The following is a 288,358-nucleotide window of genomic DNA, read 5'->3' on the forward strand; positions in this document are numbered from 1 at the left end:
GAACAATTAACAACAGGAAATTGTAACATAGCAGCAATAGAGAGTCAACCTGCTGTGTGCAAAAAGCACTAACATCAGAGGAGCCAGGGGCTGAGGAATACACTTACTCATACAGGATTTCCTTACAATTAGTTATCCAGCTGACAGAACTCCAGGCCTGGAATCTAGACATATCCGAAGCAGAAAGCAGGTAAAGCACAGTTACTTACCGTAACAGGTGTTATCCAGGGACAGCAGGCAGATATTCTCACATGTGGGTGACATCATCTACGGAGCCCCAGCGCGGACAGCTTTTCAAGCAAACTTGATTGAAGTTTCAAGCTTGCTATGCTGCACCACGCATGTGCATGCCTTCTCCCTCCACTAGAGGGCGCATCCCCACCTCGTGGTCCTCAGTTCCATAGCCAGCAAAGAAGCCATCCCCGGGGAGGAGGGCGGGTTGTGAGAATATCTGCCTGCTGTCCCTGGATAACACCTGTTACGGTAAGTAACTGTGCTTTATCCCAGGACAAGCAGGCAGCATATTCTCACATGTGGGTGACCTCCAAGCCAACAAAAAAAGGACAGGTGGGAGGATGGCAATTTAGGAAAACAGGTTACGCAAAACCGACTGGCCAAACCGGCCGTCGCTTCTGGACAACGTATCCAGACAGTAGTGAGAGGTAAAAGTATGAACCGAAGACCATGTGGCAGCCTTGCAGATGTCCTCCACCGGAGTAGACCGGAAAAGCGACAGAAGCTGCCATAGCTCGGACCTTATGCCCCGTGACTCGACCATGGAGCGTGAGACCAGCCTGAGCGTAGCAAAAAGAAATACAAGCAGCCAACCAGTTGGACAAGGTGCGCTTGGAAACAGGACGTCCCAACCGATTAGGGTCGAAGGACAAAAACAATTGAGGAACCCTCCGATGAGACTTAGTGCGTTGAAGATAAAAAGCCAACGCTCTCTTACAGTCAAGCCTGTGAAGCGCCACCTCGCCAGGATGAGAGTGGGGCTTCGGAAAAAACACCGGAAGAACAATGGACTGATTGAGGTGGAAATCAGACACAACTTTAGGTAAAAATTTAGGATGAGTGCGAAGAACCATCTTGTCATGATGGAACACAGTAAAAGGCGGGTCCGCAACCAAAGCTTGCAGCTCACTAATCCGACGAGCGGACGTGAGCGCAAGCAAAAAGATCACCTTCCAAGTGAGAAACTTAAGATGAGATTTGTCAATAGGCTCAAAAGGAGGCTTAATCAGCTGAGCCAAAACCACATTAAGATCCCAAACTACAGGAGGAGGTTTCAGAGGAGGATGAATATTCAAAAGACCCCTCATGAAATGAGTAACCAGAGGATGAAGAGAGAGAGACCGACCCTCGAGATGCCGATGGAAAGCAGCAATAGCACTGAGATGCACCCGAATGGAAGTCGTCTTCAGCCCAGACAGGGACAAATGCAACAAATATTCCAGAACCGAAGACACCGGAACCGAATTCGGATCCAGATGGTGCGAGGAACACCAGTAGGAAAATCTGGTCCACTTCTGGGAATAACAAAGCCTAGTCGAGACCTTGCGTGAGGCTTCCAAAACATCCCTCACAGACTGAGAGAGAGGAACCGAAGTCAAGGGGAAAGGAACCAAGCCGTCAGATGTAAAGACTAAAGATTGGGATGCAACAGCGAACCCCGACTCTGAGACAGCAGAGAGGGAAAAACAGGCAGAAGTAGAGGCTCCCTGACACTGAGTTGAAGAAGCAGGGAGAACCAGTGCTGCCGAGGCCAACGAGGCGCAATGAGAATCATAGTGGCTCCGGTCGATTTGAGATGTACCAACGTTCTCAAGATCAGAGGGAAGGGAGGAAACGCATACAGGAACCTTCCCCCCCAGTCTAGAAGAAAGGCATCTGCCTCGAGACGGTCCGGGGAGTACATCCGAGAACAATAGAGGGGCAGTTTGCGAGTCTCCGGGGAGGCAAACAGATCCACCTGAGGAGTCCCCCAGCGGTCGAAGACCTCGTGCAGGACTCGGGAGTTTAGCGACCACTCGTGCGGCTGGAGAAGACGACTGAGTTTGTCGGCCAGACAGTTCCTCTCTCCCTGAATGTAAACCGCCCGGAGGAAGATGTTCTGGGAGACCGCCCATTCCCAAAGGCGCAGGGCTTCCCGGCACAGGGACCAAGAGCCCGTTCCCCCTTGCTTGTTCACATAGTACATTGCCACTTGGTTGTCTGTCCGCATGAGGACTACCTGATCGTGCAGCAGGTGGCAGAACGCCCGAGCAGCCAGAAAAATGGCACGAAGCTCCAACACATTGATGTGACAAAGACGGTCCTCCGCCGACCATAGACCTTGAGTCCGGAGACCGTCGAGATGAGCCCCCCACGCGTACTCCGAAGAGTCCGTGGTCAGGACCTTGAGATGTGGCGGGACGAGAAAGAGCAAACCCCCGGAAGGATTTGAAGAGTTGGTCCACCAACGGAGCGAGCGTCTCAAAGAAGGAGTCACCGTCACCGGGCGGGAGACCGGATCCCGATCCTGACGCCACTGGGAGGCCAAGGTCCACTGAGGAAGCCTCAGGTGCAAGCGGGCGAACGGTGTGACATGAACCGTCGACGCCATATGGCCGAGAAGAATCATCAGACTCTGCGCTGACACTGAGGGCAGCCGCGAAATCTGGCGACTCAGTCGAAGCAAGACCTCCAACCGTGGAGGAGGGAGGAATGAACGGAGGCGAACCGTGTCCAGCACAGCCCCGATAAACTGAAGGGATTGCGCAGGGCACAGTTGGGACTTGGGAAAGTTCACTTCGAACCCCAGACGTTGAAGGAAAGTGATAGTCTGTTGGGTCGCTGAGATAACCCCCTCTCTGGAAGGGGCCTTGATCAGCCAATCGTCCAGGTAGGGAAAGACCTGCAGACCCTGAGAACGCAGGGCCGCCGCGACTACCACCATGCACTTCGTGAAGACTCGAGGGGACGAAGCCAAGCCAAAGGGGAGGACCCGGTATTGAAGGTGCAACTCCCCCACCTGGAACCGAAGAAACTTGCGGAAGGTGGGATGCACCGGAACATGTGTATAAGCCTCCTTCAAATCCAGGGAGCACATCCAGTCCCCTTCCTCCAACAGTGGGTACAGGACCGGAAGCAACAACATGCGGAACTTCTCCCGACTAGGAACTTGTTGAGCTTCCGGAGGTCCAAAATGGGGCGCAAGTCCCCGGTCTTTTTCGGGACCAAAAAATAACGGGAGTAAAACCCCTGTCCCCGCTGGTCGGGGGGCACCGGCTCCACAGCCCGAAGACTCAACAAGGCCCTGGCTTCCGAGAGAAGAGGAAGCTGAGCTCGGATGGAAAGAGACGCGCCTGGCGGACTATCCGGCGGCGTAGTCCTGAAGTTTAGTGAGTAGCCCTCCGAGATGACACGGAGCACCCAAGCGTCCGAAGTGATCGGGGTCCAAGCCGAATGAAAGGTCCGTAACCTGCCCCTGATGGGAAGCGGGGACGGCGACAGCGCGGAGGGGGCCCGCCCCCATCCGCTCAGCACGTCAAAAATACGGCGCCGCTTGCGCCTGGGGCTTCTGGTGTGATGCCCTGGCCTGCTGAGGGGGACGCCGGGGAGGAGGCCTAGAGAACGCCGGTGTAGACTTCTGCGGGTAGTACCGCGGCGGCGGTCTGTACGGCTTCGGAGTCGCCAACTTGGCTTTTGGACGAACCAAGGAGGCGAAAGAGTGCTCATGCTCGGACAGGCGCTTAGTAGCCGCCTCCAGGGACTCATCAAAAAGCTCCGAGCTCACACATGGTAAATTGGCCAGGCGCTCCTGCAAATTCGGGTCCATGTCCACAATGCGCAGCCACGCTAGACGGCGCATTACCACCGCAAAGGCGGAGACCTGGGATGACAACTCAAAGGCGTCATAAATGGCATGGAAAAGAAACAGACGCAGCTGTGACAAGGTGTCCATGAGCTTACTAAAGTCTCCCTTATGCGAATCAGGCATGACCCCGTGATAACGGGGCATAGCCTTCACCAGCTGACGCAAGTAGGAAGAGAAGGTGAAAGCGTAGTTAAGCACCCAGTTAGCCATCATCGAATTGTGGTAGAGGCGGCGCCCAAACTTATCGAGGGTCCGCCCCTCCCGCCCGGGCGGGACCGATGCAGAGACTCGAGAAGGCTGGGATTTTTTCAAAGTCGACTCCACCAGCAAAGACTGGTGGGACAACTGCGCCTTCTCGAAGCCCTTACATGGGACCGTGCGGTACTTCGATTCCATTTTCGAGGGAACCGCCGTGACAGCATAAGGGGAGTCCAAGTTCCGCAAAAATGTCTGATGAAGGATCTTATTCAAAGGCAGACGCGGAGACTCCCGTGGAGGAGATGGCAAATTCTGTTCCTCCAGAAACTCCTTCGAATATTGGGACCCCGATAAAAGGTTGAGGTCCAAAGCCTTCCCCATATCCATAACAAACCTCGAGAACGAGGAGGGCCTCGAGGGAGGGGAAGGGGATCGAGAGGCACGGGCCTCCAAGAAGGATGGGGAAGCCTCATGGGAGTACCTAGGTTCCCGACCGGTGCCAGACTCCGAACCCCAGGAAGCCACCCCGAAGGACTTCGTCGGGGTCGGAGACCTCCGAAGCCCCGAGGAACCCCTCGGGGAAGTCCCCGGGGTACGAGGCACCGAGGCGAACTCCCTCCTCCTCGGGGAGGAGTCCCTCGATCCCTTCCCCGCAGGGGAACGCAAAAGCCTCGGGTTATCCAGGCGGAGCTCAGAGACCCTCAGAGTCTCCGCTCCCCGGATCGGCGAGGAGCGACCGCGCCGCAGCGGCGACCCCCAAGGGCGCTTGGGCTTCCGGGTCCGACGCTTCGCCCGAGGCCGACCCGAGGGCGAGGACCCGCGGGAGGACCTCGACGAGGAGGTGGAAGAGGATATCCTGCGAACCCGGCGCACCTTGTCCCGAGGCCGCACACTCCGCTCAGGCTGGTCGACTGCCGAGGTCGAGGGCAAGGTTGGGATCGAGGCCGGGACCACCACCGGAACCGAGGCCGGGACCGATGTCAGGGCCGCCGAGGCCGAAGCCGGCTGCAGGTGGGCCAGGGCGCAGGACAGCTCCGAGGCGATAAGCACTCGGAGCATGTCCTGGAACACAGGGATCGCCATCATAGATGGCATGTCCGAAGTCGGCGGGTGCTCCCTCGAGGGCGACCTCGGCAAGGAGTATTCCCGCGGAGCACCCGACTTCGACGCCCGGGGCGGGGCCGAGGACGACCCACCCGCCCCCGTCGAGGAGCCCGAGGATGGCTTCTTCGAAGACCCTGGGGTAGAGGAAGGAAGCGGGGACTTACCCAGGGTTGGCTTCGGGGTCGAGGACGCAGGCTTCAACGATGAAGGTAGCCGCGGAGAGAGCGAGGGAGTCGAGGCCGAGGTCAAGGCCGGGGCCGAAGCCGAGGCCGACGTCGAGGCCTTCCCCGCCGGAGTCCACACTGAAGAGCTCCGCCATGTGGGCACGCCAGCGGCAGAGAGCTCGAGGTTGGAACGTGGAGCACCGAGTGGAAGAGTCAGTCGGGTGATCTGCACCCAGGCAAACCAGGCACCACCGGTGGGGATCGGTAATAGAAAGCAACCGATCGTACCGGGTGCACTTTTTAAAGCCCGTCAAAGGATGGGACATGAACACAAAAAACGGCCGGGAACAAACGAGGTCCCGCGGCTGTGGCTCCCGGGAGCCCCCGGAGCCGAACGAAAAACTTTTTTTTTTTCCGACGGATTCAAGCACGCGAACAAAAGAAAATAAGAACCAAAGCACAGCGACCGAGAAAAAAACCCCAGCCGCGGTGACAGAAGGCAAAAAGGCATGGAGCACAAAATCAACAGGGCTTCTGGCTCCGCGGAAGAAACAGAACTGAGGACCACGAGGTGGGGATGCACCCTCTAGTGGAGGGAGAAGGCATGCACATGCATGGTGCAGCATAGCAAGCTTGAAACTTCAATCAAGTTTGCTTGAAAAGCTGTCCGCGCTGGGGCTCCATAGATGACGTCACCCACATGTAAGAATATGCTGCCTGCTTGTCCTGGGATAATACAGGATATACTGAGGGCGGGCTGTACGGACGCCTGATAAAATTAACAGAATGAAGATTATCCAAGTAAGAACCTAATCTTTCATTCTGCTAAATCTGTTCAAGAGTCCGTACATTAGGTGACATACCAAAGCAATGGCTGACATCTAGGGTGGGACAGAAGAGCCTGCCCGCAACACCGAGGACCCAAAAGCGGTATCCTTTTGAGCTGCTACATACACTCCGTATAATTTTGTAAACGTATGCAGAGTAGACCAAGTAGCTGAAATTGATGGCTGCTTAACACAGGCTATGTATGCTGACGAAATGGCCATGCAAATCCATCTGGCTATAGAGGCCTTGGATGCTGGCCTGTTAGCACAAATAGATGGTTGGAAAGACAAAAAACATTGACATTTTCCAAGTAGTGAAGTAAAACACTTTGCACATCTAGTTTCCTCAAAATACTATCCCTGTTTGTCTGAACCTCCTAGGTGATGTGAACATCAGACACAACCTTTGGAAGGAAGGAGGGAACAGCCCAGAGAGCTACACCCGCCTCCGTGATTCTAAGAAAGGGCTCTACAAAAGAGAGACTACAATTCCAAGGTACGTCTCACCGAAACTATCGTCACCAGGAACACTGTCTTAACTGTGAGATCCAAAAGGATGGCATCTTTGAGTGGTTCATATGGGGCTTTAGTGAGCCCCTTCAGAACAGTGTTAAGATTCCACTATGGGAAAGGATGGCTTAGCAGAGGCCTCAACCGGAGTGCCCCTCTTAGGAACCTGGTCACATCTGGGATAATGTGAGTCTGGCTGGGATAATGTGAGTAATGTAGCAGCATTTTGAATGGATTGAAGGGGAGAGAGATGGTTGAGCGGAAGACATGAGAGAAGTATGTTACAGTAGTCTAAGTGAGAGGTGATGAGAGTATTGATAAGGGATTTGGTAGTGTGCTTGGAGAGGTCAGATTTTGGTAATCTTTACTATTTTGGAATTCTACAAGATCTGAGATTACCAGATCTACTTAAATTATCTTTTCTTACGCTGAAAGGCGTCATCTATACTGGTAAATTAAGGAAGTCTCTTCTTTTCAAAATTACTGAGCTCTGGATTAATTTTCCTATCCAGTTGCATGATCTGGGCTCTCTCCAATTATTCCGAAAACATCTGAAAACTTGGCTTTTTTCGCTTCCCTCCATATTATCCCTATTCCTACTGTATTTATTCTTTTTAATTTTCTGTAAACCGTGCCGAGCTCTATCTTTATAGAGAAGATGCAGTATATAAGCCTAAGGTTTAGTTTAGTTTAACATTATAGAGGAGAAAGCAACATGTTTTAGTGGTTTGTTGGATCTGAGTGAAGGAGAGAGGAGTCAACGTTTACCCCGAGGTTGCAAGCTGACAAGATAGGGAGGAAGCGTGTTATCCACAGAAATAGAGGGGGGGGGGGGGATGAGGGCTTAGGAAGAAAGACAAGGAGTTCGATTTTAGCCATATTCAGTTTTAGATGATGGTGAAACATCCAAACAGTAATGTCGGACAGGCAGCTGATATTCAGGCCTGAATTCCTGTAGAGATATCTGGTGTGGAGAAGTAATCTGGCAGTCATCAGAATAGAGACAGACTGAGAAGGATGAGGATAGAGGCCATTGGATCTGTTCAGGAACAGGTTGTTAGAGACTTTAGCGAGGGCAGTTTCAGTAGAATGGAGAGGGTGAAAGCCTGATTGAAGCAGGTCAAAAATATCTTGAGAAGGAAATCCAGGCAATGGCAGTGAACAGCATGTTTGAGCAGCTTGGCTAGGGAGGATATGGAGCGATATCTGGAGGTGGATGTGGAGTCTAGTTAGGGTTTTTTGAGCGATATAATTACAGCATGTTTGAAGACATCAGGGACTGTTGCAGTGAAGAGTGATAGGTTGAGGATGTCACAGATAGAAGGGATGATAGCTCCAAGTAGGCATGTAAGAATCAGATCAGAGGAACAGGTAGTGGGTTTGGAGGAGGAGGAAAGGTGAGCAGCTTCCTCTTCAGTGATTTTAGAAAAGGAGGAAAAGGCGATAGGGGTTGAAGGGAGGCTGGCAGAATGGACAGTTGGAAGGGGTGTTGGGGGAGGTGACTTGGTTGAGAATTCAAGGTATATCTTGTGAATCTTGTCATAGAACTCTATCGTCTGGGAAGAAAGTGAAGGGGATAGGAGGTGAGGGTACTTTAGTATTTAGTTGAGTTTGGCAAAGAGACAGTGAGGGTTGGAGCTAAGAGTTAGTTAAATGGTTGTAGTATTCTTGGTTGGCAAGCGAGAGGATAGATTGGAAGGACGTCAGCATGAATTTGAAGTGTATGAAACTTGCATGTGTGGGACGTTCAGCAGCTTGGGCACAGAAGCACAGGTAATGAATGTGTCGGATTAACACCTGTGTTAGTGAACGCAGAATGCTCAGAGGGCTCTAGCATGGGAGACATGCACATGAGCACACCAAAGATCAGTAACATAACAAGGCCATCTTACCACTGAAAAAATAACACTAGTTCGGAGCAGGAATTAGGGTGTTTGAAGAGAGAATTTTTCACAACTCTTTCTTTAAAATCTGCTGTTTGTTTTATTTGGAAGCAGAAGCAAGCCTGTGCAATCCCCTAAGCGCTGGTAGTGAGAGACGAATGTGTGCAAGTCAGAGCAAACTTGAAAGTGAATGCGCACATTGGTGCCTGTTTTCTGCGCTTAAATATAAGCCTTTCAAGTGAAAACAAATGTTTGAAAAACAGAGGAAGAATGGTGTCATTGGGTTACTGTAAAACTCTTCTGTACATGCACCAGGCACTTTTTCCCCATTAATACTCAATGCTAATAGTGTGTATATAACAATGGTCTCAAACTCGCGGCCCGGGGGCCACATGCAGCCCACCAGGTACTATTTTGAGGCCCTCGGTATGTTTATCATAATCACAAGAGTAAAATAAAAGTTTCTTGATCATATGTCTCTTTAGCTATAAATGACAATATTATTAAGACTTAGGCAAAAGGAAAGATTTATAAACTATAAAGAGATTTACCTCATGCAAAATTGTCATTTCTTTCATAAGACATTAACTATTTTTTCTGCAGCCCTCCAAGTACCTACAAATCCAAAATGTGGCCCTGAAAAGGGTTTGAGTTTGAGACCACTGGTATATAATTTGGATGTTTACTAATTTTGAGCACTGGGATTTTCTGTGTTGTTTTCCTGTTACCAGCTCATGTTAAGAAACACTGCAGGAAACCTATTAAAATGATGGCCTAGGGATGCCATTTCCCTTTGGTCCAGTTATAGTGCAGCACTTTCCCCATGGCAGCCAGTGTTTTCCGGTTAGCTTCTCATAGTCGCTCGCCATTTAAACCCCTTACAAAGTACTGACGGTTTTGCTATTGTATGCGATTGTCCATAGTTTTTTATTGCTGAATGAGTCCCTCGATTATATGGGTAATAAAGATTTGGCGCTCAAATAGTTAACCGGTATAATCACAGCGCTTTCTTGTTCATACACAGTCCTATTTTCAATTCTCCCTTGCGTGGAAACAACTCTAGCCCGGCATCCAATACAGGAAAAGGCTTGCTAGTCACTGACGTCATCCACAGCTACGATACCCCCACCCCCGATCGTTTAGCGGGAAAGAGCAAACGCGCTTCTTCCGGGACGCCAAACGTAAACCGAGAACATACGACTCGAAAAGGGCGGGACGGTAAATAAATGACGCAAAAGCAGGGAGACGGAAGCTGGGACTTTTGCTCTTAACCCCTTCAAGGGCTAGGGGGCGCCCGATTGTGTCCTTCAACTCTTTGCCTTTCTTCCTGCAGGTTACGGGAATCCCTTGGAAGTGCAGCACTGCGCTAGTCCTAGGGTGCCGCTCCTACTTGCCACGTTTCCATTTTATACTTCTTAAAATGATATATTGTCCGCATATGCACATTTCTCCGTTCTAAGAACATACAAAGAAAGTCGTGGCAAGCTTCAGTGGCGGAGTGGCTAAAGGTTGGAGCTTTCAGGTCCCTCCGACGCTCCTGCAATTAAGACAGCTCCCTTTACCTTCCACCGCTTTAGGTACTCGACAGATAAATATTTGTCAAAAATAGCCATTAATGTAGAATATATTGGAGCAACAGCTTTGTTGCATACGATTTTTGTATATTTTTATGTGATTGCATTTTTATGCCGTTGTGCATTGTATTATTTTTATAAGTTAATACAATTTAAATGATGTAAAAAAAAAAAAAAAAGACTTGACACCCCCGGGGAAGGGGGGGGGGGAAGAAAAATGCCTATTGCCCATGCGGGAATCACCTTCAGCTACTGCAAAGGCGTAAGCTAAACCCAAATCCCTTTGCTTGAAGAGCGAACGTACATAGAACCGGCTCGTACAATAACGAGCCGCTGCTTAGCAGCGGACGCGGCGACTAAAAACCTGCTTAGTTTTGGTGACGACAGCAATTTCCGACGGTTTCGGTTCCGTTTTTCTTTCTGCCGCCTACGATATCAAACCGCGCCGCCGACACCCCCCCCCTCCTCCTCCTCCTCCTCCTCCTCCTCACCCCCCGCTTCTGCGTTCAAAGGAGAAACCTTGAAACGGAGCCGCTTTGGCGCATCCGCAGCATGCGGCCGCCGTTCCGTTACGTGGGGGAAGCCCCCCAGCCCGTCCTCGTCCGGTCCTGCGCGCACGGTTGCCCCTCGCGATAGACGGCGCTAGAGGAAAACAGCAGGTGGCCGAGGCGCGGCGGCGGTGGCGGCTCCTCCTCCTCCTGCCAGGGCTGAGGGTGGCTCCAGGGGATCCGGTACGGGAGGTGCCTAGGCGGGGTTATCGTTATCACTTGGCCCGCGACACGCACGGGCGCAGACCGGGAGTATGGCCGGCTCTGAAGCAACTGCCCCCTTCGCCGCCGGCGTCGCAGGGGGAGCGGGAGCAAGAGTCGGGGCTGGCCGCCGATGATGTCGAGCTGGCCCTGGCCGGCATCAACATGCTGCTGAACAACGGCTTCAAGGAATCCGACCAGCTTTTCAAGAAATATAGGTAGGGGGGCGCCTGTCGGGAGGAGAGGATCTGTTGAGGAGATTATATACAAGAGGCATGGCAAACTTTTAAACCTAAATGTTACTTCTTGCTTTTGGGGGTGTTATAGTTTTAGGAGGTCATAATGAAAAAAAATTATCCCCCCACCCCTGTTTCTGCTACTACTAATCATTTCTATAGCGCTAGACCTACGCAGCGCTGTACATCAAAACATAGAAGAGACTGTCCCTACCTCATACAAGAGGAAGCTACTGCATTGGCCCTTGGCCCATTCGCCTCAGCGATGGCAAGTGGCTTTGAAAAGTGGACTTCTTGTTTCCTGTGTCTGGTGCCATTGTTGGTTGCTGATCTTTGTTTTTTTTTTTAATCCATAACATTTTACTAATCCGTGAAAATAATACAGTAATAAAAACACAAAGACATAAAAATACAGTCAGATAAAATAAAAATATATTTTTAAAAAATCTTATGCAACAGAGGATTACTGCAATATTTTCTACATTAATGATGATAATTTTCTGACAGATCAATCAATGTTGCTGATCTTTTTCATTGATTCTCTTTTTTTCCTGTGAAGGCCCAGGACCTGCTATGTTTTGCTGTGTTCTGTCTGTTGTCTGCCAATTGCAGTTTGAGTTAATTATGTTGCTGGCTGTCTTTGTTCTAAGAGGGTGAGGTGCTGGTGTAATAATCTGTGTGCTAGAGCTTGTCCATTGAAGCAGTTTTCTAAGGTGCATATAAGAAAATACATTTTTACTGTGATGTATTGAATTGTGCACACAAATTGTGAACAAAAAGTGTGTAAACATGAAAGAGTTTAAGTTTAAATGGAAGCATGCATATAGTTATTGTGTTTGGTGTTCATTAGCTGCAGAATCAATATTTTGTGCAGAAATTGCACCAGGACCAGGTTGAGTGCTACATTTATTGGGTTAAGTGTATTAGCTTATGTGCATATTTGGAATGCCAAATGCATACATAGTCCATGCTCAAATATTGATATTGTATACATTTCTATAGTTGAGCACATTGCTTACCCATTTTACAGCTGTGTCATCTTTCTATTAACTCCATATTCATCTATAATTGAACTTATATTTGTGACCCCACTAGGGACAGAGAAAGTACCTGTACTGTACTGTACTCTTAAGGGAGTGGAAAGGATAGTAGATGACATGGATGTACAGACTAGATAGGCCATATGGCTTTTATCAGCCTTTATTTTTTAATGTTTCTATTAAGGCTGCATATTAATTGCATTTAATGCTGTGACTAACATGATTAGTTGAATTAATCACGTCATTCCTCTGCTCAAATATCCAGCATATAGTTCCTTTCCTTCCCCAACAGCATGTACATGCTGCGACTCTGGATCAGGCCTTGGCATTCCGCACCTCGTCATCTATATGTCAACAAAGAACCTCCGAAATTGGCTGTTTGCTTGGAAGTCATCAGGAATCTTGTGGGCTGCTAAATAGGAACGCATATATGTGTGCCACTTACACCGCTGTTAGCTGTATTCTTGTCTATCGCTGAGTAGTATGTGCTGCTGCTGATGCCGCTGACTGCCAGTGAGTGATTCAGGAGCGTAGCCACTTTTGCTTGACCTACCCCAAAATGGTGCAACCTGGCCACATCTGACATCTCTTGCTCCTGTTCCCTTCCTGCAGGTCCAGCGCTGCCCTCCCTTTTCTCTGCTCCCACCCTGTCCCATTATTCCTTGTCATCAGCAGCAGGTGAATCCAGAAGAGTGGGTTAAGTCTATTTACCAGCAGACAGAAATAGAAAGCACAAAGTTGAGCTCAGCCATATATATGATGGTCTGTTCACTGGTACTTTAGTATTCTTTATCTCTGCAGGCAGTTGGATGGTCTCCATCCTGCTCCTGCTTTGCTCCTACTTCTGTTAGAGATTCCTCTAGTGCTTCTTTTAGTGAAGTCTTGAGCTGGACTTCTGTTTCGGCTATGCTGATTCCATTGAGCTGGGGAATTAGGCATACTGGATGCCTATTTTGGGTATAACTGGTGGGGCCAGTTCCCTGCCCATCCCCTGTATCCCCCTTTCACTATGCCCTGCACGCCTACTTCTTCCTCACTTGTTTAAAAAAACAACAACCCCGTTTTGTAAACCCAGAGGTTGTGCAGTGGGCAGGGGTGTTTTCACTGAATGACTACAGCCAGCAAGTGGTGAGCATGTTCCTTGGTATTCTTTTACCTGTTTCTGATGGATCTGTTCTGTGTTGTCATTCTGTCCCCTGGCCTTTCACTGGTAGTACTTCTTGTTCTTTCTTCTGCGAGCTCCTTTAAAAAAACAAAAAACGATGCTGTTTGGTCACAGTGGTTATTTGAATTTTGGTGGAATGGATCCTTTGCGGTTGTGTTGTGAGATGCCTAATCGTGAGCTGATCGAGACTGTTTTTATGCCTATAGCCTGTCTCCTTGTTCTCTCTCCGGTCTCTGCTCGGCCACCTGCATGAGTCTTGGAGGAACGGTCACGGCAAGTAGGTTCCCTTTCCATGATCTCACAGGGGTAATCTTCTTTCATTCCCTGAGGCACCCGCTTCAGCTGCCAAGCTGGGAGGAAGTAATGTTCTTGGCTAGTCTGGGTCGGCGGTCACATATGGGGGCCTTCTCTGGAAGTTGGGTGACACGTTTCTCCCTCTAGTTGCGCCAGTTAGTTTTTGCTACCCTACGGTGGGGCACTCCTGGCGGTTCTTCCGGCATCAGTTGTTCGAATGAGATCTGCTTTTTGTTTCGTATTACAGTTTGTCTTGGGGTTGCCATGGGAACAGTTGCTATTCATTATTTTCTCATTTTAAAAAAACAAACCAACCAAAAACCACGCTCTTCTGTTTACTCGCAGGGCCCGCAGTTCTTCCTGCCTTTTTATTTTTCTTTCTGCTAGGCTCTATCCTGAGCACCTCGGATTGAATGATCCACTCTTGATCCTCATTGCTCCATGGTGGCCCAGGCAACATTGGTTCTCCCTTATCCTTCAGCTCAGTTCCAAGGAACCAATACTTCTTCTAGTATTTCCTACTCTGCTTACTCAGAATCAGGAGTCTTTTCTACATCCCAACCTGCACTCACTACACCTGACAGCTTGGTTTCTCTCGGGCTGACTTCATCTGCTGTACATCTTTCTCAGCCTGTGCGACAAATCCTTGATGCCTCCAGAAAACCAGCCACTTGACAGTGTTCATGTTGTCTTCTTCATCATTATCACGATCCAACTTCCTTGGCAGTGGAGTTGGTGTTGGATTATCTATTTTCTCTTTCTGACTCTGGTCTCAAATCTACATCTATCAGAGTCCATCTCAGTGCTATTACTGTTTTACACATTACAGTTGAGGGAAAACCTCTTACTGTTCATCCTTTGATCTCCAGATTCATGAAAGGTCTTTTCAATGTTAAACCACCTCTCAAGCCTCCACCTATTGTCTGGGACCTTAATGTGGTTCTTTCCAGTTTGATGAAGCCGCCATTTGAACTTATGGATACAGCTCATCTTAAGTTTCTCACATGAAAAGTTGTCTTTCTTATTGCTCTTACCTCTGCCAGGAGGGTCAGTGAGTTACAAGCATTGGTGGCAGATCCACCCTTCACTGTTTTCCATCATGACAAAGTGATTCTGTGCACATATCCAAAGTTTCTTCTGAAAGTTGTCTCAAGAGTTTTATCTCAGTCAATCGATTGTTCTACCAGTGTTTTTACCAAAGCTGCATTCTCATTCAGGAGAAACTGCTTTGCATACTCTGGACTGTAAATGTGCTTTGGCTTTTTACCTTGACCGCACAAAATCACATCGAACATCTGCCCAACTGTTCATATCATTTTATCCAAACAAGCTGGGACATCCTGTTTCCAAAAAAACAATTTCCAACTGGCTGGCGGCCTGCATCTCGTTCTGTTAGAAACATAGAAACATAGAAATAGACGGCAGATAAGGGCCCACGGCCCATCTAGTCTGCCCACCTTAATGTCCCTCCCCTACCTTTGCCCTGTGAAGAGATCCCATGTGCCGATCCCATTTGGCCTTAAAATCAGGCACGCTGCTGGCCTCAATCACCTGTAGTGGAAGACTATTCCAGCGATCAACCACTCTTTCAGTGAAAAAGAATTTCCTGGTGTCACCTCGTAGTTTACCCGCCCCTGATTTTCAACGGATGCCCTCTTGTTGTCGTGGGACCCTTGAAAAAGAAGATATCTTCCTCCGCCTCGATGCGGCCCTTAAGATACTTGAACGTCTCAATCATGTCCCCCCTCTCTCTGCGCTCCTCGAGTGAGTATAGCTGTAATTTGTCAAGCCGTTTTTCGTATGGTAGATCCTTGAGTCCCGAGACCATCCGGGTGGCCATTCTTTGCACCGACTCCAGTCTCAGCACATCCTTGCGATAATGCGGCCTCCAGAATTGCACACAGTATTCCAGGTGGGGCCTCACCATGGATCTATACAATGGCATAATGACTTCCGCCGTACGACTGACGAAACCCCTTCGTATGCAGCCCATGATTTGTCTTGCCTTGGACGAAGCCTGCTCCACTTGATTGGCAGACTTCATGTCCTCACTGACGATTACCCCCAAGTCTCGTTCTGCTACCGTTTTTGCTAGGATCTCGCCATTAAGGGTATAAGACTTGCATGGATTCTGGCTGCCCAGGTGCATAACTTTGCATTTTTTGGCATTGAAGTTGAGTTGCCATGTCCTAGACCATCGCTCCAGTAGGAGTAGGTCGTGCATCATGTTGTCGGGCACTGAATCTTCGTCTGTTGTGCATTTGCCCTAAAACTTCGCAAGAAAACCCACCGGCCCCCAAACAAATGGTTTGATGCGGACCTCTCAGCTTTAAAACGCGAAGTAAGGAAACTAGAAAGAATATGGCGTAAATCAGGGACTGACAATGATAAACTTATCTGGCGACAAAAAGTCAACGAATATAAAAAACTAATTGCCGAAAAACGCAGCAAATACTACTCCCAACTCATCAACACCCCTTCACTAAACAGTAAAGCTCTTTTCAAATTAGTTAACTCCCTTCTAGACACCGAATCATACAAACGAACCAACTCAGAACTCCCGCCCCCCGCCACAATCCTAGCTAACCACTTTGCCAACAAAATTCAAACCTTAAAATTATCCCTTACTACTCCCAACGTTGAGACAATATTCGACACCCCAGCAATAGACACCACAAGTTCTAGAGCTGACATGACCTGGAGCTCCTTCGAAAGCCCAGACTGGAGCCTATTTCTCAAACTCTTCTCAAAATACGCCAACTCTAACTGCCTGTTAGACAATTGCCCACCCGCCATCATGAAATCCGCCCCCCCACAATTCAAAGCCGATCTCTTTGACTGGATCACACTATGCCTGTCCACAGGTCTCTTCCCAACCGAACTTGGACACATCCTCGTATCCCCCCGCCTCAAAAACAACAAAGAACCCATTTCCTCCGCCACCAACTACAGACCCATAGCCAATATACCACTCTTCCAAAAACTCATGGAAGGCCTTATTAACCATGACCTCACGAACTACCTAGAAAAATTCAACATCCTTCACGACTCACAATCCGGCTTCCGATCAAACCACAGCACAGAAACGGTCATAGCTGCTCTAACCAATTACCTCTTCCACCTATTCTCTTTGGGAAAAAGCGCCCTAATACTCCAATTCGACCTAAGCAGCGCTTTCGATCTGGTCGACCACGATATCATGCTCCGCTGCCTCGACTCCATCGGCATCTCCGGCCATGTACTTGACTGGTTCTCTACCTTTTTAACCAACCGCACCTACCAGGTCCACAGTAACGGAACCTTCTCCCATCAATGGCATAACCCCTGCGGAGTCCCACAAGGCTCCCCATTATCCCCCTCCCTTTTCAACATTTACCTGGCCCCTCTAGCACGGATACTAGCCGACCTTAACCTTAAATCTTTCATATATGCTGATGACATCACCATTATCATTCCCCTAACTACATTCACTCAACAGACGGAACAACTCACCTCCTCTATCCTCACCAAACTAGAACAATGGACCTCACAATTCAAATTGAAATTAAACACAGAAAAAACCAAAATCTTCCTGGCAAGCCCCAACCACAAATTAACCAACACTTCCCTGAAACTGAACGGCCTAGAATACCCCATCAACCCCACCATAAAAATACTAGGAGTCATCCTAGATAGAAACTTGACCTTCGAAGCCCACACCAGTGCCCAGGTCAAAAAATGCTTCAGTTCACTCTGGAAACTTCGCACCATCAAACACTACTTCGACCACCTCTCCTTCCGCTTACTGGTCCAATCACTAATCCTAAGCATATTGGACTACTGCAATATCGTATACCTGGGAGCCTATAAAAACACCATCAAACGTCTCAGAATAGTACAAAATGCTGCTGTCCGCCTCATCTTCAGCCTCAAAAAATATGACCACGTCAGCCCCTACTACACCAAACTCCACTGGCTGCCGGTGGAGGCAAGAATCATCTTTAAATTCGCCTGCCTCTGCTTCAAAACCTTAGCAGGCTCCTCACCAATTTACCTATCTGACTACCTCGAAATTGCAGGCCCCTCTCGCACTCGAAATACCTACCTGTTTTCTTTTCCCTCCCCGAAGGGCTGCCTCTACAAAAAATTCCTCAACCGATCCCTAGCATACCAAGCGGGCAAATGGAACAAATGCCTCTCCACTCTCATCTCCAATTCCCCCCCCTATCAAACTTTCAGGAAGCTAACCAAAACCTACCTTTTTGACAAATTCCTCTGAATGCTCCGACCCCCTCCCCCCTCCACCTCAGACCTCGACCCTTCCCCAGACCCTTTACTGCCGCAGGCTACACTTCTATTGGTAAACTGCTATATGTAACTCATAGCAATCATAATCACTCCGACTATACTACCCCTGAGTATATTACCTACTTGAAAAAACTAACTTTGTCAATGTACCATCTAAAATGTAAATGTAACGTGATTGTAAAATTGCATTGTCTAAAGTACTAATATAACATTAACTAAACTGTATCTTCGCTGTAATTGTACAGTCTCTTCTTCTGTTAACCGCATAGAACTTCCACGGTAATGCGGTATACAAGAATAAAGTTATTATTATTATTATTATTATTACATTACTCTTATGCTCAGACTGGACTGGCACTAGAGAGTCGTGTCACAGCCCACAAAATTAGAGCTATGGCAGCTTCTGTAGCTTTCCTCAGATCTACTCCCATTGAGGAAATCTGTAAAGCTGCCACCTGGTCCTCAGTTCATATGTTCACTTCTCACAACTGTCTGGAATCTTTTTCCAGACGGGATGGGCACTTTGGCCAATCTGTATTACAAAATTTATTCTCCTAAGGCCAACACTCCCACCATCCCATTCTGTTAGCTTGGAGGTCACCCATATGTGAGAATATGCTGCCTGCTTGTCCTGGGATAAACCACAGTTACTTACTGTAACAGGTGTTATCCAGGGACAGCAGGCAGATATTCTCACAACCCACTCTCCTCCCCGGGTTGGCTTCTTAGCTGGCTTATCTTAACTGAGGGACTGCGCAACCACGTCGGGCGGGAAGGCACTTGCGCATGCGCGGTTTGGGCTATCTGAAAACTTTCTAAAGACTTAAAGTGGCGATGCACTTTTAAAGTGGTCCATACCGGGGCTCCGTTGGTGATATCACCCATACATGAGAATATCTGCTTGTTGTCCCTGGATAACACCTGTTATGGTAAGTAACTGTGCTTTATCGTCAAAGAACTTTGCAAGTTCATCTGCCGATGGTTCATTATTCTTGTAATTTAAGTTAGTGGTACTGGTGAAATATTTCCAAAGTTTAAATAGGGCTTTGCTCTGATCTCTGGAGCTCCCTATTTTATTTTTATATTATGTTTTCCGGGATCTATTGACAGCCTCTTTTACAAAGCCGTGCTAGCGGCTGCGCTGCGCTAATGGCCCTGAAGCCCATAGAGATTTAAAGGGCTTCGGGGCTGTTGCTGTGCGGCTTTGTAAATGAGGCCGTTAGTTACTGATTGTACTCAGTAATTTTTCTTCTCCAATTTAATTTATCAGCCTCTGTTTTACTTTTCTTCCATTTACATTCTAATCTTCTACAATCTCGCTTGAGGTCACAGTGGTGTAAAGAATACCAAGGAGCTTTACGGGTATAAGAAATTGTTTTGAATATTATAGGTGCCAAGGAATCAAATGCTTTTCTGATTTTTTCCTCCATGTTTTCAGTATATCATCGATTTTACAATCAGTGGGGGTTTTTGGTGGGGGTATCAATAGCTGAGACCAAAACTCCTCTATATTTATCATTCTTCCCTGTATAGTTTCTTGAATTTTTTACATAAAAGTAGGTATACAGAAACTACCTAAAAAATGATCAGATCATGGCACCCTCTGCCATTTCCTGTTGGAAGTTAAGGATTGTTGATTATTTAAATCTAAATAGCTAATAAGGTCCAATGTGTGTCCTTTTTCATGTGTGTTATCAGGTAGAGTAAATGTTGGCCCTAATGACCTCATAAATGATTTAAAATTAACCACATCTACATTATTATCATCGAAGTGCAAATTAATAGCTCCTATTACCAATAGTACTTCAAAGTGAGGGTTGCTATAAGATCTGTAATTAATGCTACAGATTTATGCCAAGGAACTGATGGGCGATAGAGCAATAAAATGTCCAAAGGGTTATGTTCTAACTCATCTCTCACTGCTACAACCATGTATTCAAGATTAGGGTAACATAATTTATCTCTAGTGGTACAGCTCTTTTCTCACACCATCTTCCCTCCATGGTGTCTGGGAGCTCCTCATGGATGGACACTATACTTCTTCCAGTGTGGACTGTTCCTCCTGATTTATCTGATTCGTCTGTTCTGTCTAGGCTGTGCTGCAGGTCTCCTTCCCTAGTGTTTGGGTGCATCTCCCTGAGACGCCTTCTTCTCTAGAGGGCATGCTCCTTCTTTGGCATGCCTTCTCCAGTATGGATGCATTGGCTGCTTGCTATATCTGGACACTTTGTGCCCTCGGATTGTTGAGTCCACACTGGCCTGGGGTTGGTGTACTCCCTTGTATTGTATGTTCCTGCTGTCGCTCATTTCCTGGGTCTGGAACACAGCGCATATCTGTTGGCCTGTCCTTTCACTCTTTCAGAGATTGTAGGCCATGGATCTTGGTCTGACTTCTTTCTGTGTACTGCTTTCTGACCCACCCTAATATGGATTGCTTTGTTACATCCAACTTGTCTGGATTCATCTGCTGCTGCTGACAGAGAAAGAAACATTATGTATCATACCTGATAATGTTAGTTCCTTTAGTCACAGGAGATGAATCCAGAGCCCTGCCCTTTACATTTCTTCAGGTTGCATTCTCTTTTCCCTTTGTTCTTAGGAATTGGACCTGGAGTAGCCTCATGGTGCACTCATCAGCTCTGAGGAGGGAATTCTGGGCCAATGGGTCTTTTTGATTGATCCTACTGCTTTGTCAAGAGGAATACTAAAGTAACAGTGAGCAGACCATTGTATGTGTGGCTGAGCTCAACTTCGTGCTCTCTATCTCCGCTTGCTGGTAGGTGGATGCTTGTCTGGATTCATTTGCTGTGGGTAAAGGAACAAACATTATCAGGTATGATACATGATGTTTCTATTCTACTCCCGCTATGGTATATGCTTTCACCTTACATTATTGGACCGCCCAGTAGAGGTTCACACAGGCCTGTTCTGGCACCTTCCCTCCTGATCTGATGCAATTTCCTTTTTATGCAAAGACAGAGCACAGCAGAGAGAGGCCCTGGAGCAGGCCTGTGTGACTCTCTGCTGGGTGAAAGTGCTGGACCCATGGGAGGAGGGTGGGCTGGAGGCTGTGGACCTACTGAGGGGGGGGGGGCTAGAGGGAAGTGGGAAAGGCACCAAACCAAAAGGATGAAAGAAGAGGGAGTAAAATTTTGAAACATATCACAATGGAGAAAAGGGAAGGAATGTGAGCCAGATGTGGTGGGGGGATGGAACACAGAGAGAGAGAGAGAGAGAAGCTGGAATAAGTGGGTCAGAAAGGAAAGATATACCATATTTTTCGCGCCTTAAGACGCACCTGACCATAAGACGCACCCTAAATTTAGAGGAGGAAAACAAGAAAAAAACATTCTGAACCAAATTCTCCCTGCCAGGCTCTGCACCCAACCACACACTCCTTGCCAGGCTCTGCACCCTGTCCCCCCTCCCTGCCAAGCTTTGTACCCTGTCCCTCCCCCTCTGGTGGTCTAGTGGTTGACAGGGACAGGGAACAGATGTCAAGGCAGATGACTTTTTAAAATATTTTGATCACTAAATTGAAAATAAAATTATTTCTCCTACTTTTGGTTGTCTGGTGATTTCTTTATTTCCTTCTTCAGGCCCAGCAATTGTCCCTTCCTTCCTCCTATGTTCCCCTCACTGTCTTCCAGCCTTTGTCCTCTTCCCCCCCACCCCCCACTCAGGCCCAACAATTGTCCCTTCCTTCCTTCCTCCTATGTTTCCCTCACTGTCTTCCAGCCTTTGTCCTCTTCCCCCCCCACTCAGGCCCAACAATTGTCCCTTCCTTTCTTCCTCCTATGTTCCCCTCACTGTCTTCCAGCCTTTGTTTTCTCCACCCCCCCACTCAGGCCCAACAGTTCTCCCTTCCTTCCTTCCTCCTATTTTCCCCTCACTGCCTTCCAGCCTTTGTCCTCTTCCCCCGCCCCACTCAGGCTCAACAATTACCGGTATCCCTTCCTCCCTCCTATGTTTCCCTCACTGCCTTCAAGCCTTTGTCCTCTTCTGCCCCCCCCCCGCCAAGCCCGCCCGCCTACTGAATACAATTACCTCCTGCTGCCGCCGCTGTGAGGATACATCAACGAAGCAGCAGCGGGGGGTTTGGACTCCTGGCTCAGCAGCGGCTCGAGGGAGCCAGCATGGAGCAAATTGCTGGGAAAGACCAGACAGGTGCAGCGATTGCACGCCACTGGTCCAGAAGTCTTACACCCAATGTCAATGGTCTGGACCTTCAGTTCGACGTCAGAATTGACATCGGGGATAAGGCTTCTGGGCCGGTGGCATGCAATTGCTGCACTCGCCTGGCCTTTCCTCTACTTACGCGGGCAGGAGCAGCAGTGGAAGCAGAGCCCAGGAGCAGCGGTAGTGGGCGGCGGTCGAAATAAGATAACAGCCGTGAGGGGGAGGTTGTATTCGCTCCATAGGATTCACCCTTTTTTCCACCCACTTTTTTTGGGGAAAAAAGTGCATCCTATGGAGCGAAAAATACATTACATTGGTATTGGACTCGGAGAAAGGGATTAATAAACAAATGGACAAAGGGAACTCTATAGACATCGTAAACAAATTTCCAAAAAGCCTTTGACAAGGTACCTCATGAACGCCTACTATGGAAACTGAAGAGCCATGAGGTGGAAGGAGACATACATAGATGGATCAAAAATTGGCTAGCGGGTAGAAAGCAAAGGGTAGGAGTGAGGGCCACTACTCGGACTAGAGGAGGGTCACGAGTGGTGTTCCGCAGGGGCCGCTGTTGTTCAATGTACAGTGGTACCTTGGATTACGAGCATAATCCGTTCCAGGAGCTCGTTTATCAAAGCGAGTTTCCCCATAGAAAATAATGGAAACTCACTTTGATATGTTCCTCTCCCCCCCCCCCCCTCCGATAACCGGCATCGCTCCCCTCCGCTCGCAAAGGCCCCCTCGCTCCAACTGGCACCCCCGCCTGAACAACTTAAACTTACCCCCCGAACAACTTAAACATACCCCCCCCCCCCGTCTAGCGCAGGCACAGATCGTGTGCCTAGAAGATCTTCCTGCTTCCGCCTGCCTGCCTTGAGCATGCATCTGCGCATGCTCAAGGACTTCTAATTCTCCCTCTCGCCGAGAATCTCTGATGTATCCATTGAATATGGGCATATGGTACAAGTTCTGCAGCTACTATGTTGTCCCTGTATGTTAACTGTACTTACATTCGCACCTACAAACTGAGATCTCATCAATAAGTCCCTGAGATTTCTACCTCTAGAGAAGGCAAACCTAGAAAGGTCTTGGAAAGTGGGATGCACCTAAAGCTCAGGCCAATATTGCTTGATTATTTGTTTAATTTGAAAATCTATCTAGGTGTATCGTAATACACACACCAGTTGCAACCCTTCCAAAGAAGTAGATGGTTGTAAAAGTAATGCACATTAATGCTCGCTTATATGCCTTATTAATGGTGGATCTGGGATAACCCTGCTGTTCAAATCGGGACCACATGTTCATTGCACGTTCCTTATATTCTCCATTGGTAGTGCAGAGCCTTCGCAGTCTGAGGGTATTACTTTTCCTGAATAGGACTGGTGCGTGCTTTGTGTGTTTTCATAGGAGAGAGGAAGGGACAGAATAAAAATCCAAACCTGTTCAGATAGAACGTGACATGTTGTCAGGCACAGATTACTTGGCAGGCAGCCAGTGGGAATGCAGGATTTGTTGGGGTGGACCTGGGAGTCACCATGAACTAGCTAGGAGGAATATGCAGATGGGCTTGAAAATCTCCCCTGCACCCTGAGGTGGCTGGTGAGAGTGCTGGATGGCAGGATTGGGGAGGACCAGGGAGTCACTCTGGGGGACTCTAGGAGGGAATATACAGATGGTCTTCAAAACCTCCCAAACAGTTTTAAAGAAATGACTCCAGATTTGGTATGGGGAAAAATTGGTGAAAAAGATACATTGAGTTTGAAACTGGGCCAGATTAGATTTGGGGGGGGGGGGATGTCTTGAAAAATAATCTTTTTTAAAAAATAGCCCAGTGCATATCTGTAGTAGAAGTAGTTCTAGCAGTTGCAAAATACAGAAATTAGCATAACTGTTAAATGGGTGTCAGACCAACTCTGAGTTGGAAAATTGTACTTTGGCACACTCCCATTGCCTCTCCTCTCCCACTTACAGACACACATTCTCTTATTATTCTTTCTAAACCAGTGGGCCAGATCCACTAATCAAGATCAGTAAGACCGAGTGGGACAGCTCCAATCCGATTTTTGGCTAATTCTAAAAGAGCTATTGATACACAAAAAATTTTGCATGCAAATGATTTGCGTAGAGGTTTGTCAAAATCCCCGTCTCTCTCGTCAGATTGATCGCTGTGAGAGCAACTCACACATGCACAGAGTTGGCTAGGGAAGCCCCAAAGCAGCCTCCTGCCACTTAGCTATTCAGGGTAGGAAAACTTTTTATTTTTAATTTAATGGGCACAGATGCACCGAGTAAGGAAGGCCCGCCATTTTGGATTGGCAAGCCTTGGAGCTGGAGGGATCGTGTTTCCCTCCTGCTTCTAACTTCTGAAAAATATATTGGGGGTGGGGGGAGGTCGGGGGAGCATCCAGTGGCAGGAGGTAGAAGGCATCCCTCCAGTCTTTTTTGGGGGGGGAAGGGGTAGGGTAGGGGATGGTGTGGAGGTGGGATCAACATGGCAGAAAGGAAATGAGCATCCTTTCTGCTTATTTTCATTGGCATGGGTGGGGGGTGTTAGTCCTGGTTTGTCGGGGAGACGTCAGGGAGGGTTGTCATTGGTGTGTGTGTGATTTTTTTTTTTTCAGTGAGACAGATAAGTGACTGGTTTTGACTAGTCATTTTTTTTTTATTACTTTTTTTTGTGCATCGCTAAGTGATGTTAGTACATCAGTCACTCGGGTAGTTTATATGGGGTTTTAATATTAAACAGCTAATTTGCATGGCCAGATTGGAAAATGGGCGGTCAAGGGGAAAAACATGCGGGTTGGCAAATTTGATCATCGCTAAAGCAGTCAAAACCAGTTTAGCGATGATTGCTGACTTTAGTGCATCTAGGACCAGGCCAGAGATGCACCATGTGCACACAGGCAAAGCAGATACAAGTACACACATATACAAAACACTTGTGGGGAAAGAATTTAATCATGCGTCTCGTATTTCTCACTTGTCTTAGCTGTGAATTGTACTGTGAAATTTGTGACTGACCCATATAGCTTTCGTAATGGTAGCTATGAATAGTGACATCTATTACCTGAGTCATAGTTTGCAACTGATTGCTATGTGTATTTCCAAGTGGTTGTAGAGAAACCTGGTAATACCTGTTGCTGTGAGTCAGTGGCAACTTGTGGTGTTACACTGTAGAATTCTTCCTTTGAAATCTAGTTGGACTATCGTTGCCCTGCTCCCTTGGTGACATCACCAGGGAGAGAGATTTTAAAAAAGACAGCCCAGCGCCCAAGGTGCAGGTGCTGATTTTGTCACGCCAACGAAGAAGCATGATTAGGGAGCAGATCTGCTCCTTAGGGTGCTTCTTTGGGTATTATACACTGTCGAGTCACATTATTATGACTACCGCCTACATCTGATGTCAGGGACACACAGGAAATGAATGAATGCATATATCATGCGCAGGCTTTGTGGGTATACTGTATAAGGTGGGGTGTCAGCAAGTTGCCAATATAGCAACCGTGGCTGTCATGGGGAAAACAGTGTGATTTATCAGACATTGAAAAAGGCATGATCATAGGCTGCTGGGCCAAAGGCATCAGCATTTCGGAAATAATGGAGTTTGTGTACTGTTCATGGTCTGCTGTGGTTAAAGTGTACTGTGAGTGGATAAAAATGGAACCTTTTCGACGACCTGATGTGGTGACTGCGGGGCAGCACGAGTCATCGATGCAAGAAGTAAACATCAGCTGCGCAGGATGGTGCGGGCTGATTGGCACGCTACTGTGGAGCAACTCCTCATCCAAATGAATTGGGGGGCTTCCAGATGTGTGACCAAAACAGTGCAGCAAACCCTGCGAATGGGGCTCCTGAGCAGATGGCTGGTAACTGCACCCATGCTTATGAGGGTTCATCGCAAAAATTGGCTTCAATTTGCACAGGAGTACCAAAATTGGACTTGCACTGATTGGCAGAGGGTTGCCTTCTCTGATGAGTCACATTTTGAGCTCCATTGAATGGATGGACGTTGATGTGTCTGGCAGGAAACCGCTGAAAAACACCCAGCAACCATTATTGGACATACACATACTGGTGGCGACAGTGTTATGGCCTGGGGAATGTTTTCTAGGTATAGTCCAGTGGTTTCAAACTCACGGCCCGCCAGGTATTATTTTCAGGCCCTCGGTATGTTACCATTGTTCATGTTGCCTGCCTCACTGCTGTAACACCACGCAAGCACTTTCCTGCATCTTACTGCATGTTGCACTGCTTTCAGCTGTGCATAGCTGAAATTATCAGAAGCAATTAAGGAAAGATTTATAAACAATAACGAGTTTTACCTCATGCAAAGTTGTCATTTCTTTAATGAGACATAAACCATTTTTTTCTTCGGTCCTCCAAGTACCTACAAATCCAAAATATGGCCCTGCAAAGGGTTTGAGTTTGAGACAGCTGGTATAGTCTGAGTTCCTTGGTTGAGAGTGCCTTGCCGATCAAGTACACCTGTATAGACTGATGGTCTTCCCTATGGCTGATGGGATCTTTTAACATGATAATGCAACATGTCATAATGTTTTGCCTCCAGCAGCCTTATCCTGGTTGCGACAAGGTACCAAGATATGCCCTATGTAATTCAGTAATTTCACTGAACTTTATTGCTGTAGCTACTTCTTGCCAGGATATGTGAGCTAGGCATTTTGGGCAATGTAGTCTTCACGTGCTGCAATCACTCTTGCTTACCTGTACAAGCTTCTCTGGCAGTGGTCCTTCTGAGATCACCTCCCCCCTGTCTCTCATCTTATGTCTGGCTCACCTTTACTTCCTGGGCTACCTGGGGTTTAACTCTATTCCTATTGGCCACTGACCCTGCTCTTACCTTAGCCTTGAGGGACTCTTTGTCTAGAGAGAGACTCGCTGCCCTTCTTCCATCAGCCACACACATGGCTCTTCATGTCCTCTAACAAAGGAACTATCTTTTCACCTCTTTGGAGCTATCTGAACACAGGTAGGCTTCAGCAACTCCACTCTGAAACCTTCTTATTCTGCTGGACTATTCTCAATTGCTCATCCTTATCTAATAAAGCCTTATCCTGGAACCAAGAAATGTGAGCCCAAGAGAACAAACCTCTGAGAAAGAGCTGCTAAATGTGAGTACACATATTATATTTGTTCAATAAAGTATATTTCAGAAAACATATAAGGATTTCCTGCATGTGTGTCAGTATGTTTAGCTTTCTGGTAGCCTAGCATACATCTGGGACAGCAACCATTGTGCTTCTGATCTACCTAAAACATTTTTTATGAGTTTTTGCCTCTGTGGAAAGTTTCTCTTAATATTCTTTCTTAGCTTTTTTTATCAATGCTTTGCATCTAACTTGCCAGTGCTTGTGTCTCTTCTTTCCTTTATTCGGATCCTTTTTCCATTCTTTAAAGGATGGTTTTTTTGGCTCTAATAGCCTCTTTCACCATGCCAGCTCTCATTTCCTCTTCTTTCCACCTTTGCTGATACATGGAATACATCTGGTCTGGGCTTCCATGATGGTATTTCGAAATATCATCCACGCCTGGTTTACTGTCCTAACCTTTGCAATTGATCCTTTTAGCTTCTTTTTAACCATTTTTCTCATTTTCTCATAGTCACCGTTTCAAAAATTAAATGCCTCTACAGTAGATTTATTTTGCGATGTCACTCTTGGTATGAGCTCAAATTTGATCACGTTATGATCATTGTTTCCCAGCGGACCCAACACAGTTAACTCCTGTACTATGCCTTGCATTCCACTAAGGACAAATCTAAAATAGCTCCCCATCTTATTGGTTTCTACATATTGGAACAACAAGTGAGGTGATTTGCAGATGACATGGAAATATTCAAAGTTGTTAAAACACATGTGAACTGTGAAGAATTGCAGGAAGAACTTAGGAAATTGGAAGGCTGGGCATCTATATGTCAGATGAAATTTAATGTGGAGAAATGCAAAGTGATGCACATTGGAAAGAATAATCCAAATCATTGTTACCAAATGCTAGGGTCTACCTTAGAAATCGGCACCCAAGAAAAAGATCTAGGTGTCATTGTAGACAGTACACTGAAATCATCTGCTCAGTATGGCAGTAGTGGCCAAAAAAGCAACTAGGATGTTAGGAATTATTAGGAAAGGCATGGTAAATAAGACCAAGAATATTAAAATGCCTCTTATAGCTCCATGTATGACCTTACTGTGAGTACTGCATTCATTTCTGGTTACAGTATCTCAAAAAAGATATAGTGGAATTAGAAAAGGCTCAAAGAAGTGTGACCAAAGTGATAAAGGGGATGGTACTCCTCTTGTATGAGGAAAGACTACAGAGGTTAGGGCTTTTCAGCTTGGAAAGGAGATGGTTGATGGGGGGGGGGGGGAGGGAGATATAATTGAGGTCTACAAAATCCAGAGTGATGTAGAATGGGTAAAAGTGAATCTGTTTTTTTTCTCTTTCAAAAATTAATCCCCTCATTGTCCAAGGTATACTCAAAGAAGTAGCATGTAAATACATTTAAAATAAATAGGAGAAAATATTTTTCACTCAATGAATAGTTATGCTATGGAACTCGTTGCTAGAGGATGTGGTAACAGTGGTTGGTATAGCTGGATTTAAAAAAATGTTTAGACAAGTTCCTGGAGGAAAAGGCCATAGTTTGCTATTGAGAAAGACATGGGGGAAGCCACTGCTTACCCTGGCATTGATAGCATGGAATGTTGCTACTATTTGGGTTTCTGTCAGGTACTTGTGACCTGGATTAGCTACTGTTCGAAACAGGATACTAGGCTAGGTGGACCATTGGTCTGACCCAGTATGGCCAACAAAATTAAAGGTCACCATCAGGACCTACAGTCTGTCCCATCAAACCTCCCTCCAACTAATGAGGAGAACACTCCCTCTGCTCCACCATGCACAAGCCATCTGGGTCTGGGAGAATGCTAAAAAAAAAAAAGTCCAGAAAGGTCTATGGCCGACATCCTGTATTTTTGACCTCTGCGTAGCAATTATAGTATAATGAGCGAATGAGCATTTGGGCTGTGCAAAGATAGTACAATGTGCAAGCATATGGGCCACTAAAATTGTTAGCTCCTCCCTTGTGGAAGGGCAGCTCCCAACAACACTAAAAAGAACTGTGGTCTACCCCCTACTAAAATAGAGCTCTCTTGACCAGGACAAGCTCAAAAACTACCAAACAGTCTTTTTCTGGCAAAATGTATAGAATAGGCAAATAAATGCAAGGGAGATTGCCAAAAATGCAATGTAGTGAAAATAGAGATTAAAACAGAATAGAACCATAACAGAACAGAAACCATAAAGATCTCTAAAGCAAAATCTAAAGTAACCTTTAACCTTAGAAGTCACATCATGTGAAAGTTAACATACACTCAGAATTGTGTAATCAAGCCAAGGACCTAAGTCCCTACAGCGAGACCCACCAACGGATCATTGTGCATCGCCTTCACTTTTGAGACTGCTAATATGACAAGATTACAAATTCATTGGAATCAGTCTTCCATCTCTAATTTAAATGGTTTTCAGCAATATTTCTCTGTGGGTTCCTTGAAAACGGTGGTCCGCGTTGGGACCCTCAACCCTATGGGCTAAGTTTAAAATTTATGCACATATTTTTCAGTAAATTTATATGAGTTAAGACTTATTTAATTAAAAATTTTTCATGCACAATGAGTGGATGGTGGGCCTCGCTATAGGGACTTAGGTCCTTGCCTTGATTACACAATTCTGCGTGTATGTTAACTTTCACATAATGTGACTTATAAGGTTAAAGGTTACTTTAGATTTTGCTTTAGAGATCCTTATGGTTTTTGTTCAAAATGTATAGAATAGACTGTTCTATACCGTGTATGGACTCAGCTGAATGACTGGATAAATGAAAGTAATTAGCTAGAGTAGACTCATGTCAGTCTGGCTTCAGACCTAGGTATGGAACGAAGATGGTTCTTTTGTCCCTTTTTAATAATCTGTACAGAAACCTTGACAGGGGATCTGCCTTGATATTAGTGTTGCTGGATTTTTTACAAGGCTGGCAGAAACAAGTGTCAGTAGCACAGTATTTACATTGTTCAAATCCTATTTGTCAGGCAGACAACAGTCCAGTTCTCTTCAGCAACAGCACATCATTACTTTGGGCACTGAACTATGGGGTGCCACAAGATCCATACTGTCTCTCATTGTATTTAATATCTACCTCAAGCCTTTGGCTGAGCTACTTCAGTCGGTGCACAGAATTCTATGTTTCTGCTGATGATGTGCAACTACTTACATTACATTTATTGATTTACAGTCTGCCAAAGCCTTTCAGTTCTAGGCAGATCACAAAGCAAAAGAACTGGTCATTTCCAGGAATTACATTAATATAAACAGTGTCACTTTATAGAAACAATGATCCATGAACATATAAACTTTCACAATTTAAGTATGTGTTGATACTGCTCTGGAAAGTTTTATAATCCGTTGAACTTGTCAATAATTCCAAAACCTTCATATCCAGTCCAGCTGCTTGATATATCATTAGGCCTTCTATGATTTTCAATATCTTTTTTCTTTTTAGCGATGGATAAAAAAAGGATCCCTTGGCCCTAGTAGATGTAACAATCCCTCCCATTCAATTTGGGCAGCTAGATAGGATGGGGCCAGACCAAACAAGATTTAAATAATGGCCAATAACAATACCCTTATTTAAAGTACTTAGTGAACTGGATGTACTCACAGTTTACTTCAACTTAGGAATGGACAAAAAACAACAAACTCTGCCTGAACCCAAGCAAACTGAGATTCTTTTGGTATCTAACACAAGTGGATAAACACCTGACTTCAAAATATTCTTTAGGAAGTATGAACTTCCTCTAAAATCACAGGTCAGGAATCTTGGGATACTGCTAAACCAGTGGTCTCCAATGTGTGGCCCCCTGAACTCTTTCATTGTGGTTCTCAGTTGACTGAAATGCTCTTCAAATCCTGTAAATGTGTTAATTTCTGTCTTGACCACCAAATATAGGGCTCTTTTTACTAAACTATGGTAGAGCTCTTTACTGTGGGCCGGCGAGGCAAATGGTCTGACGCACATTCAATTCCTATGAGCATTGAAGCATTTACCTCACCGGCCCACTGTAAAAAAAAAAAAAAAAAAAAGATCTACTACCGTTTAGTAAAACCCAGCAATAGTAACTACAATCAATTTCTTAAATGTGTTACTCAGGAATTTCATTTATGGAATTTACTACTGTTGACAATTCAAAATAAATTAGTTTTTTAAAATATATTCTTGAAATAACATAGTAAATGGTGGCAAATAAAGACCTGAACAGTCCATCCAGTCTGTCCAACAGTCACATACATTATTAATTCATGATTAAATTGTCTGGCTTTGACATTTCTGGTTTGCAGATGGCCTTAGATTCCAGCTACTGGAGTTGCTGTTGAAGTCCACTCCAGCATATCCAAACCATCTGATCATTTGCAGGACACGGACTGTAACGTTTGCCCAGCACCTATCTTCACTTTCTAAATTACTGGAGTTTCCATCGAAGTCCATCCTAAACCGAATTTCCATAAATGTGTTGTAGAATCAATATGTGTATTAATTTTTCATGTTTAATATCTAATCTTGACCAAGGAGGTCAAGATGATTTACAGAATTAGTAGTAAGTGTAAGCTTGAAATCTTTTGGTGTCCTTTAGTGCTTTCTCGTATTCACACTGTGGCCTTTACATGAGAAAGGATGGAGACTGCTATGCTAGACTCATCAGTCAGCTTGATCCTGCAGATTCAAGCAACCTTTAAAAATTCTCTTGTCATCTGTGGCAGCTATGACATCTCTCTCCATATATTGAAAAGATGAGTCACCACAGTGGTCCATGCAATGATGATATCATGACTGGACTACTGTAATGCCCTGTACATTGGTCAAACCCAAAAGTCTACATTTAGAATGCTGCAGCATGACTGATAGAAGACTGCAAGTGGCATGAACACATCGCACCCTTCCTGCAAAAACTACACTGGCTACTAGTACCTTCCAGAGCTAAATTTAAAATTGTGTTTGATTTTTCATGGTCCTCAGATAAAATGGATCAGAATACTTGAAGATTAAGTTATCCCTCTACACACCTTTGAGATTTTTAAGGTTGTTTCAAGTAGCATCATTATCCCCATACTCTCTTCAAAATCTCTTCCTAAAGGTGGTTGAAAAATCCAAATAAATAAATGAGAATGCTTGGTGTGATATCCAGAGAACATGAAGGACCTTCAGAGTGACATGGGCTGTGTTTCAGCATAAAACGTCTGCATCAGGAGTCTGCAGAAACATGTAATACATTACAAATACAATAAATAAAGTAACAAATTATATAACAAGTATGAAAATAATAGAAAAATAAGATATAATTATTAGGAATGTGAAAGGGTATGAATGAAATGAACAGATGAGGTATGACAAAATAAGCTAACAGTTTTACTAAAACTTGATTAAAGTGAGCAAGTGAAATAGGACCAAATATGCCTGAAGAAATTGAATGAGAAATGAAGAAAAACAATTATACTGAAAATACCTAACCAGTGTAATGTGACTATATTAGGGTGTGACTTAAAAAACAAAACAAGAGATTAAAAAATTATGCAATGATGTGTAATATTATACCTTCTAAAATAAATGTGTGAAATGTTTTTTTTAATTTTTTAAATAATTTTTTAGTTTTTAAATCATTTTTTAATAAAGAGAAAAGACTTCAAGTGCTCGCAGCTTGTTTGTGATTAGAACTTGTCTTGACAGACTAGCCAATAGCGAGCTATCACTAGTCAAAAACCCTTGTTTTATTATAATTTATTTCATATAAAACTTTCTATTTTTGATTTTTCTTATTTTTTGTGTGCATAGGATTCTTTATATCCACTGCTGTTTAAAATTCCATATTTTTAATATATTTTTTATAACCTTGTTCAATAAATGTTCATATTAAAGGGAACCTCAGCAACAGAAAATTAGTACTTAGCTTGGAAGCTGTATTGTGTTGTCCAAAGTAGGACAGTGCTCAACGGAGCATCCCCGTTTCACTCTTTAAGTTTTGAAAAGCTTCATCAGGAGAAAAAGGTGCCCTTAGATTCTCCAGCTTTAATAGTTCACCATAGTTTCCATTGGAAGCAGTTATGGTCTAAACTGACCACGGGATCAAGAGGGAGCGATTTTTAGCTTCTGGAAGGATGCAGCCTCGCAGATGATAGATGCCTTGGTCCAGCCATGGTCAGCAGATGAGCCCCTGTATATCTGTCATCCATGACTTCTAATAGGCTGGTTTTGCAGAGAATAGCATGCTATCCTCAACTTGTCCTTCTGGTGGCCCTGGATTGGCCCTGTCGGCTGTGTAGATCTAGTGTGTCTGTAGCTGAGCTGTTGCCTCTGCCTCAGGGTGCCAAGGCTGTAGCTCTAACCACTGGCCCTGAACCTTCCCTCTGACATCAGAATTGATAGGGGGGGGAAGGCTTGTGGGCTGACTGCTTGCAGTCATTGCATGTGTCTGGCCCGTCCCTGTTGCGGCGGCAGGGTGTGAATGGAATGTGTAGGGTAGCAGGGTCGGCTTCGGGAGTGGGGCAGGGAGGAATCGGTGGCGGCTTCAGCGGAGGAGAGATCCCAGGCAGCGGCCAGCCCGCGTACCCCCAACAGGCCCGTGTATCGCAGGTTGAGAAACAATGGTAAAGATGGTACTATGCTTTTTATTTTCAGGTAGGTTGCTCTTACTTTACAGTAATCTATCATGTATTTTACCTTACTAAGGCAATGTAGGTGTGATTTTTAAGACAAATAATAGCTTTTGTCAGTGTGTGTGGCTGATGTGCTTTTTTTCTTCTTTGATTTTTGCATGAAAGCCTCATTCAAATGAGTGAGCAGTGACTGGAGTGTGTGGGTGATCATTTTTATTCCCCCCCCCCCCATTTTTTTTTTTTTTTTTTTTTTTTACATTGATGTCAATGGCATTCTATGTGGCCTTTCTCCAATCTTATTCCAGTCGAGCAGTCTTGCATGCCTGTGAAAGAATAACTCAGCATGTTTAAGGAATCCATTAAATTATTATACTCTGGAGTGTGGGGATCACAGGTCTAACACCATGCATGAAGGTGGAGTTATTATTTTCAATTTCTGTGGGGTTACTTGCCACCTTTTCTGATTCAGGATTTGGTGTTCGCTGGATAGTTTCCTAAGTCCTAAGCTGGAATGGCTTGATCTTTTTAATTTTTGTTTTTGTAGTGTTGCTTTGAAGAGCCAGAGGTGCTATGGGAGAAGGCAGGGATCCTGTGTCCTTTATTTCCCTAGGGCTATGCTGTGATAATTGCTCTTGTCTTCCTTTAAGTGCTGTATCTCTGGAATGAGGCACCTAACCACTGTCACAGCTAGGCTTGCTCCTTCAGTGGCTTTGTCTCTCTGGGTGCCTTGCTTCCTGACTGTTCAAAGGGTTGCATGCTATAATTTTGATGTCTGTTTTCTGCCATTGTTCTTCAGCAGCTGCATGTGCAGAATAAAAGCAAACTTGCAGGTGTCTTGTGCAAATTTAGATTATAAATGCCCTCATTTTCATTATCGAGGATAAAAACTCAAAACAGAAATGGGGCTGTGATCAGAAAAAATTTAATTTATCAGGGTTTTAATATAAGGTAAGCCAGGAAAGTATACTTCATCAAAAATCTATTAGACTGGCTGAATGACTCACTAGTAAAAGAAATATTCCTCAAACACCTAGGAAAAATCATTCTAACACCCACCCCAGAAGATCAAAATTATACCCCCTTGAAACAATCTACACATACGCTGATGACATCCTTGTCCTTCTTGAGACAGACCAGAACCTCACCAACCTCCACGAGAACATTACAGCTTGCATAATGAGACTCCACTCCTGGTGCCTCTCGGTACAGATGAAATTGAATGAATCTAAAACAAAATTACTCTGGCTCGGTCCAAAATTAGAGCACCTGCCCACCCTCTTCGCACTACCCTCAGGTGCTGCTCTGCAGCTTGAGTTCTCAAGCAAGGTCCTTGGCATCATTATCGATTCTTCTCAATGACTACCTCAACTCCTTGGCAAAATAATGCTTTTTCAGCCTCCACATGCTGAGGAAAGTAAGATCCTACTTTCGCCAACAACATTTTGCCGTCCTTGTTCAATCCATCATCCTCTCCAAACTAGACTACTGTAATGCCATTTACTTAAGCCTAACAAAAAAAAGTCTTTAAAGACCAGCTAATCCAGAAAACTGCGGCCAAGTTGATCTTCGCAAAACGCAAATCTGACCATGTCTCACCACTCCTGGGCAAACTTCACTGGCTCCCAGTGATTTCCAGAATTCATTTCAAATGCTCCTGCCTGGCTTTTAAGATCATTCATGGCATCCTTCCTCCCCTAATCCCACTATTTTATAACTCCTTGAGTCCTGACTCCACCAGACCCGCCCAAAGATATAAACTATCCTTCCCCTCTATACATGGTATTCTCTATGCAGGTAAACTGGGGAAAATCCCTTCTCTTCATATTCACAGGTCTTTGGAACGACCTTACTATCCCGCTGCGGAACCTGGGCTCCCTCCAATTATTCCATAAGCAACTGAAAACTTGGCTTTTCACTAAAATGCAATTCTCTCTTCCCCCCCCTGTACGCAACCTTTACCCTTATTCTTCTCTTACTATATATAAGTTCATGTAAACCTTTTCTTTCTCTTCCTATATTTAAGTTCTTGTAAACTGTGCCGAGCTCCACATCTGTGGAGATGATGCGGTATATAAACTTAAGGTTTAGTTTAGTTTAGAAGAAAGATGACAAGAATTACAGACCAGTAGCTTCAATCCCACTTCATGTTAAGCTATTAGAATGCGTGATATCAAATCACAAAGTTCCTGGAACACCATAAACTATTAGATACTACACAATCATTCCAAATTACATTATTACCTCATCTTTTAAATTTATACCAGACTCAACTAACTAAGGTTGTATTACAGGTACTATGGCGGAATCTTTAACTATTGTTTTACCAAAGCCAAATAAAGATCCCATGTTGGTTTCAAATTACAGGCTTATTTCTTTGATTAATGTAGATGGAAAACTTCTGGCTAAGTTATTGGCTTTACGCTTGGCCAAGGCTCTCCCTTATATTATCGGTATGCCCCAAATAGGGTTTGTTGCTCAAAGGCATTCTTCAAACAACATCAGACTGGCTTTTCATATGTTAAATTTAACAAAAAGCCATGGAAGATCTGGCCTTCTTTGGATGCAGAGAAGGCTTTTGATCGTGTGAAATGGACCTTTATGTATCAAGCAATGGATTGGTTTGGTGTTAGTTCTGGATTTATACAAATGATTCAAACCTTGTATAGTTCCCCTTCTACCAGATTATATATTAATAATACTTTTTCAGAACGTTTTCATCTGGAGAGGGGAGTTAGACAATGGTGTCCATTATCCCCTTTGCTTTTTGATGTTATACTGGAACCCTTGCTATTGGCTATTCAACAGACAAAGGAGATACAGGGTATTCTTTATGCAGGTCGGGAATATAAGGTCTCTGCTTATGCAGATAATATTTTGCTTCATTTGAGGAATCTTGAATCTACCATCCCACATTTACTAGATTTGATTGACAGATTTGGAAAATTTTCTGGATATAAAATAAATTGGAGTAAATCGAAGGTTCTTCTGCTAAATGTACACTGTCCAAAAGGATTATTTGACTCATTCCCTTTTCTTTGGAAAGAAGAGGGTATAAAATATTTAGCTATTTGGATTCAAAAAATGCTGGAAGATACGATGAGAGTAAATGAAAAATCCTTATTGCTAAAGGTCTCAGAAATGTGTGAGCATTGGAACCCGCTACATCTGTCTTGGTGGGGGAGAGTCCAAATGGTTAAGATGATGATTTTACCTGAAGTTTGCTACCAAATGGGTATGTTGCCAGTTTATTTTCAGAAGTCCTTTTATAAGAAATTGAATAGTATTCTAACCAAATTTATTTGGCTGGGTAAAACCATTCGAATTGCTTTAGTATCTTTACAAAATCCAATTGCAGCAGGTGGGGTAAATTTCCTAAACTTTTATAGGTACAGCAGCAGGGTATGTATTGGATCCTTCCTGAGCTCATGGAACATCTCCCTGATTGGCTTTACTTAGAATGGCAACTCTTTTCTCCATTGAAATTGTAGTCGGCACCAGAGCCTTCTAACAGGACTCCTCAGTGCCCCTAGTGGCTACATCCAAAATTGCACCGGTGTGTGACCCAGTGTGGAGTCACCCTGCAGGCACTGCATCAATATAAGTAAAACAAAACCTGAACCAATACACACAGTTCCAGGTTTGGTTTTCAAAGAAAATTTAATGTCAGAATGAAACAAAATGGCAAAATCCCAAAATCAATGTAGCTTGCAAAACAAAGGAAAAAAAAACCCAAAAGGAAAACTCTGGGTGAGTTCAGGATTTCTCCTCACAAATATCAATAATCTTCTCTGTGGCTTTATTCTCAACAGAGCTCCTTGCAATATGGCTTTCAAAGCCTGCTCCTAGCAGATTTCAGGAAAGTTCAGTTCCCTGCTATGATACACTAATATTCACTCAGTCTTAACTAGCAAAGCCTCCAGCTTATTTTATAGCACTGCTGGGTCTAGGGGAGTGCCTCAAGTTTGCCTAACAAAAGCTCAAATAAACAGCTTTCAAAATCCCTCCCAGTTGTTGGCAAACTTCTTCCCACAAAAGCACTCCCAGCTTATCAAACTATGCAGAGAACAAATTAGAAAAACAATCCCACAGTTCTAGCAGTTAATGAAACTGGCTGGAAACCAAAACCACCTCAGCCAACAATAGCAGCAACAACAAAAAAAAACCTCACAGGTTTTTTTTTTTAGCTCAGTCCTTGCAAATGGCTGCCAATCCTACTTCCATCAGCTCTGGTGTTGGATACGAATCTTCAAGAGCCAGCTCTCCTTGCAACTCCATGGGCATCTCCTGGTCTGTTTCCAGCAACTCTAAAGTGGGTCCAGCTTCCTCCACTTTCATGGGGTCACAGGTATTACTCGTGCTTGAGCTAGGAAGCTCTTCTTTAGGGAGAGACCTGAGCTTCCTCCCTAACCTGCCTAGTAGCTTGCTAACATCCACTGGCTTTTCAAGAGAGGAACCACACCCTGCTCTAGCTGAGCCTGCTCTCACCTGGGCTTCTCTCTGGCTCCCCCTGTGGATACTAGGGTAATAGCCTTCCTCACTATTCCTGGAAGAAAGTTTAAAACCTAAGTCCCTAGCCCTGCTGTGTGAATGGTAGTGATTGTGCAGGGCTTCCTCTCCCCCCCCCCCCCATTCTGGGTCGTGGCATCCTCAAGCGGGTCAGATTGGTACTGAGAGCTGGCCTTGGCAATCCCCTTTCTGGGTTTCTTGCCACCCTTTCTTCCAGCTTTCACCGGGATTTTGGCAGGCTCAGAGCCTGACTGGTCACAAGATTATATCATATTTTAAGTATCAAGTTACCTAGGATTTATAAGGACAATAGAATTTTATTCACTACATGGCAGACATTGAAATTTATTAATAACTTAACACCTATTCTGATTCATTTATCCACGTGTCAGTCTTTGTGGTTGAACTCCAAGATTCAAATTGGCAAGTCTAAGATCCTCTGGAAGCACTGGCTGCAGGCGGGTATATGCACACTGGATGATGTGTTATCAGATGGAAAGCTGCTTGACTTTTCACGACTGCAACAAACATTTGGTATTGCAAAGTCTCAAGTAGATGCAAAGAGGCAGGCGGACCTCCAGGCTGTGAATGCATGGTTGAGGAGATGGTGCCAGGAGGAGGGCTTCCACTTTGTGAGGAACTGGACGTCCTTCTGGGGAAAGAGCAAGCTCTACCGGCGAGACGGCCTGCACCTGAGCACAGCGGGAACTAGACTACTGGCAGCCAATGTGAGGAAGGAGATCGAGAGGGCTTTAAACTGAGGAGAGGGGGAAAGCCGACAGCTGACCTGATGTTAACGCTTCGGACAACAGTATCCAGAACAGATGCTGAACGGGCTGACTGCAAGGAGGAAGTAGAGAGACCGGTGAATCTTATGATCAGACAGCGAGGGAAACACCAGGTAAAGGGAGCTTGCTGGGAGGAGACTAAGGGGCATGGAGACACAGGGGGACTGGGTGGCACGAGGGCGAAAACTGAGGGCAATATAGGGGTGCCACAAGGCGAGGGGGATCAAACAGAGGCTCAAGGGATGATAGCCCAGGAGGGGGCCGGTAGGGCTAGAAAACCCAGAGGAAAAGCGGGGGAGTGGGGTGGCGGAAATGTGGGGAAACCGAAAGCTACAAGGATAAAGGCTGAGGGCAAAGCAGAAGCACAGGGAACAGGAGAACTGCCCGAAATTCAAGGGGAGGCGGCCCAGGTAAATACGGAGGTGGAGGAAAAACGACGGGACCTGCGGTGCTTATACGCAAATGCAAGAAGCCTCATGGCCAAGATGGGTGAACTAGAGGTCGTAGCCAAGGGGGAGGACCTGGATATAATTGGAATTACAGAAACATGGTGGACAGAGGAGAATCAATGGGATGTGGCGCTGCCGGGGTACAAGCTATACAGGAGGGACAGGACCCACAAGAAGGGGGGAGGCATAGCACTATATATAAAGGACTCTATCTACTCGGTCGGGATGGATATGGCAAAGAAGGCAGAAGGGCTGGAATCGCTATGGGTCAAATTGCCGGGAAACAAGTGTGCAGGCATAAAACTGGGGCTGTACTATCGCCCACCTGGTACGCCGGAGGAAATCGGACACGACTTGGAAGCTGAACTGAGACAAGAATGCAGGACTGGAAGTGTAACAGTGATGGGGGACTTCAACTACCCGGGGATTGACTGGAGTACGGGTCACTCCAACTGCACTAGGGAAACAGGATTTGTAGAAGCTGTGAGGGACTGCTTCATGGAGCAACTAGTCAGGGAACCGACGCGAGGGAGTGCTACTCTTGACCTCATCCTAAACGGATTAGGGGGGCCTGCAAGAGGGGTAGAAGTGGGAGGACCACTAGGCAACAGTGACCACAACGCGATCCGATTCACATTAGAAAGGGGGACACCCACAGTAAGGAGGACCGCAACAACTGCGCTCAACTTCAGGAAAGGGAACTATGTTGCTATGAGGGAAATGGTGGGGAGGAAGCTCAAAAACATCCTTAGGATGGAGACTGTAGGAAGCGCCTGGACCCTATTCAGGGACACCCTGCAGGAAGCACAAAGAATGTACGTCCCAAGTTTCAGGAAAGGCGGCATGAACAAGCGGTCAAAGGACCCGGTTTGGATCTCAACAGAAGTAAAGAGGGCAATAAATGACAAGAAAGTGTCCTTCCGGAGATGGAAAAAGGACCCAACGGAGGAAAATCACCAGGCGCACAGGAAATGCCAAAAGGAATGCCACCGAGAGGTTAGAAAAGCAAAAGGGAAATACGAAGAGGGGCTGGCCAGAGAGGCGAAAAACTTCAAGGCATTCTTCAGTTACGTAAAGGGGAAGCGACCAGCGAGAGAGGAGGTGGGGCCGTTGGACGATGGGGATAGGAAGGGAGTGATTAAGGAGGATAAAGAGGTAGCTGAGAGGTTGAACACGTTCTTCTCGTCGGTTTTCACGAGAGAAGACACATCTAATATACCGGACTCAGAGGAGCTCATGAGTGGGGAACAGGCTGAAAAATTAGAACACATAGAGGTAAGTAAGGAGGATGTCCTCAAGCAGATAGACAGGTTAAAATGCGGCAAATCGCCGGGCCCGGACGGGATCCACCCAAGGGTTCTGAAAGAACTAAGACAAGAAATAGCGGGCACAATCCAGCATGTTTGCAACCTATCCTTGAAAACTGGAGAGGTACCAGAGGACTGGAAATTGGCGAATGTCACACCTATCTTCAAGAAGGGATCGAGGGGTGACCCCGGGAACTACAGGCCGGTAAGCCTGACTTCAATTATAGGGAAGATGGTGGAAGCTATGATCAAGGACGGTATTTGCGAGCACATCGGGAGACATGGCCTACTGAGAACAAGCCAGCATGGATTCTGTAAGGGAAGGTCATGCTTAACGAACCTTCTGTACTTCTTTGAGGGAATAAGCAGTCGGGTGGACAATGGGGAACCTATAGACATCATTTACCTTGATTTTCAAAAGGCTTTCGACAAGGTGCCACATGAAAGGCTGCTTAGGAAGCTGTGGAACCACGGGGTGGGAGGGGATGTGCACAGATGGATCGAGCACTGGTTGTCGGGTAGACTGCAGAGGGTCGGAGTAAAGGGACAATACTCTGACTGGCGGGGAGTCACGAGCGGTGTGCCACAGGGATCGGTGCTGGGGCCGTTACTCTTCAACATATTTATCAATGACCTGGAAAAGGAGGCAAAGTGCGAGGTTATAAAATTTGCAGACGATACCAAACTGTGCGGCAGAGTTAGGTCCAGGGAGGAGTGTGAGGACCTGCAAAGGGACCTGGACAAGCTGGAAGACTGGGCAAACAAATGGCAAATGAGCTTTAACGTGGAAAAATGCAAGGTCATGCATATAGGGAAAAAGAACCCGTTGTTCAACTACAAATTGGGGGGGGCAATGTTGGGAGACAGCAGTCTTGAGAGAGACTTGGGTGTGCTGGTGGATGCATCACTGAAGCCATCTGCACAGTGCGCAGCAGCCTCGAAAAAAGCCAACAGAATGCTGGGCATCATAAAGAGGGGCATAACAACCAGGACGCGGGAAGTCATCATGCCATTGTATCGAGCGATGGTGCGTCCACATCTGGAATACTGTGTTCAATATTGGTCGCCGTACCTCAAGAAGGACATGGCGGTACTTGAGAGAGTCCAAAGGAGAGCAACGAAGCTGGTAAGAGGGCTGGAACACTGCCCGTACGCCGAGAGGTTGGATAGACTGGGGCTCTTCTCTCTGGAAAAAAGGAGGCTCAGGGGAGATATGATAGAGACCTTCAAGATCATGAGGGGCATAGAGAGGGTGGATAGGGACAGATTCTTCAGGCTGAAGGGGTCAACAGGCACGAGGGGGCATTCGGAGAAACTGAAGGGAGATAGGTTCAGAACAAATGCAAGGAAGTTTTTTTTCACCCAAAGGGTCGTGGACACTTGGAATGCGCTACCGGAGGAAGTGATCAGGCAGAGTACGGTACAAGGATTCAAACAGGGATTGGACGGATTCCTGAGGGATAGGGGGATCGTGGGATACTGAGAGAGGTGCTGAGATGTAACACAGGTATAGAAAGCTAACCAGGGGTCGCGGCCTGCTCTGGTCGTGCATGTGCAAGACCGGAGGGTTAGGACTTCGATGGGAAGATAGAACTCAATGGGAAACCAAGGTGGCAAGGGGGCCCCTTCTGGTGACTCAGACAGGCCGTGACCTGTTCGGGCCGCCGCGGGAGCGGACTGCCGGGCAGGATGGACCTATGGTCTGACCCGGTGGAGGCACTGCTTATGTTCTTATGTTCTTATATAAGTGATTGCAGTTGAAGCAGGCCATTCAGAAGGGGTTCCCTGATTGGCGTAAATTAAAAACTCAGTATAGCTTGCTGGGTCTGTGCTTCCAGCCAGATTTGCTTGATTATTAGTTTTAGCCCTTTGTTTATACACATCCAGGATGGATGGGTGAAGGGGGGGATATGCCTTTAATTTATTATTTGATTGCAATTTTGTTTGTCTTGATCATTTGTATTACTCTTGATTGTCTTTATTGTATGAAAGGGTGGATGGGGGGGGGGAAGGGATATGTATGTATTATATCATTTGATGGAATTAAGTGCTGTTTATTTTGTACATTGTTTGATAATATGTTGCACTTGATGTTGGTTTTTAAAATGAATAAAGACATGAAAAAAAAAGATACTACACAATCGGGTTTCAGAAAACACTATAGTACTGAAACACTACTCGGTGCCCTGACATCTGAAATTAGAACACGCATGAGCACTGGACAAGTCCTTGTACTACAATTTTTTTTTAATTTTCTTGTACTACAATTTGATTTAGCTAGTGCATTTGATGTAGACCAGGGGTGTCAACTCAATTTCATAAGGGACCGAAATCTGAAAAAAAGGCTGTCACGGGCCAAATTTTTTATTAAGATACTTAGGGGTCCTTTTATTAAGGTATGTTTTACCGATTTTGCGCACGCTAATTGCGTACCTTATTAAAAGAACCCCTAAGTGACTAAGGAGCTCTGCAATTCTGACCAAATATGGAATTCCTTCACCCCATTATCGATCTCCAAGACAAAAAACTGCTAAACAAGCTATCCACCTGCTACAGCTCCCTAGATAACTGTCCTGACTGTGCATTTAACATATTCTGCTGATGTTAACCACATTTGTCTTTGATGTACAAATGTTCTGTTTAGTAGCTGATACAGCATTTCTTTTCATTCTGCTATCTATTATTAATGAAAGTGTTTTAACATAACTTTGTATATCTGCTTTCATTAAATCTGATAGCAGTTGTCTTTCATGTGTTCATTAGCTTGTTTTGATTTTATGATTTTTTAAAAAAAAGTTTTTACCAACTAGATAATATTACCTATTTTCCATTATATTCTCAATAAAAGATTTGTGCTAGTTCAGTGTCATAGTTGAAGATACATACAAGTTATGGTGCAGTGACAATATATTTTATTAGAACACAAGATTACTCTGTTGTAAATTATTATTTACCAATGCTGGGTTTTACTAAATGGCGCTAGATGTTTTTAGTGTGGGATTATGAGGTAAATGCTCCGATGCTCATAGGAATTCTATGAACTTTGGTGCATTTACCTTGCCAGCCCATGCCAAATAACTCTATGGGCTCCTTTTAAAAAGGTGTGCTAGTATTTTTAACACATGCACTGGATTAGCGCGAGCTACCCAAAAACTACTGCCTGCTCAAGAGGAGGCTGTAGCGGCTAGCACACGCGGCATGGCCCTAACGCACCTTTTGTAAAAGGAGCCCTAAATATTTTCATTGCATATTTAAAAATTGTTTGGTCTTGAATTCTCCCAATAATTGTCATCTTATCTCCCCCCGCCCTCCCCACCCAATATATTTTATTTTTTTTTTTACATTTTCTCCATGCTTTTGAAATTTTTTGAAAAACATTTTGGGCATGAAGCATCCACTTGAGAACATAGGGGTAGCCTTCTTATTTATGCGATTGTTGCAGTTGTCCGGGCCTTGCCATATCTGGGTAGGTAGAACTGACGTTTCAACCATCATGTTGTGGCTTTCTTCAGGGTAGGCATTGAGGTCTGCAGTTTGTCTTTATATATATGGTGGGTCCTCCAACCTGATTGACTGGGCTTGAGGTGATTGAGGCAGGAAAGTCTGCTGTTCCTGAATTTGAAATTTGGCAGGAAAGTTTGTTAGTCACAAATTTGAATTGTGGAGGGAAATAACATTGGTTACAACTTTAGATTCTGTCAGGAAAGTCCATTGGCATAATTTTTTTAATTCTGGCAGGAGAGGGCTGGAAACTTTGAGAGGGAGGAATAAGGTGTTTGACCTCGGCCTCGGGTCTTTTGTGCTAAATTTCTTTTGGATTAACAGTTGCCATGCTTTGTTTATGGAGAGCCCTTTATCTCCATTGACGTTATTGGGGTGTCTTGCTATCCTACAAACTTTCCTGCCAAAATTCAAATTCAGGACCAACAGATTTTCCTGCCTCAATCACTTCAAGTCCCAGCCAATCAGATTGGAGGACCCACTATATATAAAGACAAACTGCAGACCTCACAGCACATCATGATGAAATCCATAGCATGATGACTGAAATTTCGGTTCTACCTTCCCAGATACAGTGAGACCTGGACAACTGCAACAATCATGATGCCAGCCATGGAAACCTAGGACAACATATAACCCGGCTTCTTATATACATATTTGCAAAGATTTATATATTTCTCATTTTTCATTGACCCAGTCCATTTATTATTTATTGGGATTTATTTACTGCCTTTTTGAAGGAATTCACTCAAGGTGGTATACAGCAAGAATTAAGTCAAACAAAAACAAAAGACAATTACAGCAGTAAAAATGTTCGTTACAATACAAATATGGCATAGTATACCATATTTGTATACCATATACAAAAAAAAAAAAAATAGTATACTACATTACAATGTCAACACAATAGGTGATAAAACATAAGAGTGTAAGCAAAGATGGCATATATAGATAGAGTAAAAGGTGTAAAAAAATAAGGGGCCTAAAAAGAAAGTTGCACATGAGATCAGAATGGTGCCTGAAAATGATCTCAGCTAGGGTAAGAAAGGATAAACATGCTCTGATATAGTATGTGTCACTCCTCGTGTATGTCTGAGATTAGCAAGTTAGCTGCTGCTTCCATTAAAGACCTGGTTGAAGAGCCAAGCTTTCACTTGCTTCCTAAAGTAGAAATTTTCTTGTTTTAAATGAAGCCTTTCAAGGAGTGCATTCCAGAGTGTGAGGACTATTCTGGAAAAGGCTCGAAGGTGAGTATCACATCATACAATGTCCTTAAGAGAGGATGTGGTTTGACTAGTTTATGGAGGAGGACCTTAGTGACCTTGAAGGTGTGTAGAGAGAGATCCTGTTCTTCAAGTACTCTGGGCCATTTCTGTTGAAGGCCTTGAAAATCAGACATAGAGTTTTAAATTTAGCCCTGTATTGTTCTGGTAGCCAGCGAGGTTTTTGCAAAACTGATGTGATGTAGTCACTTTGCTTGACAACCTTCTGTTAGTCATGCTGATGCAGACCCTTTTGTAGTCAGACTTGCTTTCTCAATGTAAGGAGACAGGCAGCACAGTTGTTGCAAATGATAAACAGCTTTTGAAGGATTGGATTTGGAGAGTCTGTGTTGAATCTAGCTGTATTCCAAGATTGCTGATTTGTTATTTGAAAGGGGGGGGGGGGCGTTCATATTTCTCAAAAGAGATTTTGATGTCTGGTATATGCCCACTTGCATTAGGGACCCATAGAAGCTTGGTTTTACTTGGGTTCAGGCAAAGCTTGTTGTTTTTAGCCCATTCTTGAATTGGTGTTAGATAGGTAGTCAGTTTATTCAGGGCTGTGGGTAAATCAGGTCTAATGGATATGAATAGCTGCACATCCACATAGATATAGAACTGAGCGTCCTTTGACCAAATCAGCTTGGCTAGTGGTTTGGGGTAGATACTGAACAAAATAGGTGATGGTATCAATTCTTGTGGTACCCCACAGGTCAGTCAGTGCCCATGGAGGTGATGAGGTGCTGCCAAACAGTATGGCCTGTTTTCTTCTGATAGATAAGATCTGAATCGAGCAAGTAGTGTTCCACTGATACCTGTTTCTGCTAGTCATACCAGAATAATATCATGATCCAGTGTCAAAAGCTGCAGAGAAATCTAGTGGTACTAACACCAAGGCAAATTTCCTGTCTTGGTTTTTGTGAAGATCTAGTAGGGATACTGTTTCTGTTCCATAACCAGGTCTGAATCTAAATTGATATGGGTCTAGCCAGTTTTTCTCTTCTAGCTAATCACTGAGTTGAACATAGACTATTCTATAAGTTTTCCTAGAAATGGGATGTTAGATACTGGCTGGTAACTTTCAAGTTTGTCTTGATAATGTCTCATTTGTTATATTAGATTTAACTTGCAGTCTGGTAGATTCATTCTTTTCTGTTATTGAAAATGGTGTTGCACACATTTTTCCCCCCTATGACACACATGTGACGCTCTTCTCCAGTGATCTATGCACACCCAATGCATTCCTCTCCATGGAGTTCCTCACAAATCAATTCTGAGTCTACTAGCAGTGAAACAGGAAAGGTACTATTGTGTCACACTTGTTCTCTAATTGTATTTATATCCTTCTTTATTACAAAAGTATGAATATATTTCCCTTTATGGTCATACCATTTGATCTTAAAAAAAAAAAAAGACACCACCCTTCCAGGATAGGAGTTAGACGCATCAGCATTCTTGTTTACCTGAATTTGTAATAGTTGGTGTGACTAAGTAGGATGAGCACAATACAATTTCTGTTATGCCCCTTCCAGATTCCACACTCTAGGTCAAGGGTGCCCAAAAGGTCGATCGCGATCGACCAGTAGATTGTAAAGGCAACACGAGTCGATCACAGAGCCCATCCTGGGCTCTGCGATAAGACTCGCGTTACCTTTGTGTTCTCCCCGTTCCCTGACGCTGTAACAGGCCAGACTGCAAAGGTGCCGGGCACATCAGCCTTCCCCCCCTCTCCAATCGCCTGGCTGGCCCGGAACTTCCTCCCCTACATCAGAATTGACGTCGGGGAGAGAGGGGGGCTGGAGGAGGCTGCTGGCCTGTTACAGCATTGGGGAACAGAGAGAACTTGGCGGAAATGGCGGCTTGGGGGCCTGTTCCCAGACAATGGTGGCAGTGGCGGCTTGGAGAGAAAGAAAGGACAGACAAAAACAAAGACAGACAGGGAGACAGAAAGAAAGAGAAAGAAAGAAATAAAGGGGCAGGGATAGAGAAAGAAAAGGGAGGGGGCAAGGAGAGAAGAAGAAAAAGTTGGGGGAGGGAATGGAGTGTGGCAAGGGGCAGGAAGGGAGAGAGGAAGAAAAAGTTGGACAGTCAGAAGAAGAAAGTGCAACCAGAGACTCATGAAATCACCAGGCAACAAAGGTAGAAAAAATGATTTTATTTTCAATTTAGTGATCAAAATGTGTCCGTTTTGAGAATTTATATCTGCTGTCTATATTTTGCAGTATGGCCCCCTTTTACTAAACTGCAGTAGCGGATTTTAGTGCAGGGAGCCTATGAGCATCGAGAGCAGTGTGGGGCATACAGTGCAGCTCCCTGTGTTATTAAACCACTATCACGGTTTAATTAAAAGGCAGGAGGTATATTTGTCAATTTTTGTATAGTTGTTACTGAGGTGATGTTGCATATTTATGTTGCCTTGATCTCTTTGAAAAAAACATGAATATAAATGATAATTAACATTTTCTCTGTGTACAGTGTGCTTTGTGTGTTTTATAATTTTATTGTTGGTAGATCATTTTGACTTGATCATTTTAAAAGTATCTCGCAAGCCCAAAAAGTGTGGGCACCCCTGCTCTAGGTGTTCAATCCCTTCCTGCAAACCGGGAGTTGCAGAAATCCAAATATTTTTTGAGCACATGCTCCTCCTACCTTAGAGAGAGAATTAAGAGCCCCCTACCGTTTTCAGTTTCTGCAAGCAATCTCTTCAGAAGTCTTTTAATTTGCTCTGCATCTTTTTATTTTTTTTCACTTAAAGTTCATTTTATTCATTGGCTTCAGTGCTGTGAGACCCTGTATGGTGTCCTCTGGAGGAAAGGACGCAGCCCTGCGGAGTTGGACTGCTGCATCACAGAGAAACTTCAGTGGTGCTGTGGAGCCAACCTGCTTGTTTTGCCTTTCTCAGACTTGGGGTCCATTTCTCTGGGAGTTCACTTGCCCTCTGACCCTTTCAGGGGTTTAAGCACAGGCTGTATGCATCATGAGTAAAATATCTGTTTCCCACCCTCAGTTGCATGTCGAGTTTCCGTGGGGGTGGAGATTATAGTTGGTGTCGTCAAACTGACAGTTTGAAGATCTTCAAGTTTAGTCATTTGAAGTAGTTTTTGAGGCAGAAAATCCTTTTCATCCATTCAACTGCAGAGTAACAGAGCTGGCAAGCAGACCTCCTCCTATCTTCAATTTAGGAAGGTGCTAAAAATGCATGTTTTCATTATAGTCGTGCTATGATTCATATCTTATGTAAGTTGACATTTGCGGGATATAAGAAACAATGTTATGGTATGGTTCAAATCCATTATTTCCTATGGGAACTTTGGGGGTGGTCTGAGGAACTGTAAAACTCATTTTTCAGAGTTTCTGAGGGTAGGGTTCAGTTCTTCCACCGCCCCTAACCCCCAAGTGCTATTTTTTTATTTTCTTTACTTTTGCAGTTTGTAGTGCAAATTTGCTGGTGGCATCCATATAGGATTTTAATCATTCTTTTATTCAAAACTTGATTTCTGCCTCAAAACTCCTTTCTTACAAATCGATTGGGATGGACTCCTCGGCCCTAATATGTTGACTGCATGTATGGATTGTGCTAAAATGACACCGGAACAGCGTTTGTGTACCGCGTGCCGTAGCAAGCTGGGAGAAGGGGTGGAAGCTTCGGGCTTCGCCTTCTCTGGGTACTCTAGGGCTGAGGAGCTAGCCTGGCTCTGTGTTTTGGGCTAAAAGTCTCACCCACTGGCCATTCTGGAAATTGGTGCCAAATGTCTGCATTCTGAGTCTGGGGATTCTTTTGGCGTGGTGTGGGCGCCTTAGCTGGACTCAGCAGTGACTGCAGATTTCCTTTGGATCTTTTGGAGAATGTTCTTTTCGGACCTGGCTCATTTGATGCAGCCGATGAGCGCATCACTTTCTTCCAGGCTGGTCACTCCATTGCCGGAGGCCCCTGTGCTGGAGCCCTCTCCTCAGAGTACGACTGATCTTGATTGTGTTAGTTGTCGCACAAATATTGTGCCTATCCTGTCTCCTGCCACTGTGTCTCTTTTAGATGCTGCTACCCTTGCAGGGACTTGGTATGAATGGAAACCCTACTTATTTCTATGTATGCGGAGTTTTTTTATAAACCCGTGATGATGTGTTGAGGGCTGGGTACTTGTGTAGTCCCAACCTCTCACAATTGAGGTTTATTTTTCTCCGATTCAACACTATTATTATCATTTTGCACACAGTTTATGTTACGTCAACTACTTTTGTGTATGTGGCCTGAATGAGTCCTTGCTAGTAACTATATTCTACAATACGTATTTAATATATATTTATTAGTCATTACGATTGTATCCCAGAAACTTGTCAGTTGCACAACTCCAATAATTCTGAAACATTTAAAGTTTGTTGGGCCAATTCTTTTTGTTGATTTACAGAAACTTTCATTGGCAAATAATAGACACGTGAGAATGGTGGTAACATTTCTTCTGATACTTCCAAAATTTCCATCAAGTATCTCTTAAGCATTTCTCTTGGATTTACCATTTCTAATTTAGGAAAGTTAATTAACCTTAAATTATTACTACGAGAATTATTCTCAAGCATTTCAACTTTCTTTCTCAAGTTAGTATTGTCTTTAATTAAAGTCTCTTGAAGCTGTTTTGATGTAATTATTTCCTTTTCAATTTTCTGAATGGTTTTATCTGAGTCAGACAGTTCTTTTCTTAGATCTTTAAATTCTTTTGTATGTTCTGTAATTTTCCCTTCCAGATATTGAAATTTAGGCATAGTAAACTTAACAAAACCAGCCATTAAATCCCATAATGAGTCTAAGGTTACAACTTCAGGTTTTACCAAAGAAATTGAGGCTTGTAAATTAGTAGAGTGCTCACCATTCTGTAAAGAATCTTCAGGGCCTGTCTCTTGGATTTCACCCCCTTGTAAAGCTGGATTCTCTTCAGGTAGATTGGTTAGGGCTCCTTGAACTTGAGCCCCAACCTCCAAACCTTCTCCCGGATTTACACTTGCCTCTAAGGGAGAGAACACCTCTAACTCCGGGGTTTCCCCACCCCTGGGAGAACTGGCAACCTGAGAGTGTGGGGGCGGCTCCCTTGCATCGGGGCTTCCGTGCCCTAGAGGAACAACTAAGGGTTTGCCTCCCTGTGTCCTCAGCGGGCCACCTTCCGACGCTCGCAAAACTTCCTGGACTCGCCTCAAGAGCCGCTCAATGTTGCCCAGAGAGGGAACCTCGGGACGCCGCGAGACAGCAGCAGCGCTCCGTCCTCTTCTCCTGGGCATATTGTAAGTAATCAAGAACCCTTTCCGGAATTCAATTGTGAAGAAATTCAATTTATGAGCAAGCCCGAGGCGAGCAGCTCAGCGCGTCTGACTCGACGCGGCCATCTTGGATCCCTGTCTATTTTCTATGCCAGATTCGTTTCAGCCATGAACCTTAAACCAGAAGCAAAAACATGGACATACAAAAATGTTCAGTACTGAGGTCTAGTTTAAGGGGAAGAATAGAAGACATTCTGGAAAAATCATTCAGTATACCTCATTTCCTATAGTTTCAAAAATAATATAACACACTGGGATGCCTCGTGTAAAAATTTGAATAGACTGGACTGAGTCTAAATTGTTTAAACTACAAAATATTGCAGCACAAAATTAGAAACATAGAAAATGGCGCATAAGAAACAGTTAGTGCACCCAGTATGCCCTTTTGTACTTGCTTGCTGGTGCTTTCACAGGGCTTGCTTGATCTGCGGTTTTGCCCTGGCACCACTAAACTGCATTGGTTCCATTGGGATGACCTTAAACTAAAACTTGGTAAGGTGGGGCTTCTCACTCCTGTCCTTGTAAACCTATAGCCAATCAGATTTCAAGAAAATGAATATGTGTGACAAAATTGCATATACAGTAGGGCCCTGGTATCCGTGAGTAATAGGTTCCAAGACCTACCGCGGTTAGGTGAAACCGCAGATAATAGCGAATGCTATTATAACATGGTTTACCATGGCCTGAGCACTCTGTCCCACTGTGCCCACAGCCCCCCCCACCTCCAGCATACCTCCTCAAATTTTCACTGGCAGCAAGTAGCGTTGACTGCTTGCTGCTCGAGCCGGCCTGAGCTCCCTCCCTCTGATGCCACTTCTTGTCCCCTGACCTGATGTGACCTCAGAAGGAGGGCGCTCAGGATGAAACGAGCAGCAGACAGGAGATGCTGCTTGCTACCGGTGAAGATTTAAGGAGGTACACTGGGTGGGGGGCTGTGGACACAGTGGGGTAGAGTGCGGGGGGAGCTCGGTGCCACAGTAAGCCATGGATAATTGAAAACTTGGATATGTGGGCCCTCTTGTATTGGAGAGACTGTGTAAGGGGAGAAGAATCCCACTTGGCATCTTCATTTTGTCTGTGAAAACATAGTTTGAAGAGGGTTAGCTAATCATACAGGTATTGTTTTTTTTCTGAAGAAAAATAGTAAACAAAAGCTTTTTTTCTACATGGTTACTACAATTTTACCATAATCTAGGGTATAAAGGAGCAAAAGTGCTGTGTTTGCAGTGCATTCAACAATATTCCATTTCAGGCATGATTAAGAATGACTAAATGTGCGATAATTTCAGGAATGTCTGGCACAGTTTTATCTGCTGTTAGAAATCAAAATGTCCCTTTTACAAAGCTGTAGTAAGTACTAATGCATGCTTACTTCAGCAAAAAAGGAGGCACCATGAGGTGTGCTGATTTGTAATTTTGGGATATGCGCATTCTACCTACATTTTTAAAATATATATATATATATATTTTTTTTTTTTGTGGTGAGGGTGTGTCTGGAGGCGCATTGACGATATATTGTTGCTTCTTACTGCCACCCGGAAATGAAATTCTACCAGAGGAGCTAGGGCTCTACAGAGAGGCTTTGGGCAGTGAGAAGCAACATGCGTTCAGAGCCTCCACGGGGGAGGTAGCTTTGTTGAACATTTCAGTAGCTTTGTTCAGGATAAATTATGGAGTCCTGGCCAGTGGCAGCGATTATCACACACCATGAGCCAGAAGCCTTATCTATGGAGTTCCGCAAATAGGAAGTAGCATCAGAGGAGGGCTAAAGGCAGCAGAGGCTAGGCTTCCTGGTCAGCTGAATATGGGGTGTGATAATCGCTGTTGCTGCCTTAGACTCCACGTTGAGGTAAACATGTGAGTCAACATTTTAAAATGTTGTTATTTTGACACATTAATCATGTTAATAACGCTCACCTTGCTCATCCCTAAAAATGGTACATCTAGATATGACCAAATTTAATCCCCATTGAATGTAAACAAATATTTTGGGGAGTTTATTTTGCTCTCCATTATTGCCATCATTGAAGGGAAGGAAAAAGGAAAGAAGCTGAAAGAGGGGAAAAAGAAAAATTAAAATTAATAACTAAGGAAAAAATTCTTAAAGGAAAACATTTATATTAATATTGAAAAATGGTCTTAGTGACTCCTAAAAATGTAGGCTACCACCTACATACATTTTTACTGAATATTCTTTTGCATCAGTTTCTAAATATTTTTTGTACTCCTCATATGATGTTACAGAAAGTTTTAGCAACCTCTTATCTATTTTTTTTTTTTTTTAAATAATTTATTTTCCATATATCCTACAATTCTATGTGGATTACAAATTATTCAGGTACTCAAGCATTTTTCCCTAACTGTCCCGGGGGCTCCCACTCTTATCTAATGTACCTGGGGCAATGGGGATTAAGTGACTTGCCCAGGGTCACAAGGAGCAGTACAGGATTCGAACCCACCACCTTAGGGTGCCGAGGCTGTAGCTCTAATCACTGCAATAGTAAAAACATTAGCAAGAAATATTATAGCTGAAGATGTGCTATCATATGTAGTAATTATCTTTACTTATTTTTTATGTTTTGACAGAAACCACAGTCCGCTAATGAGTTTTGGAGCCAGCTTTGTCAGTTTTTTGGTAAGTAATTAATTTTAATACTATTGCTTTCTAGTGTTCTGGTGCAAACTTCCCTAGTTTAGATAGAGCAGGTCCTACATGGCAGGATCTAATATGGAAAGGAGAGGTGCAAAGATCTAATTCATTAGCTGCCCAGTATGGCTGTACGTGCACAGAATGGAAATGCTGAAAGATTTGTTTCTTACTAGATTTCTGAGAGCCAGAAATCTATTAAGTTGCCTTTCATACTGCAGCTCTCTGCAATATCTAGACAGATGACCTGTACATCTCTTTCTTCTCAATACGGTTCTCTTGACCTATTAACCACTTTCTTTTACCTCTTTTAAGTTCAATCAACTTGTAAAGTCTTTTAATCTTTTGTAAACCGCATAGAACTTCATGATACTGCGGTATATAAACTATTAATTATTATTACTCTCTGAGCAATTTTTAATAAGCTTGAACAAAAGGTAATGTTTTCATAGCAATTTAAAAACCATCCTAGCAAACTTAATTCTAACCATGTACTCACAAAGAACCTAATTCTGGCCCTCTTTTACTAAGCCACGGTAGAGGTTTTTACTGCAGCCCGCGGCACTAAATGCTCCGATGCTCGTAGGAATTATGAGCGTTGTAGCAACATCGGAGCATTTAACACTCCAGGTCATGGTAGAAACCTCTACCATGGTTTAGTAAAAGGGTTTATGAGTGTGTGTATATATGTATACTTGTGTATTTTTATTGGTATTGATTAGAACCGCATTTAGTATAATTCTATAAAAGGTACACACACGTTATAGAATCGCGCTTAGCACCAGTGTATTTCGTAACTTTTAGGCCCACCCATTTAAGCCAAGGAAAAACAGGGCTAAATACCTGCACCTAAACTGTGTGCAGATTAGGCGTATTCTGTATCGGTGCACGTAACTTTTAGGAATGCCCATGATCCACCCAAGTTCCTCTCATAGTCGTGCTCCCTTTACAGATTTGCGCAGCAGAACGACGTGTATAGCACTTTATAGAATGCGCCTACCAAAGTTGTTTGTGTAATTTCTAATTAGTGCCAATTAGCATCAGTTATCAGCTCCAATTGGTCTTGTTAATTAAGTTCTACATGCAGATCAGCTGTGTGCATAGCCGATATGCGCATACAGCGTATGGCTCTATGCATAGAATTTGTGTGAAGTGGATTCCCTTCATGAAACAGTGCTTTACCTGCAGAAATAGGCTTTTACAAAATTGCCTACATAGACAATCTTTTAAAATATTTAAATGTCTGTATCATATCTTCCCTATCACTCCTTTCTTCTAGGGTATGCATATGCATTATGTGACAGGACAGGATTCTTATCAACAAGCATGCTCTGAAAATTCAAAACATATGACCATAAATTGACTCTGAAAAACTGAGACCATCCAAAGAACAGGGATAAATATAAATGTATAGTCTTCCCTCTGGCAAAATCACAAAGGATTTGTGCATGTTTAGCCATGTGTCTAGTTATAGAATTACTTTTTGAGAGATTAAGCAAGTTGAAAATGCATACTTAGGGCTCCTTTTACGAAGGCGCGCTAGGGCCTTAACGCGCGCTAGCCGCTACTGCCTCCTCTTGAGCAGGCGGTAGTTTTTCGGCTAGCGCGCACTGATCTGGCGCGTGCGCTAAAATGGCTAGCGCACCCTCGTAAAAGGAGCCCTTAGTGTGGTGCAATGACATGTTTCCCCTTCCTCTGTTCAGACTTGGGGATGTCATGGGATTCATCACCTTTGTAAAGATATACTTTACTGTGGGGTTTATGGGTGGGTAGGTTTAAGGAAAGGTCTGCATAAGGGGTGTCTTAGGAGAGTATAGGAAGTGTATCTGTGGCAATGTTGGGTTGTCTGGTGTACCTCTGGGTTGGTAGGGTGTGGTGTGTTTCAAAGAAGAAAATAACAATATTGAAGTGTTGGGGTCAAATGATTTTTTTTTGTTACATTATATGGAGAGAGAAGATCCTCAAGTACCAAGCAATGCAGAGACCAAAAAAAGTGGCAGAAAAATCAAGAGGTGTTTCTTATAGTCTTGGGTATCACAGATAAGTTGGGAGGAGGGGGGTCAATTAATCAGGTATAGTAGTTTTATTTCTGGCTTTAGGCATTATCTTCTTTTGCCCTTTCCCCTGCACTCACTTTAACTTTCAGCTTCTTTCCATTCTCCCCACCCAACATCTTTCAATTTGAGTGCAAGAAAGGAGAGTGTGCAGTGCATCCTCTTGTTCCTCTTCTCTTGCACTCGCATCACTTCCCATCCCTTTGCTCTGTCTTTTGAAATGTTTACCCTATTCCTGCTACCTTATTTTGCCACTGAAGGCTAAGACCCTGGCAGTACCCTGCAAACATTTTAGCCCCCATCCAGTGGTGTAGTAATGGGGGGGTGGGGGGGTGGACCGCCCCGGGCACTGTCTTTGCAGGGGTGCTGGTGCCTCTCCTGTTCTCCGTGTACCTCTTGAAATGTTTGCTGGTGCAATCAGTATCTTCCACTTGGCTTGGTTCCCTTTTGACATCACTTCCTGGTCGTGGGACTGGGAAGTGATGTCAGTAGGGAGCCAAGGCCAGTGCAAACAGTAGATGAAAGATGCTGCTTATGCCGGCGAACGTTTCAAGAGGTACAAAGGGGTCAAATAGATCAATTGGTGTCTCCTTACAGTTTAAATATATCTAAATTTTTGGAATCCTCTAAGGATTATATTGCGAAACGTGCTACATTGTTGGTTACATTTAAAACAGGGCTAGAAAAACAGACTATGTTTTGTGGCCCTGATGTAGCCAAACAGACACAATCTCGGAGGAAACAGTTCCTTCAGCTTAAGCCTAAGGTCTTGGCTGTGGGAGCTACTTTCTTCCTTAGATTTCCCTGTAAGTGTTTAATTTCCTATGGGAATAATAGGTACATATTTGTGGACCCTTCTCAGTTGGAGTCATTTCTGAATGATAAACCTATATTAGAGAAAGATTTGTCAACTAATGGGTTAGTTGAAGAAAAAGTGATTTTAAAGTTTTTGCCTGTTCCAATCGAAATATTAAGATTTTTCATTTGAAATGTTTTCTTAGTCCTCTTAGAAACTAGACAGCCTCAGTAATGTGGACTATAAGATGATTTAAGAATAGATTTTTTTCTTTGTGTTTTTTTATTCTTGATTTATAATTTTCTTGCTTGAATTTATGTCTGTAATTTGTTATTAATGTAACAAATGGATATTAATAAAAATATAAATTTAAAAAATAAAAGCTGCTTTCTATCTCCTTTTTAAATGTTGACCTCAGCAGCCTGGTTCCACCCTTGTTAAGGTGGAGCCTATCTTTGCAGAATAGACTCTCCATTCCCCAGTATTTCGCCCAGTTCCTAATAAATCTAAACCCCTCTTCTCTGCACCATTGCCTCATCCATGCATTGAGACTCTGGAGCTCTGCCTATCTCTTGAGTCCTGCGCATGGAACAGGAAGTACTTCTGAAAATGCTACCCTAGAGCAGTGTTTTTCAACCTTTTTTGGGCAAAGGCAAACTTGTTTCATGAAAAAAATCATGAGGCACACCACCATTAGAAAATGTTAAAAAATTTAACTCTGTGCCTATATTGACTATATATAAAGTAATTCTCTTGAATAGGAATCAAATAAACACAAAGAAAGTATTTTATAATTACTTTATTATGAAATATTAAGTAAACAGAATAGTGAAAAATTATAAAATACTTTATTCAGTGCGAAACCTGGGCCTGTTTGGCTGAACACAAAGCTGATATTCTGGCTGGAATCGAAGAAAGACACACACGTAGCTCTTCGTCAACAGCTCTCAGTCTCTCTCTGTATTTGGTTTTTATAGCAATCATGCTTGAAAAGCTAAACTCACACAGATATGTAGTGGAAAATGGGAGCAATGTCAAAATAGCTTTGTTTGCTAGAAGGGGGAACTCCTTGGCGGTATCCAACCAAAAACTGTCCAAAGGTAGATTAGCAAATCTTAGCTTGAAACCACAATTTTGTCTCAGTTCAGTTAGTTCCTCCTGCTCCTGTAAAGTCATGTCCTTTCCACCAACTGATGCTGAGCTATAAGGGTCTCTAACCCAGTCAAGGCATTCAGTGGAGACTGAAGAGAAATAAAATGACAACTTCTCCTCAAGAGTTTTTAAATGTTTAACTATTATCTCACACAGTGCAGCAGTGTGAACACCTTGCCATTGCTTGGTGAGTGTGAACATTTCAAGATTGCCACTTTCCACGTGTTGATGCCAGAGTTGCACCTTTGAACGGAATCCATTTATTTTATCTGTACTTGTAAGCAGGTTTTTACTTCGGCCTTGCATTCGTGTGTTCAGTTCATTCAGATGATAAAATATATCTGCCAGGTATGCCAGCCTTGCACACCACTCATCACTTGCAAGCTGCTTTGCGTAATCTGACCTCTCATTTGTCAGAAACACTTTAAGTTCCTCCCGCAGCTCATACACACGAACCAAGACCTTGCCACGCGACAACCACCGGACCTCCGTATGAAACAGCAAAGTTTTATGCTTCGCTCCCATCTCCTCACACAAAGCTGCAAATATGCGACTTTTCACGGGTCGTGATTTTACAAAGTTTACCATGCACACAACATCATCCAACACATGAACTAGGACTGCTGGTAAAGTCTTGGCTACGAGGGCCTCGCGGTGTAAAAAACAATGCGTAACAATCACATCTGGATTTCTTTCCTTCACTCTGCTTACAAAGCCTTTGGTGCGCCCGACCATGACTGCAGCTCCATCGGTGCAGACACTTGTGCAGTTTTCCCACTTAAGTCCTCCTTTTTTAAGGTATTCTGATGTGACCCGAAAAATTTCTTCTCCTGTTGTTTTTTCTGGCAATGCCTTGCAAAAAAAGAAGTTTTCTCTAATTGCCTCACCATCAACAAAACGCACATTGGCCAAGAGTTGAGCATGTCCACTGATATCAGTAGACTCGTCAAGTTGCAATGCAAATTTCTCACTGATACGGATCTTTTCCAAAACCACACTTTCGATGTCTGCAGACATGTCATTAATACGTCTGGAAATTGTGTTGTCTGAGAGAGGGACTTTGGCTATTTCCTTAGCTGCTTCAGGTCCGAGCATCTCCTCTACAATAGCTTTGCAGGCAGGAAGTATTAATGTCTCTGCCACAGTGTGAGACTTTTTTGACTTGGCTATAAGTTCAGCAACTTGATAGCTAGCTTTAAGAACTCTTTCATTTACCTTTGTGGTTTTTCTCATGAAAGTTGCCTGTTTCTCCGTGTTGTCACGCAGGCGAACAAAATAGTCCGCATTCTTGTTTTGAAGCGAAGGGTGTTTCGTTTGGAGATGGCGTTTAAGTTTGCTTGGAACCATAGCACTGTTAGCTAGCTTTTCACCACACACCACGGACAGTGGAGTTGGTTTGTTTGCATCTCCAGTGAAAGTAAATCCAACTGAAATATAGCTTTCGCTATATTGCCTTGCACCAGAGAATTTGCTTGCGCTAACAATCTTTGCTTTCTTTTGACCCCCACTCATACTTGGGCTCTCATCTGGCTCCAAATTTTGTTCAGAGTCTAGTTCTTTCCTTTTCAAAAACTTGTCCATCACTGCAGTATCTCACTGTCACTCAGGACTTACTGCGCTTGTCTCCTCCAGATAGCCGCTGTCCGTCACACTCAGCACTCTTCTGATCGATCCCCGATGAGCCGGCGGATGACAGCTCCAGATGACAGCTCTGTAAAACTAAACAAGCCAGACCAGCACAGATCAATCCTACACCGTCAATCCTAACAGAAAACCATGTCTTTCAAACACACAGAACACAGAAAACACCTTCGCCTAGAATGGAATATGTCATCACAAACTAACCCCTCACCCTTTTACAAAACTGTAGTGTGGATTTTAGCCACAGTGGTAACAGCCCTGACACTCATAGAATTCTGAGCATCAGAGCTGCTACCACCACGGCTGGCGCTAAAAAACGTTCCACAGTTTTGTAAAAGGGGGGATAAAATAGAAATACACAGTTTCAACGCTGTAGCTCAGAGGTGCCCAAACTTTTTGAGCTTGTGAGCTACTTTAAAATGACCAAGTCAAAATGATCTACCAATAATAAAATTAAAAAACACAAAGCACACTATACGCTGAGAAAATGTTAATTATCATTCCTATTCTGGGTTTTTTTCAAAGAGGTCAAGGCAGATGACTCTATGCATTGTCACCTCAGTAACAACCATACAAAAATAGACAAATATACCCTCCATCCTTTTTATTAAACCACAATAGCAGTTTTTAGCGCAGGGAGCTGCGCTGAATGCCCAGCGCTGCTCTTGACGCTCATAGGCTCCCTGCGCTAAAAACCACTATTGCGGTTTAGTAAAAGGTGACCATATTGTAAAATATAGACAGCAGATATAAATTCAGAACTGTGCATAGTAAGTGAAGGGAAGTTTTCATCTCTGGGAATTTATCCAGTTAACTATTAAGTTATTTGGGCAAATTCCTTTGAAAACTGTGGTAATACTGCCTCCACTTTGCTAAATTTAAAATAAAATCATTTTTCCTACCTTGTCTGGTGATTTCTGGTTGCACTTTCTTCTTCTGACTGTGCATCCAATCTTTCTTCCCTTCTATCAGCCTGTATGCTTTCTCTCCTCCACACCTCATTCCCTCCCCCAACTTTTTCTTCCTCTCTCCCTGACCTTTCTTTCTTTTTTTCTGTTTCTCTTCTTTCCTTCTGTTTCCCTGCCTGCCCCCTTTCTTTCTTTCTCCCTGCCGTTCCCCAAGCCACTGCCGCTGCCATCGGGGAACAGGACCCACCAATGGATAACAGGCCCCAAAGCCGACGCCGACGCATGCTCTCCCTGACGTCAATTCTGCAATCGGAGAGGAAGTTCCGCCCAGCCAGGCAGCGATTGGCTGGCCCGAACTTCCTTTCCGACTGCAGAATTGACGTCGGGGAGAAGAAGACTTATCGGCTCGATAGATTAGATCGCCAAGACAAAGTGAGTCCTGGGTGATTGACTCACTTTGCCTTGGCGAGCTACTGGCGCCCCTGCCTTAGAACACTGCCTAGGACCCTGGGGGAGCCCGGGCCCCCTGTCAGCTCCGGGCCCCTGAATGCAGGACTGGTAGTACTGCCCTAATGGCGGCCCTGCGGCACACCAGGCAACATCTCGCGGCACACTAGTGTGCCGCGGAACAGCGGTTGAAAAACACTGCCCTAGAGATTCTGGATTTTAATTTTCACTTAAAAGCCAAAATTTGGCTTCCAGAACCCTCCCTATCACTTTTCCCATTGTCATTCGTACCCACATGTACCAATACAGCAGACTCCTCCCCATCACTGTCTAAATCTTATCTGGGTGACACGTGAGGTCTGCCACCAGGCAGGCAAGTGTGCAAGTGATCCTCATATCCACTACCAGTTAATAAATCCCAATAAATAATTAAAAGAAGCTACTATCAAATAAAAGCATAATTAAAATACAGTAACAATCAGTATCAGTATTAAACAATTAAGGAGAGCCAACTAAAATGCTAATTATTAGCAGAAAGCAATGTTAAATAAGTGAGTTTTTAGAAGAATTGTGAACATCTGATAAGATTGTTTTGAGACAAGAGTAAGGCTAAATCATTCCATAGTCTGAGCACCAAAAAATAGAATGCGCTGTTCCTTGCAGGCTTACCTGAGAGGGGTCAGGAAACATCATTGTTCAGCAAATGGTGCAGTAGTTAAAGCTACAGTCTCAGCACCCTAAGGTTGTGGGTTCAAACCCACGCTTCTCCTTGTAACCCTGGGCAAGTCATTTAATCCCTCCATTGTCCCAGGTACATTAGAAAGATTGTGAGCCCGCCGGGACAGACAGGGAAAAATGATCGAGTACCTGAATAAATTCATGTAAACCGTTCTGAGCTCCCTAGGGAGAACAGTTCAGAAAATTGAATGAATAAATAAATAAATGCAAAATCTGAGAAGGGGTATTGGGAGGACAAGAGAAAATAGATAATATGGAATACCTGAATGCAGTGTCTTGAAATTCAAAGTTAGTATGTATATTTATAGAGGTTAATGATATAAATAAGTATAATGATTGGATATAGGGTTATTGTATTCTTAATTGTTGAGTCATTCAAAGGATAGACTAAGGTAAATGATTTGTATGAATATATGTATAATGGACATCTCACAAACAATATAATTCTGTATGTAACACCATTGCTAAGCTCTTTTGTCATAACTCCAGCAGTGCAGTGTTATTCTTTGTCTATAGTTCATATATTGTAACTCATGTACTGTACCATCATTACTGAAGTTAATGTTCATATGTCCATCAAAGCTGCTCATGTAAACCGCTCTGAATGGACTTTATCGTCATTAGATAGTGGTATAAAAGCTTTAAATAAACAGTAAGCATTTTTTAAGAGTGGTAAGATATAATCTCATCTTTTTGCACAGTAAATAAAACCGGTGGCAGTATTTTGAAGAGACTGTAATTCTGAATGGGTGATACCATCATAAATTACAACTTAAGAATCTTTTGAAAACATCCCTAATTGTGGAAACTTTTTTTAAAAAATAGATAAGAAGCACTGTTTAATAAGGAACAGAAGATGTAAAAAGTGGAATTATATTTTACTGACTTTTATTTTACCGGGCCATGGTGCACCCTCACCTGGAGTACTGCGTCCAGCACTGGTCGCCATACATGAAGAAGGATATGGTACTACTTGAAAGGGTCCAGAGAAGAGCGACTAAAATGGTTAAGGGGCTGGAGGAGTTGCCGTACGGTGAGAGATTGTAGAAACTGGGCCTCTTCTCCCTTGAAAAGAGGAGACGGAGAGGGGACATGATCGAAACGTTCAAAATACTGAAGGGAATAGACTTAGTAGATAAAGACAGATTGTTCACCCTCTCCAAGATAGGGAGAATAAGAGGGCACTTTCTAAAGTTGAAAGGGGATAGATTGCGTACAAACGTAAGGAAGTTTTTCTTCACCCATTTAGAGCATTGGTCTTTGACCTGGGGGCCGCCGCGTGAGCTGACTGCTGGGCACGATGGACCACTGGTCTGACCCAGCAGTGGCAATTTTTATGTTCTTATGTTTTTTGTTCTTAATTTTATTTGTTTTTATGCGTGTGTGTGTGTTTGTATACATATATATATATATATATATATACAAATATATATATATATAGATTTTTTAAAATTCAATTTTCTATACCGTTCTCCCAGGAGAACTCAGAACGGTTTACATGAATTTATTCAGGTACTCAAGAATTTTTTCCTGTCTGTCCCAGCAGGCTCACAATCTATCTAATGTACCTGAGGCAATGGGGGGATTAAGAGACTTGCCCAGGGTCACAAGGAGGAGCGTGGGTTTGAACCCACAACCCCAGGATACTGAGGCTGTAGCTTTAACCACTGCGCCACACTCTCCCCTCTTAGGTTTTAGGCAGGATATAAGATTACTTTTTTCCACCCAAAAGTGGGTGGAAATGCTGGTGCGTCTTATGCAACGAAGATACAAAATTTTAACCCCCCCCCCCTCATACCTTATTAAAACACCCCCTCCTCCTCCTCCTCCCGTCAAACCGGTACCTGAGCTCGCTCACCACCAAATCCAACAGCCTTCCTTCTTCGGTCCTCTGACCACATCTGAGACAACTTCTGTCTCTCGCAAGCGTCCTATATTTGCCGGAAACAAGAAGCTGCGTCAAAAGAGGGTGGGACTTGTTATGGGCGATCTCAAGTGGGAAACCAGAGCTGGGAGATGAGAGCTGTTCCTACAGCGCTTATGTAGGAGCTTAAGAGCCTCTCTGTGAGCGCCTACGTAACCAGTGGCCGGTGGCGGAAGAGCAGTGGGCCAGAGCCTTCGAGGGACGGTGGCGCTTGATGGTCGGGGAGTACTGGCAGGAAGTCTGGGAGCTGCTTGCTCTGGAGGCTCCTGCAGTAAGAGATAAATCTGGACATTGAGACCTCGGCTTGTCCCCAAATTCGCTCTGCTTCCTGATGGCTCTGCCGCTTGTCTTGCTTCTGATGCCGAATGAGTTGTGATCACTGGAAGGGACATTTTCCCTGGTGTTGGTTTTAGAGCCTGGGGCACTTCAAGGGGTTCCTTCTGAGTCTGTCGGACATTAACTGAAATGTGACCAGACAGCGCTTATTCCTGGGGCATAGAATGAGCTCAGTGTTTGCATCAGCTGCCAGTCTTCTGGTGCTTGGAACTTCTTTTCAGCAATTCCAGCTCCGAGAAAACCTCCCTTAGTTCAGATGACTTTTGCATGTGCTGAAGTTCAGTGTTTCCAAAACTCTGCACAAAAAAATCCCCTGTGAAATAAGACAGCAGTTAAAATTCTAATTCCTAGAAGAGGGACCAGAAATGGGGGATGTTGAAAAAAACATTCTGCACCCTGTCCCCCTCCCTGCCAGGCTCTGCACCGTGTCCTGGCCTACCACTAGACCACCAGAGGGGAAAGGGTACAGAGCCTGGCAGGGAGCAGAATGTTTTTTTTTTTCTTGTTTTCCTCTTTTCCTCCTCTAAATCTAGAGTGCATCTTATGGTCAGGTGCGTCTTATGGAGCGAAAAATATGGTAATTTAAAGTAAATAAGCTTTAATACTCAGAGGCCAATGTACTAAACTGCAGTAAACATAACATGTAGATATATGCCAACTGAAGATAACTTGCTGACGATACCAAAATCTGCAATAGAGTAGACATCCCTGATGGTGTGGATAACATGAAAAAGGACCTAACGAATCTTGAGAAATTGTCTGAAATTTGGCAGCTAAGATTTAACGCTAAGAAATGCAAGGTCATGCATTTGGGCTGCAAAAAACTAAGAAGACCTGTACAATTTAAGGGGTAAAGAAATTTTATGCACGAAAGAGGAGCAGGACTTGGGTGTGATAGTATGTGATGATCTTAAAATGGCCAAACAGGTTGAAAAGGTGACAGCAAAAGCTTGAAGGATGCTTGGGTGCATAGGGAGAGGAATGGCCAGTAGGAAAAAGGAGGTATTTATGCCCTGGTGTAAGACTCCGATGAGACCTCATTTAGAATAGTGTACAATTCTGGAGACTGCACTTTCAAAAAGATATAAACAAGATGCAGTCGGTCTAGAGCAGTGGTTCCCAACCCTGTCCTGGAGGAACACCAGGCCAATTGGGTTTTCAGGCTAGCCCTAATGAATATGCATGAAGCAAATTTGCATGCCTATCACTTCCATCATATGCAAATCCCTCTCATGCATATTCATTAGGGCTAGCCTGAAAACCCGATTGGCCTGGTGTTCCTTTTTTTTTTTTGTAACTTTTATATATTGTAATTTTAAACATGTGTTAATCGCTTTGAAATTGATAAAGCGATCAATCAAATACATATTAAACTTGGAAACTTGGTTGGGAATCACTGGTCTAGAGGAATGCTACTAAAATGATTGGTGGTCTTTGTCATAAGACATACGGGAACAGACTTAAAGATCTCAATATTTATACTTTGGCGGAAAGGCAGGCGAGAGGAAATATGATAGACACATTTAAATGCCTATGTGGCATAAATGCGCATGAAGCAAATCTATTTCAATTGAAAGGAAACTCTGGACTGAGGGGGCATAGGATGAAGATGAAAGGGGATAGATTCAGAAGTACTCTCAAAATACTTTTTCACTGAAATGGTGTTGAATGCTTGGAATTGCTTCTTGAAGGAGGTAGTGGAGATGAAAAGTATATCTGAATTAAAGAAAGCATGGGAGAAGTACTTTGGTCTCTAAGGGAGAGGAGGGTATAGTACTGTAGATGGTATGGTTAGGCAGACTAGATAGGCCACATGGTCTCTATCTGCCTTCATTGTTCTATGTTTCTATGTTTCTTTGTCAGACTGCATACAGATTAGCCTTTTGTGGACTTTTGGGACCTGAACATTTTTTTATTTGTAATTTCTTTTCTTTGTTCTATTTCCTTTTATATTTTCAATTTTTTGATGGAAAAAAACTCATTGCCATGATCAGTAGAGTAGAAAAAATTAGCATACTGCACCGGTGTGGAAAAATCAGTTGCTAAATCTTCCATGGGAACATCATCAGGCTAAGATGTCTGCTGTGGTCCCAGGGCTGGCCTATTTGAAGGCCCTATAATATAACCAATATAGTCTCAATAATATATAATCCACTCGATTGGGGGGGGGGGTCTAAGTTAGATGCTAATTAGTCACATTTATTTGCACATTCATTAATCAATATTAGTGATTCAGGAACAAGGCCTCAGAATTTTGGAGCTCTACGCTAAGTCTTATCATCGACTCATATTGTCAGCGTAATTGAAATCCAAACGGATATTCCATAGTTCAATCATTGGCCAAAAAATCTGATTCTGTAAATATTTTATGTCTCTTTTTTTTGAAGGATTTTCTGTGTTTTTTAACTTATTACTTAGAAAAAAAACATTCATGTCTTCTGCAGTTTGTATTACAATTCTACATACAGTTAATCTTTAAACCAGTACTAGACCTCCCCAATAGTTTGAAAAGCACCAACAGAAAGTTACTTATCTTTAGTGCTCTTTTCTCATTTACTTATTTTCTTGTCTGTGCCGTATCAAACTTCCGGAACCAGAACCGGAGCCAGTATAACTGCCGTTACCAGGACCTGAGCCTATAATATAACCCCCATGCCTCTTGTCCTATTAATTCTTGGCTCATAAGGACTAAGAAATAGTCCCTAGTAGTCCCCCCCACCCCCACCCACCGGTAAAAATAAGTGCAACAAATATTTCCCCTCACTCTTCTCCCGCTATTAGATACCCCTGCAATTTGCCCCAAAAAGGGGTAGGGTGAATTGATACTTCCTTGACTCCTGGTACTAATTTGCGAAATGATGCAGGTCAGCTACTGCTTACATTTTGGCTACAGTTTGCTTTATGAACTGGAATTGTACATTGTGCTGAGTTTTGGTGTATTGTCCAGGGACTTCAAGGTTGTTCTTTTCTGGACCCTACTATCGCCTTTTTTAGAAAAAAATATAGTTCACATTTCATTGAAACCCCTTACATGAGGAAAACAGTGACACCTAGAGTGTAGTTTTTGCTGAAACATGGACAGTGTCCGTTTCTGGAGAGCTCTTACAGTAAGACACTTTCTCAGAGGACAAGCAAGCATTATATTCTCACATGTGGGTGACATAATCCATGAAGCTCAGTGGTATTTCTGCTCAGTCTTTACCTGTGAGGCACCGGGATCCGGACCGCAGCTACAGACAAGGGGGTGCTCGGAGGACCCGTTCCGGTATTTTGAATTTACCGCGAGCAACGTCTACCACGAGCTATCGAAGCTAAAAGTGAACAAAGCCATGGGACCGGATAATCTACACCCCAGAGTACTTCAGGAATTGAGAGATGTCCTAGCAGAGCCGTTAGCCGTGCTTTTCAATCTTTCCCTAAGCAAGGGAAAAGTCCCCTTGGACTGGAAAACTGCTAACATCATTCCGCTCCACAAAAAGGGATGCAGGTCAGAGGCTGAAAATTACAGACTGGTGAGTCTCACATCAATAGTGTGTAAACTTATGGAAAGGTTGATTAAAAACAGATTGGATACGATTCTGGATGACGAAAGACTGAGGGATCCCCATCAGCATGGATTTACGAAGGGAAGGTCTTGTCAACCAATCTGATAAGCTTCTTTGACTGGGTAACGAAACAACTGGATGGGGGAGAGTCCCTGGATATCGTGTATTTAGACTTCAGTAAGGCGTTTGATAGTATCCTACACCGTAGGTTATTAAAAAAGATGAATACGATGGTACTAGGAGAAACATTGACTGCATGGGTTAAAGACTGGCTTAGTGGTAGACTTCAAAGGGTGGTGGTAAATGGTACTACCTCAGAAACGTCGGATGTGACCAGTGGAGTGCCACAGGGCTCGGTCTTGGGTCCGATACTATTTAATATCGTTGTAAGGGATCTGCTTCAGGGACTTCGAGGTAAAATTACACTATTTGCCGATGACGCTAAGCTATGCAACGTTGTGGGCAGCGCAATCGAGCCCGACAGCGCAACCATACCCGATACTATGAGGCAGGACCTACGTTTACTGGAACAATGGTCTAATACTTGGCAACTGAGTTTTAATGCCAAAAAGTGTAAGGTTATGCATCTTGGTAGAGGTAACCCCTGCAGAACATACACCCTGAATGGTGAAAACTTAACAAGAACTGTCGCAGAACGGGACCTGGGTGTAATCATTAGTGAAGATATGAAAACTGCCAATCAGGTGGAGAAAGCTTCAGCCAAGGCTAGACAAATGCTGAGTTGCATCTGAAGAAGTTTTATCAGCCGAAAGCCTGAAGTTATAATGCCGTTATACAGGTCCATGGTGAGATCTCATCTGGAGTACTGTGTTCAGTTTTGGAGGATGTGAAGAAAATGGAGTCGGTTCAGCGTATGGCCACCAAGATGGTCTCAGGACTTAAGGATCTCCCATATGAAGAACATCTAAGCAGGCTGCTGTTATATTCTCTCGAAGAATGCAGAGAGAGGAGAGACATGATAGAGACATTCAAATATCTCACGGGCCGTATTGAGGTGGAGGAAGATATTTTTTTCCTTATGGGTCCCACGGCAACAAGAGGGCATCTGTTCAAACTCAAGGGTGAGAGATTTCATGGTGACATTAGAAAATACTTCTTCACCAAAAGGGTGGTTGATCGATGGAATGGTCTTCCACGTCAGGTAGTTGAGGCCAGTAACGCGCTTGACTTCAAGGAACGATAGGATAAACATGTGGGTTTGCTCCGGGGAAATGCTTAGAAGGAAGGTTCTTGTTGAGGGAGAATTCTTTGAGTGGGCAGACTTGTTGGGCCGACGGCCCTTTTCTGCTGTCATACTCTAATATTTCTAAGTGTACTATTATTTTAAATCTTTGAGGTAGTGCTTCCACTGAATGCGTATGGGTGCCATCCCGCCCGATGTCGACGTGCAGGACTATCAGTCTTTAGTTTTCCACAGAGCTGAGAAACAATGTTCTTCAGTCTCTCTCTTCAGTGTGTCAAACTTTTGATATTTTTGTGTCTTCCTGGTATTTTTCCTTATTTTCTTCACTAATCTTTGTTTTTGTTCCCTTTTCCTAATATTTTTCTTGAGTTTAGTCAAATTTTACGAGTACCAACTTTATCTTTTTTGATCTTCAGGCTACTTCGAGCCTTTTTCTTGCCCAGAGTGCATTGACAGTTTTCAGTCTGTTTTTCACTCAAGATCCCTGGGCCATCAAGCCCTTTGATTTAGCATCAGCTGTTATTCCCTCCATGTTGAAGAGGGTGTCGAGTGGCTTTAAGATATCTGCTTGATGCAATAGGACCATTTCAGGTTCTTACCCCTATAACTGGTATGTTCAGTTTCTGGGCTATTGGGGCATTCACTGTGACCTCTGCTTGCATATGCAAAAGAGATAACTTACAATCCTGCAGAATCGAGTGTGATAAATTTATTGAATCTGCATTGAGCATGGTGGGAGACTGGGGACCCGACACTCAGTCTGCATCAGCATCGACATTAAGTGCACTGACGCCTCATTGGAAGAGCCAGGTATCAGGCTCACTTCAAAGACAGGACTCCATGTCCTCTTTGTCCATGCCTCATGCTTTGTGGGACGCTTCTAGGCATGGCATGGTGTCTTCCTAGGCATTAGCATCGGCATCCTCAACACACAGCAAGCATCAACACACCGAGGAGTGTTCCACATCGCTGCAGATCATGTCTCCTATCAGGCGTGCCTCAACATTAAGGTCTCTCACACTCAGACAACTGGTAATGCAGACTGCTTCCAAGCTGATGTCTCATCAGTTACTGACACCATCTCTCCAGGAAGAGATCGGGGCTATGCTCAGACAGCATTCGGGGCTACTGCAGTTGCAGTCTTCACAGTCTTTAAAGGCTATTATGCCTGTCTCAACCCAGCCTGAGGATACATCGGAGCTTTGATCAAAGAGATAGTCACACATCCTCGCTTGACATCAAACATTGGGATCAGCACAGACCCATCTGAGGCATGTGTTGTCATCAGCAGAAGAGTTATCTCCTGGGTCAGAAGATTGACCCCTGCCTTGATGCTCTTCCACGCAGAGTCAATTCTCCTCTCAATGCATTCTACCTGACTCTCCTAGTTGAGGCTACTTTAATGAATCTGATTCAGATTTTTCAGCTCATTCAGACCAGGATCTGCCAGACTTCAGCTGAAGAATCTTATGGCTTACCTGCTGATCTTTCTCCTTCACCACAGAAAGTATATGCAGTGTTCTCCCTAGCGTGTTCCAGCCGGGCGCATCGCCCAGCTACTTTAAGTGAGCGCCTGGCTGCCATTTTGCAGCTGCAGAGACCGCGCCGGACCGGTTCCGGGATCTGACATCGGACTCGGTGGTGGTTCACGCATGAATTGTCAAGCGCCTGCTTCTTCCGGTTTGCCTGCACCCCGTACTTGAAGATAAAACATACCTTTCCTGCCTGAACCACAACTTCAGCAGCATTTAATTCAGCACGCAAACTTCGGATAATGCCTGTTCTTCCGCTTAGATCAGGTCTAACTGAGCATGAGCAGAAGAACCAGCATTAGCGACCAAAAGATTTTCCACGAATCACGCCACAGCTCACGGTGGAGTATGGGCGGGAAGGGGTAATTTGCATAGCGCGCCAAGGGGTTGTATTTCGATTGGTCCAATGCCTTAGCACGCTATGCAAATTACCCCTTCCCCGCCTCTACTCCTTCACCATGAGCAGGGAAGGGTAATTTGCATAGTGTTTTAACATCGCCCACGCTCCAAAGGTCCGCCCCTTCAACGACCGAACTTTTGTTTCCCGCTGTGCTGAGTGACCAGGCAGAAAGTTTTGGGCGGGTTAGGTTGATGGTTCTAACTTTCCTCTGTGCTTTCAGCAGGGTATTTTTGGAGAGAAAAAAAGTTGTAAGCTCTTTCAAGCAGAGACTGTTTTCTTACTTTTAACTCTGTGCAGCCTGCGTTGTCTGGTAGACCTATAGAAATATTTAATAGCAGTAGGTCCTCCAGAAAGGGGAAAAAAAAGAGTCTTTGTGACTTTGCAGCACTGCGTACATCTGAGAGCGCTATAGAAATATTTAATAGCAGTAGGTCCTCCAGAAAGGGGAAAAAAAAGAGTCCAGGGCCAGACTTGGCTGTGCTTTTCCCTCTTTGTGACTCTGCAGCGCTGCGTACATCTGAGAGCGCTATAGAAATATTTAATAGCAGTAGGTCCTCCAGAAAGGGGAAAAAAAGAGTCCAGGGCTAGACTTGGCTGTGCTTTTCCCTCTTTGTGACACTGTGCAGAGCTGCGTACATCTGAGAACGCTATAGAAATATTTAATAGCAGTAGGTCCTCCAGAAAGGGGAAAAAAAAGAGTCTTTGTGACTTTGCAGCACTGCGTACATCTGAGAGCGCTATAGAAATATTTAATAGCAGTAGGTCCTCCAGAAAGGGGAAAAAAAGAGTCCAGGGCTAGACTTGGCTGTGCTTTTCCCTCTTTGTGACACTGTGCAGAGCTGCGTACATCTGAGAGCGCTATAGAAATATTTAATAGCAGTAGGTCCTCCAGAAAGGGGAAAAAAAAGAGTCCAGGGCCAGACTTGGCTGTGCTTTTCCCTCTTTGTGACTCTGCAGTGCTGCATACATCTGAGAGCGCTATAGAAATATTTAATAGCAATAGGTCCTCCAGAAAGGGGGAAAAAAAAAGAGTCCAGGGCCAGACTTGGCTGTGCCTTTCCCTTTTCTTTCATCACAGAGTGTTTGGGGCAGGTTAAGCCCAGACGAGCAAAAAATAAAAATCCTTGTAGTACTCACTGGTTCCTGTTACAAGTGACACATCTGCCATTCCTTTTTTTGTTCATATCTTGTCCTGCTGTAGTGTAAGTGTGCACTGAATAGCCAATAGGCTCCCACGTTACCACTCAAAAGTCTTATTCATAGGTACTTTTCATTTTACCAACATGAGTAAAAAAAGTGTTCAGAAAACAACACTGCTCAGTTATTTCAGAAAAGAGACGCCACAAACCAATGAAGGTGCAGCGTCAACTGCTGATGTGGCAATTTCAGACAAAGACATTGCAGAGGCTGGTCCATCAGGGGAAATCTTTTCAGCACACACTCTGCCAATTGATAAATCTAAGCACCGCTTATCCGGCATAAGCAAACAATGGTTTAAAGAGTTTGATTGGCTAATGGTCAAAGAAAATGGTATGTGGTGCTCATTGTGCATGAAATATTCAAATAAACACCTCCCAAGGAGGGAGTTACCTTGGGTAAATGTGCCATGCACAAGAATTCGAAAAGAAAGCTTGCTGGACCATGAAAAAAGTAAAACACACATTGAATCTTCTTCTGATCTTTTAGGAAAGCGTGTACTAGAGCAAACTGGAATCGGTCAAATTGAAAGATCTGTATCTATGTTAAATAATTTACAGAGAGATGCCTTTGTGGGAGCTTTAAGATCCATGTATTGGTTGGCAAAAAATGAGTTACCACATACAACGTTGTTTGAAAAGCTGTTGGAACACTGTAAAGAAATGAGTTGTTCCTTTTTACAACATCTCAATGTTGGTAAAAATGCACATTACACCTCAGAAAGAATAATGCAAGAGCTGCTGGATGTCTTAGCATCAGAAATAAAGTCTAACATACTGAAAAATAGGCACGCTGAAAATTTTTTCAGTATTCTGTGTGATGAAACCACAGACATCTCAGTTGTAAAACAATTAATTATTTACATTAAATATGTTTGCCAGGTCATTAAACAGGTCAAAATTAGTTTTATATCAACCCCGCAATATGAGTGATGGCAAAGCGGAGACTATAACCAACACACTAAGTGAGACTATGGACATACTAGGCTTGAAAACTGCTAATCTGGTTGGACTAGGGTCAGATGGAGCAGCTGTTATGATTGGGAAACAGAAAGGTGTGGCAAAACTGCTTAAAGATAAAACATCTGGACTCTTGGTCAACTGCCACTGTGTAAACCATCGATTGGCCCTTGCAAGTGCCCAAGCAGCAGCTGCCATACCTTATTTAACAAAACTGAATGACATCTTAAGGTAGCTGTTCTATTTCTTCCAAAATTCTTCAGTTAGGATGGCTGGTTTAACAGAAATGCAAAATATTCTGAACATTCCCCAGATTAAGCTGAAAATGGCCAGTGACACTAGATGGCTGTCTCATGCCTCTGCAGTACAGTAACTACGACAGTGCATGATGAGTATCATAGCTGCGCTGGAAAGAGAGGCCACTGAACGAAATGACATCACAGCTGAAGGATTAAGCAGATTTATTAAAATGTACAATTTTGTTTCCTCTCTGATGATGCTTTCAGATGTATTACCTTTGTTGTCCAACTTATCTAAGGCTTGGCAAAGGCAAGATTACAATCTTACTGAAATTGAGCCAATTTTGCTCGCAACAAAATTGTCCATCATGCAGTTGAAAGACACTCCTGGGAGATATTTTCAAAGCCTTCATCTTTGTCTGGCAGAAGAATGGTCAGATCTCCACATTGTCTATACACAGAGTGATGTAATAGCATTCAAAATTGCAATATATGATAAATACCTAGAGACAGTTGTCAAGCACCTAGATGCAAGATTCCCTGACATGCCAATTATTTCCAGCTTTTCCAAAAGTTTTCAATGCAGAAACTCACGATTCAAGCGAGTCTGCTGAAATTCTTTTTGCTCATTACTCCAAAAATGGTAGCCCTCCAATTTTAAAATATGAAAGTAGCAGGCAAGAATGGACAGTTGCATCAAAAATGATCAGAAGTCAATCATACAAAGACTTCAATCCAAAACAAATTTTACTAAAAATGGCAACAACATCAGAGCTCAAAGAGTTGTTTCCAAATTTAGCCAAACTAGCTCATATTGGGCTAGTGATCCCAGTGAGCACAGCTGAATGTGAAAGGAGGTTTTCTGCCCTTAAAAGGATCAAGTCATGTTTGAGAAATCGCATGAATCAAAGCACACTAAATAATCTCATGCTGATCTACTTGGAGGGCCCAGATCCTGAGGACTTTGATTATGGGAAAGCTACAGAAACTGGGCCTCTAGGAAAAAAAGAAGAATAAATATTTAACTGAAGACACCTTCTGCATATGCACGTTTGCTTTGAAGGTAAAATTATGTTCTTACCTGATAATTTTCTTTCCTTTAGTCACAGCAGATGAATCCAGAGACTAGTGAGATGTATCAAAGCAGTCCAAACATAGGGAGAGAAATAAAGAAGCGAACGGGAAATCCCTCGCCCCCAAATCCTGCCCTGTAGCACGTGTCCAAGGAGATTCTACATTCCAGAGAGTATGTTACCCACGATCATACAGAGGCTACCCTCCCTAGCTTATGTGAAAAGGAGCTATCCTTGCCTGAGAGCACCATGCTGTGGAAAACACAGCTACATCCCACGAATAGAATGAGTGCAAAGCAGCCTCCCATCATATCTGACAGGCCCCAAATATCCTCCTGTGGAATGGAACCATCATGCCTGGCAATGGTCCTTAGCTGATGTCAAAACCCATGAGCACCACTGCAGACCAGACCTTTTCCTCACAAGGGTCTAGGGCATCAAGCCTGGAAACGGGACAAGGGAAGACTCCTCCTCTAACTGAAGGCCTCTGAAGCACAAATCTATACAGCTCCCTCAGGAGGCAAACTGTTGACCAAAGTCAAGAAGAATGCCAGAGGAGAAGCAATACAACAAAACTGTACCTGGGCCCCGAAGTGACAAGTGCCTTTCCCAGAGCCCCCAAATAGATACAGCAACAACATCAGATACTGAGATATCTGATCCAGCTTTTAGCCCACTCCTCCACATGAATGACCCAGAAGGAGTGGAAAGAAAAAAACTCTGATCCAGAGAGAAAGAGCTGCAGCTAGCCCACAACTAGCCTAGCCCCAGCTGTCAGCCGGCCGGGATTAAACAAGGTACACTAGGCTGCCAGTGAAATGGTGCCCCAGCCAAGGCCAACCTCAACTAGGGCCTGCTGAATAGTGAGGGCAAAGGAATTACTGCCGGAGGCGGTATCCCTCCTCCAAGAGGAGAAAGACTGACAGCGGTGGCACCGGCAACTGCAGTGACACCCTCCTCTTTCATGGCGAGAGGGAAGGGCCTTGGCCGACCGCCCTCAGGGCCTGTTGCTGCCCGTGCGCGACTACGGCTGAAGCAGCCTCGGCTGTCCTACGCGACAAAGTAGTAACAAACTCCTCCCACCGACACCTCTCCAAAGAGAATGGTGACTTCTTTAGCCCCGCGCCCACAGAACAAGTGAGCTTAGGTAGCCAGGTTCTTCAAGGGGGGAGGGGGGAAGGGACCCGAGAGCCAGGTGTTGCCCCCCAAAATGAAATGGCACTGTACAGCCCCCATCCCGCAGCTCAACTAAGGCCTGAGCCGCAGGAACCTTTCTCACCTGAGGCCTAAAGCCGCAGGAACCTTTCTCCTCCACTGAGTCCTAAAGCCACAGAAACATTTTTCCTCCACTGAGGCTTAAAACCACAGGAACATTTCTCCTCCACTGAGGCCTAAAGACACAGAAACATTTCTCTTCCACTGAGGCCTAAAGCCACAGGAACATTTCTCCTCCACTAAGGCCTAAGCCACAGAAACATTTCTTTTCCACTGAGGCCTAAAGCCACAGGAACATTTCTCCTCCACTAAGGCCTAAGCCACAGAAACATTTCTTTTCCACTGAGGCCTAAAGCCACAGGAACATTTCTCCTCCACTAAGGCCTAAGCCACAGAAACATTTCTCTTCCACTGAGGCCTAAAGCCACAGGAACATTTCTCCTCCACTAAGGCCTAAGCCATAGGAACATTTCTCCTCCACTAAGGCCTAAGCCACAGGAACATTTCTCCTCTGAGGCCTAAGCCACAGAAATATATTTCAAAATCCACCGTAGAATCCAGGAGCTGTGAGGAACCCCTGTAGTCCAGAAGGTACCACATCTAGTAGAGTAAGGGACCTGGGAGGTTTCCAGGTATTAACTTGAAGAGGGTGAGGTAGGGACGCTGGGAGGGCCCAGGTGTACCTTCAAAGCTGAAACTTGATGGATGTAACCCTACTAGTTTCTGGATTCATCTGCTGTTGATGACAAGGAATATTTTTTTCTTTTTCTTCATTAGGTTTCCCATATTTTTTTTTTCCTTGTTTTCACTTTTCTTCCTGAAAGCGACAATACTTGTGGTGCTTGGTTTATGTCATAACAATTGTTATTTAAAATTTTTGTTAGGATTGCAGGATCCTGAATTGGATACTTTTTAAATTTAATGCTTTTTAAATTTAATAAAAATATTCTGGCACAAGTGTTGAACCTTAAAAAAGGTTGGAAAATAATTAATGATAATAAATTAATAAAAATAGTACACATTTAATTTTCCCCACCACCAAATTTCCCCGTCCCACCCCACCCGGCTACTTTTTCATGCCACCCGGCTGGAAAAAATTTCTGGGGAGAACACTGTATGTGTTTCACTGGCTTTGTACATCTGATGGCACAGGTCATACTATTAAGAAGGAAACAGAAGAAGAACCTTGCTCTGAGCTTTTTGAGCTCCTCGACTATGACTCTTTTCCAAGAGAATGTATAACAGTGTCTTTGCATTGGGATATGAAGATTACTCTCTTAAAGAACTGGGAGAACTCCCCCTCCCCTATCATTTCAGGCAGCTCCTAAAAAAATTGACACCATGTATTCAATACAAAATTGCCCAGGTTTTGATAGACTTCAGCTGCAACATCATTCCTTAGTTGTTGAATTAGCTGTATTGTAAAGTGCTTTCACAGTTCAAGGTCTCCATGCTTCTGCTCCTCTAGGAAGGGAGGCTAGAACTTTCGACTCCTTTAGTAAGCACATTTTTCAAGCATTTATGCTTACACCATCATTTATTTGATGAAATCTTTAATTAAACAACTTTCATTATTTGAAGAGTTTCTTCCTCAAGACAAACTTAAGAGTTCCAGCAGCTTTATCAGAACTTAACCACTAGAAAGTTTCTCACCTTCGATGCTTTTGATGTCTCTTCTTGAACATCTGCAGTAGCGGTGGCAGTGTGTCACTTGTCTTGGCTTAGAGCAGGGATGTCCAACCTTTTGGCTTCCCTGTGCTGCATTGGAAGAAAAAAAAATGGTCTGGAGCCGCACAAACACTAACGCTAGTTGATGAGCAAAAAGGTCGAGCAGGTCGCAAATTTGCAATCACTAATATAGATGATGTACGCATCTAATAATAAACCTTCATTAAAGAGACACTGTGGAGAGGAACCCAAAAATGCAGTAATATTTACCCTGACTGAGCAATCCTCCATGTGCGTCACTGACATCGGAAGTCTGGTTCTCCCATTCACTTCTATTACATCTACGGTGAGCCTCTTCAGAGTGGGGGTGTTCTGCCGATTTGATGTTTTCTTTTTTCTCCATGCTCACCATTCATCTTTCATCTCTGTACCTTCCCTTCCACTGCCATATCCAACATTTCTTTTTCTTTCACACTGTCTACCATCTCTCTCTCTCTCTCTCTGCCTTGTGCCCTGTGTCAAATCTCTCTATCCCCCATCCATACACCATCTCTCCCATCCTCCGCTCCATTATTTGCAGTTTCATCCTCTCCCCTCACCATGCATGTCTCCCTCTCATCTCCCTGTGCCACCAACTTTCCTTCCTCTTACCTCTCCCCTCCCGCTGTGCCATCCACTTTCCTTCCTCTTACCGCTTCCCTCTCCCTGTGCCACTAACTTTTCTTCCTCTCCTCCCCTGTACTCCAAGGTTTGCTTCTTCGGGTCGCGATATCAGCAGTGACTCTAACATGCTGCCTGCCGCTAATGCGGAAGTCTCCCCTTTACTGCGGCGAGACTTCTGGGTCAGCGGTAGGCAGCGTGTGGGAATTGCTGCTGATACCATGAACTGAAGAAGCAAATCTTGGAGTACAGGAGAGTTGAGAAATAAAAGTTGATGGCACAGAGAAAGGGAAGAGGTGAAAGGACGATGAGACCTCGACGAGGTTCGATTCTGACATGGGCGGTGCGGCGAGATTTGGTAGGTGAAAAGGGAATTCCATTCCTTCCTCCCTCCTATGCCCCTGTGCAGAAGTTTTTCATCTCTCCCTCCCACCCCCTGTGCAGCACTTCGCGATTGAAACCCCCCCTCCTCCTTGAAACCGCAACTTTTGGGCCTCCTAAAACAGCAGCGGTAAACAAGCTGTTCTCGGCCTGCCCACCAGGGCTTCCTCTGCCATGTCATCAATGATGTCATCAGTTACGCGGCAGAGGGAAGAGACAGGCCAGGAGCAGCCTGTTCACCACCACTGCTGCTTTAGGAGAGGAGACTCAGGACTCATGAATTGGTGAGTCCAAATTTTTATAAGGAAATGAATCGATTTGAATTGGGCAGCACTAATTTCAGACTGGGCCGCACGAAACACCTTGCCAGGCCACAGGTTAGACACCTCTGGCTTAAGAGTGTCTGATCTGGAGTACTCAGTTCAGGAATGCCTTTGATGTTCCTTGTAAAGGTGATAACTTATTTGGAGACAAGGTTGAAGAGGTGGCTGGCCTAATTAAACATGCAAACACTACTACTGACATGACCTCTTTCACCTGACTTCAGAATTCCCGAGTGGACTCTGTGCTTATAGCGGCCTGAAGCCAAGTGACCCTGGATCTTCATCACTCCCACCGCCCAATAAATGTTTTCCCACCCCCAGTGTTGCTAGAAGTAGGCTTGCAATATTTAAACTAAAAACTATTATCGCTTACTCCGTTTCTATAACTGTTCAAAAAGCAAGCCATGACTTTAATCACGGTGTAATGATGATGAATTCCATAGCTGTAGGTCATGGGAAACAAAGGCTGTTTACCTTATCATGGATTATATAGTTTGATGTGCTCAAGCTGAATCAAGAGGCTTTGTTTGGAAGATCAAAGCACCCTCCCGGGAACATAAGGGATCATCAGTACTTCATAAGGGTTAAGGGATCAAATCTTATTCTGTAATGAGCTGGTTAGGATAGTAGGTTGAGAAACTGGGGACCGCTGTTACTCTCTGTAACCCCGGGCAAGTCATTTAATCCTTCATTGCTCCAGGTACAAAAAATATTAGATTTGTGAGCCTGCTAGGGACAGAGAAAAGTAACTGCATATAATACATGCAAACCGTTTTGGTTGTATCACAGAAGGCAAGTTATCAAATCCATGACTAATTTGGAGCCAGTGTTGTCTTAAGCCTTAAGAATTGACAGAACATGATTCTGTTTTCTTATTTGTGAACAGCTTGGTTCTGAGCAAGTTTTGAAGTCTTTGTGATTTTTTTTTTTCTTAGGCAAACCCTGATATAGATTGATACAGTGATCTATACAAGATGTAAATATATTAATAGCTGTTACCAATGCCTTTTGATATATAAAATTTCCTTCGTGAATGCAGCTAAACAAATACTGCTTAAATCAGTGTATCACAAACTGTGTGCCGTGAGAGAGAATGTCATGTATGCAAGTCTGTCACTGTCGGCACTGGTGCCTCTCCTCCCCTTGCCCCCGGTGTACCTCTGTAAATGGAATTTTAGGGTTACCAGATGGAGGGATTTCCAAAACTTGTCGGTTTGTTTGGATTTTGGAAGGACCCCCGAGCTCAGAGCCATGTCAGTAGGGCCTCTGATCATGCGCGGATGTCGACGTGATGACATCATGCACATGCATGTGATGTCATCAGTTGACATCTATGCATGCTTGGAGGCCCTAAGTTTGTTTGACACTGGCTTAAACCATAGTTGAAATAGCATACAACCGGTCTAGGTTAGACTACTACTATACCTTTGTTAATTGGGGGAGATAGAAGCTGTCTGAGAAAGTGAGGAGTGTACAATCCTCTGAAAACTAGGATGTATTAAATTTTCTTATTTATTGGACTATTAATCTTCCCATAGTTGAATCCTTGACTCTTCATGTTCCCTGCCAGTATTGTGTTTTTTAATTGTAAGGTTAAAAAATGCTATCCAGAAAAGGGACTTATGATTATAGCCTGAGGAGTGTGTGATCCCATTTAAATTAACAACAGAGGGAGAAGTAGAGAGCATACATATACCCTACATCCTGAAGAGTATTTGAAGTTTTATTTTTTTAGAATTTATTTAACCACTGTGTGTCCAGTGAAAAGGAAGTCAACCCTTAATCATCCAGATAATTTTCAAAGCTGTTTATCTGCAGTATGAAGAGTCTTTTTCTCTAGCTGCCAGGGCACAGAGCTCTCATCCTGGAAACAGGCCTTCCCTTTAGAGTATTTCACAGTTAGTATTCTTGAGAAAGGTTGGCAGTTGTATGGTTTGATGCATACATCAATCTTTACACGCATTGATTACTCTGACATCTAGGCCTTTTGTCACTTCAATTTTGCATTGCATGTTTATTTTTCTGTACTGATAATGCTATTTGTAACCCACCTAAAACTCGACTTTGTGAGGATTTGGTGGGATATAAGATTATAACATAACTTCTTAGGGACCAGATAGGGTGTGTTAAAAAAACAAAACCAAAAAAACCTGCAGTGACTAATAGCAGCACAGGGAGTCCTAAAGCACCTGCATATAATATATGTAAACTGCTTTGACTGTAAGACAGTATATCAAATCCATGACCCTATACCCTTTAAAGTGCTACATTTGACTCTCCAACCTTGTGCTATGTCATATATCCTGCTTGCAGTTGGGTTTCTAAGAATAAAATGGTTTTCTTTCTCTCTTTATATTTGTTTCCAAAAGAATGCCATGATGACCTTTGAGGAAGAAAAAATGCAAATTGCCTGTGATGACTTGAAAACCACAGAGAGACTGTGTGAGAGTGAAGAAATGGGTGTTATTGAAACCATCAAGAACAAGATCAAGAAGAATGTGAGTATCTTGAGGCAGATGCGTGAAGGGCTTTGAACCTTCTTCCTATTCCTATACAAATGGAGCCCCCTTTGTAGGAGGGAGCCTGTAGCTGGTGCAATAGAAGTTGTACTAAGGGCTAGATACTAAGCAAACCGATCATGTACCAATCGATTTGCAACCCAATTTTCCTCCGACCCGATTCACTAACCTCTGTGCCATTCCGATCGTGCATGCAAAGTAGGAAGGACACGATTCACTAACAAAATTCAGGCACACCGATTGGGTTGTCTGATCCAAAAAGAAGCAACTGCTGAGGACCAGTCTCTACTGTCCTTGTCGACTCTCCTGCTGTCTGCCGCCCTGAAATCTCCCACATTTGTTGGGGGCCTCGGCCGTTTTTTCACAGGTCTGCCTGTTTTTTCATTTTTTTTTGTCCATGGCACAGATATTTTGCATGTATTACACATGCAAAATATCTGCCCCATAAAAAAAGGGAGGCGTCTGAGCCAATCAGGGCCTCAGGCACCTCCCCGTGCATCACAAGATGCACCGGGGTGGGGCCTAAGGCCCACATTCGCATTGCGTTGGGAGAAGGAGCAGGAGGACTTTGTGGTTTCTCCTGCTCCTGAAGACTGTGCTGGAGGCCTAAGGAGCAGAAGAGACTGAGCACCTCTGCTGCTCCCATCTTTTAGGTACGGGGGGGTGGGTGTGTCGGGACGGTTGGGGGGTGGATGTGCCAGGCCTGTTCGGGGTATGTGTAAGGGTCGGGGGGGGTGTGCCGGGCCTGTCGGTTGCTGGCAGGAGGGAGTCAGCACGTGGGGGGGGGGCGTTTGACACTGGGGCGCTTTGTTGGGTAGGGGGAGGCTTTTTTTTTTTTTTGCTTTTTTCTTTATAGGCCTGATATTTTGCGGCCCATTAAAAAATATGAAAAAAAAAAGCCAGCAGAAGTCCTGACAGCAGTGACTGTCACTACTGTCAGGGCTCTCCCCGACAACCACTCAATCAGCGATCTGTGCAGTCGGTTGGGGGCGTGATTCTGATCACTCTCATTTGCATGAGGACGGGTCATGAATTGGGCATCCGGCAACCTCTCGGATCGGATCCATGAGGTTAGTGAATCTAGCCTTTAATATGGGATGTTGGTGATAAAAGCAGAAAAGGCAGTAGAGCTGCAAAAATAATAAATGATCACCTGTGATAATAGTATTCCCTAAGAAGTGCTTGAGTGAGTAGACCCAGGATGTAATACTAAGTGAATTTTATCATCACAATTACTGACAAAAACAGTGTTGGTGGGAGGAAATGTTATGTTTTCTCTTTATGGTCAGTAGCTTCTCTTAACGTCTGTATAGAGAGTCTTTTTTTTTCTCTCCCCCCTTCCTCCATAGTTTAATTGTCTCTTGTATGAGGGAATATTACCGTCTACCTGAATGAAATAAAATGAAGTTATTCATGCCTGACAAATCATGGGATTTTTAACAAACAGAATGCAGAGAAACACCCATATTAGATCTGTGATTCTGTCTGCAGAAAATGACTAAATTTAGCACAAGACTGAAATTTATATAGAAGCCTTCTTCACCAGGGTTACTGCCCTTGAGTGTCAACCTTATATTAATTCAGAACAGAAGGTGAGGCGTGGCCTAATGGTATAGCTGCTACCTCAGCATCCTGAGGTTGAGGGATTAAATCCCAGTGCTGTTCTTTGTGACCCTGGGCAAGTCACTTAATCCCCATTGCTCCAGGTACAAAATAAGTACCCGTATATATGTAAGCTGCTTTGAATGTGTAACCACAAAAAGGCAGTATACAAGTCTCATTCCCTTTACCCCCTTTTCCATCTCATTTTTCAGTGTCCATAAATCCACCAAATCATACAGTTCTGTGTCAAGCATCAGTTCTGCCCCTTGTCTCTCTTTCCAGTTGGTCCTTTGGTCCCAATCTATCTCTGTAGTTCATTACACAATTATAATCTCTCCCTATTATTCATAATCTTTGGCTTTTTCTTCAAAGATCTAGAGTAGAGAATGACATGGGGAAAAAATTTTTCCCCATCCTCATAAGCTCGGTCCCCACCCCGTCCCTGTAAGCTCGGTCCCCGCCCTATCCCCACGAGCTCAGTCCCCGCCCCGCCCCCGTGAGCTTGATTCCCATCCCATCCCCGCAAACCATCTGATCCCATATGCACAAACCATCTCCCTTCTGTGTTCCTATTTTCCCCATTTCTAATATCTCCCCTCTGTATCTGTATACTCCCTCCTGTGTCTGGCATTGCCCCCCTGTGTTCATATACCATCCCCATGTATCTCACCTTTATGTCTCTGTCCCTATTCCTACATGCACATAATTTCCCCCCATGTATCCCCCTTTTATGTCTCTGTCCCTATGCCTCCATGCACATAATTTCCCCTCTGTTTCTGTTACCTTCCTGTGTCCAGATTTCCCCTCTCTTCCTCTAATGTGTCTCTCTCCTCTCCAACCCCATCTAGCTTCTTTCCCTCTTTTCCCCCCCGCTTCCAACATCTGGCTCCCTGCATGTCCTCCCCTTTCTCTTTCCTGCTGTGGGTTCAATATTTGTCTCCCTCTTACTTCATCCCCTTGGCCCAGCATCTCTTTCTCTTACACTTCCTCCTTCCTACTGTGAGGGAACACAAGCAGTCCAGCAGCCCCCCTCCTGCCCGATTGCTGCATCCTGCCATCTATCCATCCTTTCCTTTCGTTTTTACATGTTTGTAATATTAGTCTATAACACGTTATGATGTTTAGTTTTTGTTTGTTGTGCTGCCCCCTTAATTGTATGTAATTTTAATGATATGTTTATCGCGTAGAAATTTGAGTAAGTGATTAATCAAATATACAATAAACTCGAAACTTGATCTCCCTCCCTTCCTTCCCCTCACCTTATGTTACAAATTAAATTTTTCTTCTCCCAGCGGCACGCTTTCAACAAGATGTGCGCATGCGGCTGCTTGAGTTGAATCTTCTCCTCTGATGCAACTTCCTGTTTCTGGTTGTGACAGAGAAAATTCAAGTTAAGCAGCTGTGCACATGACTTGTTGAAAGTGTGCTGCTGGGAGAAGAAAAATTAAATTCGGCACATAAGGTGAGGGGAAGGGAGGGGGAGGGAGATGGCAGGAGGGGGCTGCTGGACTGCGCGATCCGTGACTGCGCGCGTTCCCTTACTTCACTGCGGAGACAAGACCATTCATTGTTCCACGGGGTGGTGAATGGCCTTGTCCCCATCCCCGCAGTGACCACCATGTTTCCTCTCCCTGTTTCGGTGGGTTAGCCGTGGGTAATAGCCACCATGTCATTCTCTAGTCTGGAGACTTTCCTTAAAAAATATTCCCTTTTTTCAGTTTGGGGGGCGTACATATTCAAAAGTTAAATTTCCATATGATCCATCTTCACTAATACCCACATATTTCTCCCCTGCATATCACGTCCATTGTATGCCACAAATAGTACATCTTGTTTATCAGAATACCATCATCTCTTCTTGGAGTTATATACTGAGAAAGATACTTTATTCCTAACTAGTGTTTAAGCCCATTACATTAACGGGTGCTAGAGTAGATATCTGTCTGGGTTTTTTTCCTTTGTCTCTCTCTCTTCGTGAATGCTGACTGTCTGTCATTCTTTCTGTCTGTGTCTCTGTCTGGCCCCCTGTCTGTCTTTCTTTCTGTCTCTGTCTCCCTGGCCCCCTGCCTGCCTGTATTTCTCTGTTGCGCCATGCCTGCCTGTCTCTCCGTGGCCCCCTTCCTATGTCCAGTGTCCCTTCCTATGTCCTTAGTGGCCCCAGTGCCTCCTTCCCATGTCCTTAGTGCCCCCAGTGCCTCTTTCCTGTGTCCATAGTGCCCCCAGTGCCTCCTTCCCATGTCCTTATTTCCCCCAGTGCCTCCGTCCTGTGTCCTTAGTGCCCCATTGTCTCCGTCCTGTGTCCTTAGTGCCCCTAGTGCTTCCTTCCCATGCCCCCAGTGCCTCTGTCCTGTGCCCTCAGTGCCTCCTATGTCCTTAGTACCCTCAGTGCCCCTTCCTATGTCCTTAGTGCCCCCTAGTGCCTCCTTCCTATGTCCCCCTCACTGCCTTCCAGATTTTGTCTCACCCCCACCCTCTGAAGCCAGCCAGCCTGCCTGTTTGCCTCACTCCCATTCCCCTTTGCAGTATAACCCTTGAGAAGCATGTTTCCATCTCCCCCCCCTTCCGATGCCACTACTGCCGCCATGCAGCCGACCCCACTGACCCTCCTATTGCGAGTCGAACGACGGGCCTCCTGGCTCCGGCCGCGTCTGTAGCGCTCTGGGCGTGCTGCTTCGCGGCCTTCTGCTGCCCTGATTTCCTCTGCTGCATCTCTGATGATGTCATCAGGGACGTGGCAGAGGAAATCGGGGCGGTGGAGGGCCGCGAGGTAGCGTGTTTGGAGTACTGCGGACACTGCTGGAGGTGGGAGGTTTGTGGTCATCTCTCGGTGGGACGGTCGGGTTGGAGGGTCAACGGGGGTTTGGGTGCGGCGGGGGTGGGCGACGACGAACTTCATTACGGGAAAACAGAACCCTGCACATTCCTACCTGCCACGGACATATGGATCACGGAACAAGCAGATAGGAGTGCACATGTGCGCCTAGCATTTTATTATAGTAGATACCCTCCTGTTAATTTATTTATTTAAGTTGCTTGAACTAAATCTGTTTAGTTTGCTCTCCTTTTAAGTGTTTTAATTTTCCTTTCCTTTTTGAAATAGCTACAGTGGTATGCAAAATTCTGGAACTACTTGTGAATTTTGCATTCTTTCAACATTCTGACCTTTTTATTTAATTTTTTATGTTGACCCATTAGATTTGTCTGTGTACCACATTATAAGGGATACATTTGGCTATTAGAATCAACTTTTTATTCTAGCTTGGCCTTAAATTTCTGAGTTTGTTAAAGTTGTCATGTGATCATTTTTTTGCGTAAATCAATAATTGTTTTTCATTGGCCAAAAAAGTACATACGAGTGTCACCTATCCTTCAAATTCATGTAGGTGATCTTGAAAATGGCTGTTTTGTGTGTCAGTGATGGCTCAGTATTTGGTGACATCACTATTATACTATGGGGGTTTTTGGTCTGAGCACTTCACAAATATTTTAAACAAAGCATTATGTATAATTATTAATGGAAAAATTTTCTAATTAGATCATAGCTGTGATCACATGAGTATACAACAATTAGTGTCACAGATTACAAAGATAGTTATCTCTCTATTTTGTAGTCAATTCAGTATTTGGTGGGCCACCCTCTGTTCTTGATCATTTGTCTGCACCATGTTGGCGTTGAGTGAACCAGTTTGATGAGGTGATCTTGGCTGACAACGTGATTCCAGGCTGCAATGAATGACTCAGTCCATGCACGTTTTGATGTTGGATGTCTTTTGGATATCTCCCAAACTACCTTGTGCCACAAATTCTTGATTGGATTCAGATTCGGAGATTGGGCAGGCCAGTCAATTGACAGCTGATCACCTGTTTGGAGCGATGACAATGTGCATTGTCATCTTGGAACAGGAACTGGCCTGGAAACAACTGATGAGCTAATGGCTCCATACACTGTTGTAGTATTATGATGTACAGTGGAACCTTGGTTTACAAGCATAATTCGTTCCAGAAGCATGCTCATAAACCAATTTACTCGTATATGAAAGCTCGTATTTGATCTTCTTCTTCCCAGTCTCTGCCGGCTTTGAGCATGCGCAGATGCATGCTCAAAGCCGGCAGAGACTGGGAAGAAGATCTTCAAGCGGCACTGGCACTTGTGGGCTGCGTGCCGGTGTCAAAGGGGTGGTGAGTTAAAGTTGGGCGGGCGGAGGGTTCCTGTTCTTGCGGGGGGGGGGGTGCCGATTTGAGCGGGGGAGCGATGCCGGTTATCGGGGGGTGCTCGCAAATCGAGTCAACAGTCGGTTTGCGAGACACGTTTTGCGAGAATGTTTTGCTCGTCTTGCAAAACACTCGCAAACCGGGTTACTCGCAAACCGAGGTTTGACTGTACTCACCTTTATAGGACCCCCAGGGACCCCTGAAGAAGACTTTTTGTCGAAACGCGGACCGTGTTGGGTCCTTTATCCCTAGCGGACTAGGTCCTTTAAGGCTCTTATTTGGATGATTTATTTTTATGTGGATGGAATTATTTTATGTGGATGATTTCAGTGTACCTTTGGAACTTTGACACTTTCAAATAAAGTCCATTTAGGAACATCGTCACTCCACAGAGTTTTTTTTTGTTTTCTTACGAAGTATTTAGGCAGCTAATTTGTAAAATTTTTATTGTGAACTATGTAGATCATTATATTGTCTCTAATTGGCTTCTTACTTTTTATTTCTACTCAACTTCTTTTATTGTATTTTTTTTAACTATTGTGAACCGCATAGAACTTTACGGCCTTGTGGTATATAAATTGATTATTATTATTTTTATTTTTATTAAATAGGAAAAGAAAATGCTTAATATGATTGGTTAAACCATGATGCATAAATTAAAACGTAATTGGAACATGAATTATAACGTAATAGATACTTGAAATAAAACGCGTTATTCTTCCACACCATTTCCTTAGACAAGTCCAAATAAATCCTAATTTTTATTTGTTTATGAAGCTCAAATTTCTCTCTCTCAAGATTTTGCAGCATGTACATCCTTGTAGCTCAAGAGTTTTACAATGAGTGCTTGTAGTGGCTCCTGTAGAGCCAGTTTAGAGTGCAGTTGTCTGTGAGCCTTTTCTCAGTTTCAATAACAATTGCTTAATAGCCCCTCCAGCAGACCATCAATTCTCAGATTAGATCCTCAAATTTATATTTTCTTGATCTTCAAATTTCTTTCAGCCCCCTTAATAATAATAATAACAATTTTATTCTTATATACCGCCAAAGCCATGAAAGTTCAAGGCGGTTTACAACAAGAAGCGCTGGACAATCAGCGAAGAGGTCAACAGTTCAAAGACTCTATACAGTCTTACATAATGGAAGAAGCAGAAAGCTATATAGTTCTTAAGGTTAATGGTTGAATTTGCAGTGCTATAAAATTCTTAGTTTACAAATCGATTGAACAAACTCGTTTTTACCAATTTTCTAAAATTGAAGTAGGTTGAGGAGTGCGTGATAATGTTACTCAGCCAATCGTTCCATTTGCCTGCCTGAAAGGTGAGGGTTCTGGCCAGGAATCTTTTGTAGTGGCAGGCCTTTATTGTTGGGTAGGTGAACATATGTATTCTTCGTATGGGCCTTATAGAACTTGCCAGATTAAATTGGGAAACTAGGTAAGTGGGGGCCAGACCAAATATTGATTTATAACACAGACAAGAGAACTTAAACAGAATTCACACCTCCAGGGGCAGCCAATAGAGTTTTTGATAATAAGGGCTTATGTGATCCCATTTCTTCAGCCCAAAAATCAGTTGAACTGCTGAATTTTGAATGACTCTGAGTCTTAGAATGGTTTTTTGAAGGATCCCAAGTAAATGATGTTTCAGTAATCGAGTATGCTTAAGATGGAAGATTGAACCAGTAAGCGGAAAGATGCTGCATCAAGGTATTTTCTGATGGTTCTGAAGGATCCCAAGTAAATGATGTTTCAGTAATCGAGCATGCTTAAGATAGAAGATTGAACCAGTAAGCGGAAAGATGCTGCATCAAAGTATTTTCTGATGGTTCTGAGTTTCCAAAGTAACGAGAAGCATTTTTTAACCAATAAATCTGTGTGAGTATTTAGAGTAAGGTGGCGGTCCAGAGTCACTTCCAGAATTTTAATGGAATGGTCAATAGGGAAGACCTGACCGTTCAAAGGCGATCGATGAGTCTTTGATTTTGTCGTTAGGGCTTGCCAGGAAGAATTTAGTTTTATCTGTGTTGAGCTTCAATTTGAAGTCGGTCATCCATAGTTCAATTTGCTCTAGAATGAATGATATATGAATCTTTGTCTCGAAGGACAGAGTAGTAATTGCTTTTATATCAGTATGATCTCTGTTTCCGCTCTCCGTTGTCTGTCCTTGAGCTCATCTATTCATCCCTCAGCTTCCGTTGTCAGCTTTACTATAGAATCAGATTTTTCCCTTGGGTTTTCCAGTGAACGTTTGCAGGATCTCATCTCTGGCCTTTTGAATTTCTTTTATCACTATATTTAGGGCTCCTTTCACTAAGGTACGTTAGGGTCTTAACGCGCAGAATAGCACACGCTAAATTGCCGTGCGCGCTAGACTGTAACGCCAGCATTGAGCTGGCGTTATTCTAGAAGCGTACCGTGCAGTGTAGCGTGTGGTAATTTTGTGTGTGCGCTAAAAACGCTAGTATACCTTAGTAAAAGGAGCTCTTAGTGATTTTTCCAGCTCATTTAACATTCAGCACTTTCACTGCATATAACAAATCCTGGTGATGTAGTACCTTCCTTTTCTACCTGGTGCCATTTTGCTTATTAATTTTGATAACTTCTCTTGGATGATTTTATTTGATATTCCTTTTACTGTCTTTGGTATTCTTTATAACATAGCCTGATCTGCTTTGAGCTGAAATTCACAGAGGGAGGTGAACCCCCACTTCTACTTTCTGAAGTCCCTACTAATCCTCTTTAATGTGGTATTCTGGCCATCCCCCACCCCCGGTCTGTCACTGTGCTTTGAAAATAACCTTGCTCCAAACATGTGTTCTGAACTTGGTTTTTTCCTCATTGGAACTAAACAAATTTTTTCTAATCTATCTTACATTTGCCTCCAGTCTGTAAATAGAAAACTGAAATAATGTTCAAACTTAGAATTTAAAAAAAAGCAAACTATAATTGTCTTGAATTTAGAGGTTTAGAGGTAATTTATTGATACCCCTCTAGCTGGGAGCTAAACAATAACTTTATCAGATCATCTTAAAATTGGGTGCAGATGATTTTTAAGTATCTTTCTCTTATTTCTCTCCAGTGATGATGAATGATGAAGTATTTAGTTCTCACATTCTCTCAAGCTTTTAAAAAAAAATCAATTTTCAATCTTATCCAGGCTTTTGTGGCACAAAGCTGCTGCTTCAGGCCTCTGCATTGCTATTAGAGAATGACATGGGGAAAAAAATCTGTCCCCGTCACCGCCTCGTCCCCGGCCCACCATCCTCTGCACCGCCCCGTCACCGCCATCCCTTTCACCACCCCGTCACCGCCACTGCCATCCCATTCACCGCCCCGTCCCCGTCCCCGCTGCATCCATATAAGCCTTAGTACTGTAATATTTAGCTTATTCCTTTCTTATAAATCAAAGTTCCTGCTGCTGAACTAGAGAAAGAGATATTCAGCAGGCAGGGCTTTGTTTATAAATTTTTATCAACACAACTAATATACTACTTTATCCTAAAGCAAAAAATAAATAAATAGAATTTTTTTTCTACCTTTGTTGTCTGGTTTCTGCTTTCCACATCTTCTCATTCAATTCCTTCCATCCACTGTGTGTCTTCTCTCTGCATCTTCCATTTGCTGTTACTGTGCCTCTCCCTTCACCCCCCCCCCAATTGGTCTAGCACCCATCTTCTTCCCTCCGCTCCCCCATAGTCTGTCATCTGTCTTCTTCCCATTCTGTCTTCCACATTTCCCTTCAGGGTCTGTTCCTCTCCACCCTCCTTCAATGTCTGTCCTATTCCTTTCCACCACCACCCTTCCCTCCCTCCTTTTACCATCTGTTCCTTTCTACCACCCTTCAGCTCCTCTCGCGTGGCCTATCTATCTACCTTCCTCCCTCTTATTTTCATGGCACGTTACAATGTAATTTGTGCAAGCCACTGGAGCCTGCGAGCTCGGTCCCTGTCCCATCCCCACAAACCATCTCACTTCTGTGCTCCTATTTTCCCCATTTCTAATATCTCCCCTATGTATCTGCCATTGCCCCCCCCCCCCGTGTCTATATACCATTCCCATGGCATGTCCCCTTTATGTCTCTGTCCCTATGCCCCATGCACATAATTTCCCCTCTTTCTGTTACCTTCCTGTGTCCAGATTTCCCCTATCTTCCTCTTCCATACCAGTGTGTCTCTTCTTTCCAACCCCATCTTGCTTTTTTCCCTCTTTCTTCCTCCCCCCATGCTTCTAGCATCTGGCTCACCTGCTTGTCCTTCCCTTTCTTTCCTACTGTGGGTTTTTCTTTCCATCTTCATCCCCTTGGCCCAGAATCCTTTTCCCTTTCACTCCCTCCTTCCAGTTTGAGCCGGGAACACGGGCGATCGCACGGTCCTCGCAGCCCCCACCCGCCTGCCCAATCGATCCTAGTGTTTAGCCAGCTCTCTCCCTTCTCCTCACCTTAGTTTGCAGGCTTTCTTTTTCGGCGACCTACACGCTTTCCCAAAGAGCCGCGCATGCGCGGCTGCTCAGTGTTCAATCTTCTGCTCTGCTGCAACTTCCTGTTTCCGGTTGCGTCAGAGCAGAAGATCGAAACTGAGCAGCAGCGGGTGCGCGGCTCTTTGATAGTGTGTGGGTCGCCGAAAAAGAAAACCTACAAACTAAGGTGAGGAGAAGGGAGAGAGCTGGCTAATCACTAGGATCGATTGGGCAGGTGGGTGTGGGCTGCGGGGACCGCGCAATCCTTCATGCCTCACTACGGGGACAAGACCATTCACTGCTCCACGGGGCGGTGAATGGCCTTGTCCCCGTCGCCGCAGCGACTACAAGTTTTTGTTCCCTGTTTTGGCGGGTTACCCGTGGGTAAACCGCCATCGTGTCATTCTCTAATTGCTATATTCCATATGAGATAAAATTACCAGATCAAAAAATCAAAATAGTACACTGTTCAACATCTGGCGAAACCTAACCTCAAAAAATGACTCCACCTTTCCCCCTTCCTCCCCATCCGCAAATGACTTAGCCAAATTTTTCAATGAAAAGATTTCCACCATAAGGAGTTCTTCCCCCCAGTTGTCTCTTACAACTCTCTACCTCCCAACGACTCCAACCCTATCCCCGCTGATAGATCCTGGACTACCTTTGAACTCGTATCTGAACCCCAGATCTCTAAACTCTGTCTCAAACTGAAATCCTGCAAATGCATCCTTGATCTTTCCCCTCCCACCTTTACGAAAACATTCCTGCGCAAGCCATCTCCTCCCTTACTAGACTTATTAATTCTGCTTTACTATCAGGCCTGTTCTCCACAGAAATGGGACACATTGCCTTGTCACCTATTCTGAAAAAAGCCGATCTTGACCCTTCCTTACCATCTAACTACCGCCCCATAGCAAATATCCCTCTACTTACTAAACTTCTAGAAGCCATAGTCGCTACCCAGCTCTCTTCCTACCTCGAGAGATTCTCCATTCTCCATCCCTTCCAATATGACTTCAGACCCAGCTTCAGCACCGAATCCCTCATAGTTTCCCTAATTTCAAAGGTGCAACAACTACATTCGCGTAACAAATTCGCTGTCCTATTACAATTTGATCTTTCTGCTGCTTTCGATGTCGTCCACCACGACATACTACTTTACCAACTTTCCAAGATAGGAATTGACTCCACCGTCCTAAAGTGGTTCTCAGACTTCTTACGCTCTCGCTCCTACACCGTCAACACAAATGGCACCATGTCCACTCCTTGGACACCATCTTGCGGTGTCCCTCAGGGATCACCCCTATCCCCTATTCTCTTTAACATCTATATGTCCTCCCTGAAACTCCTTCAACTATCCCCCCTTGAAACAATCTACACATACGCGGATGACATCCTTGTCCTCCTCAAGACAGACCAGAACCTCACCAACCTCCACGAGAACATTACAGCTTGCATAATGAGACTTCGCTCCTGGTCCCTCTCGGTACAGATGAAACTAAATGAATCATAAACAAAATTACTCTGGCTCGGCCCAAAATTAGAACACCTGCCCACCCTCTTCGCATTACCCTCAGGCGATGCACTGCAGCTTGAATTCTCATGCAAGGTCCTTGGCATCATTATCGATTCTTCTCTCTCCCTCAATGACCACCTCAACTCCTTGGCAAAATCATGCTCTTTCAGCCTCCACATGCTGAGAAAAGTAAGATCCTACTTCCGCCAACAACACTTTGCCGTCCTTGTCCAATCCATCATCCTCTCCAAACTAGATTACTGCAATGCCATCTACTTAAGCCTATCAAAAAAAAGTCTTCAAAGACTCCAGCTAATCCAGAATACTGCAGCCAAATTGATCTTTACAAATCTGACCATGTCTCCCCACTCCTTGCCAAACTTCATTGGCTCCCAATGATCTCCAGAAACCATTTCAAATGTTCCTGCCTGGCTTTTAAGATCATTCACGGCATCCTTCCTCCCCTTATCCCACTATCTTAGAACTCCTCAAGTCCCGACTCCTCCAGAACCGCCCAAAGGTATAAACTAACCTTCCCCTCTCTACTCGGCATTCACTATGCAGGTAAACTGGGAAAATCCCTTCTCTTCAAAATCACAGGACTTTGGAACGTCCTCACTATCCCGCTGCGGAACCTGGGCTCCCTCCAATTATTCCGCAAACAACTGAAAACTTGGCTTTTCACCAAATTGTAATTCTATCCTCCACCCTTTTTCTTCCCTTCTACATATAAGTTCATGTAAACCTTTTCCTTCTCTACCTATATTTTAAGTTCTTGTAAACCAGTGGTCTCAAACACGCGGCCCACGGGCCGCATGTGGCTCTCCAGGTTTTATTTGCAGCCCGCGGTCTGGAGGCGATCATTCTCTTCCTTTTGGAGCAGCAGCCGGCTCGTTCGTTCAAAGCCGCGGGTTGGCAGCTCCTTGCGCTATCCACTCCTGCATCGGAAGCCTCTCTGATGTCACAACATCAGAGAGGCTTCAGACGCAGGCACGGATCTTGCAAGGAGCCGCCACCCGTGGCTTTGAACGAACAAGCCAGCCAGACACGCTGCTGCTCCAGTGGCGTACCAAGGGGGGGGGGCAGTCCACTGTTCTCCCTAGAGTGCGGCTCGTGGCTCGTCTAGAGCAGTGTTGCCCAACCTGCTTCCCTTCCCTTCTCACTGCTGCCATCGGGGATCAGGCCGGCACCGTGTTTTTTAATCTCCCTGCTTCTCTTCCCTGCGGGGCCAACCAACTCTCGCGGCCCGACATCAATTCTGACGTCGAGAGGACGTTCTGGCTAGCTAATCGCTGCCTGGCTGCCCGGAACGTCCTTTCCGACGTTAGAATTGACGTCGGGCGGCGAGAGTTGGTCGGCCCCGTGCAGAAGAGAAGCAGGGAGATCTCGGCCTGTTCCCGATAGCGGCAGCGGCAGCAGCCTATTCCGTGGTGGCGGCGGCATGGGGGACGGCAGGAAGGAAGGAAGGAAGAAAGAAAGAAGGTGGGGGGACAGGGAACCACAAACAAAGCAAAAAAATGGGGCATGGAATAAGAGAAAGACAGACATAGAGAAAGAAAGAAAAAGTTGGAGGAGGGAATGAGGTCTGGAGGAAAGGAAGCATACAGGAGGCTGAAAGAAGGGAAGAAGTATTGGATGCACAGTCAGAAGAATAAAGTGCAACCAGAGATTGATGAAATTACCAAACAAAGGTAAGAAAATGATTTTATTTTCAATTTAGTGATTGAAATGTGCCAGTTTTGAGAAAGAAAAGATATTGAACTTTAAATGTGAGTGCTGCAGAAAAAAATGGAGGGCGGCAGAAAAAAATAATTAATGTCTTATTAAAGAAATGACAATTTTGCATGAGGTAAAACTCTTTATAGTTTATAAAATTTTCCTTTAAAGGAAAAATATATAAACTATAAAGAGTTTTACCTCAAGCAAAATTGTCATTTCTTTAATAAGACATTAACTATTTTTTCTGCGGCCCTCCAAGTACCTACAAATCCAAAATGTGGCCCCGCAAAGGGTTTGAGTTTGAGACCACTGTTGTAAACCGTGTCGAGCTTCATATTCGTGGAGATGATGCGGTATATAAACTTAAGGTTTAGATTACCGTATTTTCTCGCATATAACGCGCGCGTTATACGTGTTTTTTACGTACCGCGCATACCCTTGCGCGTTATACGCGTGAACACGTTGTACAAATTTTTTTTTACATAGTTCCCCCCCGACGTCCGATTCACCCCCCCCCCCGCAGGACCGCTCGCACACCCACCCCGAAGGACCGCTCGCACGCACCCGCACCCCCACCCCGAAGGACCGCTCGCACGCACTCCCACCCGCACCCCCACCCTGAAGGACCGCTCGCACCCCCACAGCCTCCCGACCCCCCCATCATGTAGAAGCTCCTACCGGTGTCCTGCTGCTTCCTCTTGCCGGTCCCGACACCCGACACGATCGGGGCAAGAGGGAGCTCAAGCCCTCTTGCCCCAGCCAACCGCGGCACCCCCGACACGATTGGGGCAAAAGGGAGCCCAAGCCCTCTTGCCACGCCGACTCCCCAACTCCCCGACAATATCGGGCCAGGAGGGAGCCCAAGTCCTCCTGGCCCTGGCGACCCCCCCCCCGCTAGTTTTTCGGGCCAGGAGGGAGCCCAAACCCTCCTGGCAACGGCGACCCCATACCCCCACCCGCACTACATTACAGGCAGGAGGGATCCCAGGCCCTCCTGCCCTCGACGCAAACCCCCCTCCCCCCAACGACCGCCCCCCCCAAGAACCTCCGACCGCCCCCCCAGCCGACCCGCGACCCCCACGACACCCCCACCCCCCTTCCCCGTACCTTTGTGTAGTTGGCCGGACAGACGGGAGTCAAACTTGCCTGTCCGGCAGGCAGCCAACGACGGAATGAGGCCGGATTGGCCCATCCATCCCAAAGGTCCGCCTACTGGTGGGGCCTAAGGTGCCTGGGCCAATCAGAATAGGCCCGGGAGCCTTAGGTCCCACCTGGGGGCGGGGCCTGAGGCACATGGGCCCAACCCGACCATGTGCCCAAGGCCTCGCCCCCAGGAGGGACCTAAGGCTCCCGGGCCTATTCTGATTGGCCCAGGCGCCTTAGGCCCCACCAGTAGGCGGAGCTTTGGGACGGATGGGCCAATTCGGCCTCATTCCGTCGTTGGCTGCCTGCCGGACAGGCGGGTTTGGCTCCCGTCTGTCCGGCCAACTACACAAAGGTACGGGGAAGGGGGGTGGGGGTCGGCCAGGGGGGTCGTGGGTCGGCTGGGGGGCGATCGGAGGTTCTTGGGGGGGCGGTCGTTGGGGGGAAGGGTGTTTGCGTCGAGGGCAGGAGGGCCTGGGATCCCTTCTGCCCGTAATGTAGTGCGGAGTGGGGGTAGGGGGTCGCCGTGGCTAGGAGGGTTTGGGCTCCCTCCTGGCCTGAACAACTAGCGGGAGGTGGGGGTCGCCAGGGCCAGGAGGACTTGGGCTCCCTCCTGGCCCGATATTGTCAGGGAGTTGGGTAGTCGGCGGGGCAAGAGGGCTTGGGCTCCCTTTTGCCCCGATCGTGTCGGGGAGTCGGGGGGGCAAGAAGGCTTGAGCTCCCTCTTGCCCCGATCGTGTTGGGGGTGCCGCGGTTGGCTGGGGCAAGAAGGCTTGAGCTCCCTCTTGCCCCGATCGTGTCGGGGGTGCCGCGGTTGGCTGGGGCAAGAGGGCTTGAGCTCCCTCTTGCCCCGATCGTGTCGGGGAGTCGGGGGGGCAAGAGGGCTTGAGCTCCCTCTTGCCCAGATCATGTCGGGGGTGCCGCGGTTGGCTGGTGCAAGAGGGCTTGAGCTCCCTCTTGCCCTGATCGTGTCGGGGGTGCCGCGGTTGGCTGGGGCAAGAGGGATTGAGCTCCCTCTTGCCCCGATCGTGTCGGGGAGTCGGGACCGCCAAGAGGAAGCAGCAGGACACCGGTAGGAGCTTCTACATGATGGGAGGGTCGGGAGGCTGTGGGGGTGCGAGCGGTCCTTCAGGGTGGGAGTGCGGGTGGGAGTGCGTGCGAGCGGTCCTTCAGGGTGGGGGTGCGGGTGCGTGCGAGCGGTCCTTCGGGGTGGGGGTGCGAGTGGCCCTGCGGGGGGGGGGGGTGAATCGGACGTCGGGGGGCTTCAGGCTTTCAGGGTGGGGACAGGACTTCAAGGGGGAGAGGAGTGTCGGGGCGGGCGAAAGGAGAGTCGGGGTGGCCAGAGGAGAGTTGGGGCGGGCGAAAGGAGAGTCGGGCAGCATGCGCGGTATACGGGTGTGCGCGATATATAAAAATTTCTGTACATAAATTTGTGTTTTTCGCGTGCTATACCCGTGTGCGCGTTTTACACGGGTGCGCGTTATCTACGTGAAAATACAGTAGATTAGTAGACAGAAAAAGTGGAGAAAACATGCAGAGCATGATTGATGAAATTCTTTCCTACCTACTTGTATGTGTGTGTTGGGTAGTTATGAGGAGGTTTTTGAGGGTTTATTTGGGGGGGGGGGGGTGTGGAGATGATTTTTTTTTATTTTTTGAAGGTTGGGCAGTTTGCAGGGTGGGATGAAACTCTTGGGGGGATGAGGGCTGTTTGGAGGATAGTGTTGCAGTTGCAGAAGTATAAATTTGGGGGGATGGAACAGTTTGCAGGGTGGTGTGGCAGTTGCCAAGGGGCAGTGTGTAGTGGTTAGGACATTTGGAAGGGGCTAGTTTTGGGGCTATGAGGCAACTTTGAGGGTTGGGAAAGTAAAAAACTAGGAGAGGTTCTTTGAAAGGAGAAGCTCCCTAACTGCTGTTTCAGGGGCAATTTCTCCAAGTGGGCTAGTTTTGCACACCATGACAGAAATGGACCACATATTTAAGCCAGAGCATGTGGAGTATGATCTCATCCTGTGTGTAAGTTTCTGTGCTTTTACTCCATTTTTTGAGAGTTCTTATTTTCTGGATCCCTAGTCTGATTTGGTCCATTTTTGAGTTTGATGTGACTTTATTATGTTTCCCAACATGTCAAATTTTTTTCTCTACCTTTAAATTTTTGGAGAATTATTTTGCTGATGAACAGATATTTCTTAATACCCTGTGTATAATTCTTTCCAACTTCCATTGAGTTGGAATGATTTAAACTGTGTGTTGTGTTTCATTACTGTATTTCCATTACTTTTTTTCAACAGGTTTCTGCTGGAAGATGTACACAGTCCATGGTGGATCGGCTCCAGAGACAGATCATAGTTGCAGACTGCCAAGTGTACTTGGCTGTGCTTTCCTTTGTCAAGCAAGAACTGTCAGGTGTGTTGCAAATCTGGTATTTGTAAAATGGCTAGGCTGGTCCTCGTTGTTTGAGGAAATTTCAATGTGATAAGACTTAAGAAGAGCATCTTCTCTAGAAATTAGCGTTCACCTTGTGTTTGCCATACCAGTGGCATACACACAGAATTTCAAAAAATTGAATCGAAGGTCTTTACTTAAAAATCAGAAAAATATAAATTGAGACTATTTTGTTTTACATTGCATCATGCACCCAGGATGGCATTGTTAGAAGAGCTGCTATTGGGGGGGGGGGTCCTTTGTAGAGGTTTTAATGCTCTGCACAGCATAGAAAATCCAGTTGTAATCTAGGGGTGATACTTCACCACTTGCCTCCATTCACTGATATGTTTGCCTTGTACATGGTCATATCAGGCTTGTATGTTAAAATTCAATTTAAAGTTTCTGTAAGTAGTTTATCCTTTTCCAGTATAATGTGCTGTCTCGCTGAAGTGAATCCATGCAGAACTAGTTTTTTTAAAATCTTGCCTATATTTCTAGATCAGGGGTGTCCAACCTTTTGGCTTCCCTGGGCCGCATTGGCTGAAAAAAATGTTTCTGGGGCCACGCAAACACTGCAGCAAGACAGAGGAGGGAGACGGCAAGACGGTAAACACCCAGGGGCAGCAGAGGAAAACACTGCATCGCCCTCGACCAGGGCAGCACAAAATACTTCACGGGGCTGCATGCGGCCCTTGGGCCACAGGTTGGACACCCCTGATCTAGACAGTCAAAAGTTTGTGGAAGAATCTCATGCAGGCTTCAGAAGACAATCTTCTAGTGCAAAGGGTACAGTAGTCTTGACAAGTGAGTTTCTTCCCTTCACCCATGAGGAATGCAGAAGGCATCGTCTACATTTTCCAACTTTGCCTCCTTGTGTCACTGGGCAATGCCTCAGCTCCTCAGTTTTTTCTTGTGCGAGTTGAGGAGGTGTCTTTTCATCTGCTCTGCACCTGATTTATTATTTTCGGGGGGGGGGGGGGAAGGGGAGGGGTGGATTCTGACTTTTGAGGCTTCGTGTTACAGAGGTTCCTAGGATTTCTGGTACAGCTCTGCCTGGGAGAAGATACAGTCTCTGGATCAGACGGCTGTAGTTGGGAGGGGGAAAGCAGCCTTTTCGTAAGGCACCTACCTAGCCATCCACAGTAATTCTTAGAATAGCTCGGGGCAAACACCAGTACTCGGTAGTTTCCTAAAATCTTTGCGACCCCCTACAGGCGCATGCTGATCCCTGCCATTCAGACCAGCCGCGGCCGGAGGATGGCTGTGACACAATGCAGCATTAAATGTATCCAGATTCTGAATGTAAGCCATGTGTTTGGTGATAGCCTTGGGGGTACCGGAGGAATCCCTAGCTTCACCAGATTTGACAAAGGTCTACTTACATATTCTTGTTTTCCTGAAACACAGAAAGTTTCTCAGGTTCCATGTACTGGAGAGGCATTTCCAGCTTTTGGCACTCCCTTTTCGGTTGGCAACGGCACCTCACACCTTGACAAAAGGGATGGTGGTAGCTGCAGCACACCTGCGCAGAGCAGGGATGCAGGTTCATCCATACTTGGGACAATTGGCTGATCAGAGCCCCATCCAAAGACGAAGGTCACCAGGCAGTGGCTCAAGTTGTCCAGCTCCGGTAGGACCTGGGATAGATTATCAGTTTTCTGGAAGAGTCACCTGGACTCGGTCCAGTCCCTGGAGTACCTGGGGATTCTTTTAAACATAGCAGAGGGCTGTGTTTTCCTTCCAGCAGCATGCAAACTGAAGCTAATGCCAGTTCCTATGGATTGGCACTACCTGCAGTTAATGACCATAGATGTGGTGCCTTGGGCAAAAGCTCACTTATGCCCTCTTCAGAGTGTACTACTGTTTTGCTGGTCTCTGCAAATGGATCCACTACAGAGGCAGTTGCCCTAGACAGCAGAAGTATGTCAAAGTCTATACTGGTGGCTCTGGGTAGAGACGCTGTCCAAGAGCTTATCTCTTCGCATTTTCCTCCTGGATGATACTAACGATGGATGCCACTCTTTATGGCTGGGGAGGTCATTGTGAGGGTCGCCCAGTTCAAGAGCACTGGTTACCCTCTCAGAAACTGGTCCATCAACAGATCAGAACTGAGAGCCATTTGGCTAGCACTGCATGTCTTTGAAAATTCTCTGGAAGGCAAAGTGGTCATTTATGGCGACAACTCCACAGGACTAAGCTCAGAAATCACAACTGCGTGCTCTTTTTCACAGCAATGTTTCAAACTAACGCTCCCCCCACCCCCAATCATGCACAGGTCATTTGTAAGAAGCTACATGAATCCACATTCAAGTACCAAGGACTCAAGACTTGGAACAACCTCCTGCTTCATCTACGACAAATACGATCATACTTATCTTCAGGAAGAGACTAAAGACTCCTCCCCCAAACACTTTAACTACAGCCCTAACCTGACTATATTATCTTGACCGGTGTTCACATCCTTAGTAAGACTCTTGTCAGGAATCCACCACATCCTATTGTAAACTGTATCAACCTTATTGTAAATTTCTTTACTCTTATTGTAAACTTCACTGAATCTCAGTTGAAATTTGCAGTATAAAAGAAACCATATGGTACGGTCAGGGTTATCTCGGACAATGCGAAAGCGGTGGCATGCATCAACGGACAAGGAAAAGCCAAAATAACTCCAAAAAAATACTGCAAAAGATACTAAATAGAAACCACAAACAGCAGTAAAAATGTCTAATAGACTTTCAGAGTAGCCCACTCTGTCTCAAGCACTAAAATTACAATAATAACATGTAACCTGTGAAGGGGGGATCCTCAGTGTGAAGGCTAAGCGAAAGGAGAAAATTCTCCAGCGCTCACATATTCTGGTGAAGCTGAGGTGCTACATTCTAAGTTGTCTACTGATCCAGTTATGGCTCCTATGTTTTTTCAAGGCAGAGCTGATATGCAGTTAACATTGGATCAATTTTGTGACAAAATTAGACAGGGCAAAGTTAAGAAATTTCATCGCAATGCTAATGACTATGCATCGGGTAATGTTTTTAAATGGATGGTTAAACCTGATCCCACGAACACCTCTAATTTTACAGTAGATACTACTGATGAAAATTTATCATCAAGTGTTTCCAGTGGCAGAAGTATGCGCTCTGGATCCACTCGTTTTTTAAGACGTGGCAACAGAGGAGGACCCAGGAGACGGGGACGTGGTCGGCGTGGTCAGTTAGATCACAGTCAAGTGCAGAATTACATTCCCCCGCACCCCTAAGTAACCATCAGTCTGCTGTTATTAACATCTCAGGCTGCACACTGTCTAGTGCCCAAATTCAAGGTTTTTCTTTTGTCCCCACCACTCAGCTTGATCGCTTCACTATGCATCGGGACATTGCTCATTTCATTAGAAGCCTTCAGATTAAATTGTTTTTTTGCTACTAAGGAGACCCAAGGGGATGATTCTTTGTTCCATGCTAAATCCCATTGGGTTCCCCGGGCCCCCTTGATCCTAACAGCAAGGTATTTCGTGACCCGGTGTTAAGAGATATTGATGGCTTAGCTAAGTCAACTCATCATAGGTTTTCCAACATGACACATGCTCAGCACTGAGTAGTGGCTCGTGGCCAGCGCTGGTTATGGGACGGAAATGGGAATGGATGTTAGGACATGATAAGTGCAGTATTTTTTGTGAAGTTTTTCTACAAAAGGCCAGTTTTTCGTATGATTCTGGGTAATTCTAGTTAGACAAACATCTGTGTTAGTTAAGGACCACGCCCAAATAGAAGCGTACGGAAAAACAGGTGAATAAAAATTTAAATATAATGTAGCTAAGGCCAGAGAAAAATACACTAAGGATTAATATAAGGGAAAGCATAATAATATCTGTGTATGTACTTTGCTGTTGAGCCAAATCATGGTGGAAAACATGATTACATGGAATCCATTTTGGGCCAGTGACTGGTTTTCTGTTTTCTTTGTCCTCTCTGAGTTTTTCCCGCTCCCAGCAGCGTGGTGTTAATTAATGCCACATGTGCTTGCTTTAGACTGGTAAAGAAGGATAACGTGCCCCAAAATGAATTGGATGTAGTTGAATGAAAATTATGATTTATTGAATGAATGAAAGCTTGGCCAAGCAAAGAGTGAATGAAACAAATATGATTGGATTGAAGTGTATGACTGTGTTGCTTTGAAAAAACATATTTTATATATTTTAAACATGAAGAAACACTAAGGAAAATCCTAAGGCAGCATCTGGAAGTAATTAGAGTCAGTCTCAAGAATAGGAAGAAGGGGGGCATTGGAAGCCCACGCTTCAGGGAGAGGAGAGGGGGATTTGCCCCCCCTTCCTCCAGAGTAAGGTTTCTGTGTAAGGCTGTGCAATTTGAACCTGTCAGCTTAGGAAGAGTTTTTTCCTTTAGGGCTGAGAATTTCTCAGCACCATGTTAATAATTATAGATTCTCTTGAATGTTATAATGTTAATTCAGAAATCAAAAGTAATTTTCTGAAAACTTTGTATAACTTTTAAACATGGAGGAATGTTTCTTTGTCTAAACTTTAAGACCACCCATAGAAATGTTATTGGTCGTCAAACTTGATGATGTCACTAAACCAAAAGTTATATAATGGAATGAAATGAGATATGAAAACGAGACCGTTGTTAGAAGGCCAGCCTTTGGGCCACAATGACGATCTCCCATTAGCGCAACGTTAAGCAATGATGCTGTTCTTTTGATCTAATAATGGAAAATTAGAATCAATAATTCAATAAATCTTGGTTATAATTTTAAAAACCTTGCGCTGGTGTCATTTTGCATGTATTATTGTTTTCAAACCTGAAGCTTTCACAAAGGCGTTGATGTCCCTTGCTCAGCACCTAGCTTTACAATCTTTGCGTAATAACACTAATCTCATGATTAAACCTGCTGACTAAGGGGGTGCGGTGGTGGTTCAAACTAAAGCTCAATACGCTGCTCAGATTCAATCTCATTTCTAATACCTCATGGTATACTAAATTGGATACTGACCCTGCTCCTGCACTGCAACTGGTTATTTCACAGATTGTTCAATCTGCCCTTACTAATAATGTCATCACCAAAGGGGAAGCTAAGTATTTGACTCAAAATCCCAGTCAGACTCCCAGGTTTTATACTTTGCCTAAAATACATAAGACCTTAAATAATCCCCCGGGGTGTCCTATTGTGGCTGTCCGTGGGACCATTTTGGAACCCCTTTCCAAAATGGTGGATCATTTTTTGAAACCTGAAGTAGTAAAGGCCAAGTCATTTGTTCTTGATATGACTCATTTTTTGAACAAAATCAGATTGGTGGAGGTTCAACCTACTGATCTGTTAATTAGACTGGATTTGGAGGCCTTAGGATTGTGGATGCCACCTTATCTATGCTGCCCAATGATCACAGGATCTCCAAATCATTCTTGATGGAACTTGCTGCTTTAGTGCTGCAGAAAAACTTTTTTGAAGTTCGTGATTTTTTTCTCCAAACTCACGGGGTAGAGCCATGGCCCCCAGTGTTGCACACCTTTACGTAACAGCTTTTGAAGAAAAATTTTATATGTGTCTACATGGATGACCTCTGTCTCGTTGTGGTTGCATTATATCGATGACATTTTTTAAAAATCTGGTCTGATTCCTTGCAAAAATTACAAGATTTCATAAATTGGCTTAATTCTTTAGATGTGCATCTGAAATTTTCGGCAGTGGTAGATATACAAAAAGTGACTTATTTGGATATGGTCACTTATCTCCACTATTCCAGCTGCCATCCTTCTAGACTGATTATAAAAAGTGTATACTGGATAAGAATCTTAACCTTGCAGACTCATGAGTGGATAAATGAAAAAGCCTCAGCCCCACCACTCCACTGCTGTAATATCTTGTTACTGCGGGAAGAAATTACGTGGTGCAATCATCATAATTTATTTAAACATACTATTTAAACAAAAAGCACTTATAAATGAATGAAATAGCCAGTGATGAATGCACCTCGTAATTTCTTCCCGCAGTAACAAGATATTACAGCGGTGGAGTGGTGGGGCTGAGGCTTTTTCATTTATCCACTCATGAGTCTGCAAGGTTAAGATTCTTATCCAGTATACACTTTTTATAATAGTTCTGGACTTATACTGGAATAAGGACTACTGAAACTAGTGCCATAGTTCTAGTGATCCTTCTAGACTGAAGCAGTCCTTACCCATCAGTCAATTTCTTAGAATTCGGCGGATTTGTTCCACCACCACTGAATTCAAGATTCAAGTCAAGCTGTTAACGCACCGCTTCAAGAACAGGGATTACCCTGATTGGGTGATTAAACGTGCTTACCATAGATCTCAGTATGCCAATCCTAAGCTACTGTTAGACTCTCAGAATACTTCTTCTGTTGATCGCCAAATGTGTGTTATTTCTTTCTCTGATCAGGCCCAAATAGTGGCCAGTATCATCAGGAAACATTGGCATATTTTAGGCATCCATGACAGCTTTAAAGATTTGCCTATAATTGCCTTTTCCCGCCCTAAAAATCTAGGTAATTTATTGAGTCAATCGTTTGGTAACAATCCTCATATGCAGGGCAGTCATAAACCTTGTGGCCATTGCAATGTGTGTTTTAACTCTTTGTCTATTTCTACCTGGTGTCATCCTGTTTCCCAGCGTGAGTATAAGCTAAGACAACAGATGACCTGCTCGTCCCAATGAGTGGTTTATGTCATCATCTGCCCTTGTAAGCTTTTGTATGTGGGACGGACTAGACTCAGAACACAAGAGCCGGCTGAACACCTCTACCATCTCTGCACCGATGGTCCCTCATTGCTTGGACAAGGGCCATGGATTTGCAGATCTTACCTGGTTCATTATTGAACAAATTCCCATGGACTTTAAAGGTGGCAAGTCCACTCACATTCAGCTACGGGAACAATTCTGGATCTTTGAACTTGATGCAGTTCACCCCCATGGATTAAATGAATCTATCGAGTAGAACTCTATTGTGTAGCTGATTGGCTGTCTGCATGTGATTTTGATTGGCTGATTCTCCATGACGTATATACTCTGTTCAGTTCTTAAGCGCTGTTTGCCTGCAGCTCTGTTAGCTCCTCCCCTTTTGCCGGCTTATTTGCTTTTGTTGCCGCTCATGGCTGAATGACTGCTGTTCGCTTAACACTACAGGTTCCTGAGGAAGGGACCCAGAGTGTCCGAAACCGGGCTTGGTAGAACCTGATTTTGGCAGTGGGTTCTGATGCCCCGCCATTGCTTTCAACCCTGGACCATGTCTTCAAGCTAAGTCTGCTATTTTTTCATCTGGGAGTCGGCTGAGGGACTTTCAGAGTATCTTACTCTGTCTTCACTTTAGCACTGTGAGATTGTGATTTATTTTTATCACTTATTAGTACTTTCACTGATTTATAATTGATTTGAGCACACGGGAGGGACCCAATGATGGTGTGCAGGTGAAGGTTATTATATCTTCACCAGAGTATGTGAGCGCTGAAGAATTTTCTCCTTTCGCTTAGCCTTCACACCGAGGATCCCCCCTTCACAGGTTACATGTTATTATTGTAATTTTAGTGGTTGAGACAGAGTGGGCTACTTTGAAAGTCTATTAGACTTTTTTCACTGCTGTTTGTGGTTTCAACAGACAAGGAGGCACCAAGAATGCTCAGTTTAAAAAAAACCTGGAGCCCAATTGTTTAATTGGGCGGAAACTCACCTAGAAGCCATATTGGTGGCACTTGTAATGGGAGTGAACAATGTACAAGCTGACTTTCTCAGTCACCAGACCGTGGAGCAGGGAGAGTGGTCTTTGTCCCAGAGTGCTTGCAACAAAATAGTGAAGCACTGAGGAAGGCTGACAGTCGATCGAATGGCGTCAGTGAACAACAAGAAAGTCTCTCGGTACTCCAGCCAGTGATTCGAGCTGGGAAGTGCCAGCTTAGATGCCCTAGTCCAGCTTTGGCCAACAGAAGAGCTGTTGTATGTGTTTTCCCCCGTGGCCAATGGGCCAGTGGTAAGCTGAGTCATTTGAAGAACAGCGAGCCATCACGGGTTGTTGATTCTAGTGGTGCCAGATTGGCCGTGGTATGCAGCTACAATGGGACAGTTGTCTAAGGCTGTCCTTCCAACACTTCTGTCACAGGGGTCAATTTTACTGGACTAACTTGGCCACCACATCATGTCACTCCAAAGTTCTAAAAACCGAAAAGCTCAAAAAACTGAAATTTTTTTGTAACATTATTGTGTTACTAATTTGTACAAAAAAGCTTACTTCTAGCAACAAAAAGTGAAACCTGGCCCCAAAGTCACTTTAAAGACTTCATTCTGGCCTTAGTACCCGGAAAGATGGTAGAGGCGCTGATAAAGGACTGCATCATTGAGCACCTTGACGAACACAATCTGATGAGGACCAGCCAGAACGGCTTCAGCAAAGGAAGATCTTTCTTGACGAACTTGCTGCACTTCTTTGAGGGAGTAAACAGGCAGATAGACAAAGGGGATCCAGTCGACATTGTATATCTGGATTTTCAGAAGGCGTTCGACAAGGTTCCGCATGAATGACTACTTTGAAAAATTGCGAGCCATGGAATCAAGGGTAAAATACTCACATGGATTAAAAACTGGGTGGCAGATAGGAAACAGAGTGGGAGTAAATGGACAATACTTGGACTGGAATAGCATCACCAGTGGAGTGCCGCAGGGTTCGGTGCTTAGGCCCGTGCTCTTCAACATATTTATAAGCGATCTGGAAATTGACACGACGAATGAGGTGATTAAATTTGCAGGCAATACAAAGTTATTCAGAGTAGTGAGGAATGCGAAGATCTGCAACGTGACATAAACACAGTTGAGAAATGGGCCGCAACATGGCAATTGAGGTTCAATGTGAATAAGTGTAAGGTGATGCATGTCAGTAACAAAAATCTTATACATGAATACAGGATGTCCGGGGACTGCTGGGCACGATGCGGACTGCTGGGCATGATGGACCACTGGTCTCACCCACTGGTCTGACCCAGCAGCAGCAATTCTTATGTTCTTATTCTCAAAACTGACATATTTCAATCACTAAATTGGGAATAAAATCATTTTTCCTTCCTTTGTTGTCTGCTGATTTTATTTTCCTAAACATCTTTTCCCAGTCTCTTGTTGCTCTTCCTTCTGTCTATGCTCTTAACTTTATTTCCAGGGCCTTCTTATCCATTTGCTGTTTTTCTATCCTTCACTTTCTGCTTCCTTCTCAAATCTATCTACTTTTCCTTTTCTTCCCTTCCCATCTATTTATTTATTTATTATTTATTTATTTAGATTTATATCCCGTCCTCCCAGTAGCTCAGAACGGTCTACAAGTAAACATACACAGTGGAAGTAATTAGACAAATAAGATGTACAATAGGTTTAGATGCTTGAACATACAAGACTGTGCAGTATTTATCAGAGTACAAACAATTTTTCAGAGTACAGACAATTTATCAGAGTACAGACTAAGAGAGGACCATACTGAAATTTAGGGAGAAGTTAAATAGGGGAGAGAAGAGAGAGGTGGGGTTTAAGGGGGGTATAGACTGAGGGAGACCTTTAGTTGAAGAGGAGGGTCTTTACCATTTTACGGAATGTCAACAAAGAGTTCTGTTGCCTGAGTTGGGGGGGAGTTGATTCCAGAGATGTGGGATGGAGTGGCTGTAGGATCGTTTGCGGGCAGTTTCTGAGAGGAGGGACCTTCCAGGGGGAATGCATAGGCGTATTTCCGATTTTGAGCGGAAGGTGTGAGTGGGGGTGTAGATGGGAAGCTTGGATTTTATGTAGGAGGGGGTGGTGGCATAAATTCTCTTGTGGGCTACTGCTAGGGCCTTGAAAGCACAGCGCTGGCTAATTGGGAGCCAGTGTTCAGCGCGGAATGCTGGGGAGACGGGATCATGGTAGTTGAGGTTGTGTAGGAGGCGGATAGCTGCATTTTGGACACGTTGGAGGCGTTTGAGATTATTTTTGGTTAGTCCATTAAATAGGGAGTTACAGTAATCCATTCTGGAGAGGACATATGCGTAGAGGAGTTGGGCGAGGTCAGGTGTGGAGATGTAGGGTTTGATCCTTTTCAGTTGGCGGAGGTAGTAGAAGGAGGTGGAGATTACTTGGGATATGTGGGCAGATAGGGATAGGTGTCCATCTAAAGTTACTCCTAGGCTGCGTACCTGATCTGTTGCCGTTAGTAGAGTGGAGTCCCATGCTAGGGTAGGACGTGTGAATTTGGTGCTTTTTTTCCTGATCCATAAGAGTTCTGTTTTAGAGGCGTTTAGTTGAAGTTTGTTGTTTGACATCCAAGTTTTCATATCAGAGAGGCAATGTTGGAGGTTAGTAATTTGGGACGATCGGTTCTCGCCTAGTGGGAGGCGCAGCTGGATGTCATCTGCATAAGAGTGGATTTTAATGCTATATTTCTGCGCTATATCAATGACAGGCCTGATGTAGAGGTTGAATAGGAGGGGGGATAGAAGGGCGCCTTGAGGAACACCATATTTGATAGGCTTGGGGCGAGATTTGTGTGTTCCTAGTAGGACAGTCTGGGTCCTTTGATGGAGGAAGGAGGTGATCCATTGGAGGGCTGTGTCCTTGATTCCGTGGATCCACATGCAATATCTCCTCCCTATCTCTGCCCTTTCCCTCCCCTCCCTCTTTCTTCTCCCCTATTCCCATCTTTTCTTAAACAGCATTTTCCATCTCGATTCCCTTCCCATCCCTGTGCACCATCTCCTCCCTCTGTCTCCCCTTCCTTTCCATCCTTGTGCAGCATCTCTTCCCTCTCTCTCCCTCTCTGGTGGTATGACATCTTTCTCCTTTCCTTCCCACAGTCTGGCATCTCTCTCCCCTTCCCTCCTCCCCCTTTGTGGTCTAGCATCTCTCTGTCCTACTCTTCCCCCCTCTCACCTACCTTAGTTGGAAACTCTCTCCTTCCCTCGCCCCCCAGTAGTCCGACATCTCTCTCCTTCCCTTGCCCTCTTCTTATGGTCTGGTATCTCATCTCCTTCCCTTCCTTTTTCCTCCCTACCTTAGTCTGGAATCTCTCCCACCTCCTTCCCTTCCTGGTCTGGCATCTCTTTCCCTCCCCCCTCTAGTAGTCCATATTTCTCTTCTTCCATTTTTCCCTTCTTGTGGTCTTTTTTCCTTCCCTTCTCCCCACCATAGTCTGGAATCTCTGTCCTCCTCTCCCCCTTTCCCTTCCTTCTCCCATAGGTCTGGCATATCTCTTTTTCTTTCCTCCCCATCCTTGCAGTCCAGCATCTCTTTAGTAACCCCTCCCCCCGCAACACCCCTTGCAGTCCTCTCCTCCACGGGACCCAATAGTTCCTCACCCTTCTCCTTCCTGGCAGCTGCTATTGAACTCTTCAGGCCACCGGCAGCTTGAGGTGAAGTAAACAACACTGCCTTTGGCAGCTTGGAAGCTTTCCCTCTGCTACTGCTTTCCGCCTATGCGGGGACAAGAAGCAGTAGCAAAGAGAAAGCTTCCCAGCCGCCGAAGGCAGTGTGTTTACCTCACTCATACTGTCGGCAACCCAAAAAAATAAAAGAGTGGCTGCCGAGAAGGAGAGGTTTTGGATCCTGCTTGGGGGTCGGGGGATGGAACCCCCAGACTGCAACGTGCACTACCCAGGTTTCCGCAGGCCGCCATTGGCTTGTGGGCCTTGCAATGAAGACCACTGGCTTAGACGGTGTCCATTGATAGACAGTATATAAGTAACAAATAAACTTGGAAACTAGTCTGTTTACCTGAACATTTATCAAAAAACTGTTGACTACATAACGAGATTAAAAAGCAAAACACAATTCAGTCAAGTACAGTATTCTCATGAACCTTGAATTTTATAAAACACCCCTCTCCCCACAAAAAAAAAAAATAATATAAAAAGTTTGATTTACAGCTCCTGACAGCATTCATGACTAGTATTTCTGCTGCTTCTTTATAAGCAGTCATTAGTATGTTTTCAAGGGAAAATGATGGGGATAAAGGAGTGGTATGTGCTATGTTTCTATAACCCGCACTTAGGAGGGAAGATAACCCAGTTAACACATCTTTTTTTGTTTCAAATGTTCTTGTTTCTTCTTTTCTTGCTAGCATACATAAAAGGTGGGTGGATCCTGCGCAAAGCCTGGAAAATTTACAATAAATGCTACCTGGACATTAATGTCCTACAAGAAATGTATCAGAAGAAGCTATCTCAGGAGCACCTGACCTCTGACACCGCAAATGATAATCACATTGCCACGGACGGCGTAACGGAGGACTCTCTGAACAGGCTGAAAGGTGCTGTTAGCTTTGGATATGGACTTTTTCATCTTTGCATATCCATGGTGCCCCCAAACCTGCTCAAAATCATCAACCTGCTGGGTTTTCCCGGAGACCGCTTGCAGGGGCTTTCCTCACTGATGTATGCAAGTGAAAGTAAGGACATGAAGGCCCCTTTAGCTACGTGAGTAGCTATATTGCACTGCTTTGCTAGATAATTTAGTTTTGAAAGTGGCTAAGCTTCAAGTGAAAATAAAACTGTTTATCCTTAAAGGAGGTGTTAGACTGGTGAACAGAGTGAGACTACCGTATTTTCGCGGATATAACGCGCACCTGTGTAAAACGCGCACAGGGGTATAGCGCGCAGAAATCACGATGATATGTACCAAAACTTTTCTATACCGCGCTCAGGCATATAACGCGCATGATGCCCGACGCTCCTTTCGCCCGCCCTGACTTTCCGTGCGCTGTCCCGACTCTCCGTTCACCCCCCTGACTTCCGTGCACTGCCCTGACTTTCCGTGCGCTGTCCCAACTCTCCGTTCACCCCCCCTGACTTTCCGTGCACTGTCCCCCCTTGAAGTCCTGTCCCCCTTGAAGGTCTGTCCCCATTCTGAAAGCCTGATGCCCCCCCCCCCGATACATCCCCCCCCCCCCCGGCAGGACCACTCGCACCCTCACCCCGAAGGACCGCCGACTCCCCAACAATATCGGGCCAGGAGGGAGCCCAAACCCTCCTGGCCACGGCGACCCCCTAACCCCACCCCGCACTACATTACGGGCAGGAGGGATCCCAGGCCCTCCTGCCCTCGACGCAAACCCCCTCCCCCCAACGACCGCCCCCCCCCAAGAACCTCCGCCCGTCCCCCAGCCGACCCGCGACCCCCCTGGCCGACCCCCACGACCCCCCCCACCCCCCTTCCGCGTACCTTTGGAAGTTGGCCGGACAGACGGGAGCCAAACCCGCCTGTCCGGCAGGCAGCCAACGAAGAAATGAGGCCGGATTGGCCCATCCGTCCTAAAGCTCCGCCTACTGGTGGGGCCTAAGGCGCGTGGGCCAATCAGAATAGGCCCTGGAGCCTTAGGTCCCACCTGGGGGCGCGGCCTGAGGCACATGGGCCAAACCCGACCATGTGTCTCAGGCCGCGCCCCCAGGTGGGACCTAAGGCTCCAGGGCCTATTCTGATTGGCCCACGCGCCTTAGGCCCCACCAGTAGGCGGAGCTTTAGGACGGATGGGCCAATCCGGCCTCATTTCTTCGTTGGCTGCCTGCCGGACAGGCGGGTTTGGCTCCCGTCTGTCCGGCCAACTTCCAAAGGTACGGGGAAGGGGGGTGGGGGGGTCGTGGGGGTCGGCCAGGGGGGTCGCGGGTCGGCTGGGGGGGCGGTCGGAGGTTCTTGGGGGCGGGCGGTCGTTGGAGGGAGGGGGGTTTGCGTCGAGGGCAGGAGGGCCTGGGATCCCTCCTGCCCGTATTGTAGTGCGGGGTGGGGTTAGGGGGTCGTCGTGGCCAGGAGGGTTTGGGCTCCCTTCTGGCCCAACTACACAAAGGTACGGGGGAGGCGGGTGGGGGTGGCGTGGGGGTCGGCCAGGGGGGTCGCGGGTCGGCTGGGGGACGGGCGGAGGTTCTTGGGGGGGGGCGGTCGTTGGGGGGAGGGGGTTTGCGTCGAGGGCAGGAGGGCCTGGGATCCCTCCTGCCCGTAATGTAGTGCGGGGTGGGGGTAGGGGGTCGCCGTGGCCAGGAGGGTTTGGGCTCCCTCCTGGCCCGATATTGTCGGGAAGTCGGCGGTCCTTCGGGGTGGGGGTGCGAGTGGTCCTGCCGGGGGGGGGGATGTATCGGACGTCGGGGAGTCGGCCGGGCAAGAGGGCTTGGGCTCCCTCTTGCTCCGATCGTGGATGCGGGTGCGGGTGGGAGCGCGTGCGAGCGGTCGTTCGGGGTGGGGGTGCGAGCGGTCCTGCTGGGGGGGTGAATCGGGCGTCGGGCGGGGTGGGAACTATGTTTAAAAACTTTTCTATACCGCGCTCAGGCATATAACGCGCGAGGGGTATGCGCGGTACGTAAAATCACGTATAACGCGCGCGTTATATCCGCGAAAATACGGTACTTCTGTTTGACAGTTCAGAGAAGTTAACTAGGCCCGCAATGCATTCATAGTAATAATAATAATAATTTTATTCTTATATACCGCCAAAGCCATGATAGTTCGAGGCGGTTTACAGTAAGAAGAGCTGGACAATCAACGAAAAATAGTAATGAAATCTTATTCCAAGATTATAATTTTAAAGACAACTCATCTTCATGTTCAGCTGTTAAATGTTATTGGATGTATTCTTTGATATTTATCAGGTCAATTTTTTAGTTGTATGAGAAGCACAGGTGACCATGTATGGCACAGCTGGCTGTTTAAACTCACTTCTGTGCTCAAATAAGGAAGAACATTGCAATCTGTCAGCAGCTCATTGTCCCAAATAGAAAATCCATATTACAAGAATCATTCAGAATGCCATAGAGCTATGTCTAAGTAAAAACATAGAAAATGAAGGCAGATAAAACTATATGGCCTATCCAGTCTGCACAACCATGCCGTCCACTATCCCCTTCTCTTTTTTAGAGATCCAATGTACTTGTCTCAAGTTGTCTTGAATTCAGATATACTCTTCATCTCCATCACTTCCACTGGGAGGCCATTCCAAACATTCACCACCCTATTTATGAAAAAATATTTTCTGAAGTTACTTCTGAATCTGTTCCCTTTCACATTCATCTTATGCCCCCTCATTCCAGAGCTGCTATTCAATTAAAAGAGACTCGCTTCATGTGCATTTATGCCATGTAGATATTTAAACATCTCTATTATATCTCCCCTTTCCTGCCTTTCCTCCAAAGTATATATATTGAGATCTTTAAGTCTGTCTCCATAAGCCTTATGCTGAAGACTACCAACCATCTTAGTAGCCTTCCACTGGACTGACTTCATCCTGTTTGTATCCTTTTGAAGGTGCGGTCTTTAGAATTGTACACAATATTCTAAATGAGGTCTCACCAGAGTCTTATAAAGGGGCATCAGTACATCCTTTTTCCTATTGGCCATTCCTCTCCCTATGCACCCAAGCTTCTTTCTAGCTTTCGCCATCACTTTTTTCATCCCGTTTGGCCACCTTAATATCATCATATACTATCGCACCCAAGTTCTCCTCCTCTTTTGTAAACAAAAGTTCTTTACCCCCTAAACTGTACCATTCTCTCAGGTTTTTGCAAACCAAATGCATGGCCTTACATTTCTTAGCATTAAATCTTAGCTGTCAAATTTCAGACAATTCCTCAAGCTTTGCTAGGTCCTTTCTCATGTTATCCACACAATCAAGGGTGTCTTTTTGCAGATTTTGATATCATCCTCCAAGAGGCAAATCTTAACAGATTGCGCTTCAGCAGTATCACTTACAAAAATGTTAAAAAGAGCAAGCCCAAGAACCGAACTGAGGTACACCACTGGTAGCATCCCTTTCCTCAGAGTGATCTCCATTGACTACTACCCTCTGTGGTCTTCCACTTAACCAATTCCTGAGTCAGTCTGTCACTTTTGGGCTCATACTGAGGGTACTCAGTTTATTTATTAGACGCTTGTGTGGAACACTGTCAAAGGCTTTGCTAAAATCTAAATATACCACATCTAACATGCTCTTTATCTCTATCCAATTCTCTGGTCACCAGTCAAAGAAATTGATCAAATTTTTTTATCTTTAGTGAATCTAGTGAAACCTGTTTGTGCTGGCTTAAGAGCAATACACGAAGTCACAGTGCTCTTTTCTAAGTACAAAAAATATATTGAGTTCATAGTAGCCATGATGTAGTAGTAGATTATGATGTGATAGGTTTTTCCCTCGTAGGTGCTTGATCTTCACTTTGCAAACCATAAGGGATTCTCAAACCTGACTCAGTAACCCCACAATGTCCAATCAAAATGCATAAATTTACATTGTTTGGAGATCTAGTAAATGCATAATTATTTCATGCATTCGCTGTGGCTATTCTGAAAATCTGACTGACCATGGAGATATCAAAACAGGTTTGAGAAGCCCTGATTCATATTGGTGGTTAAAAATACACAATCAACAGTTGTCAAGTAGTTAATTTTACCCCTTCCCTGTTTTAAGAAACCACTCAAATATGTTCCAGATATACGGTAATGTGAATTTCAAACAATCTAATCTAATTCACATTTTATTAATTTCACTATACCAAAAAAGTTCAAGGCGATTTACATCCAAAGAAGCCGTAAAATCTCTACAGGAGAGTACAAAAGCAATCAATAATTAAAATATCATACCATGAATGTTACAACAAATCATATAAAAAAAGTGTTCACATGTTTACAAAACCGTAATCAATTAATATCAATCCTAATGTGAACATGTAGATTATTCCAAATTGTAATAGCAGCATAGGCAAAAGAGTTGAGCTGTCATTTATTTTATTTAATTTATTTATTTATCCCATCCTCCCAAAAGGAGCCCAGTATAAGTAAGACAAACTTTGGTGGGAAAAACAAACTTGGTGTACATAGAGCAGTGGTTCCCAAACTTGTCCTGGGAGACCCCCAGCCAGTCAGGTTTTCAAGATATCCCTAATGAATATGCATGAGAGAGATTTGCATACCTGTCACTTCCATTATATGCAAATCTCTCTCATGCAGGTATTCATTAGGGATATCTTGAAAACCTGACTGGCTGGGGGTCCCCCAGGACAGGTTTGGGAACCACTGACATAGAGGTATAAATGCCATGCAAATGAGAAAAAAGCAAAATCAGATTATCTGAAGAGTCAGTCTGTAATATACAATGAACTATTCAAACTAATTTAAACTTAACAATAATTTGCCTCTCAACTGTTAACCAATGAAGATTCTTATACACTAATGCAATATTGCCATATCTTTTTAGACCAAAAATTAATCTAAATGCAGTGTTCTTGAGCAATTGCAATAAGTACACTTTGTAAGATTAAGAGTATCTTTTAATATGATATGTACCCAGCATCTACCCCTCATTTACCATACAGGGCAGAGCCATACAGCAGACTGCATTATATGAATGCCAGGTAGTTTATGCTGTGCAAGCTTAATGGAAATAAATAAATAATCATCCAAATGCTCTGGTGGTGCTTGGCACAAACACATTCCCCCCCCTCCTGCCATCCATTTTGTCACCCCCAACACTTGCCTGATATAAAGTCCATATTAAAGCCACACAATTACAAGATCTGAAGGGCAAGGAAGAGGCACTGTGGATCAATTTGGAATGAGGGAAGGGTAAATATATTTACATTGGTGTGATACAGGCCTCCTTCACAGATTGAAGAAGTGGACAGAGATTTAATAGTAGACATTCAGAATATATCTAAAAAGGGGGAAGTTTTATTAATAGGTGATTTTAACATACCGAATATTGCGGGGTCTTCTAGAAGTAGGGAGATCCTGGATTCTCTAAAGGAGAACTGTTCCAGCAGTTGGTAATGGAACCTATGCGGGATGGGGTCACACTGGACTTAGTGCTTACAAACGGGGAAGGTGTTTCTGCTGATACAGTAGGTGATCATCTGGCATCCAGTGATCACTGCATGATACGGTTTAGATGATGGGTATAGAGAAGGCTCATTCAAAAGAAAAGGTTCTGGACTTTAAAAAAACTAACTTTGTTTGGATGGGGGATTACGTCAAGGAATTATTGTCTGGATGAAAATGTCTGGAAGGAATATAAATGCAGTGGGCAAAACTGAAAGGAGTTATTGTAAGGGCGACAAACCTTTTTGTGAAGCAAGTAAGTAAAAGTAAGAGGAAAAGAAGGCTGCTTTGGTTCTCAAAAGTAGTAGCTGAGAAGGTAAGGAATAAAAGGTTAGCGTTCATAAATGACACAAGATCACAAAAAGAGGAAGACAGGCAAAAATATCTGGAAAAGTTAAGAGAGGCTGGTCGAGTAGTCAGGAAAGCAAAGATACAAATAGAAGAATAAATAGCTGACATGATAAAACGGGGAGACAAGACATTTTTTAATATATCAGTGATAGGAAGAAGTGCAAAAGTGGCATTGTGAGACTCAAAAGTGAAGGGAAGGAATATGTAGAAGCTGATAAAGCATTGTGAGACTTCAAAAGTGAAGGGAAGGAATATGTAGAAGCTGATAAAGAAAAGGCTGAATTGCTTAACAAATATTTCTGTTCTGTGTTAACGGCTGAAGCGCTGGGAGCGGGACCAAAGAAGATAAATGCAAATAGGAATGGAGGAGTGGTAGACCCTGATCGATTTTCAGAGGGTTGTGTTTGTGAGGAGCTAGCTAAATTTAAGGTAGGCAAAGCAATGGAGCTGGATGGTGTACATCTGAGGGTGCTGAATGAACTTAGGGAAGTTCTGACTGACCTATGCAATGCTTCTCTAGAGTCGGGAGTGGTACTGGAAGACTGCAGAAGAGTGGATGTGGTCCCTATACACAAAAGTGGAAGTAAGGAAGAAGTAGGAAATTGCAGGCCAGTAAGTCTGACTTCTGTAGTAAGCAAATTAATGGAAACACTTTTAAAACAGAGAATGGTGAAGTTTCTGGAATCCAGTGGATTACAGGACCAGACGCAACATGGATTCACTAGAGGTAGGTCTTGTTGGACAAATCTGATAAATACCTTTGACCGGGTGACCAGAGAATTGGGTAGAGGGAGTACGCTAGATGTGGTACATTTAGATTTTAACAAAGCCTTTGACAGTGTTCCACATAGATGTCTAATAAATAAATTGAGTGCCCTCAGATGGGCCCCAAAGTGACAGGCTGGGTCAAGAACTGGTTGAATAGAAGACAACAAAGGGTAGTAGTTAATAGAGATTGCTCTGAGGAAACGTATGTTTACCAGTAGTGTGCCTCAAGGTTCTGTTCTTGGACCTGTTCTTTTTAACATTTTTATAAGATATATTGCTGAAGGGCTGTTAGGTAAGATTTGCCTCGTTGCAGATGATGCCAAAATCTGCAGTAGAGTAGACACCTCGGATGGTATGAATAACATGAAGAAAGACCTAGCAAAACTTGAAATATGGTCTGAAATTTGGTAGCTAAAATTTAATGCTAAAAAAATGCAAGGTCTCAGATTGGACCCAAGATGGCTGCTGCTAAGACATGCTGAGAAGTATGCACCTTACTGCTCGGATCTTCTCTTTGCTTCTTCCTTTTGCGGAGGCTTTTGCGATCTGATTTCTTCACCATGCCGAAGAGGAGAGGCAAGAGCACTTCTGGTGCCTCGCAGGATTCTGTTGTACCAACTGTCGGCAATATTGAAGATCTTTTGTGGCGGATGCAGGGAGTTACTAGTCCGATGTCTGGAGCTAGCCTGCTGAGGGCACCAGGGTTGAGCCAGACCGACTCTGCACCTCCTGGGCCGGATACTACCTTGAGCCCAGACATTCGAGCACCACCCCCACAGCCTTGAATCACTAGCTCTCCAGGGGACAAGGTAACCCCGGAGCTGGGGGCGGACCTTACTCCTGAGGCAGGTTACAGCATTGTGGAGAGTGTGAAGGCAGAATTCCCTGTACAGGGGAATTCTGCAGAAGATTCGGAGGCTTTGTCAACAAGCGATGGTGGAATAAACCAGACGGAACAAAGCCAGCGAACTTTCCTTCAGGTGAGCATTTCTACACCCAACAAAAAATTCCTATAAGGGAGAAGCCCACTCAGGTGACTGGAGTCTCTATGGGACTTAGTGGCAAATTTTGCTAAAACAATTAGCCCCAATTTCCATTATATAGAGAACAAGTTGATTCAACACACTAAGGAGCTTAAGGATATAAAAGAAGATCAGACTGCTTCAAAAACTTTAGTTCAAAAGCTTGACCAAGATGTTATAGCAGCGAAACAATTGCAAGAGGCCCTAGTCAAGGATAATGTTAATCTTAGAAAGAAGTTGGAATTGCTTGAGAATTCTTCAAGAAATAATAATTTGAGACTTATTAACTTTCCAAGATTGACAATGGTAACTCCTAAGGAAATGCTTAGGAGAAACCTGGTATAAATTTTACAAGTTTCTGAAGAAACACTACCTCCATTTTCTCAAGTTTACTACCTTCCAAATAAAAATGGACCTCATTTACAGAAAAAATCTGATCAAGCAATGCTAAATGTATCGGAAATTTTGGAGACGTCTGATAAGGACATGGTAACACTGTCCACATTAATATTAACTGTAGCTCTTTCGATTGATAAAGGATGGCTATTGAGGCTTTTCTTTAAAAAAAGAGTTCCTAGGACTAAAAATTCAAATGTACCCTGATCTTTCAAGACAGACTCAAAAACGACATCGAGAATTTCTTCTTTTGAGACCAGGGGTCATTCTGTTAGGGGCGACTTTTTACCTGAGATATCCTTATAAGTGTATTTTATGCCACCGTTCAGTTAAATATGTTTTTTTGAACCTTATCAGTTAACTGCTTTCTTGGCTATGTCCCGAATAGATGGCGGAACAACAAGTGCTCTAGAAGTTTAATAAGTTTCTCCTACCTCAGCACTATGTTTAGCATATTTCTTAATTGATTATAATTTACCTCTTTTTCTCGCTTATAAGAAATCTTGGTATCTTAAGTTGAGGACTTGAGCTGTGTTAGATTAAATTATTAATGTCCTTTTAATTTTATTTCCTTTCAAGGATTATCAAGGTATAAGGGCTTATACCTTGAGAGAACTGTTCTGGTTAACCAACTTTCTGTACAAGTGTTTACTTGACATGTAAATGTGGAAACTTATAAATAAATAAAAAATGCAAGATCATGCATTCGGGCTTCTAAAGCCCGAAGAAATGGTACAGTTTAGAGGGCGAAGAACATATGTGCATGACAGAAGAGCGGGACTTGGTTGTGATTGTATGTGATGATGGTAAGGTGGCCAAACAGGTTGAAAAGGTGATGGCAAAAGCTAGAAGGATGCTAGGGTGTATAGGTAGAGGTATGGCCTGTAGGAAAAAAGAGGTATCGATGCCCCTGTATAAGACTTTGGCGAGACCTCATTTAGAATATTGTGTACAATTTTGGAGGCCGCACCTTCAAAAAGATATAAAAAGGATGGAGTCGATCCAGAGGAAGACTACTAAAATGGTGTGTGGTCTTCATCATAAGACGTTTGGGGATAGACTTAAAGATATCAATATGTATACTGTAGAGGAAAGGTGGGAGATATGATAGAGACGCTTAAATACCTATGTGGTGTAAATGTGCATGAGTCAAGTCTTTCATTTGAAAGGAAGCTCTGGTATGAGAGGACTTAGGATTGCTCCGGAGCAATCTAAAGAAATACATTTTTATAGAAAGAGTGGTAGATGCATAGAACAGTCTCCCGGAAGAAATGGTGGAGACTGTCTGAATTCTAGAAAGCATGGGATAGGCACGTGGGATCTCTTAGAGAGGAAGAGATGATGGTTACTACGGATGGGTAGACTTAGATTGGCCATTTGGCCTTTATCTGCCATTTTGTTTCCATGTTTCTATATTACTGCATGGTATCAGCTCACAAAAAGAATTAAATAGTTGGGATCTGCAGCATTGGATTATTAGATCTATGGAAGCAGCCACACAAAAGGCCCCACATAAGCAACCCTATAATATCATTTTGAGTTCTTTCATCAATTGTTGCTGCAATGTTATGTCCTTTTAGTTCTGTTTATTATGTTCTGCAACAATAGTTTCATAAAGGGGAGGAAAATCAAAAAGAATTTGATGCTTTTTATTCAGGCATGAAGAAAATATTGTCTTCATCTTGTTTTTGTAATGTCATTTATCAAAAATTGAATTGACATTTTGCAAACTGCTACTGCGGTGTAATTTATTTTCTGATAGCATTTGTTTAGTAGAATTTGCCTGTTTCTCCTGTTTGACAGATGCTGAACTTTTCTCCTCGTCTGTTTTGCACTAGGTTGGCCCTACTCTGGTACCATACTGTTGTACGGCCTTTTTTCGCCCTGGATGGCAGTGATAACCAAGCAGGGTTGCAGGAAGCAAAAGAGATCCTTCAGCAAAAAGAAGCTGCCTACCCAAATTCTTCTCTCTTCATGTTCTTCAAGGGAAGAATACAGCGATTAGAGGTACTGTTGTTATTGTTCATAGCCACAGCCACTACTACCTCTATTTTGTCTCTGGCACCAGACCCCCTGATTTTCACACCCTGGTGTTAGGCTCAGGGGCTGTTTAAAATATGGCATCATTTTGTCAGCTGCTCACTTCAAATCAGTCAGCCTTGAATTAAATATTGGCATTTTATCTGAAAACTGTATGTATTCGAATATAAGCTGAGATTTTTGGGCTAAAAAAAATGGCCCCAAAACGGGGGGCAGTGCCCACCTGCCCCACCTCCCAGACCTGTTGCAGACCTCCACTAGTCCTGCCGTAAGACCTGGTGGGCTGGGACAGGAGGGTACTCTTCCACCTCCTGTCCTGGCTGAGTCAAAAAACTTTTACCCAACCTTCCACCTCCCCCGCATACCTTTCAAATCCTCCGTGGTCGGCCAGGTACAGGAGGTGTCCTCCCGCCTCCTGTCCCGGCCGACTGTGCCTTCCTTTACCTCCCTCCCATCTCCTCTGTGCACATTTTACAATCCCCAGTGGTCCAGCAGTGAGCAGGAACAGCCTTCCACCCTTTTGTCCCACGAAGAACTGCTAGTGATTGGCTGCCTCAAGTTCTTGCAGGCCCCGGACTGGCTGAAAAGGCCTTTGTACAAGGATCTAGTGCATCTGAAAACAGAAGCCTCAACTCCCAGTTCATCCAACTAGATCTGATTGGCCTGGAAGATCTGGAATACTTTGGGCTTATGGCATGGCTCTTGAGTGCTTGTTGCTAGAGCGTAAAGGCTATTCGGATGTAGTTATTGCAACCCTACTTCGGTCCAAGAAACTGGCGATGGTTTCTGCTTATACTAAAGTTTATAAGAGCTTCCAAGGCTGGTGTAACAGCAGGAAAGTGAAATCCTCTACAGCGCTGATTGTTACAGTCCTGGCTTTTCTCCAGGATGGTCTTGAGAAGGGCCTAGCAGTTACGTGTGAATAAGGTCCCCATAGCCTCTCACCTAGTTGTCTCTAGATTTTTCAAGAGACTGTTGCAGCTCTGTCCGCTAGTGAGATGGCCTTTTCTGATGTGCAACCTTAACTTGGTTCTGAAGGCTCTCTGTCAGGCATCATATGAGCCCTTACAGGGAGCATTGCTTATGGACCTTACAGTAAAGAATTGTCATTTAAAATACAAATTACACAGAAAAGCAGGACACTGATATCATCAGCTGAATGACAGTTTGGTCTGTTAGAATTACAGCAACAAATGACTTGCCTTCATCTACCCACTCAAACGCTTTCTCTTCTATCAAAGGTCAAGTAACATCGGAAAATGTTTCTTCCTGCTGGAAGTGATGTTGGAGCCTAAACCTTTAAAAGGATGACTATATTATACCATATCAAAGGGACACACTGCATCAATTTTGGATTTATCCCATTGTATCTGTCTGAACTGGAACAGAATAAAAACAGAAGTGACTGAGCCTCTGTCTTTCATAAGCATAATGCAAATATGTGATCCCACTAATTCAGCGCTTCACCCGTGAGATAGAGACACCAACACGTTTCAACATACTGACCGTGGTACGCCACCAGTTTATTTGTCCCCTGAGGAAGGCGATTTCTGTCGCCGAAACTTGGATCCAAGTTTGGGATCTTATTTGTATGGTTTTCTAGACATTTCGAGTTTCAATAAAGGTTTTTGCAACCATACGTTGGTTTTTGACATCGCCTAGTGCCTCTTTTTGCTTTTTTGATCCCACTAATTCAGACATCTTAATTCTTGTTTGGAGCCCCTTGGTTAGGTTTTCAAGATATCTATAATTATTATGCATGAGAGAAATTTTTCATATACTGGTGTTCAAATTATTCAGATTTATCTTATGCATAGTCATATTGGATATCCTGCAAACTGACTGGCTAGGGAGTCCTAGAACAGGTTTGGAAAGCCCCTGCTACTAACAGATAAATCAATTTGTTACCTCACTCACCATACATGTCAAAAGCCATTCAGAAAGTGTATCCATCTGCGGCCTTCCTCATTAGCTGCTCACAGCAGGTGTGTTTTAAAGCTCATTAATTTAATAGCTCATCATGCAGTTATGCTTTATGTTCAGCAGTATGTCTGGCATAATCTGAATAATAAAATTTAGCATTGTTGGTTCTCTGTACCTAGAGGCTATGTGAAGAATGATCCCTTCCAGCAGTAATCTAGTAATTCCAATTAAAACAGATTATTAAAATAGTATTCCATAAGTTAAGAATGCTTTCTAGATTGAAAGGGCAATTGAGTCAGCCACATTTTTTAATGATAGTTCAGTATCTAATTATACCCTACTTTCAACTACTGCAATGTTTTATTTTTAGAGCCGCATCAATCTTCACTGCAAGCATTACAGGTGGCCCTAGTACCACTGCATGTGTGCCATCAGGGTTGCATGCTTTGAGCACATTAAACCTATGTTAAAAAGTTATATTTGGTGAGTTGAATTCAAGAAGTTTGATTCAAGGCTTTGAATACTGAACCACCTTTAAGTATCACATCTTTATTGTGCATTTATAGACCACTTTGTCACTTGCAATAGATGAACAAAGATCTCCTTGAGGGAGGGAGGGGTAAATTTTCCCAACTTCTATAGGTATCATCAAGCCTATATTTTACGTCAAGGTATGTATTGGATCCTCCCAGAGCCCACTATAAATATTCCAGATTGGTTCTGGTTAGAATGGAGACTTATGTTTCCATTACGTCTTAGTCATGTAGTTAGTATCACGATGCCAAGGCTATACAAAGAACATAAAATATTCATGGATACATGGAAAACTTTAAGATACATAAGTAATCTAACTCCTATTCCAATTAGTAAATCAACAACTCAAACAATTTGGTTAAACCCCAAGATCAAAATAGGCGGTTTCAAAATAATCTGGAAAAACTGGATGACAGCAGGTATTCGTATTTTAGACGACATAATAAAAAATGGTAAAATGCTGGAGTTTTCACAATTGCAACATAAATTTGATCTTAATAAAACACAATATTTTAGATGGTTGCAATTGAAGCAATCCATTCAGGTAGGGTTCCCTGAATGGAAAAATCTTACTAATTATCACAGCTTGGAATTCTTGTGTTTCCAGATAAACTCAATAGGACATGAAGCTGCACAGTGGTATAAATTAATATCCGGATATATAAATAAAAAACCAAAAAATGGTCTTAGAGACATTTGGAGCATTGAGATAAAGCACCAAATTAGTGCATCTCAATGGCCACGACTTTGGTCTTGGAGGTTAAAATGTACGGTATCAGCATCTATGAGACAAACTTGATTTTTTCTTTTACATAGAGCTTTATGGACCCCTACACGTTTACATAGAATTGATAGCTCTAAATCTAATAGATGCTGGCACTGTCATGTTGAAATTGGGACATTAGACCATCTTTTATTCTTCTGTCCATTCATCTTAACATTCTGGAAATCAATTTGGCCTCAAATTAATAGGATGTTAGAAAACCCAGTAGCCTTGACATATGATACTATATTATTTGGAACAACAATGAGAACAAAAAGTCAAATATCATCAAGTAATAACAAACTTTTATTTATTTTAACTGGAATAGCAATACAACAAATCACATTTAATTGGAAAAGACATGACAGGTTAAATTACACTTTCTGGTGGAATTCTGTTTGCCATATATATAAAATGGAACTTACTATAGCAACACAAAAAGGATATATTAATAAATTTCAAAAGATATGGAGACCATTAACAGATTTTTGCAATGAATGATTAACTTTTCCCAAGATAGAAATTTGATTGGAGGGGAATAGGGTGGGACTTTATTTTTGATTTTTACACACTATATCAATGTTAAATGAATATACAATAAAGTTGTTTTTAAATATTATTGATTGAATGGGAGGGAGGGAAGGGGGATTAACATATTCAAAAGAAATTATATAAATTTAGATTTACTGCATAATATTATAAATTTTGTATAAAATTAATTTTCTAAAAAATGTTAAACTTGATAATAATAAGTGTGTTTTATCAAGTGTATATGTTTAAGTTTCTAATAAGTATATTTGAAACACTTGTTGTAACAAAAGAAAATGAATAAAGATTATAAACAGAGATCTCTTCATTTCTACAGACTCTTTTTGCAGCCTCATGTGCCAGAACTTTCTCTATAGTGAGGCAAGAACTATGTCACTCATCTCCTTAGAAACTAAGGGCAGGGACATCACAGTTAATCATTTGGAAAGCTTAGAAACCTATTTACAATATTTAGGCAGGTTTTCTTGGATAAGATATTCCAGTCTCTAATATAAATTGAGTTGTCATAATAGCGATTACTTTTATTTATGAGCTAACTAGAGGCAGTCAGATCTGTAGGTCATATTTTGTCTTATTCTGGCTGTTTATCATGTTTTTATTTGAGTTATTTATAAACTGCTTAGATTATCAGATAATGCAGGTACAATTTTTTAACTACATAAAATAAATCTGGTGAATTTACTGGTTCTCAAACTTGTGTATGTTTGCTGAAAAAAAAGAAAATTGCAGAGGATTAACTTCACCAGCATCCCTCAAAAAGAGACCATTTGAACTATATATCACAGCAAAAGCAGTGGCTTGAGATTAGATCTTGTAGTAAGAGTTAAACAATTCTGTGGCAAAGTTTTTGAGATCCTCATGTGATTCTGCATTGTTTACATATATATTTATTATTTCAATGTATATGGCCATTTTTTTATTTAGTTAAACTTTCAGCTAGTCAGCATTTCTTTGAGTATGCATATTCAGTTTTAACCATGCGGAATAGTTGTTCAAGGACACAGTTCTGGACAGTTCTGACCAATGGAAGATGACTCACCTGATGGCATCCAGGATGTTTTGGGGTTTTTAAAAAAATCTTTATTCATTTTTAAAACTTACAATAAGTGTCTCAACAAATAAAAATATTTTAACTTAGATACAACACTTAATATTCTGCAATGATCCATTTTTAAAAGTTTATCACCCTCCCTCCCCTCCCTTCCATATCAAAAATATAACAGATATATCATACTAGTCTTTAAGCCTGTTATATTAAAGGGTGCTAGAATAGATGTGGTGTTTGTCTTTCTCTCTCTCTCCTTGGCCGCAGACAGACAGTCTTTCTTTCTTTCTGTCTCTTTTTCCTCCGCTGTCCACCACCACTCCTTGCCAGCTCCCCCTGTCCAGCAGTAGCCCTTCTCCCTTCCTTTTATCTCCCCCGTGTCCAGCAAGCACCCCTTCCCTGCTCCCCCTGTCCCTCTTCCCTGCTCCCCGGTCCATCAGCACCTCTTTCGTGCTCCCCTGTCCCTCTTCCCTGCTCCTCGGCCCATCAGCACCTCTTCAGTGCTCCCTCTTCCCTGCTCCCTCGGTTTAGCAGCACTCCTTACCTGCTCCCCCTGTCCAGCATGTTCATTTGCAGCCTGGTAAGGATAGCAGCCAGCTGTAGCAAACCTCGCAGGCCGCTGTGCACCTCAGTAGCAAGTTTCTCTAATGCGATCGCGTACATCAGAGGAAACGTGCTACCGAAATGCTGAGCGGCCTGTGAAGTTTGCTACAGCCAGCCGCTATCCTCACCAGGCTCCTTTGAAGAGCGGCGTCGGCAGCGGTACTGGGCAGTTTTACAGCAGTGGCGGCCACCGCGGCCGTAAATAGGGCGGCGACAATGCGGCTCTGGCGCCGCTGGGAGAGAGCTTGCCTGCGCTTCCTCCAGCAGCAGCGGTTGGTGAGTGAGGAGGGGAGTGGCCGGAGTGTTTCCTGTGGCCGGGTTCTAAAATAGAATCCGGCCATGGATCAGAAAACACGGCCGCAGGGATCACAAAACCCTAAGTGCGCATGCGCACTTAGGGTTTTATTATATAGGATAATAAAATACTTCCTAACATTCCTTACAGTTATAGAAAGAGCAAACTTTATCCTCCCTCCCCCCATCTTGGACATGTACTGTTAAGGGAAAAATGGTATCTATTCATTATAATGTTAAAAATTAAGGGGTCAGCCACATACAGCATGCAAGAGCCGCTGCACACATCCCTGCAAACAAGTACAGCTGAAGGCAAGAAGGAGCAGCCCAGCTGGAAGAAGGACTGTTGAAGTAACTGGGAACTCAGGCTGACCAGGAAGGCTTCCCTCCGACATCAGCTCTGATATCAGAGGGAAGCCTTCTGGGTCAGCTTCGGCGGAGGGGGCATGCCCAGCTGGACGGCCCTGAAGGGAACAAGTAAGGGAGATAGGGGATAACATGGGAGAAAGGAGGGGGAGAAGGAGTGAATTGGGACATGGGAGGAGCATGCATTTGGAACAAAGGCTTGGAAGGAAGGGAGGGGACATGAACTTGGGACACAAAGGAGGGAGGAAGAGGACACTAATTTGGGACATGAGGGAGGGAGGGAATAGAAAGGGAGAATTGTTGGGAATGAGTGGTGAGTGATCGGGAAAGAGATGGTGCATATGGGGAAAGGAAGAAAGTGTTGTTTGTTTTATGACTCAAAAATAGAGGCCTTTCAAGTGGCTTCATGAAATATGGGCAATGATGTCTGTGCTTGCCAATCTTGGGCCTTAATATGGTTTCTCCTAGATGTGGTACCTGCCAAAGAATGACATCTTTCCAACCGTGGTGTGCTAAAGATCAGGTGGAGCTTGAGAGGGCTCCCCTTTCGGTGGTCCTAGCTTTTCTTCAAAAGGGCCTAGAAAAAGGTTTAGCAGTGGCGTACCTTAAAGTTCAGGTTGTAGGCCTTTCATGTTTTAGAGCACACAGAGGCGCTAGTTTGCTTCCTGCTCATCCAAATGTGCCAAGTTTACGAGAGGGACACTTCGTTTGTGTCCTCCCTTGCATCTTCCTTTCCCTTCGTGGAATCTTACCATTGTTCTGCAGGTCCTTGGAGAGACTCCATTCAAACCACTAAAGGATGCTTCTCTTCTGGATCTGTCGATCAAGACTGTATTTTTGGTTGCCATAGTCTCGGCACAGTGTATGTCAGAGCTTCAGGCTCTTCGTGCAGGAAACCCTTTCTCCGAATTAAGAACGCAGGAGTTATCCTCCGTACTGTACCTTCTTTTCTGCCGAAGGTGGTATCAACCTTCCATGTCAACCAGGAGGTTTGTTTGCCTGCATTTCCTTCCACCGGTTTGGAGCGCAAGGATCAGATCTTACACAAGTTGGATGTCCAAAGAGTCTTGTTCCACTATTTGGAGAGGACTAATGCTTTTAGACTGATCACTTTTTTTAACCTGACTGCTGTGCCTCACTGTGGTCGACCAGCATCCAAGTCCTCGATTGCTCGATGGATTCAAATGGCCATTTCCACGACTTCCATCGCCTGTATCTAGCAGCCGCAGATTTCACTTAAAGCCCACTCGACTGGAAATGTGGCTGCGTTGTGGGTAGAGTCTCGTGTAATTCATCTTGATGAAATTTGCAGGGCAGCTCCTTGGTCTTTTCATACTTTTACCTGGTTTTACTGAGAAGGTGTGGCAGCTCATTCTAATGCCAATTTTGCGACCTCAGTGTTGAGGGAAGGCTCTTCTATCCCTCCCTAGCTAATGTGGCTTTGGTATGTCACCTAGCGTATGGAATCCGGAAGGGACGTAACAGAATGGAAGATTAATTTTCTACCTTCAATGATCTTTCTGGTAGTCCCTGGATGATTCCATACGACCTGCTCTCTCTGTTTGTACTCAGTTGTTGAATAGCCTGCTTCTTTCTGCCTCGATTATTCTCCTTGCAGGCTTGAAGTCTTTCCAGCCAGTTGATGGATCTTGTGAGTATGTTTTGCTGAAAACTGTCTCATGTGCGTGCTCGTTGCACATAGCAAGTTAGTTGTACATTGTTCCTCAATGTTTGGCTGGATTGTCTTTGTGCATGTTTGTTACTTGTTTCATGTTTTGCAGAGCAGACCAGTTCAGAATTTTTGTGTTGCTGGGAATCTTCCCCCGTTCCCCCTTGTCATGGATTTGTTCAGGTATGTTACTTGGCTTTGGGACTCGACTGGATATGTGTTTAGCTCTCAGTCTATGGGGGTGGAGCATATGCTCGGAGGGGTGTTGGATTTCTACAGCTCCCGGATTGCGGGTTGGGATTGAACAATTAGCATATGGAATGCTACAAGGACTAAGAGAGAGAAGATTATCGAAGGTCGAAACCTAATCTTCCATGATCTTACCCTTACCTTTTTCAATTACTACTTCTGAGAACCAAAGTTGTTTTCTTCTTTGTTACATTTATTTACTTCCTTTGAAATAGCGCCTTTCAGCCTTGCCCACTGCTTTCCCTTCCACTCCCAGATGTCTCGCCATCCAGCTAACAACTCCTTGAGGAAATGCCCCCATCTCAACATAACTTTTATGAAGTCTAGAACCTTCACTTTTGAATGATCCCTCTGCACACCTGCCTTAATATTGAAAGGTGACCCTGTGTGACAACACAAATGCAGGAAATCATGCAAATGTGGAATACTGCTACTGTCGAAAGTTCTGGCAGCTTATCAAGCTTTGCTTACTTTTTTCTCCATCTGAGACTGTGATGATGATGTGACCCATCTGTTTGGACTAATACTAATATCTAGAGTCTTTAGCTACTAAGAGTATGGCTCAGGTGCATTGGCTTCGACCTCCATAAAGACCATAGAGTAACATAAGACATTGGGAATTCTCTGATCACCCTCCATGTTAAGTACTGATGGAGCTATCAGGATTGGCTATCATCCAAGTATTATCTGAAGATCGTGATATTGAATAAAAGCAAAGAAGCATAACATTGATCCCTGTTGGCATATAATTCTCAGCCTCAGCCTTTCCACTTTTTAAGCTTTCCTGGTTTGCAGTATTCTCCTTGGTTTTCTAGCCTAATGGTTAGATCCACAGACTGAGAATCAAGGGAGCCTAGTTCAAATCCCTTTGCTGCTTTTTGTGATCTTAGGCAAATCACTTAACATTCTATTACCTCAGGTACAGACTTAGATTGTGAACCCTCCAATGACAGAAAAATGACTGCTGTACCTTAATATAAGTACACCACTTGATGGCTTTTGGGCTTGGAGGTAGTGTATAAGAACATAGATTGATAAATTTATTTTTGCTTTCAGTGTCAAATCAACAGTGCCTTGACCTCCTTCCACACTGCTTTGGAACTTGCAAGAGATCAGAGAGAAATCCAACATGTATGTCTATATGAAATTGGTAAGTAATTCCATTATAACTATTTTAATATGAAATGTTATTTTTATGGCTACACTACCAAACTATTGTAATCATAGTTATTCAGATTTATGTATAACATCTTACAACCAAATAGAACCATTTCCAGCTTTACTGCAACATACTTCAGAATCATAGGGGCTGACATTCAGAACCTAATGCTGGAATTAGTTGATTAGCACGGGACTAGCATCAATGTTTGCTGTACAGAATGCTCAGAGGACTTTAACACGAGAAGCAACATATGTGCAAAGATGGCCACAAATTATATTTAAATTTAGCCATTTTGCTATTTCTTCCCAATGCTCAGCCCACAAACAAACCCTACTCGTATCACTGGAAACATAACACTAGCTCAGAGCTGGCATTGGGCGTATTTGAAGAGAGAATCCTTAATAATAAAACCCTTACCGCACATGCGCAGTAGAAAATCTGTGATCTCTGCGTCTGTGAGATCTGACTCTGCCGAATTCGATTTCTGGCGCGTGGGGCAGCTTGCAGCGCGTGAGGGTGGAGTCTGGCGGTTTGATTTGCCGACGTCGCTTCCAGCCTAGGGCCTTCCTCGCTGCTGGGTCCTGCTCCTGCCTTCGTCCAAAAAGAAAGTAGGACTGAAGCAAGCAGGAGCAGCGACCTATTGCTGCCGACCGCTGTGTGAGACCTGGGAGGAGAGGGGATGAGAGGTCCGCCTGCTGTAACCGTTCCTGCTCCTCACGGCTGTTGCTGCTGCTGCCGCCGCCCACTGACAGGCTAGGGCTGGCCGATCTGCCCGCCTGCTCGTGGTAGTTCTGCCAGAGGGCAACAAAGACCTCTGCGAGCCTCTGGCCGCCGCCACAAGCATGTTGCGCTGCTACTTTTCCACCAGCCCGTCCGACTCCTCTTCGCTTTACGACAGGTCTAACATGTCAAGGGCTTCACTTTCTTCTTTAGGAAGTCGGGGGGGGGGAAATTCCTTCTGCTGTTGCCAGGTTGGGGGTGGAGGGGAGAGGAAGAGTGGCTTCTCTCCATTGCAAGATAAAGAAAAAAGTTGGAGCACCTGGGAGGACACGTCGAGTTTTTCTGCCAGCCCGGACTATTTCCTTGCTGAGAGGAGGGGAGGACTTCCAGAAGGGAGTTGAGGGGGTGGGGAGGAAGCCTAGACCCATTCAGCCCTATGGCAGCAGGCGACAGACCCGTCACTTCTCTCTGTGCACCTCCTGACAGCTGGAGCACAGGTGGCAGGAAAACAAAAAAACCTATAGCGCCTACAACAATGCAACACGTGAACGGGGGAGCAGGGAAGGGGTGCTGCTGGACAGGGGGAGGGAAAAGGAAGGGAGAAGGGCTACTGCAGGACATGGGGAGCAGGCAAGGGGTGCTGCTACTTCACAGGGAAGTGGGGGGAGAGGGAAAGGGGGCTAGGGAGCAAACTTGCTATGCTTTGGAGGTGTGTGCTGGCGGTGCAGGCAGCAATCTTGATTTGCTCGGGGGGGGACAGAAGGCCACGGAGAGAGACAGAAAGAAAGGCAGGCAGCAATCTTGGTTTGCTCGTGGGGGGGACAGAAGGGGGCCATGGAGAGAGACAGTAAGAAAGGCAGGCAGGCAGGGGGCCACAGAGAGAGACAGAAAGACAGGCAGGCAGCGCACGAGAACGAAAGACAGATGCACACAGAAAGACAGCGGGCAGGGAGACAGACAGAAAGCAAGAAAGACAGACAGATGGGGTCAGGGAAAAAGACAAACAGAAAGAATGACAGACAGACAGACAGCAGCCAAGGAGAGAGAGACAAAGGAAAAAAAGACAGAGAGACAGCGGCCAAGGAGAGAGAAAGAAAGAAAAAAAGACAGACAGCTCACATGGTAAGTTTTCATTAAATTTTGTGATCTATTAAGTCTACACATCTATTCTAGCACCCGTTAATCTAACGGGCTTAAACACTAGTTTCTTATAATCTTTTGTTTAAAATCTGCCAGTTTTAATTTGTTTCAGAAACAGAAGGAAACTAGTGCAAGCAAACCCAAAACCTGTTTTCTACACTTAAATATAAGCCTTTTAAGTGAAATATGTTTTGAAAAGCTTATATTTAAAGGTGCAGAAGAATGGCGCTGATGTGTGCTTCACTTTAGGGTTTGCCTGGGCATACACATAACAGCTGGGCTTACCGTGAAACTCTCTTTTTTGCATATAATTTGAATTCCATTAGCTATGAGCTTTGGAGAGCTATTTTTCTGCGTTGTTCCTGCAGTATGGGTTAAGCACTACTCGCTTTAGTGCCAGAGATTTGAGCATTGAGACCATAGAGCAGTAATCTGATCTGATTACAGATTTGTTGTGAAAGTACATGGCAGATCATGCAAATGTGGCTCATGAGGATTTTGAAAACTAGGCTGGGCATTGGTTCCTTTAGCACACAAGCACCTTATCTAAATTGGTTCACACCTTGGAATAAAAGTAAATTTTAAAAACCCATTTAGACACATTCTTTGTTTTTTGTAAAGGTGAATTTGTTCAGTTTTTAGTAAGACCAAAATATTGTGGGTGTCGTCCTGTTGGTTGGTACTGTCAGAGAAATCATAGGGCTAAATTTTTCTTAGTTACTTGATAATACACTTTAATTTGATCCAATAGGATAAGAAAATATAGTGTAATCTTTGAGGGTAATCACCTGTGTGGAATAATGTTGTAAGGCTTATTCCCAGGCTAACTGGCAATCTGGGAAAGAGTATGGGAAATCCCTTTCAGCAGAGGTGGCTGCATGCTAGCAAAAATGCAAAAATTTAAGTTTGCTATTACCATCATATTGGCTGCAGTGGTCCTGATGCACTGACATCTGTCACTTCAGGTACACTTCTAGTTCACAGTTGTTTATCCCGGTACTTTGCTCCATTCTCATAGCTGTTGTATTCCATTAAGCTCAAGCTTAATTTTTATTTATTTATTTATTCAATTTTCTATAATGGTTAATAAAATTAAATGTAGCATTGGCATATGCTTTACAGTAATTTTCAATTGAATGTCATATATGATGCTTGTCTCTTTTTTTTTTGTAACGCTGAAAATCTTGTCATTTTGTTTCTCAGGTTGGTGTAGTATGATAGAAATGAGCTTCAAGGATGCGTTCAGGTCTTTTGAAAGGCTTAAAAATGAATCGCGCTGGTCCCAATGCTATTATGCATATCTTACAGCAGGTTGGTATCTTATTAGTGTTCTCTGTTTGTTATTTTCGTTGAGTGTTCCCCTAAAAGGGTGATTCACTAAATCCCAATAAACTGTAAAGTGTAAGTCAAAGCGCCTCGTCTCCCTTTCTGATGTAGAGCTAAAATGTAAACATAACCTCCGGCAGAATACCACAATGGAACAGCCTGCAGAGCAGGAGCAAATGAGGGTCATTCTTCCCCACTTCCTTTATTGCCATCTTCTCCCAAGAAACCATTTGAGCGAGTTGGGGTACAAGGGGAGAGGGGAGGGTGGTGGGCTAGCCCTACCTGACATGAAAGAGGCAGGGTGGGGCTTCACAAGATATAGGTTTTATATTTTAGCCTCTGAGAGTTCAGCTTACTGTGGTGAAAGGGGCTCTGGGGAGACCTAATATTCATACCACTATATAAAAAACACTTCTTTTTTTTTTCCAATTCTTTTTAAAAACGTACAATAAGTGTAACAGTAAATACAACATTTTATATTCCATATCACACTTAATACTCTAATAATGCCCATGTCAGAATTAAACCTCCCTCCCCCCTAATCATTCACAATTTCTAATACTTAACATTTTTCATGAACCCCATATCTACATACTAAAATTCATTATCATCAAGCTCTCCCCTCCTTCCACCCCCCTCCCGGATGTGCATTTTTAAAGGGGAAAAACAATAATTAAACATTACAATATTTTGTTAATGGTTCCCAAATCTCCTGAAATTTCTTGAAATTCCCTTTCTGTGTGGCTAATGTTCTTTCCATTTTATATATATGACATAAGGAATTCCACCAAAAACTATAGTTAAGCCTCTTCCAATTTTTCAGATTGCTTGTAATTTGTTGTATAGCAACACCTGTCATAATAAGTAATAGCCTATTGTTCTTAGATGTAATTTGGCTTTTAGCTCTCATTGACATGCCAAATAAAACAGTATCATAGGATAATGCCACTGGATTTTCCAATAAACAATTTATTTGGCTCCATATTGATTTCCAAAAAGCCAAAATAAGTGGACAATAGAACAATAAATGATCTAAAGTCCCTACTTCAAGATGACAATGACAACATTTATTTGACTTGGAGATATCTAACTTTTGTAACCGAAGAGGGGTCCATAATGCTCTATGTAACAAAAAAAAAAAAAAAGTTTGTCTCGTAGATGCTGACATTGTACATCTCAATCTCCAAGTCAAATTTGTGGCCATTGAAATGCAGAAATTTGGTGCTTAATCTCAATACTCCAAATGTCCCTAAGATCAGATTTTGGTTTCTTATTTATAAATCCAGCTATCTGTTTATACCACTGTGCAGCCTGATGTCCCAGGAAGTCCACCTTGAAAGCATAAGAATTCCAAACTATATTGATTATTTATATTTTCCATTCAGGGAACCCCACCTGAATGGTTTACTTCAATTGCAACCATCTAAAACTTTGTGATTTATTAAGTCCAAATTTATGTTGCAACTGTGAAAATTCAAGCAGCTTACCATTAGATATAACATCATCTAAAATTCATATTCCTGCCATCATCCAATGCTTCTATCTAACTCTTGGAAAAAAAAATACTACAGGTCCAGTGAACCTTTCTGTTACATATACACAGTAGTCTGTACATTAGGTGATCAATCCATACTTGCGAACCACTTGCAGAAGGGTGTCAGTCACATCTTTTAGCTCCTCCTCCTTCATCAGTAGAGAATAGCTCCCTCTTCAGTTATTCCTTCCGCAAGCAAATCGTGATGTGTCCTGATTTGCTCTACTTTATTTTCAGATATTTTTTCTGTCATTTTTGTATGACTTTGGTGCTAGAAGTCCCCATTTCTGGGGCTGCTACTCCTGGGAGAGGACACAGTCCTGTGAGGGTGAGCTGCTGTTCACAGGGCAATCACTAGGTATACTTGTGGAGCCAGCCTGCTTTGTGGTCTTTCAAAGCTTGGGGTCCATTCCCCTAGGAGTCTGCTAGCCTGCTGATTTATCAGAGGTTTGAGCAAAGGCTCTGGGGTCCCTGTGTGAATCTTTTTGGGTTTCAGGAAGCTGGCTGTGTGTTAAGCTCTCCCCATCATGTGGCACGGTTTCGTGGGGGTGGAGTACACAGTCGTGTCCATCTGACTAGCAGCCCAAAGATCTCTGGTTGTGAACGGTTTCCAGCAGGAATTAGAGTCAGAAAGTCCTTTCCTTCAGTTATGCTACAGTAAAGCTGACACAAGCGGGCACCAGCAGAGCCACAATGAGTACAGAGTACAATGAGACCATCTTTCCCTATGGGGAAAATAATGGGGGGTCTGAAAAAGTTGGTTTTATGGATTTCTGGGGCCAGTGTTAGGTTCCCCCACCTCCAAAACACCTTTCCCCAAATTGTTTACATTTCAAGGAAGCTCTCACAGGCTGTTTTGGCATGATTTTTCTAGTGGTGGCCATCTTGCATTTTAAAGGATCTTTTTTTTATAAAGCCTCAATCTAGAGAATGACACGGTGACGGTTTACCCGCGGCCACCGCATTTAAGCCGCGGGTCACCGCCGAAAACGGGGAAGAAAACTAGCAGTCGCTGCGGTGACGGGGACAAGGCCATTCACCGACCGCGGAAACGGTGAACAGGTTTGTCCCCGCGGGCCAATGTACCCCCTTCTAGGAACCGCTATTTCACCGTGCTCCTCATTTGTCATTTCAACCCTTCCTGCCAATCGCAGCAGAAGGGTACCCAACCCCTCCTGCCGGTCCTCCCAATGGCCTCCCCTAAGATCGCCGGCAGGAGGGTACCCAACCCCTCCTGCTGGACCCCCCCCCAACGAACCCTCCCACCCCGGAACCCCCTTAGTCTTACTTTTCAAGTTGGACCGGACAGCTCCTCGCTCGTCTGGCCAGCAGGCCTGCCTCCGTCCAAATGAGGCGGGCCCGCCCCTCCCCTCCCCTCCCCTGCCTCCCAATGGCCTCCCCTAAGATCGCCGGCAGGAGGGTACCCAACCCCTCCTGCTGGACCCCCCCCCAACGAACCCTCCCACCCCGGAACCCCCTTAGTCTTACTTTTCAAGTTGGACCGGACAGCTCCTCGCTCGTCTGGCCAGCAGGCCTGCCTCCGTCCAAATGAGGCGGGCCCGCCCCTCCCCTCCCCTGCCTAACCCACAGGATCCTAGGGCCTGATTGGCCCAAGCACCTAAGGCCCCTCCTATAGCGGGAGTGGCTTTAGGTGCCTAGACCAATCAGGCCCTAGGATCCTGTGGGTTGGGCAGGGTAGGGGCGGGCCCGCCTCATTTGGACGGAGGCAGGCCTGCTGGCCAGACGAGCGAGGAGCTGTCCGGTCCAACTTGAAAAGTAAGACTAAGGGGATTCCGGGGTGGGAGGGTTCGTTGGGGGGGGTCCAGCAGGAGGGGTTGGGTACCCTCCTGCCGGCGATCTTAGGGGAGGCCATTGGGAGGACCGGCAGGAGGGGTTGGGTACCCTTCTGCTGCGATTGTCTGGAGGGCCGTTGGGGGGGTCTACATGAGGGGTTGGGTGCCCTCCTGCCGTGATCGCTGGGGGGAGGGGAGACTTGCAGCCGTAGCAGCATTTAAAGTACATGTCGTGTTTGTTTTTGCATTGCTAGCCCCAGGGGTGGTGGAAGATTAGTGATTGAAAAACTGTATGAAAAATAACTATTTTAAATTTAGTGATCAAAATGTGTCAGTTTTGAGAATTTTTATTAATTAATTTTTTCTCTGCGTGTTTTGTTTTTGTATAGTTATTAACTAATATTTAACTAAGTTTTAAAGTTTTAAAGTTTTAAAGAATGTTTCCTTTATACGTAAATAAAGAAAAGTGAATGGGATTGCAGTGGCGGTGACGGGGCGGTGAATGGGGTGGCAGTGGCGGTGACGGGGCGGTGAAGAGGATGGTGAGACGGGGACGGGGCGGTGACGGGGTTGGTGAGACGGGGACGGGGCGGTGACGGGGATGGTGAGACGGGGACGGGGCGGTGACGGGGACCAATTTTTTCACCGTGTCATTCTCTACCTCAATCTGCCTCAAAACCCCTCATTTTGGCAAAAGATCATCTGGGATGGACTCCTCTGGTCAGGCGGTACCAGTATCATGCATGTTTTGCATAGCTTTATCAGATGAGGAGTGGCCATATGGTGCAGGGCACATGAGGGAGAGGCGGGAGCCTTTGGCTCAGCCCTATCTGAGTCTTCCAGAACTAGGAAACCCCAGAAGGTCTGGTTAGCAGGGAGAGGATGCCTCCTGGAAGCCACAAACAGAAAAACCAGTCAGAGGTCCTGCAGGGGTTCTTAGGACTGCTTGGTACATTCACAATCATTGGTACATTATATAAATTTTTATCCCTTCCCCTTTCCCATCCCTCCCATCCATATCTTCAAGTACTTCATTTTGTACTAAACACAATTGGTGGAATAACCATGTAAAGGGGCTGGGCCTCCCACTTTGAGCTTAGCCCCCCTCAAATTGAACCTCTACCTTGCTGTAGCTGATGGGACATTTTGTTTTTCCATCATCTTGGTCCCAGTTTCTGTGTTTGTCTATCTTCTACCAAATCTCTTTCCAGGCCTTGGGAACCCCGGTTCCAGCCCCGTGGGAGTCCCGTGAGCCTGGAGCAGGGAGATGTGAGCAGGGTCCCTGTGGGACCCACGGGATTCCCGCAATCCCTGAGCAGACCTCTAGTCTGGACACAACTGCCTTCCCATGGCATTGCTCTGGAGCATAATCCTTGCTGATGAGTTACATAATGGGTTTGTATTGAATAAGTGACACCATGTACCAAGAGTTTGTGAATCTATTGTAGAAAGCTTATTTGTTGGGTTCAGGATGCACTGTGCTGTTTGAGGGCGCACCAGCATTGGACCAGGGAGAGATCACTTCTTTGAGTGTCTCCCCGTCATGCAGCAAGCCAGCTACAAGCGTCAGTGACTAAGCAGTACAAGATTGGAAGGACTGGAACTCTTCAGTCTTCATGCCTTTATGGTCCCAGGGCTCAGCTGCTTCCTTTCATGAGTCCAGGTCCCTGGCTGGGACCATGGGCCATGAGACAGTTGTTGCTGTTGACCATGGAGAAGATCCGTCGATGTGGTGACTGTTCAAGTCCTCTACTGTCCCACAGGTTATTTTGGATGTGTTCAGCGAGTTTAAGTTGGAGTCTTAGCAGCCTTCACCTCATTGTGTATGGTCATGAGCAGCACATATTCTCAGACTACATTTATTCCTGCAAATCTGGACATCAACTCACTGGTCAGTGACCAGTGGGATTCTGCAGAAGGCTCTCTAAAGGTTGCAAAAACTATGTCCAGACTCTAGCCTGTGGCCCCGAAATTCCACCAGCTGTTTACTCATCCAAAGGTGGATTCTGCAGTGGCTCAAGTAATCATGTGTACCTCCCTTCCTAGCGAGGATGGAATCATGATAAAGGATGCACAAGACTGCAAAATAGACATGATCCTCAATTTGAAGCAGGCATTGGGGATCACAGTGGCAGCGGCTGCCTCCTTTGTGGCACTTGCCTGTTGCACTCGGATAATGCAGAGTCCTGCAGAGGAGGAGGAGGAGGTCTGTCCCCAGCTACTGCTGGAGGGTGTGGATTATGTTGCAGATGCTCTCTATGACATCATCAGAGTCATGAGTAAGGTGTCGGCATATGCCATTTCTGCCCACAGGATGCTCTGGATGAGGCAATGGGCATTTGACTCAGCCTTCAAGGCTACTCTAAGCAGACTGCTCTTCAAGGGATAGATGCTCTTTGGTAAAGGCTAAATGACCTTATGGCCAGTGTGGCAGATCGCCCCTCAAGAATCTACCAGACAGCAAACCTTGCTGACCCACAGGGGGAGGCAGAGGAAATCTTCATACCTCACAATGTTCCTATTAATATTCTGTAGGTTCCTCTGCTCAGAGATCCTTCCATGGTTCCAGACAGAGATTTGACAACTCCACACGCCAGCAACCCTCAGGGTTATGCATCAGCACATCTGCCAAGAAGTCACAATGACGCCAGGTAAGTGGTCAATGCTCTGTACATTGGCATGAGGCTGTCAGAGTTCTGGAGGGAGTGGGAGAAGATTTCTTCAGACCACTGGGTATTAGATCTTCTTTGAGAGGGTCACAAGATCACATTCTCTTGCCCCTCCCCCGATCTGTTTGTCGACTCCCCAGCCAAATGGCCAGAAAAAGAGGCCAGGGTCCAAGCAATGGTACAAAGACTCTGAACATTCAAGCCATAGAACCAGTCTCTGAAGAAGCATCGGGCTTTGGTAGATACTCCATATACTCCATTGTGTCCAAGAAAGGCACAGAGGACTGAAAACCAGTTCTGGATCTAATCTATAAATGTTGCACTGAGAGTGCCGTACATTCAGATAGAGGCAGAGTGATCAGTCATTATAGCAGTGGCACCAGGTGAATATCTAGTCTCCCTAGTCCTGACTGAGGCCTACCGTCATATTACCATTTTCCCAGACCACAGAAATTATTTAAGACTCCAAGTCCTTCATAGGCATTTCCAGTTTGCAGCCCTCCCTTTCGGGTTGGCAATGGCTCGCACACTTTCACCAAGGTAATGATGGTGATGTCAGCTCACCTTCGCAGAATAGGGATACAAGTACACCTTTACCTGTATGATTGGCTCATCAGAGCTCTATCGAGGCTAGAGGATGAGCAGGCAGTGAAGACAAGTGATGGATCTACTTCAGGATAGTCAACTTCAAGAAGAGTTATCTAAAGTTGACTCAATGCTTGGAATATTTGGGAGTTCACTTTGACATAGCCACCCTGGATGTAGTCCCTGGGCAAGAGCACATATGTGACCCCTCTAGAATTCCCTGCTCTCCAGGTTGTGATCACAGCAGTATTTTCTCCAACTACAGCTCCCCTGGTCTGGGGAAGCGAGCAATAGCTTACGCTGGTGGCTCCAAGAGGGCTTCTTGTCGAAGGGTATCCCTCTCTGAATCGCCTCATAGGTTACTGACAACTGACACCAGCCTGTTCATCTGGGAAGCTTATTGTGGCAGTCATCCGGTACAGGGCCGATGGTCTCTTACATAGAGAAAGTGGTCTATTAATTGCCTGGAACTCAGAGCCATTCGCCTAGTGCTGAGGCCATTGGAACAGTACAGGGAAGTAAAGTCAACCAGAGTGTTCGTCAACAATGCCACCACAGTAGCTTACATGAACAGACAGAGGAGTACCAAAAGTGCTCCATTACGTACAGGCCGACTTTCTCAACTGACAGACTAAACCCAGGGGATTGGTCCCTGACTCTAAGAGTGTTCAGCCTAATTGTGCAATGCTGGGGAAGACTAGAAATGAACCTGATGGCATTAGCCAAGAACGCAAAAGCGAAATATTTTTACAGCCAAAGAGGTGAACCGAGAAGCGCAGGGTTGGATGTGTTAGTTCAACCCTGGCCAAAAGAGTGGCTTCTGTATGTGTTTTCCCCATGGCTCATGGTAGGCCGAGTCATCCACAAAGTGATCTCGGTAGCCCCAGTCTGGTCTCACCAGCCTTGGTATGTGGATCTTGTGCATCTCCAACAAGACAGATGTTTCAAGCTATCAGTTCATGTGGGTCTTCTCAGTCAGGGCCCAGTTCTCACAGAGAATCCAGATCACTTTGGTCTTACGACATGATTCTTAAGTGCTAGCTTCCAGGCTTGAGGAGGAAAACAATCATTGGCATATCACCCTGATGTGACCCAGTTCTTAAAGGTAGCACTTAGGTTGCAACTTCCCAAATGCAGGACTTTTCCATCATGGGATCTTAATATTGTTCTGAAGTGCCTATCCAAGCCTCCATACGAGCTTCACTCTGAGGCATCTCTTCTGGACCTCACGGTGAAGACAGTATTCCTGGTGGCAATAGCCTTCATGAGATGGATATTGGAATTGCAGGCTCTTTCTTGCAGAGAGTCTCTTCCTAAGGATCTGAGAGGCTGAGATTTTTCTCTGCATGGTTACTTCATTTCTGCCGAAGGTTGTGTCAGCTTTTCATGTCAGCCAAGAGGTTCATTTGCCTACTTTTTATCCTATGGGTTTGAGCAAGCAAGGTGAGATATTGTAGAGTTCTACTCCACTGCCTGGAAAGGACAAATAAGTCTCGCCTTTCCAACCATCTTTTTGTGCTAACTAGTCAGTCCAGACTAGGCAGCCAACTTCCAAGGCTTCTATCACCAGATGAATTTGCATGACAATTTTGTTGGTGTACATTGACTGTGGAAAACAGCTACCTATTTGACTAGAAATGTGGCATCTTCAAGGGCGGAGTCCCAGGCAGTTCCACCCAAAGAGATCTGTAGAGGAGCTACTTGGTCTACTCTCCATACCTTTACAAAATTCTGCAGAGTGGATATGGCAGTTTGAGAGGACACCACTTTTGAATTCTCAGTTTTGCGGGCAGGCTCATCACCTCCCTAAACATATGGCACTGTTTTGGTACATCACCTAATGTATGGACTTATGTATGCATGTGTGTAAAAGAATGAAAGATTAGATTCTTACCTGGACAATCTTGTTTCTGTTAATATACACAGGAGTCTGTATAACCTGCCCTGTGCATTCTTCAATTTGCCTGCTATAGGCCTCGGACAACCTTATGGTCTGGAACTGGAGTTCTTCGCCTGTCAGTTGGATTAACATGTATGATTAACTTATTAATAAATTACCAACTTATTGAACCTTGGAGTTCCTTATTTGTTAGTACTAGTTGCACACAGCAGATTGGTTCATTGATACTCCTATGTTGCAAGTTCGTTCTAATAATTGTTCTTTTTTATAAGTTACAGAGCAGAAAAGAAATATATGTTATCTCTGGGAAGTTCCCTGTGCCCCTCCTTCTCTTTTCTTCTGTTACAGTGGAGTTCGATTGCTTTGGTGCATACTGAAGAGGGAGCTATTCTCCACTGGTGATTTGTCTTGCCTTGGACGAAGCCTGCTCCACTTGATTGGCAGACTTCATGTCCTCACTGACGATTACCCCCAAGTCTAGCAAAAACGGTAGCAGAACGAGACTTGGGGGTAATCGTCAATGAGGACATGAAGTTTGCCAATCAAGTGGAGCAGGCTTCGTCCAAGGCAAGACAAATCATGGGCTGCATACGAAGGGGTTTCGTCAGTCGTAAGGCGGAAGTCATTATGCCATTGTATAGATCCATGGTGAGGCCCCACCTGGAATACTGTGTGCAATTCTGGAGGCCGCATTATCGCAAGGATGTGCTGAGACTGGAGTCGGTGCAAAGAATGGCCACCCGGATGGTCTCGGGACTCAAGGATCTACCATACGAAAAACGGCTTGACAAATTACAGCTATACTCGCTCGAGGAGCGCAGAGAGAGGGGGGACATGATCGAGACGTTCAAGTATCTTACGGGCCGCATCGAGGCGGAGGAAGATATCTTCTTTTACAAGGGTCCCACGACAACAAGAGGGCATCCGTTGAAAATCAGGGGCGGGAAACTACGAGGTGACACCAGGAAATTCTTTTTCACTGAAAGAGTGGTTGATCGCTGGAATAGTCTTCCACTACAGGTGATTGAGGCCAGCAGCGTGCCTGATTTTAAGGCCAAATGGGATCGGCACATGGGATCTATTCACAGGGCAAAGGTAGGGGAGGGACATTAAGGTGGGCAGACTAGATGGGCCATGGGCCCTTATCTGCCGTCTATTTCTATGTTTCTATGAGGAGGAGCTGAAAGATGTGATCGACATCCTTATGCAAGTTGTTTGCGATCATGGATTGATCACCTAATGTATGAACTACTGTGTTTATTAACAGAAACAAGATTATCTAGGTAAGAACCTAATCTTTCAGTAAAGCCTTTTTCACATAAATATTTTTGCATTTTTACACACTGAGGTGCTTTGCATGATTTTGCATTTTAGCAACTTATTAATACTAAATTTATATAAACATTTGTACAAAGGGAACATCAGATGAAAGTATCAGGAAGTATACTTTTGCAAAGTGCATTTTTATGAAAATAATACAGGGCATAGGAACTTTATTTTTGAGCATTTCCAGGTATTCTGGCCTTGATTTTATAAAAAGTGCCTAAAGTTAGGTGTCTAGATTGGCGCACCTAACTTAATTTTCTTAATCTGCTTACCGTATTTTTCGCTCTATAAGACAAACCCGACCATAAGACGCACCCACCTATGGAGGAGGAAAACCAAGAAAAAAAATTCCCACCACCCTGCCCTGTACCCCCTCTGGTGATCTAGTGGTAGGCCAGGACAGGGTCTTATAGAGCAAAAAAAACGATAGGCAGTGTAGGCACCCCCCCACCATAGGCAGCACAGGCCCCCTCCCTCCCCCCCGCTGTAAGCCTACCACTTTTTAAGGTACGCATCTACACCAAGGCGCCTACCAGCAATTAGGCATTGTTAGGGGAGGATTCAGGACAGATTTTAGTTGTGGTTTGACTTAGGCACTTACCTTAGGTGCACTTATTTAGGCTTAAATGGCAGTGTGGCCTACTGGCCCTGCTATGCATGATTTTATAAACAGCGTCTAGTGGATGATTGACAATCACATCTAATGGCACCTACTAGTTAGGCACCATTTATAGAATCAGGCCCTTTGTGCTATTCTTGTGAAGCACTCTTTTGCAAAGTCACTTTGCACTTTAGTAATTGGGACCCATTGAAAGGCCATAGTTTGTGTGTTACGAAGTAGATGACGCTACAATAAATGTCAATTGATCATCTTTACTTTTGTTGTCAGTGTGTCAAGGCGCTACTGGTGATGTGAATGGGGCCCAGACTGTGTTCAAGGATGTGCAGAAACTTTTTAAAAGGAAAAACAATCAAATTGAGCAATTTTCAGTTAAAAAGGTTTGTAAAATTTTAAAGGCCTGTACTTTCAGAAGAGTCGAGAATGTATAGAACCTTTTTGAAAAATGAAGTGTTAAGTGGGAGATGCTGTTTTCTTTCAGAGAAACAATTTATGCAGTGCTCTGTCCTTCAGATGTTCTAATGACAATATGCACAATTTGTCCTCTGCAAATAATAGGATCAGCTCATGAGCTGTTTTTTTAACTTGACCCATGTCAATTATCTTGGGGGATTCCAATGCCCTATTCAAATACTCTCTCTATAATCAGTTCATTATTTAAAGTTATTTGTATGGATTATAATGCAAATGAAAACAATGTCTTTTTCCTTTTTCTAGACAGACGCTCTCAGAGCTGCCTAGAACAATAGGAGGAAAAAACCTTGGATCCCCGTTTGCTGCCAGTAATAACTTTGCCAGCAAACTCAAAAGGAAAAAATCCTCATCGGTTAAAAAAACCATCCAACCTCCTATTAATACTTGATATTTACCAATAGTTCAATAGTCCACAACTGACGAAGGCAAGCCCGCATTTTGCTTCATCTTCGGGCAAGAGGGGTTGAGCATTCTCCTGCCGTGAACAATCAGAGGGAGGGGGGACTCGCGGGCGCTATACTTGCTGCGATAAGTATAGTGGCCGCGTCTACTTACAAGGTAGGTCAGCATTTTGCTGGCCTACATTGTAAGTGTCTCCTGCTCTACTAGGGAGTCGCAAAGGGCAGCCTAGGTTCGCCTAAGGCTAGCTTAGGTGGGCTTGCGGGCCTCCCTAAGCTCCTGGAGGCACCTTTAATATAGGCAACCTGCCTGGGGATCATTTTTTTTTTTTTAAACGTGCGTCGCAATTGATTGTTTAGACAGCTGTACGATGCCTAAAGCTGCCTACTATCGGAATGCAGTTTATAGAATCTGGGTTTAAGTGTGCTTCAATAAAATTTAGGCGCCCATCACAAAATCATGCTTTGCTGGTGCTAAGCATTCTAACATTTAGGCGCACCATATTTGTGCTGGGGTTTTCTTCGCCTAAAATTAGGCGTCAATATTGGAGCCTAATGGTACCTAATTCATAAAGAGACACCTAACTCGAAAATAAGCCCATGACTTACTCCCTAAACATGCCCACTTTTAGTGTAAGTGCTTTGGGCTAAGCACCTACTTTTTATAGCATCAAGTTTTTTTAGTTAGGTGCCTAATTTTCAGTTAAGTCCAATTATGAGTTGAGTGACAGTATCAGCACCGATTAAGCCTATTGACCAATTAAGTTAGCTGACAATATTTATTTATTCAATTTTCTATACCGTTCTCCCAAGGGAGCTCAAAATGGTTTACATTAATTTATTTAGGTACTCAAGCATTTTTCCCTGTCTGTCCCGGTGGGCTCACAATCTATCTAATGTACCTGGGCAATGGGGGGATTAAGTGACTTGCACAATGGATAACAACCTCACTGATTGGGAATTGATTGTAGAAAGGCCAAAGAGCCTATCATAATCTTCTTTAGATTAAAGTTCCGGCCTGCCATGAAATGGTAGCACTTATGCTTACTCTATTAGCTAATAAACTTACTATTCCAGTTCACTGTTATCTAATAAAAAGATAACCACGACTGTTGAATCTTTTTACTTATCCTTTAATGCAGTATCACAAACGTGCCCCGACGGGATCCGTTTCGCCAATACAGGCTTTTTCAAGGGTTCAAACAAGGAGCTCTTATTTTCAGCGTCCTCTCTATTTTGGGGCTTGGACGCTGAAAATAAGAGCTCCTTGTTTGAACCCTGTCGGTTACAGAATCCGGATTATTTTAGGCGGGTCTAGGCCCGATTCTGATAGGGAAGCCTGTCCTGGGTATCCTGTACAGAATCCGGGCCTAAGTGTTACATTAATTGTTGCCAATATCAGTGCCTAGTTTTAGATGGACTTTATTGAATCAGGGCTATAGTGCATATATGCTAGTGTTCTAAACATTTACATGTGTAACTGCTGCATAAATGTTAGTGCCAGCTTTAGAAATTACTCCTACCATACTTGGTGCTGAAAGAGATTTAAACACCAAAAGGAAGTGTCATATAGAAATTCATTTTCCTTAACAGAATAATAGGTACTTGGGCAAAGGCAAGATGTGCTATAAAATAGACAAAATTGTATTAAACATTCTATCTGATGTGAATACACACTGTGCTGTTTATTCACCCTTTACAGGCTGACCGATTTAGGAAGCAAATGCCAACCAAAGAGTTGTGTGTGCTGGCAGCCATTGAGGTGCTGTATTTGTGGAAGGCCATTCCAAACTGTTCCCTTCCTAACCTACAACAAATGAGTCAAGGTAAAAGAAAATGGGGTTTTCTTTGATCAGTTCACAGCGGTTCATTTTCTAATCCTTAGATATTCTGTTAGTCATTTAGGCATTAAACCTATGACAGAATTGTTAATTCCTCGTTGAGGTGTATTGTAATGAAATGAAATAATTTTAAGACATTTTAAGTTTCTCAAAATAAAATGCCAAAGCTGAGAGCAAACACTTTTCTCATTCCATTTATAGAAACACATGGTGTGAAGTACTTATTTACATCCATGCCATGAGAAGTAAATAGGGAAATGAGAGCTTGAAGCGCAACAGCTCTAGCAGGAAGTATGTTTTTGAGAGCATTCAATTGGCAACTTTGGCAATCAAAATAATTGAGATCCTTGTCATGATTCTTATTTGACATTCAGAATTTTAGTTAACTGATGAGGTATGTCAATGTTCATTAGCAGGAATCACCTAAGCTAAGTGAGCAAGCGTCTCCTAAGCTAAGTTGACACTTTTACAATTTTTAAATATATAAGAATAGTAAAACAATTATTTAAAAATAAATAAGCATTAAATTACATAAAAATACAAAGGAGGAAGGTTTTTCTGACTGGTGATAACATCATCTCCTAAAAGTCTTTTCCTTCCCCGCTGTACAATCAACTGTATTGTGTAATTTCTATTTACTATATTGTAATTAATAGTACTGTATAATCACTATCTTCTACAAGTTTTAAAAGGTTGTATCTTTTGCCTTGTGCTTTTATTTTGAATCGTGTTTTCTTCTATTTTAATAATTGTTTTATGACTTTGCATTTCTATTCCCTAGTGTAATATTCTTGTGTAAACTGCCATGAACTGATGGTTTGGTGGTATATAAAAATAAATTATTATTATTAACATCGCATATTAAGTAAGGTAGAGGGTGAAAATTTATTATATTATTGGATTCAAAACTATTTTGGTGGAGAACAAAATTTGGTAAGTACTAGCCAACTTTTGAAAGTTAGTAAAGTAGATTCTAAAATGTATGAATGATACTGCTTAAAAAGCAGAGATTTCAATTTGGATTATGGTGGTTTTGTCCACAGCTTGCCATGAAGTAGTTGATCCATCTGTTGTCGGTTTAAGGAACTTGCTTCTTGGTGCTATACACAAATGCTTAGGAAACTCTGAAGATGCTGCCCAGGTAAAATTCTTAAAAGTACAGTAATTGATATGTAAAAATAATATATGTTATACTGGAGGATGGAAAAGGGCAGGCTGCTAGACCCTTACCATAAAGGACTCAGACCTCACACAGAATGCTGTTTATTAGAAATGTAAATCTACTATAATAAAATGCTAAGCACGCAAGCGCACTCTTACCTGCATGATCCGTGATCAGTAGGTCTGTGGCTGGCAGGAGTGCGCATGCGCGCTTACAAAGGACGCATCGGAGCTGGAGGGAAGGGGGGAGGCAAAAAGCTCGAAAGCAGAATAGGACACATCGGAGCCGGAGGGAAGGGGGAAGGCAAAAAGCTTGGCAGCAGAGATGCCACCCCATCTTTATTTACAGCCTCGGCGCTTACATCTGCCCTACACTCGCGGACCTCCACATATTTTCTCCAGATTAAAAATAATACATCGGAGCTGGAGAGAAGGGGGAGGCAAAAAGCTCGGCAGTATAGACGCCACCTGCTCTTTATTTACAGCCTCAGCGCAGCACGTTTTTTTGCAGAACGCTTTTTGCTTCCGGGATGCAAATTTCACAGGTGAACACTCAACCCCTATTTCAACAGCACCACGCAGCAGGAGGAAGGGCAGACCTGTGGAGGCTGTGGACCAGGTGTGTTTGTAGAGGGTCCATCAGGGTGAAGAGCTGGGGAGTGGCTGCCTGCCCAAAGACTCAGTACACTTGCCAGGGAGGAGGTAGGTTGGGGAGGGGTGGGGTTTGAATTGAGGGAAGACTTGTGGGGGCGGTGGACCAGCTGTGTGTGTGGAGGGTCCATCAGGGTAAAGGGCTGGGTAGGGGCAGCCTGTCCAAAGATTTAGTGCAGTGGCCAGGGAGGAGGTAGATGGGGAAATGGGTGCAGTTGGGTGAAGAGGATTAAAGTAATGTGGAGGGGGAGAGTTGCATTAGCGTGGGGAGGGGCAGAGGAGAGATGAGAGAGAAATTGGTCCTGGGGTGTGGTACAAGAGAAAGGGTAAAAAAGGAAGAGAAGCTGAGTGGGGTGGAATATAGGGACAGGAATAATAATAATAATAATAATAATTTATTTCTTATATACCGCTATACCGTGAAGTTCGAAGCGGTTTACAATAAAGATACATTTGACAGTACATGGGATAGAAATGGTTTACAGTAAAGATACGTTTAGTCAGTACATGGGATGCAAGTGGTTTACATTAAAGATTCATTTTGTCAGTACATGGGATACAAGTGGGTTACAGTAAAGATATATGAATGACCTTAGAGGCAATGGAAAGAAGGATAGATAGGAACGGAGCTGGGACTGAAAGGGTGATAAATGCAGTGGACGATCGATGAGGGCCAAAATGGTATAGAGGACTAAGGAAATGGTGATAGATAGCGCTGGGAGCCAATAGAGGAAAGAAAGAAAGACATAAAGACAGACTGGGGCAGGGAGAGAGACAGAAAGAAAGAAAGACTGGGACAGAGAGAGACAGAAAGAAAGAAAGGGGGCAGGGAGAGAGAGAGAAAGAAAAAAAGAAAGAAAAGGGGGCAGGGAGAGAGACAAAAAGAAATTCTAAACATCTATTCTAGCACCCGTTAATGTAACGGGCTTAAACACTAGTTTATTATAAAGTAACTGGCAGCATACAAGAAAGAGCAATAAAAATAAACTGACAGCATTCAATGTCAAACAGGGCAGATATAATCTACACCTGCAGAATGCAGAAAATACCCTGTCTATTCTAATTTTCTTATCTTACAGCAGCTGATATACTTCTTAGCCTTGCATTACAGTCTATTGGAAATTTTCTGATAGGCAGCTGTTATTAGCATAATTGATCCATTGCTAGTCAATTGGCCATAGATCTAATTTACTTCTCCTAATTGGCCATGTCCATACTGATGTCTAAACAATTAGCATTGATGTACATCATTACAGCAAATTAACATTTACATATATTCATTACCAAACTTGGGTGATGGCCTAAAACCACTGAAATTATCTAAACCTCACACCATTCTTTTTGGGGCTTTCCAGAGGAAAAAATAGCCAAGGAGGCAAAAAACTTCAAGCTGTTCTTTCGATATATCAAGGGGAAATGACCCACAAAGGAAACGATGGGGCCATTGAATGACCATGGAATAAAGGGCATACTAAAGGAAGACAAAGCCATTGCAGACAAAATGAACACATTTTTTTGCATCTGTATTTACCGAAGAGGATATACACAACATACAAGAAGCCAACAGGCTATACAAAGGAAACAAAGATGGGAAACTGACAGGGTTGATGGTCAGTCTAGAACAGGGGTGCCCACACTTTTTGGGCTTGCGAGCTACTTTTAAAATGACCAAGTCAAAATGATCTACCAACAATAATTTTTTTTTTTAAACCCCACAAAGCACACTGAAAGGCAGAGTAAATGTTAATTATCATTCATATTCCGGGTTTTTTACAAAGAGGTCAAGGCAGATGACTCTATGCAATGACACCTCAATAACAACCATACAAAAATAGACAAATATAGCCCCTCCCTTTTTATTAAACCACATAGCAGTTTTTAGCGCAGGGAGTTGTGCTGAATGCCCCACACTGCTCTCGACGCTCATAGGCTCCCTGCGCTAAAAAACGCTATTGCAGTTTAGTAAAAGGGAGCCATAGTGCAAAATATAGACAGCAGATATAAATTCTCAAAATAGACACATTTTGATCACTAAATTGAAAATAAAATCATTTTTCCTACTTTTGTTTGGTGATTTCATGAGTCTCTGGTTGCACTTTCTTCTTCTGACTTCTTCTCACTTCACTTTGGCTGCACTTCTTCTGACATCTTCTGACTTCAGCCCACTCCTGCATCCAATATTTCTTTCCTTCTTTCAGCCTTCTTTATGCTTTCTCTCTTCCAGACCTCATTCTCTCCCCCAACTTTTTCTTTCTTTCTCCCTGCCTCCTGTTCTTTCTTTCTCTCTCTCTCTCTTCATGCCCACTTTCTTTCTGTCTCCCTGTTCCCTTTTTCTTTCTGTCTCCCTGCCTGCCCCCTTTGTTTCTTTCTCCCTGCCCTCCCCCAAGCCACTAGGTTTGCCATCGCCATCGGGGAACAGGCCTCCAAGCCACCGCCCCCCAAGCTCTCCATGCAGAAGCCTTACTCTGACCAGCATTCTGCTCCCCTTCAATTCTGATGTCGGAGAGGAAGTTCCGGGCCAGCCAGGCAGCAATTGGCTGGCCCAGAAATTCCTCTCCGATGTCAGAATTGACGTCGGGGAGAGGAATGCTGGTCAGCGTGAGGCTTCTGCAGGCCTAAATCTCCGGACGCCCAGGGCCGAGGAAAAGAAAAAAATCCAGTCTTCCAAGAGAGCCGTTCCAGTCTCTTTTTAGCACGACACTTAGAAGAATGCATAGACACCCCCCCCCCCAATAGGAACCAGCTCAAATTCCCATTTTCAGGCTCAAGACGTCAGAGCAGTAGCAGCAACTCCGGCATTTTGGGGCAGAGCACCTCCTGCTCCCAACTGCCTTTCTCCAGTCTGGCTTGTCGATTCCGCCAGGGGCAGCCGGCGCTCAGCTCTCCAGGGTCGTGACTTTCCTAGACCTCCCTCCCGCCTTCTCCCGAAGGAAGTGACATCATCCCCCAGTCGGAAGACAGGTTCTGGCAGTCGGGCAAGGATGGGCACAGCGAGAATGAGTGTGCGTGAAGTGATGACCAGTGGGAAACCTTGGGGAGAGGAAGGCTGATCGGCCGGTCGATTGGGACAGCAACACGAGTCTATCACGGAACCGGGATGGGCTCTGCGATCGACTCGCGTTGCCTTCCCGATCGACCGGTCGATCGCGATCGACGTATTGGGCACCCCTGGTCTAGAAGATGTATGCAGGCAGATTGATAAGCTTAAAAACGATAAATCCCCAGGACCGGATGGCATCCATCCGAGGGTAATCAAGGAACTGATAGTGGTTATAGCTGAACTGCTTCAACTAATAGCCAATCTGTCGATCAAATCAGGAAGGATTCTGGAAGACTGGAAAGTGGCGAATGTTACGAAGATCTTCAAGAAAGGTTCAAGTGGAGATCCGGGAAACTACAGACCGGTGAGTCTGATGTCGGTACCGGGAAAGATGGTAGAGGCGCTGATAAAGGACTGCATCATTGATAACCTTGACGGACACGATCTGATGAGGGCCAGCCAGCACAGCTTCAGCAAAGGAAGATCTTGCTTGACAAACTTACTTCACTTCTTCGAGGGAGTAAACAGGGTGACCCGGTTGACATTGTATATCTGGATTTTTAGAAGGCGTTTGACAAGGTTCCGCATGAACGACTATTTTGAAAAATTGTGAACCATGGAATTGAGGGTGAAATACTCAAGTGGATTAAAAACTGTTTGGTAGATAGGAAACAGAAAGTGGGGGTAAATGGACAATACTCGGACTGGAAAAACGTCACGAGTGGAGTGCCACAGGGTTCGGTGCTTGGACCCGTGCCCTTCAACATATTTATAAACAACATGGAAATTGGTACGACGAGCGAGTTGATTAAATTTGCAGATGATACAAAGTATTCAGAGTAGTGAAGACACAGAAGGATTGCGAAGACCTGCAACATGACATAAACACGCTCAAGAAATGGGCCACGACATGGCAAATGAAGTTTAAAGTGGATAAGTGCAAGGTGATGCGTGTCAGTAACAAAAATCTTATACACAAATACAGGATGTCCGGTGCAGTACTCAGAGAGACCCCCCCCTCCTCCCAGGAAAGAGACTTGGGAATACTGGTAGACAAGTTAATTAAGCCGTCCGCGCAATGCACGGCAGCGAAAAGGGCGAACAGAATGCTAGCAATGATTAAGAAGGGGGATCACAAACAGATCGGAGAAGGTTATCATGCAGCTGTACCGGGCCATGGTACGCCCCCACCTGGAATACTGCGTCTAGCACTGCTCATCGTACATGAAGAAGGACATAGTACTATTCGAAAGGGTCCAGAGAAGAGTGACCAAAATGGTTAAGGGGCTGGAGGAGTTGCTGTACAGTGAGAGATTAGAGAAATTGGACCTCTCCCTTGAAAAGAGGAGACTGAGAGGGGACATGATTGAAACATTAAAGATAATGAAGGGAATAGACTTAGTAGATAAAGACAGGTTGTTCACCCTCTCCAAGGTAGAGAGTACGAGAGGGCACTTTCTAAAGTTAAGAGGAAAGATTCAGTACAAACGTAAGGAAGTTCTTCTTCACCCAGAGAATAGGCTGTTATAGGGGAAAACACCCTCCAGGGATTCAAGACAAAGTTAGACAAGTTCCTGCTGAACCAGAACGTACGAAGGTAAGGCTAGACTCAGTTAGGACACTGGTCTTTGACCTAAGGGCCGCTGCGTGAGCAGACTGTTGGGCACGATGGACCACTGGTCTGATCCAGAAGTGGCAATTCTTATGTTCTTTATGGCCTACGCCCTTTCCCAAAATGGCCCACACCCTGTCTTGGTTCCGCATTCCTTAGAAGAGCAGTTCGTGGTTTTGCATGGCCTGCTGTCCACATACGGGTCCAAAGTTCTTTATGTTTCCATGAGCCAAGACACAAACAGCTATTTCTGTGCTGTTCTTGAAGATCATGTGATTTGCAAGGAGAAATTACCCTACCTGTGGTTGGCAGTTGTCAGTGAGGCAGGCTTTACAGGGTTTTTTTTTCAACTTCAGGTCACAGATGTCCCTGTTATGGATAGACCTCATGCCTGGTTTATTGTCCATTGCTTTGCCAGTCCATGTCAAACAGGGGATATGGGAGCCAAGTATCACAAAGGCTTGAGGGTCTTATACATCTGTACATCATGGGTGTCTCTTGTCACAGGTTTCTGTACTTTAGCTTGTAGTATTGCAATCCTTCCATGCAGGCTGTGTGTTTTACCTTGATAGAAGAGCAGTTCAAGCTGGAGGAAATTTCCCCATAACACACAAAGACAGCATCTCATTTCAAAGTGTCTGTGAGATGCTTTGTTACAGATGAAGTTACCCAGAAGCCAATTTTACTTGGGTTGACATGTTTTTATGTCAATGGTCATGTCCCCGGGATCTTTGGGGAGGGGGTCCAACCAGGATCCAACTGGGATTCTCCTTCAAGGATCAGAGGGCCAAGAACAAGTTCAGTTCAAATCCCATGGTGGCTCCTTGTTTTCTTGGGCAAGTCTTAACCTTCTATTCAAGTTTTATTAAAATTTGTTATCCTGTTTATCACATTTCTAAGCAGTTTACAATTAAAAAGTCATAAAAAGGGGGATCCAAACTATAGTCGTCACAAGACAGTACTGTAGTTACATTTGGACAGGACTATGATTACTTTGGGTTAAAGAGGTGAAATACAATATTTGATAGGAAAGTAAGATAAAGAAGGTAAGTACAAGGGGGAGAGGTAAATTACATCTGTGTAGAGCAAGATTCAGAATGTTGTAGTTTATAGATCAAACGCGTCCTTGAACAAAAATGTTTTTAGATTTGATTTAAACCTATCAAGATCTTTTTCTTCCCGAAGGTGAATGGGCATTGAATTCCAAAGTTGTGGGGCTGTGATCAAAAATATTGATGAGCGTGTGGTATCATAGATTATTTGTTGAGGTGATGGTAGAACTAAGAGATGTTGATTTTGTGATCAGAGTGTGTAAGGGATAAGTAGTCTGTTTATGAATTCAGGCTTATGATAGTTTTGGGTCTTGTTCGTATTTTTTTTATTTTGTTATGTTTGATTGCTGTGTTTTGTATTATTTGTAATCTTAGTTCTTTCTGGATGATTCCTTTATAAAGCGCATTGCAGTAATCTATTATGAAATAATGAGAGAGTGTACTAGGATGTCCAGGTAAGAAGGTTCTAATAAGTTTGCTATGGAGCAGATCATACGTAGGCAATGGAAGCAATTTTGTACAACTATACTGATCTAATTAAATATTACGCCTAATATTTTTACCGTATTTACTATTTGAAGTGGTGTTAATTTAAGATAGATTGGTGTCAATAGTGAGTAATTGTCTTTACAAGAAAAGAGCATTATTTTAGATTTGGATGTATTAACCGCTAATATGTTATCGTTCAGTCATTGGCTGATCTGTTCTAATTTTTGGTTAATACTTTGGAGAGCCCTGACAGCTCAGATGATGGAAGATTCCCCTGCCATGATCAGCTGTACCAGCAGGCAGGGAGAGCAGGGGCTATTTATTTTTATAGGGCAGGAAAGAAGGAGGAGCAAGCGCCAGGCACAGTCCCTCCTTCCTTGTACCTGCAATTCTCAACACTAATTTGCATGCTTTGTGCTGAGCATCGCTGGTAAAAGAAAAATCGCTGCCACCACGGGTTTTTTTACCGTGGTGTCGGAGCTTTGTATTTCTGGCCCTAAGTATGTACAAGGGAGGGAAGGGAAAGCACACAGCAAGGGTCAGAGAAGAGGAGAGGTATTGACGCCCCCACCAAGATGACGCCTGGGGCGGACTGCCTCCCACCCTCGGCACTTCTAACTACACCACTGACTAACAACCAATGCCAAACTTTACAGTTGGGGGGGGCACTGCAACGGATACCCAGTCCAGGGGCGTTGAACTCCAACTACCATCACCATAAATTGCCTGGAACTCAGAGCCATTCATCTAGCACAGGGGTGCCCACACTTTTTTGGCTTGCGAGCTACTTTTTAAAATGACCAAGTCAAAATGATCTAGCAACAATAAAATTTTAAAAAACACAAAGCACACTGTACGCAGAGAAAATGTTAATAATCATTTGTATTCGGGGTTTTTTTTCAGAGGTCAAGGCAGATGACTAAAATATGCAATGTCACCTCCCCTTTTACTAAACTTCAATAGCGGTTTTTAGCACAGGGAACTGTGCTGAATGCCCCTTGCGGCTCCCGACGCTCATAACCACTATCGCGGTTTAGTAAAAGGGGACCATAGTGCAAAATATAGACAGCAGATATAAAGTCTCAAAACAGACACATTTTGATCACTAAATTGAAAATAAAATCATTTTTCCTATCTTTTTGTCTGGTGATTTCATGAGTCTCTGGTTGCACTTCCTTCTTCTGACTGTAAATCCAATATTTCTTTCTGCCCCCCCCCTTTTCTTTCTGTGTCTCTATCTCTCCCCCCCGCCCCCTCTTTATTTCTGTCTTTCTTTCTCTCTCCCCCTGCCCACCTCTTTATTTCTGTCGTTCTTTCTCTCTCCCACTGCCTGCCTGTCGTTCTTTCTCTCTCCCACTGCCTGCCTGTCTTTCTTTCTCTCTCCCCCTGCCCCCCCAAGCCATCGCGCTGATTTCTTCACTTCCCCGATTTTGTCTCTCTCCCTGCCCCCCTCAAGTGACCACGCTGATTTCTCCCTGCTTCCCTGAGCCAGGCCTGGCGCGTTCAAGCGCCAGACCCACAAGCCTTCACCTCCAACGTCAATTTTAACGTCGGAGAGGAAGTTCCAGGCCAGCCAGGTAGCGCTTGTACGCGCCTGGCCTGGCTCGGGAAGGCAGGAAGAACAAGATCGACCATTTGGGCACCCCTGATCTAGCACTTCAGGCACTAGAGAAGTCTCTGGAAGTCAAGGCAATCACTCTTCTCGGACAATGCGACAGCAGTAGCATATGTCAACAGGCAAGGAGGCACTGGAAGAGCCCTGTTGCACCTAGAAGCTTAACTTTTGTTTTGATGGGCAAAGGCTCACTTGAAGGCTCTCTCAGCTGCGCATGTGGCAGGAGTGGAAAATGTGCAGACCTGCTTTCTCAGTTGGCAGACTCTCAAACCGGCGAAATGATCTCTGTCTGCACAGGCATTCAATGTAGTGCGGCAGCTGGGGCCTTCACCAGTGGATTGGATGGCCTCGGTGGTGAACACTAAGACGCCTCATTTTTACAGGTGAAGATCCAAGCTTGGAAGCAAGGAATTGAATACATTAGGCCAACCGTGGCCAGAGAACAAGCTCTTGTATGTTTTTCCCCCCATGGCTCATGCTTGGTCGAGGTATTCGCAGGATTGTGATCATCCCTGTTTGGTAGTCCTAGTGGTGTCCAATTGGCCTCACAGAACATGGTATGTGGACTTAGCCCGTCTCCAGAGGGACATAAGCCTCAGACTAAGTGGATTTTCTCACTTAATGACCAATTCCTATCAAGAATCCAGAACACTTTGGGCTTACAGCATGGCTCTTGAGTGAGTAGCCCTGACAAGCAAGGGTTATTTGAACATGGTCATTACCACATTACTCAGAGCTAAGAAACCGTCCACAGTGACCTTTTAGCGCTGGTGTGCAATGAAGGATGTAAAGCCCTGGTGAGCTCTAATTTCTGTAGTCCTGAACTTTTTGCAGGAGGGACTTCAGAATGGGGCTTTCATTTGGTTCTCTGAAAGTGCAGTTAGCAGGTCTTTCCTGGTTCCAAGCTTGAGGGGAAAGAGGCTCCTTGACCTCTCACCTGATGTCACCTGGTTCATTAAAGGGGTCTGCAGTTGCGTCCTCCGGCACATTCCCTTTTCCCTTCCTGGAACCTTAACATTGTGTTGCAAGGTCTTAATAATGCTTCATATGAGCCCTTATGGGAGGCTTTCCTTTTGGATTTTGCAGTCAAGACAGTGTTCCTGTTGGTGATTATGTTGGCAAGGCGGGTTTCAGAGTTGCAAGCTCACTCTTGCAGGGAACCATTCCTTAGGATCACAGAAACAGGGCTTTCCTTAAGCATGGTTGTGTCCTTTTTACCAAAAGCAGTCTTGTTCCTCCATGTCAGTCAGGAAGTCTGCCTGTTTTCCTCCCTACAAGGTCTGAGAAAAAATATAAAGCGTTGCATTTTCTGGATGTCAATTGAGTGCTTCTTTGGTACCTCTAAAGTTACCAATGAGTTTCGCCTTTCATATCACCTTTTTGTTCTGACCAGTCATGCCAAGAAAAGGAGGCTGGCATCTAGGGCTTCAATTTCCAGATTGTAAACTGTGGTAAACAGCCACTGATTGTATTGAAAGCACACTCCACTAGAGGGGTTGCTGTGTCGCCTGAGGAGATTTGTAGAGTTGATACATTGTCTACCCTTCATACTTTTACCAGGTTCTATAAGGTAGCTGTAGCAGCCAGGAAAGATGCTGTTTTCAGATCCTCCTTTTTGAAAGTAGGCTCAGCAGGCCTGCCCTAGAATTCTTGGGACTGCTTTAGTACATCCCTAGCATTCAGGACCACTGCAGCATTCAAGAATGCTGCATTTCTGTGAAGATGTGAATAAAGGAGAGCTGGTTGACATAGTGTATGTAGACTTTCAGAATGCTTTTAACAAAGTTAAAAGACACATTGCACTAGAAAGATTAGGTTCTTCTTATCTCAGTAATCTTCTTTCTTGTAGATGTCTAGTAGTCCTGAAGCAGCACCCTGTGCATGGGATTTGCCTGCCTTCTGACTAATGAATAGTCTGGATTTGAAGAATTTTCTGACACTCAGAGGAATTGAGAGGATAAAAAAAAAAAAGATGATGCATAGATAAATCCTCTGGCTTCAGTCTCTGCTTGATAGGCCATGCGAGTAGCAACGAGCTCTATACAGTACATAATTAATGCTGGTTGCACAAGTTTGGATGTTGTTATGTTATTTCCTGTGTCTGTTACAGAGCAGAACAAAATTGTAGTGTCGGTGATTTTTCCCCCTTCCTGTTATGTCTTTTATTACAGTGCTACTTGATTGCTTTTGTACAAACTGAAGGGGCAGGAAAAGCTCCCTGGGAAGGAGGTGGAGTTAGAAACATGATTGGCAGTTCAGATACAAGACCCTAGCATTCAGGACCACTAGACATATCTATTTACAAAGAAGATTACCAAGGTAAAAACCTAATCTTTCTTTCTGGTTGCTGGAAATGCCCGAACGTTGAATATCCAGGTTGAATGCTGACTTGGGCAGTCAAAGCATTGGCCACCATCGGCTGAATATTGGTAGCTAGTGTCTATTTTTTATTTTATGTAATTTAGCCATAGCATTCAAGAAAAGAATATGCTGAAGGTAGATGCACACTTGCACTACTTCTAGACATAATCAAGAATAGTTATGCTATTGCCACTGTCTGAATTCAATCTTTTATGCTTAAAACCTTTTTTAAAAATTGCTTCTTCCAAAAAAATACAATGTATTCCAAATTGAGTGCAGCTTTTATAATACAAAGGACATGGCTGCTTTATTTACCTGTCAAAACTGCTGGATGTTTAGCCAGGCTTCTCTGGAAAAAGCTAAATTTCAAAATGTAAAATTCTTCACTAGTGCCAAAGATTTCTCATGATGGTATTTGGCCTTTATCTGCCATCATGTTTCTATGAAAGTGTGGGACAGGCACATGGGATCTCTTAGGGAGAAGAGGAGATAGTGTATGCTGTGGATGGGCAGACTAGATGGGCCATTTGGCCTTTATCTGCCATCCTATTCTGTTTCTATACTGAAGTCTCAATGGTAGTTATTATCTGAGTACAGGGCCATTGAGACTTATTTTGCAACTATCATCAGTCACATGAAAAAGTATTTCATGCAGCCTGTTTGACATTTTTGTTTGTGTGCATAAGTGGAATAACACAAATAGCCAACTTGCCCAATTTGAAGTAAAACTCTTATTTGCTTAAGCATTTTTCCAGGCAAGTCCTGGTACTTGGTATTTTGACAGTCATATTGCTGGAAATCAAAGGGGCAATGTGTTTAATTTTCAATTAACCAGCTTTTCTCAGAGAACAAGTGCACTAACTGACTCCCCTGATCTGAAGGGACTGTGGCTGTTGGAAGATAAAAAGTTTGTTTCAAAGGCACCAAACAGGAAACTTTGACATTCCAAAATGAGGAAAACAATGTGTGTCTGGGTAATTAATTAAGTTCCAATTAATTGATGTGATTACAACTAAACTGGCATATACTGTTGTAAGTTGGTATATTATAATCTTCCAGTCTTATTTTCATGCCTTGTCATGTACTTTCACTGTTGGTATCCGCTATAATAAAACCCTTAGCGTGCATGCGCACTTCAATCTCCTTGTTCTGTGGCGGCGTGCCATGCATGCGCAGTGCCTGCCTCAGCTGATTTCCTGCCCCAATCTCCGATGTCGGCTGACTTCCTGCCTTCTGACTATGCTGCCGGGATGCCTCTTCTCACCCTCGGACCAGCAGCAGTAGCAGTCGCGGTTTCATCAAGCAGCCACGGGGCATTTGCTAGGCCGGCCCACTTCGATAATGAGAGAGTCTAGCGGATGCTGGACAGGGGGAGCAGGGAAGGGAGAAGGGGTACTACTGGACAGGGGGAGCAGAGAAGGGGTGCTGCTTTATAGGGGGGAGGTAAAAGGAAGGGAGAAGGGCTACTGCTGGACGGGGGAGGTAAAAGGAAGGGAGAAGGGCTACTGCTGGATAGGGGGAGCAGGGAAGGGGTGCTGCTGGACAGAGGGGAGCAGGGAAGGGGTACTGCTGAGGGAGCAGGAAGCAAAGAAAGAAAGAAAGGCCTCAGCGCCCCATTGTGCTAAAAGTTTATACTTCTATTCTAACACCCATTAATGTAACGGGCTTAAACACTAGTTTATTAATAATAATGTGATGACTTTATTTGTACCTTTGCTGCATATTAGTACAACACTGGATATTTTTATTAATTTTTTTTTCAGTTTTTTCAGCGAGCTGTTAAGGATGAGCTGGGCCGTCAGAATAACCTCTACATTCAGCCATATGCTTGCTATGAGCTTGGTTGTCTTCTGTTAGATAATCCAGAGGTAATAACATAAAATATCCATCTCTAATCTATATGTACTGTTTACTGTGTGCATAAATTTTTCATTCCAAGAAAGGTACCAGAAACTGTCACTCTATTATATATAAAATATAGTAAATGTATAAGTAAAGAAAGGTGAGGATGGATTTACTAGCTAGTTTGGCAGTTGGAATTAAAATAATGAAATGGATGAGGAGCATTCTGCAGAATTTGGGGTGTGGGACTGCTGCTTCCCTCTCTACATCCTCCCATGCCAGCCCCAAAGTTTAACAGAGTGAGCACTCTCAAACCCTGTACATGTAGGCCTCTGCTGAGGCACTGCCTCGTGCTGTCTCCTTCCGAGGCAGATTTCCTTCAGCATGGATGTGTACTTACAGGGTCTATGCAGTACTCACTCTTTGTTAAGCTTGGGGCTGATAGAGAAGGAGATAAGATGGGGTGGCAGCAGCAGGTAACGGAGCAGGGAGAAAAGGGGAGGGGAGATGCTGGATGTGGGGTATGACTAAGAAAGGGGAGATGGTGGTCCCTTTGTTGGTATAGAAGGGAGATGCAGAGGTGCTGACATGGGGGACCTTGAGCTGCCTCCTGGGAGTGGGAGCACAAGGTTAAAGGTTTGCCTAAGGCATCCCATACACTTGGGTTGACCCTGGTGAGAAGTCAGTTAAGAAACTAGACTCAGAGAGTGGTGGTCAATAAAGTCCACTCTGGTGTGGTTCCAAACGAATCTAGACCTCTTTAAAGTGATAAGTAAAAAAAGAATAAAACCATTATTGTAGTGTGTTTTTAAGTGACATTCTAGAAGAGCTATAGAATATATATATGGCAGTACACTTCCCTCTCCGTATTTGCGGGGGTTAGGGGCAGAGCCGGCCTGCAAATATTAAAAAATTGCAAATAATATTTGGGCCGGTTCTGCCCCTAACCCCCGCTTCCCCCAGCTATCTTAAGCCCTGAAAGCCCCCCTTAAGCCTTACCTGATGGTCTAACGGGTTTTCAGACAGGAGCGATCTTCCCACGTTCCTGCCCTGTGCAGATCGCTCACAGGAAATGGCTGCCTTGAGCTCCCGTAGTCTCTTGAGCCATTTCCTGTGAGCGATCTGCACGGGGCAGGAGTGTGGTGGAAGATTGCTCCTCCCTGAAAACCCGCTAGACCACCAGGTAAGGCTTAAGGGAGGGCTTACAGGGCTTAAAATAGCTTGAAAAATGAAAATGAATTATGTGGTTTAAAACCGCGAATAAGCGAATCCATAGATACAGAATTCGCAAATACGGAGAGGAAAGTGTAATTCATAGGAGATGTCTCTTTCAATTGAAAGGAAGCTTTGGAATGATGGGGCATAGGATGAAGGGGAATGGGGATAGACTCAGAAGTAACCTGAGGAAATACATCTTCACAGAAAGGCTGGTGAACATGTGCAACGTCCTCACTGTAGAGGTAGTGGAGACAAAAACTATCTAAATTCAAGAAAGCTTGGGAGAGGATGGGGATAGTAAAGCTTTGTAGCTGTTATTGGGTTGTTTTTTTTAAACAGTCTGCCTTCTGAATTATAACCAGAGAATACAAAACACGAACCCAAAAAAATATAAAGGGAGGAAAAAATATAACTATAGCAAAACCTCCCCAACCCCAAGAAAAACAACCGACAAGGGGGAGAGACAAGAGAACTCTGACCACGACCTAAATTAACCTACAATTAATATAATGTGAAACAGGAAAACCCTCAGTAACACAGCCACCCGCTTGGGGAAAGGCTGTCACCGGCTGACACTCAGAAAGAGTGTAAACTGTGAAACATCCCCGGGTAACAGGAAAAACCCGGGGATGTTTCACAGTTTACACTCTTTCTGAGTGTCAGCCGGTGACAGCCTTTCCCCAAGCGGGTGGCTGTGTTACTGAGGGTTTTCCTGTTTCACATTATATTAATTGTAGGTTAATTTAGGTCGTGGTCAGAGTTCTCTTGTCTCTCCCCCTTGTCGGTTGTTTTTCTTGGGGTTGGGGAGGTTTTGCTATAGTTCTGAATTATAACAACATAAATCTATCTACTAGCATACATTTGAAATTATTACATAACCTGAAAAAAATCATAACTCAATATATAAGTAGCAAACCTACCATACAACAGTATGTAGCACTAACCCTTTGATCCAAACTGCAAGAACACTATCTATGAATAGGAGCACTGCAAAAATTACACTGGACCTTAACAATACACCTACCTACTACTGATAAAACAAAACAAATGGGACTGCTACAGAGTTCTACATGGAAACTACATACAAACAATACCATACCTTGGTCGTATGCAAACCACAGATAAATCTTCACCAAATACAGAACAAGAGTTCATAAATTAGAAATATAAATGTGAGAGCAAACATTTAACAGTGAATACCAAGACTTTAAGCTATTCATGATCCACAAAATGGAACTAAAAATAGAAATGCATTTCCTTTTGTACTGAAAAAAATACAGACATGTCCACAATACATATTTCCTAAAGATAACATATTCTACTTAATAAATTCAAAATAAAACACAATGGTCTACCTTTGTTGTATGGACATTTTATTTATCCAAGCATGTTAGTCTCAATTTTTCTTTATTGCTTTCCTGTCAGTCTTCTGTTTTCTTTCTAGTGAGTGCTGTTCGTTTTCCACTTTCTTCCTATTTCTTCCATGCCTTCACTATATCTATCTTTAACATATTTCTTTTCTGTTTGCCCACTTATATTTCACATTCTCACTGTTCAGACCTCCATCTATATTTGATTTACCTGTCAACTTGTCTATTCTATCTCACTCTCATTCCTTTCCTGCACTCCTGCACCCACATGGCATAATTGCACATGAGGTGAGTCTCTTTTATTTGAAAGGAAGCTCTGGAATGAGAGGGCATAGGATGAAGTTAAAAGGTGTGATAGGCTCAGAAGTAATCTAAGAAAATACTTTTTTTTTTTTTTTAACATAAAGAGTGGTAGATGTATGGAATAGTCTCCCAAAGAGAGGCAGTGGAGGCAAAGGCTGAATCTGAATCCAAGAAATCATGGGAGATAGGCCCATAGGATCTCTTAGTGAGAGGACAAGATAGTGGATGCTTTGGAAGAGCAGACTGGATGGGCCATTTGGCCTTTATCTGTCATCATGTTTCTATGTTCCCTTCTCTTTCACCCACTCCCCATTATTATATTTTTACCCTCTGTACTCATCATTCTCCTCTTAGTCCTCTCCTTGACAACCCCCATGGCCTCTCCCACATGGTTCCACTTTACTCTGCATCTTCCTGTCCTCCTTGTCTCTCTCCCTCCCCACTTGAAGACAAGCATCTCCCTGTCCCCCTCTTTCCCCGAACCCTTATGGTCCAGCATTTCCCTGCTCCCCCTTCTTTTCCCTCCATCAGTAAGGTATAGCATCTCCTTTCCTTTCTACTTTTATAGTCCATGAACTCTATTAATTTCTCTACCTTCCTCCCCCCCCCCCCACACACACACACACAAATGCAAGGTAGCAGCACAAAGCAGAGAACTGCAGCAGAAAACACAATCTGGCCATAGTAAATGCAGCTTTTTTTGTTATGTCCCCTCCAGAATCAGTACGAAAGGTGTTCAATCCATGCCTGTGAACTGGGACTTGCAGAAATCCACACATTTTCATCTGTTCCTCCTCCTTAGCTGAGAGAGAGACAGCCCTCCACAGTTTTCATTTCTGCAAGCAAACCGTGCAGAAGTCTTTCTCATCTGCTCTTCTTTTTTTTTTTTCATTATAAGATTTTTTTGTGAGTGTGTGGTCTTGGTACCATGAGACCCCTTTGGAGTGGTTCTCTGCCTGGGAAAGGAAGCAGTGTTCACAGAAATGGACTTCAGCTTCACAGGGCAAGCTTCAAGTGGATCTGTGGAGCTAGCCTGCTGTGTGCCACCTTTTGGGCTCAGGGTCCTTTCCCCTGAGAACTAGCTTGCCTTCTGACCTTGTCAGAGGCTTAAGCACAGGGAGTTTGTGTCCTGAGCAACAGTCCTCAGAATATGTAATTTTGTAATGTAATGTAATTTATTTCTTATATACCGCTACATCCGTTAGGTTCTAAGCAGTTTACAGAAAATATACATTAAAATTATAAGTAAGAAAGGTACTTAGAAATTCCCTTACTGTCCCGAAGGCTCACAATCTAACTAAAGTACCTAGAGAGTAATAAAGAAGTGAAAAGTAGAGATAGAGGAAAAATAAGAAAATAAACATTCTAACAAGACTGTATTGAACTATGTACTTTGGAAGGTAGAAGAGAGGAGAGAAAGGAATAGATGCAGAAGGAGGAACCGTTGAACAAAAGAATTCTGGAGAAATTTAAATGATAGAAATAGAACATAACAAAACAAGTGGCAAAACAATAAATAAGATTAAAAATAATTCATAAACTGGAAAGAAAAAGGAAAAGAAAACATTGTCTTCAATCCACGGTTTCAGCTTCAGTGATGAAGTGGAGCAAGTAAGTTTTGGAGGAACGATGATGTTCCCAGAAAAAGGACTTCTTCAGGTAAGAGATTTGGTTGATAGGCGAGGTTCCAAGGGGCAGAGGTTTCAGTCGGAGTCCATCTGGCTGGCAGCCCAAAAACCTTGAAGTTTGAGTCATCTGGAGCAATTCTAAGGCAGAAATTCCTTTCCCTTTACTTCAGCTGCAGTGTAAATTGCTTACAGGCATGGCACTTCAGGGAATGTGAGTACACCTCCGTTATGTCCTATGAGAGAATCGGGGGTAGTCTAAAAGAGTTTTTGTAAATTTCTGGGGGTAGGGTTCAGGTCTTCCACCTCCAAAACCCCTAATTTGGTGTTTTTTATTTTTTCAAATTGTTTCTACCGGCCGTTTTTGGTACAAATATACTGGTGGTGGCTATCTTAAAGTGGAGAGCTTATCTTACAGACCTGGCGCATTCAGCTTAGCTGGCGAGTGTGTTGCATGCGTCCCCAGGTTCTTACAGATCCAGACTGCCTTTGTTGGCATAAGAACATAAGCAGTGCCTCTGCTCGGTCAGACCAGAGGTCCATCATGCCCAGCATTCCAGCTCACGCGGCGGCCCATCAGGTCCAGGACCTGTATAGTAATCCTCTGTCTATACCCTTCTATCCCCTTTTCCTTCAGGAAATCATCTAATCCCTTCTTGAACCCCAATACCGTACTCTGTCCTATCACACCCTCTGGAAGCGCATTCCAGGTGTCCACCACCCTTTGGGTGAAGAAGAACTTCCTAGCATTGGTTCTAAATCTGTCCCCTCTTAATTTTTCCGAATGCCCTCTCATTCTTGTAGTTTTCGAAAGTTTGAAGAATCTGTCCCTCTCCACTTTCTCTATGCCCTTCATGATCTTGTAAGTCTCTATCATGTCCCCTCTAAGTCTCCTCTTCTCCAGGGAAAAGAGCCCCAGTTTCTCCAATCTTTCACCATATGAAAGCTTTTCCATACCTTTTATTAATCATGTCGCTCTTTTCTGGACCCTCTTGAGTATCGCCATATCCTTCTTAAGGTACAGCGACCAATATTGGACACAGTACTCCAGATGCGCGCGCACCATCGCCTGATACAACGGCAGGATAACTTCTTTTGTTCTGGTTGTAATACCTTTCTTGATAATACCTAGCATTCTATTCGCCTTCTAAGAGGCCGTTGCGCACTGTGCCGACGGCTTCATTGTCTTGTTCAAAATTACCCCCAAGTCCTTTTCTAGGGTACTTTCACCCATTACCAGCCCTCCCATCGTGTAGCTGTACTTCGGGTTACTGTTTCCTACATGCAAGACTTTATATTTCTCTACATTAAACTTCATCTGCCATTTCATCGCCCACTCTTCTAATTTGTTCAGGTCCCTTTGTAAATCCTCACAGTCCTCTTTAGTCCCAACTCCACTAAATAGTTTGTCGTCTGCGAATTTTATTACTTTGCACTTCGCCCCTATTTCTAGATCATTTATAAATACATTGAACAGCAGCGGTCCAAGTACCGACCCCTGCATGACCCTCCTCCAGTCTGAGTAGTGGCCCTTCACTCCTCCCTTTGCTTTCTACCCACCAACCAATTTTTGATCCATCTGTGTACTTCTCCTTCCACCCCATGGTTCTTCAGTTTCCATAGTAGGCGTTCATGGGGTACCTTGTTGAAGGCTTTTTGGAAATCTAAATATACGATGTCTGTGGAGTCCCCTTTGTCCATCCGTTTGTTTATTCTTTCGAAGAAGTGCAGTAAGTTTGTTAGAACGATTTTCCCTTGCAGAAGCCATGTTGGCTTGTTTTCATCAGTTTATTCCTTTCTAGATGCTCATCGATACTGTCTTTTATCAGCACTTCCGCCATCTTCCCCGGAACCGAAGTCAAACTTACCGGTCTGTAGTTCCCCGGGTCACCTCTCGATCCTTTCTTAAAGATGGGCGTAACATTAGCTATCCTCCAATCCTCCGGGATCACGCCTGTTTTCAGGGATAGATTACAGATCTGCTGTAGTAGTTCCGCTATTTCCTCCTTTAGTTCTTTCAATACCCTAGGGTGGATTCTGTCCGGGCCCGGAGATTTGTCAGTTTTTAATCTATTTGCTTGTGTACGTCTTCAAGGCTTACCTCCATGGATGTTAATTTTTCTACTTGATCTCCTTTGAAGATTTTTTTCAGGTTCTGGCACGATAGATGTGTCCTCTTTTGTAAATACTGACAAAAATAACATGTTTAGTCTATCTGCCACTTCTTTTTCCTCCTTTACCGCTCCTTTCCTATCTCCGTTATCCAGCGGTCCCACCTCCTCCCTTGCCGGCTGCTTCCCTTTAACATATCTTAAGCACTCTGATGCTATACCGCCTTTGTTGCCAGATGTTGCTTCCACCCTGAATGATGCTGACACCCTCTGTGGAATGGTTCAGCAGGATGCCTCGGAGAGCCCTGATAAGGGTGATGACTCTTTATGCAGGCTTTTTAAGTCAGTTTCCATCCATCATTTCATTGCGGACGCTAAGCAGGATCTGAAGCTGGAGGATCAGCTGTTCTGTCATGAGCTGTTCTAATGCTCTGACATCCTTATTTTCTGCGCATCCAGATTTTACTGCCCTGGTCACAGAACAGTGGGATGCTCCTGAGAGCTCTTTCAGGCTGTCTAAAGCTATGTCTAAGCTTTATCCTATAACATAACATAACTTTATTCTATACTGCCACAATCAGACGATTTCTAGGAGGTTTATACTGAAGAGAGCTGGACAATCAGTAAAGTACAAAATACAAATAGCAAAGATACAACATATTTCTTAAGTGGATCCAGCAGGTATCCAAGAGCACAGCCTTCCCTAGTGATGGGGGAGTGTTGTTTAAAGATTCCCAGGATAGCAGGATTGTTTTTGTAAAAAAAAATAAATTTTTAAGTAATTTTGAAGTGGCTTCTTTTGGCATCAGTTTCGGCTGCAGCTGCCTCATTTGTGGCATGCTGTCACATGAGATTATGCTGGGTGCCCTTTATTGAAGTGGATGCCTGTCCTCAGCTGGTGCTGCAAGGCATGGATTATGTAGGAGATGCCTTGTATGACCTCAGATCTGGATAAGGTCTTGTCTTATACAGAGTCAGCTTGCAGGATGCTTTGGATCCATCACTGGGCTGGAGATTCGGCCTATAATGCAACACTGAGCAGGCTCCTCTTCAAAGATCAGTTGCTCTTTGGTAAGGGGTTGGATGACCTCATGGCTAGCATCACGGATCGATGCCCTAAGTCTCTCTAGCTTTGATGTACCCCTGGGGGGGGGGGATTAGCACTATTTTTTGTCCCTCTTGCAGATTTCACCAGAATTCCACAGGCTTCTCAGCCCAGAGATATTCCCAGGGGTACAGGCAATGCTATGACATCTCTAGATGCTCACAGGCTTCAGGATCCCGCACAAGCTCTGTGTCTAAGCAGTCTCATTGATGCCAGAAGTCTTGACATGATTCCTCATAGCAAAGATTTGTTGTCAGTATTTACCAGGAGTGGACGTGAATTTTCTCGGATTACTGGGTGCTGGGCATCATATGGGAGGGGCACAAAATAGACTTATTTTGTCTCCTCCCCTCCCCCCACAGATTTATTTCTGGATTCTCCATCTAGGCAGCTGAAGAAAGAGTCCAAGGTCCGAGCTACCCTGCAGTGTCTCTGAGCTGTGGAGCCTGATTCAGAAAGCAGGCTTCAGCAGATACTCCTTCTACTTTGTTATGCCAAAGAATGATTCAGGGAACTGGAGACCCACCCTGGATCTCAAGTCAATCAGTGCCTTTCTGCGGTTTTCACACTTTCAAATGGAAGCTGCGCTCAGTCATCGCAGCTGTAATCCCGGGGAATTTATGGCATCTCTGGATCTGACAGAGTATTCTCTTCATATTTCCATATTCCTGGGACATTGAATGCATCTGAGTTTTCATGTTCTTCAGCAGCATTTCCAGTTCACAGCCCTCCCTTTTGAGCTGGCAATGGCTCTCCATATATTCACCAAAGTGATGATGGTGGTGGTGATGGCAGATCACCTCCAAAAAATGAGGGTCCGAGTCATCCCTATCTTGACAGTGGGTTGATCAGAGCTCTGTCCCGACTGGATTGTCGCTTTCAAGAACAGCCAGTTACGCCTTCTCAGACATTGGAGTATCTGGGAATTCAGTTCGACACAGTCCAAGGTCGTGTTTTTCTTCATGAGCCATGCAGACAGAAGCTCCAGAAAAAGAACTAGATCTTTAAGTGCTCCCGATTCCCATTGCCTGGCCTGGGGTCCATGGCAGCCTCTCTGGGACAGGGTGCACATGTGGCCTCTCTCTCTGGTCCCCACTGCATAATCCCCTTCAGATGCCACTTCCCTGGGCCAAACCTACGTGCAGCAACCTGCATTGGTGGATTCAGGAGGAAACTCTATGTGGATCGCATCGCAGAGTGGATTGCTCTCATTACCAATTCCAGTCTGGCCGACTGAGGTGCTCATTGCAGGGACCGCGCCATTCAGGGACAGTGGATATCCCATCAAAAGGTTTGGTTGATCAACTTGATCAATTATCTGGAGCTTCAAGCCATACAGCTGGCATTGAGAGCTTTTCAAAACACCCTGGCAGGAACAGCGGTAAGGGTGTTTTCCGACAATGCTATGGCGGTAGTGTATGTGAATCAGAAAGAAGGCACCACAAGTGCTCATTTGAATAGGGCTGCTTAGATGCTTTTCTGATGGGTGGAGTTGCACCTTCAGGCTCTCTGCAGCACACATAGCCAGAGTAGAACATGTGCAAACAGACTTTCTCTGTCACCAAGTCCTGGACCTGGGAGAGTGGTCTCTCTCAAAGAGAGCATTTCGTCTCATTGTGCGTCATTGAGGCTGGCCACAGACAGACTTGATGGCTTCAGCCAAGTACTCAAAAGTCAGTCGCTTCTTTAGTAACAGAATAGAGCCAGGAAGCTTAGGTTTGGATGTGTTGGTCCAGCCCTGGCCAATTCAGGAACTCCTTTCCATCTTTCCACCTTGGCCCATGGTGTGTCGAGTCATTCGCAGCATAGTGACTCATCATGGGCTGGTGGCCCCAGGCTGGCCTGGCTGTCTATGGTATGCAGATCTTGTCTGTTTTCAGTGGGATAAGAGGCTCCAGCTCCCTCTTCCTCATGTCTTGCTCAATTCATGGACCAGTTCCTGCGGCGAACCCCTGGCACTTTGGTCTTATAGTATAGCTCTAGAGTTTTGGGCCTTTATTCAGAAGGGTTACTCCAATGTAGTCATAGCCACTGTTCTGAGGTCCAAGAAACAGTCTACCATTGTGACAGTGGTGTGCCAGAGATCAATTGAAGCTGTTGTGAGATTCCCCCATGTCTGTCTCAACAGCAGACTATGGACTTTTCCTCTAGGAACTTATCCAAGCCTTTTTTAAAACCAGCTACATTAACTGCTCTCACTACATCCTCTGGCAACGCATTCCAGATTTTAACTATTCTGAGTGAAAAATATTTCCTCCTATTGGTTTTAAGTCTTTATAAATCTTAGTCTTTATAAACAGTAGTAAAAAATCGATCCACTTGTATCCATTCTACACCACTCGGGATTTTGTAGACTTCATTTGTATCTCCCCTCAGCCGTCTCTTTTCCAGTCTGAAGAGCCCAAACCTCTTTAGTCTTTCCACATTTGAGAGGAGTTCCATCCCCTTTATCATCTTAGTCACTCTTCTTTGAACCTTTTCTAGTGCTGCTATATCTTTTCTGAGATAAGGAGACCAGAACTGAATGCAATACTCAAAGTGAGGTTGCAACATTCAGTGATACATAGGCATTATTATATTCTTAGTCTTGTTTACCATCCCTTTTCTAATAATTCTTAGCATCTTGCTTGCCGCCTCACATTGGGCGGAAGGTTTTGGCATATTATCCATGATTTCACGAGTGCTGACACCCCCCCCCCCAGGTGGACCCTAGCATCCAGTAACTGATTCAGGTTATTCTTCCCAATGTGCATCATTTTGCATTTATCCACATTAAATTTCATCTGCCATTTGGATGCCCAGTCTTCATATTTCCTAAGGTCCACCTGCAATTTTTCACAATCCACATGCATTTTAACAACTTTGAACAGTTTCGTGTCATCTGCAAATTTAATCACTTCACTCATAGTTTCAATTTCCAGATCATTTATAAATAAATTAAATAGCATCAGTCCCAGTACAAATCCCTGCGGCACACTACTGTTTACCCTCCTCCATTGAGAAAAATGGCCATTTAACCCTACCGTTTGTTTTCTGTCCGATAAGCAATTTTTAATCCACAATTGAACATTGCCTCCTATCCCATAACCCTTAATTTTCTCAAGAGCCTCTCATGAGGAACTTTGTCAAAAGCTTTCTGGAAATCTAGATACACTACATCAACTGGCTTGCCTTTATCCACGTTTTTTCACACCTTCAAAGAAGTCAAGCAAATTGGTGAGGCAAGATCTTCCTTGGCTGAACCCATGCTGACTTTGTCTTTTTAAATCATGTTTGTCTACATGTTCCACAATTTTATTTTTTATAATTGTTTCCACTATTTTACCCGGCAATGAGATCGGATTTACCGGTCTATAATTCCCCAGATCTCCCCTGGAACCCTTTTAAAAAATCGGCGTAACATTACCCTCCAATCTTCAGATACTATAGACAATTTTAGCGACAGGTTACAGATCACTAACAACCATTCAGCAATTTCATGTTTGAGTTCTTTCAGTAGCCTGGGATGTATACCATTGGTCTAGATCAGACATGGTCAAACTACGGCCTGTGGGCCATATCCGGCCCATTTAGTTTTTTAATCTGGCCCGCCGACCATCTGAACCCCGCTGACCGCAAGCCCTACATACCTCCCTCCAGAGCATCATTGGGCTGACAGCACTCATTTGCGGCCTTCTCTCATCAGGGAATTCCCTCTGCCGCATCACTAACATGAAAGGCCCCAACGAGAGAAGGCTGCTCTTGGTCCGGCCCCTCTGTCAAATTTAAGAACCCATTGTAGCCCACGAGTCAAAAAGTTTGCCCACCCTAATCTAGGTGATTTATCACTCTTTAACTTGTCGATTTGGCTTAGTACATCTTCCAAGTTCACCCTTGAAAACCATTTCCAGTTCAGGAAGATTTCTTACATCTTCTTCCATAAAGACCGAAGCAGAGAATTCATTCAGTCTCTCCACTATTGCCTTATCCTCCTTGAGCATACCTTTTACTCCTTGATCATCCAACGGTTCCACAGATTCCCTCACAGGTTTTCTGCTTTTGATGTATTAAAAAAAATTGTTACTATGAGTTTTTGCCTCTTTGGGAAGTTGTTCTTCATATTCTTGTTTAGCTTTCTTTATCAATGCTTTGCATCTAACTTGCCAGTTCTTATGTCTCTTCTTAATTTCTTCATTCAAATCCTTTTTCCATTCTTTAAAGGATGTTTTCTAGGCTGTAATAGACTCTTTCACTTCATCTTTTAACCACGCTGGCTCTTGTTTTCTCTTCTTTCCACCTTTTTTAATACGTTGAATACATCAGGTTTGGGCTTCCATGATGGTATTTTTAAACAACATCCACATCTGGTTTACACTTCTAACCTTTGCCACAAACCCTTTAAGCTTCTTTTTAACCATTTTCCTCATTTTATCGTAGTCTCCCTTTCTTAATATGAATGCTACTACAGTAGATTTCTTTAGTGACATCACTGAGAAGACTGGACATGTGAAGAGTCTTACTCCACTTAGAGAGAACCACTGCTTTTCATCTTTATGACCATCTGTCTGTCTTGATTAGCCAATCCAGACGAAGTAGGCTGGCATCCAAGACCTCTATTGCCTGTTGGATCCGCATGGCCATTTTGTCAACTTCCATCGCATATGGCAAGCAGCTGCTGGTTTCTCTTAAAGCTCACTCGACTAGAGGTGTTGCAGCTTCGTAAGCAGAGTCTCAAGCAGTTCGTTCAGCCAAGATTTGTAGAGTGGCTACTTGGTCTTCCTTCATATCTTCACAAGGTTTTACAGAGTGGATGTGCCGACTCGGTCTGACGCCACCTTTGGGGTCTCGGCTCTTCTGTTCCACCCTAGAAATTACCATTGCTTTGGTACGTTACCTTTCATACTGATTCCAGAGGGGACATAACAGAATAGAAGATTAAGTTCTTATCTCTGGTAATCTTTCTGTTAGTCCACCCTCTATCTACCGTATTTTCACGCATATAACGTGCGCGTTATACACGATTTTTACAAACCGTGCATAACCTTGCGCGTTATACGCATGAGCGCGTTTTATAACTTTTTTTTTTCAATCCGATCGGCATCCCCCCTGCGAACCAGCATCCTCCCCCCCGCTCGCGTCACCCCCCCCCTCCCCCGCGATCCTACATCCCCCCCCAAGCACCACAAAACATGTCTTACCCGATTGGGCACCAGCACCAATGCACAGGATGTGCCAGTGCCAGTGCCAGTGCCTGAAGATCCTCCCTGGTTGGTTTGGGCTGGGCTGGGCGGTGCGGTGCAGGAGAGATCCTCCTTCTTCCTGCGCCGGGCTGGACTAGGCTTTGAGCATTTGCGCATGCTCAAAGCCTTCTGGTCGCGCTCTCTCCGAGATAATCTCGGAGAGAGCGAGACCAGAAGGCTTTGAGCATGCGCTTTGCTACCAGACAGATTTAGTAGGACATCAGTCTGCCCAGTGGTACAAATTAATTTCTGAATTTTTGAATAAGAAGCCAAAAAATAGTCTTAGAAATATAAAAAACATATATTTCTGCATCTCGTTGGCCACGAATTTGGACTTTGAGATTAAAATGTACAGCGTCAGCATCTATGAGACAAACTTGGTTATTTTTATTACATAGGATTTTTTGGACCCCAGTTTGTTTACAAAAATTAGACAGTTCCAAGTCTAATCGATGTTGGCATTGTCATAACGATATAGGGACTTTGGATCATCTGTTATATATTATTGTCCTTTGATACTTAATTTCTGGAAGTCAATTTGGGGACAAATTAATCTCATTCTTGATTCAGCAATTCCTTTAACCTATGAAGCCATAATTAGTGGTACGCTTTTACATGTCAAGCCTTCTTTGGATAAATATAAAAGTTGTCTTTTTTTGATCATGATGGGAATAGCTATTCAAATGGTTACACATAATTGAAAGAGCTATGACAGACTGAATTACACGTTTTGGTGGACAAATGTTTGTACTACGAATAAATATGAGAGAATGAATGTGGAGTGTTTGGGGTTTAGTAGTACATTTAATAGAGTGTGGAGCCCATTGACTGTATTTGTTACACTGTAATAATTGTCATGAATTTATTTATTTTTTTGTTGGTTTTCCTAACACATCCAGGGGAGGGTTGGAGGAGGGAAATGTATTTTGATTATTAAAATTACTTAATTATAATTTTGTAAACACATAATTGTCTTCTTGTATTAATAATTGGGAGGAGGGGGGAGAAAATGATTGTTTTATGGATAAATTGTGTATTTAATAGTGCGTTTTATGAAATATTTATGTTCAAGTAATTGTATTGCACTGTCAAAGTTTAAAAATCAATAAAGATTTATAAAAAACAAACAAACCAAGAAACATCTGTGACAGTACAATAGATTGACCCAACTGGGTCAAGTGGTGGGCTTATTTCCTTATTTGCTGTTGTCTGTATTCCACATCTAGATGGTTTTAATTTGCCTCAATTTTTAATTTTTCAGACAGTTGGAAGAGGCAAGGCTTTATTATTCCAGGCAAAGGTAAATATAACAATGCTTTGTTTCAGAACAGAAATTGTATATGCTGGTGCTTGTGCAATTAATAAATCCTGAATAAAGGGCTTGACAAAACTGCACTAATACTCCAATTCTATATATGATGGTCAAAACTGTGCGTGCAAATATAGGTGCATACTCAATTTGTGTGCACAATCTAATTAATTAATAATGATTGATAATGAGGCCAATTTAACTGATAATGAGCCAAATAGCACCAATAATTGGGTACTAATAATCAAATATTGGTGCTATTTGGCATTAATTAAGATTTGTACACACATTTTTAGGCACTGGGATCAGCACACAAATTTTACACACAGGTCTGAAAAGGGGGGGGTGCAGTCATGTGAGGGGCACAATTTTATAAAATAGGGGAGGTCCGCGTCTAAGTTAGGCACAAGAATTTACATCAGGTTTTACTTGGTGTAAATACTTGTGCCCAAAAATGGGCTGTTTATAGAATAGTACTTAGTAAAATTGAGTCCTTAATTGCAGTTTAGTAGATAGTAACAGCTAGTGCATAAGTGTGGTAATAGGTTTTGCAGTATCTCTACTGTTACCATATACGAAACCACACGTTACATGCATTTTGTATCAGAGCATTCACAAGCGAGGTGTGGTGGGTGAAGGCATATGGCAGGTAGCATGTGGCTCATACCACATTATGTGGTAATTATATTATATTATATTAAGTACATGCTGTCACTTCTGCTTTTAATGCAGATCTACTTAGCATCTTCTAAATGGGAGGCAGTGAATGCATCTACTGTAGGTGCTGTGTATAGTTGCCATATTAAATTTGCAGCTATTGCTCATTAAATTGCTCTGTTAAGCCACAGTAACTGCAAAATCTAACACACCTTAGTAAAAGGGCACCTTAGTCTGTATGTTTTATATGTCCACATATTTCTCCCCTCCACTTCCATTTCCTTCGATTATGTGTGATGATCTATATATACTAGTGGTCTCAAATTCAAACCCTTTGCAGGGCCACATTTTGGATTTGTAGGGCCTCAGAAAAAATAGTCAATGTCTTATTAAAGAAATGACAATTTTGCATGAGGTAACTCTTTATAGTTTATAAATCTTTACTTTTGGCTAAGTCTTAATAATAATATTGTAATTTATAGCTAAAGAGCCATTTGATCAAGAAAATGTTTTATTTTACTTTTTGTGATTATGATAAACATACCGAGGGCCTCAAAATAGCACCTGGCGGGCTGCAAGTTTGAGACCACTGGTATACACCAAATTTTCAATACACCTCAGGAGGTCTGAGGCGATCTGGATGGATTTTGTTCTTTGAGATATTTTTAAATACATGTGAAATGTTTACAGTTTAGAAATTTCTAATATGGGGAGAAGTTACCTCTAAAATAATTTAAAATAAGTATAATAAAAAATATATATAAAAACAACTGTACCAGTGACAATTTGATACGTTAAGCTCTAGGGCCATGAGAGTATTCGAGCCTCAGTGGTATCGCTGAGGTCCTGGGAAACTTTTGTTGTATGAGCTCTTCACTTTAAGATTCAATAAGACTATTGAAGAACTCTTAAGATTGATTGCCTGATTGATAGTAAAGTGTGACACTATATTGTAAGCATGTAAGCTAAACGCTTCTTAGATTTGGTTTTGCCATTGATGGTGTATAGCTAAATATTGTTTTTGAATATTATAATATCAGCAAATTCAACAGCTCTATATGAATACATATCGGCCCAATTTTTTAAACTTTATTTTAGAATTTAGAATCATTATCATGATCATTTCAAGAATAGCTCACCATCATATACAGAACATGAAATGCCTTGCATCACTCTTTTTAATGAAATCTATTATCCTTCTCAGCAACTAAAAATATTTCAGATGAATTATGGTGCAGGAGTAGTAACAAAAGCAAAGAGAGATGTAATACTGCAGGCCATGCTGGTGTGAGAGCTATGTTGAAGTGTGGGCATAGAAGCAAGTTCCACAACTAACTAGCAATCCTGTATGAGCCAGCATACTGTCTGAGAGATTTAAAATGGCAAATCAGGAGGAGAAAAGATTAACGAGGCAAAGAAAGATATTAAGTTGTACAGAACTATATTTTGGCACTCTGATAGCTGAATGAAGCTTTTAAATATAAACTAGTAGACGCCCAGAAATCATTTGCAGAAGCATGAGGATTTTTACTGTGTGTACTCAAATATAAGCTGAGTTTTGGCCAAAACATATCCCAAAAATGGAAGTCTTGGCTTATATTCGGATCAGCGTCCACCCCCCCCCCCCTTCCAGTCCTGTTGCACGCCTGCACCAGGCTTGCCATAAGACCTGGTAGTCCAGCGGTGGGCCAGGACAGGGGGGATCCTTCCCTTCTCCTGTCCCGGCCAACTCTAAAAACTTTCACTTCCCTCCTGCCTTCTCCGTGTGCCTTTGAATTCCCTGGTGGTCCAGCGGAAGGTCGGGACAGAAATGATTCCTTCTGCTTTCTGTCCTGGCCAATTGTGATAATTTTACCTCCCTCTTGCTTCCCCCGCATACCTTTAAAATCTCTGGTGGTCCAGCGGTGAACTGAAGCGGAAGTGATCTTCCCATTATCCTGCCCTGCTCCGGTTCACTGCTGGATGTTGAAACCATGTCAAAAATGTGTTGGTCCTGAATGACAAAAACTGGTACTTTATATTTGCTAATCTTGTGTGGTAATAATGGCAAGTAGTGAATAAAAGAAAATGTTTTATGCCTCTGAGCCAAAATTGTGATTTAAATACTCCATTTATAATTTAACAGATGATAATGAATGTTAGTTTGAATTAAGTAGTATATTAAATCTTTTGTTGGGAAAACAATAGTATATTAACAATATTGTTTGGTTGGAATTTAATATGTTTAATATAGAAATACGTAATGTAAATGTGCATGAGTCGAGTCTCTTTCATTTGAAAGGAAACTCTGTAATGAGAGGGCATAGGATGAAGTTAAGATGTGATAGGCTCTGGAGTAATCCAAGGAAATACTTTTTTACAGAAAGGGTGGTAGATGCATGGAACAGTCTCCCAGAAGAGGTGGTGGAGACAGAGACTGTGTCTGAATTCAAAAGAGCCTTGCATAGGCACATGGTATCTCTTAGAGAGAGGAAGAGATAATGGTTACTGCAGATGGGCAGATTCTATGTTTCATGTTTCTATTATTTATCTGCTGGTGGGAAGGAGGCCCACCTAGCAGCAGCACCCCCTTGTGGCAGCCTGGCTTAGTTGTAAATGCCAGCTCAGTTAGTTTTTCTGTATGTGCCAAAAACTGAATCATAAGGAAGTACTTGTGTCAGTGGCTCATGGTGCTGCCACTTACTTCTGAGCTGAGCTGCAGAGATCTGTGTGAGGGGAGGGCTTCAGTTGGGAGGGCTTGGGGATCTCTACCAGCTGAAGTAATTATATTTTTTTTAATCAAATTGCAGAGGATGGGGTGGGGGCAGTGAGCAGAGAGGACATATTGTGCCTAGCCTCTGGCTACGGAACTGAAGTACAGAGAAAAATGAGCTTTTTGAGTACTACAACTGGATCCAAGTATCCTTGATTTTGTAACATGGAAGTCATATGTTCCACTCACTTTTTTTCTATTTTTATGATACAAGAACAATTTCTAGAATATGTAAAATATATAAATGAGTGAAACATTGTACAACATTTTGTGTACATACTTAAACTGATTTTCAGTGTTTAATATATAATATGTTTACATTGATAGAAACAAAGCATTGAAAAAATAAACTGTTTACAGAAGGTCATCAACTGTCCCAGAAATCACAAAAAATCTAGGTTGTTCAAAATTATGATAATATTATTGTCCACATCCTCAGACTACATTGTAAGGAATTTATTTTTGTATTCTTGTATTTGCATATCCTACTGCAGCTTGGGAAAACCCACTTATATGGCTGATTCACCCTGCTTATTGACAGAGAAAGAAAAGTTGTTCACCTATAACAGAGTAGGATAACTTCTGCAAAAGATGATGTTAAGTTACAATCTAATTTTGCAAGGGTATAATGCACAAGAAGATACACGGAAGTTACCTAGTATTTTCTACATGATTGGATGAGGTACTCCCTTTCTGATGCTACTGGATGAAACAAAGGGTCAAGGGTCATGGATTTGATATACTGCCTCTCTGCGGTACCACCAGAATGGTTTATTTTTATTATACAGTAGGATCTCAGTTAACCAGGTCTCAGTTAACCAGAAGTCTCAAACAACTGTCAAAAAATTAGCTGATGGAAAAAAAGACCCCCGAAACACCAGCTGCAGCAGTCCTGAGACACTACCCCCCTCCCTCCCTCAAGCCCCAGAGCAGCTGAGAGAGGAACTCCCTTCCTTCTGCTCCAAAGCACCAGCGCGGCAGCGATCCTGAGCCACAAAGCCCTCCTCCCTCCCTCAAGCCCCTTAGTGGCTGAAGCAGGCAGCGGTCCTGAGCTGTGAACCTCTCTTGCTCTCGCTGTCTCGCTTACCTGAGCGCAGCCAGTCAGCAGGAGGCAGCCTCAAAATGGGCTGTTCACAGCCAGCTCTGGCAGGGCCTTTCCTCTGATACATCACTTCCGATGCATCAAAGAAAAGGCCCTGCCAGGGCTGACCACGAATAGCCAGGGAAGGAGGGGAGGGAGCGAGGGGATTCACGGCTCAGGATGCCACTTGCTTTTACCACTAAGGGGTTTGAGGGAGGAAGGAGGAATTTGCGACTCAGGACCACTTCTGCGCTGGTGCTTCGAGGTGGGGGTAACACACTCTCAATTAACCATAAAAACAGTTATCTGGTATTCATCAATCCCTGTGGATGCCAGATAGCTGAGATTCTATTGTATAAAGGCACTTTCTTTGTTCCTAGTAGGCTTTCAGTCTATGGAAAGTATTTGTTACAGGTGAGCAAGTTTGCTTTATCACTGGTCCTTAGAAATATGATTAAGCGGTATAAGAAATTCTAAATCTCTTATCCGGTGCAGAAGATAATACATTTAGCTCTGGGATTGTGAGAAGATTGATTTATACTGCATAGGTGCCCCAGCTAGCTATCAAGCAAGCTAGTAGATTACTTTTTGTGTATAGTTTCTGTCTCAATCACCCTATCATTAAGAACCAAGTAACAGTGGCAAAGGACCACCAGGATGAAGATAAAGTCATAAGCAGAGAACATAGTGAGATAAAGGCTAAATAATTTTGGGCAGTATGTTTTCACTCTCCAGAATTCTGTTTACCTAAATCTGCTATTTCAATGGTTTTCTGTCTTGTCTTATGCTTTCCACAGGAGGAGTTCACTGGTTATGATTTTGAAAACAGGCTGCACGTGCGCATCCATGCAGCATTGGCCTCACTACGAGAAATGGTCTCACAATGATGAGCTGGAAATCAGCATGAGATGGCATCCCATGTCAATCGGTTTCTGCACTTTACGATATCACAGGCAGCAAAAGTGAAATGGAGGAGGAGAGTTATCACTCTCCCTCTGGAAGAGCACCTGTACCAGAGTTGCACCTAAAACCCTTTGAGCAGGCTAAAATAGCAAATCTGACATTTTATATCAGTTGGAAAGAAAGTTGAACGTGAGCATACTGTATAATAAGCATAATTGTAGAAAAGCAAGAAGTGGTGTTCAAATGACCTTGTATGAAACACTTTTTGGTTTTGATATTGTTTGAGACCACACTGACCATGATCACAGTGTGCTGCTGCATTGAAGTCTGTGAGAAGCACATGTCTCACTTTATATATCAGTGCAATCCATGTTCCTGGGATTTGTCATTGATTAGCATCTATTAAGAGACAACAAGGGGATGAAGTAGCACAAGGTTGAAACTTGAGAGCAGTAGTTGTCAAGGCTTGAAATCTGGCTATTAGTTCATGCATCTTTCATCAAAATAAATAGTAAAACGGGGGCCTTATCCAGTCTACCCTTCATCACCAGCTAGTGAACTCCACAATCCCTTCCTCTTCAGAGATTCTCTGTGCTTTGTTTCATGATTTCTTGAATTCAGATTCCATTCTTGTTTCCACCACCTCCAGTGGGAGCCTTAAATTACTCCTGAAACTGCCCCCTTTCACCCTCCTCCTATATCCCCTTCGTTCTAGAGCCTCCTTTTAATTGATAATTCCTATGAATTTGTACCTTGGAATTATTTTAGTGTCTCAGTTGTATGTCCCCCTATCCTACCTGTCCTCCAAAGTGTACCTGTTTAGATTTTGTGTCTGTCATGACATGCTTTATGATGAAAGACATTGACTATTTTAGTACCTGCTCTCTGGACTAACTCATTTGGTTTATAGCCGTTAGTACTCCATATTAGGTCTTGCTTATACAGAGGCACTTACACCTCCTTTTCCCTTTTGCTAATTCCTCTTGCTGTGCACCCAAATATCCTTCTGGCCTTTGCATATCAACTTTTTAACCACTTTAAGATCATCATATATGATCACCCCCAAATCTTGCTCTTATTTGTGCACAAAAGTATTTCACCTTCTATACTGTACTAGTACACTGGATTTTTTGCAACCCAAATATCTGACCTTGCATTTTTTTTTTATATTAAATCTTAACTGCCACACTCTAGACCAGTGTTTCCCAAACCGTGTGCTGCAATGCCCTAGGGTGCTGCATCAAATTCACAGGGGTGCTGCAGAGGAAGACACAAATGAGCTGCCAATACAGCACCCCACCTCCCCCCATGGGAAACCTCACTCCTTTACCCACATTGCAGCTTACAATCTTCAGGCCACTGGCAGCTTACGACGCACTGCCTTCGAGAACCTGGAAGCTTTCCCTCAGCTGCAGTGTCCTGCGGGGTCTGGAAGTTGAAGTAAAGGGGAAGACTTCCAGGGCTGCCGAAGGCAGTATGTTTAAGCTGCCAACAACTTGAAGATCACAAACTGCATCATAGGGAAGGAAGAGAGAGGTACTGGATCCCATGAGGGAGGGGGATAAAAAAACTCACACCTGACTGGGAGGGAGGGGTAAATGAGAAAGCTGCCAAATTGAGGGGGGGGGACAGGAAGGAGACATGCCAGATCAAAGAAGGGAAGGTAGAGGGGAGAGAGATAGCATACCATAGGGAAGGGAAGAAGGCGAGAGAGACCAAATGGAAGGAAGGGAAAGAAAGGATAGAGATACCAGATTGTGTATGGTGGTGAAGACATGCCAGACCATGGGAGGGAGAGAGGGAACTATTAGTTATTTTTTGACTTAGGGGCGCTATGAAACAAATTACAGACATACTAAGAGTGTCTTGAACCAAAAAAGGTTTGGTAACCACTGTTCTATACCATTGTTCAGCTTTGCTAAATATCCAAACTGTCCATTGTATTTATCCTGTTGCAGATCTTGGTGTCATCTGCAAAAAGGGAAACTTCCTGGTAAGTGTACCATAATATTGTTTACAAAAATGTTGAAAAGAATTGGACCAAGGACCAATCCCTTTGCTAACCACTGATAATGCCCCTTTCCTCAGAATAAACTCCATTTACCACAACTCTGTACCTTCCACTCTGTCAGTTTCTAGGCCAGCCAATCATTTTAGGGCTGATACCAATAAAGTTTTATAGGTTGTCTATGCGGAAACAAGTGCAAAGCCTTTCTGAAATCCAGGTCTATTTATATATAGTGCTCTCCCCTCTCCAACTGTCTGGTCATACAGTCTAAGAAATTTAGCAGATGAATCTAACAAGATCTACCTCTGGTATAACACCCCCCACCCCAATAACAATAACCAAACATTCTGCTTCAGAACTGCACTGTTCTATTTTAGCTGTGAATTCTGATAACTATTGAGGTCAGTCTATCCAGCCTGTATTTCTTAGCCTCCTTCTTAACTTATTGTGAAGAAGAGCCACTTCCACCTGTCTCCTGTCCTCTAAATTCATAATTCATGGAAAGTGTTTCACATTTACTGAACTCATACTTGGATCTACATCATCCTCTTCAAGAGGGTCCTAGGAAATACTAAATATCAATAAGAGGAACAGATTTGCAGATGAATATGACTTAGAAGTAAGAAGAGAGCTAGACAATAGAATCCCCACGCTCAGGAAATATTGCAGCCACTTGGTGGAGAGGGGTCTGTTTTTCTGGCCTTTTCCATCTACATCCCTACCCCAAGGCAATCACCTTGGCTGCCTTCCCCTTTTCCAAGAAAACACGAGTTTGCAGCCTCTGAGTGCTGACTCATTTCTGATGCAAACACTTCAGACAGGTTTTTTCTTAAGATCATTGAATTGTATAGGTACGCCTGTGATTGACTGGGGGTTGGGACCCCTTATGGTGTTCTGAAAGCCTATGTTTGGTGTTGTGACTTGGGTGGGTTTTCCATAGAACATCATTGACCTGTGCCAGTGGGAGGTGGGGAGTGTTGATATATATATATAGATTGTAACCAGGATTAAAGCTTGATGACTGATGCTACTGCTCAACAGTTTCAAAATTTGTGGTAATTCAACAACTTTTTTTTTGTCTGTTAAGCCATTTGTCCAAACGTATATTTTTCTGTGTAAGAAAAAGAAAAAAAAAGATTAAACTGGAAGAATTTTATTTACAGACTGCTATAATCTTGGATGGCAAACACAGGTTGTGGAAGACATCAGTAATAGTTTAGCTGTGCAATTAAAGTTGCATATTTTTTTTACAACTCATGATATTCAGCATTTAAAAGGTTTTAATTTTTAAAGACCCAACAAAAGGCTAGTACGTGTTTTTTGGGGATCCCACAGGTCCCCTACCTATTTTCCAGCTTCTGGTTTGCTAGTCTAATAAGAGAAGGGCCTACAAAGATTCCAGCTTTCTACCAGCCCCATGCGACTACTTCAGTGTACAGTCCAGTGAATATGGAGAGGCATCTTTCAGCGGGGGTATGATTAATGGCTTAGGTTTTCTACCTATATATGGGAAGCATTCTGTTTGCCACATAATGCTGTGCATCTCTGCAGTATGTTTCCTGTCCTGAAGTTCAGATGTGGGCTGATACAAAAGCAAAATGCATCTATCATAATGGGATTTTACTGAAGTGAAAAATTGAAAAAATGGACAGCGGTGCATGAAAATAAATGTAAAGGCCATAATTATATAGTATTTCATACTCAATAGGGAAAAGTCAATGTTTTCAGTTCCAAAAATCTTTTCAGGTATATTTCTAGTTCTCGTGTAATTTAATAGAAATACTCTTTTTCAAATTAATATAAGTGCATAATTGAGGTCCTGCTGGGTCGGAGCAAAGATCCATCAAGCCCAGTATTCTGTCAGTGACCTGTCCAGCTCACTAGGAAGTAGAGGCAAGATAAGGGCAAAACTGCTCAGAGATGTCCAGGGCTACCTTTCACACTTATCTCCCAGCCCTAATCGTTCTTCCTGATATGCTGACAATGGAGACTGATGCCCAGTATTTTGGAAAAATTTAGCAGTTTATATATCTTGGCTAGTAAACTAATACAAAGCAGTTTCCTGAAATAATTACAATAATTACCCAATGGATCCCAAAGAATAGGCCACTTCTTGCAATTTCTTCCAGGAGTATGCAGTAGCTTTATGAGGTTTACTTGGCTAATGATTATGGACTCAGATATGCTACATAACTTGGCCACATCTTCTGGCAATGCTTTCCATAGCTTGATTGTTCATTGAAAGAGAACATGCTTCCTCCAATTTTGTTTTAATTGTGGCACAGCAGCTTGCTTTTATTTATAAATATGGATGATTCAAGAATCCACCTTTCCCCAAGAGCTCCCGTTCTTTCCATTCTGTACTCTCTGTTGGGTATGATATTGGGAGATCCATCTCTGTCTTATGTAAAAGTGAGGTCATGCAAGTCTTGACATCAGCATTAAGCAAAATAGCTTTTTAATTTGGGTTGCATGATGAAGAAAGTTTATGATTTTTTTTTCTCCACATGTATATATTTCTGGTTAACAGAACCAGAGTGGAATTGTCCCAGTCAGAAAGGTGAGCACCAAAAAAGTGTCCTTCAACTCATCTGATAAACATAGATACCTTTATTCATCCAAAATCATGTTTATGCATCCAATGACTCAACGACCCGATATGCACATGTTTCGGCCTAACCGGCCTGCCTCAGGAGTATTATGAGTCTTCACCAGGTGTATTAGAAAACCATATAGTGTACAAAGATGCACATGCCCTCTAAGCACGACTACTAAAATACAAAGACGTAAACCAGTGATCCTCACGACGGACATACTGCAACTCTTTAGCCCAATGTACCAGTTTTAATGGATGCTATAAATTCACTCTCGCTGCACCAGATCTTAAGCCAAGGCAGCATCTTTGTACACTATATGGTTTTCTAATACACCTGGTGAAGACTCATAAGACTCCTGAGGCAGGCCAGTTAGGCCGAAACATGTGCATGTCGGGTCGTTGAGTCATTGGATGCATATACGTGATTTTGGATGAATAAAGGCATCTCTGTTGAAGGACACTTTTTTGGTGCTCACCTTTCTGATTGGGACAATTCCACTCTGGTTCTGTGCTTTTGAGTTTGTGGTTTTGTTTCCCCGGTTTCATTTTGTATATTTCTGGTTAACTCATCTTTTATATAGTTTAGTAATATAGTAAATGATCACAGGAAAAGACTGGCAATAAGGATACCTTCCAGCTTTTGGGCACAGAAGATGACCACCTGGAAGATTTTTCCCCATCCAGGAGAGTTATCTCCCCCCCTCCCCAAGGATTTGATTCCCACTGCAGCTCCTTGTGACTCTCCATTGCCCTAGGTATAAAATAAGGATCTGTATATAATATGTAAACTACTTTGTTACCACAGAAAGGTAATTTACCGAATCCAATTTTCTTTCTTTCATTCTACCATCTTGAGTAGAACATATAAGTTACTCATTTAGTTCCCTCTAGCATCTCACCTTTCTTATACCTAAACACATGAGCTCCTGTGTTTCTGCTGGAACTTCTAGTTAATTCCAGATCTTTACAGCCTGCCAGATAAACAGACTCAGCTGCTAGCTTGATTCTAGCATCCCTTTATGATCTAACTCCTATTCTCCCTCACCTTAGGTAGCATGACCCGATTTTTGAGGACAAGAGGAAAGTCTTCTTCAAGACTTACATTCTGTCTCACTCTGTGCCTTTATGGGCTTGGCAAGGGATATTGCAGTAGTGGCAACTGCCTTCTCTTCCTCTCGCGGTTCAAGTTCATGACCTCCATAACACACCCAAATCCTGTTGGCTTCATTTCAGGGTCTCATCAGACCCCTGGTTGCTCCATCTCAAAAAAGTGATATTTGTGAGAGGAAAAAAATCAGTTGCCACCTGCTTAACAGACTACCAGATTAAAATAAAACTACAAATGGGAATTCTCTTGAATTTGCACAGCTGTGTTCTGCTAGTGTCTTCCACAGCCTGGTTACAATAGTCCTTCAGAGCACTTTTCTTTTAAGTCATAACATTGTTCTCAGAATTAAAAAGGAGTGGGGGGTTGTGCTCTAGTAATGCCAAAACTATAAATGAGCAGGTTGCTACACTATACAATTCAGTATAACATATAACTTTTAAAAAAATAGACTTTGAGGTACTTCAGGGTGTACTTAAATTCAGGGATTTTTTTTTCTGTGTGTATTTTTTTTAGGGTAAATGACAATGGGAAAAAGATACTCAGATTCATTAACTGTGCTTTCCAGATATTTATTTTGTGTTGCTAAATGATTTTTGTATGCTTGTGTGTACGTACAAGGGCTGATTAAAATGTAATGAGCCTGTTGTTTTATTCAGAAATCAGATGACTTTTTCAAAGTAGCATCCTTCACATTCAATACATTTTTTTGCAACGTTTCAAAAACAATTCAGATGTACAGTAGACTGTTTTATGACATCACTTTTAGCGCTGCGGCTGTGGCATTTTGCACTTCCATCATCTAACGAGAACCAGCCATATCTTCTTCTTGGAAAGATAAACAGAGGCAGTCTTATTACTTTTCAATCAGCCCTCGTATATACTATGGGCTCCTTTTACTAAGCTGTGCTAGCGGTTTTAGCGCTCGCGGCTAGACGCTAACGCCGCCATTGAGCTGGCGTTAGTTCTTGGCGCGGGGTTAGCGCGCGCTAAAAACGCTAGCGCACCTTAGTAAAAGGAGCCCAGTATATTTAATCTGAATGTTAGTGATTAGAAAAACTGAGCTGCTGAGGACTTGGGTTACAAGAGTTGTTAAATTCTTCCTGCTCAGGTTGCTGATTCTTGTGGGAAAAGTCCACAGTCTCTTAATTTATTTTTTTAAATGACTAAGAAACAAACACCTTGTTATTAGCTACTTAATAGTTCCTTCTAACTGCGAACCTGTGATATTTAAACGATCTAAATACCTCAGGCCAAAAACCTTTCATGGCATTAACTCAGAAAACATGGCCAGATTTCTACTTTTGTCATTTTTCACTTGGAAGCTGTAACACTAGCAGCTAGAGTTCCTAACATGTGCTCCTGCATTAGCACATGTTAATGCTATTAATGTGTGGTGTTAGTAACTAGGTCTCAATGCACAAACTGGCATCTGCATTAAAATAACATGTATTAATGGCATTTAGCATGTGCTAATCCAGTAGTTGTGTTAGTAACTTAAGCTCTAGGTTTGGGTTTTTGTTTGCTTTTTTGCCATCTTGCTTTGTATTTATATTTAATGTGCAGTTGTAAAAATAATAATAATTTATTTCTTATATACCGCTATACCAGAAGTTCGAAGCGGTTCACACCAGAAATACATGCAATCAATATTTGGGGTACAAAATAAAACAGTCAGTCTAAAATGCAATAAAACATTAAAAATACATCTGATTAAAATCTAAAAGTTAAGACAGTAGCATAATTAAGATATAAACAGCTGTTAGAATTCATGATAAGTTAAAACAATAACATGTTATAAGAATTAAAACTTATCAAACACATTATACTCGGATGACAAATGCTTAGAAATTGAAAAACATGTCAAAATGTTAGTGAGTAATGTATGTTGAAGTTGAGAATAATTTGATAATGTCATGTGTTCTTGAAACCTCACCTCTACCTATAGGTGTAGTTTGGGGTGGAGATGGGGGCAGTGCCTGCCTCAGAATTCAGTGGGTGCTAGTACTGAATTGGTTTCCTTCCCCAACTGGCAATGTGACTTCCTTCCCCTCTGACATGTCTCCTTTGCCCCTTCCAAAGCTACAATAAGTAAATGAATGCACCTGTGCTTCCACCCTAGACTGGTTCTTTGGTTTGTAGCTCCCTGGTTTGGTTCTGAAATAGTCTATTGATATATTGCTGATGTTGTCCATCTCATTCTGCTTTACATCAAGAGGTCCATAATTGGACAATTCTGATTTTAAAGTTTTTGCTACATGTTGTTCATTTGGTGGGGTAGAGGGACAGATGGAGTAGGATGTAAGCCCCATGTTTTCTAAATAGTAGATAGTGCACTGGGAAAAGCTTTTCAGTTTGCTTAGCTTTTTTTCTTTCCAGATTTTTGGATTTTCAGTTAATAAAATGTTTTAAAATGCATTTTTTAAGCATAAGTCCACTTACTTTACATGCATAAATTCAGTTTTGTATACACTAAGGGCCTGTTTTACAAAGCCGCGCGGCAACAGCCCCGAAGCCCGTAGATATTTAAAGGGCTTCGGGGCTGTTGATACACGGCAGCCGCTAGCGCAGCTTTGTAAAACAGGCCCTAAGTTAGTAAAGATGTGCTAATGAATGCACAGCCCTACTAAATATGCACCTGGGGTAATTTTAGAAAGTCATTTTCATGTGTTTTTGCTGTCTTATTAAATACCAACTGATATAAAGCATGTGTTTACACATGATGGCATGTACAGGGATGGAGTTTGGGTGGCAAGTGCCTTCATATGCATTATTATATATTATATTCTACAATATATGCGTACATAAATTATTAGTGCAGTGATGTACACTTGCTCCAGGGTGTGATTTCTATCACTTGCTAGCTTTTTATAAAGACAAATAGGTGCCTACTTGTCTTTATAAAATTGACTTACACTAGAAACCTAAAATGTGCTTAAACTAGGAACACTCTCATAAAAATTCCCCCTTGAAACCAGCCACTGTCAACTTTCCCCCACACCTCCCCTTTTAGTTCAGTGTGCGGCAGAGGATTTGGTATTTTACATATCATGGTTGATCGTAATATTGATTATATTTCTCATTAGACTTCTACTCAATAACATAGAGTATCACCAACATCTTACTTTACTTTCATTGTTAAGTGTTCAGGCTTGAATTCTTGAAAGTGAACCATCCAGACAAGTACTGGATTTTAAGCATTATTTTGTGTTGAAGGATACTTAGAAATGCATACGTGGGTTGGACTTAGGGCTCCTTTTGCTAAGCTGTGCTAGCGGTTTTAGCGCACGCTAGACGCTAACGCCAGCATTGAGCTGGCGTTAGTTCTTGGTGTGTAGCGCGGGGTTAGCGCACGTGGCAATGCAGTGCGTGCTAAAAATGCTAGCGCACCTTAGTAAAAGGAGCCCTTAGTGTGCCTAAATAGTTTTTGTTTTGGTATATGCAGTTTCCTTTTTTTTTTTTTAAGGAAACATTGAGTTGTCTGTTCCAGGTAAGTTGCTGCCAGGTTATTATGCCTGTGACTGATCTTTCACTTCTGCACTGTGACCCAGGTTATCATCAGGAACTTTCCCCTATGCAGTGGTCCTCAAACTTGTCCTGAGGGAACCCCCAGCTAGTCAGATTATCAGGATATCCAAAATTGATATATGTGAGAGATTTGCAAGAGAGCTTTGCATATAATGGAAGTGACAGCAAATCTGTCTCATGCATATTCATTAGGGATATCCTCAAAACCTGAGTAATTGGGGGTCCTCCAAGACAGGTTTGAGAACCACTGCTCTATCGTGAACATTCTGTGGTCAGAACAGTGAAAGACCTAGATTATATAACCACCATCAAGTATAGCAGATCAGCCTGAGATCTCCTTGAAATGATTGTGTTCCATTCCTCCTTGGTAGTTTTTTTGAGGATGAGAAGATGATGTGCCAGTAGTTTCATTTCATTTCATTTGGAAGATGGGTTGGAATCTGGCACCAAATGCCTTTTTGACGATTACCTGGGAATGTTTTTTCTTCTAGTCTGGTCATTGCAGCAGCAGTGGAGGTGGGGAGCCTTGTGCTGGAGCTCCTTCCAGAACCACTTATCACAAGTTCTAAGGCTGGTGCTTCACTCTTACTGATGACCATGATTCCTTCTGCTGCCACCATAGGGATGGTGAATGCTGTCTCCACAATATTCCTAGAGTAGCCAATTCAGGGTGTGAAGATCCAGTCAGGGTTTGAAATAGAGATCTTCCACATGGAAGGGAATAGCCACTAGCCTAGCCTCCTTTTTCTAATCCATTGATGTTGCAATCGAAGGTGCATATTCACAAAGTGGAATACGTGTTGGCCTTTTCTATTGGCACTCAAAAAGTTGCAGCTCCCAACTGAATATTGATGAAGTCCCAGTGATACTGATACCCACCTATATGATGGTTACAGATGGTTGATTTTGTCATCTGAGATGATAAAGTTCAGTACCATTAGTCTATAACATATCTGTAGCTAAACTGCATGTTTCACCACCATCTCCCCAGCATTTTGCTTCCTGCATTATTGAAAATATGGTTTTGCAACAGCAACTTACATGGATCAAATTATATTTTTTCCCTTTACAGAAATACAGGGAAAGAGAAATCTTACTTGTCAAATGTAATTTTAGATTAGATAATGCCTGTGATGAGAATAACCACAGTTGTAATCTGTATGACATAACTTGAAATAGGTTTTATACTTTGATACTCGGAGGCATGGTCTAACAGCAATAATGGAATGTGCATATTACTAGTTCATACTGTATATTGAAAGTTTTACCTTGACTAGGTAAGTTATTTCTGTCTGTAAATTATGGTATTAGTCCAGCTGTAAATCCTAGTACATAACTAGGCTTTTTAAATATTCCCAAATAAATAAATTAAAGTAGTTCTTGTGTTTTTAATTGCATTACAGAAAATTTCCGCTAAGAAAAATAGAAATAATAGATCTTCGCTTTGTTGCATAGTAGAATGTCTGTAAATCAGTAACTAAGCAGAGAGAACAAGTTAAATGTTTGGAATTGGTTAATAAAAGGAGGGTAGCAGAGCTATGATCCACTTTCTAGTATTTTAAAGATCAAAAATGAGCTATCAAGGGTGCATCTTCCTTCAATGTTAACAATGCTAGAATCGTGATGCATTTTAACCAATGGGCTTGCAAAGTGCATTGAAACTTGAGAAATCAAGCATGGTTTCATTACAACCTGTGTAGTCAGATAACTTTTGAAACAATGGCCTCAACAAATCTTGAGAAAACAAAAAAAACCTCTGTGGAGTGATGATGTTCCTAAATGGACTTTATTTAAAAGTGTCAAAGTTCCAAAGGTACACTGAAATCATCCACATGAAATAATTTCATCTACATAAAAATAAATCATCCACATAAAATCCTTAAAGGACCTAGTCCACTAGGGATACAGGCCCAACACGGTCCGCGTTTCGACAAAAAGTCTTCTTCAGGGGTCCTATAAATAATAAGGGGTACATTAAGAATGCATGTAAGTTATGAATAGCAGTGGTATCCCTAGCGGACTAGGTCCTTTAAGGCTTTTATGTGGATGATTTATTTTTATGTGGATGAAATTATTTCATGTGGATGATTTCAGTGTACCTTTGAAACTTTGACACTTTCAAATAAAGTCCATTTAGGAACATTGTCACTCCACAGAGTTTTTTTGGTTTTCTCAAGATTTTCTTCTTTGTGGATATTTTGGGGTCAATTCCTTTTGTTTTTCGCAACAAATCTTGGCAAGTTTTGACATCACAAACCTTAGTAAAAATCTATTAATTAAATTGAGTTTAGACTGTACAAAAAGCTTTCTGCTCACAAAAGGAGATTGCTTTGCAAGAAAATTTAAATAGCCTTTTGTCCCTTTGATTCATAATCATTTTAACTGCCAAAGTAATTTGACAAAGTTTGCTATAAAAGAGGTCTGAGTTTTCTGCTACTCAGTGATGTTTGTTTTTGACAGTTGGTTAATTTATATATGGGTTATGTGCCGCTGGGTGAATATTGACTGCTTTTCAAAGATAACTTACTCTGTTCATGGCCCAGTTAGCATTTTTAGCAAGATCATTACTAAGGGGTCCTTTTATTAAGGCAAACTAACCATTTGAGTGCATGCTAAATGCTAAGGTGCCCATAGAAGTTGCCTTAGCATTTAGCGTACCTTAATTAAAGGAAACTTAAGTTATCTGTAGTCTGAGATAGTATCCTTTCCAAAGGGACAAATATTTGGATGATGATATAGATATTATGTAAAGCACACAGATGGGGAACTCTGCTGGGGGACTCGCTAATCTATAGTTTAAAACTTTTAAATATTGTACAAATGTGCATTTTATTCAGTTTTTATTTGCAAATTGGTAGAGAATGGAAAAGGCTTATTGTTAAGTCACAGACTATGTTCCCTCAAAGTGAAACACACGAACAATCACTCTTACGTTTTAAATGGTTGCTGACAAAAATACTGACAGACCTGACTTTCAAAATAAAATTTTAAAAAAATTAAAAACTTAATCAATTGTGCTGTTTTTTTGCGCATTACTAATACTGGCATCTTTCATTTATTTTCATCGTATCTTCCAAGGTATTTTTAATCCATGTACCTAAATATTTAATACTATCTTCTTTCCAAATAAAAGGAAATTCATCAAATAATCCTTTCGTACAATGTACATTCAGTGGAAGAATTTCTGATTTACTCCAGTTTATTTTGTAACCAGAGAATGTTCCAAATTTATTAATCAGTTCCAGTAAATATGGAATGATAACTTCAGGATTTCTCAAATGAAGCAAAATATCATCTGCATATTGTAGCGTGGCCGGCCTTTGGGACTAGCGGTAACCAGCACACGCTTACAATATTGACTCAGCGTGCTTCCCCAAGAGGGAGGAAGACCCTGTTGTGGATAACTTATCCTGTGTATAAAAGCAGAATGGCTTCACACAGGTGAGTTATAAAATAAAGAAATCAAATTTATTCATCCCTCAGTGAGGGTCAAAATCAAAAATGCATAAAAAGCAAAAGTCCAATAGCAATAATAATAATAGAAACAAAATAACTCTGCGCATACCAGCCTGGTCTGGTTATATTCCCAAAACATATATCTTATGTCCCAGGAAAGTCTTATTTATCCAGAGAGTAATGGCATAGCACTCAATTCAGTCTCTAAAAGTCTTCAGCGCAAACCAACAAAAAAAACACAGCACATTGCAATGGAATATAGCACTTCCCTTCCGAGTATAATGGCAGAAGGTTGGCGGATTTGCCAAATCGGCTCTTTGATAAGTCAAAGAACAAAATAACCCTCAATCCTTCCACTAAGATATTGGGCAGATTCTGCCTCAGCCTTCAGCATATTCCCACACTAAGAGGGATACTGCTGTAGTTGCTTCACTGCAGCCAAGCCATAGCTTGCTGCAGCCATCTTGGCAAAAAAAAGAACCTTCCAAACAAATCAAAATAGTTTGCTAGCATGCCTCCCTTGGCTAGCATGCTCAGAGAAAAATCCTTATTGTCCCAGAAGAAATGGAAACATTCAAAACATAAACCAAAAAGAAAAAGTTCACTTCAAAGCAGGCTATGCCAAACCCAAGTCCATAATTAAATCAACTAACACCCATTTCTTCAGACAGTCCCACCTCTGGTAAAGCACTCCAGTCCATTGCTTCATGTTCCAGGTTTACCAAGTTTGTTCCTTCTGGCTCTGTGTTCAGCATTTCCACATCCCTTGGCTCTGGAGGAATTGGAGGCTCCTTCCACCTGAGAGCTTCTCCTGTTTCTCCTGGACAGCCAGCTCTCCAAGTGTTCTAAGGCTGCTGTGCCCCAGCCAGTTCTACTCAGGGGCCGGGCTTCCTTCAGCTGAGGCTGCCTCCTGCCCTGTTTAGCCAGGCTCTTACAAAATGGAGGATTTAAAGGGACCCTGACTGTTTTCACCAGGCTATGATCCAAGTCCTGTTCAAACACAGACTGTACTTCCTGCTCCTGTTCCTGTCTAACAGGAACAAAGTGATTAGCCCGGACAAGTTTTACAGGATGTTTAAGGGTTTTTACTGGCACAAGGCCAGCATTGGAATCGGGCTTGTGACAATATGCAGAAACTTTGTATTCCCGATCTGCATAAGGAATACCACAAATCTCCTCCGCTTGTTTAATAGCCAACAATAAAGGTTCCAAAACAATATCAAACAGCAAAGGAGATAACAGACATCCCTGTCTCACTCCCCTTTCCATCGAAACCGTTCTGAAAAAGTATTATTAATATACAATCTAGCAAAAGGGGAGCTATACAAGGTTTGAATCATTTGTATAAATCCAGAACCAATACCAAACCATTCCATAGCTTGATACATAAAGGACCATTCTACTTGATCAAAAGCCTTCTCTGCATCTAAAGAAACAGAAAAGGCCGGATCGTCCATTTTCTTTGCCAAATTTAGCATATGAAAGGCCAGTCTAGTATTATTTGAATAATGTCTATGAGCAACGAAGCCCGGCCCCCGGCCCAATAATATAAGGAAGAGCCTTGGCCAAGCATAAAGCTAATAATTTTGCTAATATTTTCCCATCTACATTAATCAATGAAATCGGCCTATAATTAGCAACCAACAAGGGATCTTTATTTGGCTTCGGCAATACAATAGTTAATGATTCCGCTATACAAAGCCTTCTCTGCATCTAAAGAAATAGAAAAGACCGGACCGTCCATTTTCTTTGCCAAATTTAGCTTTTGAAAGGCGGGGGGCAAGGGGGAGGGGGACAAAGAAGAGGGGGGGTGCCACCACCCTGGATGCCTCCTACCCTCACGATGCCACTGCCTGGTAGTACCGCAAGACTGCCACTAAAGGTTATAGCAGCCATTCTGAAAGGGAGGCAGTTGTGGATGGGAGTGCATGGGCATCACTCCTGCCCATTCTCACCTAGGTCACCTGGGATTGGGGGAGATAGTTCTGGGGAGGACTAGGGAAGTGGGGATTCTTGGGGAGGCTCAGTTACTGTGCCAGGGGTTGGGAAGGGGGGGAGGGGAATATAACACATCAATCTGATATCCAGAAGTTATGTGGGTGTCAGTCAATATTCAGTGCTGGCACCTGCATGTTTATGCAGACATAGGGCTGGATTCACTAAATAGAAGATTAGATTAGGATGGGGTGATAGTTGGAAGGGCAGGTAGGGTCTAGTGAAGATTTTATGAGCAGTGCTGTAATTACAGCATGTTTGAAGGCATCAAGGACAGTTGCAGTGGACAGTAATAGGTTGGGAAGGATTACAGTGGGAGAAAAAGTGCTGAGCAAATGGGTGGGAATTGAATCAGAGGAGTAGGTAGTGAGTTTGGAGGAGGAAAGAAAATGTGCAGTTTCCTCTTCAGTGATTTCAGGAGAGGAAGAAAAGGCAGCAGGGGTTGACAGAGTGGGCTGGGGGAGGAAGAGGTGGAAGTTAATCTTGTGAACTTTTGTCATAGAAGGATTCAGCCATAGTCTGGGAGGAAAGTGATGGAGGGATCAGGGACCAGAGAGAAGAAAACTGAGACTAGGGAGGGGATGGAGGAGAATCAGAGAGCCTCTGCTTTTTTTGTGTGTGTGAGTGTGTTTCCCAGGTAATATTCAGCCAGGGCTTGCATAACTGTCTTGACACTGACCTGAATGAGGATAAAAACACGAATGTGTTGAGCTACATTGCTCTCTAGCACCATTTGGTGGTTGTATGTACTGTAGCACTGCTTGAGGAGGCTGGGAATAATTTAAAGTGCTTTTTGCTGGCACAACGTTTCCAGTGTTTTAATTTCCAGTTCAGATGCCTTGGCATTTGAGTAACCCAGTGAAAAAAAATTTAATACTTTTGCTCCAGAATTTATTTTAGATTTAGCTCCAAGTGTCTGCCAAGAGATGGCTTTGGTCTTTGGTTTTATTATGTGACTGTGTCTCTTGAATAATAATAATACAGTCAAACCTCGGTTTGCAAGTAACCCGGTTTGCGAGTGTTTTGCAAGACGAGCAAAACATTCTCGCAAATCTTGTCTCACAAACCGAGTGTTGACTCGATTTGCAAGCACCCCCCGATAACCGGCATCGCTCCCCCCCCCCCCAGCTCACAAAGGCCCCCCACGCAAACCGGCGAGAGGGAGAACTAGACGGCCTTGAGCATGCACAGATGCATGCTCAAAGCCCAGCAAGAGGCAGGAACTTCTTCAAGCGGCACCGGCACGTCCTGTGGGCTGTGTGCCGGTGCCATACAGGGGGTAAGTTTGAAGTTGTTCGGGCATGTGGGGTGCCGGTTCATGCGGGGGGGAGCGATGCCAGTTCTCAGGGGGGAGGGTGGAGCAGCGCCGCTGGCCTCGGGGGGGGGGGGGGTGGGGGTGGGAACGTATCAAGCAAGTTCCTATGGGGAAACTCGCTTTGATATATGAGTATTTTGGTTTACGAGCATGCTTCTGGAACGAATTATGCTCGTAAACCAAGGTTCCACTGTAATAACTTTATTCTTTTATACTGCCATAACCAAAAGTTCTAGGCGGTTTACACTAAAAAGAACTGGACAATCAGCGAAATACAATAATATAGTAAAAAATACAAATATTTGTACTTGAATATTTATTTCCACTTGCTAGCTTCTAACATCTCCTCACAAATTGGATTTGGATTCCCACTCATATGTATGTGTCTTACCTTTACAGCTATTCCTGGCTTTCTGTCTTCCATCCTGATGTGTGTGCCCCCCCCCCCCCTTTGGATTTACTAGGGAAAAATGAAACTAAAGTACCAAAGCATCTCTGGATGGTATTTTGAAAAACAGGACTAGACCAAAATTTCCAGCAAACTTGGGAATGAAGTTGGCAAATATGTGTGGTGCATGTCTTCATCTTGTCTCGGCACCCTTATCCCAGGAAGGCAAGGGCACATAAGCACTGATTGCTGAGGCATCAGGAGAATCTCGGAGAGGGTGAGATCCAGAAGGCCTTGACCATGCGCAGATGCTCAAAGCTCAGCAGCAGACCTGCGGCAGGCACTTTTATCACTGGCGGTGCAGGGGTAAGGACAGGGCCAGTCGGGGAGGGGGGGAAGAGGCGATAGAAGCGCCGGTGGCCTCAGGGGGAGCAATACTGTTGGTTCCCGTGGTCAGGTCGGGTCGGTGGGGGCTCGCAAATCGAGTCAATGCTCGGTTTACGAGTCAAAAGTTTGCTGAGTGTTTTGCTCGTCTTGCAAAACACTCGCAAACCGGGTTACTCGTAAACCGAGGTTTGACTGTAGTTATTAGTGCGTTCTATGCAGTATTTTATGATTTACCAATTGTATTGCACTATCAAAGTTTGAAAATCAATAAAGATTTAAACACATAGAATCTAATTGCTAATGTAATAACTGATCCAAATCTTATTGTAAGCGACAATGATTCCTTGTTGAAAATTGCAGGATATAAGAAACTATATGCTATGGTATCTTGAAAACCTGACTGGCTGGGGTTCCTCCAGGACAGGTTTAAGAACCCCTGTTCTAAGATACTGTTTTAGAGGAAGTTAAGTCTACCATTTTAACCAGGCTTACCATATATACTCAAATATAAACCAAGATTTTTGGGCCCAAAAATGGGGTTCTTGATTTATATTCGAGCTTCCTTTAGATGATGGTGCTTTTTTTTCCTACCCTCCTGGTGACTAACAATGCTATTTTCTACCTCTTCAGATGCCTGGCACTGCTCTCCCCCCCCACCCCCACCCCCGATGACCGGCAATGCTATCCCCACTAATGACCATTGCTATCTCCTCCTCCCCCTCTTGATGACCAGCACTCCTATTGTCACCCCCCCCCCCCCAATGACTGGCACTCCAATCTCCCCCCTCATTGATCGTCACTCCTATCTTCCGCTACCCACTCCCCCCCCCCCTTAGACCAATATCACACTTAAAGTCATGATGCTCTGAAGGGCCTTGAGCATCTCTGTGCATGCTCAAGGCCTGCTGGCTCCTACCCTCTCTGAGATTCTTGAAGGGAGTCCAGCAAGCCTCAAACCGCCTAGAAGTCGCAAGATTATGGCGGTATAGAAGAATAAAGTTATTATTATTATTGAACATGCACAGATGCTCAAGGCCCTTCAGCCCGGCACAGAGTGCTGGCGTCAGCTTCAGAGCATTGGAACTGTAAGTGCGATGTCGGTCTGGGGCAGGGAGGAGCGGGTAGTGGAGGATAGGAGTGCCGGTCTACCTCCCTCTGAAGCAACTTACTCTTTCCACTTGCGTGGACTGCAGAAAAGAAACGGTGCAGGGGAGGCCGTGGGCAGCAAGAGGAAGGAGATGGTGGGAATGGTAAGAGATGGAGCATGAATGGAGGGAAGGAGAAGAGAGGGAATGGATGTGACACATGGATAGAGGGAAGGGGAAGAGTTGTAAAGATAGATTTGAGATGGAGGCAGAAAAATGGAAGAAACCTGAATATGAAAATCAGTGCCAAAGAAGGATGTAGCACAAAAAGTGAAGGAGAGGAAAGAAACAGCAAATGCATAAGGAGGCCTTGGAAACAGAGTTAAGAGCAGAGATGGAACAAGATGACCAGAAAAATAAAATCACCAGATAACAAAGGTAGGAAAATAGTTTTTAATTTCAATTTAGTGATTGAAATATGGCAACTTTGAAAATTTACATCTGTTTTTATATTTTGAACTGTTCAGGAAGAAATGCATTTCTTTGTTTCTCTTGTGGTGTACTGTGTGCAGAGTCTGGCATATTAGGATTTTGTTTGTGTACAATGGAATTTTTAGTTTGTGGGTTTGTATTTGAAAAGGATTTTTTAATCTTCTGTTTTCTGCATGTGTAACTGAGGCCAAGTGTTCTGGTGGGGATGACAAATGACACTCACATACCCAAATTTCTAACCTCGGTTTATATTCGAGTCAGCTTTTTTCCTCATTTTTGGGGGGGAAGTTACCTCGGTTTATATTTGAGTATATACAGTATCCAAGTTCAGTCAGATTTACAAGATATTCCAGATGAATATGCATGAGAAAAATTTGCATCCAGTTAAGGCAGTAGGTAATCAAATCTCTCTCATGCATATTCATTAGGGATATCCTGAAAATCTGGCCTGTTTGCAGTTTTCATGGACTGAACTTGGACTGTTCTGGTTTTCACAGACTTTTTAATCTACTGTCTATTGCAGGGGTGTCCAATGTTGGTCCTCGAGGGCCGCAATCCAGTCGGGTTTTCAGGATTTCCCCAATGAATTTGCATGAGATCTATTAGCATACAATGAAAGCAGTGCATGCAAATAGACCTCATGTATATTCATTGGGGAAATCCTGAAAATCCGACTGGACTGCGGCCGTCGAGGACCGACATTGGACACCCCTGGTCTATTGTGTCATGTTCAAAAGTCTGATTCCATGGTTCTCAGCCCAGTCCTCAGAACACACCTAGCCATTCAGATTTTCAGGATACCCACAATGAATATGGATGAGAGAGATTTGCAAACAAAGGAGGTACTGCATGCAAATTTAATCCTTCCCTGGGTGTGAATATTGTGACAGGGAAGCTCCTGTCGCAGTTAAAAAGACTGCTAGCCCAGTCAAAAGTGCAGCCCTCAAACCTGCAAGTTCTGAAATAAAGCCTGTACACCCTGCTAAAAGCCCTAATTTAGCACAGCCAGAAAGAAGGGAGAAAAGGCAGGTGAGGTCACAGCCAGGAATTCAGGCAGGGAGGGCACAGAAACCACAATCTATCCCCTATTACTCCTTTCCCAGAGCTAGGGATAAACCCGAAACCAATATAGAAGGGGGTGGAGTTAGCTATCAAGCTCTGCAGTCACCTAAGCCTCAAATAGGAAGATTTGGGGGAGATCAGGAAAAGACAGCTGGCCCTGATTGGGGAAGCCAGGCAGCACACAGGGAGGGCAGTTTCCAAACGTCTCTTATCCCCCAGAAAAGAGGTTTTCCACGAAGCCAGCCAGCAAGGACAGAAAGCCTGACTCCAGAGAGGTACAATAGCTTTCCAATTGAGCCTTGGGGTGAAGGGCTGGAAGATAGTTATGTTGAGGAGGAAAACTACTTAGGGAAATTCCCAAACACTCAGAGTGGGGGAGGGGTGGTAAAGTCTGAAGTGGAGGACTTAATGGAAGTCTCCAGTCCCTGCAATAGTGAGTGGGGAAGGTGACCAAGAAGAATGTGTGCTGGAGGAAGACGTGGACCTATGAATGAGCAGTGTGAAGCTGTTTTCTTCCTCCCAGTAATGAGTCCAAGCTGCCTACAAGAAGCCTGAGCTAGAGGAAGGCTGCATGTACTGCCAAGGCAGCAGTGCCAAATTAAAACAAGATTTCTATAAACCTCAATTCACCCAGGTCTCAAAAGACTAAAGCAGGACACTAGAGGAGCATATTGGTAGGGCCTGAAGACCTGGGTAAAGGGAGGCTTGCTCCACACAGCCTGCACAGCCGGGCTGTGAGAGTCCTTAGAAGGGACGAGGTGATAGAGAAAGCAGGGCAAATGTTTTTTTTTCTCTCTGCCTGAGAAGTATTTGAGCGATAGGCTGGCACCTGTAGTGCTTCGCCAGTGCTGGCAAGAACTGGAATGAATGTAAGCCAGCAGCCCTAAGGAGGGTGACCTAGGGCAGTGGTTCCCAACCCTGTCCTGGAGGACCCCCAGGCCAGTCGGGTTTTTAGGATAGCCCTAATAAATATGCATGAGAGAGATCTGAATATAATGGAGGTGCCAGGCATGCAAATCTGCTCCATCCATATTCATTAGGGCTAGCCTGAACAGGGTTGGGAACCACTGACCTAGGGAACCTGGGAGAAACTGAAAGGTTGATGTGGATTTGAATTTATATATTTTTTTTCCTCACTGACAAGGACTGTCCAGTGCATGAACTAAAGCCCAGAGAAAGGGTTTGGACTTAAGCAGAAGAAATGGCATAAGTGATACCTGGGAGAAATAATTGTTCATTTTGGAATTTGGTTTTTTTTTTTCTTTCTTGTGCTTTAATAAACCTGGTAGAGTTTTGGTTCTGAAATCCGGTGTCCGGGATTTTCTTCCACCCACCATATAAAAGACGCACAAATAAATCTTGCCTGCGGTCTGAGCCGGGTTTGCCCACTTACCTGGGTCCTGGCCTGGCCACAATATGGATGAGATAAAGCACAGGCTACCTCCTTACTCTGCTTCTTTGAGGGCCACCAACATGTCAGGTTTTTAGGAAGTTGTAGGTATTCAAGACTCTCATGCATATTCATTAGGGATATCCTGAAAATCTGGTCCATTATTGGCCCTAGAACTGGGTGTTAAGACCATGGTCATAAGCAAATTAGGCTTGTATTTAGCTTGGGTAGGTTAGAAGGGATTCAGTCAGATATATTCAAGGTTGGTCCTGCCCAGAAACTTACAGGAATTTGTTAATGTGGCCTTTCACTATGGCTGCAATAACTCTCTGGAGACATATTGGTGTAGCACAGGGATCTTAAAGTCCCTCCTTGAGGGCCGTAATCCAGTCGGGTTTTCAGGATTTCCCCAATGAATATGCATTGAAAGCAGTGCATGTACATAGATCTCATGCATATTCATTGAGGAAATCCTGAAAACCCGACTGGATTGCGGCCCTCAAGGAGGGACTTTGAGACCCCTGGCGTAGCATCATTAACAAACACCAGTCATTGGCCCTCTTCTCTTGGTGTCTTTAGGTTCCTATTGGCTCAATGGAATCCTCCACCCTTATGTAAACTCACAGACTAAAATACTGTACACAGAAAGCAGTAAGCAGCCAGACAGGTGCTGGAAGTTAAATGCTTGGGAGAGTGCTTGCAGGGGTCTAGGGATAGAAAGGGAGCAAGAATGTTTGATTGTGTAACCCCTCCACACTAATATGATATAATTAGATGTTGAGGCTTAAGTACAGGTGCTCATTTGTTTTAAATATATTACAATGTGGAGACTTGCCTAGGGCCTAAACATTAATGCCACTGCACTTAAAAGTAGTGCATTGAAACTTTATTTGCTGGACAAGGTTATGTAGCACACTGAGTTATCAGACCCTGTTTGCCAAAGAAACACCTACTGAGGGCCCTGTAGCCACATATTTAGGCTCAACTGGTTTAGAAGTAAATGCCCAGATAAATCAATTCTCTTGGCTTTATGAAGCTTTTATGCTTATCATCTTGGTAACCCCATCATCGTTCTTCCTCCCCAAAGAGCAGTCAGAAATCTGAATACCAGACCCAACCTGCTGCATGCAGGCCGAAAACTAAAAGAAACTACAAATGGACTACAGGAAGTTAAAAACAAAATTAACACATTTATTTGATCTCAAAATATTTAGCACATTAACAAACCCAAGGGTTTTACTGCAGTTTAAAGGGCTTTCCATTGCATTTTTGCTGGAGATAAACAACAAGCCTGCTTTCTCGCTACAGACAGAAAGGAGGGGAATGGTCTAACATCGCTGAGTACCCTCCTTCCTTGCCCTTGTCTGGCACATTAAGCCTTCCTCTTCAGGGGAAGGGCAGCATGTGCAGTCTGAAAGGAGGCTGCATCAGCATTTGAGTGATGGCATGCAACACACCCTCTTTACAGTACCACCACCACTTTACAACCTCAAGAAACACTTTGCTCTGCAATCGACTACCTCAAGCAGCCATAACATTTTAGGAAGGTGGTTCAAAATAAGTCTTTTTTTTTTTTTTTTTTTTTTTTTTTAGTTAATGTTCACACAGTCTTTTATCTTAGAAGCCAAAAGTCAGGTCTGCGCACAGCTCAGAGGAGCAGCAGAACAAAGTGATCGTGATCAGTGAATACACCCAGCTTATATTCATCGACATGCAAGATTTACCAAGTGTACATAAATAGCTCTTCATATACAAATATACAGTCAGAGTTAAAAGACAGGACATCTGCTTAAGCCGACTGCACCATGAAGCCCTGAAATTTTGTGGAGGTGCACAGGTTTTTCATTTATCGTCATATTCTGCAAACAGCCAACAAAGGAATTGTGGATGGGAAGCCAGGGTATCTTCATGCCTGCTGTAATTTAAAACACAAGAGGTTTTGAAAAAATGGTGTTTTAGTTTGGCAGTTGCAGGAACAGGATTCAAAACTGCTGCGGTTAAAGTATTTTTGGCATGCTGCAAGAGGCTGACTGACCAAGATGAAGGGACTGGAGCTGTGCATGCTCAGGTGTTACAGCACTTTTCAATGCACATCTCCATGTCATTCAAGAACTTGGCAAGCTCAAAGGCGTTTTCTTTTATCAGAAACTGCAGTGAGGTGGGAAGGTATGATAAATGTCTTTAAAATTATCAGTGAGTGGACTAGACCAGTGGTTCCCAACCCTGTCCTGGAGGACCACCAGGCCAGTCGGGTTTTCAGAATAGCTCTAATGAATATGCATGGAGCAGATTTGCATTCCTGGCACCTCCATTATATGCAGATCTCTCTCATGCATATTCATTAGGGCTATCCTGAAAACCCGACTGGCCTGGTGGACCTCCAGCAGAGGGTTGGGAACCACTGGACTAGATCGATATAAATCAATTGTTTACTCTTTCCAAAAGTTCAAAAACTATGGCCCCGATTCAATAAAATCAGCGATCATCGCTAAATCTGTTTTCACAGGTTTAGCGACGATCGCTGCTAACCAACCCGATTCACAAAATGGCCCACTGCATGTTTTCCCCCTTGATCGCCCATTTTCCGATCTGGCCATGCAAATTTGTAAAACCCCATGCAAAATAGTCAAGTGATTGATTCAGTAACATTTGCTTGGCTATTTTGCATCAGATTTTACGATTCATTGTTTTGGCCAATCAGGAACTTCCTTAGGCTCCTCCCTAAAGAAATCCCCGATTGGCTCAGATGCCTCAGGACCCTCCCAAGGGAGGAGCCTGAGGTGCCTGAGACAATCAGGGCCTTAGGCCTCTCCCTGTGCATCACATGATGCACCGGGAAGGGGCCTAAGGCCTGCATTACGCAGGAGGAGGCCGGAGGAGGGTCTGACTGGGCACCCCTCCTGCTCCCAACTTAAAAGTACAGGGGGGCGATGACATGGAGGGGGTTGGGCCCGATGGCAGGGAGTATACCTCCTGCTGTTTTTTTTCGGGAGGAGGGAGGTATTTGCGGGCAGGAGGGAGTGAGCATCCCTCCTGCCATTTAGTGTTTGTTTGTTTTTTCTTCGTGGAGCGGGCAGGCAACTTTGAGAGGCAGGAGTGCATGGGCATCCCTCCTGCCTTTTTCTTCGGGGTGGAGGGGGTAGGGCCTTATTGCAAGAGGGAGTGGGCATCCCTACTGCCATCTTTTGGGGGTTCGGGTGGGTCGCTGCAATTGTCGGGGGAGGGGGGCATGCAATTGTTGTCAGGTCGTCGGGGAGGGCCGTTGACAGTGGTGGGGGATTTTTTTTTTTTCTTTTTTTGGGGGGACAGATATTTTGCGTGTGTAATACACGCAAAATATCAGTGCCATAAAAAAAAAGAAAACAAACAAACCGGCAGAAGCCCTGACATCAGTGACAGGAGGCTGTTTCTCCTGTCAGGGCTCTGCACCGACTCAATTGCTCACTTAGTGGTTGAGTTTGTGAGTTTGCATGCAAATGATTTGCACCTCCGTGCAAATCATTTGCATGCAAACTTGATAGTGAATCAATCGCTGTTTGAAAATCAGCCTGAGAATTGGCCAACAGCAATTGAGTCACTGTCTTTAGTGGATCTGGACCTATGGGGCATGCAATGGAGTTACTAAGAAGTCCATTTAACACAAAGTGCAATTAAGCTCTGGAATTTGTTGCCAGAGAAGGTAGTAAAGCAATTAACTTACAGGGTTTAAAAAAGGTTTGTAATAAGCTCCTAAAAGTAAAGTTCATAAACTATTATTATGATGGACTTGGGAAAATGCACTGCTTATTCTTAGGCTAAGCCGCATTTTACTCTTTTGAGATTGTCAGATACTTGGGACCTGGATTGGGCATTGTTGAAAACAGGATACTGTGCTTTGATGAATCTTTGGTCTGTCTCAGTATGGCAATGTTTATGTATTTATGAGTTAATTTCATTGCCAAATACAAACAAGAAACAGTGCTGAAAATGATGAATTGTTCTACCATCTATCTTTTTTCATACAGAAGGCAAATCAAGGCTAGGATTTAGCTAGTAATGTTCTGGTAGGATCTTGCATACACGATTCACATAATACACTTAAGAGCGGTGGCGTAGTAAAGGTGGAGGAGGGGGAGGGCGGACCACCGCAGCCGCTGTCTCGATGGAAGCGCTGGCAGTTCTCTGCCCCCACCCCACCACTCCATGCTCGTGCCGTCCCTACCCACCCCCGTACCTCTGTAGATCTTTGCCAGTGCGAACAACTTCTCCTGCCTGTTGCTCTCACCAGCCTGGTTCCCCTCTGAATCACTTCCGGGTCACCGTGGCTAGGAAGTGATGTCAGAGGGAAACCCAACGCTGGCGTGAGCAGCATGCTGGAGAAGCCACTCGTGCTGGCAAAGATTTACAGAGGTACGTGGGGGGAAGGGAGAGTAGGCGTGGAAGGTGTGAGGGGGAGTGGAGGGTGTGGGGGAGGGGCACCACTGCCCCAGGCACCTCCTACCCTCGCTACGCCACTAACTAGGAGTCTTCACTGCTATGTACCCCAGCTACTTAAGAGCAGTAAATTCCAGCATTACCCATTCAGACATAACTACTTGACATGCATAATCGTCACAACAAAAAGTCACTGGTTGTTTTACTGTGTGCTAGAAATATGAAAGTAAAAGGGCCTGATATTTAGCCTGTGGGAGGCAGCCCAGCTGCCTCCCATGGGGCACGGCAATCTCAAATATTCAATGTTTGGGGCTGGCTATGGCTTCGGCAATGAATATCCAGGACAAAGGTCAGCGGCTCACACTTAGGCAGCCAACTCAATTTTCATTGGCTGGCTGGCTAAGGCAAAATGGCTAAAGATAGTCAAGTTTATCTGGCTGCATGCCTTAGTCAGCCAGCTGATAAATTTTGATGGGGATAGCTATTTTGTGTGACTTAGCCACTCACTGAACTAGCCGGGATTCAACGTGAGATAAACAGATACCTTCTACTGAATATCGGGAGGCAGGGGGGGGAGGGGGAGTGTCTGTGGCAGTAGATACTTCCAGTGTCTAACAATATAAAAAGCAGCACCAAGAACAATAGCACCAACTTTTGCTAAAACTCTTTTTTTATGTTACATCAATCATTGGTCTTCTACTACTAGTTTAGATCTGCTGAGCCTGCCTGCTGATTGGCCAGCGCTAAACTTATATTCTTCCAATAAGGAAAGAGGAGTGAAGCATGTGAGCTGGTAATGAGTCCCTGTCATTTATTAGTGTAGACTGGATTAGAAACTGGGGTCTTAATCCATAAAAGATCTTCCTCATCTGAAAGTTGCTTGCTCTGTCTTCCTATTGATGGTGGCGTGACAGAGACAAATGTTGTAGCCCCTAGTAGGTATTTTGTGAGCTCAATGGCTCTTTGTTCTGTGGGTGCTCCACTGGATGAAGGCCCAAATTTAACCACAGGTAATGCAGGGCAAACAACTCTGGTGCCAAGTTTTGATGACTTAGACCTGCTGTTGCTGTCTTCTGCTGCCACTGGCTACTAAAAAAGGAGCAGAAGCAGTAACAAGTTTCTAAAGACTCAACATGAGGCCTTAGAGCTGGTACATATTCTCAGGCTTTGAAGAAGCCCTGCCCCCTTGTATAGAGTTCTCCTGAAAACAGGAAACCCATACGGAGGAAATTTGATGCTGAGCTTTTTGGCCTCTTATAACTGGTAGCAGCAGATCCAGAGGTGAGAGGAAGGTGTGGACACAAATATTGGGGTGTAGGACCTCTGTGATTTCTGGAGGAAAGTGAATGTCTTCCTCCCTCCCACCACACACCCATTAGTGATTTCTGGAGAAATAATATGACCTTGGCATGCTTTTTTTTTAGGGGGGGAGGGGCAAAGCATCTTCCCACACAGTGCTCTTGGGCATCCAAATTTTAAATCTAGCCCTAAGTAGGTAAATGGTCTAAGACTGGATAGTGCTAAAGTTACAGTGCCTTAGAACATAACATACAGAAATGTTGAGGCTGAAATGGAAACAAAAATGAATGGTTTACTTAAGGGCTCATTTTCAAACAATAAAGATGTCCAAAAGATGGCATAAACCGGCACTTGAACATCTTACTAGTCAAAACATCCAAGTGGGCATTTTCAAAACTGACTTTCTACAACTGTTTCTGGTCATTTTGTCTCCAGTGTGTCTAAATCTTAAGGGGCGAGTTTTGGTGGGCTTAGCACTTGGACATTTTACAGTGATGATGAAATATTTTACAAAACATCCAGGCCACAATTTGGATGTTTTGGGCTAGACCTGTTTTTAAAATGAATAAGGGCCAAAAAGGTACCCAAACTGACCATATAACCACTGCAGGGTTGAAAATATGGCCCCCACAAACTACACCAGTTTTGGGAGAGTTTTGGAGGGCTTACCATATAATGTACAGGGGTTATGGTGCCCTTAATATGAAGTTCACAGCAATGCCACCTAGGGTGCCCAACTGCTCTGCTGGCATGTCTGTGTGGCCAGTCCATTAAAAATGCTGGCCATCCTCCTACATGTAAAAGGCTTGTTTTGGACTTTTTCTACTAACAGCAAAAAGAATTAGACATCTAGTTGGAGCATTTTCAGAAAAAAACAAAAAGATAGATGCCTAACTGGACAAAAGGTCAAGCTGGGCCATTAAAAAAAACAAAAAAACAAAGGTGTTATGGGGTTCAAAAATGAACATTTTCTCCACCCAATTTTTGGATGTTTTTCTCAAAATGTCCAAAGTCAGACTTAGATATCCTATTGAAAATGCCTCTCCACATCTACCTACCAACAAAACTCCCAATATTACATTGGGAGAATTTTGTTGGTACATTGTTCATTTATTTTTCCCCTCCTCCCCTTCCTCTTTAGTTGTTATATTACATGGTTCACTTAAACTAACACAAAATTAAACCTCATTGGAACACTTCATAACTCAATAAAAATACAGTGGGGTCAACCCTCAGTCCTTTGACTAGCCAACGTGTGGCCAAGTATTGGGCATTTGTTGTTCCTTCAAATAGGCTCCAACCACCAATATAGCCTGTTCCCATGAATCAGATCACAGCTGTGTGAAAGGACTGGAGTGCCTCCCTTTGAGTTCTAGAAAATCTAAAGCAACAGCTCTGTGGCTGGAGGTACAATTGCCTACCTGGGATTCCTCCCAAAAAGAGAGGAACTCTGACGCTAGTGGAGAATGGGGCTGGTGGTCCAACGGCGTGGTTGCGCTCTGTGTCTACATCTAGCTGAACCAAATTCTGCCTCCGGAATACTGTAAAACATTGGCAAAATATTTAGAGAGCTCATGCTCCTTTCAGATATCTGAAATTCATTGTATGCATTAATATGGAGCAGTGGTAATGTCATTATTTGTGGCAATAGCAGTTTCTCCTCTTTTGCAAGGCATCTTTCTTCTTCCTCTTCTGATCACCACTACTACAACATCATAAATAGACCTCCATTGCCTGTTCTCAACTCATACAGTGCCTGCTTTTAGGAGACATTAATTGACATTTGGAGAATGAAAATGATAATGCAGCAAGATATTTAAAATCATTCTTATACTCTCTAGGCCAGGGGTGTCCAACCTTTTGGCTTCCCTGGGCCGCATTGGCCCCAAAAAATGTTTCTGGGGGCCGCACAAGTGCGCAAACGCTGCAGCAAGACAGAGGAGGGAGCCGGCAAGACAGTAAACACCCGGGGGTAGCAGAGGAAAACACTGCATCGCCCTTGACCGGGGCTGCACAAAATACTTCATGGAGCCGCAGGTTGGACACCCCTGTCTAGGCTATAAATTACCCAGATTTTTTTTCCAATTCTTTATTCTTTTCAAAACTTACAATAAGTGTTACAGTAAATACAACATTTTATACTCAAATATCACACTTAAAATTCTATTAATAACCATATCAGAATTTATCCCCTCTCCCCCCTAATCAGTCACAGTTTCCAACATCTAAATTATCTATCATGACTCCCATATCTATATACCAAAATTCGTTATCATACCAAACCTCCCTCCTCCTCTTTCCCGGATGTGAATTTTTAAAAGGGAAAAAATTATACTTAGACATGAACATAAGAACATAAGAATTGCCGCTGCTGGGTCAGACCAGTGGTCCATCATGCCCAGCAGTCCGCTCACGCGGCGGCCCTCTGGTCAAAGACCAGCACCCTAACCGAGACTAGCCCTACCAGCGCCCATTCTTGTTCAGCAGGAACTTGTCTAACTTTGTCTTGAATCCCTGGAGGGTATTTTCCCCTATAACAGCCTCCGGAAGAGCGTTCTAGCTTTCTACCACTCTCTGGGTGAAGAAGAACTTCTTTACATTTATATGTAATCTATCCCCTTTCAACTTTAGAGAGTGCTCTCTCGTTCTCCCTACCTTGGAGAGGGTGAACAACCTGTCCTTATCTACTAAGTCTATCCACTTCAATACCTTGAATGTTTCGATCATGTCCCCTCTCAATCTCCTCTGTTCGAGGGAGAAGAGACCCAGTTTCTCTAATCTTTCACTGTACGGCAGCTCCTCCAACCCCTTAACATCTTAGTCGCTCTTCTCTGGACCCTTTCGAATAGTACTGTGTCCTTCTTCATTTACAGCAACCAGTGCTGGACACAGTACTTCAGGTGAGGGCACACCATGGCCCGGTACAGCGACATGATAACCTTCTCCGATCTGTTTATGATCCCCTTCTTTATCATTCCTAGCATTCTGTTCGCCCTTTTTGCTGCTGCCGCACATTGCGCGGACGGCTTCATCGACTTGTCAATCAGAACTCCCAAGTCCCTTTCCTGGGAGGTCTCTCCAAATACCGCCCCGGACATCCTGTATTCGTGCATGAGATTTTTGTTACCGACATGCATCATTTTACACTTATCCACGTTGAACCTCATCTGCCATGTCAATGCCCATTCCTCGAGCCTGATTATGTCACATTGCAGATATTCACAATCCCCCTGCATCTTCACTTCTCTGAATAACTTCGTATTGTCCACAAATTTAATCACCTCGCTCGTCGTACCTATGTCCAGATCGTTTATAAAGATGTTAAAGAGCACAGTTCCAAGCACCGAGCCCTGCGGCACCCCACTGTTGACGCTCTTCCAGTCCGAGTATTGTCCATTTACCCCCACTCTCTGTTTCCTATGCTCCAGCCAGTTTTTAATCCACGTATTTCACCCTCGATTCCATGGCTCGCAATTTTCCGAAATAGTCATTCAAACGCCTTCTGAAACTCCAGATATACAATGTCGACCAGATTGCCCTTGTCTAGCTATCTGTTTACTCCCTCAAAGAAGTGCAGCAAGTTCGTCAAACACGATCTGCCTTTGCTAAAACCGTGCTGACTGGTCCTCATCAGCCTGTGTCCGTCAAGGTGATCAATGATGCTGTCCTTTATCAGTGACTCTACCATCTTTCCCGGTACCGAGGTCAGACTCACAGGTCTGAAGATTCCCGGATCTCCCCTCGAACCTTTCTTGAAGATCGGCATAACATTCGCCACCTTCCAGTCTTCCAGAATCTTTCCCGATTTGATCGACAGATTGGCTATTAGTTGAAGCAGTTCTGCTATGGTCCCTTTCAGTTCCTTGATGATCCTCGGATGGATGCCATCCTGTCCCAGGGATTTATCGTTCTTAAGCCTATCAATCTGCCTACACACCTCCCAAATCTCCTGAAATTTCCTTTTTGAGTGGCTAATATTCTTTCCATTTTATACATATGACATAAGGAATTTCACCAAAAACCATAGTTAAGCCTCTTCCAATTTTTCCAATTGCTCGTAATTTGTTGTATGGCAACCCCTGTCATAATAAGTAGAAGCCTGTTGTTCTTAGATGATATTTGGATTTTAGCCCTCATTGACATGACAAATAACACAGTATCATAGGACAATGCCACTGGATTTTCCAACCAACAATTTATTTGGTCCCATATTGATTTTCAAAAAGCTAAAATAAATGGACAATAGAATAATAAATGATCTAAAGTACCTGCTTCGAGATGACAATGCCAACATCTATTCGACTTGGAGCTATCCAACTTTTGTAAACGAATTGGGGTCCAGAATGCTTTATGTAACAGAAAAAACCATGTTTGTCTCATAGATGCTGACATCTCCATCCTTCAAGTACAAATTCGTGGCCATTGAGATGCAAAAATTTGGTGCTTAATCTCAATACTCTAAATGTCCCTAAGACCTGTTTTTGGTTTCTTATTTATAAATCCAGCTATCAATTTATACCACTGTGCGGCTTGGTGTCCCAGGAAGTCCATCTGAAAGCATAAGAACTCCAAACTATATTGATTATAAAGATTTTTCCATTCAGGGAACCCCACCTGAATGGCCTGCTTGAGTTGCAACCATCTAAAACAGTGTTTTTCAACCTTTTTACACTCTTGGACCGGCAGAAATAAAAGAATTATTTTGTGGACCGGCAAATACTAGGACTAAAATTTAAAAACCCCGTTTCCACCCCATCTCCGCGAGCTCAGTCACCTCAGTAACTATAGAAAAATAGACAAATATAATGTAAAATATAGACAGCAGATATAAATTCTCAAAACTGACACGTTTTGATCACTAAATTGAAAATAAAATCATTTTTCCTACCTTTGTTGTCTGGTGATTTCATGAGTCTCTGGTTGCGTTTCCTTCTGTCTGTATATCCTTTCTTTCATTTCTTTCTTTCTGCATTCAGGCCCAAGAATTGTCCCTTTCTATTCCCTCCTTCTTTCCTTCCTATGTCCTTAGTGCCCCCAGTGCCTCCTTCCCATATCTTTAGTGCCCCCAGTGCCTCCTTCCCATGTCCTTAGTGCCCCTTCCTGTCTTTAGTGCCCCAGTGCCTCCTTCCCCAAGTCCTTAGTGACCCTGCCTATATCTTTAGTGCCCCCAGTGCCTCCTTTCCATGTCTTTAGTGCCCCCAGTGCCTCCTTCCCATGTCCTTAGTGCCCCCAGTGCTTCCTTCCCATGCCTTTAGTGCCCCCAGTGCCTCCTTTTCATGTCCTTAGTGCCCCTTCCTATGTCTTTAGTGCCCCCAGTGCCTCCTTCCCATGTCTTTAGTGCCCCCAGTGCTTCCTTCCCATGTCCTTAGTGCCCCTTCCTTTCTTTAGTGCCTCCATCCCATGTCCTTAGTGCCCCCAGGGCATCCTTCCCATGTCTTTAGTGCACCCAGTGCCTCCTTCCTATGTCCCTCTAACTGCTTTCCACACTTTGTCCCACCCCCCACCCCCACCCCCGAAGCCAGCCTGCCTGCCTGTCTACCTCTCTCCCTCCCTCCCTGTCCAAAGCCAGCCTGCTTGCCTGCCTACCTCCTTCCCTCCCTGCCATGCAAAAAAAAAAAAAAAAAAAGCCTCCTTCCTTCCTTTCCCCAGGTCGGCTGCTATCTTACCGCCTTGCTGCTGGTACTGCTAAAACCGACACAAAGTCTTTTTTCCGACGTCAATTCTGATGTCGGAGAGGACATTCTGGGCCAGCCAGGCAGCGATTGGCTGGCCCAGAACGTTCTCTCCGACGTCAGAATTGACGTCGAAAAGAAGACTTCCTGTCGGCTTTAGCAGCAGCAGCAGGGCAGTAAGATAGCAGCCAACCTGGGGAAAGGAAGGAGGGAGGCTTTTTTTTTTTTTTGCGTGCAACAGGTAGGGACAGGAAATGATCTCTTGTAACTTTGTCCAGAGCACAGCTTCAGGACACTGTCCCGAAGCTGTGTGTGGTGACAACGGGACAGGAGGTCTGAAATGAGACCTATGGTCACCTTAATCTTGCCGGCCCTGCGCAGACCGGCAGAAATTTCCTGCGGACCGGCACCGGTTGAAGAACAGTGATCTAAAACTTTGTGATTTATTTTGACCAAATTTATGTTGCAACTGTGAAAAGTCAAGCAACTTACCATTATCAATTACCCAGATTTGAGAAAACACACCACTTAGATTTGGTAAAAAAAAATGCTTCATTATGCTTGTAAACTTACCCCCTCTTCTATGAAACTGCGAAAGCAATTTCTAGCGCAGAGAGCCACGCTGAATGGTCTGCACTGCTCCCGACACACATAGGAACTCTGTGAGCATCGGGAGCAGCACGGGCCATTCAGCGCGGCTCCCTGCGCTAAAAATCTGCTAGCGCAGTTTAATAGAAGAGGCCCTTAGACGAGTTAGATCATACTTTGATGACAAATCATTTAGACTATTGGTTCAGTCTTTTTTCCTGAGTACTCTGGACTATTGCAATATTGTTCATCTGGAAGTCAAGTCCAAAAACCTGGCTCGACTTCGACTGATACAGCATGCAGCAATTTGTCTGATTTTTAAACTAAAAAAATCAGACCACATGACACAGGGAAGCTAGAGTGCAGTTCAAGTTCGGGTGCCTGTGTTACAAAGTAATATCTGGTACAGCTCCAGCCTATTTAGATGATCAATTTATTTTTTTCCATCATAGACGTTCTACTCGGATAGCTTTCCTTTTTAATTTTCCATCGGCCAAAGGTTGTCGCTATAAAAGATATCATAATCGACTACTGTCATTTCGAGAAACTACTTGGGATACTGATTTTCGTCAATTATTCTTTACATCTACATCATATCAAAATTTTAGGACACTATGAAAACTTTTTTTATTTAGCAAAAAGTTTTGAAAGACTGAAAACGTATTTCATTTTGTAGCATTATTTTACTTTTCTTAAACCCTATAGATCTGAAGGGTAATGCGGTATGCAAATGTTATGCTTTATTATATTATGTTATGCCACAGCATATTTGCATATATCTGTTTTGTTTTTTACTGAAATCATGAAAATTTGTTTATAAATTTTCTGTTTAGCGAATATGACATTAACTCACGACTACTACTATTTATAATTTCTATAGCGTTGAAAGGCATTCGCAAGTGCTTACATGCAACATATAATACAAGGTCCCTGCTCAGAAGAGCTTACAATCTAATTAGGAAAGATAGGGGTTTGGGAGTTTCTTGCAGAAAGAATGATAAGATGGACATAGTTATCTTACGGTGGGAGTTAGGAGTTGAAAACAACCTCGAAAAAGTGTGCTTTTAGCTTGGCTTTGAATACTGCTAGAGACGGAGCTTGACGTATTGACTCAAGCAGTCTGCTCCAGGCATATGGTGCAGCAAGATAGAATGGACAGTCTGGAGTTGACAGTGTTAGGAGGAAGGTACAGACAAAAGGGACTTACCCGATGAACAGGCTTCTTGGGGGAGGTGAGCATAGGGGGAGATAAGCGAGGAGAGATATCGAGGGGCTGCAAAGTGAATGCATTTGTAAGTCAGTAAGAAGAGTTTGAACTGTATTTGGAAATGAATGGGGAGTCAATGAAGTGACTTGAGGAGAGGGGTGATGTGAGCATCGTAACTCTGGTAGAATATAAATCATACAACAGAATTTTGAACAGATTGCAGGGGAGAGAGATGGTTGAGTGGAAGATCTGAGAGGAGAAAGTTGCAGTAATCTAGGCGAGAGGTGATGAGAGTGTGGATAAGGGGTTTAGCAGTGCGCTCCGAAAGGAGAGGTTGGATTTTGGTAACATTATAGAGGAAAAAGCGACAGGCTCATTTGGGAGTAATTATACAACATACTTATTCTAATGCTTCTATACATAAAAGGCCTGGCTAATCTCAGCATCTGCGATATTTTAAAGAGTGCCAGAAATTTTCTATTCTAGTTTTCATCCCATTGGCTTATTTTCTGTGCAAATAATTCAAATGGGTTCCAAAAATAGTATAAAATACACAACTTCAAAAAATCAGTCATACACAGTTGCATATATTTATATATGAAGCATATTATATTCTTGAAGTATATACAGTATCTCGAGGAAGAAGCTATGCTTCTCATTAAGGGATGAGTTTTAAAGCCAAGGATTGTGAAATACATGAATAGCTTCCATAATTGCAATTGATAGCCAAACAATAGTTTCAAATTAGAGCTCATATTGGAGATTTGAAATATTTTTTATCCATCTCTATAGCCCAGCCAAAATGTCTTTTTATTGTTACAGAAATATAACATTTATGAGAATGTCCCTATATCCGGCAAAACCACTATTCATTATCTTACAGAGAGTGTGGTTCAGAGAATGTTATTTGTGTTCAAACTGATGGCTGTGGCCCAGAATAACTTAATCCAAAAACAGTTCAATAGACTAGAAGACCAGTTATTTCAGAGGTTGCTAGCATCTTATTATAAGTTTTAAAAATGTTTGGTACAATGAAATGTTGCTACTATTTCCATTTTTGCCAGGTACTTGTGACCTGGATTAGCTACCGTGGAACCAGGATATTGGGCTAGATGGACCATTGGTCTGACCCAGTATGGCTTTTCTTACGTCCTTATGTTTTTATGTAATGGCTGAATATCAATTTTTACTGTCTCAACTAAAGCCATTTAAATCAGAGAAACTTGCAACGTAAAATATCATCCCTGTTTCTTTGTAGGTCATAAGTTGAGTTTTTTTTTCCCTTGTAATATCTAATTCGGGCCCTTGTTTACTAACTTGTGTTAATACATATTAATAAGACTTAAAGAACATTAAGGGGTATGTTTAACGAATGTAGAGTTTGTGCCCAATGTCTGCCTTTCATTGAACTGCATAGGGCAAAAACTGCACGAGCCAACTAATGCAAGAATTGTTAACTGCAACCAGTGGGTTGCAGAATAAGAGAATTTTCTTTTAGGTATCAATATTCAACAGATTTGCTGTGTCAATTTTGGAGTTACCCCAGACAAAAATCCTGTTGTTTTAAAATCCCTACCCCGATCCACTGGCTGGTCACATTTTTTTCTGACCAACTGGTTACCCAGATATAAAAAGAGATGGGTTTTGAGGCTTTCCAGGATCACAGTTAGAGTTTAGCCAGGTCTAAATTTATCTGAATAATCTTAACTCAGCCGTGGAAGATATGAAAGAGTCTTTGTTAGGCTCCTTCCAACAAGAACTTGTGGCCCTCCCTGATGACGATAAACGAAACTCAGCTTGAGTTAGAGGTGATTGATTAAGGAGTCACTGAATGAATGAGTTTAACAACAAGATCTGTATATATTTTTGGACTATGAATCATGAACACTTTGGATTATAAATCACGAGAACTTTTTGTGTTGAAGTTTTGCCACATCGGATCCAGACCCAATTTGAATACTATACTGTATACTGCCCTATGAGCGGAATTGACTGAGTCAGATAAGTACAAAAACTACTTTGGCCAATTGCTTGTTTGCTAAAATGCCTATGTAAGATCATATTAAGAAAAGCCATATAATTTCCCAATTTGGAGTATGCAGTGTTAATAGGAAAGGGGGGATATATAGTTATATTATTGGTCTTAATCAATATTTTTTGATTATAACACATGTATGATATGCTTGATTTATATTACTGGTGAAAAGGGAGGGTGGGGGAAGGGTTTAATTTATGTTTTTAAGATGACAATAGATAAGAATTTCAAGTGATGTGTATGATTTAATTGGTGTAATATTGTTCACTTGATGTAAGATGAAAAAATGAATAAAAAATTGGAAAAAAAAAGAAAAGCCATATAGAAGAAAATCTGGTTAGGGAAAAGGGAACATGATGGTGCCATGAATGTTCCTTTAAATCATGGTCTTAATATCTTCATATATGGCTGTGGTGAAGGTGTACTGAGCACATCAATTTTAAACAAAAATACTATTTCGATCTAGTGGACCATTCCCTACTTCTCCAGATTCTAGACGCAATAGGAATCTCAGGTAAAGTGCACAACTGGTTCCAAGGCTTCCTTAAAACAAGAACATATAGAGTCAAGTCAAAAGAAATACTATCAGAACCATGGTCTAACCCCTGCGGAGTGCCACAAGGCTCTCCCCTCTCTCCCACACTTTTCAACCTATTCATTGCTTCCCTAGGCAGCACCCTAGATGCCCTAAACATAACATCATTCAGCTATGCGGACGACATAACCATCCTCCTTCCATTCGACATCCAAGACCCCATCTCCACAGGACGCCTGAAAACTACAATGGAAACAGTAGAAAAATGGATGACAAATCATAAGTTGAAGCTGAACACGGACAAAACTAAATTCCTACTACTAGAGAAGGACAAAAAACCATCCCTAACAGAACTGGAAGTAAACTCAATCAAATACCCAATACAGAGTTCCCTCAAAATCCTGGGAATACAACTAGACAGATGCTGCACTATGCAAACACAAATCCATAAAATCATCCAAAAAGCATTCTTCACAATGCGAAATCTGAGAAAAATAAGAAAATTCTTTAATAAAGACCAATTCAGAATCATTGTCCAATCCCTCGTGCTAAGTATGGTAGACTACTGCAACAGCCTTTACCTACCTTGCCCAATCAACACAATAAAAAAACTACAGACCGTCCAGAACACAGCCCTCAGACTCATATACTCACTCAGCAAATACGACCACATTACCAAAGCATACACAGAATCTCACTGGCTACCAATAAAAGCAAGAATACAATTCAAACTCTACTGTCTCCTATTCAAAGTAACCCACGGAGCGGCACCCAGCTACCTAAACAACCGCTTTCACTACTATCTATTATCCAGAAGAAGGAGAACACAGAACATTTTCACCTACCCTCCTCTCAATGGTACTCGACGTAAGAAACTTTATGATAACCTACTAGGGACACAGGCAGCTAATATTGACTCCGACATCTCAAAATTACTGATCGAAATTACAGACATAAAAGAGTTCCGAAAAGAAATAAAAACACTACTGTTCAAAAAATATCTCCCATCAATCTAAACCGCCATCTAATGAGTTACCAACCAATTCCTTTGGGAATAGAATCTCTTTATCCAACCCAAACTAAACACCCCTACTGTCCATATCATCAACATTAATTAACCAACATCATGCAATCATCAAAACAATAAATACACCTCCACATATAGGCATATGATGCTACTCTCCATCCGAAGAAACTTGACTCATCTCATGTAACATCTTTTATAATCTAGAATATATTGTAATTCTTATTCTCCACCAGTTGTAAATTGACTCAGTTGCTATGTAACATCTCCTGTTATATTGAATGTACTGTAATTCTTCACTATTACCTGTAATTAACACTTCTCCTGTAATGTAATTCTACGGGAAATGCCCAGATATCTTCCTTATTGTAATCCGTGGCTACGTTATATCTGCTGCGATATTGAATGTATTGTAACTCTTCACTGTTACTTGTAATCTACTCTTCTCCTGTAATGTAATTCTACTGGAAATGTCCAGATATCATCTTTATTGTAATCCGCCTAGAACCGCAAGGCACAGGCGGAATAGAAATCCCTAATGTAATGTAATGTATTTTAATCAGTGATTGAAATTATATAACAAAGTGTATTTAAGTATTAAAATAGGGCATTTTTAGTGAGGTATATATTATATGAATGTCAGGTATTGTGCTGTTTCCCATAAATAGTATTACTAATCTTAATTCAGCACCAGCCTTTAGATATGTAAGTGCCAATTGATATCCAGCTACCAAGTTGGCCAGTTTAATAAGGGCATTTAATATATCTGATAACACTATAGAAATAATTAATAGTAGTAGTAACAGGATAGTCCTTGATTTGAACTTACATCTCAAAGAAGTGCAATATTTGTAGTCCACAATTCTATCCACTGAAAATGAATGCTGCAGGATAGGATTATCTGTAATCCAGGATCTAGTCCACAGGGCTGCTACTAAAATGGTCAGTGATCTGATACATAAAGTGTATGAGGACAAATTTAAAGATCTTCCCTATTATATTTTCCTTTTGTAATAAATTGTAGTTCTTCCCTTTTCTCCCAATGTTTTCATGTCATAAGTATGTTTGTTTTGTTGGTCTATGTTTAATTATTTCATATGTTCGTCTCCTATCTATTTTAAAATTACTATGTACAACGCTTTGTACCCCTGGAGAAGCGTTTAATCAAAATTCAAATAAACTATGAAACTATATACTTGGAATAAAGCTAGGAGAGAAATATATGACACAAATGTTTAAATAAATCTGTGGCATAAATGTGCAGTGGGTGAGTCTCTTTCAAAACGCAGCAGCCAGATTAATAATGGGAACATCGAAATATGATCATATTTCACTCTATCTCCAAAAACTACATTGGTTGCCAGTTGTTTTCAGAATTCAGTATAAAGTAATAATTATTTGTCATCAATTCTTGTATGGTATTATACCTGAATTATTAAAAGTAAGATGACTAATTATTTGCCAAATAGATCTCTGCGTTCTGAAAACTCAGTTTTACTAAAAGCAAATGTTAATCCAAAATATGTTGAGACCAGCACAATGGCTTTCTGTTGTGCAGGGGTTATACTGTGGAATTCACTTGTGAGTCAATTATGAAGATGTTGTGATAAGGGCAACTTCAGGAAAGTACTTAAAATGCAGTTATTCGTAAATGCATTTTTTTTAGATATTGATTCTCCATGCATGCTGATTTTTGGAAAACGTTTTATGACTTTGTATAAGCCTTTTCTGGCTCTCCTTTCTTCACTGCTGACTTTCTGAGGATTATTTGTTCATGTTTGTTTTTATTTGTTTTATAGAATTATGTATGTAAAATTATGTAAATTGTTTAGGTTTAAACGGTATTTAAAATTTTTTAAATAAATAAATGAAAAGGAGGCACTGGATTGCGGGGGCATAGGATAAAGGTTTAAAGGGACAGACTCAGGAGTAACCTAAGGAAATACCTGTGGTATAAAATTCTCATGTTCTTGTTATGGCTGGTGGGGATCCTTTGGCGGCAAGAACACCTCCCTTTCCTATTTGCAGCAGCTATTGGTACTGTGTACACGTTCAGGTATTTAATGGAATGCGCTCCTGAGAGAGGTGGTGGAGAGGAAAACGGTGACAGAGTTCAAAAAAGTGTGGGATGAACACAGAGGATCTAGAATCAGAAAATAATAGTAAATATTGAAGAACTAAGCCCAGTACTGGGCAGACCTGCATGGTCTGTGTCTGTATATGGCCGTTTAGTTGAGGATGGGCTGGGGAGGGCTTCAATGGCTGGGATGGTGTAGATGGGCTGGAGTGAGCTTTGACGGAGACTTCAGTAGTTAGAACTTAAGCACAGTACCGGGCAGAGCTTTGGATTCTTGCCCAGAAGAAAAAAAAAATTTTAATTGAATCAGGTTGGGCAGACTAGATGGACCATTCGGGTCTTTATCTGCCATCATCTACTATGTTACTATTTTAATGTTTTGAGCTGGTGCTGGGAGGGGTGGATGGGGAATGTGGAGACTATATGTGCATACCCAGTTTTCTTGTGGCCCATTCAAAACTTGAGGTCTGGTTATGCCTCTGGGAAATTTGACTTCATGAAGTTTCAAGTTTATTTTATTTCATATACCACTTATAAAGCCTAAGCAGTTTCCATTTAAAAAAAACCCCATGTACAATAAAAACTTAATATGGGGAACATACATTGTATTTTGAAACAACTACGAAGGACAAACAAGCATGACACATGAGACATGACACAGTAGGAGAGGAGGGGTATGGATACATATTAAAATAAAAAGGAGCAGACATAAATGGAATGTGGTAGGGAATAGAAGGGAAAAGACGGAAATGGAGAAAAGAGAGAGCAGGAGAGTGAACAAACAATGGAGAGAAGAACTGTTAATTGCAAAGATTCGGATGAGGGTGGTCTAATTTAAGTTCCAAAGGCATCTTTAAAAAGAAAGGTTTTAAGACCCGATTTAAATTTTGGAAGACAGCTTTCATGCCTAAGGTTGGTGGGAAGGGCATTCCACATTGTTGGTGCAACAACTGCAAAAACTGTTTTCCTTGTAGTGTCGTACGCTATTTGTCGTATAGATGGAACAGCAAGAAGATTTTGATGAGTAGATCTAAAAGTTCTGGCCGTAGTATATGGTATTAAAAGTTTGTTGATAAATGCAGGTGAGTGGTTCATTTGGACCTCTGTGTTACAGGCAGCCAGTGGGCATCTTTTAAAATGTGTGTCACATGGTCAAATTTTATGGCTTTATAAATGATTTTCCTTGCTGTATTTTTAATCATTTGGATCCATCAGATCTCTTTTTGGGTGGTGAATTAGTGGAATGGCCTCCTGGTGGAGGCAGTGGATACAAAGATTTTACTGTGGTTCAAGCATTGATATTGACTAGATTGGACTATTGTAATATGCTTTACCTAGGTTTGACAAAGATGAAATGTAAGGCATTGCAACACTTGATGAACTCTGCTGCAATGTTAATTGCCGGTATACCAAAGATAGCGCACATTACTCCTGTGTTAAAACAACTACACTCGCTTCCAGTTCAGCAACAAATTTCTTACAAAGTACTTTCAACTGTGCACCAGATTATCTTTCCCTTTGTGTTTCGAAGTCTTTGGAAAATCTATCAACCAAGTAGAAAGTTGAGAGCTGAGGGAGGGATGAAACTGATTTCTGAGAAAGATAGAGTTCATTATGCAAGATCGAGAGCGTATGTTTTCTATAGTTGGGGTAAAGCTTTCAAACTCTCTCCTTGGAACTTTGAGACTTTGTATTGATCGTTTGAACTTTAAGAAAATGTTGAAAACACAATTTGTGGACGCTTTCCTTGTGACAAGAGGTGAGAGGACATTGATTTTGTTACAGCTATCTAGTAATATTAAGATTGAGTGAGACAATTAAGATTGAGTGAGACGTAAAGAAAGAGAGAACTACGAGTCTGATATTGTAATTTTTTTTTTTTTCATTATTCATCCGTTTTAATTTATTAGGTCGGTCAATGCACTTGAGGTTATTTAGAAAGACAGAGCACTTTAGCCTTAGCAAATGCACTTATTCCTATATTGTAATTTTGATAATACCATATTACTGAAAAATGTATAGTCTTAGAGTCCTTTTATCAAGGTGCGGTAGGGGTTTAACGCGCGGAATACCGTGCATTAAACCGCCTGACGCGCTAGTCGCTAACGCCTCCATTGGCCAGGTGTTAGTTTTTTGGCTTGCCGCGGGGGTTAGCGCGTGATGAAATATCTGACGTGCTAACCCCGCTAGCGCGGCTTGATAAAAGTGTTATGGCTATAGCTATATGACAATGTGAGAGAAAAAGTAAAGGAAGAACTTGACTTTGTGGCTGCAATATAGTACTATATTAGTTCTATGAAATGTTAATTCCTACTGTAATAGCCGTAATCTGTGATATATGCTGTCTGTTTTAATATTATGTATGTTTTTTATGGAAACTGCTTAGATTTAAGCGGTCTATAAATTATAAAAACAAATAAATGGTAAAATTATGGTCTTACCTGTTAATTTTCTTTCCTTTAGAAGCAGCAGATGAATCCAGAGACTAGTGGGTATAGCTCACATCGACCAGCAGGTGGAGATAGAGAACTGATTAACAGTTGGCCTTAAAGCCTGGTGTTCCTTCTGTTGATTCAGTTATGCACTTTGCCCAAGCATCCCGAAAGGATAATGAGCAGCCACAAAACTCCATTCCAGTAGAAAATGTGTTTTTCTCTTCTTATTATTATATATTTTTTTTTTTTCAGCAATGAAAGAATACACTTACCAACCATAGCCCCCAACTAAACCAATCAACCAAACACCCTACACACAGACAGTGCACTTGGGGAGGGGCTCTGGATTCATCTGCTGCTTCTAAAGGAAAGAAAATTAACAGGTAAGACCATAATTTTACCTTCCATAGCAAAGCAGCAGATGAATCCAGAGACTAGTGGGATGTAGCAAAGCAAACTCAAACTGGGTGGGACGCCAATGCCGCCTCTGTCAGCACTGCAGCGCCAAAACTCGCCTCTGAACGGGCCGCTACATCTAACCGATAATGCTTTGAAAAAGTATTTCCCGACGACCACGTGGCCGCCCGGCAAATCTCCTCTAAAGACATCCCCCCGGACTCTGCCCAAGATGTAGCCAAAGCCCGAGTGGAATGAGCATGAAGGTGCTCCGGTACCTTCTTCCCTGCCAACACATACGCCGAAGCAATCGTGTCCTTGACCCAACGCGCAATGGACGCTTTAGACGCCGCCATACCTTTGTTTTTACCCGCAAACGCGACAAAGAGATGGTCCGACCGACGAAAATCATTCGTCACCCCCAAATAATGGAGAAGCATACGGCGTACGTCCAGTAGCCGTAAAGACAAAAATCGTTTCCCCCAATCCTCCTTCCGAAAGGATGGAAGAAACAAACTCTGGTTCACATGAAAGGAAGAAATAACCTTAGGCAGGAAGGACGGCACCGTACGCACCGTCACCCCAGTCTCCGAAAAACGCAAAAAAGGGTTCTCTGCAAGAAAGCGCCTGCAGTTCCGATACTCGCCTTGCTGAAGCCATCGCCACCAAAAAAACTGTTTTCAGTGTGACATCTTTCAAAGTAGCCGCTGACAGGGGCTCAAAAGGTGCCCCCTGCAACTTCCCAAGGACGAGCTTAAGGTTCCATGATGGACAAATTCGCTTGACCGGCGGGCGGATATGGTGAACCCCCTTGAGGAAACGGACCACGTCCGGCTGCGACGCGAGAGCCGAGCGAGCCACCCGGCCTCTGTAACAGGCAATGGCCGCTACCTGAACTTTTAAAGAGTTATATGCTAACCCTTTCTCTACGCCCTCCTGCAGGAAAGCCAGAATAGCCGGCAGCGATGCCTGGAAAGGCGCAATTCCCTGTCTTCCGCACCATGCATCAAAGATCCTCCAGACTCTCGCATAGGAGGCTGACGTTGAACTCTTCTTAGCTTTAAGCAGGGTGGAAATCACCCGTTCTGAATATCCCTTCTTTTTTAGCCTTGACCTTTCAATAGCCAGGCCGTAAGCCCAAAGCGGGCCGGATCTTCCATCAAAATTGGACCCTGCGTTAGTAAGTCCGGAGTTACCTGGAACGCTACCTGATCGCCTACCGACAGCTGCATCAGATCTGCGTACCATGGCCGCCGTGGCCAATCCGGAGCCACCAGGATTACTCTGCCCCGAAGGCGAGAGATGCGTTGCAACACCCGCCCTATCATGGGCCAAGGCGGGAACACATACAGAAGGGAATTTGGAGGCCACGGGAGAGCTAATGCATCCACCCCCTCCGATCCCTTTTCCTTGCGTCTGCTGAAGAACCGAGGCACCTTCGCATTGCGGGAAGAGGCCATGAGATCCATCTCTGGCAACCCCCAACGATGGACTAGCAGGCCGAACGCCCGAGCCGACAACTCCCATTCGCCTGGATCTAGAAGATTTCTGCTGAGGAAGTCCGCTTGCACGTTCTCGTGACCTGCAATGTGTGCCGCCGACAGAAGCGGAACATGCCCCTCTGCCCACCGAAACAAATTTCTTGCCTCTTCGGCCAACTGCGGACTCCGAGTGCCCCCCTGACGATTGACATATGCGACCGCCGTGACACTGTCCGAAAAGATCCTGGTCGGCTTGTCTTGAATCAGTGACTGAAAAGCCCGCAGCGCCAACCGGATCGCTCTTAACTCCAGCAAATTTATGGGCCATTGAGCCTCCTGGGAGGACCACATTCCCTGCACCGACGTTTGCAGGCACTGCGCTCCCCAGCCCCGCAGACTGGCATCCGTTGTAACCACCACCCAATCCGGCGTGGCCAACGGCATGCCCCTCCAAGCCACCAGCGCATGCTGCGAGCTGCTCGAGGACTCCATTGGAGACGCACATTGTAGTTCAGAGAAGCTGGGGACCAGCGAGAGAGCAGAGACTGCTGTAAGGGCCTCATGTGGCTCCGGGCCCAGGGAACCACCTCCAGAGTCGCCACCATGGAGCCCAGCACCTGTACATAATTCCACACTCGAGGTCTGGCCGACCCGAGAAGGAGGCGAATTTGAGCCTGCAATTTCTCCCCCCGGTCTCGGGGTAGAAACACCTTCCCCAGAGCCGTATCGAACCTGACCCCCAGATGCAGCAATGACTGCGATGGGGACAAAAAACTCTTGGGAAAGTTGACGATCCACCCCAACGACTGAAGGAGAGAGATTACTCTCTGAGTAACCAACAAACTCTCCTGTCGGGATGAGGCGCGGATCAACCAGTTGTCTAAGTAAGGGTGTACCCGAATTCCTTCCTTGCGTAGAAAAGCGGCTACCACCACCATGACTTTGGAAAACGTGCGGGGAGCCGTCGCCAGGCCAAAGGGCATTGCCCGAAACTGATAATGTTGGCCCAGAATCGCAAACCGCAGATACCGCTGATGCGGAGGCCATATAGGAATATGGACGTACGCCTCCTTGAGATCCAGGGATGTGAGGAACTCTCCCGGTCTTACCGCCGCAATAACCGAGCGTACCGTCTCCATCCGGAAATGGCGCACACTGAGGAATCTGTTGACCCCTTTGAGATCCAGCACCGGTCTGAAGGACCCTCCCTTTTTTGGTACAATGAAGTAAAGGGAATATATACCGCGGCCTACCTCTTCCGGGGGCACCGGTACCACCGCCCCCAGATCGAGCAGCACCTGAAGAGTCCTGCGGACCTCGTTTCCCTTGGCCGCCCCATTGCACGGGGACACCAAGAAAGAATCTACGACGGGAAAGGCGAACTCTAACTTGTACCCGTCGCGAACAATGTCCAACACCCACTGATCGGACGTGACTGTGGCCCACTCCGCCCGGAATGCCGAAAGCCGACCCCCTAGGGGCAAGGCGGAGGGAGCCCAGCCCCCGTCATTGTGGAGTGCGACTGGCTGGGGTATGTGTTGACTGTCCTGAAGAGGCTTTCGTCGTACGAAAGGAACTCCTCTGCTGAAACCGAGGTCTCGAAGCAGAGAACGGGCCCGATGCAGACCTGGAAAAAGGTTTACCAGCCCTGGCACGCCTAACATCCCGGAAACGCGGTCTAGACGATGAGGACCTTACCGGGGGCCTAGCCCTGTCCTCCGGTAAACGCTGAGTTTTGGCATCCCCAAAATCCTTCACCAGCTTATCTAAATCCTCTCCAAACAATAAACCCCCTTTAAAAGGGAGTCTCACCAGCCGAAGCTTGGACGCTGCATCGGCCGCCCAATGACGGAGCCACAAGGATCTGCGTGAAACCACAGAAAGAGACATCTGTTTCGCAGACGCCCGAATAATATCATATAAGGAGTCTGCCAAATAAGCCAAGCCGGACTCCAAATCAGCCAGCTCCGAAGGGACAGAACCCCCAGACTCCAATAAATTATCGGTCATCCCTTGTGACCACTGCAGACATGCACGCGCCGCGTAAGAGCTGCAGATCGCGGCCTGTAAAGTAACTGCAGCTACTTCAAAGGACATCTTTAGGGATGCTTCAATCTTTCTATCCTGCGCATCCTTTAGTGTCATGCCCCCTTCCACCGGCAAGGTAGTTCTTTTAGTCACCGCTGCCACCAAAGCGTCCATCCTAGGTAACCTAAACTTTTCCAGTTCGGTCGGGTCAACCGGATACAAGAGCCTCATGGCTTTTGCCACCCGCAAACTGGCCTCCGGCGCCTCCCATTGCGCCGAGATCAGCTCCTGCATGGCTTCATGTACCGGAAAGGACTTAGGCGGCCTACGTGTATCTGCCATCAGGGGGTTACCGGACACCTTAGCATCTTCCTGAGTAATGTTCAAACTCTGCAAAGCCTTTGAAATTAAGGAAGAAAGTTCCTCCCTATGGAACAAATGGAGAGCGGAAGGGTCATCCACCTCCCTACCCGGGAGACTCTCCGTGTCCCAATCCAATAGCTCACCTTCCTCTAACGACTCAGGAAGTGAGAAAGGCAACCTTGGCACATTATCCTCAGCCTCCGCAGACACCAGTCTGCGCTTCTTTGCCCTCTGCGACCGCCCCGGGGACCCTGCTGCCCCCGCAGTGGGTCTGGTATCCGTCCCCTCCCCCCCCCGCAGAGGTAGAGGGTACCGCAAGGGACTGCCCGGCCCCCAGCACCGGCTGGGTAGGCTGTGAGGCTTGCAACTTAAAAGCCTGATGTAATAACCTTACAAATTCGGGCGAAAATGATCCCCAGTTAAGGGGCACTAACCCGCCCTGATCCGAGCCGAGGAGCGGGCCCGCGCCGTCCTCCAGTGCTCTCGACTCTCCCCCCGCCGCCTCACTTCTGTCCTCCTTGGCAGAGGCCCGCAGTAATCCTGCATCGACCTCGGGCGGCGGGGACATCGAGCGAGCTTCCCGCACCCGGGAAATGGCCGCCTCACAAGCCATCAAAAAAGGATCGTCTGCCGGTGCGTCTAAGCACCCGGCAGAGCACAGACCCGACAGTGTTCGGCGCTTCCCACAGCGCGAACACTGCTGACCAGCCTCTGCAGCCATCCCCCCTCGGCTCAACAAAACCTCCGACGCTTTTTTTTTTTTTTTGTACACACACGGCGACCGCCGCCGACCGCCGACTCCGCCCCCCAAGACGCCCGGCACCCGGGAACGTGACTAGGAACCACCACAAACGAGTAAGTGAAATTACTCACCCAAATGGTCAGCCGCCTACCCCCGAAGCCAGGGAATCGTTGGTAAATGTACTGGATGCCGAGTCAACCACAGCACGGCTCAGTACACGCAGGAAGGCCCCTTTTTTTTTTTTTTTTTTTATACTGGAATGAAGAAGCCAGCCAGCACTCCTGCACCTAGAAAGGAACCCCTCTATCCAACGGAGGGGAGGGTGGAGCAGGGACCTGGGAGGGCCCAGGTGTACCTCCCAAAGCCGGCACCAGTCAGCCAGGCACCCCCGACCTACTGAAGAGAACTAGTCTCAACAGAGGAATCCCAACGGAACACCAATCCAATCTATCCGGCAGCAGCCAGAGACCAGGAGCTAGAAAGGTAGCTCCACCCCTGCTGGGAGATAGAGCAAAACTGAATCAACAGAAGGAACACCAGGCTTTAAGGCCAACTGTTAATCAGTTCTCTATCTCCACCTGCTGGTCGATGTGAGCTATACCCACTAGTCTCTGGATTCATCTGCTGCTTTGCTATGGAAACTTGAATTCAAAAAAGCTCGGGACAAGGATTAAGGGAGAGGAAGAAAAAGCAGTTGACACAGATGGAAAGGCTGGGTAGGTCATACTGTCTTTTATTTGCTGTCATTTTTTTTATTTCTAAGGGTTCCTTTTACTAAGTCGCGCTAGGGCTTTAATGCGCGGAATAGCGCGCACTAAATTGCCACCCGCGCTAGACCTTAACGCCAGCATTGAGCTGACGTTAGTTCTAGCTGGGTAGCGTGGGTTTTGCACGCGCTAAAATGCTGCATGCGCTAAAAATGCTAACGTGGCTTAGTAAAAGGAGCCCTATAGGTCCTTACTGGAACTGGACAAGTCAGCAGCTCTTATTTTAGCTGCCCTTCTGAATACTGGCTCCTTAATTTTCAAGAAATTCAGTTGTCATATTAGGGAATAGTGAAAATTTTAAATTAATTTGGGGCCCATCGATGTCCTTTGTAGAATCCCTATAGTTATGGGTTGTTATTAGATTATATGCACATCCAGGGAGGGGGGATGGGTGGGAGGTAAACAAGGTTTGAAAAGATTGGGTTCGGGAAGGGAAGGGTATTAATATGAATGATTCTTGAAAAATTTAAGTGATGTCTATATTGTAAAATGATTTATTTATTCTGTATTCCACTTATTGTATGTGTTTTAAAACTGAATAAAGAATTTAAAAAAAAAAAATCTCTACAGGCTAATATTACATTTTCCTTAACAAAATTTGCATTTCTCTGCACTGTGCCCCAGGATAAGACGTGTTGAGGCAGATTCTTTTTGCAATGCCTTCTCGCATGTGTTGGCTGTTGCGTGTACAATATTTAGCAGTTTAAGTGTTATGCATGTATGAGGTAATTCTATAAATTGGCACCTAGATGTACACATCACTTATGCACGTCATAGGTGCCGATAATTAGTAGATACATGCAAATTTGCACTTGGCACTATTCTAGAATGTAGCCCATAAATGCTATAGCGCAGGAGTGGGTGTTTAGGTGACATGCATAACACAGAATACTCTATCAGTTACATGTTTACCCTTGGTGCCACTGACTTGGTATTAATTGGTCATGCCTAAATTTAGGAGTATCCATGCTCTCTAACGCTAATATTCTACAGGGTGGCCCTGGAAAAGTAGCCCGCCTCCGGCGATAGTATGAGAAGATGAACGAGTAAGTGGATTGTTTTTATTCACTTACCCACAAGTTACAACAGAGGTGAAACTGGTCCCCGTTCACGTCTATGCACCTTTCACAATCACTACTGTATTTACCGTTCCAGGGAGAACACCTTCTTTCTGGTACCAGTATTAGAGGCGGGCTACTTTTTTGTGGCCCACCCTGTATAATGGCATCTTGGTGCCCAGAGCGCTGCATCAATGCACTTAAATATAGGTGCTAATTTACAGACTTGCCTTCATGATGTTTGGCAGTACATGTGGTGCTTGCTTGGGATATAACATACCTGCCACAGTGTGCCACTGTCCATCGCACAGAGATTGGTAAGGTGTGACTGATGTTGAGAACTCCCCGGCACCACTGTTCATAGATGCAGTCAGCTGTAAATAACATTCAATTTTATGTTAGTGGAGAAAAGCAAAAAGAAAAGAAAATGGGACAAAACCCCAGTATGCTAAGAAAAACAGACATGTAAGCACTTGAAGGCTTTCAATCTGCTTTAAAACAAGGAGCTTGGTGGACAAACTCGGGTAATTTATTCCAGGCATAGGGGGCAGCTAGATGAAAGGAACAAATTCTGGAATTGGCAGTGGAGGAGAAGTGTGTACCTAAGAGCAGCTTATGTGAGGAACAGAGTTCTCTGGGAGGTGTATAAGGAGATAGAAGAGAGGAGAGACATTGAGGGGCAGCAGAATGAACACACTTGTAGGTCAGCAATAGGAGCTTGATCTGTATGTGAAGGCGAACAGGGAGCCAGTGAAGTGATTTAAGGAGAGGGGTGACATGAGTGTAGCGAGGTTGGTAGAAGATGAGTCGTGCAGCAGAGTTTTGCACAGATTGCAGGGGGGAGAGGCAGGAGAGACCAGTTAGAAGTAGATTGCAGTAATCTAAGTGTGAGGTTATGAGAGTGTGGACAAGTATGCTGCGATAGGCCTTTGCAGTTTGTTGGATGTGTGTAGAAAATGAGAGGTCGTAATCGAAGATGACTCCAAGGTTGCGAGCAGAGGAGATTTGAATGATGACAGTATTATTTACCGAGATGGAGAACGGAGGAGGAGGAGCTGCTCAGTCTTGGACATGTTTAGTTTCAGATGATGGTAGGACATCCAGGCAGCAATGTCAGCCAAACAGGTAGAGACGTTTCCTTGGACTTTAGTTGAAATTTCAGGTGTAGAGAGGTAGAACTGGGCATCATCAGCATATAGGTGATACTGGAAGCCATGGGAGGAGATCAGGGCACCGAGGGAAGAGGTGTAGAGAGAGAAGAGAAAAGGTCCTAAAACAAAACCCTGGGGTACTCCAGCCACTAGTGGGGTAGCAGCAGAAGAGGATCCACCAACACATACACTAATAGTGGGATGGAAAGGTAGGAGACAAACCAGGAGAGGACAGATTTTCGGAATCTAAGCGAGGACAGCATATCAAGGAGTAAGCTGTGATTAACAGTATCAAGGTCAGACAGGTCAAGAAGGATGAGGATAGAGTCACTGCAGACTTTGGTGAGGCCAGTCTCTGTTGAGTGTTGGGGCGAAAGCCAGATTGTAGAGGATCAAAAATCTGTCAAGTTGAAAGGAAGTCCAGGCAGTGACGGAGAACATGACACTTGAGTAGCTTGGATAGGAATGGAAGAAGGTAGACAGGGCGATAGTTGGACGGGCAGGTGGGGTCCAGCAAGGATCTTTTTGAGAAGTGGCTTAACCACGGCATGTTTGAAGGTAGCAGGGACAGTTGCAGTGGAAATGGATAGGCTGAGAATATGGCAGATGGGGTCAAGTAGAGGGGTGAGAATAGGGTCTGAAGGGTATGTAGCAGTTAGGGTTTTTTTATTGCCAGCTGTTGCAGTAAAAGCTCTGAAGCTCATAGAATTCCTATGAGCATTGGAGCTTTTACCGCAGCGGCCAGCGATAAAAAAAGCCCTTACGAGGCTTGATAAGAGAGAGCCTTAATGTTCAGTATGTATGTGTATTATCTTTGTGTTAATTGTAGGAGGTGGTGATGGACACACCCTCAACAATTAATATAGGAGCTTTGCAGTTGCTATGCATTAATTTTGGTCATTAACATATGATGACCACAAATGTTTAGCACGCTTTAGTAAAAGGGGTCCTATAATGTCTCTTTAGATTCTGTACTCGTTAACTCTGGTCTTATTTGGGGGCTGAGAGATGACAAGCTATCAGGGAGAAGGAAATCAACATTATATAGTGCAGATACTCAAGTGCCTCCTCCCACTCCCATGCTAGTGCTCCGTCTCAGCACCTGCACTCAGAGAATAGTTAAGCTCTGGAATGCATTGCCAGAGGTTATGGTAAAAGCGAATAGCGTAGCTGGTTTTAAGAAAGGTTTGGACACATTCCTGGAAGAAAAGTCCATAGTCTGTTATTAAGACTTGAGGAAAGCCTCTGCTTGCTCTGGATTGGTAGCATGGAATGTTGCTACTTTTGGGGTTTTGGCCAGGTACTAGTGACCTGGATTGGCCACCGTGAGAACGGGCTACTGAGCTTGATGGGCCATTGGGCTGACCCAGTAAGGCTAGTCTTATGTTCACTTCCAGCTGACTGGTTCCAGCCTACTGATTGTGACCTCCACTGCCTGGCGGATGGACTTGCCATTACTAAAGTGCTCTCTTTCCAATAAGTTTCTGGATTCTTACACACGTGAATAACACACTTTGAAAACTAGACTGAGAGATATAAACCCAAAGAAAGAGGGACCACAGACAAGTTCATCTCTGGTATTACTAGTGTTACCATATGGCTCTAGAAAAAGGAAGACGGATTGAGACATCCGGGTTTTACTTCCATTGGAAGTAAAATCCATATGTCTCAATCTGTCCTCCCTTACTTCCATTGCTTTCAATGGAAGTAAAACCCGGATGTGTCAATCCGACCTCCTTTTTCTGGAACCATATGGTAACCCTAGGTATTACCACAGATGGGCTCTGGACCAAAATGAGGCTGCTACTTACTGTTCCTGCATCCATATAGACACTCAAATAGTTGTTCTGTTTGGTTCCAGCGTAGATTAAGAGACCTGTCAAGCTTCTTGGGCGAATATATAATACCATTTCAAATTGTGAGCCCAGCACAAAAGAGTCATCTTATGACAAGAAAAGGAAAAAAACAGCCTTTTAGAATGAGAAAACCCACACACACACTCCAAAAATGAGACCAAGATTCCTGAGAACTTTTTTCTTACCTATAACCATATAGCCACCCTCATTTGAGAAATAGATTCCTGCCTCTGAAGGGCCATCAAAACATGGGGTGACACCAAAAACCTCGTTAGGGAGGTCCAAGGACTTTCCATCCAACTTGAAGTTCCTCAGACAACCCACAAAGCTCTTCTTTGGTATATTCTGGAAGACAACAAATAGTTACAGCATTTCAGTAATGCCATCCATAGTTCATGCTGGAGGACTGAACCAAAGGATGTTATGCAAGGTATTGTTATAGGAAGGGACCCTTTGTGGTGGAATATGTACAACTGTGTTGATAAAAAGAAAATTATTAAAAGTAAATAATGCATATATATTTTGCCCTAAGCTTGCGCAGTGTTTTATGAACATCTGTGCGGCAATGTGTTGGCTGACAGTTTTTATGAAAGGTAAAGAATATGCAGTCAACTGACAGATACTGAAATTGACAATAAATATAGCACTAACTTCCTCTTGGTGAGTAGAGAACATGAACCATGGCATTTTTAAGACTGGTAGGACTAACTGTAGCTAGTGCAATGGTCAGAACAATAAGGATTGAACCATGATGGGTCAGACCAAAGATCTGTGAAGCTCCCTCTATCCTGTCTCTAACAGTGGCCAATCTGGCTCCTGTGCAAGGACCTGGAACATCATCTCCCCAGGCAGTGATTTCTCTGCGTGCTTAGCTAATATTAATGGACCCATTCTCCAGAAACTTTCCTAAAAATTTTTAAACCCAGGTATGCTACCAACTTCGACTGCATCCACTGGCAGCTGGTCCACAGCTGACATTTAGATGTCCAGTATGGCAGTTTGTTGTTTTTTGTTTTTTTTTATAAAATCTTTATTCATTTTCAAACTTATAATAAGTGTATCAATATGTTAAAACAGATTAACAATAAATATATCACTTTATATTCATCAATAATACAAATGATATGCTCTTATCTCCCTCCTTCCCACCCTTTCCTATTATATAATCAAATACTTTGTACAATATATAAAAATAAAATTACCCTCCCCCCCTCATAATTGAATCTGTAAATTTAAGGGAAAAATGTCATCTAATCAGTAAAATATTTTGTTAATGGCTCCCACACATCTTGAAATCTCCTAAAACATCCTCACTGTATTGCAATAAATCTTTCCATTTTATAAATATGACATAAGGAATTCTACCAGAAGTTATAATTTAATCTACTCCAGTTTTTCCAATTATAGGTAATTTGTTGAATGGCAACCCCAGTCATTATAAGTAATAATTTGTTATTATTTGAAGAAATCTGACTTTTTGCTCTCATTGCCATACCAAACAGCACAGTATCATATGATAATGCCACTTGGTTGTCTAATAAATAATTAATTTGGTCCCAAATTGATTTCCAAAAATTCATAATAAATGGACAATAGAATAATAAATGATCCAAAGTCCCTGCTTCAAGATGACAGTGCCAACATTTATTAGACTTAGAGCTATCTAATTTTTGTAACAGAACAGGGGTCCATAATGCTCTATGTAACAGAAAAAAACATGTTTGTCTCATAGATGCCGACACTGTACATCTCATCCTCCAAGTCCAAATTTGTGTCCATTGATACATAGAAATTTGATGTTTAATCTCAATGCTCCAAATGTCTCTCAAACCATTGTTTGGTTTCTTTTTAATAAATCCAGTTAACAATTTATACCACTGGGCAGCCTGGTGACTCCAAGATTCAAATTGGCGGAAAAAAGGTCGCCTGGAAGCATTGGATGAAAGCAGGAATATGTTTATTGGATGATGTTATCTCTAATGGTAAACTGCTTGAGTTTTCAGTTGCAACATAAATATGGCCTCAAAAAATCAGAAAGTTTTAGATGGTTGCAACTAAAGCAGGCCATTCAGGTTGGGTTCCCTGAATGGAAAAAACTTAATAACCAATATAGTACAGTATGGCAGTTTGATAAAGTCCATTTGTGGTTTTTCACAGTCTGTCTGTGTTTTGACTACCTAGCATATTTTTGTGCCATCTGCAAAATTTCACTTCAATCAAAGTTCCCTTTTCCAGATCATTAAAAAGTTAAAATAACCAGTAGATATCTGAGGTGCAGCACATACATACAAAACATACATTTCCCCAAAGTCCCTTAGACCCCACCTTTTTGCTTAAAATTACTTTTTTGAATGTTTTGAAGATCTCCCGATCTCCAGAGCCTACTACTTCCCTCCTTTTATCAAAAGAGACGCTGAAGGAGAACAAGGCCCTAATCCCCAGCCATCTCTTTCATACTCCCAAGGATAAATATACTTTCAATTCTTATTGTCAAATTTGTAGTTGAGCTCAGCTGGGAATGCACCAAAACTGTTTTGTTTTGTTATAGATAGTGCTGCTATTAGTATGTATTATGAAAATTTCCATTGAAGAATTGTTGGGGGGGGGGGAAGTGGTTATAATTTCTACTTTAATGGATTATATGTATAAGAATGTCAAGTGCTGTATATTTTATTAGTAATGTAATGTTTTAATATTAATCACTTGTTTGTCAGTTTTAAAATGAATAAAGAATTTTAAAAAATATTTAGATAATGCTGCTGAAAATGCCCAGTAAGTCCCTAAACTGGCTATTTTGTGGGTGTTCTAGAGGTGGACTGGTTAAGTACCGATATTCAGGACAACCAGTTAGGATAACCATATAAAATGGACAGCATAAAATGCAGTCCTTTCTTTATGTGGCTCTTCATAGATGGTTAAGTATTGAAATCACACTTAGCCGGATATGTTTTCACTGGCTCTGTGCACCCAGAAATTCAATGCTGGAGTTCGGACTTGGCCCAGCATTGAATTTCCAGGTATAACACCAGTGGCAGTCAGCAAAACAGAGACTGTCTGTGACTGAATATCAGGCTGGTATTGTTCATTTCTGGCCTTTCACATTAGTAGCTCTTGGTGAGTTACTTCAGTTACAGTAGGCATTTCCCTCATCTGTCCTTAAATTGTAATATACTAGTATTTAGAGGCACAAACCCCCTCCTCTAGCATACTACTACTACTAATCATTTCTATAGTGCCACTAGATGTGCAAAGTACTGTACACTAAACATATATAAGACATTATGATTATCTGTTAATATGGCCCATAGCTGGCTGGGCCACTATTTGGATTTAATTTTCCCAGTCATTATGTGATTAAATTGCACTGGGTAACATTACCTGTGATCCCTCCCTGCTCATCCTTTTTCCGATTACCAAGTCAGAATTGGAGGTGCTCCTGATCTTTTGTCCTGTCAGTAGAGGAAGATTTCACCTGCTTTTGAAATGCTGTACCCATGCATGTGGTTTTCCAGAAGGGTATTAAGTAGTGTTTCTCCCCTCCATTATGCATTAAAGGTCTGTTTTTTGTTTTTTGTTTTTGTTTTAAATTTTTTATTCATTTTCATATATCAACAAGTGTAACATAGAAATTTTAAAAGATCACATAAAACATACACTTGAATTCCTTTCATGTATCACTGTAAATACAATATATTATTCTGTATTTATAAACAATAATACCTAAAATATCTGTATTACCTAATATGTATAAATATCTTATTAAGAAGGGGGGTGGGATTCATTTTATTTAATTTATCTCATAGAATATTTGTCATTATTTTTATTATAATTCTTATGTGTATTGGGAGGGGAGGGAAAAGAAGGGTTTAAATTTTAACAACAATTAAAGGTCTGTACTTGGATATTTCTCTGTATTGCCTCCTTTTCTTTCTGTTATTCTCTGTTATTCTGTTCAGTTTTTCCTAATAAAATATACTCCCTTGCATGATTTTGTTAAAATTGGATAAATCTAATGTTACATTAAAAATTTTTAATGTCAATACCTGAAGCTTTAGTGTTGGGATGCCACCTAGGTAGATGAGGGCCATTGTATTGAACGTGGAATTGCTCGCCAGGCTGCCCTTCCGAGCCTTCAGACCGTCAATAACAAGCTGGCCATTTGTTCCATCCTTGTTAAACACCACCTGACAAGACACAGAGATTGCTAAGATTATCATCACGATACAAAAGGCTATAGTCCTCTTACATTTCATCACAGTACCATGCCACAGGGTATTTAAATGACACTGCACAAAACTAAACTCCTATGCTAATTCTGAAAAATTAACCAATGTGTAAGGGAAGAGAAATCATAGGAGGGTGGATTCTAAATTCAGCCAACAATCCATTTTGAGTGAATTTGGTTGAGTCAATAATTGAAGGAAGGAGAGTGGAGCTTGATTCCTGGCTTTGCATCCTATGGCTCAAGGTGCTAAGAAAGCGCAGAAACAGACACAGAGAGATGTCCTGGCACCCAGCAGTGTGTACACTAAACCAGGACTGGATTTAGGCTCACCCAATGTAAGTAAATACCTATGGTGTCTAAATTTAAACCAGAACTGGATTTAGGCTCACGCAATGTAGGTAAATACCTATGGTGTCTAAATTTTGATAGCTGTCACAGCATTGCTTTGATTACCCTGCCAAAGTCTGCCTTTGAATCAGTGATTCAATCCCTCAGCAGCGGTAAGTGTGAACACTAAAAATATCGACATAACTTGAAACGGATAACCAGTGGTGTGCAGTGAGGGCTTTCAGGGGATTTAGTGAATCCCTAGCTCTAGAGATCTCAGGGTATAGGAGAAGGGAAGCAGATGCCAGACAAAGGGGTGAGTTTGGATGGGAAGGAGGGAAGGAAAGGAGGAGAGATACCAGAGCATTGTTGGGGGTGGAGACAGAAAGAGAAAAATGGAAGGACAGAGAAAAAGGGCAGACGCTGGGTAGAATGGAGAGTGAAGAGAAGATGAGAAAAATAGAAACCAGAAATGACAAAAAGGTAGAAAAAAGGTTTTGTTTTGTTTTTGTTGTTGCTTTAGAATAAAGTAGTATTGTAGCTGTATTGATGAACATTTATAAATAGAAAATGGAAATAAGGTCATCTTTTTATTGGACTAATTTTAATGCATGTTTTACTAACTTTTGGAAACCAAAATCTCCTTCCGCAGGCAGTGGCGCACCAAGGGGAAGGGGCGGTCTACCCCAGGTGCAGCTCCTAGGGGGTGCACCTCCAATCTCTTTTTATATGGGGGACGGTGTTAAAAAATATCGGCCCCAGATGTCACATACCCTAGGTATGCCACTGATGTCAAGGAGTTGTTGTCTAGATGGGGTCATCTGGAAGAAGTAGGAAAGCAGTGGGCAAAACTTGAAAGGGGCTATTGTAAGGGCAACAGATCATTTAGTAAGGAAAGTAAGTAAAAATAAGACAAAAGGAAGGCTACTTTGGTTCTCAAAGGTTAGTAGCTGAGAAGGCAAAGATAAAGAAGTTATCGTTCATAAACTACAAAAGATTGCAGAAAGGGGAAGACAGGCAAAAATATCTGGAAAACTTAAGAGAGGCTGGTCAAGTAGTCAGGAAAGCAAAGAGGCAAATGGAAGGAAAAAATAGCAGATAAAATATAGGGACAAGACATTTTATAGATATGTTAGTGATAGAAGGAAGTGCAAAAGTGGCATTATGAGACTCAAAAGTGAAGGGGAGGAATATGTGGAAGTAGATAAAGATAAGGCTAAATTGCTTAATAAATATTTCTGTTCTGTGCTCATAGCTGAAGCGTCAGCAGCAGGGCCACAGAAGACAAACACAAATACAGATGGAGATATGGTAAATCTTGAACGATATTGTTGTAGGAATAGGAGGGCCTGCCTGAACATTGCTGGAGCCCGCATAAGCACTGGCACCGTTTCTTTTTTTTTTTTCCTTTATTTATTGGATTATTCATTACAATATCTCTGTAATAAACATACATGAATGAACACAAATAATAATACAAAGTACAAAAATGTGAATTCCAAAAAGGAATTAACATAATATAAGAGAACTAATTCAACCATTTCCTAGTCCACATTAAAGCTGATCGCCAGTACAAATGAAACATCAAAGTAAAACTTCTATCTACTTCCTAGGAACAGGCAAATGGCTATTATATATATTATACATCATCCTCCAAAAGTAAACAAAAATAAGGAATTAAACTTTCAACAAAGGTTTCTCTTTAATAAAATCTTCCACCTGGGCTGGATCAAAAAACACATACTTATCATTTCCATATGATATTAGGCATTTACAAGGAAATTTTAAGAAGAAAGTGGCTCCGACTGCCAAAACCTTAGGCTTTAGCTGAAGGAACTGTTTCCTCTTAAACTGGGTTTGTCTAGAGACATCTGGAAAAATTATCACCCGTTGACCACAAAACATCTCTTGCTTTTTCAGGAAATATAATTTCAAGATATCTTGTTTCTCAAGTTCTGTCTTGAAGGTCACGAGAAGCGTTGCTCGTTTCTCAATTATGTCTTTAGAAGACTCCAAAAACTGTGATACATTCAAACTTTCTGGTGATACTATTCTATCCATTCCACCTTCCTCTACCTTTTCTTTGGAATCTCTTGAAATGTAATATAAATTATCGACCTCAAGGGTCTCCACTTTGTTATAGTGTAATATCTCCCTCAAATACATTTTCAAAAGTTCCAATGCAGAAAGGTAGTGTGTGGTAGGAAAATTTAACAAGCGAAGATTTTTAACTCTAATAGCATTTTCCATTTTCTCTAACTTAGCATGTAACATCATACTATCCTTAATATTAGAAACAGCGCTAGCTTGTAAATTACCTACTACCTGATCTAACTTTTCAACCTTTACAGCTGTTTCTCCAATTTTATTATTTTGTTCTTTAATTTTCACAGTTACATCAGATGAAAATTGACATAAGTTCGAAACGGTTTTTTGTAAAGATGACTCTATTCTATTTATACTAAGCCAAACATCATTTAGAGTGATCACTTTATCCTTGGGGAGAACATCCGAGCTTTGCCCAGTACTCATCTGCACTGGGGTTAGTTCTTTAGCTTGCCCCAGGGAGTGTCCTGAAACCTCCAGATCAGATACTGACAATGATTGCAGGGAAGAAGAAATTATTCCTTCCTTAAAAGGGGAAGGAGATTCTTCTAACCTTAAGGAATATGTTGGTTGAGGAGGTGGTGTTGGTTCCCCAGAGGATAAGGAGACAGCTTGAATATTAAAAGTTACCTGTTCCTCAACAGGAGGCAAGATGGGAACCACAAGATGACGATCCATCGGGCCTGTTGTTACAGCAGATGGTATTGCCTTAGCTTTCCTCTTACCCATGCTGAAGAAATGGTAATCCTGCTCCTTGCTCCTCTTAGGCTCCGAAGGGGCTCAAAAGGGGCTAGCCCCTTTAGCCACGCCCCTTCAGCTCGCGACCCGAGGCTCACGACCGCGGGCCGCGTACCGCGGCTGCACCGGAATATCAAGGCTCCCTCAGGACCCTCTCAGCTGGCTGGGTCGGGCTGCTGCGGGACTGCCTGTCCCGATGAAGTCAGTGCTAAACAGCACTAGCGACAGGCTTCCCTCGGCGGCTGCACCGGAATATCAAGGCTCCCTCAGGACCCTCTCAGCTGGCTGGGTCGGGCTGCTGCGGGACTGCCTGTCCCGATGAAGTCAGTGCTAAACAGCACTAGCGACAGGCTTCCCTCGGCGGCTGCACCGGAATATCAAGGCTCCCTCAGGACCCTCTCAGCTGGCTGGGTCGGGCTGCTGCGGGACTGCCTGTCCCGATGAAGTCAGTGCTAAACAGCACTAGCGACAGGCTTCCCTCGGCGGCTGCACCGGAATATCAAGGCTCCCTCAGGACCCTCTCAGCTGGCTGGGTCGGGCTGCTGCGGGACTGCCTGTCCCGATGAAGTCAGTGCTAAACAGCACTAGCGACAGGCTTCCCTCGGCGGCTGCACCGGAATATCAAGGCTCCCTCAGGACCCTCTCAGCTGGCTGGGTCGGGCTGCTGCGGGACTGCCTGTCCCGATGAAGTCAGTGCTAAACAGCACTAGCGACAGGCTTCCCTCGGCGGCTGCACCGGAATATCAAGGCTCCCTCAGGACCCTCTCAGCTGGCTGGGTCGGGCTGCTGCGGGACTGCCTGTCCCGATGAAGTCAGTGCTAAACAGCACTAGCGACAGGCTTCCCTCGGCGGCTGCACCGGAATATCAAGGCTCCCTCAGGACCCTCTCAGCTGGCTGGGTCGGGCTGCTGCGGGACTGCCTGTCCCGATGAAGTCAGTGCTAAACAGCACTAGCGACAGCACTGGCACCGTTTCTGAGAGGCCCATGTTTTGGGCCAGTCAGAGCCAATATTCAGCAGTACTGCCCAGCTTAGCTGAAGTTTGGTGTTTGGATGTCAATTGGCAATTTAAGTAGGCCAGAGCTTCTCTGGCCCGCTTAAATTGCTTTGAATATTGGGCCCATAGATACCTGTTTATCCAATAGCAGTCACCTGAAATTCAGTTTACTTGGGAGGGGGCACAAGGGCTTATTACTTCTTTAAAAAAAAAAAGGTAAAAATAGTTATGTGGATCCCAGCCCATGTCCAGCTGGGGCCCACATGAGCTTTGGGTAGCCTGGCCACCCAGAATAAGCCCAAATATTCAGTGCCCATGCCCAGATATGGTTCGGCACTGAATATTAGGGTATAATTTAGCCAGGAAAGGTAAGCATTTACATACATATGTAAAAGTAGAATTTTCTAGATATATAAAAAGGTAAAAAAATAATGGAAGTATAAACACATACGGTATGCCATTGACCATCGTTGTATTTCTCTTTGCTTCTGATTTTGATCTTTTTCCCTCTTGTGCCAAATGAAAAGACAAATCGGCCCTTTGACATATGAAGAGCCATATAGGAGCTTCCGTTCTTGTCGACCATGTGAAAGATCAGTCCTTCTGGTACAGCCGTTCGCACGTCCACTGAGAAATAGGACCTGTGGCAGAAGGGAAGTAGGGAAAGCTCTGTGATACTCAGCCATCATCTGCTTTTATCTTCCACCCTTTCATCATCCTCCACAATTCTGGGTAATTAATATACCGGTATGTTTTGGGTTTTTTCATTATTCTGTCTACATGATATTTTTCCCACATGATTGGTGCAGAAATGAAGCACCAACTCTAGAATTATATTGAGGGCCAAGGGGTAGACTGCAGCTCTCTTTCTTTAGTAAGTGCTCTTTAAAAAGTGCTAACCAGAGTGTGCCATTTCTAATCAAACCTCATGCAGGATGGTGCTGGAACTGAGCTTGGACAAAGCCAGTATTGGCGAGGGGAAAGAAAACCCTTACCGGCTGGATAAGAAACAAGCCGGTAACTGTTGCAAGAAGGAAGTGTGAGATGGCACATGCTTCCTGCAAGCTATCCCAGAAGATTCAGCTCAAACAACATCACCTAAGGTGGTGATAATGAAATTGACATTTCAGTGATTGCCACCACTTTGCATCTGTGTGAGTGGCTCAGGATAAGCAGTAGCATGTTAACTGGGGAGTCAACCTAACTCTTCCGCAGCACCCCAACAATTTCATTTGCCCATAAACTACAGGACTAAGAATTTTCTACTTGTAGGTGTACCTATACCAACATCCAGGGGAGATAAATTCAGTCAGCTGCCTTCCTATGAAAGAACATGCACAGCCAATATTTGGACTTTTTTTGGCCTTGCAGTTCTTCTCTGGCTATGGCTGGAGCTATGGCTTGAGATGCTCATTTACTAAAGGATTTCGCCCTTTGGGGGTAAATTCTATAAGTGGGGGTTTCCTTTTAGGCATCATGCTGTGGTGCAGTGTGAATCCACTCTATAATGGCAGCTGGGCACTCAAGCCCGGATTCTGTATAGGACGCCCGGGATGGGCCTATACCCGTCCAAACTAAACCCGATTCTGTAACCAACATCCATGTTACAGACACCAGTTACAGAACTGGGTTACTTTAGACGTGGCTGCTACACTTATCACAGAAAGGGATCTCCCTGCTGCAATTAGTATAGGGGCTGTGGATTCCAGTCTCCCCCCCCTCACCCTGAAAATACAAGGCAGGAGGGATGCCCAATCCCTCCTGATGGTGGACCCCCTTCCCCCCGTACGATCACCAGCAGGAGGGAGCCCAACCCCTCCTGCCAGACACCCCGATGATCGCTGACAGGAGGGAGCCCAACCCCTCCTGCCGGACCCCCCCGATGATCATTGGCAGGAGGGAGCCCAACTCCTCCTACCGGACCCCCTCAACCCTCCCCAAAGATCATCGGCAGGAGGGTGCTCAACCCCTCCTGCAGGACCCCCCCAACGAGCCCCCCCTCCCTGGACCCCACCCAATGAAACCCCCCCCTCCCCGGACCCCCCAACAGAAACCCCCAACCTCCCTCCCCGCCCCCCCCCCCCCCCACGGTTTACCTTGAAAAGTGGCCGGCCAGATCTTCCCAGTGTCTGGCCAGCAGGCCCGCCTCCATCTAAATTAGGTGGACCAACCCCTCTCCGGCCAATCCTACAGCATCCTAAGGCCTCCTATGGGCGGGGCTTAGGCACATGGGCCAACTGGAATCAAACATTTTACAAAATGGCCAGGGCACAATTTGGATGTTTTGGGCTAGACCTGTTTTAAAACAAATAAGGGCCAAAAAGGTACCCAAACTGACCAGATAACCACTGGAGGGATGAAAATATGGCCCCCCAAACACTTCTTCAGTGGTCACTGACCCCCTCCCACCCCCAAATATCTGCATGAAATAGTACATATCTGTCTCTATGACAGATATTATGGCCTGCAGTCCTAGAAGAACTACAAGCAGGTCTCTAATATAGCTTGGTGGGCAGTACAGTGGATTCCACAGAAGAGGACTCAGCCCATATGCCATGCTTAACTAGTACACTTCTGGTGGAAAGTGTGAGCCCAAGGTATTGCCATATAGGCAACATCTGCAGTCATAAGGGTTATTTGGGTGTTAGACAGGTAGGTACAGTAGGTTTTTGGAGAGTTTTGAAGTGCTCACCGTATAATATATGGGGGCTATGGTGAATTGTGTACCCTGCACCCTTAATGTGAGGTTCACAGTGATGCCCCCTAGCATGTCCCACTACTCAGCTTATATATTGTGACCAGTCAGACACAGTGCCTGCCCTGGTCCCAGCTAAAGCTCCTACGAGGACCCCTAGTAAAACCCGGAAGGGAGTGTGTAAAGGCTGTCCTAGGCTGGATTTGGCTGATTCTCAGGCTGACCACCAGAGGGAGCCTGAAATTCTCAATAATCCACTAGACCAGCAGTATCTAGGCCACCACAGGAGGAGCCCTAGAGCTAAGTTGTTCCCTGCTGAGTCAGCCAGGTTAGGGTGTGTCCTTAGAATATATAAACCAGCAGTGGGGAACAAGGAGGCAGGCAGGTTAGGGAGAAGGTTGAGACCTTTCCTCCCTGAGAGCCTCCTCGGGCCAAACCAGCCTCACCTATGGAGGTGCAGGAGGCTGGAGACATGCTGGAGAAATCAGTATCTGAGCTGGAACTCCCGATGGAGACTGACAACATGCCTGAGGAAATGAGTCCTTTTGAGGAAGCCATGGAGGTTGGTTTTTCCACCAGCTGCAAGTGCTAATTCTGAAACAGTGAGTGTTTTTCAGCTGACTTTGTTTGAGAAAGACTGTTTTGTGGAAGCTGAACCTTTGAGAATCTTTTGGGTTTTCTTTACTGTTTTGCATTTTTGCTATGAAGCTGATAAGTGTCTGTTTTTGGGAGAGGTTTGCTATTACCTGGGAGGGAATTTTGTAGGCTATGTAATAGCTAGGGAATTTTGTAGGCTATGTAATAGCTAAATTAAAGCAAACCTAAGGCACTCTCCTTTGCCTGGCAGTTTAGTGCATGACTGCCAGAGGCTTCATTTTAGTAGCACTGAATATAGGGTAGCCAGTGCCTTGAACTCGATTTTGTTACTAAACTGAATAATCTGCTTGGGAGCAGGCTGTATTAAACTCTGAGGTGAGCCCAAACCTCAGAGGTGAAGAAATAAGAAGAAAAGCAGTTTGGACTTTATATTTTCACTGTTTGTTGCTCTTTTCTTTTGAGTTTGGACTGTTTAAAGTTTGTGGTCTACTTACCTGTTTTGCTTGGACCTATAATTACCTGACTTTTATGCTTTGCCAAAGAATAAAAGTGAAGCATTTTCATTTATCTCCTTTTGAGAGGATTGTGATTTTTTTTGTTTTTTTATTGGTGTCAGTTCAGGCCTGCAGGGTGACTCCAGTCCGGGTCACACGCAAGTGCTATTATTTGTGTAACCACTGAGGGGTGCTGTGGAGTCCCGGATGGACCACAGTCCCGGTTACAATATCTATTTGGCCAGTCCATTAAAAATGAAAGGAATGGTCTATATAAATTTGATATCTCCTTTTCTTCTTTGGATTGTTGACATTTCACAGTCCCTCAAAATACCTTCGATGTCAACAGGCTATTAAAGATCTACCTGTCATTTAATTAAATAGATAATATCTTTTATGAAAAAGGCAATGTTGAATTGGGTTTTTATCACCAATGATGAACTGATATAACTTAATTGTGTTGTGTTTTCTAAAAATTCTCTGTTTATAAAATTTACTAATATATTTTAAATCTAAATTCAATGACATAGTTTTCAATGGTTTTTTTGGTTTTTTTTAAATATTAACTAATATAGAAGTTATGATATCTGTGAAATTGTATAATGTCATCATCAATAATTAACTATTAATTGATAATAGTTTTCTGAACAATCAGATATAAGTAATTAATTTATTATTTTAGGAACAATATTAAAGATTTAACTTATATTTTAATATAATATAATTAAGGGAATTAATATTCCTTTGTACATTGAGATTAAATAAATAGGTTGTCCCTCTTTGCTTTTAAATTTATTGAATAATATTGAACTGTTATAATTGATAATTCAATCTTAATAAGGGATATCTAATAAGATACAAGAAGAAAATTAAAAATATAGAAATTTAGAAAGATGAATTTATTAAAATGATAAGGCAAATTGAAAAACCTATCAATAATATATAATAGTTTTGAATTAAATAAGGTTTTTTTTGATAGGAATGTTTACTTAATTTACACATAACAGGTCTTTTATTATTTATAAATTTATATCTCATAGGTATAATTCTATATTTCTATAAATTAATCTTAAATTTTATCAAAATTAAATGAGCTACTTATCTTATTCATCTTATCAAAACAGCTTAACTATAATTATTACTATTTAATAGGTTCAATAAATTATTTTATGCTTAGATCTGACTTTATTGATATATATATATTTTAATTCATGATCTTATAGATATTTATGAAGTGATGTCTGGGGAGAGTTGTTGGTTGCTGGTCTTAATGAGTGCTTTCAAGTGTTCATTATATTTTAATGGGTGGGGGAGGGAAAGGGGGGAGATTTGGGATGGGAGAGCTCTGGATATGAATGGTTTACAATATTAGATTCAATAAAAATATAATTTTATTTTCAATTCTAATAGCTATTTGTTAATCAATTTTAAGAATGTCTTTTAAAGTATTCACATTAAACATCAATGTGCTTAACCACCCTATAAAAAGGAAAAAAACACTTAATTTTCTCAAGAAACAAAATGTAGATATTTATTATATACAAGAGACCCATCTGTCTGATATAGAATCTAAAAAATAAGAAGGAGATTGGGTCAAACATTGTTTTTATGCTCCTGCTGTGGGAAAGAAAGCAGGAGTGGCTATATTAGTGAATAAAAAATGTAATGCGATTTTTAATTTGGTCTCGGCTGATCCTATGGGGAGATGGGTACATATAAATATGAATTCAGGTAAAGATACTCTGGCGTTATTTAATATTTATGGTCCTAATTCGAAGCAAATAGATTTTCTTAAAACACTCCAACACCTTCTTTTACCTCTGGCTACAGCTAATTTAATTGTGGCTGGGGATTTTAATGCTCTTATGGATCCTCTGTTAGATAAAAAACCTAGTAGAGTGATGAAGTCATTAGGATTGAATAATTTGATTCAAGTATGTGAATTAAAAGATATTTGGAGAATTTTACATTTTGATGCTCGGGAATTTTCTTTTTGTTCACATGTTCACAAGTCATTTTCTAGAATTGACTATATTTTTGTTTCAGATAGTTTGGTGCAACAGGTCAAAAAAGCTACCATTGATCCAATCATTTTATCAGACCATGGTGGAGTATGGATTGAATTTGAAATGGAGGAACAGAATTGTAATAGACCTGTTTGGAAGTTCAATAATGCATTGCTTGGAGACACAAAATTTATTGAAGAACTTCAGATAAAAATGGATGAATATTTTCAAATTAATTTCTCTGAAGAAATCTCATTGGAAACTCTATGGGATGCTTTTAAAGCTACCATGAGAGGGCATATAATTTCATATTTGGCTTATATTAATAATCAATCAAAAAAGAAATTCTCAGAATTGGAGGAAAAGATTAAAGAATTAGAATCAAAATTAATTGCAAAATGGGAACAAGATACATTCCAGGCCCTCTTAAAAGCTAAATATAAATACAATGAGATTTCTTCTAAATGGGTTAGGAAAGAATTGTTTATATTATGGAAACTCGAATAAGGTAGGAAGATTACCGGTACTGGCTAATTATTTAAAAGCAAAAAAAAGGAAAGTGAAGATTGTGGCGATTACAGATGAAAATGGGGTTATTCATGCTAAAATTGATAACATGTTAAAACAATTCATGAATTATTATAAAGCTTTGTATTCTTCTGAGCATTATTCAAACAAGGAACTTGATGGTTTAAAATTTTTGAATTCATTAGAAGGACCTAAAATTCCCGAGCATATAAAGGAAACTCTTGATGCAACTATTTCATTGAGGGAGATTCAGACAGCATTGAAGTCCCTTAGAGTTGGATCCGCTCCAAGAGGAGATGGTTGCACTGTGGAGTTTTATAAATCATTCCAAAATACATTAATGCCTTATTTATTAAATTTATATCAAGTTCAATTGAACAAAGGCAAGATTTTAGGTACTATGACGGAAGCTTTGACTATAGTTTTGCCTAAGCCAAATAAAGATCCTTTGTTGGTTTCAAATTACAGGCCAATTTCTCTGATTAATGTTGATGGAAAACTATTGGCTAAGGTATTGGCTACACGTTTGGCTAAGGCTCTCCCTCATATTATTGGTATGCACCAAACGGGGTTTGTTGCTCATAGACATTCTTCACATAATACCAGGTTAGCTCTTCACATGTTGACTTTAACAAAATCCATGGAAGAGCCTACCTTCTCTGTATCTTTGGATGCAGAGAAGGCATTTGATCATGTTGAATGGATCTTTATGTATCAGGCAATGGATTAGTTTGGTGTGGGTTCTGGTTTTATTCATATGATTAAAGCTTTGTATAGCTCCCCTTCTGCTAGATTATATATAAATAATACTTTTTCAGATAGTTTTTGTCTGGAAAGGGGAGTTAAGCAGGGATGTCCTTTATCTCCTTTGTTGTTTGATATTACATTGGAACCCTTACTATTGGCTATTAAACAAGATGATGAGATTCAGGGTATTCCATATGCAGGCTGGGAATACCACATTTCTGCATATGCAGATGACATCTTGCTTCATTTGAGAAATCCTGAATCTACCATTCCACATTTACTTGATTTGATTGAAAGATTTGGAAAATTTTCGGGATATAAAATAAATTGGAGTAAATTAGAAATTCTTCCATTCAATATACATTGCCAAAAAGGATTGTTTGATTCATTCCCTTTTCTTTGGAAAGATGAGGGTATAAAATATCTAGGAATATGGATCCATAAGACGCTGGAAGAATCGATGAAAATAAATGAAAAATCTTTATTACTGAAGGTTACTCAATTGTGCGAGCAATGGAACCCATTATGTTTATCTTGGTGGGGGAGAGTCCAAACAGTCAAAATGATGATCCTGCCTGTGGTTTGTTACCAAATGGGTATGTTGCCAATTTATTTTCAGGGGTCATTTTATAAGAAATTGAATAGTATTCTTATCAAGTTTGTTTGGATGGGCAAAAATACTAGAATTGCTTTAGTATCTGTGCAAAAACCAATTGTGGAGGGAAAGGTAAATTTTCCAAATTTTTATAGGTATCATCAGGCCTATATTCTGCGTCAGAGTATGTATTGGATCCTACTTGACCTCATGGAGCATTATCCAGATTGGTTAATTTTGGAGTGGAAAATTATGTCCCCAATGCTTCTGTCTCATGTTTTGGACATTAAGTTACCTAGTTACACTAAGGATAATTATATTATTTTAGATTCTTGGAAGCCATTGAGATATATTAATAAGCTGACTGAAATTCCTATAGAACAGTCTTTGTGTCAATCCCTATGGCTAAACTTCAAGATACAAATAGGCGGCTCTAAAATTGCCTGGAAGGATTGGATGCAGGTTGGCATAAGAACATTAGAAGATGTCACTTTAAATGGAAAATTGCTTGACTTTTCACGGTTGCAACAATCTTTTGGTCTCTCAAAATTTCAATTTTATAAATGGTTGCAGCTGAAGCAAGCTATTCAGAAAGAGTTCCCTGATTGGCACAATTTTAAAAATTACTACAGCTTGCAATTCCTTTGCTTTCAGACAGATATGCTTGGGCATCAAGCTTCCAGATGGTATAAATTAATATCGGAACTTGTACATAAGAAACCCCAAAATGCTCTTAGAGACATTTGGAGCATCGAGATTAAACAGTACATTTCTGTATCTCGATGGCCACGGATTTGGTCTTGGAGGATGAAATGTACAGCATCGGCATCTATGAAGCAAACTTTTTTTTTTGTTACATTGTTCCTTTTTGATCCCGGTTAGATTGAATAAATTAGATAATTCAAAGTCTTAATAGATGCTGGCATTGTCATCTAGACATGGGGACATTGGATCACTTACTGTTTTATTGCCCTACTAGTGTTTAAGCCCATTACATTAACGGGTGCTAGAATATAGCAGCATTTCCCACCCTTCCCTGTGCAACAGCAGCATTTCCTGGCCTTCCCTGTCCAGAAACAGCATTCCCCCCCCCCCATACATACATACTTCCCTGTGCAGAAGCAGCATTTCCCACCCTTCCCTGTGCAACAGCAGCATTTCCTGGCCTTCCCTATCCAGAAACAGCATTTCCCCCCCACACACACAGTTCCCTGTGCAGAAGCAGCATTTCCCGCTGCTCCCTTCCCAGCCGCCGCGTTTAAATTGTGAGAAAAGCGCTGCACTGCGCTACCGCTGGCTTCGGTGTCTTCTCTCCACTGCGGCCAACCCTAGCGGAAACAGGAAGTAGTCAGAGAGGGCAGGCCGCAGTGGAGAGAAGACGGCAAAGCCAGCGTTAGCGCGGTGCAGCGCTTTTCTCAATTTAAAACGTGGGTGAGCTAGCGAGAAGCAGGAGGCTTTGGCAGTGGTGGTTTTGGCGGTGAGTGAGGGCGGGAGGGGGGAGTCCTGGCTGTGCTTTCCCAATCTGGCCGCCGCATACGCACTCTGACCACGGACCTACAGATCACAGATCATGCAGGTCTGAGTGCGCATGCGCGGCTAGCGTTTTATTATATAGGATGATTCAGATTTTTTGGAAGTTGATTTGGGGACATATTAATAATATTTTAGAAGTTGCGATCCCTTTGACTTATGAAGTTGAGGTACACTATTATATGTTAAGGATCCCTTAGATAAATATAAAAGATGACTTTTTAAAATTATGACAGGTTCAGATATACAATTAATCACACGAAATTGGAAAAATTGGGATCGACTTAACTTTACAATTTGGTGGGCAAATTTATGTTTAATTTATAAATTAGAGAAAAGGAATGCTGATCTGTCAGGGAACACAAAAAATTTCAAATTAATATGGGGCCAATCAGACCTTAGACTTAGTGGGGATGGGCGGACCCGCTATGCCTAAGGCCTGATTGGTCCAGGCTTCTAGAGCCTGGGCCAATCAGGCCTTAGGCTTCGGCGGGATGGGCCGGGAAGGGGCGAGCCCGCCTCATTTCGACGAGGCGGGCAAGAACCGTCTGGCCTGAAGAACAGGTTAGTTTGGGGGTTGTTAGCGCCGGGGGTGGTGCGTCTTCGGGCAGGAGGGATTGGACACCTTCCTGCCAGCGATCGGTAGTGTCGGGGTAGGAGGGAGATCGATAATGTCGGGGGGGGGGGCGGTTGGTAGTGGTGGGGGGGGCGGTCGGTAGTGTCGGAGGGGGGGACATCCGATCGGACAGGCCGCGGCCCGCTATACTTATAGCGGCAGAGAGATCCCTTGCCGCGATAAGTGTAGCGGGCCGTGTCTAATCTAACCCGATTCTCTAGCCAGCGTCTGTAACATGGACGCCGGTTACAGAATCGGGGTTTTAGTGTAGGCTGATTCTGAATAGGACGCCTCTCCCGGGCGTCCTATACAGAATCAGGGCCTAGGTGTCTTGCGGGCCTCGCCTTCAATATAGGCGGCCTGCCTGGGGAGCATTTTTTTAAAAAAACGTGCATCCCGATTGGCTGATTAGACAGCTGTAGGATGCCTACAGCTGCCTAAAATCGGGACGCACTTTTGGAGAATCAGGGCCTAAGTGCTGTTTTGCAAGGGTGTGCATAAGTGACGTAGTGGTCCATTTTCTTTTTTTTTTTTTTATAATTCTTTATTCATTTTCATATTTTACATGAAGTGTACAAAATATTGAGTTACAACTAATGAATACACTATCACTTTTATATCTATTACATAATATTCTGAACAAATTTTTTTATCCCCTCTCCCACCCCCCACTCTTCAAGTACTTTCCAATCACCTTATACATATTGTATACCATATTATAACATGTTATGTAAAATTATTTTCACTACCCCCCTCCATGTGTGCCATAAAGAAGACAAGAAAAAGAAGAAAAGAAGAAGATAAATCCTACTATTCATTCAGTACAATACTTTGTCAATGGCCCCCATATTTTTATAAATTTAGGATATGTCCCTCTTTGTATTGCTATTACTCTTTCCATTTTGAATATATGACAAATTGTATTCCACCAAAATGTATAATTAAGGTTACTATGATTCTTCCAGTTATTTGTTATATGCTGAATGGCAACCCCTGTCATGACTAGTAAAAGCTTGTTATTTTCTAGTGAAATTTGACTTTTTTTTCTCATCAATAACACTGTATCATATGATACAGTTATCTTACAAATAACACTGTATCATATGATATTGCTACATGATTTTCCATCAATTTATTAATTTGTGGCCAAATTGCATTCCAAAAACTTTTAATGTAGGGACAATGATACAGTAAATGATCCAACGTCCCAGGTTCCAAATTACAGTGCCAGCATTTATTGGACTTAGAACTATCTAATTTTTGCAAACGTGTAGGGGTCCAAAAAGCTCTATGTAATAAAAAGAACCAAGTTTGTCTCATAGATGCTGACACTGTACATCTCATTCTCCAAGACCAAATTAGTGGCCATTGAGATGCAGTAATTTGATGCTTAATCTCAATGCTCCAAATGTCTCTTAGACCATTTTTTGGTTTTTTATTCAAATATCCAGATATTAATTTATACCACAATGCGGCTTGATGCCCTAGGAAGTCTGCTTGGAAGCATAAGAACTCTAAACTATATTGATTATTCAATGTTTTCCATTCAGGGAACCCAACCTGAATGGCCTGCTTCAATTGCAACCATTTAAAACTTTGTTTTTTACTAAGACCAAATCTATATTGCAATTGTGAAAATTCCAGCAGTTTACCTTCCGAAATAACATCATTCAGAGATCTAATGTCTGCAATAATCCATTCCTTCCAAAGGATTTGAGCTCCGCCAATTTTAATCTTGGAGTTTATCCATAAAGACTGATTAGTTGACTTGTTTATTGGGACAGGTGTTAATTTACTAATAAACCTCAACGTTTTCCAAGTATCCATTAATATCTTATTTTCTCTGTATCTTCTAGGCATGTTGATACTTGGAAGATGAACTAAATTTAGGGGAAACATAAGGCGCCATTCCAAATATAACCAATCCGGTGCATTATCTATCAGTTCTGGGAGGATCCAATACATACCCTGACGTAAAATATAGGCTTGATGGTACCTATAAAAATTTTGAAAATTTACCCCTCCCTCCTTAATTGATTTTTGCAAAAATACCAAAGCTATTCTATGCGTTTTACCAAGCCAAAGAAATTTCGTTAAAATGCTATTAAGCTTTTTATAAAAGGACCCCTGAAAATAAATAGGTATCATACTCATTTGGTAGCAAACTACAGGCAAGATCATCATTTTAATAGTTTGAACTCTCCCCCACCAAGAAAGATGTAACGGATTCCATTGCTCACATAACTCTAACTCTTTTCAATACAAATTTTTCATTTTCTTTTACTGTATCTTCAATTGTATTTTTAACTTGAATGCCAAGATATTTAAATCCTTCTTCTTTCCATATGAACGGAAAAGCGTCAAATAATCCTTTTACACAATGAACATTTAAAGGTATAAGTTCAGACTTACTCCAATTAATTTTATAACCTGAAAATTTGCCAAACATATCAATTAATTCCAATAGACAAGATAAGGTAGACTCTGGATTCCTCAAATAAAGTAAAATATCATCCGCATAAGCTGAAATTTTATATTCCATATCAGAATATGGAATACCCTTTATCCCCCTTGCTTGCTGTATTGCTAACAATAAGGGTTCTAATACAACATCAAATAACAAAGGAGATAAAGGACAACCTTGTCTAACTCCCCTCTGCAATTAAAAACCATCAGATATCATATTATTAATATTTAATCTTGCAATCGGGAAGCTATACAATGTTTTTACCATTTGTATAAATCCAGAACCTATACCAAACCATTCTAAAGCCTGATACATAAAATTCCATTCTACCCTATCAAACGCTTTTTCTGCATCCAAGGAAACTGTAAAAGCCGGTTCATCCATTTTTTTTGATAAATTTAACATATGAAACAATCTAGAGTTATTAGAGGAATGTCTTTTAGCAACGAAACCCGTCTGATGCGTGTCTATAATATGTGGGAGAGCTTTGGCTAATCTCAAAGCAAAAATTTTCGCCAAAAGTTTATTATCCACATTTATTAAAGATATAGGCCTGTAGTTTGAAACCAAAGTAGGATCTTTATTTGGCTTAGGCAAAACAATTACTATTGATTCAGCCATAGTACCTTTAATATCACCTTTTATAAGTTGTGTCTGATATAAATTTAGTAAATATGGGGAAAGGACATTTTGAAATGTTTTATAAAATTCTACTGTATAACCATCACCACCTGGAGCGGATCCAACTCTAAGAGATCTCAACGCTGTTTCTAATTCTTTTAATGATATAGGTTCATCTAAACTCCGTTTTATATGATCAGGAACCTTAGGTCCAATAATTAAATCTAAAAAATTTTTACCATCTTTTTGCCTCTCCAAATAAGGCTCGGAAGAATATAGGTCCTTATAAAATTTTAGAAATTGCTTTAAAATTATATCCGTTTGATTGGTTATTATACCATTATCATCTTTTATCCCATTAATGTTCTTCTTTTTTTTGCTTTAAGAAATTTGCCAATCTTCCCGCCTTATTAGAATTTCCATAATACATTGTCTGTTTGGAAAACAAGTCTCTTCTTATCATTTTTGAAGCTAATTCATTATATTTACCTTTTGCTTTCAAAAGATCTTGTAATACATCATGTTCCCATTTGCTTACCAATTTAGTTTCTAGAATTTTAATTTCTTTTTCTAACTCTATATACTGTTTTTTAATCTGTTTCCTAACAAAAGCCGAATATGATATAATATGACCTCTCATAGTCGCTTTAAAAGCGTCCCATACATTTTCAATAGATGTATCTTCCACTAAATTAATTTGAAAGAAATCACTAATTTGTGTTTTAAAATTTTCCAAAATTTTTCATCTACAAGCAATGCATTATCAAATCTCTAAAGAGGTCTTCTATTTTCTAATTGATCAAATTGTAAATCTATCCATACTCCCGCATGATCCGAAATGATAATGGGATCAATGGAAGCCTTAATCACTTGCTGCACCTTATGTGATGAAATAAAAATATAATCTATTCTTGAAAATGATTTATGAACCTGTGAACAAAATGAAAATTCCTGATCATTAAAATGAAGATTACGCCATATATCCTTCAAATCACATGATTGAACCAAATTATCTAAACCTAAAGATTTTATACTTTTACCTGGTTTTTTATCCATTAATGGATCCATTACAGCATTAAAATCTCCAGCCACACTAAATTAGAAGCAGCCAGTGGTAACAACATACTCTGCAATTTTTTAAAGAATTCTGATTGATTCGAATTAGGGGCATATATATTGAACAACGTCGGGGCATTATTTCCCATACTTATATCAACATGTAGCCATCTTCCATGTGGGTCCGAATTTACTATCTTAAAATTGGCCATACACTTTTTATTTATAAGAACTGCTACTCCTGCTTTTTTACCCTCTGCTGGAGCAAAAAAACATTCTTTCACCCACCCACCCGTTAAGTTTCTGTGATTCCTTTATATTAAGATGGGTCTCCTGCAGACAATAAACATCCGTGTTTTGCTTCTTTAAAAATGATAATACCTTTTTCCTTTTGATTACATGATTCAGGCCATTGACATTAATAGAAAATATCTTAAAAGACATAATATATTTTATACTCCTTATCATAATCTTCCTCTTCCCTTCTTCCATAACTAAGATCTAAAAAACTTCTCCCCATGGCACACATTCTTACCTCCAAATTACCCAATCTCTTATTAATCTTTTCCTTAATCATCCTAGTAATATCTTTAATACCCACCTTCTTCCCACCCCTCCCCCCCCCTATATAATGACTGCTTAAGGACACACATTGGACAGTAATCCCAACTTCCCCCCTCCCCCCCAGGCAACCAATATTTATTAATAACCCCTTTATCCTTTATTGAGACAAACTCACTACCTCTCCACAATATATTTAATTATATCTCTCTTCTTTTTTTTATTATTTTATTTATAACATTTTATAATATTACCAAGCATATACATCTTGTACAGAAAAGTGAGATCAAACTACATATTAAACTATAATTCCAAACTTAATATTGCTACAAGGAAATACCAAACTAGCTGTTCTCACACTAGTCCTCAATATTATTGAATCCATTATTAAGAGCAGAACTTATATACTTCAAATTAATTAAGCAAGAAAAATCCTTGTCTAACTGAAGTGCAGGGAGCTAATTTCACATAGGCGTTATTACGTTGTTATTCCTTTTTCAAGACGTTTCATTGAGAGAAAACTAATCAATTGAGATGGCTCTGTAAATATATATTTCAATGATAAATATCTCACTACACATTTACATGGATATCTCAAGAAAAAACTACCCCTATTTGAGTCACTCCAGGTTTTAAAATTAAAAATTCTTTCCTTCTTTTTTGAGTCTCCCTGGAGACATCAGGGAAAATCTGAATATGTTGCCCCAGGAAGTCTTTAGACCTATTTTTAAAGAAAAGTTTTAATATCCAATCCTTGTCTGGAGCCAAAGCCACAGACAACAAGAGAGTAGCTGGAACCGCCAACTCTCTATCTGATTGTTCCAATATTGCTGAAATGTCCAATGACCTCTCCCGGGGTTCCTCCATGTTTTCTTCTTTGAATTGGGGCTTAGCAGGTAAGTAATACACTCTTGTAAGAGGAGGTAAGGAATTTTCAGGAATTTCCAAAATTTCCATAAAATATCTTTTCACCATTTCTCTGGGAGAAGTTGACAGGATCTTTGGAAAATTTATAAATCTCAAATTATTTATTCGACCATTATTCTCCTGCATTTCCAACTTCTTCCTGAGTAATATATTATCTTTTACCAACATATCTTGATTTTGTTTTAATAACATTAACTCCTTATTTGTATCTTGTGTCTCTGTTTTAAATTGTAACATATCCTGCTTTAAAACTTTTATTTCTTCCTTTTGTTCTTTTAATTCTTTATCCAAACTTTTTATTTGAGGATTTAATGAATTTCCCAAATTCACCACCAAGTCCCATAATGCTTCGAGTGTGACTGTAGGAGGTTTTGTAGGTGAGAAAAGTTGTAATGGTGTAGTGACTAAATGTTCTGCAATTAGCTTTACCTCAGTGACGTCTTGTATTCCCCCAACTTCTGTTGTCCCGGTCACAAGTCCTTGTGGAGAGATCAGTCCTCTCTGCGTTGTCGTATTCGGCGAGCTCTCCATACTAGCCTCTGTGGACAAAAAGACACCCACCTCCTCAGGTGGGTTCTGGTCCCTTGGAGAGCTTGCAGCTTGTGGCGTCGGTTGAAGGGGTGGCGTCCTAACATCGGGACTAAGAGTGACATCATGCTCAGGGGCACCCACCGCACCGCTCTCCGGCGGTGTCCCCAACGAGCTAGAACCCGACCCTTCTTGTTCCCGCTGTAGGCATCGGAGAAAATCATCAATGGTAACCACTGGGGTTAAGGGTCGCCGGGAGGCTCCTCCGGTATTCTTCCCCCGTCTTTTCGGCATTTTCGGAGCAGTTACCGGCTGGAGGAGAGTTGTGAGGAGACCCGTGGCTGGTCCTGGATTCCACAGCGGCGGCTTCTCTTCCTGCTGGGCGGCGCAGACAGGCACTCACAGAGACGGACCCCTGACGTCACTGGGTCCGTCTCCAACATCGTAAAGGCAGCCGCTGCTGTGGCAGTGCTCGGAGCAGTTACCGGCTGGAGGAGAGTTGTGAGGAGACCCGTGGCTGGTCCTGGATTCCACAGCGGCGGCTTCTCTTCCTGCTGGGTGGCGCAGACAGGCACTCACAGAGACGGACCCCTGACGTCACTGGGTCCGTCTCCAACATCGTAAAGGCAGCCGCTGCTGTGGCAGTGCTCGGAGGAGTTACCGGCTGGAGGAGAGTTGTGAGGAGACCCGTGGCTGGTCCTGGATTCCACAGCGGCGGCTTCTCTTCCTGCTGGGCGGCGCAGACAGGCACTCACAGAGACGGACCCCTGACGTCACTGGGTCCGTCTCCAACATCGTAAAGGCAGCCGCTGCTGTGGTTGACCCTTAGGGCACGCCCCTTAGGAGCAATGTGGAGCACAGGAGCCGATAGTGGGTATCCTTCATTAGGGGTACATAGATCCAGCTTGGATCCTGCTCCCTATTATTGGATCCAAGAAATTCATCCTATGTCTGCTGCAGTGAGGACGTCGTTGGAATTTTTCTTATTATATCTCTCTTCTAATCATAAAACCTTTTTTCTTTTTCCATTTTAAAGTAATTAATTTCTCTATCTATTATTTAACCTTTAGTCACATAACCATATTTATTTCCTAACATTCCATTAATGCATTTTTATCATTTCACCAATTTCTAATTCATTCCCCCAACATTTTATTTCATTCAAGAAAATTCTATCATAGTCATATATTTAATAAAAAGTATCATTTTCCTATATCTTATATTATCTAATCCATCTTCTCCTATCCTCCTTTAAATATCCAACAACAAATATCCATCTCTTCATATATTTCTGTTAAAAAAAAAAAAATTTAATTTTATAAGTTTTTATCCCCTATTTGTATTTAAACATTTGTATTTCATTTTCAAAATAATTTAATTTTTTCCCCCTTTTTATATTTCCTCTTCTCCAAATTAAATCCAATCTTTTTAAAACTATATTATCACAACATCAATCTTTACATTCCTTCAGCTACCAATAAATTCTTATGTATCTTTCTTTTATATTATTCATTTTCCTTTCCTTGCATTTAAATATCATATAACTTGTCCTTTCTATCATTAGTCCATTCTGCAATCTTTTCCTTATTGTCCTTTCATTCTTTACTTTCTCCTTTTCTGACTTATTAAATAAACTGAACTTTCATATTTATTTCTTATCTCCATCCATCCACTCTTAAAGACTTTTGACTGCCAATTGTCATTCATTTTTTTTTTTTTTTTTTTATAATATCCTTTTAGTCTATCAGTCCTGCTTTCTTCTTCTTCACATCTATTTATTTTCCTATTCAGTCTTAACTTTTCCTTTTGTGTTAATTTGTCCAGTCCTTTAATCCTTCTTGTTCATTCTTTACTCCAACCATCCATCTTTCAGTCTCCTAAAAGTTCAGTCTAATAACTTCACTTTAATGTCTTTCCAGTCTATCCTTCTTTCTACTTTCTTCTTTACATTCTTTTATTTTCTTTTTCACTTGTCCATTTTTATTTCCTGTTCTTTGTTGCATATTCTTCTTTTTCCAACAAACAAAAGTCCCATAGTTCTTTATATTTAATTTTTTGTTCAATATCCACCAATCCAGTCTTAGTATTTATCCCTTCATTTCAACACCCATTGTGCTAAAATGACATAGGTTCTGATTTTGAAAGAAAGGTCTTTAGTTTTTCCGGATCAACAAAATACAAAGATTTATCCCCACAAGATACCCTCATTTTTGCTGGGTAATATAACCCATACTTATATCCTTTTTCCTTTAATTGAGATCTCAGATCAAGGAATTTCTTCCTAATATTTGCTGTATTTTTAGCAAAGTCTGGTAAAAACCATATTTTGGATCCTTTATAGTTTAAGTTTTTATCTTTTTTGGCAGCATTTAAAATTTCTATTGCTTGTTGGTATCTTAACATATTGAATATTAATGGTCTTGGTCTCCCTTGATTTTCCAGACTCTTTATTGGAATCCTGTGTGCCCGTTCTATTTCCAAAGGCTGTTTGAAATCCAACTGCAATAATCTAGGAATTAAATTTTCTAAAAACTGTATTGCATTTTTCCCTTCCAAATTTTCCTGTATTCCAAAAAGTTTTATATTCTTTCTTCTTCCACGGTTTTCGTAATCTTCCAGCTGACTTTTCAATTGAATTATTTCCAAACTGTCATTTTTGCATCTTTTTCCTTCACATTCTAAGCTCTCCATTTTAACTTCTAACTCTGTTGTTCTTTTATTAGCTACTTCCATTTGTCTGTGTATATTCAGGATTTCTTCCTTCAGTTCTGCCATATTACTCACAGTCTCTGTCAGCATTTGTTTGATTTGCCTCAGTTCCCCCATAACTTCAGCTTTGCTTAACTCCTCTGATACATCAGCAGGAAGCGGAACCTTACTCGGGGTAATTTGATCCTGCTTCTGCCTTTTCACAGCCCCTCCGGTTTCACTTTTACTCTGTCGGGTGCTCGCCATGCTCCCACTGTCCTCTCCAATGTTTTCAGCCGAAAACAGTTTAAAAGGAAATCAATATTTATTCAACGGTTGCCCAGGTAAGAGGAGCGCTGCGATCACACGACCATTTTGTGTGCGCGCTAAGCCACGCCCCAGCTCTCCTCGTAGTGGTCCATTTTCAATAGAACATCTAAGTCTAACTTTGGACGTTTCCCGCAAGATGGGCAAATATTGGGCAGAAGTGTCCATTTTCGAATCTGCAAGACATCTAACTTTTTTTTTTTTTAAATTCTTTATTCATTTTTAGAGCATCTACTTATAGCGGCAGAGAGATCCCTTGCCGCGATAAGTATAGCGGCTGCGTCTACTTACAATGTAGACCAGCATTTTGCTGGCCTACATTTTAAGGTTTCTTCCTCTACTAGGGAGACGCGTAGGGCCACCTAGGTTCGCCTAAGGCCCTTAGGCGAGCTTAGGCGTCTTGCGGGTCTCCCTAGGCTCCCGGAGGCACCTTCAGGCCTGCCTGGGGAGCATTTTTTTTAAAAAAACGTGCATCCCGATTGGCTGATTAGACAGCTGTAGGACGCCTACAGCTGCCTAAAATCAGGACGCACTTTTGGAGAATCAGGGCCTTAGTCACTTTACTGCAACTTAGGAGTACACTTGTGAATGTACCAACATTCTGGCCATTTGTGCACAAGTGGCATGTAAATGCAGGCACCCAGCTCTAGAACTGCTGTTTTGTATCTATAATAACCAGAGCCATAAAAGAATTATTTACTAACGGTTAGTGCACATTAATGCCATTATTGTGCAATATTTGCTGCATGGCTTAAGGTATAACATACGAAAGGACGAATCTTTCCTAAATTTTCAAAGGTCCATTATTTTCAATTGGCCTTTTTGCAGTGATAGGATTTGATTTTAGTACTTTAATCTGCATCATTTCATTTCCTTTTTATTTCTTTTTTAAAGAAAGTATAAAATATTTTGTACATTTGATTTATGATACTTACCCCCTCTTCTATTAAACTGCACTAGCAGCCCGTAGTGCAGAGAGCCGCTGAATAGCCTGCACTGCTACGGATGTTCATAGGAATTCTATGAGCGTTGGGAGCAGCGCGGGCCATTCAGTATGGCTCACCGTGCAGTTTCGCAGAACAGGGGATTATTTTGCTTTGTCTTTCCTATTTTTAAGAACATAAGAATAGCCTTACTGGGTTAGACCAATGGTCCATCAAGCCTGGTAGCCCATTCTCACAGTGGCCAATCCAGGTCACTAGTACCTGGCCAACACCCAAGGTGTACTACCTTGCTACCATGCTACCAATACAGGGCAAGCAGTGGCTTACCCCATGTCTTTCACTAGACAAATTTAAACAAGGTTTGAAAAGCATTCTTTATAGAGATGCATTCCATACATAAATAGATAATGATAATAAACACAATATTTATCCTTTAGGAATCAAATATGCAGAACCTCAAAGGAATCAGATATGTAGAACATCAATATAGAAATTAAGAGTTCTTTTAATCTTATATTTCTCTCTTTTCTATCAAAACATCTTTTTCTTTTTTTTTTTCTTTCTCTCATTCTTTCCTTCATCACTTTTCTCACCTACCCTACCCTTATGTATAATCCTTAATTGTTAAAAATTTTTACTTTTTTTTATTTTTATTTTTCTAAAATTGTAATTCCATTTTTTTTTTACCCACTTGTTTCAGTTTGTATTAATAATACATAATGATTAGTTTGTATAATTTTGTCTTATTTATATTTGTATTTGTCACCCCAGTTTTTTTTTTTTTATTGTACATTTCAATTATGTAATACGCATTGAAATATTTGATATTGCGTAAAATCAAAATTTAATAAACTTGAAACTTGAATAACAGACTATGGACTTTTCCTCCAGGAACTTGTCCAAACCTTTCTTAAAACCAGCTACGCTATCTGCTCTTACCGCATCCTCTGGCAATGCGTTCTAGAGCTTAACTATTCTCTGAGTGAAAAAAAATTTCCTCCTATTGGTTTTAAAAGTATTTCCCTGGAGTTCTTTTTATTACTTTGATTGGATTGTTAACCACTTTGATCCTTTTTTAGCAAATTGGGCGTATATAAGGATTTTAATAAACATAATGTGTGATAATGGTGTTAGTGCATGATAATGATTAGTAAATGTACAGACACCTGCCACTGTTCCTAGCCCACTCATTGCAGCAATGGTGCTACGGCTGGGGGGCCATGTAATAATAATAATAATAATAACTTTATTTTTATATACCGCCATACCACAAACAGTTCTAAGCAGTTTACAAGAGAAGAGACTGTATACAGACAGCGACTCCTTCTGGAATTCTGCAATCATGGGCTCTCAGTCCAGCCACCAAGTGTCATCCTGTTCCCTCCTCCACTTAGAGTGGGAACATTGCCTCCAGAACTTCCTCAGTTACCCAGGCTATAGACCGTGCATCCTCTATACACCAGTGAGGGAGCAGACTGGCTTGCAGCTCTGATTTTAACCCATTATAATATTGTGTTTCTTAGGATGATAAGAGTGCTACAAGTTCAAACAGGACTTGACTGAAAGGATTCGAAACAAGAAAACAGTACCCTGGTGCCCTGCTGAAAGGATTGAATCTGCCTGCTTTTGTTCTTATTTGTATTGACTTTTAATATTTTATGTATGTAACTCCCTGTAAACCAGGGGTGTCAAAGTCCCTCCTTGAAGGCCGCAATTTCAGGATTTTCCCAATGAATATGCATGAGATCTATTAGCATACAATGAAAGCAGTGCAGGCAAATAGATCTCATGCACATTCATTGGGGAAATCCTGAAAACCCAACTGGATTGTGGCCTTCGAGGAGGGACTTTGACACCCCTGCTGTAAACCGTTTTGGAACAAAACGGTATAGAAATTTTTAAAAGAAATAAATTAAAGTAAAAAGTCACCTGTCTTTCAGCGAGTCTTTGGTCACCGTGTACAGCAAGTAACTGGTAGGAGAGTCTCCAAACTGATAGGCTCCTTCAGGGAATTTCAGCTGTGAAGGAGGAGCACAGATCTCTGAATCCCGCTGTGCTTTGATCTTGGTAAGGGGAGCAAATTGTCTTCCCTTGGGCACCTAAAAAAAGCAACATTTTCAAAATTATGTAATTTCTCCTTTAAGAAATAAAATCGTAGGTAAATATAAGAGTCACGGTAGACATTTACGTACTGAAACCAGATCCCCAGCACCTTCCACGGAGCTGATAGGACTAGGACTCCTAAATTCCTTCAGCAGCATTGCCAGAGGCGGCTGCTCTATAGTGCATGTTCCCAGCGTCACTTGGGTCTTTTCAGTGTGATTGGCGAGGTTCTGGACTTGAGGGTCCTGAGATGTTCTAAAAGAACAAAAGCAAGAATGACAAGTCTATTCGCTCAAGACATACACTCTGTACTACCACCACCACCCTCTATTATAGACTATCCTCAGAACAATGGACTATGGGGGAGGCAGTATCTGTTGCTCTAAAAGTCCTCTGCTCTCAATATTTTGTATGTTTTTACATTTCTAATAAGTATTTTGAATAACCTTGCTGTATGCAGGACGTCCTGTGCGTGCTTGTACGTGGTGCGCGTGTTGTTGGAGCGGCGCCGGCTTGACGGGGGAGTTCAGAGGTCCTGCGCATGCGTCTGGAGGATGGTGGCTGGCTTGAATCGGAAGTCAGGAGGCACTGGTGGATGGCAGAGGCATTGGCCAAAGAGAGGAGAGCCGCACGGGGACCCCGGGGAAAGGAAACCACCACGCTGCAAGGGCTGCAGCACCCACACAGGTACCTACCCCTTGGCCACCATAGTAAACCTTGGTTGTGGAACAAATTGTTTCAGTTTACAGTGTGGCCTATGGGGACATGTGCTTTGATATACGAGTACTTTGGATTACGAGCATGCTTTTGGAACAAATTATGCTCGTAAACCAAGGTACCACTGTATTTATGATTTACCGATTGTATTGCACTATCAAAGTTTGAAAATCAATAAAGATTAAAAAAAAAAATTTAATAAAACTTGGAAACCCAACGTGTAAATCTATCTTACTTGGGTGAAAACACACCTTATTGTTCAGTAACAGCCTTAACATGCCGATGTTAAATAAGAGTAAGGAAAAAGAAGGAAGCAGGGGAAACCAAGAGAGGGGTTTTGCCTGGGGGGCGAGTTTTATGTCCTTGTTTTTTACCATTTGTACTGGACCACTTTTATGGTGTTACTGTTTAGCATTGTACCCTGTTGGGTGGTGTTTTTTCACTGTTAATAAACATACGTTTTTTTAAAAAAAACATGCCAATGTTTAGCAGCTGCAGGAGACACTTTTACAGAGGGCTAACCTGAAACATTTTTCAGCTGCTCCTGGAAAGTTACATTATCATCTCAGAATCTGTACTAAGTTAAGATTCGCCGAAACACAGTACAAGCATTCAGTCCATGTTCAATTTATAGGCATTTGTTTCTTTTCAAAAGCTAAAGAAAGGCTTAAGGGGAATGTGGCTGCTGGATCATTCCTACTCCGAGTTTCTCAAAATATCTGAAAAGAGAAGGAATGGAAAAATGGGGGTAAATACCTCTGGATGAACACGTTGGTGATGCACCCCTTAAAAGAGGTTCCACCCAGATCGATAGCACCGCGTGAGCCTCCAGAGCTGCTTGGGGAGCTGCTTCTTATCACTGGCTTATCATCCACTAGGAGTGCCAATCTGCAACAGCATAAAAATAATAATAGTGGGGAAAAATCAAAAAGAATGTGTTTTGTTTTTTTTTTATTTACAGAGAAAGAAACAATTCAAAACAAATTTCCAATATAAACAATATAAATTTACCCCTTCCTTATATATAATTTATAGAAAAAAATATAACACTTCCTAAAACCCAACATGGTCATGTTTCACCCCTTCAAGGGTTGTGTTAGAGGCTAAGCTACAAACCAGAAGGTGCAATCCCAAACTTTCACCTATAACAGAGGTATCAAATTCAATCACATAAGGGGCCGAAATCTAAACCAAGTCACAGGACAAATTGAATATAACTCATTTTATTAAGGTACACTAATCAATTTAGCTCACGCTAAATGCACACCTTAATAAAAGCACCCCTTAGTTTTAGTAGAAGTATAGGGTTACAACCTCTCCAACACCACACCAGCTCTGTGATGGCCAAAATTAAAAACTTGGACAAATCCAATTTTTGTTCTCTCAAAAGAGACCTTGCTTTTCTAGATCCAAAATATACTCAGATGGCATCTAAGGTCACATTGGTGGGTTTGGACTGCAAACAACCTGGAACCTTCAATTCTTTCATCACTAACTTTTGTGCCCCTGCGGTAGCTTCTGTAGTGTCTTAGGGGCAACTGAGTGAAGGCTTCCATTGGTTCAATCCTCTCACCTCTTTTGTCTATATTCAAGATGTTATCCGCCATGAGATATGATTGCAAATTTTTCATTGTCTGGTGGGCCAAATTTTATGATACCTGGCCCGCGGGCCAGAGTTTGACACTTCTGACCTATATCTACAAGTTACCCCAGTCAGATTAAATACATAGCATGCTGCTCCACCCATGCCTCTTCTCTGTGAATGCCTCCTTATAATTACTCATTAAGCCATTTTAGTGCACAATTATAGCGTGTATAAGTTGGTCATACTGTTACTGTTTATGCATATAAGTGTAACTGACATTTAAATTTAGGCGAACTGTTATAGAATGAAGGGGTTGATACTGAAAAGTTCCTAACGTTTATTTCCCTGCCCTAAATCCATCCTTGTTGCCATCCACCTTTTATGCTCCTAAATTTAGAGGTTTGGTGAAATTTTGAGTATAACTTTCAGCCCTCAGCCCCAGTAAATTTTCAAGGAGGTAGAGTTAAATTCATAACTTGTTGAAACACACATCTCTTTGACACTCATGTGGCTGTAGTTGCAGACTCATTTTGGAAATTCTGTCCCCTAATTCTATAGGTCATCTAAATAAGCACCATTTGCATGCTTAACGTTATGGAATTCTAGTACTGAAGTATATAAATAAAAAATTTATTTCATAGAGGTACTAAATGTACCTGAACAATCTATTCCTCCATTTGTTAAAGAATACCATGTACCATCTAAAATATCACAACAACAGCAACAAGAAAATAAAAGTAATCAGCAAGAAACCCCACTAAATGTGACAAATATATTAGAAACCTCTGATACAGCTATTGCTACTCCGGCAACACTACTTTTAACGGTACAATTGTTGCCAGATAAAGAATGGATATTGAGAAGGTTTTTTTCAAAATAGATCTAAGGAATTCTTAGGACAAAAAATCCAGATGTTCCTGGATGTTTCATGGGACACAAGAGATTCTACCAAAAAACCCCAGCCTACATAGCATCCAAGCTACGCCTATACACCCCTAACTACCCCCTCCGCTCCAAAGCAGAACAAAGACTCAGCATTCCCGCAGGGAGATCCCTCCGAATAAGTACGGTGAAGAAAAGATCCTACAGCCATTTCCTACCTCAGCTATGGAACCGACTACCCACACAGATCAGGTCGCTAGACTCACTAATGACCTTCCGCAGAGCAGTAAAGACCTTCCTCTTCCGCCTATCGGGCCATTAAAAGCTGCCTCCTCAATATACTTCTAGTACTCTTCGCTATGACCAGTCTGGTCTCTAGAATAAGCTCTGTTATTGTCTACTGTAACCTATTTGTTGTCATGACTAGTCTGTTTTCAAACGATTGTGAATGTCTACCTGTAACCCGTTCTGAGCTTCTGGGAGAATGGGATAGAAATCGAAATAAATAAATAAGGGAAACACAGAAAAGGAGGCGACAATTTCTAATTTTGAGACCTGCAGTAACTGAGATAGGAGATGTATTTCATCTTAGATTTCCTTGCAAGTGCACAATAAGATATCAATCTGTAAAATATGTTTTTCAAGAACCTTCTCATTTATCCAGTTTTGTGTCTCTTAAACGTCTTGTGGAAGAAAAAGTTTAATAGCCTCATAAGAATAAGTATCTCTCACCCACTTGTAAACCACTTATTTTCTTAAGTTAAGGAATTCCTTTTTGGTTTTTGCGTTTTTCACTCAAGTTAATCTTGGATCTTATGCTCTATTTTTTGAGGACTTGAGATAGATTAAGAATTGAAAATTTTGCTTTCAATTTTATTCTTATATTTTAAATCGATTGGTTTCCTGTATAAATTATGTTATTGATTATTTGAATTATATAAGTCCTAATCTATCTTTCTGTACAAGATAATAATGCTTGGTATATTTTCATGAAAATTAATTAAATAATAATTTTTAAAAAGGTATATAATAAGTGCTTGCAGAGTGCTTAGTGGTATTCTATAATTTATGCATGCAAATGCTTAGCACATAAAGCAAGAACAAGGTATGGGCAGGGTTGACATTTATGCATGTAACTTGCAGAATCTTGTAGGTTATGCACTTAACTGCCATATTTACATTACATTAGTGATTTCTATTCCGCCATTACCTTGCGGTTCAAGGCGGATTACATAAGAATTGTCATGAAATTACATAATACATAATGGGTAATTTGAACATTTTAGATTTGATAAGGAGTAGATAGTGTAGTATGTGAAGCTTGGGATCTGGTCATGTTAAACAGGTTTTATGTATTTTTTGAAGAGTAGGGTTTTTGTTTCTTTTTTGAAGGTTTTGTAGTCTGTGGTCAAAGACAGCAGATTGGTGAGTTGTCTGTCTAGTTTTGCTGCTCTGGTGGCCATTAGGTTGTCATATAGTTTTCTTCGTTTGACATTTTTGGTTGGCGGAAATTTGAATAGTGAGTGGGTTCTCCTGTGTCTGGTTGAGGTGGATTGAACTAGTCGATTGTTCCAATAGGCTGGGCTGTCTCCGTTTATAGCTTTAAATAGTAAGCAGTAGAATTTGAAGTATGCTCTTGCTTGTATTGGGAGCCAGTGTGAGTCGTGATATGCCTCTGTGATGTGGTCGTATTTTTTCAGCGAATAGGTGAGTCTTAGGGCTGCGCCCATTTGTGCAGCCATAGACCATAGCCAAAGATTTGTGCACAAGTGAGCACACCTAAATGTAGGCACATCGAGGCCGACTTGAGCTAGCATTCTGTAAGAACAATTACACAAATAAGTGTTCTTACAGAATAGATGTCAACATTGCCTCCTATGTGTTTTAAAACTCAGACCCTTCCTTTTTATCTTTTTTTGTAAATGTATAGTTACTTGTCTTTGATTCCAGTAATAGTGCAGTACTTGGACCTGGGCTGCTGAAATCACCGGAGGAGTATAGCTGAATGGACAGCAGTGCAATGTTGACATCAACGGAAGGTAACATATTCTGTAATAGTAAATGCTGGGTTCTACCATCACAATATAAACTTAAGTTGTTAGCTATATAACTGAATTGTGGAAGTGGGAACTGCAGTTGAAACCCAGAATTTGTAGCTCACGTCACTTTTAATTCATATAGAAAGGTGTGTGCACATTGGACATATGTTCACAATGGTAGCACTGGCACAACTTTAGTGACTGGTACCATTGCTCACAAGCCATCTTCCCCTCCTCCTTCCTCAGCGCGATCTGCCAACGCAGCCACCCCTTCCTTCTCTTTTCCTGCCTCCCCAATCTTGATCTACCCATGCAACCTCTTCCTCTCGCTCCCCAGGCCCGCAGCCCCTCCTCTTCCCTCCCCAGCACTGATCTTCAAGTACGGCCAGAAATTTCACAGTGTCAGCAAATGTTGGTAATAATTTTTTTCTGAACTATCGCATATGCGATAAAATCAGGTTTGTGGTTAAAGCCATAATAAATCAAGATATGGGACTTCCACAATGGGACTTTCTCATGTCAAGCACCAGCATATGCCTATGTATCATGAGTGGAAAGTGAGTGCATCAGATAATACAAGGCACTCGCGCATGCGCGGTGCGGCCTGCTGGAACTTTCTAAGTTCTTAGAGTGCAATCACTCTAAAATTGTCCGTACCGGGGCTCCGTCGGTGCCGTCACCCATCAGTTAAGAATATGCTGCCTGCTTGTCCTGGGATAAAGACAATTACGTGACAATGCTGGTAAAGGCACCATCAGTGTGAAAAAAATAGCCATGCCAAATGAGTTATATTCAATTTGTTTTTTCCTAACTCCATTTTATAAAATTGCCCACTGATTCTGATGGCAGCTTTCCACTTCCTAATCAAACACAAAAAGTCTGTGGAGAAGAAGCTTTGCTGTTTAAAACATGCACAGCCAGGTGAGATTATTGTCTAACAAGACATCAGAACAAGCAGGCTGTTTCAACCCACACATTTTCCTTTTCATGCTACAGTTTTCTTTTTAAATAATAGTACTTACTCATCCTCATTCTTTATCACGGACACATAGTGCATCAATCCATCCTCGTATTTGTCCGAAGATGTTAGCTGATCGTCCCTGGTGGTCACTTTCACAAAGCCGTCCTGCAGGTACACTTGCAGCTGATCAGACTGGGACCAAAGCAGAAGAAGAGCTGCCCATAAGCGTTACATTCATCTCAATGGCCACAGCAGACAGAAAAAGAGAGCGCGTGGCCGCTGCAAACCCATTTTGCAAACCAGGGGGCTGCATTCACTGCAGGCTTGCCTCCTGTTTCCATAACAATCTTAGTCACGTGTGTCTGAAACCTTATATAAACTCACATCTCTTTCTGCTAATGGAGCCAGTCTGAGACAATGAGCAAAAAGATTTTGTAAGCTTATTAGTGGTGCTTTTATTTTATTTGTGATCTCACTTTGAGAATGTGTGCAAGACAAACACAGAGAGAGCCAGAGCTGTAACAGGAAGAGTCAGCACAGATCACACAGGCACAGAGAATGGGGGTGAATAAAAAGAGAAAGGAGGCGAGGCTTAGTTGCAGGATGGGTAAGGTGGCAGATTATAGATATGTTTGGAGTTTTCTAGATGCTGGAGGAAAATTTCTATTAAAAAAAGTATATCTTCACACACAGGTTTCAGCTATGGAGATGGAAATTCTGACTAGAGCTGTCAGAAGGGGTACCCGATTATGCTACTCTGCCCAACATGTCACAACAAGGGCCAGGGTGAGAGCAGGAGCCCTTAGCTCTTAAAAAGCTCTGGATTGGGGCTGTACCAACAGAAAGGGTCCTTGGATGGTTGGTGATTTCAGCTAAGGGGACTTCAAGCCCACCTTTTGGACTGCCTGGTCACTGGCAGGCCTAGCAACATGTCTGCTTCTGGGATAATGTATAGGGAAGTCATTAATCTGAGACAGAAGCAAGCTGATGATGCTTTGTCATACAATGTTTTGCCACACTTTATCATACTATCACCATTTCTGTCACTATACATCATATCTACACATTATGTTTTCTATACTGTCTACCATGCTACAATAGAAAGTTGCACGGGGACAGAAATCCCACCCGTCCCCACCCATCCCCGCCAAAGTCCCACCCGTCCCCATGAGGAATCCCACCCATCTTCACCCATCCCCGCCAAAGTCCCACCCGTCCCCATGAGGAATCCCACCCGTCCTCACCCATCCCCGCGAGAAATCCCTCCATCCCAAACCGTCCCCGTGAGGAATCCCCTCCGTCCCCAACTGTCCCCATGAGGAATCCCCTCCGTCCCCACCCATCCCTATAAACTTCAGAAATAGTTATTTCATTTAATTATGCTACTGAATTAAAGGCTCTGGTAGAAACCCGTTTACAAAGTATGTATTCTTCCCAATTAATATTTCCAAATTAATAAAGTCTTTTTGCGTATTTGTAAATGGGTTTCTACCAGAGCCTCTAATGTTTATAAATTTTTATCAACACAATTAATATACTACTTTATCCTGAAGCAAAAAAAAATACATATAATTTTTTTCCTACCTTTGTTGCCTGATTTCTGCTTTCCTCATGTTCTCATTCAAATCCTTCCATCCACTATCTCTCTTCTCTCTGCGTCTTCCATTTGCTCTGTTACTGTGCCTCTCCCTTTCTCCCCCCTTCCAAATTGGTCTGGCACCCATCTTCTTACCTCCGCTCCTCCCATAGTCTGGCATCTCTGTCTTCTTCCCAGCCAGCGTCTTCTCCCCACTCTCTCTTCCCCATTTCCTTTCAGCGTCCTTCTCCCCCCCATCTTTCCCATGTCCTATCAGCGTCCTTCTCCCTCCTCTGTCTTCCACATGTGCTTTCAGTGTCCTTCTCCCTCCTCTGTCTTCCACATGTCCTTTCAGCGTCCTTCTCCCCCCTGTCTTCCCCATGTCCTTTCAGCGATCTTCTCCACCCCTTTGTCTTCCCCATGTCCTTTCAGCGATCTTCTCCCCCATCTTCCCCATGTCCTTTCAGCGTCCTTCTCCCCCTCTGTCTTCCCCATGTCCTTTCAGTGTCCTTCTCCCCCCGTCTTCCCCATGTCCTTTCAGCGTCCTTCTCCCCCTCTGTTTTCCCCATGTCCTTTCAGCGTCCTTCTCCCCCCGTCTTCCCCATGTCCTTTCAGCTTCCTTCTCCACCCCTTTGTCTTCCCCAGTGCTTTCAGCGTCCTTCTCCCCCCTCAGTTTTACCCATTTCCCTTAAGCGTCTTTTCCTCTCCACTCCACCTTTTCTCCCTTTCTCTCTCCCTGCCCCTTACCTTTGTGGCGCTTCCCTGCCCGACTGACAACAGAACAGGCCCGGTCCGACAAACCTCCCTGTCCTGTAGCCACGAATCTAAATTACCTTCTTACAGCAGCTGGAGTAGTGAAGCTGCTGTAAGAAGGTAATTTAGATTCGCAGCCACAGGGCAGGGAGGTTTGTCAGACCGGGCCTGTTGTCAGTCGGTCGGGGGAAGCGCCACAAAGGTAAGGGGACCTGGCCGGCTGTGCACCCTGCCCCCTAAGGCTGCACCCGGGGCGGACCGCCCTCCCCTTGGTACCCTCTGCCTTTCCCTACCTGCCCTGCCACAGCACACAGCCGACTGGAAGTCTTCCCAATATCAGCGCTGACGTCGGAGGAAGGGAGGGCTTTGCTTAAGCCCTCCCTCCGACGTCAGTGGAGGGAGGGCTTAACAGGGAGGAGGTTTAAGCAGTAGGGAGAAGACGAGCCTCACGAGTACATCCAACCCCGCAGGAACCCCGTGACCCTAGGGGGCATCCCCACGGGATCCCCGTGACCCTACGGGGCGTTTCCACGGGATCCCCGTGACCCGAAGGGGGAACCCGCGGGATTCCCATCGTCCCCGTTCCCGTGCAGCTCTCCATGCTACAATTTCTCAAGCTATGTCTGCCACACAGTGTTTGCCATTCCATGTCTACCAAGCTAGGTTTTATCATGCTATGCTTGCATTACTATTTTTGCCATGTCATGTCATACTAGGTTAGCCATGCTTGTAATACTATGCTTGTAATGCTATGTCTCAGCATCAGGGACGGCGTTAGGGGAGAGCAAACAGTGCAGTTGCCCTGGGCCCCACAGCTCCAGGGGGCCCCGTGGACCAGGCATCTTTTCTCCTTGTTGGGCTATCTCGCTCCCTTCCCCTCACCTTCATGGACGTTTTTCCAAACCAAAGTTTTCTCTCTCACAAGGGTCCTGAAGCGGCAGCCATTCTCACTAGCTGCATGTGGCTGCCCTGAAGCTTTCTCCTCTGATGCAACTTCCTGTTTCCGCTAGATCACGTCAGAGAAGAAGCTTCGGGGCAGCTGTGTGTAACTAGTGAATAGGCTGCTGCATCAAAGGCCCCTCAGAGAAAAACTTTGGTTTGGAAAAATGTCTGTGAAGGTGAGGGGAAGGGTGGGAGATGGCCCAATGGGAAGAGGTTGAATGAATCTTTAGGTTTATTGTGTAGAGACCGACGCTGTATGGAAAGGGGGGTGGGAGTGAGAGAGGGGAGCAGATGCTGAATGGAAGTGGTGAGAAGAGAGAAAAAAAGGGCACATGCTGGGGGAAGAGGACAGAGTAAGATAATGGAAGGGGTGAGGGACAGAGATGGCAAGCTTTAGGTAGATACAATGAAAAGAGGGAAGTTGAGAACTGGATAGTAAGAAATAACAATCTAGACAGGCAGAAAATAAATTGAGAAGGAAGACCAGGGAAGAAAAGGAAAGGGAAGGGAGAGGAGAGAAAAATGGGGGGGAGTAAAGGGAAGAAGATGGATGCCAGACCAACTGGGGAGGGAGAGATAGAAGGGAGAGGCAGACAGTTTCTGGATGAGGTATAGAAAGAGAGCAGATGCCATATAGAAGAGGCAGAGAGAAGTCAGACAATGGATGGAAAGAAGAGAATGATGAGAAGATAAGGAAAGCAGAAACCAGCCAACAAAGGTAGAACATTTTTTTTCTATTTCTTTTATTTATTTCTTTTTTTTACCTTAGGACAAAGTGGTATTGTAGCTGTGTTGATAAATGTTTATAAATAGGAAATGGCAATAAGGTGATCCTTTGAACTTTCAAAGGCACAGCCTACGGGACATTACCCCGTTTGTGATCTTTGCACCATTCATTTGGTTCTGAGCACTATTTACACTTCAAAAGTGGTGTTATATAGTTAAAGTCTGGGTGTTTTTTTGTATTTTGATCCTTTTTATTGAACTAATTTTAATACATTTTTTTTACTAATTCAGAGACCAAAACCCCCTACCTCAGGGCAGGGATACTGTAACAGCAGCATGCTTTACTGACCTGAAGAAATAGGTTTTGACCTCTGAAAGCTACTTGCGAAATGTATTAGAACAATAAAATGGCAGGCACTAAATTTTCTGCCCGTCATGTCCCATGCCTCTCTACCCAAATGCAAAATATAAATACCTAAGTTGGTGGTCTTCCCAAAGCCCTGCCGCTGAAGATCTCTTCCTCTAGTTCAGCAGCCAGAACCTTTCAAGCTCTGCAGCTGGTGGCAGCTCAGAGACATTGCTATTAGCTGCAGATCTTGGAGATTACTGTGCCAGACTGGAGGAGGTGGTCTTCAAATGGCAGAATTTTAGGATCCCCACTAGCCACAGTAAGGGAGATGGATAATTTTTGGTGGACATGGGCTTGGGATCCCTGTGTGTTCACTACAGAAAGAAGTGCATATCTGGTTTTATTTCTCCAGTGTCGTAATACTTGCTGAGTTTAATTTCTTGGGGTTCCTAGTTCAATTTCTATTTGTGATTCTTTGGTAAAGGTCTGTCTGTGTTTTGTGTGTAAAAAGTCATTTAAAGTTGTTTTATGTGTGGTAGTAATGGGAGGTGAGGATATCAGGGGAGGGGGGGAGAGAGGAGAGGGGATCAGGGGCTCCTTCCTTAATTTCTGCCCTGGGCCCCAGCTTGTCTAAAACCGGCCCTACTCACCATACCATTTTTTGTCATATTATGTTTTACCATGCTTTATTAGCTATGTTTTGCCATTTTGTCAGACAATGTTCTGCCATATTAAACTTGCAATCACTTTGTATAAATACACTTTATTATGTATGTAAACTTGTAACCCATTCTGAGATCTTCTGTGAGGATGGAATATAAAACAAAATAAATGAGATAAAGGAGGCAGATTTGAGAGGGAAAAGATATATGACAGACATTCTAGTCTAGGTCACAGAGATCCAGTCCTGGTTTTGCAAGTATGAATTTATACTTCTGATTTTACAGTTGACTTCTATAAGATAATCATAACAAGAAGTTTATGAATGCAATGGGGCAAAAAATCAGTACTGGATCAGCTCACTTCGTTGATCTGTGGTGGTGTGATTAAAATAAAGCTTGAGCTGCAGAGAAGAAAGATTAGAAGGAGCTTGGTTTGATTAATACTGCACAATTCTGACAGAGAGTGGTAGAAAACTGGAACGCTCTTCCAGAGTCTGTTATAGGGGAAAACACCCTCCAGGGATTCAAGACAAAGTTGGACAAGTTCCTGCTAAACTGGAACGTACGCAGGTGAGGCTGGACTCATTTAGAGCACTGGTCTTTGACCTGGGGGGCCGCCAAGTGAGCGGACTGCTGGGCATGATGGACCACTGGTCTGACCCAGCAGCGGCAATTCTTATGTTCTTATGGGGGAGCTCTGTGTCTGATGGTAAACAGATATCTTGGGAGATAAAGAACTTATGTGAACAACAGAAGAGCGGGAAAGGTGTGATTAAATGTGAAGATATTAAGATGGCCAAACAGGTTGAAAAGGTGACGGCGAAAGCTAGAAGGATGTTAGGGTGCTTAGGAAGAGGTATGGCCAGTCGGAAAAAGGAGGTATTAATGCCCCTGTATAAGACTCTGGTGAGACTTCATTTAGAATATTGTGTACATTTCTGGAGGCCGCACCTTCAAAAAGATATACATAGGATGGAGTCGGTCCAGAGGAAGGCTACTAAAATGGTGCGTTGTCTTCATCATAAGGCGTATGGGAACAGACTTGAAGATCTCAATAGATATACTTTGGAGGAAAGGTGGGAGAGGGGAGATATGATAAAGACATTTAAATACAATCAGCAAAAAATTATTAGCCTAGTGGTGGAGATACCCCATGAAAGTACATTTATAATAGGTGGAGAAAAAGCCTCAACTTATCAACAATATACGGACGGCAACCCAATGAACTGTTTTGTTCTTTTTCTGGCTCCCTGTGCACAGTGATGGCTTTGGACCTGTTTTGAAAAGTTACATTTTGAAATGTGTGGAATTTTTTGCCTATGATATAGAGCAGGACTGGCTTAAGAACTCATTGGGTTGCCGTCCGTATATTGTTGATAAGTTGAGGCTTTTTCTCCACCTATTATAAATGTACTTTCATGGGCTATCTCCACCACTAGGCTAATAACAATTTTTTGCTGATTGTATTTATATTTTGTTATTGCGATTTGGATTCTTGAAAGACATTTAAATACCTACATGGCGTAAATGTACATGAATCAAATATTTTTCATTTGAAAGGAAGCTCTGAAATGAAAGGGCATAGGATGAAGTTAAGAGGTGATAGGCTCAGGAGTAATCTAAAGAAATACTTTTTTTTATAGAAAAGGTGGTAGCTGTGTGGAATAGTCTCTTGAAAGAGGTGGTGGAGATAGAGACCGTGTCTGAATTCAAGAAAGCGTGGGATAGGCACATAGGATCTTTTAGAGAGAGGAAGAGATAATGGTTTCTGCAGATGGGCAGTCTGTATAGGCTATTTGGCCTTTATCTGCCATCATGTTTCTATGGATACATTAATGTAGTTAACTTCACTTTTCTTTTCTTTTTTTTTTTTTAATAGTGTCTCTAGGCACCTGAACAGAAGTCTAATTTCACAAACACTGAAACAGAGCCTTTCTGAATGCAGAGAATGGACTGCGGCCTTCAGGAAAAAGCTTCTGTTTATAACCAATGATTTGTTAGTGATCTGATCAAGAACCTGTCATGGACATCTGTCAAACATTTAACAAATTGGAAAAAGAAACCCAAAATGAAATGAATACCTGCAAGGCAGAATATAGTCTACATTGTGAGGTTACTGTTCAGCCTTAATGCAGACGTGGGTGGGTAAGCAGCAGAGGCAGAGACAGATGGGAGGGAAAGGGACTAGAAACTGCATTCTGAACAGATCACACAGGGGAAGAGAGGGAAGTGGGTAGAAGGAGAAAATTACAATATTCAAAGTGAGCGTGTCAGGCACAACATGAATGATCTGACTGGAGAAGGGACAGATCTCAGCAGTGCACCAGAGAAAGAAGAGTCAGGATTTGGTAAAAAAAAATGCACAGGGAGCTGGGTGGTCCTACTTAGCAGTGCCAGAAATATTAGAAAAACGCCATGAATAAAATATTGAGTGGAACATAGAAAGAAATGAAAACAAGGCACCAGTATAGATGTTTAAGCACTGTTCAAGGCTGTCTTATTAAAAAGGACCTGATCATTTTCAAAAGCATAACAGGTATAAACTTAGACATACTAAGTCATACGCATGAGTGTCACACATGCAACTGGCCACTTTTCTTCCGTCTCATGTCCTAAGGTTTCTTCTTTTCACACATTTCATCAATGGCATGGGGAACTATAGTAGAAAGGAAGTGCAGGCTGTACTACTAGAGGCCTGCTGTGAAACCCCTTCCATTCTGTAACAGGATATATGTGTCTGAGTGGGTGGGGATTCGGCAGGTCTCTAGCATGACTTAATATCCGTCAGTCCCTTTCCACCTTAGCTCCCCTGTGATGAGATCTGACTGACAATTACAGTGGCAAGATAGGGGAGCTGCTGGGGAAGGAAAGAGGGGAGACTATGGTATGGGGAAGAGAGGGGCAGGAAAAAAACAGAACTGTGGCAGAAGAGGGGGGGGGAAGAAGCTAGGCTACAGATGTTTTCTGGACAATAGGATGGGGTTGAGGGAACAGGGAGACTGGACAGAGGAAGGGGGAGAGTGTGGAGCAGTGGATAAAGCTACAACCTCAGCACCCTGGGGTTGTGGGTTCAAATCCACGCTGCTCTCTATGACCCTGGGCAAGTCACTTAATCCCCCCATTGCTCCAGATACATTGGATAGATTGTGAGCCCACCAGGACAGACAGGGAAAAATGCTTAGGTACCTTAATAAATTCATGTATACCATTCTGATCTCCCCTGGGAGAACGGTACAGAAAAATAAATAAATGAGAAATGGAAAAATAATGGATAAAGTGGTAGGCTACACACAGAGGGGAAGGGGAGATGGTGGATGACTGAGGGGAGTAGGAACACAACAGAGAGATGTGGCCAGAGGAAAGGGAGAGGAGATGTAGAGATGACAGTCCAAGAAGGGTGGAAGAGAGAGAGATGAAATGCTAGTGTTGGTGGGAGCAAGAGGGGAGGTGCCAGGTTGGGGGAAGGAAGAGTAAGAGAGGGGCTTACAAAGGAATACAACAGGCAGATCTTTTCAAATTTGTATCCTAAATAGACCACAGAAAAAAAAAACCTCATTCATTGGCCTTCCATCGTACTCACTGCCGCTTTACATCTCACTCTTTGGGATGGACTACCCTTACAGCCTCTTTTACAAAGCCACGCTAATGGCCTGAAGTTCATAGAGATTTAAAGGGCTTTGGGGCTGTTGCCGTGCGGCAGCTGCTAGCGTGGTTTTGTAAAAGAGGCCGTTAGTGCTGCTAAAAACAAGATGGAACTGGCTCTTACATACTTTTGATATATCTCGAAAACTGCTAATTAAATACTGCACACAGCAAACAGATAAATCACTTCTACTAAACTTTTATTGATCATGACAGGAGTTGCCATCCAACATATTACTAATAACTGGAAAGATCACAGTAGACTTAATTTTAATTTCTGGTGGAATTCGTTGTGTCACTTATATAGAATGGAAAGATCATTGGCGGTACAGAATGGAAAGTATAAAAGTTTTATAAAATATGGGAGCCATTAACATCTTTTTGTCATGATTAAATGCCATTTTTCTATTAATTATACACCACTTAGTGATGAAAGAAGGGAAGGGTTTAATGGGAGGGTTTAAGATCTTATAATGAATAATGGGCTTAGAGGGAGGGTGGTGGGAGGGTTGCATTTATATTTATAAGATACAATGATAAGTTGTTCAAGTGATCTAATTAATAGTGTTTATTATGATTCTTGTACACTTGATGAAAGTTTAAAAACGAATAAAGAATTAATTAAAAAAAAAAAAAAGTAATCATGTATTTTTTTCAATGAAAATAATGTGAAGCATGATTTAAAAAAAAAAAAAAAAATTATGGCACTTTAGCTGGGTACAAGGCATGTGAAAAACCAGTCTGCCGTTAACCTAGCTATAAGTATATTCAGGCTTTTAACTGCACTAGGAGGCAATGGTAATGAGGGAGGGGACCATGTTTTCAGGTCAAGCCCCTGAACACTGGTACCTCAGACTACAAACCTCCCATCAACAGTTAAACATAGACCTTAAGATATTTCTTTTTACTGATGCTTTCACCTAGCATGGAACTTTCTCTCAGGTTGTTGGTGAGGGCCTGGAAGACAGAGCTAATTCCTAATGTGTTGACCTGTCCTTGTCCTATCAAATACTATAGTTCACCCCCTACTATCCTCTCTAATTTTTATTGTCATATCTATCTTGCTCTACCCCATAATTCATTTTTTTAAGCTATTCAGATCATATGGTTAGGTGTTAAACGGGGACATTTTTTAAATAAATAAATTGTTTGATGGGTAGGATAGTAAATAATCTCCATTAAACTTGAAATTTAGGGTGAGAGAGGAAATTCATGTATGTAAATTATGGATTTTCAAATTTACATATGTTCTTTCAATGGAATATCCATCTGCAGGAAAAGCAGGTGCTTCAAATGTCTATGACCCGTTGTATCTACAGAAATTGCCTTTAGAAAATTGATTCATAGACCACAGGCAGTATGTACCCATATCAGCATGGGCAGACAGAAGATTATCCCTATGTTTCCTGACAAGTGCTTCCATAATATGGGGCTGCTACCTGGTAGGAAATTTGGATTTCAGTGACACACGGGAAGAAAAAGGCTATTGTACTAAATAGAAACTCCCTCTTGCTGGCTTTCTTTGTGCATCTTCTTTGCATACCTGTGTTCTGTGATTCATTAACATCCCATTGCGCTCTAAAGTCTGAAATCCAAACCCAGTCTGAAATTCATCGGGGAAAGCAAAGTCTTTGGAATTCAGTCCCAGTGATCCACCTTGGGCAAACTCCGCAGATCGGACAACCTAAGCAGAGACAAGATAGACACAGGAAGCGTTTAGTTAACATTCTTGTTCTGCAATCCGAAATCAGGTTCTCACAAAATCCAGGACTGATAAATTGTGCTAAATGTTATGGAAACTTGGTCAGTTGGGTTAGTGGACAATGCTTTACACAATCTTATTTATGTGCATGATGCACACAGAGGCTGTTAACAGTTTGAAAGGACTCTCAGGTTCAGTCTGGATGTTTCAACTGCAGACTGACTGAAGTTACATGCTGGTTAGAACTACAGCATAATTATCATTCATACATTAGAAGAAGGTGAAGTACAATTAGATTTCAGGTGGCTCAACAGATAAATGTGCGCTGAACAGTATCCAGTTCCCCTAGGTAGTTCATGGTCCTATATCCAAGCCCTAACTTTATTAGAGAACTGGGCAAAGGCGATTACTGAAAAGAGCCGCATCCTGAATGCTTCCTTGAAAAACATATACTATAAACTCCTCAACGTTTGCCAAAAGGTGCTTAAAAAGATACAAAAAGAGAGGCAAAAATGTCAATAAGGACTCATAGAGTCCTTATTGACATTTTTGCCTCTCTTTTTGTATCCTTGAAAAACATGGCAGACCCAGGAGCTGTATTTGCTTATTACTAAGTTGGGGAGAGGAGGGTCCAGGTCTTCAACAAAAGGGTCCAGACAGCATTTCAGATTGAAAGATTTATAATCCAGCCTGTCGCATCAGGATTAACCCTTTGATAGGCCCAAGGCAAACAAGCACAAGTTGGGCTCCCCTAATGTAATATAAATATATATTTTTAGAATTTCAAAATACAAACAAGCAAATATAGTTCTATAGAAAACTGATTATAAGTAGACGTATCAAAAAAAAAAAATAACAAATGATGGCAATAGTTAGCTGGGTAAATTCCCAGTGTTGAAAATTTCTCTTCACTTACTATATATACTCCGATATAGGATGAGATTTTTGGGCCCAAAAAATGGCCCAAAAATGAGGGTCTTGTCCTATATTTGGGTCATCACCTGACCCTCCTCCATGACTTGATACAGGCCTCTGATATGCCGGGAAAGGAGAGATCCCTCCAGTCCTGGCCCATACAAATCATTTTTTTATCCCCCCATCCTCCCTCCCTATGTACCTTTTCTGTTATCCCTGGTGGTCCAGCGGTGTATGGACAGGACTGCGCTCCTGCCCTGCACAACTCCTTCCGGGCTTGGGGCGCACAGGAACGAGCTTCTTGAGCTCTTGCGCGGCCCTGCGTCACTAGCTAAATGGCTGCCGCCAATTCTCGCGAGACTTGCGTGACCTGGCAGCAGCCATTCGGCTAGCGGCGCAGGGCCATGCAGAAGCTCGAGAAGCTCACTCCTGTGTGCCTGTGCGCTGTGAGCCCTGATTGGCGAGCCCAGAAGGAGGTGAACAGAGCAGGAGTGAGGTCCTGCCCATACGCCGCTGGACCACCAAGGATAACAGAAAAGGTATGCAGGGGGGTAAAAAAAAATTTTTTGTATTGGCCGGGCTGGGAGACGAGAGGGATCTCTCCTGTCCCAGCCTACCGCTAGACCACCAGAGGTGGAAGAGGAGGTGGGACAGGGTGCAGAGCCTAGCAAGGAGGGGGACAGGGCAGGGCAGAGCCTGGCAGGGAGGGGATACAGGGTATAGTGCAGAGCCTGGCAAGTAGTGAGGGAGGCTAGCTGCATAGCCTGGCAGGGAGGGAGTCTGGCTGCACAGCCTGGTAGGGCAGGGAGGGAAGGGAACTGGGTGCAGAACCTGGCAGATAGGGGGGCTGAGTGCAGATAATGGCAGGGAATGGCACTTGAATATTAAGCCCCCGTCTTATATTCAAGTCAACCATTTTTTCCTCCTTTTTGGGGGGAAAAATGGAGGGTTTCTACTTATATTCGAGTATATATGGTAATATGTGCATAGGCATACATCTACCAAAGGACTTCTCTACTCCAGCTCAAATTTTGAAAGGGAAACTTTCTTTATTTGAGAATGTCCCTACCAGGGATACAGAGATACAACACACACTGACACACACATGCAAGCATGCCCTCTCATTATACAAACATATGCAGTCTTATGTTTTTCAGTCATGCACACATGCATTCTGTCACTTTTCAGACTTACCTTCTCTCTTTCTCTATTGCTGCTGCTCATGTTAGTGCCTCCTCACCAATCTGTTCACCAAGTTCTTGTATTTCTGCCAGTTTTTTCTCACCTTTCAGCAGATCCCTCATACTTCCATCCATTCCTCTTACATTCCTACCCTTTCTTACCCCTCCACCCACCACCAAGCACCTGCAGCACTGCTGCCCCTCTCTATATCAAAGCAGCCTCCTCATTGGCTGGGTCCTACCACAGTCTCTGCACTGGGAGAAGGGAGGATTGGAACACTTCGGAGGGCTAAATTCTAAAAATATCTGCCATTTTTGCTATCCTTCTGGCTGAATCTTGAAAAAAAATCCAGAGACTTCATAATCCTATCCTCCTGAGCCCATCTGACATGGTTTCCCCCAATAAATTTTGGCTCTAGGAGCATGCCTAATTTGGCTATAGCTTAATTCCACTCTGCCAGCTGTGTACTGAAAACTTGGTGGGATTCCATTCTCTTTATTATCAGTAAGAAGTGGATTTCCAGACTCCTCCCTTGCAGGTCTGCAATCCTGTCTGCTGGAGAATTCCGAAAGGAATCTGGCAGTTAGGTATCTCCCATCTTAGATGAAAAAAGAAAGCATAGGGATTTTAAAATGAAATCCCTGCCTGTACATCTAGCAGCCTGCCCTAACCTCAGCTCTACTGCCACCACTTTTCCACAAACAGGCCTGGCAGCAATACTCCTAAAAGGTTATCCTTATGAAAAGTGCTTCCTGCAGAGTTGGGGACACTGACCCTCAAATTCTATACAGAGTGCTAAAAATTGGGCACACAGGGGTCATTTACACACATAACTAAATTAGCTTATTGGCTCTAAATTGGCCTTAAGTACTAATAAATTGACATCAACAAGCACTAATTAGAATTAATTTGTAGGTACGCATATAGATTACACTCCTATTTTATAAACTTATGCCCGAATTCTAAAAACAGTGCAATTAGGCGCTCTACCAGCGTCTAAGTTAACTTTTTAATTGGCTATTAATGACATGGTAATTGAAAAAAAAGTAGGTGTCACAAGGCGCTTACAAAACATGGTGCTGGAATCGCATTTACTCAGACACTTAGCAGCGCCAAACATCAAAAGAGGCGTGTTATAGGCGGGATTGACATTTGGCACCTCTAAGCGTGATTCTATGTTGAGGGTAGAAATCTAGGCCTGTAAAACCCTGGCCTACATTTTCAGTGGCTACCTTTGACACAGGCCGTGATTCTTAAAACGGCACCATAATCTGAGTGACATGCGACTGGCATTGTATTTTCAGGTGCCTGCTAATTACGTTGTCGCTTTCAGAATTCGGGCCTTAGTGTCTAATTTGTAAGATGCCCAAGGACATGGGAGGGGTGTGCCAAGCAATTAGGCAGAGTTATTAAATGTAACTGACAGTATTTGGGTGCAAATATTTGCACCAGCCATTGACATGGCATAAGTCCTTGCACCTAGAGCCAAAATGTAGACTAGGTGCAATATTGCCATTATTGAACTGGCGCTTAGCACCCAAATTTTTAGTATTTAATTTTAGTGCTCTTTACAGAATTAAGCCTTGAATGCTTGCAGACTGTATAAATAGATTATTTAACACATGAAGGCTTTACTAGTGCAGAAGGATGGTACATCCTTCACCCTGAAAGTTGTTATGCTTGTTTGGTCTAAACTTGCCTTCAAAGTAGACATACTGCTGCTTCATAAATAGACCCATTTGGTACTCCGTTCTACATTTGAGCATATTCAAATTTTTCATAGGCAAACATAGGTTTTTAGATTTATCCCCCCCCTCCCCTCATAGCCAAAACCACAGCAACTGTAAGCTCTACATAGTCTGATCAAATACATGATTAAAGTTATGGAATTGTAGAGGGACTTCAGACTAATCTAATCTAATCTAAACCTTAGGTTTTTATACCGCATCATCTCTACATTTGTAAAGCTCGACACGGTTAACAAGAGTCAGGGTAGAAAGGAACTCCAGTGGAGGGAAGAGGCAAAATGAAGAGAAAATTTAGAGGACTAGAATAACCAGAGAGGGAGGAGGAGTTACATTTTTGAGAATAACCAGGTTTTCAGATGTTTACGGAAGAGTTGGAGGAAGCTCAGATTCCTAAGAGGGGAGGTAAGGTTGTTCCAGAGCTGAGTGATTCTGAAAGGGAGGGAAGAACCTAGTTTTCCTACAAGTGAAACGCCTTTTAGAGAGGGAAAGGAAAGTTTCAGTTTTTGGGTGGATCTGGCAGAATTGGGGTTAGAAAAAAATCTGAAGACCCACCTCTTAGACACCACTGTCTTAGTTTCTGTATAGCACCCCCTACTTCTAGGTCCCTCCTCTTGCTTCTCCATGTCCCTTTCCCCTACTACTTTCCCCTTCCTCTTTGATCTGTTACCTTGAGCCTGTATAGGTATGTGCGACTCACAAATGGAAGATTAGATTAATTAGAAATGTCTTAATTGTGAATATGTCTTATACTGGGTTGTAGAAGATACTTTGAACAATACTATATTGTGGATTATACAAGAGTGTTATGTGATCATGGAATGCTGGGAAAAAAAGAAGTAAAAAGTGTGGGAAACTAAAGAGAAGATTTCTGCAAATAGCTAAAGCACTGCTCAAATCTACCAGTTTAAAACTAGGCTGAATATAAAGCCATCAGATTTGAATGTGTGTAATTTTGTTTCTATTAAATGATGGAAAGTATTTCTTCAGTGGATCAGCACTGGGCCTGTGTCTAACAACCAGCTTTTCAATATTGCATTTTTTGGTCTTCCTTGATAACATTTTTGTAGGCCTGTTAATTGGAAAAGTCAATGGAAACACTTCAAACATCTCAGTCAAGGTAGGTATGGCAATGAGAATCAAGGTTCTCATCCAAAATCATGATATTACTGGGAAAGACCAATATAGTGGTGGCACTGAATTTCCAATATTGCCATGAACCATGGGAGATAACTAGCTATCTCTTGCAGCCTGAATTTTGGCCAGACTGTGTTTAAATCTAGGTTGAAAGTCCAGGTTCCTACAAAAGGCAAAAACTAAGCCTCCCCCAGTTCATTCTTCTACAAAGTCTTGTGCTGTTGCTTTCAAAGGGAAGGACTCACAAACATGCATTCATTCTATTTTATTTATGTTGTGTGAATAAAAAATGGACTTCTATTCTTCTCAGATCCCACAGTTTTAAAACTCATGGCTTTACTGGGGAAAAAATACTTTTTTTTTTCTCATTTTGGGCTCATGGAATAAACTCCTCATTGGGTCTTTGGTAGAAAGTAGCAGTAGCCTAGTGGTTAGTGCAGCAGATTGGGAACTTGGGAAACTGGATTTGATTGCCACTGCAGTTCCTTGTGACTCAGAGCAAATTGCTTAAGCTTCCATTGCCCCCAGGTACAAAATAAGTATCTGTATATAATACATAAACCACTAAAGTCTCGTCCCCTTTCTCCTGAAGGATGGCTGAAATCTAGTTGCTCCCCAGAGTATTTGTGGCGACTTTTTTCTCATAGCTAGTTAGTTAGTTGTTTGGTTGGTTGGTGAATAAGGAATATTAACATCTTACCTTCCACTTATCTGAACACCTTTTAGTGACACCAACAGTTTCTCCAAACTTGGCTGAGCCAGATGGGTTTTTCACATTTCTCACACAGCCACGGAAGGGGGGTGTATCAATCTCAAACCTGATATAACAAAAATAAGAAACTGAGATCTCCCCCAAAACCCCCAAGAAAATCATAGGGGTACATTTTTTTAAATTATTACTGTTGCTGGTCAAAGTTTATGCAAGGTCTCAGCTTTCTGAAAGCAGAGAACCACTAATTTAACCAGGTCTTTCATTTTTGAAGCAAAATCTGAAGAAACTAGCCTTCTCCATATGAGGAAAAACTCTAGCACAAGAGCTATGAGGAGGCAGAATCAAAAACATTATCAGGAAATATTTTTTTCACAGAGTGGGTAGTGGATGCTTAGAATGCCCTCCTGAAGGAGGTGGAGGAAGCAAAACCAATGCTATATAGTAATGATACTTGCACTACTAAGAAATCATGAGGAAAGTATCCCGCACTGTGTGGTAGGTGTAATCTCAACAACACAATAATGGAAAAAATAAGCTGTACTATGTGGCAGGCAAAATCCCAAAAACCTTCCTGGGCAGACTCAATGATCACGTTGGTCTTTCTGTGCCATCATTTGCTGTGTTGCTATGTTAAATAAATTTCTCTATAAAGGCCCAGATTCTGTAACTGATGCCATTGGCAGCCACCTTAAAAGCAGCTGCTGATCGCGTCTCAATCATGCAATAGCGCCGGCTACAGAATCGCGTCTCCGAGAAAGGTAAGCGCTGAAAATGTAGGGCAGGGATTTCCTGGTCTACATTTCCGGTGCCTACCTATGATGTGAATCGCACCTAAGGAGGTGCTTTAAGCTGCCTAATGCTATTTCTGCCATTAGCCACACCAATAACGGTATTCGGTGGCTTAAAGTGCCTCCATAGGCGCAATTCCAGAGCCAATTTTTTAGGCGCCTATAATCAGTTAAAAATGTAATTTTAACAGGGTTTTTTTTTTTTTGTTTAAATTTCTTTATTCATTTTTTCATATTACAACAAGTGTATCAGAAAAATAAATATAATCTTATAAACACACACTTGATTTTCTTTCATGAATACTTTAAGTACAATATATCATTTATATTCATATTTTTATAATGTTTTAGATAATATATAAATCATTTAATATGTATGACAAATATAAGTAAAATAACCCCCCCCCAAGCCCTCCCTTCGTATTTCAGAAACTCTAACCTAATATTTAAAAATACATTAATTAATTCATACATATTTGAACAGGGTTTTAACTGAGATTGGGCACCTACCAGCACCTAACATATCGGCACCGGTTCAAGAATCCGGGCCAAGGTATTCCTAAGTAGAATGCAGTCTTTTCTCAGCAGGAAGAGTACGGAGGCAATCAGGACTTCTCCTGTTTGCCTTTTTGGCACCAACTCACCGTTCCCTAATGGAAGAAGGTATTCCACCAATGTAGTATGTAGTAAAGCCAAAGATGGTTAAGTTAGCCAGAACTGCAGCTTCAGGCTGGTCAATCCTTAGCACATTCTGCCTGGGGAGGATTCGCATTACAATCTGAATACAAATAATTCATAGAAACATAATTAGTACTTGTGAAAAAATAGAGATTGTATGCAACCTGCTGGCTATATACAGAACTATCTAAATGCATGGGAATTAGACTTTACCAATCAATGACCAATAACAGAGAACATTGTGTGATACTGCAGTCAAGTCAATGGAACAAGCAGGATTCCCCATCTTCCAGTGTTTATATTTACCTGGTTACATAAAACAATCCATTTGATATTTGTTGTATGTGAATGTGAAATAAATTTTTCTTAAGGCCCTTAGTAGACAGTATTGAAATGTTCAGTTGCCATATAAAAAGTGGTAGATGGCTTATTGGCTTATTTTTACGCCCAATATTTGACAGCTCAATTTATTTTGGTAAGATTGCTGAATACGTTGTCCTTTGCAGAAATGGACAACTTATCTGTATAAGTTAAGACTTCTAATATGTGCAGTCTTTTCTGTAAAATTTGAAAATAAAAAATAATATATAAAAAAAAAAATAATATGTGCAGTCTTACTGAGTGGATAAAGTTATCCAGAGAATATCAATGCTATCCTGTCAACTTTTGACCCTGCCTTGGATCATCCTTAACTCCCCCTAATCTTCTATGGGTCCGAACATTGATTTGACCAGCCAACATGTATCCGTTAGCTGGCATGGGATTTTGATTTTAAAAAGGAGTTATACGATTAGCTCCCAATGCTGAGCACACAGCTCTTTTCATGAATATCAATCCCAATATATTATTAATATTCCAAAACTGAGCGTTAACTTGTAGTCATGAACCATACTGAAAATCAATGGAAAACATATTTTTTAAATGAAACATTTTAACATATGCCAGGATGAAGGTGTTAAATATAGTGGCAGGTGATGTTGTAAAAGGTGTCTTGTCTTCCTTGTGATTTTTAAAATATTTCTCTTTACTATTTGGTATCCGACAGTTAATACATACTGGATGATCCTTGCCATCATTTATTTTGGGTTTCTGGCTCTTTATTTCTTGAGCAGGTCCTGCATCAAGTTTGTGCCGGAACACCAAGATGCCATTTTCAATATTTAGACTGAAGAAATGATCCTGCAAAAGAAAGGGAGCACAATATCATATAATAAGTCATTAACATGAAAGCTACAGTGGTGATTACCCACTCAAAAGGATTATGTGGCTGTTATGAACTTGAGAATTTGCACAAGGATATATGCATAAGTACAAGTGCTGCAAGCAGGAAGTCATTGTGTGTGTATTCACTGCATGAAACTAGGAGAATCAGCAAACTCTTCTCTAGCTAAGTATCTGTGTCATTTTCCAGTGATGCCATGTGCCAAATTGATCCTAACAGGCCTTTAACTTGCAAAAATATCTATGAAAAAGTTATTTTGGAAGTCTATCCTCGATAAACAAGGCTCTCATAAATCAATATTCACTGGCAGAATTTTTCCACTAGACATACATATTTATTCATCTTCGCTCCTCCCCCAAACCTTCTCTTTTCTTTGGTTGCATAACTTTGTACATGTGGCAGACTCCTTAGGCACCTAGAGGGTGCCTATGTGGAACCTATTCTATAAAGAAAAGTAGGTGCCTACTGTCTAGAGAACAAAAGTGTAATGGGGAAAATAACATGCCTATAATTTAGATGTGTCAAATATTTTTTAACATGAAAATATTTTTAGGCAGCTACCTCATACGTACTATTTTCACAAAAACCAGGAACTTTTTCCTTGCTTTGATTAGCAGTCTCTACATACAATCTTCTTAGGCCCTCAGCGTGATGCTGAGTAGCCACTCAGAACTCAAAACTTTTCACTGTTCTGAGCTTTATGTGACAAATCGTCACTGGGTCTATTTATTCATTTTTGTCACTTATCAAGAGCTTAAATAGATTAAATTTACTTAGCTTTATATAAAGTTGTCTCTATTTAGAGATGTCTATGTCATGCAGGGTGTCACAGCCGACATGTTTCGCGGGAACCGCTTTATCAAGGCTCCACCCCCCTTTTAGAGTATTTGAGGAGGTTGACAGTAAAGGGGGGTGGAGCCTTGATAAAGCGGTTCTTACAATTTCTTGTTTCCGCTGGGGAGGGCCACAGTGGAGAGAAGACACCAGGACTGGCAGCAGGGTAGCTTTGTGAATTGCTACCGCCACCCAGCAACAAATTTTATAACAAATTAAAGGTAGATTGGGGGGGGGGGTTGGCATTGTAAAAATGCCATTTGGAGGGAGAAGGGAGAAAGAATTAGATGCCGGGAATGGGTGCAGCAGAAAGAGCCAACCAGTCAAAGAATAAAGGGCAGAACTCAATAAAGAAAGATAGGGAGTCAAGAAGAAGGAAGGGAGATGTGGGCTCACCTTGCCGCTGATCTGTGCACACAGGCCTGCTCAGGTGTTCCCTCTGCCAAAGTCCTTCCTTCCTATGCAACTTCCTATTTCATGAAACAGGAAGTTATATTAGCTGGAAGGACTCTGGCAGAGGGAAAGCCCAAGCGGGCCTCTGCAAAATAGATTGGTGGCAAGGGGGCTGGTGCCAGTGCTAATGAATTGGTGAGTATGTTTTTTCTGAAAACGAATTGATTAAAATCGATTCACCTGAAGTGAATCAGTGAATCGATTTGAATCAGGAATCAGGCACTTCTAGTATACATGAACATGTGTAGAAAACTGCATATTTTATAAAGTACACATGTAAAACACAACTGCATCTGTGCTCTGCCCCAAGTCCTTCCTGAACATGCAACAGAGGCACCCCGATGTCATTTCCATCACCTCAATATTTCTCATGCACAGAGAGGATTAGTACTGAAATTAAATGTATAACTCTTTGACCAAATGCAAGATGAATGAGCTTTTGGGGACAAGACAAACAATAGCAATCTCTAAACACAAAAGAAAAGAAAAGAAAAGCCTTTTGAATTAAGTGACAGACATGGTACCTCTTTTTCTGCAAAAAACAGCAGGCCATTGTCAAATGTTGTCTGAATTGTCTGTTCATAGCGCAAATTAATAGAGTGGATGGGTTCCAAGGTAATTTGTGCATAGCCCGTTCCTTCAAAGAAGTTACTGTCTGACTCTTCTTTGTGTCTGTAATATTAAATAATTAGATATCAGCAAGACACAGGGAGAAGGAAGAACCATCCCCAGAAACACAGGTTCATCAAAAGCACATTAAAGAATCTCATACTGTCTACTAAGGCTCAAAGGTTTGTAATCTTTCAGACAAGGCAAATGCAGAACCTGTCTCCACAGTATGTGGTGAAACAGTGAATGCCTATTACTGATAACCATAATCTTTAAAATGAATAATTTCTGCA

The 288,358-nt window shown here is 43.1% G+C and overlaps 2 protein-coding genes across 3 annotated transcripts in view; one reads left to right on the forward strand and one right to left on the reverse strand.

Moving 5' to 3' along the window:
- The first annotated feature begins 9,724 nt into the window (after positions 1-9,724).
- Positions 9,725-183,526, forward strand: TTC39C (tetratricopeptide repeat domain 39C). Of its 2 annotated transcripts, XM_033933868.1 has the most exons (15): positions 27,155-27,198; positions 46,820-46,902; positions 53,494-53,542; positions 80,316-80,444; positions 97,405-97,519; positions 109,635-109,989; positions 119,739-119,907; positions 128,992-129,085; positions 132,161-132,268; positions 142,980-143,089; positions 145,284-145,407; positions 146,466-146,563; positions 159,167-159,271; positions 173,458-173,496; positions 178,793-183,526. In XM_033933868.1, exons 2-15 carry the CDS (start codon positions 46,826-46,828, stop codon positions 178,880-178,882), a joined length of 1,662 nt encoding a protein of 553 aa, XP_033789759.1. In that variant the 5' UTR covers positions 27,155-27,198; positions 46,820-46,825; the 3' UTR covers positions 178,883-183,526. The 2 variants fall into 2 exon arrangements, with proteins under 2 accessions (XP_033789760.1, XP_033789759.1); XM_033933869.1 differs by lacking the exons at positions 27,155-27,198; positions 46,820-46,902 and adding an exon at positions 9,725-10,122 and having other exon boundaries at positions 178,793-178,882.
- A 17,349-nt stretch (positions 183,527-200,875) lies between these two features.
- Positions 200,876-288,358, reverse strand: part of LAMA3 (laminin subunit alpha 3) — a 509,154-nt gene continuing 421,671 nt past the window's right edge. The window contains exons 63-78 of the mRNA XM_033933874.1: positions 287,981-288,128; positions 286,004-286,126; positions 284,914-285,047; positions 283,470-283,587; positions 277,632-277,772; positions 267,500-267,630; positions 262,728-262,859; positions 261,344-261,509; positions 261,081-261,250; positions 239,676-239,865; positions 234,876-235,016; positions 231,018-231,177; positions 230,788-230,918; positions 228,106-228,199; positions 206,839-206,958; positions 200,876-201,620 (exon numbers count right to left, since the gene is read on the reverse strand). Coding sequence (XP_033789765.1) covers positions 201,475-201,620; positions 206,839-206,958; positions 228,106-228,199; positions 230,788-230,918; positions 231,018-231,177; positions 234,876-235,016; positions 239,676-239,865; positions 261,081-261,250; positions 261,344-261,509; positions 262,728-262,859; positions 267,500-267,630; positions 277,632-277,772; positions 283,470-283,587; positions 284,914-285,047; positions 286,004-286,126; positions 287,981-288,128 — 2,245 coding nt within the window. The 3' untranslated portion in view covers positions 200,876-201,474. The remainder of the gene's footprint in view (positions 201,621-206,838; positions 206,959-228,105; positions 228,200-230,787; positions 230,919-231,017; positions 231,178-234,875; positions 235,017-239,675; positions 239,866-261,080; positions 261,251-261,343; positions 261,510-262,727; positions 262,860-267,499; positions 267,631-277,631; positions 277,773-283,469; positions 283,588-284,913; positions 285,048-286,003; positions 286,127-287,980; positions 288,129-288,358) is intronic.

The sequence above is a fragment of the Geotrypetes seraphini genome, chromosome 2 (genome assembly GCF_902459505.1).
Source record: "Geotrypetes seraphini chromosome 2, aGeoSer1.1, whole genome shotgun sequence".
Classification (NCBI taxonomy): domain Eukaryota; kingdom Metazoa; phylum Chordata; class Amphibia; order Gymnophiona; family Dermophiidae; genus Geotrypetes; species Geotrypetes seraphini.

Coding starts and splice junctions, on each gene's coding strand:
- TTC39C (XM_033933868.1), top strand. CDS start 46,826: ATGCACACCCAATGCATTCCTCTCCATGGAGTTCCTCACAAATCAATT. Junction 109,990..119,738: donor ATGAAGGCCCCTTTAGCTAC/GTGAGTAGCTAT, acceptor GTTTTGCACTAG/GTTGGCCCTACTCTGGTACC. Junction 145,408..146,465: donor CCTACAACAAATGAGTCAAG/GTAAAAGAAAAT, acceptor TTTTGTCCACAG/CTTGCCATGAAGTAGTTGAT.